The 288,358-nt window shown below is 34.1% G+C and overlaps 4 protein-coding genes across 11 annotated transcripts in view; 3 read left to right on the top strand and 1 right to left on the bottom strand.

The window, feature by feature from the left end:
* Positions 1–54,693: 54,693 nt before the first annotated feature.
* On the top strand, positions 54,694–158,189 carry LOC145260550 (uncharacterized). 8 transcript variants are annotated; one of them, XM_080118781.1, is made up of 13 exons: positions 55,243–55,546; positions 57,596–57,641; positions 61,094–61,155; positions 76,512–76,547; positions 92,798–92,825; positions 112,968–113,096; positions 114,496–114,605; positions 121,254–121,380; positions 130,941–131,107; positions 136,507–136,572; positions 138,367–138,481; positions 139,122–139,253; positions 157,090–158,189. In XM_080118781.1, exons 4-13 carry the CDS (start codon positions 76,527–76,529, stop codon positions 157,878–157,880), a joined length of 1,686 nt encoding a protein of 561 aa, XP_079974907.1. In that variant the 5' UTR covers positions 55,243–55,546; positions 57,596–57,641; positions 61,094–61,155; positions 76,512–76,526; the 3' UTR covers positions 157,881–158,189. The 8 variants fall into 8 exon arrangements, with proteins under 8 accessions (XP_079974905.1, XP_079974904.1, XP_079974909.1 ...); XM_080118782.1 differs by lacking the exon at positions 61,094–61,155 and having other exon boundaries at positions 55,132–55,546; XM_080118780.1 differs by lacking the exon at positions 57,596–57,641 and having other exon boundaries at positions 55,218–55,546.
* On the top strand, positions 68,753–70,097 carry LOC145260549 (uncharacterized). The gene has a single exon (XM_080118777.1). The coding sequence runs from the start codon at positions 68,877–68,879 to the stop codon at positions 69,990–69,992; it is 1,116 nt and encodes a 371-aa protein (XP_079974903.1). The 5' UTR covers positions 68,753–68,876; the 3' UTR covers positions 69,993–70,097.
* Positions 158,190–284,968: 126,779 nt separating the features above from the next.
* The window catches only part of LOC145260551 (uncharacterized), a 165,945-nt gene continuing 162,555 nt past the window's right edge, over positions 284,969–288,358 (top strand). Inside the window, exon 1 of the mRNA XM_080118787.1 lies at positions 284,969–285,400. Coding sequence (XP_079974913.1) covers positions 285,320–285,400 — 81 coding nt within the window. The 5' untranslated portion in view covers positions 284,969–285,319. The remainder of the gene's footprint in view (positions 285,401–288,358) is intronic.
* LOC145260553 (uncharacterized) overlaps positions 287,139–288,358 on the bottom strand; it is a 1,837-nt gene continuing 617 nt past the window's right edge. The window contains exon 1 of the mRNA XM_080118789.1: positions 287,139–288,358. This exon is cut by the window's right edge and continues 617 nt beyond it. Coding sequence (XP_079974915.1) covers positions 288,055–288,358 — 304 coding nt within the window. The 3' untranslated portion in view covers positions 287,139–288,054.

Here is a 288,358-nt window from a genome sequence, read left to right as displayed (position 1 = left end):
ATATAGTTAACAAACTTTTATAGATATAGCTAACAAACTTTTATATATATAGTTAACAAACTTTTATAGATATAGTTAACAAACTTTTATAGATATAGTTAACAAACTTTTATAGATATAGTTAACAAACTTTTATAGATATAGTTAACAAACTTTTATATATATAGTTAATAAACTTTTTCATATATGGTTAACAAACTTTTATATATATAGTTAACAAACTTTTATAGATATAGTTAACAAACTTTTATATATATAGTTAACAAACTTTTATATATACAGTTAACAAACTTTTATATATATAGTTAACAAACTTTTATAGATATAGTTAACAAACTTTTATAGATATAGTTAACAAACTTTTATATATATAGTTAACAAACTTTTATAGATATAGTTAACAAACTTTTATATATATAGTTAACAAACTTTTATAGATATAGTTAACAAACTTTTTTATATATGGTTAACAAACTTTTATATATATAGTTAACAAACTTTTATATATATAGTTTACAATCTTATGTGATAAAATCTTCACAAATTTTTAATTATTTCTATATGAAAATATTTTAAATATTTAGAAAATTATTGCAATAGAATTTGATTATCTTTTGATAATAACAGATATACATTAGCAATAGAGACATGAGTCGGGTTAGGTTTGAAATACATGTGTATAACTTTTATTGATGGAAGTGGTGGGGTGATGGAAGTGCCTATATATTTATCTTTTTATTAGAGAGGGAGCATCTAAGGGGAATAACTCATACTATGATATTCCTCTTTTTCTAAAACAGTCAAAACACAGAAGAACTACGACACGTAGCCTGATTGTCCAACTAAGGACTGTCCTCATCTTTTTTTACCACCGGATCTTTGTGCTCCATGATGAGTATTGAGTGTTTTGTGGGGTGTATCTGGAACAGGTCTGCCATTAGCTGTGGCGGGGCTGGTTTGTTCCATGGGTGCACAATCTGTTGCTATGCCGACTGCTGATCCTCCATTGGATTCTGGGGATATCACAGCTGCAGACTTATCTCAGATACTTCCAGTTTCGGCGAAGCGACTTTCCAGATGAAATCTGCACCATGTATAATCTGCTGGGGACCATTTACTGGAATTCAGGTCATATACACGAACATGTTGTCCTTCTTGTATTTCTGGTAAGTCTCGGGTGTGTTGGTCATGTTGAGATTTTTAGTATGATTGCTTTTGATACAGGTGAGTTGCTGTCTTTTCTTTTTGGGTCGAATTGTTCGGACATTTTGCTGGTAAGTTTCCCATAAGCTTTCGGTTTAATAGTAATTCACCAGGTGATGGAATCACATAGTTGATAGAGGTTGACCATGTGGCGAGCATGCGCAAAAGCGCACAAAAAGTATGAGTTGTGCGTGCCTGCATCAGGGAGCGAACCTGAGACCGTTAGATTACAAAGAAAAAACGTTTGTGAGCGATACTTGCATTACAGCAACAATTGGGTTCGCTCGACGGCTATAAAAAGTCAAGCTGAGACAAAGATTGCAAGTCGTTTCTTTTTTTTTTTTTGGTCAGTCGACGGTTGAAAAGAACTTGCTTGTGAAGGGTGCGACGTTTGCAAGAAGATAGAAGTCGAAAGAATTGATTCGTTCAACTTTGAAATTACTCAGCTTTCTTCTCCCTTGTGCTGTGACAAGCTATTTCAGCTATTATGGCTTTCAATCCGAAACTTATACCTATATTTGATGGCAGTGAATCTGGACAGTCAATAGTGGAGTGGTTGGAGAAAGCTGAACTAATATGTCAGCTAAGTGGCGTAAAGCGCATTGAATGTGTAATCCCAACGCGTTTGTCAGGCGGCGCCTATACAGTGTACCAGCAATTAAGTGAGGAAAAGCGGGTCGATTTTGGGTGTATAAAGAAAACCCTGTACATAGTGTTTGCTTTGGATCTGTTTGCTGCATGGAAGCAGTTTGCAGCTCGTCATCTCCAACCAGGTGAAACAGTCAACGTTTTTTTGGCTAGCAGTCCTGTTTGGCAGCGTATTGGATCAATGCCTGAAATGTGCATTCATTGCTGGTTTGCCGGAATATGCAGAAAACTGGTTGCGGGCATCATCCTAGATAGATAACTTGGTTCTATCTTATGTACTGGTGCACGCTCATGCTATTTTAATGACTAACCTGACAGTTCCAGAGCAAGCTGCATTAGTTGCACGATCGACACCAGTTAACCCCATGGAGACAGATATTTCACGGAGGTGTTACAAGTGTAATGGACTTAATCATATGGCAAGCAATTGCTTATTGGATAGTGCAGCAGAATGAGATGTTGGGGTCAGGCCTCAAAACCCTATCATGTGTTATCAATGTCGGCGGCGAGGGCACATTGCTCGATTTTGTCCGGGGAAATGAGCAATGGGGCGAGAAGTGAGCACCAATCTCATCCCCCAAACTGGTGTAAATGGCACCTTGCCAATTGTCACGGTTCTCATCAATGGACTACCATGCACAGCTCTGGTGGATATCGGATGCACACAGTCACTGGTCCGCAAGTCATGTTGCAAGGAATGGATGAGGAAAGTAACCCCGGTGCTTACAGTAGATGGAAACACACTAAGCTGCTGTGGAATAGGAATGGTGCAGGTTGACCTTGATGCAACACGGAGCATTATCATAGAAGTTCTAGTTGTGGATGGATACTTACTGGGATTTGACTTATTGCTTGGACTGGACACAATCAAACGACTGGGAGGAGTAGCTGTGTCTAGCGCAGGACAGGTAACCTTTCCACATTTTAGCAAGGCCAATTTTGCTGCTATCACTATTACCGAGCCTGACTTCTCTGCCAAACATGACCAAGATACTCAGAAATGGACTACATCATGGAAATGGGCTGGTGACCAACCTCCACTTACATTGAGAAATAGAGTATACAGCGTCAACACCGATTCATGATGAATACGATCGGGAATTGCAGGTGTGGATTGATAATGGTTGGTTACTGCCATATCCAAGGACGAACTTGGCCCTCCAAAAGGTCTAATCCCTTTCATGGCTGTTGTGCAGGAGAATAAGCAGAAAGTGCGTCTCGTTATGGATTATCGGGAGCTAAATGAGCACGTGGATGTGCATTCTGCTAACGCGGATGTTTGCTTACAAAAATTGAGGGAATGGCGACAACAGGACCAAACATTGCCAAGCAAGTACCTGTTGACAAATGTCTGTGGCCGTTCCAAACAGTGAAAATTAAGGGACAGCGATATTGTCTTACCTGCCTCGGATTCGGGCTGAATGTTGCCCCTCTAATAATGCGGGCCATTGTTAATACGTCCTCAGTCAGGATAAGAATATAAATGAGGCTATGTCCTCATATATTGATGACATTTTTGTGAATGAAAGCCTATGTTTGGCAACCCGTGTAAAGGAACATTTGGAGAAGTTTGGCCTGAAAAGCAAGACCCCAGAACAGTTGAGATGTGTATTGGAATTACGTGGTGACATGGCAGTGACCTTCCGACAGTACCTAATAGACTTACTTGCTGAATTGTGTTTTCAGTGTATGGGAAACTGACTGGTCATTTCCCAGTGTGTGGCTGGTTGCGTGTCACCACAGTATTTGTGAAATGAAAGACGAATATGATCACAACTGGATGGGATGACGAAGTGGGAGACCCTATTCTAGCACAGATGATCAAAGACATTTGTTTGAGAACAGCCCAGGAAGATCCAGTAAAAGGTGACTGGTGTATCTGTGGAGAAGAAGTCACAGTATGGGTGGATGCCAGTTCTATTGCTACAGGCGTGGTTGGAGAAAGCAATGGTTCTGTGGCAGAGGACGCAAGCTGGCTCCACGCAGTGAATGAAGACAAACACATAAATTTAGCTGAGCTTGATGCTGTGCTGCGAGGCGTCAACCTTGCATTACAGTGGAAAGCTAAAACCATACATTTACGAACTAACTCTGCCTGTGTCTATCGGTGGATAACTGACAACGTGTCTGGACAGACGAGAGTACACACCAAAGCAGCCTCAGAAATGTTAATCAGGCGTCGCCTCTCCACGCTTCCAGATTTGGTCTCGGAATATGAACTAACGATCGACGTGAGGCTCGTCAAGTACCACAGTGGTGGATAGATGAGATCCGTAAGGCAACAGAACCCAGAGAACTTGTGTGCGCTGTGGCCGCAGAACACGAACACGACTCTCAGATCCAGACAATTCATCAGTCCAGTGGACATCCCGATGTGAAAAGGACATGGTACTTTGTAAAGCTGGTCAATCCAACAATAACTGAAACTCAAGTGCGATCAATGGTTGGGAATTGTAAAGAATGCCAATCCATAGATACAGCTCCGGTGCATTGGAAGCCAGGTAGGCTTAACGTCACGGACACTTGGAATAGGGTTGCTATGGATATAACCCATTTTGGTACTCAGGTGTACTTGACATTGATAGATTGTGGTCCCAGCCGTTTTGCCATTTGGAGGCAGTTGTACTGACAGGATTGGGCTAGTGTCATTAAGGAGTTGCAGAGTATATTCTGCAAAAGGGGGCCGCCGACCGAATTGCTCACAGATAATGGTGCAGTGTTTTGTGGAAAGACAATTGCTGATTTTACACAAATGTGGGGCGTGCACATTTGATTTCGGTATGCCTACATACCCTCCGGAAACGGTATAATCGAGCATTGCGGCAAGAACAGGGTGCACGATCTTGGAGGCAGTGTATTATTACAACGTCATGCCTAAAGATGACAAGGCAGCCATGACAGCACCTGCAAATATGCTATACAATTATGGGATCTGTATCAAAGGTCTCGATGAAGTGAGAGTGTCCGAGACCGCAGTGGCTAATCCATACAAGGAAGGGGATGCGGTTTGGGTGAAGAATCCGCAGGGAAGATGCACAACGCAGTTCGGTACAGGAACAGTGACAAAAATAAATAGTCAACACTCGATATCAGTTGATGGAACACCACAACACATAAAAGATGTGCACCCAGCATGCCGACATGACGTTATAATCAATGATGAACTCAATTCATCAGATGATAAAGATCCACTGCTGTACAAACAGCCAGATGATGGAAGCTCTTCAGAAGATGATGACGGAAGCTCTTCAGAAGATTATGAGGATCCAGAGCAGAACGAGTTTAATTATCCGACAAATGAAGGCACCACTGAGGAAGTTCCTGAATTTGTACCATTAAGGCAAAGTATCCGGACGAAACGGCCTTTGATCATATGTGTGATCTTGAGATCACGGAGGAGTGTGACGAGCATGCGCAAAAGTGCACAAAAAGTATGCCTGCGTCGGGGATCGAACCTGAAACCATTAGATTACAAAGAAAAACGTTTGTGAGCGATACTCGCATTACCGCGACAATTGGGTTCACCCGATAGCTATAAAAAGTCAAGCCGAAACAAAGATTGCAAGTCGTTTCTTTTGTTTTTGGTCGGTTGATGTTGAAAAGAACTTGCTGGTGAAGAGTGCGACGTTTGTGAAAAGAAAGAAGTTGAAAGAACTGATTCGTTCAAGTTTGAAAAGAATTTCTGGCATGTATATCACTTAACACAAATTACTCAGCTTTCTCCTCCCTCGTGCTGCGACAAACCATAAGCACAGCAATACCATGTCTAAGTCACGACCACTTGAAGCAGCCTTTTGTAGAGTTGAATGTAATAAGCAAAGAAGAAAACGCCCATGTGTGTGTGCATTATGTGGTTATACGACTTACATTCAGATGGGATCTGAGAGAGAGAGATTAAAGATGGCGGCTGTGGAATCACACAAGATCACATCGCCTACTGCACACATATGCAAATGGAATGGAGTCAGTTTTTTTATAAAATGCCTGTTGGCAGGGTGGGGGAGGGAGAAAGCATGCTGCAAGGTGAGAAAGAAAGTTGACAGTGACGAATTCTAGCTGAACTTTAGTTTAGTTTATTTATTTAGTTTATTTATTTGCTGTTTACCAGCCCATTTAACTGCACCTTTCTAATGGCATATTTTATGGCTTGTGCACAGCGCTCTGCTAGACCATTTGATTGAAGGTATCTAGATGATGTATAGGGTTCAAATCCCCATTCCCTTGCAAATTGCTTGAACAGGCTAGAGCTATAGTGAGGACCATTGTCGTTGATGACCTTCTCTGGGATCCCTTGTTCTCCAAATATTTGTTTTGTCAGCTTGATTACTTACTGGAGAAATCATTTAATCTCCTTACAAAAGAAAACGTGGAATAGTAGTCCACCATTAGCATGTAATTATGATCTTCATTATGGAAAAGGTCAGTGGCCACTACTTGCCATGGTCTCACAGGAATGGCATGTGGCATCAGAGTTTTGGTGCTGTTGACATAGGGCACATTGTTATATGACGCTGTCCATGTCTTTATTAATATTGTGTCAAAAGACAGAACTTTTTGCACGAAGCTTACATTTTTCTATTCCTTGATGACCAGAATGAATTTTTTGTAAAATTTCCGGCTGCATCGCTTTGGGTATAATTATCTGACCACTTTTCATTAAAATACGATTTTCAATGGTCAGCATGTGCCAATATGACCAATAATGCTGCAAGTTTTTGCTTATTTCCCTGGATTTGTTGGACCAACCGTGCAGGATGGTTTCCTTAAGTTCACAGAGTATGATGTCAGCTTTTATTGCTAGCTATATCTGTGTTAATTTTTCTGTGGAAAATTGAACGAAATCCACTCTTTGTCTTTTTTGTTTGGTAACTGAGAGAATCCGTCTGCCTGGGATAACTCCTTGTCCAGGCAATAGATGATTCTCAGCTCGTTCCCTTGTAGATGTAGCAGCATGCGTTGCAGACAAGGAGCTGCAATTAAATTCTTTAGGCTGATCATTTCTTTTTAATGGTTTATGATCGCTTTCTACTTGGAATTCACATCTATATAAGTTTTGAATCGCTCACAGCCAAAAACAACAGCTAGAAGCTCTCGCTCTATGTTTGCATATCTTTGCTTTGTCTTTCGTTGGTGCTTTTGAGGCAAATGCAATTGGTTTTCCTTCTTATGGCAGTACTGTGCCTTAACCTTTGTTTGATCCACTTGTAGGCTTGTTTCTTTGGATGGGTCAAAGTATTTGAGGGATATTTCCTGGCAAATCAAGTCCTTAATTTTTCGCAGTACTTCCTGGTGACTGGCAGTCCAGATAATCAGATTCTTTCTTTAGTAGATCTCTCATGGAAGCAGTCAAATCAGAGAGATATGGAATGGAGGGTGCTAAGTAGGTGATAATTCCTAACACCTTTTGTAACTCTGTGAGGTCGCTAGGGCTGGGTAGTTGCTTTATTGCGTCTACCTTGCTTGGATCTGGTTTCATACCATCCTTGTTATAGATAGCACCAAAAAAGTTGATCTGCTTTTGATCAATTGCATATTTTCACTGTTAGGGCATAACCCTTCAGGTTGTGCTATTTTCATTAACTTGTACAGGTTGTGATCATGCTCCTGCTTCGTCTTCCAATAGACAATGACATCATCAATTAGTCCAATTGTACCAGGGCACTTTTCCAGTATCATGTCCATTTTTTGCATAAATATGTCCTGAATCATCATCAGACCAAAAGGCATTCTTTGAAAACAGAATCTCCCAAACGGTGATAATTGCATTAACAGAATCTCCCAAATGTTAATAATTGTGATTCTGCATCAAGTGGTATGGACCAATATCCGTTTTTAGCTTCTAACTTGGAAAAGTGTTGAACCCTTGACAGATTGATCTCCATTGTAGGAGTCTATAGTGGCATCTCATGATCGCTCGGTTAAGATCATTTGGGTCGAGACATAGGTGAAGTTTTCCATTCTTCTTTTGAATGTACACGATACTGCTAAACCATTCTGTTGTTTCACTAACTTTTCTAATAATTAACCTTTCTAATAATGCCTTGTGATTCCATAGATTTTAATTCCTCTTCAATTTCATCTCTCAGATGGATTGGATATTTTCTGGATGCATGAATCACTGGGTGATGATCAGACTTTAGGACTATATGATAATTTTTTTGTCTTATGCCGTAAAACTGATTTGGGTATGGAATTTTTAATTCAAGATGAATTTAATTCCTGGTTTTATCAGATTGTACAGTGAAGGCTTATTAGCTCCAAGTTTCTGAGTGAGGATAGTCCTATTATTGTAGGACCCTCTATTGTAACTACAAAGAATTTAAGTGTGTTCCATTTATCTTTGTGTGTACATTGTATGCAAATTGAACCATACTGTATTCTGCTTGTGCTGTTGTATGCAGTTAGTATGGTGTGCTCTTTTTTGGTCAAACCTGGGATTGGCTATCCTAGGTTATCTATCTTTTCTTATTAGCTTCAAGTTTCTGAGTGAGGTTAGTCCTATTATTGTAACGTGCAATACGGAAATTAACTTGAGGTTCCAGTCGTTCCTCAAATTTCTGCCAAATAATTTCTGGATCTGTTCAGTCAGGATTGTTTTCGAACACCCAGGCATTGTATCTTCTTAGCCCTTCCTCACCAGATAACAGTAGCATGTGGTCTACCTGGTTGTTGGGGCATTTTTCACAGAGAAATAGAGCGAACAGCACTGTTTGAAAATCTGAACATGTCAACCAGATTTTCCAAGTTCCAATACATGATTGGTTCGCATTAGTATGCATTCTTTCTTTTTTTTATAAAATCTTGTTCACTGCCATCATGCAATGTTATTATGTTATCTTTTGATGATAACAGATATACGTTTATGTAAAAAAAAAAAAAAAAAATAGAGACATAAAGTCAGGATAGGTTGAAATACATGTGTATAACTTTTATTCACGGAAGTGCTGGGGTGATGAAAGTGTCTATATATTTATATTTTTATTAAAGATCTAAGGGAAATAACTCATACTATGATTATTTATAGAAATGTAAACTATGAAAGTTTTGAAATTTTTGCATGTTTTAAATATTAAAAAAATATGTAAAAAAATAAGTTTATTATTTTTTTTTTGTTCCATGATAAAAAAACAAAAAGTGGTTCCATATGATTTCGTTTTTCATGTTTACTCACTTCCATTTCATATTTAGATAATCCGAGCCCACTTCTGGCATCTTAACTTTGTATACTGGATTTTTAGACATAGCTTCAAAATGGGTCTTTGGTGCTCTTAGTTAAAGAATTGAGTTCATTGGATTTATGCTTTGATTTAGTCAGGAAAAAGTTTTCAGCTCAAATCTGTTGTTAAAAAAAAATGGAAGTAAATCTCTGTTAATTGTTTTTAAACTAAGATTGTAGTTTTGTTTGGTTGGACGAATAATTCCTTTGTTGTAGCACTGAATTGAACAACAATTATAGACCTGCACAAATGAAGGGGGTGATCGCGTCCTGTATAAAAAGCAACTTTATTTTATTATATATATATTTTTTTATTTTGTCAACTAGTCTAAAGTAATTTAAATTCCATCCTAAGAATTTAAAAAATGTTACTGACATTTTTTAAATTAATCTAATTTAATGTAATGTGGAAGTTTAAATTGTCTTCATTGAAATTAATTAGATTGTTTTACTACATTAAAAAAAAGCTTCTCAGCGAAAAATGGCAAACAAGATTGATCCAAATATTTATTATTTACTTGGAATAGTCACAAAGGCCATCATCAAAGATTTCTTTTTGAGGACAATTTGTGGTTTTCTCTGGAGTCTGAGTGATAACAAGTCTCCCCAGATTTCCAGTATTATCCATCTCTTTTTATAACCTTTGCAGTTAGATTTGCATTATCACAACAGCCGCTTACTATCGATTCCTCATTGGTAGTGACCATTGGTCTTCGCTGGAATTTGAGTGGCAATAAGCCTCTTCAAGGTCCCAGTCCTTTTTGCACTCATCCAGCAGAGGTTTGGCAAGTGCTTTCTCTCCTCAGACTTTCCATCCTCCTTGACCATCACTTATTTGATGTAGCATTAGTTTATAGTGACACAAAAAAAAAGAGAGGGATTCTATTTCTTTAGTTTTAGTTTTCATGATTCATTATTATTATTATTATTATTATTATTATAATGATGATGATGATGTATATTTTAGTTTGTAGAATAAAAATACTACATATCTGTTGTACCAATAAATGGCCAAATCTTTACAAGTAGGATAAAACGTGAACATTCTTTGATATATATATATATATATATATATATATATATATATATATATATATATACATACATGCACACACACATTTTTGTATAAATCATTGAATTTATTCAAAAAGTATCACAAACAAAAACAAATAACTAACATCTATATAAAACACCATACACCATCCGAAATATTCCAGTATAGAAAGATAAAGAATATTTCTTCTAGCAGTGGAGAAATTGCTTATGGCCTAACACTAGGTCATAATGCTGCATGGCTGCGTATAGATGGATTACAGAAGGAGAGTAGTTTTTGGTGTGAACGAGAAAGAAAGGAAATTCCACTGAGCTAGGTGGAGAAGACTCAGCTGTTGAAGAGACAAATCTACGGGAATGACCAAAGGAACTTTGAATGCAAATTTGTGGGTATATTCGTCATCTGCAAAGAACTTACACAGATTTGTTCACCCTTATAAAAAAATTATTTTAAAGACAGTTAAGGGGAAGCTACTTTTGTTGGTTTATTTTCGTACACACGTAAAAAGATAAAATGGTCGATCATTGTAAAAAGTATTTCAGTAAGTGTTTTCTTTCTATCTATCTCTCTCTTTCCTCCTATTCCGAACTCTCTCTCTCTCTCTCTCTCTCTCTCTCTCTCTATCTATATATATATATATATATATATATATATATATATATATATTTTATAGTTACTTTAGGTCTGTTTGACCATGCTAAAGGGAAAAATCTAGCAGTTACAGGCACAAGTGAACATTTTACATCTCACTTTTTTTTACCTTTTTTTTTCAATAAATTATTTTGTATTATAGACTGTCGTTTCTTGCTTCTTTTATGTTATATCGTAGGATACGTTAGATCAATATAACATAAAATATCTTACTGCAGGGAGTCCAGCCTTCACGTGGGTATGTTGCAACTCATGAGGAAAGAACATAACACTTATGAACAAATAAGAAACGTTTATTATGAAGACACGCACACACACGTAACTACAATTCAAAACAGATGAAAGTCCAAGTATGGTAACATGAACGAACGGGGATGATGTTCCTCTCGTCATTTCAAAGTCTGTTTTCCCTCCACTGTCTTCACTTCTGGTCATTGATCTCGCAAGAAGTCGTGAGAAGTTAAAGTTTAGGACTACGGACAAAGGGAGGCGACTTTACCCAAAGAAGTAAAGAGTTACTTCACTTTGCATTATACTTTTGTTTCAACATCTCCCCTTGAAATTTTGTCGCTGGTACGACTTTAGTTGGGGATCCACCTGCAAATGTGTCGGACTTCCGGATGTTAGGTTCTTGCACTCCAGCTTCAGTCTTCTGAGAAGCTTCTGGTGTTTGTTGTGGCAAGTTGAAGGTGTCCAACAAGATGTTTAGTCGAATAGAGTGATCTGGTATTCTGTCTGGGAGATGTGATGGTCACAGTTGATTGGAGTGTCAACCCCAAATTGAATTTTGGACACTTACCTCGTACGTTACATTTCCGGTTCGTCATAGAATGTAGCCTTGGATCCATGACTCTTTGTTGTTCCTACCGGACTTTGTTAGGACTTGTTGACCTGGTAAGAATGTTCTTTGGTGGCGGTTGTACTGTCGTTCCATTTTTGTGTGAATGTGGTTGATACCGTTTTGTTGACAGAAAGAAAACTTGACTGAGCTAAAAGCGGTGCCATTGTCAGAGACCAAAGTCTCAGGAATGCCAAATCTGCTGAAAATCTTCTGAAGTTTGGAGATTGTTTACTCAGAAGTAATGTGGTTCATTTGGAATATCTCGGGCCATTTATTGTAGGCATCTACAACGAGAAAGGATTGTCCATTTGTGGGCCCGGCAAAATCTATGTGGAGGCGCGATCAGGGGGAATCTGGAATAAGCCATGAAGAAAGTGCAAATTTTCGAGGGGATTTAGCTGCAAGCTGACATTTAGAGCAAGTGCGTGCAAGATCTTCCAGCTGCTTATCCATTTTTGGCCAATAAACGTATCCACATGCTAATGCTTTCACGCGACTGGTGTCCGAAATGGAATTGTTTTAGAATTCTGTTTTGCAATGATGAGGAACTGATGACCCATTCGGCAAGGAGGAGTATACCATCAACCTCTGATAAGGAAGATTTCCGTTGAAAGAAAGGTAGTAACTGTTTGTTTGGGGGTACTACTGGCCACTTGGTATGGTGGTAGTGGATGACTTCTTGTAGTAGAGTGTCAGAAGCTGTAGCTTCTTTAATCATGTCAGAAGTAATTACTCTGGTGGAATTCTTACCTGAATGGTTTGAATCCTGTCTTGAATAAAGAATTTGGGTAAAATCATTCTTCTACGATTGATGCTTGAGAATTTGGTCAATAGAATCTTCTCTGTTTGAATAAAATTTGAGGAATTATTCTGCTCAGGGATTCTATAAGGAATGTGTATTTGTGTTCACTCTTGAACTGCTGTCCCCTCTCTTTCTCTCCAGGCTTTCTTTCTTCTTTTTTATGTCGCCATCTTGTCTTTTTGTTCAGTTTGGGTTTGGTGGGTTTTTGCATTGCCATCTGGTCCTTCTTGTTAGAAGCTGTATTTGGCGGATCTTTTGGGCACCAAAATTGAATTACGTCATGGTTATACCCCCTCCCTATATTTGTCTACCTTTCCCTATAATTGTTCTTACTTTTGATCGGTGTAGGTTTAGGATGGGTGGAGACTAATAAGTAAAATGGCTACTACTTCAGTAGATCTTTTGTTGAAAAAGTTAAAATTCACAAGAGATAAAATTTTAGTCGTATTTGAGGGTCTAAAATCTTCAGTTGTGGCCAATTCTTTGTATAAAAGTCACGTGGATAATTATTTAGCATCTGTAGACATATTGGAGGAGCAGACTGATTTGGCTGAAGATGCTGATAAATGCATAGTTGAATCTTCCAATAAAGATGGTGCCTTTTTAAGATACAGGTACTGGAAAAATTATCTGGATTACAGCTGGTCAAGGTTGCAGATAATGACCCTTGCTAAAGTCGTCAGGGAAGATTAAAGGAGTTAATTTAGCTCCTAGGATTGGATTCCTAAGTTTAATGATAGAAACTTAGAGGCATATAAATTCGCATATTTGAATTTCATAGAGAATTTTTGAATTGTGTTGTTAATCTTGATAATGATGCGTTAAGATTAGTAGTATTAAAAAAATCATCTTACAGGATACGCATTTCAGTTGATTGTCTGTGTCTGAAGAAAATTATGGGGTGGCATTCGAACTCTTCTCCAAGGAATTTTTGGATGAGAATAGCATAGGAGTAGATTCTGCCTAGACTAGTAATGCAACTGTCAGAAAGTTTCTAAATAAAGTTAAAATGCAGGTTAAGAATTTTTGGGGAATGAATTTTCCTCATCATACAGTTTTTAGTAAGCTGCCAGCTTTAGTTAAATCTGAACTGGTGCACAAGGTTGGTAGTAATTTTCCCTCACTTGAGCAAATTCTAGAAAATTGTGTAGATATTGCTCGCACTACTGAGTTCTGTGGCATGATGCTCAACATCGTAAGGCAGTGGATTTTGCTAAGAAAAAGTTCCTAAGTTTAGATATTCCTTAGAAGCTAAGAAACCCTCTATTTTGGAGAATTTTTGCACCAAAGCTTCTAAACTTAATTACGGTCATAATTTTTACAAATCTAATGATCAAAGAGGGCATGAATATAGAGTATACCCTACTTATGCTGCTAGGATGAAGAGATATTGAGAGTTGGAACTTTGTATGTATGGATGCACATCTGGGAGAAGAAAAACAAAAAACAGCATCCCCTACCTCTATTTAACTACCTGACATGATTTTCAGACAGCCTTTGGACTGTATGAAATTTTGGGCTTCCATGTGACAAGAACTTTGTTTTCTTTCAGTTGAATGAAGCGAGAATCGCTCACTTTTTAGAGAAAATTAAGCTATTTTTTGTACAAAGTTTTTTTTTTTTTAAATTAAATTCAATATATTAGGACTTTACTTTACTAATTATCTTTGAAATAGACTCAGAAAACTAATATTTATCTTTTAAAGGATTTTTACAATAAATTTATTTAACTTCAAAATTTGGCTGAATTACTTAGCTCGCCGTGAAAACATTTTTCATAACTTTTTTTTTCACGTTATAATTAAATAACTTGAGTGTTATTTCTTCTGCCCTTGACATCAACAATTTCTTGTTTAAGTTTGACACTGTTGTCCAAACTACCAACTTCTGTATACATAACGCACCTTCTATCAACTGCAAATACACTTCTGCTGATTGAACTTCTTCAAAATCCAACTTCAAAATGAACCTCCTCTCTGAAAAATCAACCCTCTTTTATCTCCAATGAGGAGCATCTCATCTGCATATCAAGTGGTAACATTGCAAGCATATAAAGAGATAAGGCAGCCATTTTTGTTTCTTCTTCATTCATTTTGTTCCACGACCGACCTTTTGAATTATGCACATGTGCTAGTTAGGTAAGTCGCACATTTCCCTACACTCCCCCCTGATCTCATGATCACAAACAGGGCAAGGGGGTAGTCGTCTTTGTCAGGTATTTCTTCAAAGAATCGGGGGCAGTACTTCCTCATTGCAATCTTCCTCATTACCACCGTTATTGTCACAAGTCTGTTCCATTATCCCCTCTTGTGGTTCCATATGCAATGTTTCACAATCAGGCTAGGGGTGCAGTATCCGTCTTTGTCGGGTACTCCTTCGAAGAATCGGAGGCATCACTTCCTCAGTACGTTCCATCATCCCCTCTCGTGGTGCTATGAGCGGTGTTTCACAATCACGGAGGGTGGGCAGTATTCGTCTTTCTTGGGTACTTCGATGAGAAACTGGTGGCATTACTTCCTCATGTCCATCTTTCTCATCACTATTGCCACCATTATGTACCATCATTCCCTCATCTGGTTCTGTAGGTAGTGTTTCTATGCTCACTTGAAGGAGCAGTAGGCGATCAGGATCATCCCTGAACTGTATGTGATCCTCCTCATCGTCCTCAGAATCAGAAGAGGTATAACAGGGGCGGATATCTTTTACCTGTCGTAAATCAATCAATCAACATGGTCTGAAGACTTATGATTTTATCTATTTTTCCTCTGCAAAATTTTGCAGTGCACCCAGCATTTGGGGGTTTTACCCAAACACGGTCTCCCACTTGATATGGTGTACTGACAATGCTAACCACTGATGGTGTGACATCAATTCCTTTTATATGCTGTTCATAGCGGTAAATCCCATTAGCTGGTGCAGTTTCTGGTGTTGCATCGTCCTTGGGTGTCACATTATACCAGTAGACAGCTTCTGGAATAGAACACTGTGTTCTGGCCGCAATTCTTTTGATGGTGCGGTGACACTGCTCCGCTATACCTTTACCTTCGGGAAAATATGCACATCAGTAATGCATTCTAATCCCCCATTCCTGCATAAATTTCTGAAATTCTTCTAGAAGTGTAAGCCATGTTTAGTTTCAGAACAGTTCGTTGTTCTAAACAAGTCTTGAGAGGTGACTGGTTTGCAGTAGACAGAACAGTTTCCGATGGTTCATTGTTACACACAAGTCCTGAGAGGTGACTGGTTTGCAGTAGACAGTTCCACAGAGCAAAATATTCTTACCGTGTCAAGACAGAAAAAACATGCAAAATTGCTACAGAAAAGCTTTAATATTTATGGAGCAAATCTAGTTTCTGATTGGTTGGTAGCAGAACGTGAATTAATTCAATTCGTCAGTTCCTAGCAGCATTGTTTATAAATAGAATCGCCCGATTGGATGGGATCATACCCCATTATGAATCAAAAATATTGCAACATCCCCCCTATTTTTAAAATGGAGAAGTCCATTGTGTTTAAATCCTTCATTGTCGGTCGTGATAATTTTTGTGACGGTTTTGTTACTGTATAGCATATGTCGGGTCTGGTCGCAGTCATTAAGTATGCAAGACTACCTATAATTTCACAGTATTGCTTATCATTTACTATTTCAGATTATGTGTATTTTTATTAATATCATTTTTGACCGGTGTAGAGCATTTCTTGCACTCTCCCATTCCAAATTTTAATAGTATTTTGTCGATGTATCTTGATTGATTCATCGTAACAAGTCCTTTGCTTTGAGTAAATTCTATCCCCAAAAACCACAATATTTTGCCAAGATCGGTCATTTTGAATCTTTTACTTAATTTGTTCTTAACATCGGTTAACATTATGTCACAATTTGATGCTATTAAAATATCATCGACCCACAAAACCAAAATCAGTAGTTTATCATCTTTGTGCTGTGTATATAAACAGGGGTCTACAGCACATTGTCTAAATTGTTGTTTAATAATATAATCATGGAATACTGTGTTCCAACACTGAGCACTCTGCTTTAGACCATATAATGACTTGTTAAGTCGCCACACGCTATTTTTATTTTTCATTATAAATCCCTCTGGAGGGGTAATATAAAGTTCACAGTCTATTGGGGCATTCAAATAAACATTTTTTACGTCCATTTTTAGGTCATATTGCGATGCGATTTGCAGTAAAATTCTGATTGTCGTTAGGTTTGTGGTCGATGAAAACATAGAAAAATATTCTATACCGTAAATCTGAGAGTAGCCTTTAGCAACAAATCTAGCTTTGTACTGTTCTGCGCCTGATGCTGTAGTCTTTTTTGTAAAGACCCATCTTGTTTATCTTTTGGGAGAGGCACTACCGTATAGGTATCATTTTCGGTTAAGGCATCTATTTCTTTTTTCATGGCAATTTTCCATTCATCACAATGTTCTGAATTAATTGCTTCGTTAAAGCTTTTTGGTGCATTTTCCATTGAATAGCAACAGTTGACTTGATAATCTTTTATATTGTCGACCACAAAAAAATCGGGTCGCCTTCTATTTCTTTTGGGATATCTTTCGCCTTTATCATCATCATCATCATCATCATCATCATCATCATCATCATCATGGATACTCTTGTCTCCATCATTTTTATTGTCTTTGTTTTAATTATTTGAGGGAATATAATTTCATCTTCTTCATATGATGGTTTTTCGTCTCTAAAATTAAACGTGTCTGTGAATTTTACACATCGGATTCTTTTTATTTTATTTTTCTCTGGAAAAAATACTAAATTGGCTGGACTGTTTTTATCGTATCCAAGAAATATACCTCTGTTGGCTTTAATATTCAATTTACTTCTGCTTAAATTTGGTTTTTTACCACAGAAAGATTCATATGGAGTGTTTTGTTAAAACACCTGTTGCATATATAGGCTGCTGCCATAAGTGCGTACGTCCAGAGGTTTTGGGGGAGTTTTGATTCAATGAGTAGGCACCTTGCCATTTCAAAAAGTGTCCGCCACGCTCTTTCAGTAGTCCCGTTTTGGTGTGGCGATCTAGGAGCTGATTTTTCATGCTTGATAGGATGGTTAATTAGTAAAAGTTCAAAGTCTTTATTGGTGAATTCCGTACCATTGTCAAAGCGAATACACTTGACTTCACCGTAGGGAGCCATGTCGGCTATATATTTTTTAGTTGCTAGCAGGGTATCAGATTTGTTCTTTAAAAAGTAAACCATTATTAAACCTGAATGGTCATCTACGAAATTCAACACATATCTATAATGTTCTCTGGCCATCGGTTCCAATGCACCATTGATAGGATTTTTTTGGCCTTCTTGTCTGGCATCTTGCTTTGATAGTTTGTAATTTTCCCTTGTGTACAGACGTCGCAGTTGAAGTGTTTTGATGTTTGTATTTTCATTCCATCAACTACAGTTGGCAACTTTTTGATATCAGGAATATTGCAATGTCCAAGAATTTTATGCCATGTCTGTAGATCATGGCAGGCGGTTTTCGATGGGACTATGCTATTTAAATAATATAGTCTTCCATTTTCTTTAATATCGAATACAGTTCCATTCGGGTATACCAGTTTTGACTTATTGGGGCTAAAGTTTATATTTGCGCCTTGTTTTGTGGCAGCTTGTACAGAAAATATATTTTGTTTAAATTTTGGGATTAGAAGAGCGTTTTCTAGAATACAGAAACACAGTTCACCTTTATTGTTCTTTAGCGAGATTTTAGCATCGCCTCTTTTCAAAACGATATCATTTACTCGACTCCCGTCAGCTAGTTCTACAAAATGATTTTGTCACTTAAAGTTTGGGTCAAAATTGATAAAATCAGATTCCTTTGTAATCACATGTGCCGTGGCCCCACAATCGACAAGAAAATTATTATTGTTTGTTGAAGCATCAAACATACACGAAAATAAAAATGTTTGTTCGCTAACAGAGCTCTCCATATTTTTAATGGAGTCGCCATTTTGAGTCTTGTATCTACATTGGAAACTCTTGTGATTAGGTCGTCCACAATTATAGCAAATAATTTTTGTACTTTTCTTAGGAGAAAAATTGTTTTTGGCAAAGTTGCGTTTTTTATTCCTGGCATGGGTATAATTTAATTTTGGTGTTTTTATGTGTGTATTTTTAAATTTCATGATATTTGTGGATTCGTTTTTTTTTCTGTGATCATTTTTTCAGCTTCTTCATAACTTCTGAGTGCTACCTTGAATTGTCTAAAAGTCATGGGTTTTTCTTTCTGGGTTATCACGGTGGTAAATGGCTTGAAATCACTCGGTAATCCCTTAAGGACCATGGAAATTAACAGATTGTCACTTATAACTTCACCAGACAATTTTAAAGTCGTTTCGGCTCTTATAATATAATCAGTAATAGTTTTGGCTTCCATTCGTTTTAGAGAGGTCAGTTCAGTGTATAAAGAAATAATTTAGGGTTTTCCTTTCGATAAATAGTGCTCTCTCAATATGTTTAATGCTTTGCAGCCATCGTCCAGGGCTTCTCTCATTACCAGTGATAGACTTCGGTCATCTAAACACTGTATTAATTCCGCAAAGACAGTTGCGTTTTTTTTCAATGAAGTCGGGGTCGTTTCTGTTTTCAGGTTGTGTTTGTAGTACTTTGTGTAGCTTTTGGATTCGTAGATATGCTAGAAATTTAACTTGCCACGATTTGAATTTTGATTCGGATCCATCGAAATAAAGATGCATGTTGGGCGCATAACCTCTAGAAGTGTAAGCCATGTTTAGTTTCAGAACAGTCTCCGATGGTTCGTTGTTCTAAACAAGTCTTGAGAGGTGACTGCTTTGCAGTAGACAGAACAGTTTTCGATGGTTCGTTGTTCTAAACAAGTCTTGAGAGGTGACTGGTTTGCAGTAGACAGAACAGTTTCCAATGGTTCATTGTTACACACAAGTCCTGAGAGGTGACTGGTTTGCAGTGGACAGTTCCACAGAGCAAAATATTCTTACTGTGTCGAGGTTTAATATTTATGGAGCAATTCTGGTTTCTGATTGGTTGGTAGCAGAACGTGAATTAATTTGATTCATCAATTCCTAGCAGCATCGTTTATAAATAGAATCGCCCGACTGTGTGGGATCATACCCCATTATGAATTAAAAATATTGCAACAATTCTTGACATCGAAACGTAGTGGCGTTATCAGTCAGAATTTCAAGAGGGGCACCACTTCAAAAAGATACAGCTCTCAACTCTCTATAATGTTAGATGCATCCTGTCGTGTCAACAGGCGCCATATCACGAAATATGTCAGGTCACAATCTATCAAGGTCAAAAAATGCTTGCCCTGATAATGCGTTAAATCGATTCCTACTCGATACCAGTTGTCCTCCACCTCAAGCTTCCCTTTTTGCTATTGGGATGGTGCCGGATCAATTCACTGACACTGTTTGCATGAGCGTATAGCTGCCTTGATTGATATCTTGTAGTTGCAGGACACACTCTTCGGACAAAATATGTTGTCCTCCGAATTCCAGGATGTCCATTCTGCTGATGCATTGTATGGGTCTGGTCAGGTGTTAATTGATCTGTTATGGTCGTGCATGTCTGTTGTGGAGGATCAGATCCCTGCTTCATTACATCAATCCACCTCTTTGGTACTCTAGTCAAGCTATCAGCCAAATTCTGCATCAACAAAACTAAAGTAATATCCATCTGCAAGCTGTATTCGTCAACTATACGCTTTATTATTGCCAGTCTCCTTCGTACTAACATCTCACTTGCAGCTCTAGTCTTAACTCGAGCCTTTCCAGTCAAGGTGTCGGTCAACCAGTGGTAAACACACAACGAGTCAGTGTGGAGATGCACAACCTTAGCCTGCCATTGCAATGCAAGATTAAGCCCTTTTAACATGGCATCAAGTTCTGCCAAATTTATATGCTGGGCATCATTTTTCGGACGAAGCCAGCATCCATCTTCCACAACAGCACCTAATTGTTTCAACACAAAACCTGTAGCCAGTGAACTTGCGTCAACCCATGCATTCAGTTCGTTTCCAGATACTTGCCATTCACCCCGGGCAGGGTCGTTTCTATGTACTCTGGACAACATTTCAGCCATCATTTGCTGGAGAGAATCATCATCCACCATGTTGTCCCATCCTTTGGTTACTGCAGTTACTCGTCTTTTTAACACTCCTGTTGCCGATCGGAGCCATCCACAGACAGGTAGATGTCCTACTAATTTACCGCAAATAGAAAACACAATGTGCCTTGTCAATACCGTGGCTAACTCTGGAATCGCGCTCCCTCGCTTCCATCACAAAGTATTGCCCTCCTCCCAGACCTCTAGGCCTAACACAGGCACCCCATCCTTTAGGCACTTAGGGTCTTTGCTTATTAACCCAAACGATTTCAGTTTTATTCGAACCGCATCCGCAGACATTATATCCTCATTAACATAAATGTTGTCAATGTAACCTGAAGCAGCTTTTGCTGTGTTCTCATCCTGCATCAAAACAAAATAATTGTCATTATTAAGGGTGCTATGTTTAGGCCAAAACCTAAATGTGTCAAACAATATCGTTTTCCCTTGATTATCACTGTCTGAAATGGCTATAATGACTCATGGACACGTATCTGCAGGTAGGCTCTCTTCAAATCCAGCAATGCTACATTACTCCCTTTCTGACGCCACTCTCTTAGTTTAGCAGCGCACACATCTGTGTTTCCAGTGAAAGCAACAACATGTTGATTCAATTCTCAAATTTTGTCTTTCGTAGGTTGTTCAACAGCCATGAGTGGAATTAATCCTTTGGGTGGTCCCAGACGTTCCTGTGGGTACGGTATAAACCAACCGTTATCAATCCACATCTGAAGTTCTTCATATGCAGCCCTATTCTGGTGCCTGGCTCAAAGTCCAAGCATTACACCTCCAGTCGCTGTGATTATGACGCCTCCTAGTGCTTGTATTGCATCAATTCCAATCAACATGTTGTAGCCAAGGGGTTTTTCTTGCATCACCAGAACGTCAACTTTGGCTGTGTCACCCTTCTCAGTACAGATCGTGACTGTCCCTTCACCACAACATGCTCGAAATAAGCCATTGATGGTCATAATGGCGACTGGTTGCTCCCGCCACATCTGACAGTAATGTGCACTAACTATAGACCAGGAACACCCCGTGTCTACGAGTGCCGAACACTGCACATCATCAATTTCAATGCCAATGACCGGTAATCCTGTGTTTATTGGTTGGTAGGGGCAAGGGTGGCGATAGTACCTTGCCCCCAACATCGTTTCCCGAATAGTTGTGTGATATGTACCCAAAATTATAGCAGCAATAGCATTGTACTTTTCTATGTGCTTGTGGATATACACACCTCCTATCACTCCGGCACTCCTTAGCAAAATGATTGGCCTCCCCACATTTATAGCACACTGGGCTTGCATGCTTATTACTACCTGGAAGAGAATCCATATTGGCTTCATGCGGTTCGACTGTTGCATCTCGAATACTAGCTGCTGCTGCGATTGGCTCCTGTTCCTTACAGATATTTCAAGCTCGGGCCAATAACTCGTCCGTTATCAATTCATCAATTCATGACGATGCCTGCAAGAGTTTACTGATCTCCTCGGGTAAGCCTACTAAAAAGGCACAGCTTAATATCTTGTTGTTGACACCATTAAACGGTACAGATAACTTTCGTAGGTCGGCTAGGTACACGTCAACTGTTTCTTGGAGTAAAGTTGCATGCAACAAACGGATCTGTACCAAACGCTGTATACAGGCTTTTCTTGATTTCATCCCAGTCTGGTTCATTCCTTGTTGCTGGTAGACTGCATAGGCCCCTCCGGTTAACCTCAGATGAATGACTGTGGCTGGTTCTTTAATTTTGCACAGTTTACAGATTTTCTCAGCCTTCTCAACCCATTCAACAACAGACGGTCCAGTAGTAGATCCGTCAAACTCAGGTATCAAGTGAAAGTCGAATCTGTCCATATTTTTTCTGCTTTTTGAGGGCCGAAATAGCTTATAATTAAATAACTCAAGTGTTATTTCTTCTGCCCTTCACATCCACAATTTCTTGGTTAAGTTTGACACTGTTGTCCAAACTTCCAACTTCCAAACTTCTGTATATGTAACACACTTTCTCTCAACTGCAAACACACTTCTGCTGATTGAACTTCTTCTTCAAAATCCAACTTCAAAATGAACCTTCCTCTGAAAAATCAACCCTTTTTCATCTCCAACCAGGAGCATCTCATCTGCATATCAGGTGGTAACATTGCAGGCATATAAAGAGATAAGGCAGCCATTTTTGTTTCTTTCTTCTTCATTCATTTCGTTCCACGGCCGACCCGTTGAATTATGCACACGTGCTAGTTAGGTAAGTCACGCATTTCCCTACAACATGTACAAATATTTTTTTCCTTTTGGAAATTAACTTTAATCTTTCAAATACAATTAAAAAAAAAGTAGTCGGAAACTGACAAAAAAATGATAAATCGACTTTCAAAACTATGTCCTCTTATTTTTATTCCATCATTTTTGCTCGTACCTAATAAATTTTCGACAGCATGCCTCCCACGTACATTTTACTTTTGCAAAATAGATGTGAACATTATACAGGAATCCGAAAATTAATAAATAAATAAATGGCTCTAGTTACATATTTAGACATTAAACAAAATCTTATTCGAGTAATATTATTATAATTGAGAATTTCGGAGAATAATCGTAATTGTATTGAAGTCGAGAAAAACGTTGAAATCATTCTTCATTCCATCAATAGCTGCGCAGTAAAACAAATGGTAATTACCCATTCAATTTTCCGCCCTATTGACCTGTCTTTCGTAAAACTGTCTGTCATCAACTCATTAATTACAATGAACTAGAATCTAGTTTATGCACACAAAAAAAATGTCCATTCCTTCAAATATTTTAAACCACAAAAATCATAAAATGCAATGAAATTTCCCAATGAGTCAAATGCTTAGTGAAAAATAAATAGCATTCCTTTAAAGAAGAAAAATTATCTTTCATCAACACATTAATTACAATTATCTATGTTATCTAATAAAAATTCCCCTTCCTTTAAAATAACATTTCTAAAACGAAGAAAAAAAAAAAAAAAATAAAGCAATAAACTTTCCGAACAAGCCAATCTCGTTTTAAAAAAAGAAGAAAACAACAAAATATCCTGTCTCTAAAAACAAAAAAAGAAAACGATTATATTTCAAAACTCCACGATGATTCATGTACCACAATTAGCACAACTAAATAGATCCAACATTGACCAATCGAGAACAAATGTTCTAAAACGTAATAAATCCTACCGAACATATGATCAACTGAATGAAGACGTCTCTGGGTGTATTCTAGAGTTAATAACGCATTCAAGATTGTGAGTTCAATCACCGGTAAGGAAACTGAAGAAAAAATATTGGCTGACTAGCGAGACCCATGGAAATTTCAGTTGTATTATTCATCTGTTGTATAATTGCTGACGTGCGTAAAAGAAATCTATGACATATTTCCATTCTGTGAACGTCCGGCGTGAATACAGACCCCACGATATTATTGTATCACCTTTGTTCAAACTGAAACACATTTATCTAATACTCTGGTTAATGTAGTTTCAGAACATATGAAGTTATGGAGGGTTATATGCAGGAATTTATGATATATTTACATTCTATGGATGTTCAGTATCAATGTAAACATCATAATATTGTTGGGCGTATTTAAACAGAAAAGATACAACACTTGAATCCTATGAGTCTTTTTATACATTTATCCTATATCTTGGTTTCTGATGAGTCTGTAATAGTCTGTCAAAAATCGTCTTGGATGGAGAGGGACACATCACATCAAAATGTCCGGAAAACGGGAATAGCGTCGAGATGTGAGCACCACTCTCGCCCCTAGTAGGATGAGAACCAACCTGCCAGTGAAGTGCATGTGTGTCAATGGAGTGATTCAGGATGCATTGATTGACTCTGGGTGCAACCGATCTCTAGTAAGAAGTACGGTTTGTGGTCCACAGAATGGACACAAGACAGAGGTACTGACTGTTGATGGAAAGAGTATGACCAGCAAAGGAGCGACCAAGGTCAGTTTGCATGTGGATAAAAGGATCCCCGTGGTGGTGTAGATGTTAGCCATAGATTGAGATCTATTAGGATTCGATTTCTTACTCGGAATTGATGTCATCCGCCTGTTGGGTGGCGTTCATATAAATGAACATGGTGAGGCTAATTTCCCGAATACACTGAACCAAACACATTAGGAAGGACTATGACTGCGAATTGCAAACTTGGATATGCAATGGAGAAAGAGCTTGGTCCACCCAAGGGATTAATCGCACTAATGGCGATTGTTGAGCATAACAAGGGAAAAGTGCGGCCTGTTGTGGATTACTGTGAACTAAACGAACATGTGAATGCATATATGGCACGTGCGGATGTGTGTTCACAAACGCTGAGACTGGTGAGGGAAGGGGTTCGACGTGCCAGTGTTGGACTTGAGAAAGGCCTACCTTCAGGTACATGTGCACCGTTCTTTATGGCCATTCCAAACCGTGGTTGTGAAGGGGGAGAGATACTGCCTGACTAGGAAAGCAAGGAACCAGAGCAGCTTGAAGATAGCGCACATGCTTAGATTGGACATCTGGGGGGGAGCATAGCACTCTGTGATGGAAGCATGATAGTATGATTCCAGATGTTCCAGAGATTGTGATACATCAAGCCATTTTCTCCCTGTACGGGAAACTGATTGGGTATCTGCCAGTGTGTGAGTGGCTATGAGCAGCAATAGGAATCATAAAGCGATGGGCCAACACCGTGACCCAAGGATGGGATGACACCACAGAGGATGTTCCACTTCAACAAATGCTCCAGGAAACAATAGTCAGAGTGAAGCAGAGTGATCCCTCACAGAGTCTATGGTGTGTAAATGGACGGACGTTAATGTATGGATGGACGCAAGTGATATGAATGTGATACTATTGTCTTCGAAGATGTATGTTGGCTGCGATCCATGAACGATGTGCAGCATATTAACTTGGCTGAACTTGATGCAGTGTTGAAGGGCATCAACCTTGTGTTACACTGAAAGTGCAAATTTATAAACTTAAAAACGGACTCTGTAAGTGTGTATCACTGGTTAGTGGACACGCTCACTGAAAAAGCTAGAGTACACACAAAGGCTACCAGCAAAATGTTACTCCGACGACAACTGGACACAACAAAATCACTGGTAGAAGAGCATGAACTTTCAATAGACGTTGTTCTGGTCCTGTCAAGTCAGAACTTGGCAGACCCCATGACACGTGTTCCACAAAGGTGGCTTGATAGGATGAAATCCGGAACTGAGCCTGTACCTCTGGTTTGTGCTGCAAAGAGTAACGCAATTACTAGTAGTCAGATCATGGAACTGCATAAGAGTAGTGGACACCCAGGCATCCGACGCACAGCATATTTCGTTCGTCGGGTTTACCCAAAGCTTATGTGAGGTTAGCTATCAGAGAATGAGGAATGTCAGACGATTGATCCGTCCCCAGTTTAATTAGACACCAGGGAAATTGGTGGTACAAGCTAATTGACAAAGGCTGGGGATGGATATAACACACTTTAACAGCAAACATTTCCTGATGCTCACTGATTGTGGTCCAGTGCATTTTACCATTTGGCGGATATTGTTGCAGCAGGACTCCAGACACATCATTCAGCATCTTGAGTCACTACTTTTTGAGCATGGCCCACTGCAGGAACTGCTTACTGACAATGACACTGCATTTACCAGAAAGGAATTCAAGGAGTTTTCCGCTGGTTTTCCTGTGGTTTCGGTGTGCATATGTGCTAGCAAGCAATGGCATTGCAGAAAGATGTCACTGCAGTATTAAGCGGATTGCAGCCAGAAAGAGATGCACTGTTCAGGAAGCAGTGTATTAGTACAATGTCACGCCCAAGGACGATACATCATCGTTGACTGCATCTGCCAATGGGATCAATAGATATGAAGTTAGGGTGAAGAACATCGACCCAGTGCCCACGTTACCAGCCTCCGCACAAACCCAATACCATCATCTGGGTGATCCTGTATGGGTAAAACTGCTAGGTTATCAATGCACATCCAAGTTTGAAGAAGGAGCAGTAATGGAAGTGATCAGCCCACAAGTTATTGGTGTTGATGGTGTCCTGCGCCATGTTAAGGATATATAACCCTGGACATATACCATCTCCTTTGGTAATGCAGATGATGAGATTTCAGATGACACTGCATGTATTACACTGCCTGGCCGACAACCAATCCAAAATGGAGAACCCTCGGAACACTGACCAGATGCTGTTCCACCTGGCAGAGCAGATGAGACTTCAGATGATATTGAGTGTATGACACTGCCTGGCCCACAGACAACACAGAATAGAGAAACCCAAGAACCAGCCTTGTGATGAAGTACGTGCCGAAGATTACCAGCACGACCTTGCACATGCTGTGATCAGGGATCAGGGAGGAGTATAGACAATGCATGACGAGCCAAACACGATCAAATGACACTGCACCTGCGTGATGGTACAGGAAATCTGGTTTGTACTCATTTACACCCCCGTGGATATAAAAGACATCGGATTTTTTTGTATGGGCAATATTTTTTCATTTGCTTCTGTCGGGGAGAGAGATTTTGTCTTGTTCGTTTCAGAAAGCAGGTGAAGAAGGGAAATACTCAGTGTCGCAAATCGAGGTCAGGAAGAAAGAACATTTTGCTTCACATAGACATAGACAAAGAAGAAGGAGTTGGGAGGTTCTGTTCTTGATTTTATTTTATTTTTTCATTTTATTTTTATTTTTTAGGTGTTTTCTTCCATCTCACTCTCCATCTGTTTTTTCAATAAAATTGTAAACATGCTTTAATTTAAAACCGATGATAATTTAAGTAAGGCAGTCAATTGAGTAAATGTAGTATTGTGGTGACTGATGAAGTGAAAATGCTGGACAGATGATGAAAGTGAGAAATGTGTTGTGGGGCCGGTTGTCCAGAGACAATCGATTCAACAACTAACAAGGTAAACACGGGCAAAAAGTAAACAGCAAAAAGGCAAAGAAAAATGACAGACACAGGTTGTTTGGTTAAAGGAAGCAAAAAATCGTATGATTTGGATGCTGGTTGTCCGGAAGGTCACACATCACCGGAAGCTAAGGTCTGGAGGTCTGGAACAGGTCCGCTAGACGTAGCATGGTTCAGGGTTGCTCGCTGGGTCTGGAACGATCGCCTGGACGTCAGGGCGATCTGGAACGGATGGTGGACACTGAGAACACCGGGGGGGGGGGGTCAGTGAGTGTTAAGGAACGGATGACACTGAGAATGTAGGTTCAGTGTTAAGGATGGACGGTTGGTAGGGAGCCAGGTGCAGGCGATGTCACAGACCGAAGAAGCGAGGTACATGCGAGGTCACAGGCCGGAGGAGCGAGGTGCAGGCGAGGTTGCAGGTTGTAGGAGCAAGGTGCAAGCAAAGTTGCAGGCCGGAGGAGCAAGGTGCAGGCGAAGAAGAAGCTGGAAGGCACCAAGGGCTGGAAAGGCTGCAGGAGTGAGCAGGAAGTTGCTGTTAGAAGTGAAGTTCGCTGCTGTTGGGTCTCAGGAGGCAAGCAGTAGTGAATCACATTAGTGAAAAAACATTAACCCTGATAAGGGCTGTTTGAACTGCTGCTGAGACGGCTGCTGTCGCTGCTGCTGGAATCCTTCGCCTGGTGGATTCGGTCGACATGATTGGTAGCGTCAGTCATTGCTTCAGGAGCCTCCTCCTACTCCCCAGCCGAGTTGGCCAAAACGAGCTGTATTCACAGAGTGATATTAGTGGTGTGGCTTCCCATAAGACAAACAACCGACTCTAATTAATTCTAGAATGAAACTTTTGCAATCAAGAGTAGCTTGGGAGTTTGTTGATTCCATTTAAATTAATTTTGTCTAAAAAGTAAAAAGTCAATTGCTTGAATTATTAGTGTCTTGTTTGATATATTTGAATTCTGACGTGCGTAGCAAAGTCGATAATGGAAAGAAAGAGAGGGTGAATATATACACTGAACCCGGATATTGCTCATACGTTAGCCAATCGCGTCCTTTGTTTAAGGTAAGGGAAGACGAAGGGAACAACGGGGGGTGGAGAGACAGAGAAAAAATGGAGGCGGTGATTTTGAAACCATGAAAAATGAAAGCGAGAAATGAACAATGCTTGGACGAAGAATGGATCTAGTCAAAAATAGGATAAATAGAAAATGACTGCCGCCTCCCGCACACATACATGATGAGGAGTTTCTACCTAATTTGACAAATTCTAAAACTATTATGTTTGGGTGGGATGGCAAATTATTTGAAGTATATTATTTGTTATGTCAGAAGAGAAGTCTTTTTAGACTGAGGCATTTCTTATTTTTGTACAAATCCAGTGTGATCCTTTTTAATCACTTACCTTGTGTCTGACTTTGTTCTCATGGAGGGAAGTATGGCAATTAAATAGAAGGGATGTCAGTACTTTCTCAACAACATCTTGTTAAGATTTATTTTCCTATAAAAATTAATATTTTTGAGTGTGTGTGTGTGTGTGTGTGTGTGTGTGTGTGTGTGTGCGTGAGGTGGGGGGCCTCTGGTTTTAGAAATTAGACACATTTTCGTTTTCTTTCATTGGTCCGTTTTGGAACTTTCATTTTAAAAAGTTGGTGGAGTTGGAATGATATTTCAACTCCAACTTGTCTCCACCAAGATATCATAAAATACATCTCTTCTTCTTCTTCTTCTTCTTCTTCTTCTTCTTCTTCTTTTTCTCGTGTATCTGTTTAAGCAGCATATAATATATCCATCATTCATTTTGTTTCAAAAATTATTTTCCTCATTTGAACATTCTGCATATTTTTTCATCTTGGCAATAGTAGTAACAGTAGTAGTAGCAGGACGCTCTCAGTCATGATTAACCATGAGTTCCATCTGAGTCTGTTTTGTTGGAGCATCAATGTCTGTGGTTGTAGATGTCGATGTGTGAATGACAATCTCGGTTGCAGAGATCGCATGTGTGTTCTGTCCCTGGTCTGCTGTCCCTCATGTGCTGAGCGAATTATTTTACTTTCTGCAGGACTCTGTGGGGACTTACATCAGCTTCTTCTTCTCTGACTTAAGATGTTTGGTCAGAATGCCTCTTCATCAAGATCGATTGTCTGCTATGATCTAGAAAGACTATGTGTATGTTCACAGCCACCATATCAAACTTCATGATATTGCGATACTGCAGATGTGGCCGTCAAATGGCCATTTCACCATACATCTTTGGGAATGTGGCCATTTGGTATACAGTGGATGTAACCGAATCAACATAGTTTGCTAGTCCCAGCATTGGAGTTTGTGCCAAGCGTTAGTGGAAAATGAGGACATTAAGATTCTCTAGGATTTCATGTGACCGAGAGATAACGCACAGGAAATCGGATATTGTAGTTGTGAACAAAAAGACAAATGAATGGTAAATTATTGATGTGGCTTGCCCAAACGACATCAACTTAACAAACAAGAAAAATGAAAAACTACAGAACTATCAGAAACTGAGATTGCTAGATTGTAGAATAAAACTTCCATTGTGTCAATAATCGTGCTTGGCTCAATTCCTGACAATCTTATAAAACAGCTGAACTCTTTGGGAAGTCAGTTCTGCTTGGTTCAGCAAACATCCTACGTCATCTAATTGACTCTTTGTTTTTCTCACTAGCTTTGAAAGGGGAAAAAACAGTGTAAAACATCACAACACTGTGATAATAATAATAATAATAATAATAATAATAATAATAATAATAATAATAATAATTGTAAAATGCTTTTGACTCCTAATGTGACGAATGGATTCGCCAATCATTTTTATAACCACCGGCTGTGCTAAACAACCAATGAAAACCTTTCAAAATTATTATAAAAATTGTCGAATTTTGGATTCAATCAGTTCACTGTTAACTATGCCACGGACAGCATTTGATTCTTGGCTACCATCTTGGTTACTGATCTGAACTACGCCATCATCTTTGTTCAACATAATGTCTCAAAACTTAACAGGTTATGTGCCCAGCCATCGTCTTTTCTTTGACGGGTCGGACTCTAAATTCGAATTGTGTCAGGTAAAATTTCTGGGATATCTAAGGATTCGAAAACTTAACAATAATAATAATAATAATAATAATAATAATAATAATAATAAAAACGATGATAAAAATAATAATAATAATAATAATAATAATAATATTAAGATTAATAATAATAATAATAATAATGATAAAAATAATCATAATAATAATAATAATAAAAATAATAAAAAATAATAATAATGATAAAATAATAATAAACATAATAATAATAATGATAAAATAATAATAAAAATAATAATAATAATAAACAAAATAATAATAATAATAAATATAATAATAATAATAATAACAATAAATATAATAATAATAATAATATTAATAATAATAATGATAATAATAAAAATAATAAAAACAATAATAATAATAATAATAATAATTATTATTATTATTATTATTATTATTATTATTATTATAATAAAAATAACAATAAAATAATAATAATGAATAATAATAATTCTGATTTCGCTTATGAACGTCTCTCTGGAATAGGATGGGATTCATTTCCAGAGGATTTCCCTTAATCCCGGCTTCAAACCAGGAGCTTCAAAGATCAAGGGTTTTCCTAAGGATGTTGATGGTACCTATAATTTCAGAGGTCTGAAGGCTTCCTAAAACATTGGGGATTTGTAGTTTTTTCAATTGTCCTTCCAGATGACTTGATACTATTCCTAGTGTACCAACTACGACCGGGATTATTTGTGTTTTAACCTCGTGTATATGCCTTATCTCCAAGGCCAATGGAGCATAATTGCTCGACTTGTCGTTCTCCTTCTCTCTCACATTCCTGTCCCAGGGTACTGAGAAGTCTACAATCTTCCAGTTTTTTGAGACCTTGTCAATGACGACCAAATCCGGACAATTATGTTCCAATTGCTTGGTCGTTATGACACTTTTGTCCCACCATACCTCTACCTTGCCATCCTCACTTGTTCTCATTTCATCAGGCACCTCCTCAAACCATTTTCCAGCACACTTCACCCCAACCTTCTTATACACCTCCCAATATATCCGGAGTCCCCTTGCAATCGTGCCTTTTGCTGTACTCTCTCTGAGCCAGTTCACTACACCCTGCTGCTAGGTGCGCAAGACTCTGAGGTCTTACCACAAATCCGGCATTCTGCAGCAACTTCCTCTCCTAAAATCACTTTTTTGAACAATCGTGCTCCTAATTCTTGCTGTTGTGCTGCACAAAAAAAAGCTTCAGTACTCTTAGCCAGATACCCAGCTCTAAGCCATTGCCATGATCTTTCATCAGCCACTTCTGCTATATCCTGGAAGAACCTTCCATGCATTTTCTTCCTAGCCAGTTCCTCTGCTCTTTCTCTAACCATACGTCTCACATAATCAGTCTTGGTCTCACATACTTCCACTTCATTATCCACAACCTTAAGCATCTACTCCCCACTTCTAACCACATGCTCCTTCAACGACATCTCCTCGGTTCTAACACAATCTTTTACACTTTTCAATCCACTCCCACCATCTTTCCTCTTTTGATACAGCCTTGCTACGCTACTTCGAATGTGAAATATATCAAACATTGCTAAGACTTTTCTTGTTTTGATATCCATGGCATGCAAATCCTTGTCAGACTATTCTAAAATTCCTGCACTGTATCTCAAAACACTGACTGCCCATGCATTTACTGCTTTCATTAGATTTCCTCCATACAGTTTCGACTTTGCAATTAGTTTCACTCTTCTAAGATACTCCTTCCTGACTTTTTCTTTCATTCCTCTGTTCATGATGCCTACACCCTACAGCACTCCCAAATACTTATATCCTGTATCTTCTATTTCTTTCATGATTTCTCCATTTGGCAGGACTATTCCTTTACTCTTCTTTTCATCACCTGCACCGCACATTTACTAATCCCAAACTCCATCCCAATATCTTCTGAGTATGTCCCCACAAGTTCTACCAGTCTCTCCATTTCCTTTTCATTTCTACCGAATATTTTCAAATCATCCATAAACAGTAGATGGTTGAGGCGTCTGTTACCAGATCCAAATTTATACCCCAGTTTTTCTCTCTTCAAGAGGATGCTCAGTGGCATCATTATCATTACAAAAAGAAGTGGCGATAACGAATCTCCTTGAAATATCCCACGTTTAATGCTAACCTACCCCATCTCCTCTCTGTTTGCTGTCAGCTCCGTTTTCCATTGAGCCATACTTGTCTCCAAAAGCCCTACCACATTCTCAGCAACCTTCATCATCAATAGTATTTCATGTATCCATGAATGAGGAACCATGTCATAAGCCTTTCTGTAATCGATCCATGCTACGCTAAGATTTCTCTTCTTCTTCTTCGCATCCTGCATTATTGCTTTATCAATTAGTAGGTTTTTTTTGGGTTTTTTTTTTACATAGGCGTCACAACTTATCAAGGCCGATAGGCCACTCAAGGATAAGGGTTAAAGAGTGTAGAGTAGTCAAAAGGACAATATAGTAATCGATAACTTAATTGGAACGGCTCATCAGAAACTTGTTCACATTGGACTTGAAGACAACCATATTATAGACAGCTGGAAAGTAGGAAAACGGAAGACAATTCCACAGGCGTGCAGTTCTAAGTTCTTTGATCATGGAATCTATGTTTAGGTTTAGGCACAGATAAAGAGTGGGGAAAATTATTGATAGTGTTTTCAGCTAGTCTAGTGTTTCTTGTGAAAGTTTGGCGAGGGGGGACCAGTACCTCTCGAGCCTTTCCAGCACCCCTTTTGTTCATCAGGAAAAACACCATTACTTTCTAGATGCTCATAAATTTTCTCCGCAAATATTCCAGTCAACAATTTCAACATCAATGGCAGACATGTAATTGGTCTATAATTATTGGCATCTATTCCTTTTGCAGGATCTTTCCTAATCAGTGTTGTTCTTCCCTTCACAAGCCAATCAGGGACATCTCCCAACTCTACAACCCTTTGTAGGACAGCAGCTATAGGTGGATAAAGGCATGGAAACTGTTTAACCTATCATTCCATCTGGACAAGGAGCCTTCCAGTTTGTCATCCTTCATATGCCAGCTTTAACGTCATCGATGGTTATCTCAACATTCTTCATCTGCTGCATTTCTGATAGCCTTTCTCTCAACCAGCTAGCCTTCTCAAATATCACACTTCGATGGACCAAATCCCACTCCAGAACTTCCTTGCATCTTTTGCATTTGGTTGGTTGGTTGTTTTGTTTTACGGCATATCAACCTTTTCAGGTTATTAAATGTCGACTCTGGTGATTTTGAAGAACGATTTTTTAACATAGTATATTTGTTTTTTAAGTCATATTCTATTTAACCCATAGTTGGGTTGGGACCCTAACAGGTACTACCACTCCGGGTCAGAGTGGACCTGGGGCAATAGCAATTAAAGAGTGGCTCCACACTCCCTAAGGCCTGGATATAGTTTAAGGTCATATACAGGACCTTTTTTCTTTTTTTTTTACACAGGCATCATCACATTATCAAGGCCAAGAGGCCACTCAAGGATAAGGGTTACAGAGTGTACAGTAGAAATTGGACAATATAGTAATCATTAGTAATGAAAATTTGGTAAATTTGATAACTTATATGGAACGGCTCATCAAGAACTTATTTACGTTAGACTTGAACACAACCATATTGTAGTCAGCCGGAAAGCAGGAAAACGGAAGACAATTCCACAGGCGTGCAGTTCTAAGAAAGAAGCTTTGATCATGGAATCTATGTTTAGGTTTAGGCACAGATAAAGAGTGGGGGGAATTATTGATAGTGTTTTCAGCTAGATGAGTGTTTCTTGTGAAAGTTAGGCGAAGAGGGACCATAGACTGAAGCTCAGTTGAACACTTTCCATGAAAATAACGATGCATCAGAGAAAAACTCGCAACATCTCTTCTGTGAGATAGAGGCTGCAGGGAAGAGAAAAGGACATCTCCTATGAGGCTACGAAGTCTATTTTGAACTCTATCAAGGCAGGACAAGTCCTTTCTAGCAGCTCCTGCCCAGATGTGGCAACAGTATTTCATCCTTGGACGTACCTGGCTCTTATATAGATAGAGAATTGCATCAGCAGTGAGATATCTACTGGATCGATAGAAAGATCCCACCATTTTTCCAGCGGCCTTGGCAACAGATTTGATGTACGTGTTCCATTTCAGATCAGGAGTAATGGTCAAGCCCAGAAGCTTGTCAAAACTTGAGGCCTCCTCAAGACAAGAGCCATTCATTTCACGTGATGCCAGATGTGGATCAGAATGTTGATGATGTAAAGAGAGAAGCTTGGTTTTAGATGCATTAAAAGTAACCAGCCACTCCCCCATTGTACTACGTGCTCAAGATCAGAGGAGAGAGAATCGGAGAGAACTTGGTCGTTTACTGTCTTAGATGTGCTACCATAAATGGTAGTGTCATCAGCATAAATATCTACAAATGATGTAAGGATGTGATTTGGAAGATCATTAATGTAGATCAGGAAAAGAGTTGGGCCCAGGATGGACCCTTGAGGGACTCCAGCATTTGTACTGTGAGCTTCTGAATTTTGCCCCTCAACTACTACTCTTATGAACCTATCAGAGAGAAATTATTTTATAATTGAGAAGACATTTCTAGCTATACCGTAGCAAGAGATCTTGTGAAGTAAACCTTTATGCCATACCCTATCAAAGGTCTTAGATATATCAAGAGCAATTGCCCTAGAAAGGTTGCCTCCGTCGAGAGATTTGCTTATCCTATGCGATATAACTGTAAGCACATCTGCTGTAGATCTAGCAGAACGGAAACCATATTGAGTGTCACTAAGAAGGTTATTTTTTTTTAGATGGTTGATTACTTCTGTATTTAACACAGATTCCAGCAACTTACTCATGACGCACAGGAGACTTATTGGCCTGTACTAGAGGGGGATGAGCGATCACCTGAATTCTTAAATACAGGGCATACTGATGAGATTTTCCAGGGTGATGGGAAACTATTCTCCTTAAGACAACGTTTAAACAGTTTTGTAAGTATGGGCGCTAGTTCAGGTTGAAGTTTTTTGAGTACTATAATTGGAATACCGTCAGGGCCAGTTGCTTTACTGGAATCAAGGATTTTGATTAGCTTGGCAACATCACGTACAAATATACATTTGGAGTGTTATTATTTCCCCCACTTTTACTACCATGTAATTCTTTATACAGCTGAGACTGATTGTTCCAGAAAAGGTTGTTCTGCTGAAATGCAACACTTTTTCCAACAAAGTTCCTTATTTTTATACCACCAGTGCGGACCTTCTCTTTCAACATTGTTAGAACGTTCATCATTCCCTTTCCAGCAATCTATACCTCCTTTCAAGCTCGTCCTTAGCTTTCTGTCCTAGTTTGACTCCTTTTCTTATTTCTTCGATTCTACCAATGTTTTTCCACCACTGTTTAATACTTTCTTCAAGCCGCCTCTGCCAGTGTGGCCTTCTATCCTTCATTTCTCCCTTTTTCTTCTGTAATAAGCCAAGACGATTCGCAATAACATATGATGCTGCATATAGAAGCCTGTTAAGTTCCGTAATCGATATGTTCTTTCTTATGATGTTGTGAATTACTCCATTTTTCACTAATCTTCATACTTGGAATCTCTATGATATCGTCTCTAAGAAGAACCTTTCTTAATATCTGAAGTACTTTTTTTTCTACAGAAGTCAAAGTTCGAACTTCATCACCACTTCTCCATACATCTGCTCCTTTCAATGATCTCATCTGCCTTAGATCCTTCAAACTTTTCTCATTACTTCCCCTATCCATAGGATTCCATCCCTCCTCAGTTGTCCGCTTCCCATCATCGCTTACATTTCCTTTCTGCACTTCCACTCTCTCAGTTCTTTCATCAGAGCTAGTTTCATCAATTTTACTTTCGTTATTCATTTCATTCCTAACCATCCATTCAATTTCTTCCCTTGCGATCACTGAAAGTAGGTTGTTATTTTTAATTTGTTTTAACTGGGATACCAAACTCGCGACACTTCTAGCTCCTCCTCCTCCTCCTCTCGATTCCCATTCTTCCTTCATTTTTCGGATATATCCACCAGATTTGGTACTTCCACTTCTTACAAAGCATCCCCACAGTACTCTTCTTTTCTCATCCGTCCATGTGTTTTTTACATTTCCTGTTCCAACTCCCTTCGTGTCTTGGTACCCTCTCTGGCAATTCTCACTCCCTCTATATCCAGCTACTTCCTCAGAATTTTGTAACAGTTGTATGATGACGGCAGGACCCACCCTGTTGACCAGTGGGATACCTACCGGATGTGAGACCGTCGCAAGATGTTCCAGCCTTATTTACGTCATTATTTTCAATATTTTGATTTGACATTCCCCCATAAATGGGGTTAGTGAATTTTAGGTTACACCACCACCGATAGTTTTATCGAGACATCATCTCTAGGAGGGTTCCCCACCAAGATTAAAGATACGGAAAAAGAAAAAAAAAAACTCTCCGGAAAAACGATTTTTTTGTCTTTCATATCAACCCAAACAGTCCCAACAAATGTCATGCATTTTCCACGACGATAACAAAGGAAAAATTAACACATTTTTTTTTCTTTGAGTAAATAAAATAAATCCTTTACATACGAAAAACCTCTTCGGAAAACCAAACGCTTTTCTTGTCTTTCCTATGAATTAAAACAGTCCCATCAAATGTCATGCATTTCTCCATGGCGATCACAAGGCACAAATTTAATAAATAAAATAAACAACTCCTTTACATACAAAAAACCTCTCCAGAAAAACAAATGCTGCTCTTGTCTTTCATATTAATTCAAATGTCATGCATTTCTCCACTGCATCGACCTTGAGGACACAAATTTACACATTTTTACGAGTAAATAAAATAAACAACTCCTTTACATACGAAAAACCTCTCCGAAAAAACACACCCTGCTCTTTTCTTTCAAATTAATTCAAATGTCATGCATTTCTCCACAGTGACGACCACGAGGACAAGGCGCAAATTTACACATTCTTACGAGTAAATAAAATAAACAATTCCTTTACATACGAAAAACCTCTCTGGAAAAACAAACTAATAACAAACTAAAAACTAATAACAAACTAAAAACAAAATAATAATAATGGAATAATAATAATAACAATAATAATAATAATAATAAACATTATAATACTAATAATTGTAATAATAATAATAATAAACATTATAATACTAATAATTGTAATAATAATAATAATAATTATAATAATAGAATAATAATAAAAATTAATAATAATAATAGTAATAATAAAAATAATAATATTAATAGTAATAATGATAATAATAAAATAGTAAAATAATAATATTAATAATAAAAATAATAATAGTAATAATGATAATAATAATAATAATAGAATAATAATAATAATGATAATAATAATAATAATAATAATAATAAAAATAATCATAATAATGATGAAAATAATAATAATAATAATGATAAAATAATAATAATAATAAAATAATAATAATAATAATAATGATAATAATAAAAATAATAATTATAATTATAATTAAAATAATAATAATGATAAAATAATAATAATAGAAATAATGATAATAATGATAAAAATAATAATAATAAAATAATAATAATAATAATGTAATAATAATAAAAATAATAATAACAAATAATAACAAATAACAACAACAACAACAACAACAATAACAATAATAATAATAATAATAATAATAATAATAATAATAATAATGGTAATGAAGTTAAACTCCTTTAATTTGAACTTCATCTAAAGTTGGACTTCCTCTCATTTGGACTTCTTCTAAACCTGCCCTTTCTCTAAACTTGAACTGTCTCGTCATTGAAATTGTATTAGCATATTTGATGCGGCGTGGCAGTAAAACTGTTTACATGGTTTAATTAGATATTGCGCAGAAATGTTAATATTGGTACTATGTAATTAATGTAGATTAGCTATTGATAATAAATTTACACTAACTGTAAATTTTTTTTTCAGATTGCTATATTTAAAATAGTGTTAAATAACCATCACAATGGCTTGCAACTCTAAAATCAGAGAATACATCTGGTCTAGAAAAAATTCTTGAAACCAAATGTTTATCGACCAACCACGCTGTTCTTAAATTCAAATGATGTTGAAATATGGGTGCAACAAGATGATCAATATCCTGAAGGCAGTAATGGTGATGAAAATAGCGACAGCTCCAATTCTCTTGAACCTAATGTAAATAACCAAGAACACTCTGATAAAGCAATATCATGGGATGATGCAGAAAAGTCTATGGAGACGGTTATAAAATTTCTAGAAAAAAGTCCTTACTTTAGTGACAACTATGTTTTGCAAGCAATGTCACTCCGAAGAGATATAATCATAAAGAAGCTACAGAACGAAAAAATTGTAGATTTTTGTGATTGTTTACGGAATACAATGGCAGCGCCCGAGAGCTCAATCGATGAAATTAGAAATGACAACGAGACTCATTCAATGAATAAATAAAAAAACTGTATTTTACATAAATGTATGATTTCTGTAGATGATAACTTAGGTAATAAATACCTAACAAGTAAAAGTAGATTTAATTTAATTTCAATGTTTTTGTTCCTGGTAATAATATTTAACAATTCTTACTTGCAATATATCATAAACTCAACTTAATATATACTTGAAGTATCATACAGTAATGAATTTCATTTACTATTTCTTAATTCTTAGAAAATTAAAGTTAACTGCGGCATATTTTTTTATCACGAAACTTGAACAGTATCCTCTAATTTGGACGAAGTAGATGTTCAAATTATAGGAGTTATACTGTAATAATAATAATGATGAAAATAATAATAATAATAATAATAATAATAATAATAATAATAATAATAATGATAAAATAATAATAGACAAAGTAAAAGAAATACAATGTTGTTCATAAGAACAGAACAACCAGATCTGTGAGAAATAAAACAATTCTGGAGATATGAAGATAGCTTCAAGACACAATAGAAATGCCAAATAGATGAAAACATAGAAAGAGAATTTCAGGAAATTGAAGAAGAGAAAGAGAAATTAATGAAGAAACACTCAAGCTTTTTTTTTTTTTTTTTTTTTTTTACATAGGCATGACCACATTATCAAGGCCAAGAGGCCACTCAAGGATAAGGGTTAAAGTGTGTACAGTAGAAATTAGACAACATAGTAATAATTAGTAATGAAAATTTGGTAAATTTGATAACTTATATAGAACGGCTCATCAAGAACTTATTTACGTTAGACTTGAACACAACCATAGTGTAGTCAGCCGGAAAGCAGGAAAACGGAAGACAATTCCATAGGCGTGCAGTTCTAAGAAAGAAGCTTTGTTCATGGAATCTATGTTTAGGTTTAGGCACAGATAAAGAGTGGGGGGAATTATTGATAGTGTTTTCAGCTAGATGAGTGTTTCTTGTGAAAGTTAGGCGAGGAGGGACCATAGATTGAAGTTCAGTCGAACACTTTCCATGAAAATAACGATACATCAGAGACAAACTCGCAACATCTCTTCTGTGAGATAGAGGCTGCAGGGAAGAGAAAAGGACATCTCCTACGAGGCTACGAAGTCTATTTTGAACTCTATCAAGGCAGGACAAGTCCTTTCTAGCAGCTCCTGCCCAGATGTGGCAACAGTATTTCATCCTTGGACGTACCTGGCTCTTATATAGATAGAGAATAGCATCAGCAGTGAGATATCTACTGGATCGATAGAAAGATCCCACCATTTTTCCAGTGGCCTTGGCAACAGATTTGATCTATGTGTTCCATTTAAGATCAGGAGTAAAAGTCAAGCCCAGAAGCTTGTCAAAACTTGAGGCCTCCTCAAGACGAGAGCCATTCATTTCATGTGATGCCAGATGTGGATCAGAATGTTGATGATGTAAAGAGAGAAGCTTGGTTTTAGATGCATTAAAAGTAACCAGCCACTCCTTTCCCCATTGTACTAAAGGAAAATGTAAAACTTGAAAGCCCTAAGCCATGATAGGATACATACTGGTTTTAAAAAAATTCACAAAACTACATGAAAAAGACTGAGAGGATGTATCTGCAAAACAGATCTATTAAAATGTATGACCAAAGGAAGAACTATGTTAATACAAAAAGATACTGAAAATAGAAAAAAATGACTCATACTCTGTTATACATAAATCAAAATAACCTGAAGGAGGTAAAAAGCATAAAAAACATAGCTATGGCATGGATTGACTACAAGGATGCCTATGACAGAATCCCTCAAACATAAATAATTGAATGATTAATTATATACAAGATATTCAACAAGATTTTTAATCAGTAGGAACATGGAAACTGGAATTGACAGCTGGAGGACAACATCTGACTGAGATAAGAATACCAAAAAGACTCTCAATCTCCACTACTGTTTATTATAGACTTGATGTCACTCAACTATGTGATGCCGGATACAAGTTTACAGACACAGAACAAAGAATAAATAATTGCATGTATATGGACGATCTGAAGCTATTTGCAAAAAGCAAATAAGAACAGAAAAAGCTAATAAACATGACCAGAATCTTTGGTCAGAATGTTCAAATGGAATTTAGAAGGGAAAAGTGTGCACTGCTAGAAATGAAAAAGGAAAAATGGAGATAGTGGAGGATGTGGAATTGCCCAATCAAGAGAAGATGAGGGCATTTGACGAACCTACAAATATTGGGGGGGGGGGTCTGGAAACAAACCATCAAATATAAAAAAAATGAAAAAGAAAATTGGAAAAGAATATCTGAGAAGAACGAGAAAATTCTTTGAAATGAAACTAAAGAAATCTAATTAAAGAAATAAACACCTGTGCAGTATTACTAATAAGATACTCTGAACTAAAAAAGAACTAAGGTATCTTCACCAGAAACTAGGAAACTAATAATCATACACAATGCACTACATTAAAAATATGATACTGACTAACTCTACATGAAAAGGAATGAAGGGTGAAGAGGACTGGTAAGTATAGAAGACTGTAGAAGACACAAAAAGATTTGGAAAAACACAGAAAAAGCTGCCATCAAAATGAACAATATATGAAGCAGCAACACCCGAAACAACAAGAAAAATGGAAGGATTTCTAAGAATGACAAAAGAAACATAAAACCACCTGGACATGGCTTGAAGAGAGACAAACAATCACTACTGCTGTACAGAATAATGCGATTAAAACTAAAATAGATAAAAACCCAAGATAACAGTAAATGTAGATTCTGTGGACAAAGAGATGAAATGGTAAATCAAATAATAAATAAATGCAGCAAAAGAATATAAGAACAGACATGACTGTGTGGAGAAAGCAGTATATTGGGAACTATGCAAACAAATGGTACAGACAGTACTAGAAGACAAAAACCACAAAATCTTCAGGGCCATGGAAATACAAAGAGATAAACTCATCCAAACAATAATACTTGGCATCATAATAGTTAGCAAGAATGAAAGAAACTGCCAAATTGCATATTCAGCCGTCTTAGCAGTTCACAGATAAAAGAAATGAAAAAATGAAGTACATGGAACTTGCTAGAGAACTGAAAGGAATATAGAACATAAAGTCAATATGATACCAATAATCATAAGAGCATTGAAAAACCTGGAAAATAGACTATGAGAAATAGAGAAAACTATACAATGGACAGCAATGATGAAAATTGTTGAAATCTTAAAAAAAATACAGGTGGAACGATAAAGTTGTCACCCTAAAGAAAACAATACTACAGCTAAAACCGGAACTAGGACATCCCTTTTCCACAAGCACTGGTGGGAGCTCAGCGAATACTCAGTGGATGGCGATGATCAGGTTGGCTTTGGTGTTGTGGGAGATTACGTTGGTGATGTTCTTGACATATGAGCAAATGAAGTAGTCCAGCAGGGTCAGGTTGGGCGGGGAGGGGAAGCAGTGAGAGAAGAGTACAAAGTCATAGCAGTCTTTGTGAAGGCAAGACTAAGTCTCTTTGGACTTGTGAGCCGGTGCTGAGTCCTGCTGCCACATCCAGGATCTGCCAGTAGCCACCTAATTGCACTAGGGGATCACCACACATCCAGGTACACTTTGGTGTTGGCTTTCAAGCTGACTTCGAAGATGTGTGGCCCTTACTTGAAACCAAACTAAAGACCATAACCATTGCTGGAAACTTCGTTTTCATCATCTTGAGCACGTCCCTGTTATTCGTGGCACTCCAGCAATGCATTTTGAGGGTGTTGGCAATGGTCCTGTTGTCATAACTTGGATTGGTAGAGAGCATGAGTTGTACAGCGGCACATCTCCAATCTCGCTCGTCGAACACTGTGTCACTTTCAGACATGATAGAAGGCTCCTATCGCTCTTGGGATTTGTACACAACTGAATAACTAGTAGATGGTCTGCAACAAGAAAACCAAAACCAAAAAAGAAACGGCTTTTAACAAACGGAAATGGAACCATGTCGTCTTTTATAGAGCAATAATTTTATCGTTCCTTCATGTACTTGAATGCAGAAATCAATCCACATAATTCACAAACACTAACCAAACACATGGAAATTTCAGCTGAAGTAAAACAAAAATATAAAAGAAACATAGGAAATCAAAAGAACTGAAACCATTAAAAATGTTATAAACTCCCTGCTTCACCCAATCAGTTAGATAAGATAGGTTGGGTTGTCAGCTTCATATGTCACCACGCAAATTGCTAGCACTACATTCCATCAGTTTTTATTTACCCTCCTGCTCTGTTCCCCCATACACATTTAAAATGATTAGTATGATGATGATGATGATGATGATGATGATGATGATGATGATTTCGTTGCATTTTGCCATCAACTTGACATGATAGTTCATACAATTGTATTCCTACATTGGAAACTACATGTTTGTGTACACATTCAGCATGATCCTTCCTGACTGAGGGAATGCTACCTGTAAATAAATTTTTATCACCTAAAAATGATTAGGACAAGACAAAACTATTGGAAGATGGAGGAAATTTATGAAATTTAAACTTTGTTCAAAATCACTGACCTATTTAGGGTGAAAAGAAAGCAGAAAGAAATCGAAAATCAACAAATTTCTGTTGAACATGTTCACACATGACATGAAAGCTTCTCCCACTCTCTCTTTGAGCCATGTGATGTCAGATTTGTTCCAATCAATTCCAACAATTTACAACTTAGCAAGTGCTAAATTCTCATTAGTGCTTATTTAAATAGTTTACATGAGATAGCAATGCTGGTCGCGTCTTTGGATGTAGCAAGTCTTACAAAAATATTTAATATATAAAAAATGGTCATTGTGAATGAAAGCAATAAAAACATGGTTAAGGAACAAAACATATTTACATTATTACAAGAATATTAAAGATATTTGTACAAGTGTTAGTTTGAAATTGTATTTATCCAAGTGGTGACAGTGAAAATTAATTTACCTTATTAATTTATTGCCTGATTTTAAAAAATATTTTTTATTCATTTTTATTTTGCAAATATCAAAAACATATCCTCCCTACCACTAACCCTAAGCTCAGATGGCGATGTTTTTCATAAAAGCTCTTTGGCTTTATTCTTTGTTGATTAATCAATGCTTGGAAAATAAAAAGAAAAGAAAAAATCTCTAAAAATCAGAAAACAAATCATTTGCAAAAACAAATCTGCAAAAATCAAACAAAAGACTAATACGGTGGATTAATCTATCAATGTTTGAAAAATCAGATAAAACTAGTGGATGAAATTTAGCAGACACTTTGGAAGTTAACCGCTTCAATATAACCGCATCTGAATAGCATTTCCATCGATAAATGTGCAGATTGAATGGACGTATCTTGCAAATAGACACATTCATTCTTTTCGGATGATTTATTCGTTCCACAAGGTTTCTTAATGGACGTTTTAGCATTTTTGTGTCTGGGGACAAATCACTAAAGTGATTAGAAGTGACTGAAATAATAAAACAGAGGAAAAATAACCAAAAGTCAAAAGACAGTTTAATGGACATGCCACTCTCACTGGGAGGAGGAGGGGTGTAAGCAGATGTTGAGCTAACAAACATTTTATCATGTGGAAAAAGAAAAAAATGAAAGCAAAATAAAAGACAAGAACAAATATGTGTAAATTGCATCAAACAACTGAATTGTGTTCGCTTGAGTTTAATACACTTCCCCATCACAGTTGAAAGTATTTGTAGTCGAGTTCCTGAAAATCGCTCTAGACAAGGCATGAAACCAATTGATATAAGGAGTTAAAAAATACTATTTCAAGGTCAAAAACTTGACAACGATAAGTGTTAGATGAAATAGATTCTGACCCAAAAAACAGTAATTCTTCCCCCTTTTTCAGAAACATCGCTCATGGAATGTGAAGATTAAACGACATGATAAGGAAACGAGAGTTATGAGACTGCCAGAAGTAAGGTTCATTTTCTATTTCTCGAAAAGTTCCAAAACTGAAAAACTATGCAGATTCAATAGAAGACCAAATTATCCGGTGCCTGGCAAGAGTTATTTGTTGTAAATTTGTTTTTATTCACACTTTTTTTCTTGTTAATTATGATGCACAATCAATAATAATTAAAAAAACAAAAAACTCTGTTGCATATGAACCATTAATAAAATAAAATATGTTTGCGCGCAGATGGACAGGTTCGTTTCGTTCCAATTTTAAATGAGAAACTTTTTTCCATTTACCTATCTACCAGAAGTTCTCTTTTCTAGCCATAAGAGAAAGAATGAAAAAGTCCATACAAAAATATATCAAGTTTTACTGACAACAAATCAACAACTTGTTAACTGAGACTTCAGTATTCCTTAGTGTTAAGTAATAAGAGTCACGTCTTGAAGAGTTGGGGTTTGGGGGGGGGGGTCAGAGATTACCTCTAGTGGAAGCTGAAGTAGTGACATAATTTCCAGTGAGACCACTTTCACTGACTTTTAGCCAAACTCAAACGAGACAAGACATGTTTTTACGCATGCTGCCAAAACAGAGAGAGAGAGCATGTGGTGTGACTGATGTATACAATTTATAAACATCTCTTTCTTTCCTTCGTAAGTTTGGAATTAATCACGTTGACACACCGGTTCCCGCTGGATCACCGAAGTTAAGCAACGTTGAACCTGCTCAGCACAAAATGGGTGACCATTTGGGATTTTCAGGTGCTGTATGTGCTCTCTGCTTATCTCGGCATTGTTTCCAGTCGTCCTAGTCTTCTCCTTGCCACTGGACTCACACAGTGCCGATTCAGGATAGGTGCGGTTGGAGATTGCACAACCCTTGCCTCACAGTTACATGCGCTACTGCCCCTAAGGCGTATCCTTTGTCTTTCAAGACTGAATGGAAGCATGAGGAGGGAGTTTGGAATAAAACTTTGTTACTTATAACTTCAAAAATAAAGTATCAGCATAGAATTTGTGCCCGCAATGAAAAGGCAGCCAGGGTTCTCAGCAATAATGGTGATCATGGCAATGACCACAATGATGAGAATGACAATCTGAGGTGTTGCTGATGTGTAATAGAACATAAGAGAGTTCCAAATGAGAAAAATAGTTTGTATAGAGTAGACATGCTGATCCATTGTTACTGTGTGAGTTTATGTGTTCAGTGATTTGTTGTGTGTTCTGCATACTTTTGGTTAGTGGTCAAGCTACAGTTTAATGGCGTGCTGTCATACTCACATCTGGAAGAAACTGAAAAGTGAGTAAATGAGAACCGTCTAAATCTGTTGCCGCGAAGCAGCAAGGGCCGCGAAGCAGCAAGGTGATGTGTATGGTAGAAGGTTTTTATCTGAACTGTGTCAAATGTTGGTTAGCTTTGTGTAAATAAAAAAGTTGGCCAACATGAAGTGTAAAATATTTTTCTTTTACAGAGGCATACATTTTCTGTCCTGATTGGTTGAAATAAGATTTCTATATCAAGATTCTTATCCAATCAGAATTCTGACAAAAAATATTCACTTGTTGCTGCAGTCGTTGTTGGTGTTAAGCCAATCAGGCTTCTGCATAGAGCTCATGAAGATTGTCTCTCAGGATTGTTTGGTCAGCATGAAGTCCTCCTCAGTAATTGCAGCTATTCATCAACGTGCAGGATGACACGAAGAACAGCATGACTTAGTCATAGTTACAAGCTGAGTAATAACTGAATATTTGTGAGTTAATACTGTTTGTGTAATGAGGATGGAAAATGAAGACAACACGGCTGTGAACTTGTATTGTGTTCATATTCATCGCACAGGCTGTGATCATCCACTCTTTGTATCTGGCCAAATTTTGTGCTTGGATATGACACTGAAGCATCAATCATGTAGTCTTTGTCACTGTTGTAACAAAAGGAGTTTCCTTCCCAATCACGACTCACATTTAAAACAAGCAACAACATATCTTTAGAGGTTACAATAACACCCGGTTTCTCTACTGAACAATTGACAAACATTTCTCCCAACCAAATATAAACAATCAAGCAGCTTAAGATTCATCTGAAACAGGAAACCAACTGATCCTCCTTGCCTTACTGAAATATATATAGATATTGTCGGAATTTATCTTGCTTCCAGATAAATTTGACGCTAAAGTAACTAAGCTGAAAAAAAGCATGAAACACAAGAGGGGGAGGGGGTAAAGAATAAAATATAAATGTCTTGCTTTGAAACGAAGAAGAAACTTTATTTACAATAAGTTGCAAATTTTTCCCTTTGCGGGCATTTAACTTAAGGACGGCCAATGTAACATGTAATGAAAAAAGTAACATGTAATGAAAAAAGTAACATCACTGGTTCTTATAAAGAAATTGTGTGTATCCATAAACGAATACAACAATAATGCAGAAAATAGTAGTATCTCCTAATCACACTCGCATATGAAATTAATTTTAGGAGCGTACTCACAATTGAAAGCCAGTCAGGCACGTGCCTTTTTCTTTTTTTGTTTGTTTAAAGTTCTTTTAGAATTTTCCTTCCCTCCATGTTGCACGCAAACCATAGAGACACACATGTATTACAAGAGCAAGACCTCGTCGCTTGTCCGGATAGGAAATTCCATAATTCCTTGTCACGTGAAAAGGTATTTTCTTTAAATTCCACTCTTTGTAAAATAAATACACGCAAAACCGCAGCCACGTAGTTAATTTCCAGAAGTCTGTCTCGTCACAGCCAGGTATTAATTTCTTGCCGGGTTTACTTCTTTGAAGGAGGCTCTTCAAAATTCCATTTTCAGCACTGGGTAATGAACACGTTCACTCTCCACATTAGCAGAATTTCAAAAGAGGACGAAATACGTGCTGGGCTCGTGACGTCACCACAAAGCTAGCATTTCCCTTTTCTCCAAATTAAAGGGAGTTTCATACAAACCGAAAATATACGAAACTAAAAATCATAATGGATACAAAATACAAAAAATCATATATAAGAACCAGATAAAAAATAATAAATGTAAACAGGGGGGATGCACCATTATTGGTACAAAAAAAATTCCAACATTCTCCCCCGACAGGAAATGGCAGTCAACCTACAGTTGGATGACACCTGTATAATTTACAATACAAAATTTTTTTCTTTATATACACATATACCACAATGTATGGTCAGGAGCTCTCCAGGAAACACATATCAGAACAAAAAAGCAGAAAAATTCAAATAGTCTTTTTTTATAAATTTTCACATGAAAACCTTCATGTTCCAGGTTAGAACAGAGGAGTACCCAACTAGATTCATAAATTTAAAACCAATGCTACGATGCTAGGCTGCAACAAATGTTTGAACTGAGAATATTATGCCAGGTCATTAACTATTTGCATATAAGAGTAATAAAGGCTTGAGAAGTTCACTTACCATCAAACCTCCTCATCCTTATATTATCTCTGGTGAACACCAAAATATCTCAGCTCCCTCGTAACCACAAGTGTCCAGTGAGATCAACACCGGTGCTACAAGAGGGACGAATCCAATCAACCCTATGCTTTGATGAGTTCTTCAGCTCGGTGGAATGAAATAAAACTGCAACCCAAATTTTGCACAAATTATTCAAGACAATTACAGTTTTAAACGTTTGCATAGCTATATACATGTAGCCAAACAAACAAAGTTGAATATGTCAGAAACACCTAGATAGCTGGAGATGTAATACTTATGGAAGACCCCCATCAAGGAGAGATCCAATCTTGTGTGCAGCACTGAAAAAACATCTCAGCATCAGAAAACTCACTCCCAACTGAGTATAAGATGCTTCTCAGCGCCTCAGAAACACTCCTGGACAAATCAAGCTTAACTTCGATAGCTCTTGCAATACTGCAGTAGGCTACGTCAAGGCAGATCTTTACAAAATATTCAAAAACAATAACACTTGCATGTGACTCCCAAGCAGAAACCGTCCTACTTAAAGGAGCAACTTCACAGAATGAAGGTTCTGCAAGTGATTTCTGCACAACATATCCTACACTCTCGTAGGAACTCGGAGAAGCTGAACTACACACCATGTAGTCAGCAAATTCAACAGGATCCCTCATGGGATTCTTTATCGAGTTACACTCAACCTGAGTCTGGACGCCCCAGTCCAACTTGAGTTCACGTAACTTTTCAAAAAACATTCTCGTCTTGGTTTTTACACGTTCACAGGTGGATATAGTGCTTTCTGCCCTATATCCTCGAAGGAGAATTTCTCTCCCAGTGCTAACATTACCACTTAAAGTTGCACAAAGCTTGCATGTTCAGCGCCGGGCAATGAACACGTTCACTCTCCACGTCAGCAGAATTTCAAAAGAGGACGAAATACGCGCTGGGCTCGTGACGTCACCACAGACCTAGCATTTCCCTTTTCTCCAAATTAAAGGGAGTTTCGTACAAACCGAAAATATACGAAATTAAAAATCATAATGGATACAAAATATAAAAAATCATATATAAGAACCAGATAAAAAATAATAAATGTAAACCGGGGGGAATGCACCATTATTGGTACAAAAAAAATTCCAACTTGAACCACACTGTGGAATCTTTTAAGATCTATATTAGCTGTTAATCTATGGACATAAAAACAGACTAACTATCTGATGTGAACATTGCTTTTACAAAGTCTCAAGAGTGCTCTGAATGGCATCTTCCTAGATGTAGAAACAGTACTCCATCTTAGGATGTATCTCGCTCTTATACATAAAGGATTGAGGCAGGAATAAGATATTTTCTGGACTGGTAGAATGATTCAACCAGTTTTCCAGCAATTTTAGTCATAAGTTTTTCATTTAACACATCCTTATGGGGACTGGATGTGAAACAAAACCAGTTTAATGTGGATGATATCTAACACCCTAAGAAGGCCACTGTATAGTACAAAAATTAAAACTGCCCCAATTGAAAAGGAATTTCATAACATTTTGACACTGGCGTATAACCAGAGAATTGTGAAGTACATTTTAGATAAAATGTTGAATCTTGTTTTTTTACTTTATTGGGCAACGGTATAGTGATATATTGACTAAACATTAAAAAAAATTACTTTTATTTTTAACCTAACTGCATAGTTTTAATCTTCCAAAAGTATTTTAAAGTTTTATTTATTTATTCTTATTTCACCTGTGTTTGTAGATTATCGACTAAATTTAACATTGCTGCCGAACAACATGGCCTAAAGTGAAAAGTATAAAAAGATTGCAACTAGTAATTGTCACCAAACATATCAAAATTGAATTTTCAACCGATCTCTATATTCAGAACTTTCTGAAATTGTTTAAGTTTTTCTTTATTTCAAAATAAGTTGCTGTATCTCAGAGCTCGTTGCTGCATGTATGCGTCAATTTCTTTTTTTACATTACTTTGAGGTTCCGAAACAAATTGATGAATAATAAAAAAAAAAAAACATGCACAAGCGGTTTCATAACTGCAAAATTCTGCAGGTTGATAGAAAATACTTTTTTTTTTTTTTTTTGCATTTGGTAAAAATTTGTTGTATATTTAAAATATAATATTTTATTTGTTTTCAGTTTTTAAGTATACAACATAATTTCTACATTTAATTTTTTGAAATAGATTAAAAGAATTTTTATTGGATTTTTTTTCTGTGGTTCTTTTTCATACTACAACAAAATTACGTTGAATTATTTTAGTTTTGCGAATTTTTAATTTAAAATTTGTATTTTTTCTACCAGAGTTAAAAAAAACAATGACATTTTTGGGGCTTATTTTACAATCAACAGAGGTATGAAAAAGTAATTAAAAATTAAAATATTTAGCAAATAAATTTAGCAAAGGCAAGATAAGTTTTTTTTTTATAAGGTAGTCACCACTTATCAAGACTCGGAAGCCACTCGGGGATAAGGGTTATTGTGTGTACAGTAATTAATGGGATAATATCGTAGTAATCGTTAGTATTGGAGATTTGATAAAATGTCTTACTTAAGAGGGCGGTTCATCAGGAGTTTGTTTATGTTGGACTTGAAGACATCCAGGTTGTAGTCAGATGGGAAACAGGGAAACGGAACAGAGTTCCACAGGCGTGTACTTCTAAGAAAGAAGCTTTGTTCATGGAATCTATGTTTTGGTTTTGGCACAGATAAAGAGTGGGAAAAAATTTTGACAGTGGTTTCAGATAGACAGGTGTTTATATTGGCGAGGGAGGGGACCAGAGATTGAATCTCAGACGAGCACTTGCCATGGAAGTAAGAATAAAACAAAGACAGGCTCGCAATGTCTCTCCTGTGTGAAAGAGGTTGCAGGGAAGAGAAAAGGGCATCCCCCACTAAGCCACGAAGCCTATTTTATACTCTGTCAAGGCAGGATAGGCTGTTTTTAGCAGCTCCTGCACAGATGTGGCAGGAGTACTCCATCCTTGGACATACTTGGCTTTTATATAGATAGAGAATTGCATCAGCAATAAGATATCTTCTGGAATGGTAGAAGGATCCTACCATTTTTCCAGTGACCTTGGCCACAGACTTGATGTACGTGTTCCATTTCAGGTCAGGAGTAAAGGTCAAGCCCAGAAGCTTATCAAAACATGGAGCTTCCCCTAGATGAGAGTCATCCATTTCAATTGATGCCAGATGGGGATCAGAGCGTTGATGATGTAAAGATAGGAGCTTGATTTTAGATGCATTAAAAGTAACCAGCCACCTCTTCCCCCACTGTACCACGCGCTCTAGATTAGAGGAAAGAGAATCAGAGAGAACTTTGTCATTTACGGCCTTTGATGTGTTGCCATAGATGGCCGTGTCATCAGCATAGATGTCAACGAATGATTTAAGTATATGTTTTGGGAGATCATTGATGTAGATCAGGAAGAGAGTTGGGCCCAGGATGGACCCCTGAGAGACTCCAGCATTAATACTGTGGGCCTCTGATTTCTGCCCATCAACCACTACTCTTATGAGCCTATCAGAGAGAAATGATTTAATGATTGAGAAAATATTTCCAGTTTTGTTTTGTTTTTGTTTTTTACATGGGGGTCACCACTTATCAAGGCCCAGGAGCCACTCGGGGATAAGGGTTATTGTGTGTACACTAATCAGTGGGATAGTATCGTAGTAATAGTTAGTATTGGGGATTTGATAAGGTGTCATTACTTAAGGGGGCGGTTTATCAGGAATTTGTTTGTGTTGGACTTGAAAACATCCAAGTTGAATTCGGGGGGAATAGACAAGCGGCAGAGAGTTCCACAGCTGTGCAGTTCTAAGAAAGAAGCTTTGTTCATGGAATCTACGTTTTGATTTAGGCACGGATAAAGAGTGGGGAAAATTATTGACAGTGGTTTCAGCTAGTCGGGTGTTTTTCGTGAAAGATTGGTGGGGGGGACCAGAGAACGGAGCTCAGACGAGCACTTGCCATGGAAATAACGATAAAACAGAGACAGGCTCGCAACGTCTCTTCTGTGGGAGAGAGGTTGCAGGGAAGAGAAAAGGTCATCCCCCACCAAGCCACGAAGTCTATTTTGTACTCTGTCAAGGCAGGATAGACTGTTTTTAGCAGCTCCTGCCCAGATGTGGCAGCAGTACTCCATCCTTGGACATACTTGGCTTTTATACAGATAGAGAATTGCATCATTACTGAGATATCTTCTGGAGCAGTAGAAGGATCCCACCATTTTCCCAGCGACCTTGGCCACAGACTTGATGTATGTGTTCCATTTCAGGTCAGGAGTAAAGGTCAAACCCAGAAGCTTATCAAAACATGGGGCCTCCCCTAGACGAGAGCCATTCATTTCAATCGATGCCAGATGGGGATCAGAGCGTTTATGATGTAATGATAGGAGCTTGGTCTTAGATGCATTAAAGGTAACCAGCCACCTCTTCCCCCACTGAACCACGCGCTCAAGATCTGAGGAGAGAGAATCAGAAAGATTGTTGCCATTTACGGCCTTTGATGTGTTGCCATAGATAGTCATGTCATCAGCATAGATGTCAACGAAAGATTTTAGTATGTGTTTTGGGAGATCATTGATGTAGATCAAGAAGAGAGTTGGGCCCAGGATGGACCCCTGAGGGACTCCAGCATTAATACTGTGGGCCTCTGATTTCTGCCCATCAACCACTACTCTTATGAGCCTATCAGAGAGAAATGATTTAATGATAGAGAAAACATTTCCAGTTATACAGTAGCTGGAAATCTTGTGAAGTAGGCCCTTATGCCATACCTTATCGAAGGCCTTTGATATGTCAAGAGCAATTGTCCTAGAAAGGAAGCCTTTGTTGAGAGATTCACTAATCCTATGAGATATAACTGTAAGCTCATCTGCTGTAGATCTTCCGGAGCGGATGAATGGCAGAAGTTACTTGTAGCAGCCGACACCCGCTATATCACAGGCCGAGACTACTTCTCATGATATCGAGATTTGAAATCTATTTCCCCCTGGCTTGGCCAATCACAAGCCAGCTCTCAGTCACGTGACTGAGTATATAAAAGGCGAAATCACAAACCTTTAATCGTCTTTGATCCTGACGCTGCCTGGGAGCAGACTTCGCTTGAGGCTTCGGCAGAACGTGAGTACTACAAGCTAGCTATGGCTCTCTTCAAACTCACCTTTATTTCCACGTGCTGCACCCAAACATTCTTTGTCCTTTCTTTCTCTTTTAACCGGCTTCCTTCGTACCGATGGCTACTATCTATAAACACCTATAAACGGAACTGAACTGTTCTCTTCCTTTTACCAGCCGGCATGATATTAAATCTATCTTTACGAACACTTCAACCTCATTCCATTTTGTCTTCATTATGAACTAAATACTCTTCTATCTGGAAAAGTTTTTACTCACTTTTAAACGTTTACTCACTTTAAAGCAGTTCGAAAAACATATAGTGTTGAGCGATAGGCGTAAACAAGAAAAATGGTTGCGAAACTGAGACCAAAATATGTAAAGATTTTTGTATAATTTTTTTTTATTCTGAAGTCATTTACATAAACCTTTACATATTTAGGTCTCAGTTTCGTGGCCATTTTTCTTGTTCACGCTTATCGCTCGACACTATATGTTTTTTGAATGGATTAAACGTTTTAAAGTGAAAAATTTTCCAGATATGTAGAAGAGTAAACTATTTTGCCAATTTTGCTTGCTGTTCAAGATGCTGCATAAAATCAATTCTTCGGCTAAAATCTTAATTTTTATCGGCATTCCAGGATTATCCTAGAGACATTTTTGATAAAGGTGCAGCACGGCAGCATCTTTCCGCTGTCAACGATTTTCGGGGATACTGAAAACGAAAATAGTGCTTAAAATTCCAGGGAACAAGTACTTTCCAAGATGTGAAGAAATTATCATTTTAAAAAGTGGGGGATCACTTTTCTATATTAATTTAACATACAATGAGCACCCATGTTATGGCCACCTTTTGTTGGGTGGGGGTGGGGAGGAGTCAACGTAAAATGAACACAATTTAACGGCAAATGGGTAATTGTGGCCTGGTAGACCAACACAAAATCTATCTTTATAGAAAAACTTGTTTTCTACGGGTTTTCGCATGTGCTGAAAACGAATATCGCATTTAAAATTGTTTTCATGATACTGAAAAGTTTTCATGATACTGAAAAGATACTTTTCCGCAGGTTTCATGTAATAAAAAATATGCGCCCTTGCGCGTACAACAATAGCCATCAGTGATGGCTGGCTGCCCACTTATAGCATAAGATATCGCATTTCAATTTTCCGCAAAGAAGTAGTTTTCCGGATATTAAGCAATGTAATTCTTTATGTTATAGGTGGTGGCTAACTGTAATACGCGCAGATTTTGTTTTTTTTTTGGGGGGGGGGGATGCTGCAGCTTTACCGAAATATCTCGAGTAATATGTCAGAAAGTTTTACGAATTCTTACGAATATAACATGGACCTTTTATGCATTTTGTTTATATCATTTGTTTGGGTTTATCTGTTTTCTCCTTGGTCAGAGAAGAAGAAATCTTTCAAGACTGTGGCAGTTTTAATCCTTATTCAATTCAGAGTTTTAAGGAGCTAAATTTTCTCCAAAAAGCCGACCTTGTGGTTAACTTTTCCTTCATAAAGAGGGGGGCGCAAGTAAATAGATATTAGTAGATATTAACTGCTTCATCTTTTCTTTTTTTTTTTTTTAATTTCACTTTTCCTCAAGTTGTTTTTGTTTTGTGGATGTGCGTGTGCGTGTGTGCAATGTTGAATGTTTGTTTACGCGTACTGCCTGGTCAACCCGGATATAATGTATCCTATATCAAAAAGGAAAGAAATGATTTTAAAAAAGAAAGGAAAGAAAAAAAAGAAATTAAACCAAGCAAATTATGAACTCGCCCGTTTTAGCCGAAGTAAGAAAGGGATGGAAGATTAAAGGCCTATAAAAACCTCAAAACATTTCAATGTATTCCTTACCGCTTTTCTTCGTCGTCTCCGCAACTTGAAAGTTTCGGAGGTTGTTAATGAATTTCACTTTTAAAAAAGTTTTATCGCTTCGTAATACCATTTTTTGCGATCAAGAGACCACCCCCAGCTTTAGTGATGAATTATTTCATGTCGCTGACCATTTGGACTGTAGTCATTACTTTTTCGGCGACCTTATCTCATGGAATCATACAAAAGGTAAGTTATTTTTTAATTTTTTTACAACTTACGTAAATATTTATATTTTATCTTTCGCCTGTGCAAAATCTGTTATTGACTTCCTTTTAATTTGCTACGGTGTTTACTGTTTCGCTGTTTCAGTGACCACATAAATTTTACTGCATTTTTTTTTTAATTTTACGTTTTCTTCAGTTACACTAAAAAAATCTTGGTGCTTCTACACTTTATCGTCGAAATTGGAGACGCGATTTTATTTCACACACCCGCTGTCCAAATCCAAGGGAGAAATCAGTATTTTAAACTATGGCCGAGAAGCTATCGTTAAACTTTAATTTAAACCGAAAAAAACAAAAAAACTATAAAAATAGCACGGTAGCATCTGCCATCGCATACGTCCGAGAACAATATCTGCTGTAAAATTAAACCAAAATTTGGTGCTTATGCAATTTTTTTTAGGTGTTACTGTTAAAAAAAAACTAATATATTTAACAAAACCTACTTTTAATATGTAAGTTAATTTAATAATGAATAAATATCGAAAATTTCAGGTAAATATGACTATTTGATTTTTGCTAAATTTTTAAAACCTAAGTAACAGCTTAAAACCCGTCACTACATAGGAACGTTGTTTTAATGAGTCGCGTCGATAATGTAAACACGATTTGTCTCGCATTTTCATTATTTTGGTATTATTATACAAACACCGTGACAGCGTTAGGATTAGGGTTAGGGTTAGGGTTAGGGTTAATTCGCTGTCACGGTGTTTGTATAGTTTTACCATTATTTTTGTAAGTTATAAAAAAAATTAGATTATTAGCAGTTTATTTGAAGCTTCTTTTAAATAGTAAAAAGTTAAGATGATAAAAATAAATTAGTTACATATAGGGGGGGGGTAAAACCGTGGTGCGCGTTGGAGGTACCTAATGATCTAGGTGTATCAGAATTTTTGTAGGAATTTTTGGCACCCCTAACACGAAACTGCAAATAAAATATAAAAAACTCGTAATTTCTCTTTTAAAGGTTGTTGTTTATTTTCTTTATGGATTATACTTCCAAAATAAACTATTAAAGTTGTATAAAACGTAATAGAATTTATTTTTTTTTAAATAGTAATGAAATTAATTGAATGTTACGAGTTCAGTATGTTTCAATTTTTAAACTTTAAAAATCTATCAATTTTTCTATTGATTCTATTTTTACAATATTTTCAGGGTCAATGTGAAATTTTATGCTCTTTCCAATAAATCGAATATTATATTTTAGACAAACGTTCTTTTAAATTCACGCTCCCCCCCATTTTCAAATGTCTATTAAAAAGTAAATAATTAATTTATGTACCAAAGTTTTATATATCACAAATTGAAGATAAAAGATCAATAAATAATATATTCAAATTTAAAACAAAAAAAAAGTGTTTTTTAGAAATTTACCTGTAAAGTCCGAAGTTTAAAACCTTTTTTTTTTTTTAAAAACCCACGTTGTTAGTTTTTGTGTGTTTTTTTTTAATGAAACCTTGGTCCTTGCTCCTTTAATTGAAAAAAAAAATTAGGGCTTGAATGACATTTTTCGAGGAGTTATAAGCTTCTAAAGATGGCGGGTGGAATTATTCAATAGTTTTCACGAAATTTCTGACACTACTACTAATGATCACATTTTCAATAATTGTGATTATATTTTACTAGGTACCTCCAACGCGCGCCACAGTTTTAACCCCCCCTCTATATGTAACACGATGTAATTGTAATTTAATATCATCCTAATTTTTTTACGATTTAATAGAAAAAACTTCAAATAAACTGCTAATACTTTTCAAAAATTTTTACAGCATACAAAAATAATGAAAATGCGAGACAAAAATCGTGTTTACATTATCGACGCATTAAAACAACGTTCCTATGTAGTGACGTTTTTTAAGCAGTTCACACACCCATGTTTTAAAAAATTTTAGTTAAAATCCAATATTTTCCTGAAATTTACGATATTCAATCATTATTAAATAAACTTACATATTAAAAGTAGGTTTTGTTAAATATATATATATATTTTTTTTTTTTTTTTTTTTTTTAGGTGTTCTACCCCTCCCATATTTCATGGTCCGAAAACTAAGCAAAATGTGAGTTGATAAAAGTTTCAACATATTTTAAAGCTGAAAAGATCAAATAATTATATATATAATTATACTGGCGGGGGTACCCGGCGTTGCCCGGGTGTGTGGTGTTAAATAAAAAAAATAAACCGGGGGGGGGGGGTAAAAGTTGGTAGGATCGAACCCGAAGCCCTGAGGCGAAGTTTGAGAAGAAAATCGGCCAGCCAGAATGAGTTAGTGAAAGATGTTTGAATTTAAGTAAGAACCAAATTGACAGGTGCGCGCACGGAAGTTGTAGAGCAATAGCTATTCAGAAAAAATATAACAATAAGCGGGGGGGGGGGGGGTATAGCGGTAATTAAAACCTCGAAAAAACACAAAAAAACTAACGTAAGGCAAACGAACGATGTTTAATGTAAAATTTGAAAAAACAAAAAGAAATGGCTTAAATAAGCCTGTTTCGATTTTAAAATTTAAAAAATCGGCAGGTACCCGGGTATTTTTGGGTGTGTGGTCGGGGGTGGATAAGCGAAGTAAAAAAAAAAAGAAGAAAAACGAACGTTAAAATAAAAAAAAAGACATCTCACACCACGATTCGAACCCAAAACATTTAGATAACGAACCAACGCGCTAATCAACTAAGCTAACGCAACGTACATGAAATTCAATCAGTTTTTCAACTATTTAAAGTAAATCAGGTCATGACGTCATCTGACGCATGCGTAGAACCGGTCGTCATCGCGAGAGGACCGTTTATATTATATATATATATATAGAGAGAGAGAGAGAAAATAAAAAAGGAACAAACCGTATTATGTGTTCACCAACGTTTCGTCTTTATTTCGAGACTTCCTCTGGGTGAATGAGATTAAGAAACCAAAAAAAAAAAAAAAAAAAAATATACCAGTACAAAATATTTGAAAAAGTTTCACGTGCACAGTATGACGCAGTTCTATTTAAGAGAAACGGAAAATTGATGTTGGAAAATCAAAAAGGAAGGGGGGGCTGGCGCTGTTAAAGAGAAGGAAATTTTAGTGACGTCATATAGTCGTTAATTTAATTTTAAAACTATGAACGCAAGTTTATATTCTTATTGGGAAAAATATATCTGTTGAAATTTAAATATAAGTTTGTAACAGGAATGAAATGAGTGTTTTTTATGTAATTTATTGATTGAGATTATGTGTTAATTATTACAGGGGGTGTTTGAATGGTGTGAGAAAGTTAACCTGTGTCCACAGTTAAATAATGTTCTTTTTAAACAAGCAAAAGTAGTTAAATTTATTTCAAATAAACCGCGCCGGAGACTCCTTGAATCTGCGCTTATCGTAATTTCAAGCACTATTAAACAACGTGGAGGTTTCTATAACATAGCGCCATTAATAAGTAAACTGTTATTAAAAGAACATGGGCGAATGGTGGCCTTATAGAGGTACAGGATACTCTCAGGCGCAAGCAGCTTTCCAGCACAGCAGAGAGAGCCAACCTTCCTTGCAGCAGCCTTGGCAATGCTCTCAATGTATCTATTCCAGTTCATGTTCCCTGTAAACGTTAAGCTGAGGTGTTTAAAAGTACTTTAAGGCAATGTGTTCTTAGCCATTGCTATTGGTGGTAGAAAAGGTTTCTTGTAGTTATTGAAGAAAACAAGCTTAGTCTTAGCAGCATTGAATGTGACAATCCATTTTTGTCCATTCCACTACAGATTGGAGGTCATCCTCTAGTGATTCTGCCATTTCCTTAGATATGTGTTCATTTGCTTTCCCCTCATATCTGTTATAGAGAGTTGTCATCGGCAAATATACCCATCTCCGATACAATTTTATCAGGGAGGTCATTTATGAATATCAGGAATAATAGGGGTCCAAGGATAGACCTCTGAGGTACTCCCGCATTTGTCATATTGTTTAGATGTACGACCGTCGAGGACAACTTGGATTTTTTCTTGGATTTAATTACATTATGAATTCTTCCAGTGATTCCATATTATCTAATCTTCCTTAGAAGACCATCATGCCATACCCTGTCAAAAGCCTTAGATATATCAAGGGCTACCTATTTATTTATTTATTTATTTATTTTTATATATATATATATATATATATATATATATATATATATTTTATTTATATTATACTAGCGTCGTTTGGAGATGTGTGGTGTTAAATAAAAAAGAAACTGGGGGGGGGGAGTAGGATCGAACCCGAAGCCCTGAGGCGAAGTTTGAAAATAAAATCGGCCAGCCAGAATGAGTTAGTAAAAGATGTTTGAATTTAAGTAAGAACCAAATTGACAGGTGCGCGCACGGAAGTCATCGAGCGTTACGACAACTACGTCAATGACCAGGTTTGTCTGTTATAAGCGAAGTAAAAAAAGAAAACGTTAAAACTTAAGCGGGGGGGGGGTAATCAAAACATCGAAAAAAAACACAAAAAAAACTAACATAACAGAAAAACGAATGTTACGTGAAAAATGGCTTAAATAAGCCTGTTTCGATATTAAAACTTAAATTGGGTACCCGGGTGTTTTTGGGTGTGTGATCGGGGGTAGATGAACGAAGTAAACAGAAAAACGAACGTTACATGAAAATGGCTTAAATAACACTGGTTAAATATTTAAATTTAAAAAATCGAAAAAAAAAAAACCTCTCACACCACGATTCGAACCCAAAAGGTTTAGATAATGAACCAACACGCTAATCAACTGAGCTAACGCGACGTACATGAAATTTAATCAGTTTTTCAACTATTTAAAGTAAATCAGGTCATGACGTCATCTGGCGCATGCGTAGAACCGGTCGTCATCACGAGAGGGCAGCTTTTGTTGAATCGAAAACTGTCGATTTCGGGGTGAAAAATGAACGTTTTTGGCCAATTTATCGATATTTTTCAAGTGAAGGATGGAGCTTCAATATGATACTGAGTTTGTGAATTTTCGTTGTCTGTCGAAAGTTTTTAGTAGACACACAAACGCACATACATACATACACATTTTCGTTTGTTTATTTATAGACTACGGGTCTACCCGGCGTTGCTTGGGACCGTATAAACAATGAAAAAATTGAATTTGGTTTTGTAATATATTTGTTATTCTTATGAGAGGAATTTTGTATGTTTATGCATCATTTGCTATTTCGAGCAAAAGAATATTTTACCTACATAAGACGGGTATTACACATATGAAATAATTGTATCTTACCTAGGGTAGGTAATTTATAGCATATATATGCAAGGACAGTTAATATGCAACACATCTCATCAAATCCCAAGTGATGCCAGGTATTTTGCTAATATATATTCTCACCTATTTCATTCAATCCCGGGCAACGCTGGGTGTTTTGCTTGTATATATCTCAATCAATCACATTAAATCCTAGGCGACGCAATGTATTCTGTTAGTATATATTTCAATCAATCTAATTCAATCCAACGCAACGCCAATTATTCTGCAAGTATATATTTGCATCTCTCATTACATCCCAGGTGACCATGTATTCTGCTTGCATACATTTGCTCATTGAATCCAGGGTGACTCCGGGTAATCTGTAAGTATATATGTTGACGTATCTCGTTGAATCCCATAATTCTTGGATTGTTACAAACTTCGACAATTTAACCTACATTATCGCTCACCTGTCTAAAATAATAACTTTAAGACATTGTCTTGGATGGTTTTTCATTCCAAACACATCTGAATAACTCGCATTTAATCATTTTTCATAATTCTTGGATATGTTACTAATTTCGATTATTTTTAATGAAGTAATCCAAATAATCGCGACCTCTTGCTAAGATAACTTTCATAAAATGTCTGGTATGTCTACTTCATTATGAATATACCAATCAAATAACTCAGATTTCATTTTTCATAATTTTTGGATATGTTGCTAATTTAAACCATTATTTTTTCTGAGTTCAATCACATAATCCCTCTCCTCTTACTAAAATACCTTGAGACATTTCACGGTTGTTTATTTCATTACAGACACCTCAATAAAATACCTCACATTTCATCATTTTTCATAATTCATGGATGTTATGAATTTTGGCAATCAAATTTAATGAGTGCGCACATAATCGCCCAATTCTTACTAAAATCATAAATTTGCTACATTGACTGGGCTGTTTATTTCATTATAAACACACCAATCAAATCCCTAAAACTTCATTTTTCATAATTCTTGGATATGTTACTAATTTCGACAATCATTGTTTAAGATTTAACCCGCATAATCGACCCCCTCTTACTAAAATGCTTTCAGACAATATCTGGGCTGTTTATTTCATTATAAACACACCAATCAAATAATTTGCATTTAATAACTTTTCATAATTCTTGGATATGATACTAATTTCGACAATCGTTTTTCATGATTTAACCCACATAATCCCCTCTCTTCTGATAAACACACCAATAAAATAACTGATATTTTATAATTTTTCATAATTCTTGGATATGTTACTAATTTCAAATCATTTTTCATGATTTAACACACATAATCGCCCCTCTCTTACTAAAATAACAACCATGCGACAATGTCTGGGGTGTCTATTTCATTACAAACACACAAATCAAATAACTAATATTTCATAATTCTTGGATATGTTAACAATTTCGACAATCGTTTATAGTGATTTAACCGACACAATCTCCTTCCTCTTGCTAAAATCATAACTTTGAGACATTGTCTCAGGTGGTTATTACATTACAAACACACCAATCAAATAACTCGTATTTCATTTTTCATAATTCTTAGATATGTTACTAATTTCGACAATTATGTTTCATGAGTTAACCCACATAATCCCCTTCCTCTTACTAAAGTAATACATTTGAGACATTGTCTGGGCTGGTAATTTCATTACAAACACACCAATCACATAACACATTTCGTCCTTGTTCACTTTTCTTGGATATGTTACTAATTTCAACAATTTTTAATGATGTAACCCACATAATCGACCCACTCTTACTAAAATATTAACTTTAAGACTATATCTGGGCTATTCATTTCATTATAAACACATCAATCCAATAACTTACATTTAATCACTTTTCATAATTCTTGGATATGTTACTAATTTCGACAATCGTTTTTTATAATTTAACCCACATATCATTTCCTTTTCTTAAAATAATTACTTTGTGACATTGTCTGGCTGGTTATTTCATTACAAACACACCAATCAAATAACTCACATTTCATCATTTTTCATAATTCTTGGATATGTTACTAATTTCAACGGTCATTTTTCATGATTAACCCCACATTGACCCCGTCCTACTTAAGAAATAACTCTGAGGCTTTTTCTGGGCTGTTTATTTCATTATAAAAACAGAAATAAAATAACTTGCATTTCATAACTTTTCATAATTCTTGGATATGTTACTTATTTCGACAATCATGTTTCATGAGTTACCCAACATTATCGCCCACCTCTTACTAAAATAATACATTTGAGACATTGTCTGGGCTGTCTATTTAATTACAAACACACTAATAAAATTACTCACATGTCACCATTTTTCATGATTCTTCGATATTTTACTGATTTCGATAATCATTTTTCTTGATTTAACACTAATTATAGCCCCTTTCTTACTAAAATTATAACTTTAATACATCATCTTGGCTTTCTATTTTATTAAGAACACCCAAACAAATAACTCAAATTTACTAATTTTTAATAATTCTTGAATATGTTACTAATTTTTACGATCATTTTTTATCATGTAACCCACATAATTAACCCCTTCTTACTAAAATAACTTTCAGACTATATATGGGCTGTTTATTTCATAAACACATAGCTTACATTTAATCACTTTTCATATTTCTTGGATATGTTGCTAATTTTGACAATCATTTTTCATGAATAATCCCCTTCCTCTTCCTAAAATAATAACTTTGAGACATTGTCTGGCTTTTTTCTTTTTTTTTTTTTTTCATTACAAACACACCAATCAAATAACTCAGTTCATCATTTTTCATAATTCTTGGATATGTTACTTATTTGAACAATAATTTTTCATGATTTTACGACATAATCGCTCCATCTTCCTATATAGGGTATTGTTATCACAAATATCCACCTATCTTATCCGATCCCAGGTATTCTCCTATAAAATAACCCACCTATTTCATCCAATCCCAGGCAGTGTCGGGTAGTTTGCTAGTACGTATATCCACCTTTCTTATCCAATCACCGGCAACGCTTGGTATTCTGCTAGTACAAATATCCAGCTATGAAGCCACATCAAAGAGTTCACTGGCATATTACAATGATTGCATATTAATCTAATGGTATTCGACAATAAAGCTACATCCAAGGGAGGTCACTTGCATAATCTAATGGTAGTCGACAATGAAGTTACATTCAGGGAGTTCACTTGCATATTATAACAATGATTGTATATTTATGTAATGATATTTGACAATGAAGCTACATCCAAGGGAGGTCACTTGCATATTATAATAATGATTGCATATTATTCTAATGGTATTCGACAATGAAGCTACATACAAGGAGGTCACTTAAATATTATAACAATGATTGTATATTATTCTAATGGTATTTGACAATTAAGCTACACCCAAGGGAGGTCACTCGCATATTATGACAATAATTGTATACTTTTCTAATCGTTTTTCATGATTTAACCCACATAATCCCCTCTCCTCTTGCTAAAATAACTTTGAGACATTGATACAGGTTATTTCATGATAAACACACCAATCAAATAACTCACATTTAATCACTTTTCATAATTCTTGGATATGTTACTAATTTCGACAATCGTTTTTTTATAATTTAACCCACATAATATCTTTTCCTTTTGCTAAAATAATTACTTTGTGACATTGTCTGGTGTTATTTCATTACAAACACACCAACAAATAACTCTTATTTCATTTTTCATAATTCTTGGATATGTTACTAATTTGGACAATAATTTTTCATGATTTTGACATAATCGCACCATCTTCCTGTATGGGGTATTCTGTTAGCACAAATATCCACCTATCTGATCTGATCCCATGTATTCTCTTAGGAAACATCCCACCCATTTCATCCAATCCCAGGCAATGTCGGGTATTTTGCTAGTAGTACATATATCCACCTTTCTTATACAATCCGCGGCAACGCTGGGTATTATGCTAGTACAAATATCCAGCTATGAAGCCATATTCAAGAGCGTTCACTGACATATTACATTGATTGTCGAATACCATTATATTAATATGCAATGAGGCTACATCCAAGGGAGGCCACTTGCGTAATCTAATGGTAGTCAACAATGAAGTTACATCCAAGGGAGGTCACTTGCATATTATAACAATGATTGTATATTATTCTAATGGTATTCGACAACAAAGCTACATCCAAGGGTGGTCACTTGCATATAACAATGATTGTATATTAATCTAATGGTATTCGAGAATGAAGCTACATCTAAGGGAGGTCACTTGTATATTATGACAATAATTGTATATTAATATAATGGAATTCGACAATGAAGCTACACTCTAGGCAGGTCACTTGCAGATTACACCAATGATTTTATATTCTAATGGTATTCGACAAAGATGGTACATCCAAAGGAGGTCACTTACATATTATGGCAATGATTGTATATTCTAATGAAATTCGACAATGACTATACATCCAAGGGAGGTCATTTGCATATTGTTACAATGATTGTATATTAATCTAATGGAATTCGACAATGATGCTACATCCAAGGGAGGTAACTTGCCTATTATAACAATGATTGTATATTAATCTAATGGAATCTGATAATGAAGCTACATCCAAGGGAGGTCACTTGCATATTATAACATATACTGCGCAAACACCTTCCGATTTTTCAAATGGGACCTATACTGCACAAGCACCTTCAAAATTGTCAAATGGGACCTATACTGCACAAGCACCTTCAAAATTGTCAAATGGGACCTATACTGCACCAGCACCTTCAAAATTGTCGAATCATCTGTCATACAATCCCAGGCGATGCTTGGTATTCTGCTAGTACACATCCACCTATGTCATACAATCCCAGGCGACGCCGGTTGTTCTGCTAGTGCATATACACCTACTTTATCCAATCCTGTACTATGCCGGGTATTTTGCTAGTACAGATATCACCTATGTAATCCATCCTGGACGTCGCTGGGCATTATGCTAGTACATATATCAACCAATTTTTTCCAATCCCAGGCGTCGCCGAGTGTTCTTCCAACCCCAGGCCATGCCAGGTAATCAGCTAGTATATATGCCGTGCTAGTGCTATGTCATACAATTCCGGGCGACGCTGGGTATTTTGCTCGTACATATACACCAATTTTATCCAATACGCATCTTTTTTTTTACTTGGTCTATTGGCTATTGTAGTATCTGTTCTTAGAAATAAAGCGGTTTCATATTTCGCCCCCTCCTCCCACTAACTCATATGCCTCTCACCTTCCTCCCTCTAAATAGAATTAGTTAATATACGAAAAATATATAATATGCATCTATTTTTTACTTGTTTTTTTGGCTAAGATCAAAGTGTCTTTTTTGTTTTTACACGTCAATAAAAAAATGTTTTAAAAATTGGGAGTTAAGTAGGACGTCCCCAAATATGAAAGGGTGAATGCGGAATTATGGTGAAAGAAGATACTAACTGGGAGAAACTTTTGACTTTGTTTAGTTCTGGAGTGACAAGGATGACCAACGACCCCCCCCCAAAATCCCCCCTTTTTGAGTTGGCCATGTGCCTAAGTTTTTTGTTCATCATTGATTTTTGACTGTATTTTTTAACATGAATAAAAGATTTAATATCTCAAAATGTAGTATCTGTTCTTCAGCATACAAAGCTTCTGCTCTTAGAAGGGATCCACCACCAGGCTCTCGGGCTAGGTTTAAGGTGTTCACTTACTAACCTTCGTTGGCAAGGACCAGACCCCCTCTTTTGGGGAGTCAGGACCTCAAGGACCGACTCCACATTTGTGGGAGCTTGGACCCGAAAACCGATCCCTTCTGGGAGTCTGGAATTTCGGGACCAGCACCACTAAGTTGGTAGTTGTGACCTGCTTTTGTTGGTTTTTTCTTGTTTTTGTTTTTCTTCGTTTTGGTCTCAACTCTCGAGACCGAGATGATCTACTCTATCCACCCTTAATTGCCTGAGCAGCACTCTGACCTGCCAGGCCCAAACTGTGTCTATCTTTCGCTGCTCTCCCAGAGGATTGAGCAGACAGGGATCTCTTTATCGCTTCTGTTGGGTAGCTAAGTGGGTAGGGGGACGTGGGGTAGGGTGAGTGCTTCGTCTCGGCTCCCCTCTGTGGGCGGAGATGCCTATCCCCTCTTGCTCTTAATTGCGATGCGGCACCCTGTCCCGCTAGCACCCACTGCGTCTCCCTTCTCTGCTCTCCCCCCTCGCGGGGGGATTTGAGCTGCTAACCAGGCATCCCGTGAAGGGAGGTCAAAACTCTTTGTCACTTTAAGAGCCCGCCCCTTCTAAACCCCGCCCCCTCTTTCTTCCTTCCCCCCCTGCCCCTCCTTCTTTATTTTTTCCCCACCCACGCTACACTTTGTTCGACGTCACAGGTCAGCGAAATAAGTAGACCACGTGATGCCGTCCAAAAAAGGGGCAATATTGAACGCTTCTCCCTCGGAGGACTCCCCTCCGAGGGGAGCAAAATGCGCCAAAACAGCTGGCACAAGCGAAGATAGGGGAGAGAAGCAGCCCGCTGCTCTCCAGGATAAGGCTCAGCAACCGGGGTCACCAAACCTACCCCATGCTCCCCAGGAGAGCAGCACCCCTAAAAGTGGAGGCGACCAAGCTACCACCGTGGTTTCCGATGTTGGTTTTATGAAGAAAATGCCCCAGGAGGATACACCAGATGTCCAAACATCTACTCCCGTGGAAGGGAGCACGTCTGGAATAGCCATCTCGGACAAAACGTCCACAGGTCCTAAGGACGGAACAGCTGAGACTCCGTACTCACAAACCATCGAGGGTCCAGCGGTTGTCTCGACGAAAGAGGGAACATCGGATTCCCCACCCCCCACGGATGACGTCAGCGACAGTGGCAGTAAGCCAAGTAAAGGGGACGTTCATGACTCAGACGCTGAGCCCAACAAAGCGGCTGAGCGAATTAAGGAGACACTGGCCTCACTTGAAAGACTACTGGGGCCCCCTCCAAAGCAAAATGACCCAGAGACCAATTCCCGCAACACTCCGCCGGAAGTTAACTTAACAAAGGAGGAAGCGGAAAAGGAAAAACCGGCCAGCACGGCGGGGAAGAAACCCCAGGCTACTAAAAACGTCAGGGAAGAGGGGGAGAGAACCAAAACGACTGAAGAGGAGTGGCCCGCCTTACCCTCAACCAGCGGCTCCCCCAAGGACACACCGGTGGGACCTAACAAGGTGACAACAATCTCCAATATCAACAGGCCACTGAGAGACGACTGCAATGGCAATAACAAGCAGAACGATACCAAAGCTTGGGGACCACAAAAACAGTTGTCTCCCCCAAGAGTACAAAGACCTGTTTGAATCAATGTTCAAACAATACACCAACGGCAATATAATACTGCCTCTCCCCGGCGCAGTGGAAAAACTTCAGCAACGAGTGTTGTCGCTCATTACCACGGATCTCCGTAGCAGAAGCTTGACAGGAGTGCCGAAGGAGACCATGGCTCAGCTTCTACAGGATCTGAACGTACCGGCGAGCTACATATGTCGATGTAGCTACGCCAAGTGGGAGATCCTACTGCCAGAAAAGGAAGATGCAGAGAGGTTATCCATGAACAACCTGACCTGGAAGCATCTTTCAATGAAACCCGAGTATCAGGGCAGGAGGAGGACGATGGTTTCTATATTGGGAGTACCCTGTTACCTGGGTTCACGACAGCTTGGTGCGGTGCTCAGCCAATACGGGGAAGTGGAGTCAGTGTGCCCAATCAGAGGCCCGCGCAACCTCATGACGGGAGAGTACAAGCTGGTCATGAGAGTTGACAGGAAGGGGTTTGACAAGATCCCTGCAGTGCTGAAGTATGGAGAGTGGACAATGTTAGTAATAGTAGAGGGGAGGAGGCCACATTGCTGGCATTGTCAGATGCAGGGACATATGTCTAAGGATTGTCCCCCCCAGGCCACCAGAGAACAAGGTAGCCACAACCGTGTCAGTGAGCACAGGGGAAGAAGACGGCTGGAGCAAGGTCGTCCGGAAAAACCGACCAGGTTACCAGCAGACCAGCAGCAGACCTCAAAACAATAATGATAATAATAACAATGGCAGCAGAGACAAGACAAACAAGCAAAAAGACATTGCAATCAACACAAACAAGAACACCAGTCACCACAAGTAAAAACAACACAAACACAGACAACGCAAACAAGAACACCACAAGCACCACGAGTAAAAACACCACAAACACAGATAACTCGAACAAGAACACCACAGGCACCACAAGTAAAAACACCACAAACACAAACAACTCGAACAAGAACACCACAAGCACTACAAGTAAAAACATCACAAACACAGACAACCCGAACAAGAACAACACAAGCACCAACACCTCACAGACAAACACCCAAGTTAAAACAAACACGCACACAGACAACGAAAACAAAGACACCATTACAAGAGATAACCGGAAGAAATCGTCCCCAGAAGAAATGGAGACACAACTTCCACCAAGAGGAAGCTACACTGCTCCTTGTCAGAATCTGAAGAGGAAGCGGCCGTTGAGGCTGGGGAGGAGGGAGTTCCCGCAGAGCAAAGTGAAGCGGGAGCAAGAAAGAAAGGGAAGAGGAGAAATAAAAGGAAGAGAGAAGCAACTCCAACGGGGGAGGATACCAACGTCGAGGCGGCTCCGTCCGGTATTGATAGTCATCCTGCCAACATTCAGGCGGAGCAAGCCATCGCCCCCCCTTAGTACTTCTCTGAAGGCTCCCCCTGCTTCTTCCGCGCCTAATAAGAATAAAGGCGAAGAAGTCGAGACCCAACCTGTCAGGACGGAACGCACAAAAAAGCTCCCGTTCCTGCCAGGGAACAAAATCTGTGAATTAAGCCCGACGCTGGCCAACAACGACCTTAAAGGCAAGCCAAAGGCCCAACTTCACAAACTCAGGCAATTGGAGGCAGTCGAGGAGAAAGGGATTACCAACCCACTGAACTTTGCAGATGCCCCGATGATCACAACCTTTGTGAGAGCGGATAGGGATGGCAGAACCAAGGGACTCTGGAATATGCTGGAGGCTGCAAAGACGGCTTTCGAGGAAGTCAGACTAGTAGACCTCGAGCACCCATCTCTTCATAAACTTTCTCTTAGGTGCGAAGGAAGGATCCCTGTTTTTGTGCACCCCTCATTTTACAGGGCACTTTAGTTAACCTTCCCATTGGATGTAGGAGGCGCCTCCCGAGACGGAATATTTTCATCCGAACTGCTCACGGGCAGTCTCGGCCATGCCTGCTGCGTCCTCACCCCCGAGGATTTTAGACCCGTTTGTGACACTGCTTAAGGTAAGTGAACATGTCTTTGAACTTGGCCACTTTTAATGTGAGGGGCATCAGGTGTCGAAGCAAGGCTTCGCGCATTGTGAGAGACCTGGTGTCCCTTAAGGTAGATATTGCCGCTATCCAGGAGACCCACTTTGTTTGTGACGAGGATTGTCAGGTGCTGGTAAACGATTACGATGTCTACTCAGCATATGGCAATACTTATAGTCGTGGAATCTCCTTGCTAGTGAGTCGCACCCTGTCAGCGTCGGTGAATGTTGTTCACGCAGGCGAGGACGGGCGGGCGGTCGTTGTTGATGTTGCCATTAATTGCAATATTTTTCGGATTGTCACTGTTTATGCTCCCAATTCTCATGGAGAGAGGGTATCCTTTTTTCGACGGTTGGAGGGCTACTTAGTGGATCCGGAACGGTTAGTGTTAATGGGTGATTGGAATGCAATCCTTGATCTCAACATAGATAAGGTTGAGGGGACTAGCGGGTCGGTGTGGTATGACAACAGTCTGTCTGACCTGATGGCTTCGTGCAACCTCGTCGACAGATTTCGTCTGGATTACCCGGGGCGGGAGATGTGGACGTGGCATTCTGTAGTGCCTTCCCATCTGAGTACTTACTTGGATCGGATGTTAGTTAGAAGAGGCGACGTAGACTTTCTATCGTTCCCCACATCCCACTTGTTAGGACACTCGGACCATAAACTCGTTATGGCCCGTTTGAACTTAAGTGCTAGGCCTAAACTAGCCGGATACTGGAAGTTCAACAGCACCTTGTTGGAGCTGGAGGACTACCGGTTGAAGGTTACCGAATTAATTCAGCGGGCTTTAGTGGGGGCGATTACAGGGAGTAAGTGGTGGGTTAGCCTTAAGGCCAAAATTAGACGCTTCTCTGTCAATACAGCCAACGCCTCGCGTTAGATAAGGCTAAGGCAAAGAAGCGTACAGAGGATAAGCTGACCCGGGCGGTGGAGGGGGGGACCCCCTAGAGGTAGCACTAGCTAAGCAGGACCTCAGCCGCTTGGCTAGCGAGCGGTATGAAGGTCAGGTAGTTAGGGCTAGGTTAATGAAAGTCTCTAACGAAGCTGTTAATGTTGACGCTATTGAGCATAAGGCTGCTCTAAGGCGCGGTTCGGACGGGTACATTCGGAAAGTACATAACCTGGAAGGACACGCCCTAGTATCGACGCGGGAGATCTGCGGGGGGTTTCGGGAGCATCTATCGGAGCGCTTCACCCAACTACCCAGACTCAGGGTCGATGAGTTTGGCAGCTATTTGGCTGACTCGCCCCGCCTCACGGCGGCTCGGGCGGCTAGCTGTGATGGTCTTGTTACGGAACATGAGGTCATTACTGCGTTGAAGCAGGTCGGCTACAACAAGTCCCCGGGGCTTGATGGTTTACCCTACGAATTTTACTTGAGGCTGTCGCCCATGTTGGTCCCTATTCTTAAGGATATGTTTAACCATTGGTTTGCCCAGGGATCCATCCCTGGGCAGGTGATCAAGGGAGTGATCACATTGCTGAGGAAAGGTCAACGGCATGGTGGGGTGGAAAACTTTGACTTAGGCCGTTGACTCTGCTAAACACAGAGGTAAAGATTTTGGCAAAGATTCTTGCGAATCGCTTGCAGGTTGTCATCGCTGACTTGATCGAACCCGACCAGAGTTATGCTGTGAAGGGGAGATCGATTCAAGACAATCTTCATTTGATTCGCTCGATCATAGAGGGAATAGAAGACGACACAGAAGCCGCGCTGATCAGTTTGGATCAGTCCAAGGCGTTCCATAGGGTCGACCATCGGTTCCTGGGATCTGTGCTAGAGGCTGCCGGATTTAATCCGGACTTCCGCAAGTGGATCTTTGTCCTGTATGATAGACCAACGGTAGCGGTGCAGATCAACGGTAAGCTGTCGGAGTGTTTCGCCGTCTCCCGGTTGGTGCGTCAGGGTTGTCCGCTGTCGCCTCTTTTGTACGTCCTGGCATTGGAACCCCTCCTTTGCAAGTTAAGGGACGAGGCGGCTACACCAGTCCTGCGTGGAATTGCTTTACCTGGAGGCACATGAGCCAGGGTTTCCGCGTTCGCCGATGATGTCACCGTGTTCGTGTCTTGCCCCACGGACGTTCAAGCGGTGGTCGAGGCGCTCGCTCGATACGAAGAAGTCACAGGGGCCGTCTTCAACCGCAGCAAGTCTGTCGGCCTGCGGTTGAGGGCCTGGACCGGGGTAAACTCGCTTCCAGGCATCTTCAGCTGGACCGATGGAACGGTTCGTATTCTCGGTGTCTGGTTTGGACCGGGACTTCAGCTGGAGAAAAACTGGTCGGAAGTATATGGCAAGGTCAAATCGTCGGTCAAGACTTGGATTCGAAGGAAATTGTCCTTGAAGGGTCGGGCGGAGGCGTGTGCTACATACGTCTTTCCGCTCATCCTTTACCGATTGTCTATACTTCCTCTCCCTGCACAACGCCTAACCCGCTTACAAAAGCGCCTCGACTCACTTCTGTGGGACGAGGGTAAGCATTATGTGTGCAGAGAGGTCTGTGTCCAACGTCCGAGCGAGGAAGGCCTGGGTCAGCCCAGTCTCTTGTGTCATAAAAACGCTGAGAGATTGGCTTTCCTGGGTCGTTCGCTAGAGGAGAACGCTCCATGGGTCCCTGTGGTTGAGAACTCGTTTCCCAATCTCAAACCTGACCCCTCGGTAGAAGGTCGTCGTAAACCGAGGGGAGAGCCCAAGTTCTTTGCCGAATGCCGGACTGCACTTAGAGCTTTGCCGGGGACCAGTGTCCTCGAACAGCCTAGAAAGAGCCTTTATCGGGAGTTAGTGGTGGGTACCGCGAAGGATCCTCTTTGTAGGCGGTTAGGTTGGTCGATGGAGGTTATCCGCTCTCAATGGAGTTGGGTGCCGGGTCGGGATTTTTTGACTAACTCGGAATTTTCCCTGACCTGGCGACTGGTCCGAAAGGCACTGCCCCTCTTCGAATTCAGCAAGTACAAACAACATACAAGTGCCTGGTGCCCGCGCTGCGACGAACACAGGCTCGAAACCCTCGAGCATGCGTTTTTTAGTTGCAGCCGGATCCAGGCCCTATTGGAATACGTCGAAGGGGTAACGGCCCGCATCAATGCCGAGTGCCCGCTCGAACTCGACGAAGGATATTTCGTTTACAACATGGAGCCGCCATTCCCCAGGGAGGAAAGAATGGTTTTCCTGGCGATCCTAGCAGTGGCGCGCATGGTGATATGGATCATGTGCCTCAAGTTGGTCCGCGAAGGGATATCTGTTCCGGATCGGGATCTGATCGTTTACTTTAAACATCTGCTTAAAGTAAAGATCAGATGCGATTGGAGGAGGTTGCCTCGAGTGGAGTTTAACAAGAGGTGGGTGCACAACACTAGTTTGTGCATCTGTCGAGGAGCCAAGTTCCAATACGTGTTCCCTCCTTAAGCATGGCACGGGCGGTGCTGGGTCCTTCGGAACCCATCCCGCTTAGTTTAGTATAATTAATTAAAGAGACTCTTGACTGGTGGTATAAATGATATCCCGCTCCTGTTATTATTTTCGGTGCTAGAGAACCTCTGAGTCCACCCGCTCCCCCGTTACCTACTTTTGTTTTGGATGTAATCCTGGTCTTTCCCCCAGTACTCAGAGGTCAACAATCAACCCCTCCTCCCATTGATTTCTGTTCTCCTATTAAGGCTTCACCCCAACCCCACATAGGGATCTCCCTGCTTGTTTTCGGTTCCCCGGAAAACAGTGGGGGGTCTAGACGTTAGATTAGTAGGGGGGTCAATACTAACAAACCAATTCGGCTTTATTTTTTATGTTTAAATTGAACTCTTTTCATTAGCTTGCCCCACTCCACGTGCTTTTATAACTTGATTATAGACTGTATATTTTCAATGAATTTGAACTTTTTTGTCACTTAACAAATGCACTCACACACTATATTGTTTAAAAAAAAAAAAAAAAAAAATGCACACACAACACACATAAGTTCTTTACAAATTGTAAATGTTATTTTTACACTGAACGCTGGGGTTTTTAGGTAGATTAGGATCCACAGAGTGAATGAGGTATTTTGGTAAATGTTGCCAGTCAAGAGTAAGACTCCAAAGTCTGCATTTTCAACAATGTTAAATAGTCACAAAGACCCTGTACCCTCCCCCTCCCAATTTCTTATAGGGCCTTGTGCCTAATTTTGTTTTTTGTAATTGTTGTATGTTTTTTATAAAATTCACTTTTTATGGAAATATGTATTTATTTTTGCGGAAAATAAAATATATAAATAAGATCAAAGTGTAGTATCTGTCCTTAGAAATGAAGTGGTTTCGTCTTTCGCCCCACCCCTCCCACTAACTCATATGCCTCCCACCTCCTCCCTCCTAAGTAGAATTAGGTCATAGTGTAACTGATATAAAAAAGAAAATGGCCGTTTTTTGTTTTTTTTTGTTTTTGTTGTGCGTCTGTCGTCTACTGCTAAATATTTTTAAGCGTAATTTTTTTATTTACTTATTTTTTCTTATGAAATGTTTAGCGAAAGAAATGTAATACAGATTATACAAGTAATTTTAGTTAATCCAAGCGGTCTCGTCCCCCGCCCCTCCAGTTTAACAGAGGTAGGAAGTCATGTGTTAATACAAAAACGAAAATGGCTGTTTATTTTTTAGTGTAAATATAACGATCTGTCTTGAATATTTTTAAGTTTAATTTTTTTTTCCCCCTTATCATTTTTTCTTGACATTTTTCGTTATACTCACGTATATTTACTATTTTTAACCCGTTAGTCACACTGGAAACATTTTCATAATGTGTAATATAATTGGTACTATACTGACAGTTAATCTTTTTATTTGTGCGATACTAACAGTCGTTTAATACAAACGTCGCCATTACAGCTAGCTGACGTGAAGATCATGTGATATGACTCAACGGTTTTTGAATACAAGGTGACCCCCCCCCCAAAAAAAAAACGGGCCCCGTGTACACTTTGTGATAGTTGGGCCCCGTTTTTTTTTGGGGGGGGGCACTTATAAATCGATTTAAAAATACGTAATGTTTAGCATTAAAATGTCACTTCCCCCCCCTCCCTGCAGAAAATCGGTTAGCTGACCCACTTCTAGTTGTCCTTTTGGACCCAAATTTCGATATTTCTCGTCCGGAGGGTGGAGCTTCAATATGATACCAAGTTTGTTCATTTTTGTTCAGTCTGTCAAGTTTTTAGCGGATACACACATACATACATTTTTCTTATATATATATATATATATATATATATATATATATAAAAGATGACTGAGCAAAGTTGACAAAGAATATTTCAAAATTGATAAGATAAATTGGTATATATTCTCCATTGTTATAGATAAGTTTCAGAATTATTTTCATGTATAAGATGTAAATATTTGATAATTATTATGTGGAAATTTCTTTAAAATGTTATCTTTTTATAGAAATTCAAATCCGCTTAATGGGGGGAAACAGCTTGCTATGCACTAATGTGCTGACTTTAGTCAGCGCATTAACGAGTTTTGTTTGTATTCTCTTAAAAATGTTTTTTCTTGCTTTCAAAACGAAAGCAGAAAAATCAGTTTCACTTTTTTTATTCTGAGTTTGTCAATTTAAAAATTGTTTCAAATTTGATTTTCAAACGATGCTATTTTATTTTTAACGCTTTTAGTACACATATACTAAAAGCGTTAAAGAACAATGTACTAAGTACATGCGTTTCTGTTATCACTTGCACTTTTTTTTCTAGTGGTAAACAAAAGGTACTTATGCTGAAATGTTATCTAGAAACCCCTTAACATGGGGAAGGAAGTTAGTTTTGTTAACTATTATGTACTTTCACCTAACAATTAAAATATATTGTGAAACTTGAAATTTTGTACTCCTTGTCAAGACCATTTTTTTAATTTATTTTTTTAACTGAGGATATCTAAATAATTGGCAGGTCGATAAAAAATTTCAATGTAATGCATTTGGTAAATTTTTACCTTGTTTCTACCTGAACATTTTTCTTTAAAATGACTACCTTTTAAATTTTTCGGTATGCTGAAAACGAATATTGCATCTAAATTTTCCACAAATAACTAGCTTTTCGGATATTAAGCAATGTCATTTCTTATCTTACTGCTGGTGGCCATCTTGGTATGTACGTTTGTGCATAGTTTCTCAGGGTTACGTTTGCGCGCTTGTGCGTACCAAGATGGCCACCAGCGATATCATAAGAAATGACATTGCTTAATATCCGGAAAACTACTTATTTGCAGAAAATTTAAATGCGATATTCGTTTTCAGCATAACTTAAAACGTAATCATTTTAAATGTTAAGGTGGAAACAAGGTAAAAAAAACTACCGTTTTATTTCTTTGTTTACATAGTTTTTTTTTTTCAGTAAAACAGAATAGAAATGACAAATTACCATCAACTGGTGAGTATATAGTTGTTTCTTATCAGGATTCCTGGTACTGTGAAAGCTACATCAAGGATTCATGTAGAGTAAGATTTATGGTTGCATCTCAGAAAATAGGAGTATATTTTGGGCCAGATAGAGAGGATTTACAAAATTGAAAGTTCAACCGGTCCCAAAATGCATAAGTTCTGGTTGACTATGGGAATTTCCATCTTTTATAGAAATCCAAAATCTATATGAAAAATTTTCAATTTATTTTGAGATGTATTCATATCTACTCAATTTTTTTTTCTTTGACGGGAGTAGTAAATACCGGCCATGAATGCTCTTTAGGCATTCAACGGCTACACCCAAGATTAAGCTCTCCTTGGTGAGAAGGCAGGAAAATACCTGCTCTCAAAGCTATATTTAAATACCACTATAATACTTAGTTTTGTTCATGAATAGACACCCACTGTATGATAGCATGCACCAGTTTAAAAAAAAATTGAAATTTGTACATCTTAATTTAATTCATGGCTTATGATAAAGAGAACCATCAGATTTGACTGCATCATCAGAAAGAGCAAACAATTTTACAGAAGCTAGGTTTCATGAGAATTGCTCAAAAATGGTGGCGAAATTACGGAATTTCTTGAAATGTTGAGGTCCGTAATTTAGCCCACTTTTTCTAAAGAAAAATGTCTATGGAAAAGCATAAACTTTGGCACTTAAAATTCTCATAACTTTTGAACTACTGATGGTATTTGCATAATTCAAACGGTTTTAAGCATCTTTTACATAGCTCTTTTCGTGCAAGTTGATAAAATAACAAAGAAAAAATCAACTTTTAATGCTACTCCAATTAAATAATATAAAAACCAAGTATTTTTGCTGTTGAGCTAGTTCGACTTCTGCATAGAGTTCACAAAGACCATGTTTAAGGATTATCTGATCTGTATAAAATCCCTGTTGGTCACAGCTATTTGTTAATCTGCAGTTTAGTTAATCTTTTTTTTTTTTTTTTTTTTAAACCATTAACATTAAAACTGGTAATGCTTATTTAATTCTATGGTAGAAATTGTTTACCTCTTTCCAGGAGGTTAAACACAAGATCTATAAAAATGGTTTAGTGTTTCTCAGTAAAGGGGCAATTACACGAAAATGTCAACCACAATGTGAAAATTAATCTTGAAAGTATGGCATATTTGGTATCACTTGAAAGCCGAGACCTTCAGGAGTTTAAGTTTTCGTATTAAAACTTGATAAACTAAACTTTGACTGACATTTTTTACTTAAACAGGTTTATTTTTTCATTAGTGAAAAAGTTTTACTGGGTATATTTTAAAAATTAGTTCAAAGAAGACATCACTCTCTTATTTTAGTTAACTATGGAATAAGGTAACTGGTAACGGATGGAAAAAGTGGTTTTCAATATGAAAATTGTCCAAAAATATTCAGCTATCTTTTTATAAAGCTTGAAGGCAAGGATTTTTTTTGCCTTTGTATGTCCGTCACAAAAAAAGTAAGTTTTCCTACTTTATCTAGTGCGGAAATACTAAAGTCTTTTTTTTTTATTATTTTTTTTTTTTTTTTTTATTTTAAATAAAGTTTTTTTGTTTTTTTTTTTTGTTTTTTTTTCTGGATTTTAAATAAGCATATTGTGGGTAAGCAAACTGGATAAAAATTTCTACCTAGAAAGTTTCAGTTTAGGAAAATTGTAACGGATGTACACTTTTTAATATACGTCCATCACAATTTTTTTATGGTGATGTTCTTATTTCAAAGCATCTTTTAAGCATCCTAACAGTTTGGGGAAAGGGTTTTTAATTTTTTATAAAACATTATGTATAAGAATCATTAGTTTTCAAAGCATTATAATTTTAAATCTTATCTAAATAACAGAAACTGCCCCTTCATAAAAAGCCAAGTTATGTTATGAGAGATAATCAATAGTTAAACTTTTTGATCCAATACCACACGATGTTTGTTTGTCAATACCATGAAAATATTCGCCTTGTTTTTACAGCCCTTGAACACTTTATCAATTTGTCAACGTTTTCAGGCTTTGTTGGGCAAGTCACATGCAAACATAAGGACTGTATCTACCATAAATGTGACGATTGTAGAAATTACATCGAAATGAAGATAGCCAAACTTTGAGTATCCAACAATGGCAAAAACTAGACAAACGTGCTGAAAAGGTTAGTTTCAGCAACTGTCAATGACGTTTTTGATTCCCTGAAAAAGCAAATGAATACTTTTCTTGTGCACAGATACATCAAAAGAAAAGATCATTTTACTAATCTTATTGAAGAATGCAATGGTTCCTCAACTGTTCTTCAGCTGGATTTCTCAGAATGCATCCATTGTCAACCAGCAAGTCACCATTTTCACTGGTCATGTTTGGGTTAGCCAAAATGTCAAGGAGAACTTTGCCATTGTTTCTGACAATTCAGACCACACAAGAGGCTGTATACACCTTCATGTCAGTTGATTGTATCAGCAAAAAGTATGACCTCATAAAGTTCAATGTTTTCACAGATGGTCCATCTTCACAATTAGAGCAACACTTCCCATTTTCAAACCTTCATGAATGGGAAAATGAGTAAAATTTCAATATTATCTGGAATTTCTTTGTAACTTTGCACAGTAAAGATGCAGTTGATGGAATTGGTGGTACTGTTAAGTGATCAGTTTGGTGAAATGTTCATACCACTAGTCGCCCTAAATGATGCTGCAGCCTATTGTGAATTGCCAAGAAACTTGAATACTGGAATAAATAACATTTATATCTAGTGGCAAAATTAGATGTGCTCCAAAACTTCCAGTATGGGAAAAGCCTTAGTCATGACTGACACCATGAAGTTACATTGCATCAAAGCTCGAAATTCTTAGCAACTTGAGGTAGCAGGATTCTCAAAAGATGAAATCTTCAAAGTTGAAAACATAAAGTGAAAATGATTCAGATAAGGCCATGAGTGACATGAATGATGAAATTCCTAATCCTGAACAAATAATGGCTGACAATGTTGTCATAAACATGAACGACTAGGTTTTAGTTTTGTATGAGGGTGAACAGTTTCCCCAGTGAAGTCACCAATGTTATTGCTGGCAAAGTTTTTGAGTTATCTGTGATGCACAAATCAGGGCAATTTTCATTTGAATTTTTTTTTTTTTTCCTACAGCAAGACACTTTTGTTTCATTTTTTAGTTTCCATTTGAACTTACAAGTCCTTTTTAATATAAGGACCCTTCTTAGGGCTTTTAATACTATTTTGTTAAGGTTTATTTAGAACAGTACGCCCGTTACAAGATTTCTGCACGTCCATCACAGAATTTAAAGTGCAATTTTTATCCCAAAAATAAACAATTTTAAGTGTTACTTTTTTTTTTTTTTTTTTTTTTTTTTTGATACTGTTTCACGTTCTTATTCTTCTACTTTTATGCGTCCGTCTGTCATGTGCCTTTTTGCGAATAAATTTTTGGGGTCAAATCCAAAAGTGTTAAAAACTTTTTCTAGCATTTTTGTCTTACATTTAATATTTGTTTGAATTTAATGAAGACTTGTGTTCTCTGAATCGTACATCCGTCACAATGGAATACCCCAAAGCACCTCAAATGATTAGCAATGAACTAACTCCTTAGGAAGTAAGTCCTGGGAGGATGAACCTAGGACTAGTGGTGGGACGATTAATCGGAATCGTTAATCGTAAGAATCGTGTATTTTTATTTTTTTTTTGGGGGGGGGGGGTCGGTACTGAAATCGTATCGCTAAAAATACCTTAGATTTCTGATTCTTTTATGATTCTCCTATATTTTTAAGTTGAACTTATGGTGGTTACCATAGATTTTAACGACGTTTGAAAAAAGGTTCCCATTTCGGTCGGTCCCCCTTTTGGGACGTATCTGAAATTAGAACAAGTGCTGAAAAAAAAAAAGAACGGTTGTGGAAAAGAAAACATTGGGTTATAATTAAGTGCGACGAGACTTTAGGATTGATGTTTTATAAAAGTTTCCGAGATATAGGGGTACAAAGAGGATAGTACATTTCTTTGATAAGTCTTTACCCAGGGAAACTGTTTCATCGCATGTTGATGCTTCTATCGTTTCCGCATGTCTGAGACAGATTTCTTTTTTTGTATCTCCCTCCAGGACAGTCCTCTATTCTGATTGGCTGAAACCTCTGACATTGAAGAAAGGAACGGAAAAGTAGAAGAGTAGGGAGAAAGAGAAATAAGGGAAGCATAGCGTAGCAGCATCATAGTAGTAGTTTACTACAAACTGTTTAAAGTGAGATTAATGCTGTCAAATTTGATAAAAACGTCAGAACTTTTCATAACATATTTAATGAAACACAAGAATTTTTAATTACTTTAAAGGTAATCATTTATCTTAATGAGTTTTCTTATTCCCTCACATAGGTGCTGTCTATCTTTCAAAACTTCGAGGCCCATGATTAGTTATGTTTGCACTGTTACGAAACTTTAGGGGTCGAGGTAACATTGTTTTCATTTGGGAGTGAAGTTTATGTATAAAACAGCCTAACTACATAAAGTCCATGAAAAAAGTTGATCAATATTTAATCCTTAGAGAAAAAAGATTTTACAGTGCTCTCCTTGAGAGTAAATCATGTTAATAATCGGTGGTTTTTCCAACTGGTGACTAAAAAAAAAAAAAAAAAAAAAACTTGCCCAAAGATAGCCCCCCCCCTTTTTATCTTTGGGCAAGTTTTTTTTTTTTACCGACACTCTTCCATTATTAAATGAATGAAAAATCTCATTAGTAAATGAAAAATGTCTTGTCAACCTTTATATTTTTAAAAAATAAAACAAGCAAAGTCAAATTATTTAAACAATAAAAGGCTTAATAGAACAATGCTGTAAGTGAACTTAATTTTGTTTTCTTTTAGAAATTTAAATTTCATTAAAATATTCTGTAAATGAAGCAATTAAACATTTCTTTTGAAACTTCTTTGCACAAAAAAAAAAAAAAAAAATGTGAAAAATTTATTAAAAAAAGGAAAAAAGTTTTTTTTTTTTTTTTTTTTAAATCCTTTGAACCTTAACTTTGCAAACCAACTAGTCACTCGTAGCCATTCAACTAAAGGACTGTAAGGGCTTGGTCGACATTCACAGATGCCTGGTATCACAGTCGTGATATGAGCATAGGTAAATGTTTCCCACTCCCTAACAAAAAAATAAAAAGGTTGTCAGAAACAGCATTAAGGCAGAAGCGATTTCGAAAGTTCAATAAATAACTTTTCCTTAATAATAGAAATAAACAATTACCAAAAATTTTCTTTTTTATATAGAAATAAAGAGGTAAATTAAGTCATTAAATAAGAATAAACATTAAAGGACGATAAGTATATAATTACATAATAAAAATAAACCAATGGTAAATGTTACCTTATGCTACAACAGAACACCAACCAATCTAATTTGGTTTGTTAAAGGTATTCGTGGTTGCTGACAACGAATCTGATAATCAAACCCGCCGCATATTTGCCGTTTGCATGGTATGAACCCCTAGACCTTGGGGCTATTTTGTGCTATTTCACTGCCTTTGTTAGTGTTTTCCTTACATGATACGTTCGCGTGCGAACAGGCAGTGGGGTGTCTTATATCGGGTAGGAATCTATATCAGTCATTTCAAATCAAGTTAAAAAAAAAAAAAATTTCTTACGTAGTTTTAATGCTTTTTTTAATTGATCTAAAAAGTTTTCACGAGCGGTTTACAAAAACATAACCACTAAACATTTTTGTTTTTCGTTCTTTTTGGGGGTATTCAATTATTAAACTTGTGTAGTTTAACAAGTGCTTCTGCAGTTTAATTAACAGTTTTTCCGTAAGTAACGCGCCCCAGCATTACACCCGCTCTCCAATGTAAACAGAATTTTTGAAATGGTGAATGGTGGCACATTACTGATGGAAAAACGGTTAATTAAACTGCAGGCACACCTGTTAATGGAATACCCCAGGGGTTCATACCATGCAAACGCTAAATTTGTGCCGGGTTTGATTATCAGATTCATTATCAGCAACCTCGGATACCCTTAAAAACAAATTAGTGATCAGTGTTCTGTTGTAGCGTGAAGTAACATTTACCAAACCAATTTAGATTAAAAAAAAACATTAAAAATATTTTTAAAGTCAAATAAGAATAATTTGAGACGACTGAATATAAAAGGCTAAAAATTTAATCAATGATTTATTCATTTCGAAATAAGAATATTCTAGAAAGTGGAATAAAAATCAGCGATTAAAGCTGCAAAAAGTTAAATTTTAAAATTATCAAAAATAAAAAGAAAATAAAACAAAAAAAATGAACATCAAAAGATAAAGCATGTTATTCCCCTTGAAATTTATTTTATATTTTGAATTAATCATGACTTTTTCTTTATATTTTTTAATATATAAAACTCCTGAAATTGTTATTAATTTCATGGTGCATGTTTAATTCATGATTAAAATATTTGTGACTTCAATGGAAGAAATTTTACAAAAAAAAAAATTGTTTTCGAAATTCCCTTAATTGTATTTTTACTTTTTCGCTGTACCAATTTCGGTTATATAATGGTATATTTCAAAACAATTCTACAGGAATCGGAATTATACTTTGTATCGGAATCATTAATCAACATTTTCCTGGAATCTGAAAATTTAGGAATCGTCCCAACACTACCTAGGACTGAACAGAATCTTATGGACAGCAATGAAGGCAGTGTCATACTGAAATGTATCATAATTACCATTTTGAAATGCTGTATTCTTAATTAAGGAATAAGGGGAATCTGATGAATTAAGTTTAATCTTTAAAATTACCAGTTATTATAATGGTTTCCAGAACATTAGTTTTCAAAGATTTCATTGCTAACCGTATGTCATTACGGTTTAGGTGGATCAAGATTTCTTAATATAATTGGAGCTCCTTCCTTCAATATAAGGTTGATGTGGTTGTAGTGAATTCTGCAGGAAATTTTATTTCCTGATCTTCATTGATAACACAATCAATGGATTGATAACTCTTTCAAAAGATAATTGATCATAACAGCATCATTTCTATCGACCAAGATTGCTCTTTCACGAAGGCATCCAACATTGCAGAAATTTTAAGCAATATCTGAGGAAACCTTAGTCATATGTTGTCAGCATACCTGAAAACCTATAAAAATCGACATTGAGTGAACAGTGAGTTGTATAACGGGACCAACATTGCACCATCCACAGCGGGTGTCTCTAACCTTGTCGAACTGCACCCGATATGATAGGTGCTCTTGCGATCGTATGTTGTCCCGTTACAAGTTGGCCTATTGATCGTTTCCACATGTTGTTTCCGTAGTGGAGTGCTTCGCCTCTTGACTGAATAATCTATCCTGTGTGGTCTTCAGGTACATTCATCGCTCTGCTGGTCCTTGCGGCTCGCTGCAAAATGAAGTCTTCACCACAAACAGAACTCCGGTTTATAATAACTATTAATTTTACTTCATAACAGCTGTCTAAATTGAGGTTACTGACTATAGTAGTTAGATTTCCCATTAACACATGTTTTTCAACTGTCAGGATTGTTGGGCTGGAGGACCCTATTAGACAAACGAAATAATGATTTAATTGAGTGTAGTGTTAAACTGTCGAGTAGAAACTCTTAAAGAAACTAAGTGCTGACAAGGTTGCGGAGTCGGAGGTTTCAGCTAGTCGGATTTCTAAGAGTAGTCTGAATCTTTTATCCGACTCCTTAAGTACAATATATATATATATATATATATATATATATAATTTTTACATGTTTTTTTTTCTGTTTGGTTTTACCAGTTTTTAATATTTTCACACCAAACAAAGCATATTGCCACTTTGATGTAGGGGATACTATCAGGGACCTAAATTGTAGGAGTACTATGTAGGGAGTTTAGCAGCAAGATGTCTGTTCACATTAGACTTGAACTTCTATGTCAGTAAAGTTGGGAAGCAGGAACCCGAAAGAGAATTCCAAAGTATAGCGGTTCTAGGGAAGAAGCTATTAGAGTAGAAGGCTTTCTTACATCTGGGGATCTCTACCGTGTAGGGGTACGAGTTCGCTACTTGTTGGGTTTGTCGGGGGTATTTTCATTGAGGCGGAGGGTACAAGAGCTTGTAGTTCGTCCAAGCATCCGCCATTAAAATACGTGTGAAAGAGGGATTCAACATTTCGTTGATGAGACGGGGGCTGAAGCTTAGATGACAGTTCAGGACCTATCAGGTTGGCGAATCTTTTGAACCCTGTCCAGGATCGAGAGATCAGTAGCAGATGCACCAGCCCCAATGTGACAACAATACTCCATACATGGGCGAATGGTGGCATTGTAGAGGTACAGGATACTTTCAGGCACAAGTAACCTTTTCGCACGGTAGAGAGAGAGAGCTCACCTTCTTTGCAGTAGCCTTGGTAATGTTATCGATGTATCTATTCCAACTCATGTTCCCTGTGAAGGTTAAGCCGAGGAGTTTGAACAAAGTACTTTCAGGTAAGCTATTTTTCGCCATAGCTATCGGTGGTTGGTTTCATGTAATTATTAAATGAAACGAGCTTTGTCTTTGCAGCTTTAAATATTACCATTTTCTTTTTTTTGTCCCCATTCCACCTACAGACTGAAGGTTTTCCTTTAGGGTTTCTGCCATTACTTTAGATGTGTGCTCATTAGTTTTCTTCATGTGCCTGCTATAAAGCATGGTCTCATCAGCAAATATACTCAAGTCAGAGACAATTTTATCAGGTACGTCATTTATGAATATCAGAAATAAAGGACCAAGGATCCTTGATGTACATCCGCATTTATATCATTGTTTGGACGTACGCCCATCGAGAACAACCTGGATTCTTCTCTCATTTAAAAAGGATCTAATTATGTGAAGCATTCGTCCCATAATACTATAGGATTTTATTTTCACAAGATCATCTTGCTGTACCCTGTTAGATATATTGGACTACTGCCCTAGCGTCCCTTTCCTTATCCAGTGCTTGGTATAAACGTTCAGAGATTAGAATATCTGCAGTAGAACGGGCTTGCCTAAATCCATATTGATGGTCTAAACAGAGATTAAAGACTCAAATATTTTGGCGAAAAGCTGGAGGCTAATTGGGCAATAATTTAATGGGTCAATTCTTCGCCAGACATTTTGTAAACTGATACCACAGAAGCAGTTTTCCAGTTGACAGGAAAGCAAGATTTGTTAAGACATTTGTTAAAAAAATTTAGAGAACTGGAGTAACCTCAGCGGAACATTTTTTTTAATAGCACAGCTGGGATGAGATCAGGTCCACATGCTTTTGGGGGTGTCTACGTTTTTTTATATCATGTACTTGAGAAGGGGTGATTTTCAGATTATCTAGTGTAGTTTCTGTTTGCAGAGGAAAATCAAGGAAGGAATGGTTTGCTGGGTCCAAGGTAGTTTGAGGCAAACTGACGGGCAAGCATGTTAGCTTTCTCAGTTGCTGTGCAAACATGATTGTTGGATAGTGAGGATATGGTTGATTGCTTACACTATTGTAGATTTTCCATAAATCGGGAGTTCCTAATTTCTTCCACAGGTTTACAAATCAGTTTTCCTTCTGGATGGATGACTTGACAAGATCTACATGTCCATCAGCACAGAGAGGGGTTTCCCCGCACCTGGTTTCAAAGCCAGTTATTTCTATGCGTCTGCATGGATAGTTAGGATTAATAGTTAGTATCAAAGCATTAGTATTTGCTTTGAAGTTGCACTCCTCAGAATAGGATTATGATTGGAAGATGTGGTTACGTTTTTAAAGGAGAAATGTATGAGTATGGAGTGTAGATTAAAGGGTTAAAAGATCAAATATGGTTTGTGGATTAGTGACTTATTGGAAAATTATAGTACAAGGGTTAGGGTGCGTTTTGAAATGTGCTTTAGGTGTTAGATTTTATGTAAAGCTAATCACCAGTACTTTATCCCATCTAAGTGAAAGATATAGATGCTAGTTAACGTGGAATCACTTATAATCTGAGCACAAACAGGCTAAATGTTTTATTTTATAGATATTCTATAGAGTATAAATATAGGTTAAGCTAATGCATGTCTTAGCAATAGAAATCTATAGATGTTTAGCATTTATCGATTTTTTTTTTTTTTTTTTTAAAGGTCAGCCTACTAAAGTTTAAGACCAGAAACTAAATTCTCCTCCCAAGGTACATTTGATTTTAGATCGGCTTGGGGAGAAGAGCAATTGGTCTTTTGTCCAGTTGGAACAGGAGAGATGATATAACTTACAAGAATACAGCATTAATATACAATGTAGATATACAGGGATTTGGGGAGGATTTAAGAGTATAAAGATTTTTAATGTTTATCATGCAAAACAGACACAGGCATCTTGGAGGCAAAGCATTATCCCTTTAAAGCAGACATTTAGAAATAACATTTGTGCCATTTATTTTAGTAACATACTTCAGTAACAATATACATATGACCAGTATAAACCTTATATTTAAACATTACGGGTGCGGTGGCTAATCACAATGCCGTAACACAGTATTTGCTATGGTAAGGAAGAGTAGGGAAAAAGGTCTTGAGGGGGAGAGATAAAAATACAAGAAGCAGGTATTTTATATAAAAATAGGGAATTTATTAAAGACACAAAACATACCAAAACAAGATAGACTGACAGAAATATTCATGAAAGTAGTCGTTAACCCGGACAAGAGGGAAGAACACAATATTAAAATGTAAGGAAAAAATGGTAACAAGAGGAAGGTAATTATAGTGGTGAAAATTAGACAAAGCAATAATCTTTTCTCGGAATTGAATATAAAATATAATATTCTAGACGTTTGGTCAAATGATAATCAAAAGTACTTTACCATTCGTCGTAGTAGTAGTGATGAAGCCAATTTGGGTAGTAGGTTGATCCTGGTGATATGGTGGTCGAATAGGGTGGAAAATAGGTTGAATTTGGAGAAAACTGGTTTGAAGTTAAAATTCTTACGACGCCCCTTGAACAAATTCGCCGGGGAGAGAGGCTGCCTGTGGAAGCTACTAGCTCACTCTCTCTCACTCTCGTTAGGCTGTTACTCCCAGCCTTTTATATTCATAAAAGAGTGTATATTTCTTAGACCTCTTTTTCTTTCCTTTCTTTTCTTCTTCCTAACCATTCCTAATTCTATTTGTAGGGATGGGGACAACCTGAATGACCCTAGGTTCTCTACCCAGTCCATTCAAGGTCAAAGTTAATACTACCTCTCTTGTTACATTACATTTAGTCATAGAATGATAAATTATGATTTCCAAAAAGAGGAAAGCAGTATAAGTAAATAAGAGCAGGAAAACAGGTTTGGTGAATAAGCAATAACTTTCTAAGCAGTGGTTTGCACAGTTTAGAGTTTTTGTATGGTTTTGCTTTTATTTTTGTACTGTAATGCTTCTACTTCAAGATTTAGGTCTATTGGATCACTGCAAATCCTGTCTGAACAGCTGTTTTGATTGTGATTTCACACAGGATCAATGAAAGTTCTCTTTGAGCTGGATCAATGTGGATTACATTGATAACAATCGGATTACAATCCGATTGTTATCAAGTTCCTGAATCAAACGGAATTTGGCAATTGGATTGGTCCAAGATCGATCCGGAATTACAATTTTATCCCCACCATCCTTCAGCAACCCATGGCACTATAGCCCTTTATAGCTTTTCCTTTTTTTTTTTTTTCAGGAGTCACCACTTATCAAGGCCCAAAGGCCACTCGAGATTAAGGATTAATGAGTGTACAGAAGTCAATGGGACAATATAGCAATCGTTAGTAGTGGAAATTTGATAAATCGAATTACTTAAGGGGATGGCTCATAAAGAATTTGTTTATGTTGGACTTGAATATGACCAAATTGTAGTAAGCTGGAAAGCAGGCAAATGGAACAGGTGTGCTGTTCTAAGGAAAAAGCTTTGTTCATGGGATCTACGTTTTAAGTTTAGGCACAGATAAAGAGTGGGGAAGATTATTGATAGTGGTTTCAGTTAGACAAGTGTTTTTCGTGAAAGTCAGGCAAACGAGCACTTGTCATAAAAAATAACGATAAAGCAGAGACAGGCTCACAACGTCTCTTCTGTGGGAAAAGAGGTTTAGGGAAGAGAAAAGGGCATCCTCCACTACAAAGTCTATTTTGAAATCTGCCAAGGCAGGATAAGCTGCTTCTAGCAGCTCCTGCCCAGATGTGGCAACAGTACTCCATCTTTAGATGTACCTGGCTCTTACATAGGTAGAGAATTGCATCAGCAGTGAGATATCTACTGGAGTGCTAGGAGGATCCAGTCATTTTTCCAGCAGCCTTGGCAGCGAATTTAATGTACGTGTCCATTTCAGATCAGGAGTAAATGTCAAGCCCAGAAGTTTGTCAAAACATGGAGCCTTCCCAAGATGAGAGCCATTCATTTCAATTGATGCTAGATAGAGGATCAGTGTTGGTGATATAAAGATAGAAGCTTGGTTTAAGATGCATTAAAATTAATAAGCCACTTCTTTCCCCATTGTACTACATGCTCCAGATCGGAGGAGAGAGAATCAGAACTTGGTCATTTGCGATCTTGGATGTGTTGCTATAGATGGTCGTGTCATCAGCATAAATGTCTACGAATGATGTAAGAATATGATTTGGAAGATCATTGATGTAGATCAGGAAGAGAGTTGGGCCCAGGATGGACTCTTGAGGGACTCCGGCATTAATATTGTGAGCTTCTGATTTCTGCCCATCAACCACTATTATGAACCTACCAGAAATGTTTAATGGTTGAGAAAACATTTCCAGCTATATTGTAGCTGGAGATCTTGTGAAGATCCTTTTTGCCATACCCTATGATATTGATATGTCAAGAGCAATTGCCCTAGAAAGAACGCCTCTATTGAGAGATTTGCTAATCTTATGAGATATAACCGTTAGCACATCTACTGTAGATCTAGCAGAATGGAAACCATATTGCATGTCACTGAGGTGGTTAACTACTTCTCCATTTAACACGGATTCCAACAGCTTGCTCATGACACAGATTTATTGGTCTGTACTGAGGAAGATGCATGATCACCTGAATTCTTAAATACAGGTTAGATGAAGTTTTCAAGGGTGTTGGGAAGTAATTCTCTTTAATACAACGCTTAAACAGCTTTATAAGTATGGGAATTAATTCTGGTTGAAGCCTTTTCAGCATTATGTGGAATGCCATCAGAGCCAGTTGCTTTACTGAAATCAAGGTTTTTGATTAGCTTGACAACATCATGCACAGATATTTGTATGTCGCATGTTTTCTGATTAAAGGAAATATGGGGAGTTGATGGCCCTGGTCGCATAAGGAAGAATTAGTTGTAAAGTTCTTGGCAAAGGGTTTGGCTTTGTCTGATGCTGACGAGATTACCTCAGGTCCATTGATGATGGTTGGGATAGAGCACATGATTTTGTTCAGGATCCTGTTTGCTATTTGCCAAAATTGGTGAGATACAAGCCACTGATTAGCTACTTTGATTGGTTGTTTTTGTTTTACGGCATATCAACCCTTTTCGGGTTATTTAATGCCGAATCCAAAGATTTTGAAGAAAAAATTTTTAATAGAATATATTTGCTGTTTTCAAGTCGGTTTCTATTTAACCCATAGTTGGAACCCTAACAGGTACTACCACTCCGGGTCAGACTGGACCTGGGAGCAATGGTAATTAAAGGGTGGCTCCACACTCCCCCAAAGCCTGCAAGCTGGGGTCTCACCACTGGATATAGTTTAAGGTCATATCCAGGACCCCTCATTGAGGGACTTTTACCCTCTGCAGCAGTCGGTGTATTCTAATGCCCCACCGACAGGGCCCAGCTACTTTGGACTTAACAGACTAAGCATACAATTCTCTTGCACTCTTTGTTACTCTTTTACAGTGATTTCTGGCAGTCCTGCAATCGGCTTTAGTCTCAGACAGCTTCATGTTTTTCCTTTAATTCTCTTTCCATAAAGGCAATATCTTTTTAAAAAAATTCTTCTCTGTATGTGTCTTTACTCCTCTTCTGATGAGAAGTGTTTGGCTTTCAAATGCCATGACCAAAAAAGGTTTAATCCCTTTTTAACTGATAGCATAATAAAATTTAATTGTAAGTTTGTGTGTTTTTTTTTGTTTTTTTTTTGTTTTTTTTTTTATCCCTTTGTTATTTTAACTTGTTCTATAAACTTCATGTTTTTTAATGTATTTATAGCGTATTTTTAACATTGGAGTTCCCATTCTTATCTGAATTGATTTTAGCTGGCGATTCTACCCCCCCCCCCATGTTATACAATAAAATACGATAATGAATTTTTTTAAGGACTTGCATTTAAAAAACAAAAAAAAAAAACTTTAAATCTATTTAAAATGTTAACCATCTATTAATCTGCCTTTGAAATAGATATTACTAAAAAAAATAATTCTTATCGTATTTTATTCCATTTCTATATTCTGTGCTGTCTACCCACTTGAAACTCTATTTTCCCAAATTTTTCTTGCATGTCATCTGTTTGTTTGTCATGTGTGGAAAGGGACCTTACTGCTGTGTCTGGCCTTTCACGAGACCACACCTTCTAGACAGGACTCGGCTAATGGACCACTGTATTAGTAATAGTTAGCAATATATGGTATATACACAATAGAATACGCAATATATGGTATATACACAATAGAATACGCAATATATGGTATATACACAATAGAATACGCAATATATGGTATATACACAATAGAATACGCAATATATGGTATATACACAATAGAATACGCAATATATGGTATATACACAATAGAATACGCAATATATGGTATATACACAATAGAATACGCAATATATGGTATATACACAATAGAAAAATTGAAAATTTGCATCTCTTTTCTAGCATTCATCACCTTTTTGGTAAATAAATTTGTTTTAAATTAATACATAAATCGAAAATTATACCATTTCAATTAAATAAAAGTATTAAAATCAAAGCCCACATTTGGCTCTTAAGGGAGATCCTCCCTCCTTACTGCTCTTAAATAAACGCTAATCTTTGCACCCCAATTCATTCCATGTTGAGACAATGGTTTTTTAGCTAGACCAACATGGGTCGCTCGAAAAACACCAAGTTAAGTGCATCTATATATCCGTGTTGTGTGGAATCTATTTATATAGATCTAGTCCCACCATTTCTTTTGTTTTCATTGCTTTATATTCTTACATATTCAAGTAATTATTCTCCTATTCATTTATTTTAGAACAAATTAGTTGCTAGAGCAGATTGGTTCTCTCACAGTACTTGAAAGATACGTTTTCTTGTAAATGTTAGAGAGAGGGAGGCCTGCTCAGTCATGCACCCTTCCCCAATAAAGAAAAATAATGAATAAAAAAATTTCTTTGAAGAAATGGATTAATCAATCATGAAACCATTACTTCTAGGTAATTGTTTTATTATGAGGAAGTAGTTAATTTATGAAGTTAGACCCCTTTTAATAATTAAATATAATAATTAAAAGAAATGTCCATCTCTCTAGAAAGGCAATGAAAATGTTGCTGTGGAATGACCCAGAAGTGAAACTTGCAAAACAGTGTTGGTACCCCAACTGGTTCTTTTACTTAGAAAACAAATTGTTATTTTCAATCAAAGAAGCAGTATGTGAAAAACATTTTAAAATTTCAAAATGTGCTTCTTAAAAGTGGATTAATGCTTATACTACACATTTGCGCATGAACAGCGCTTACCACTGGATTTACAATACACAACCACTCTGCTAAACGACACCATGGCATGTAAGAAAAGAAAAAAGAAAAAATATATATATTGTATTTTTTTTTTTTTAAATCCTGATGAAGGCTTTTTTATAAGCCGAAAATTTGAAACTTTAAATAAATATCTGTGTATTTAAAATACAAATTCGCATGTGATCGTTCTTTCTAACTTCACATTTTAAATTCCATTGTCGCCGTGCTTCTTAAAAGTTAAATTACTTTGTTCTAAACATGTTAAACCTTTTTCATCCATTATGCTCTGCTAATGTTAATACTTTCAACAGAAAACACAGCAAAACACATTCAGAAAGGTTGAGCAACCATGCATGTTTATGCATACAAACATTTGAAATTTAAACATTTTGTTTAAAACTTCAACTTGAAAAATGTCTTGAATAGATTTTATATACAAAATTTTAATTTGAGGAAAAAATGAAAAAAAACTAAGGATGTCATTTATACAAAGTTAACTATATAATTTGTCGACAGCTAATTTGGTTTGTATTTAAATGTTTGTATATCTTTCTTTTTCAGTTTCCTGGAAAATCTATAAGCATAATTGGTAAGTAGAAAACCATTTTTAACTGCTATTTGTGAAACCCGAGAATTTCAATTCAAGATCAGATTAGATTTTTTGTTCAAACTTCACACTTTAACCATTACTGTGGAACTGGAATTGTGTGTTGAATCTAAATATCCAAATTAGATTAGTTTTTCTTGTGGCAGAACAAATATATCTATTCTGGCTGGAACTATGTAGACAAAGAATATAAAATCTGCAGCATGTAGATCTCTTAAGAACAACACATTTGAAGAATTTTTATCCTTTTCTATTTAATTCATTGTGTGTGTGTGTGTGTGTGTATATATATATATATATATATATATATATATATATACAAATGTGTGTGTGCGTACATGCCATCAAAAATACACAAATATTCTGATTAACTACTGTTCACACTAATATTCGTATAACCTAGTAAAATTATGAGTAATTATTATTCATACATGAATAATTATCTTCTGATAAAAAATGACTTAATTTACAGTAAAGGATTGTTTTCAAAAATTAATGTGAACCACATGGGTTATGATTTCTTGCTTATTTATTTGAACTCTATACTTGAAATAATTTCACTCATTTTTTTTCAATTGCTAACATTTTGTCTGATGATGGAAGCACATATGTAACATGGCTCTTATTAACTGTCGTTAAACTTCAAACCTGACCCGCATTTCGTCTGGCACTGTTGCAAAAGAACCAACAAATACAAAAAGGAAAGAAATAAAAATCTGACTTTGCAAATTTTAGTGCATTTGTGGTTCTTCCAAAACCATGCATTTCATTATCTTGCAAAAGTCTTTAACACACGCATGTGCTTTTTTTTAAGTCTGTTTCTGTCATCTGACTCTTGTGCACACTTGCTAATTTGCATATGTGCTTTAACGGCTGCTGCTGGTACTATCTTTGCAAGTCAGCTATCTTACAGCTGCTGATTTTCTCATACAAGCTTATGCGCGCTGTTACATAAACATTAACTAATGCGGGTTTGTATTACTGTACACATAGATTCGAAAAAGTTGTCAAAAAACAAATATATAACAAATAAATGTTATCAAAAGCAAGATAAGTTACTTTTCTACCAAACTGGATATATTTTTCGTGTTTTTATTCAATGTAACATGTTTATTCAGCTCGAAAAACATACATTGTTTACCGATGTATTGGAAAATTCAAAATGGCGCCCGACTGTCTCTTTAACACGGTAAGTTCGGGAAAAGGTGTTATAAATAATAAACTAGACAAAACACTATTAAAAAACCACCGAATATATGTCAACCTATGTCACGGTAATATATATTGAGCGACTTTCTAACAGTATTATGTCTAGTTTTATATTTATAGCACCTTTTCCCAAACTTACCGTGTTAAAGAGAGTCGAGCGCCATTTTGAATTTTCCAATACATCGGTAACCACAGCATGTTTTTCGAGCTGAATAAACATGTTACATTAAATAAAAACACTGAAAACATATCCAGTAAGGTATAAAAGTAACTTATCTTGCCTTTGATAACATTTATTTGTTTTTTTGACAACTTTGTCGAATCTATATGTACAGTAATACAAACCCACTAATGCATAGTTATCTCTTGTGTTGGGATGCGATGAAATCAAATAAAGTGCTTGATTGCGAATGTGAGAGCTAAATATATAAACATTGAAAAACTCTACATATTCCAAAGATGAACCAGCGGTTTCACTGTATTGAACCAGACATTTTTCCCCCTCTTTCCACCAATGCTGATTTGTATTGAATTTGTATCGGCCACAGATAGCTGGTTCAATACAATGAAACTGCTGGTTTGTCTTTGGAATATGTATGTATAGTTTTTAAATGTTATATATATGGCATAACATTTGGGCACTAAAAACCGTAACTTATCAGGGCCTGACACACAGCAAAAAATGTACACTAACCCTAAGTGTTCGTGGCAATACTTAACTTTATCCAATGCTAGACACTTGCTAGTACCTGGAACTAACACACAAAATGTGCATGATCCAAATCCATGTGACAGTACCTTTTAGCATGCTGGCTGGACGTTTATCAGATGGTTTGAGTTCTTGTAAGTGTTTTGTTGAATGACTGATTGGTGTTGGTGCTGTAATAACTTTATTTTTAAATCAAAGTAAATCACTAATATCTCTCATCATTTTTCTAAATGAGAATAATTATTCATGAGATATTTCAGGGTACAGTTTGTGCAAAGGAAAGTTAATTCTTTGGGTTCTTAATAGTTTCGTGATTTAGAATGTTTTCAACATAGGTTTGTTCTGATAGCTTCTTAGAGGAAGAGCTTTTCAACTTGGTTCTTTTGGGAAGTTATCAAAGTTGTGTCCTCTTGTTGAAAGCTAGCAAATCTTCATTTCCAAACAATGTTTTTTTATGGAACCCTAATTCCAATCACCATCTATTTGAGATTAGCATTTCCTCCTCTATCGTTTGGAGATTACCCCTTTCCCTTCTATTGTCTTTTCTCTTTCTTTGGAATCTCTCTTTCTTTTCTTTTTTCTCTCTATTGACAAAGTTCTGGGGTTGTGACCAAAATTTGTTTTGGGGAAACATACAAAGAAAAAATGAAATGGGAAATGGCCATGCGACAAAAAAGAACAAATACAAAACCTTGAGCTAAAGTTTAAAAAGCCAAGTTTTATTTTGGGAAATAAATGGCGGGTTACTTTTGCTTCCCAAAAGCAATGGTAAAAATTAACAATGTCTTGGAAAAAATAAAGAGAAAAGCTGGGAATTCAAATGCAATTAAAAGAAATGATACAAAAGAAATAAGGTTTTACAATGAAGTCTCGAAATGAGTCTTCTCTCAAAAATGGGGAAAAATTTTCTCGTTTCCCTTAAAAATAAAAAAGCTTACTTGAAAAAAAGGTTCTTAAAGTAAAAAAACATGCAATGAAGAGTTCTTTTAAGTATTTTTTTCTTATTTCTTCAAAACAAATGAAACCTTTAAAAAGGTTGGTTCTCTGTCACCCTAAGAGGAAAGTCCAAATAAAAATTTCTTTTTTCAGAAAAGGTTTTTAGGCTTCTTCTTCCTCTCTCTGACAAGTGACTCTCTGACGAGTCACTTGTTCAACAGCTTGGATGGAGAAATAAATGTTGGCAGTCACTGTCAACTGCTTTTCTTTTTCAATGAGGTCTTCAATTTCAAGCAGCTCCAATAAGAGCTCTCTTCCCTCAAAGTTGTTGAATTTATGTTGTATGGTCATCGATACGATAGTCCAATAAAATCCACTATTATTTAAGAAATCCTACTGGAACTGATTCGAAAGACATGCTAAAAAGGTTGATGGAACCGTTTCCTGAACAGTCAATTACTAACAAGCTTCTTCCACTTTTCGGATCAGAACACTGCTATTATACTTGCCCCAAAAGCCAAAGCATAACACGAGTGAGGAGATGCTCACTCCCTTAATGGGGAGGGGAGAAACGAGAAGGGGTCACATGAATTAGCATTGCATTGCTTGATAGCAGCAATGTTAAATAATAAAATTCTCAAACTCTCCTAAAGAAAATTTGTGAAACTGCGATCATTTTAAAAGGGCTTAATTTTTTACCTACTGCCGAAATGTAATTAAAAACATTTAAAATTTTGAACAATGCTAATTTTCTATTTGTTTTTAGGGAGGTGTTTATGGTGAAAAATTAAAGAAAATGGAAATAGCTAACTTTGATTATGGATTTAAATTGCGAGGGCTAACAGGCCTGTCTTAGCTATTTCACAAATTCACAACAAGCTGATCATCTTTATTCCAAAAATAGGAGGGGGATGAACGTAGCTCTTAATTAAGGAAGCTACCACCGGCTCTCAATTAAAATTAAAACTTTTCCTGCATAAACCGAGCAGGGAAAAAGCCATTTCAAAAGCCTGTTGAGTTCACACATTGAACCAGACAGGCTGGACAAATTTTTCAAAGGTACCCAAACCTCTGAAACTCAAAGGCCCAACGTTCATCTCTAAAGGGGGCGGGGGCAAATTTCCAGGTTCCAGCATTATGGACCTCTCCTCCATCACTAAATCTATTATTGAAAAATAGAAATTTTGCTCCTGGTGGAGATTCCGAAAGCAAAATCATTTGGCCTACAAGCCCTAACAATATTGAGGCACATCCTCAAATAATTAAGGCATGAATTAATTATTGAAATTAACTCCGATGCTGGAAAGAAGTTTCATTCTCATGTTGACCTAATTCAACAGAAGACTGCATAACATAATCTTCGCTCTTGCAGATTTGAGGGGCTGAGCTCCACAGGTAGTCAACCCCTCAAAATTGGACAGCAGACACTCTACTGAAAACTTCCAGTTGAGCTCGAGTTTGCTAAACTCTTGCCAAAATAGTCTTCGCTTGACCCCAACATGGAGACAAGCTATAGGATCAGAGGCCCTAAAACTTCCGGAGATTCATACTTGAACCGAATAAAGTACTTAAAGTATTTTAAAAGTACTAGCATCATCCAGTACTTTATCTGGGAAGGAATTGTGATAAGCTAAACTTTAGTTCCTCTTCCAAATAGCATATGCATCAGCGCATGAAAACAGGGCCTTACCATCTTGGCTCAAGTTCAGTCTCCCTGATCATCAGTGAACTGCTTAGACAACTGAAGCTGCCTTCCATTAACAATATAACACCTCACACCTTAATTCCCCCATAAAATTTAACAAATTCCAGCTGTCCACATTCAAAAAACTAAGGACAAGACTGGATACCCTACAGATGCCCAATAAATACAAATTTTTCCTAACAAAATTGATAGCAAGCTGCCATTTAGGAAAATCAAACTTTACAATAATAGGCGGAACCTTCACTAAGCCAAACTTTCCAGTGGATAGGTCTCGACAACCTTAGTAGAAACCTTAACAGACATAACCCTAGAGGTCTTAAAGGCTATAGGGATGTTGCAACAATTGCCCGGCTTACCATTAGTTAAAAAGGTTAGACATCCCAAAACTCCTGCCAAGAATACACTTACATTAGCAATCCTCATCTATATAAGAAGGGTCTGTGTTCTTGGCAGAGAATCTTATTGAATAGAACCGAAACAGAAGAAAATCATGCATGTATCTTTGGTTTCATGTCATGGAAAATAGATGCATCCAGACCTATCTCAGACTTCAATACGTTCGGCAACAGGACAATATTGTCAATTGCAAGCTGTCTCAGTCGTGAGCTTGCTGAATGATGATGCGCCTGACATGGGGCTTAAGAATGCTAACATATAAAATAAACTAGTAATTAAATTTCCCTCATAGTTAAAAACCAGAAAGCATTAAGTTAATGTTTGTGCTTGACAAAAATTCTAGATCAATCTACAAATTAAAATCCTCCACTTGTCCACCCATGAGACACACTACACTATATTAACGTGGGAGAGAATCCAGTTCCCAAAGCACTCTGGATTGGGACAAATGGAACTGTATTAGAAAAAATTTATCCTTCAAGACTGAGGACAACTATATCTTAACTAAAAGCAAAAGTTACTAAAAACAAAATGTTACATAAGAATTTATCTTTCTCTAAGGACAAGAATTTTTCTCCTCGGTGGGGGAAACCGTAAAATAATTTATCCTTCTTGGACTGAAGACTGAAGGAATATTTCTTTACCCAGAAAAATGCAGAAAATTTTTTTTCTTCTGACTATAGACAGAACCAGTCAAAGAAAACCAACATTAAGTCTTAAGTCAACCCCAAAGAGAGACTTAAATACCACAAAGGGAACTTTAAATAATTAAATTACCCAACTGCAACTTCGTTGGTCGGGACAAATAAACTAACCTCGGCAGGAATTTTATCTTTTACTGACTGAGGACAGAAATATATATATATTTTTTTTTTCCCTAACTGAAAAGGTGTAAAAGAATTTATCTTTTTCCTCTCACTGAAAACCTTGAATTTTCCTTCTATAAAGAGGACAGAAGGATAACTGAATTAACAAGGTATAAATTCCTTGCTAATCTTAAAATGTCAAATGAAAATATCTCCTAGGAAACCTATTTACACGTACTTACATTCAAGATATAAAGCACTATACCTATGACTGACGTAAAATAATGTAGAAATTTTCACACATAAAATTACAGGGACGAAAATTATATCCCAAGAAACTCGCAATTTAGACCAAAGCTAATGTTAATTCTTGTGCAACTCACGGGGCAAAAAGGGTGATATAATTTCCCCATATATCTGGGCTTATCCAGAGTATAAAGAAAATATCATGTGCTCTAAATAGATGCAACAAGTGAAGAATATCGATAAATTATTCAATATTTTATAATGAAACTAGCCTGGCATTGCCCAGGTGTTTGGAGGTGTTGAAGAAAAAGTGGTGGCAGGTAGGCAGGCTCGAACCCGTACCACGAAGGAGGAAAAGAATGTGGGGGGGGGGGGAATGCAATGTTTTGCTGTTGCATCTATTGCCAAACTGGAAGTGGTGAAGGTTGAAATTAAGGCTAGTCAATTGAAAAGAGGGGATGATTTTTTGAAAATATCAGCAAAAAAAAGCGACCCCTTTTTGTAGAAAAGTGCCCAGTTGAGGGTGAAGGAATTAATGTTTTTAGCCAATTTTTCGATATTTGTCATCCGAAGGGTCAAGCTTCAGAATGATACTGATCTGGTGAAAATCCGTTGCCTGTCGAAAGTTTTAGGCAGACATACATTTAAACAGATAAGTGAAATTTATAATAGACTAGCGAGGATACCCGGCGTAGCCCGGGTGTTTCGAAGTGTGTGTGGTTTTGGGTAAATCAAAACAAAAGAATAAGCGACGTTGCTCGGATGTTTGTGTCAGGGAGGGGGTTTAAAAAAAAAAGTTTTGGTAGATATGTAGGAAGGATCGAACCCAAAGCCTTGAGGTGAAGTTGGAAAATAAAGTGTGAAAAAAAACATGCGACGTTAACCACTGGGCCACCAAGTAATAGTAACGGAAACATGTTTGAATTTATTTAAGTATTAAGAATTGGCAGGTGCCCATATTTAATGACTTAATGAGGTCAAGTTTTACTGCGGGGCAGTTTCTTTGTTTTTTTTTTTGTTTCCCCAAGATATTTTTTTGGGGGGGAGGCAGCTCCCCATAAAAAAGGGATTGTCCAAATTGAATAGCAATTGTCTGATATAAGGAGAAACTCCGTATTGATCAAAGCTGATTGCTTTTGGACGTCCCCGGTGATCGCGCCAGAAACAATGCCGCAAGCTTCAAATTAGTTTCACTTTTATATGAAAAAGCCTAATCCACACGCGGCGATCGAAAAATGTGGAATATTTAGCTTTTCAAAGTTAGACAAAAAAAATTTTGGTAGGTAGGTAGGATTAAACCAGGAGCCTTAAGGCTAAGGTAGAAAATAAAGTGTGAAAGAAAAAAAAAAAACTAACACGTTTACCCGATCGGCCAGCAAACAGAAAATTTTTTTTTTTTACATAGGCGTCACCACTTATCAAGGTTGAGAGGCCACTTAAGGATAAGGGTTGAAGAGTGTACAGTAATACTGTACACTCTTTAACCCTTATCCTTAAGGACAAAGACAATATAGTAATCGATAGTAATGGAAGTTCGGTAAATTTGTTAACTTAAGTGGAATTTATTTAAGAATTAAAAAATGAGGTCAAATTTCACGCCATAGAAATCACGCAGTTAACTCTTACTGCGAGGCAGTGTTTTTTGGGGTTTGTTTACACAAATTAACAGGTGCGTGAATTTGAATTTAATGAAGTCAATAAGAAATACCGTAGTTAACTTTAACTGCGGAGTAATTTTTTTGGGTTTTGTTTCCCCAAGATGTGGGGGGAGTGGAACACCTCACTCCCTATAAAAAGGGAAGTGTCCCAATAAATAGCAATTGTCTGATATAAGGGGTTTCCCCCACATTCATCAAAAGCTGATTGCTTTCTGAACGTTCCTGGCACGGAAGCCGGGTAAATTGCCTTCGTTTCAGATTAGTTTCGCTTTTATACGAAAAAGCCGAATACACACGAGAGGGGCCGAAGTAGCAAGAATTTTGTAAAAGTCGATGTAAATAAATCTAGACGCAACACGCATTCACAAATCGTACATATTATGATCTGGGGGGGGGTATAAAGTTCTAAGACATTGTAATCCCCCACCCCCAGGAATCTAGGCGAAAAAAAGCTTTTGCTGGACATGCATAAAATGTGCACACACATTTTGCCTTATATATATATATATATATATATATATATATATATATATATATATATATATATATATATGACTTATATGTAATATACTGAGTTTGTGTAATTCAGTAAATTTTCATATACTAATAGGTTTTAAGCCAAAAATGGTTGACTTGAGGATTAAGCTACAAAATTATCACATTTCATAATTGAGCATTAATATACTGTGTGTGCAAAATCAAGACTTCAAGACAATGTGTTGATGGCAACAAAAATTGTATTTCATTTTACGTTACAATTGTTTCAATGTCTAGTTTGATGAAAGTTCTGGGGGTTGTGACCAAAATTTTATTTTATTTTTTTTTTTTTTTAACCATACGAAGCTAAAAAAGAAAAGGGATATGGCAATGTGACAACGCAAAGAACAAATACAAGACCCTGAGCTAAAGTTTGAAAAGTCCAAAGTTTTATTCTGGGAAACAAGTGACTGGTTGCTTTTTGCTTCCCAAAATCAATGGTAAAAATCACCACGTTTAGAAAATATAATGGAACAAATGGGACTTCAAATACAATTAAAAGAAATAATACAAAAGAAATAAGATTTTACAATTAAGTCTTCAAATGAGACTTCTCTCAAAAAAGGGGAAGAACATTCTATTTTCCCTTAAAAATAAAAGGGCTTACTTACAGACACCTTTTCTTCAAGTAAAAAACAAAAACCTGCAATGAAGAGTTCTCAAAGTTCTTTTAAGGTTCTTTTTTCTCATGTCCTTTTATTGGTTTTTCTTTAAAACAAATGAAACCGTCAAAAGGTTTTAAAATGGGCTCCATCGTCCAGAGAGGAGTCTGAATTAAAATTCCTTTTCTTAGAAAAGGCTGTCGGGCTTCTTCTTCCTCTCTTCTTGACGAGTCACTCATTCAATAGCTGGGAGGAGAGACTGTCAATGTCAACGGCTTTTTCCTTTTCGGTGAGAAGTATCTCAGAAGCCCTTTAATTTCCAGCAGCTCCAATAAGGGCTCTCTACTCTTAATAAAGTTGTTGAATAAATTTACATTGTATGGTCATCGATACGATGGAGTCCAGTAAAATCCATTACTTCTCAAGAAATCCTACCTGGAACTGATTCGAAAGACACGCTAAAAAAGGGGGTTAATGGGACTGTTTCCTGAAGAATCACTAACAAACTTCCTTTTCTCAGAGATCAGCACACGGCTACTATCCTTGCCCCAAAAGCCAAGACATAATGCTGGCGATAAGGGCACACTGCCCGCAGAAAGGCCATTTCATTATGCCTTCTGGACGAACAGTGAGGAGAAAAACGAAAAGAGGTCGCATGAAAGACGTCAACTGAGATTGCTGACCTATTTCTATTTGCCTTACATCGCTTGATAGCGATAACATTAAAAAATAAAGTTTTCTAATTATCAAACCCTCTCTTTACTCCAAAGAAACTTTCTCACTATGCTGGTGGTCTTTTCCATCTTTCAACATAATTCTTGCAACCTACAAGTCGCAACATAAAACACATGGTCTACTGCTGATATCTTCATGGATGTCAGCTTGACTTCTTGATGCCGATGTCATCTTTACTTTGCTGAGAAATTACTTTGTTTACCACATCGGCAATATAAGCATATTCTAGACTTTAGAGAAAAGAAAGAATTTCTTAAACTTCGTGTCAAACATCCCACCTAACTCTTAGCCAATAAGGAAGATGAATTTGTATTATCTGGCAATAGCTATGGATATGACCTTGCCTAATGTGTAGCTATATGTATCAATATACGCTTATCCGGCCAACGTCCTGTGTCACGAATCATCATCGCAAACTTTTACCTCCAGCATTCGGTATGACCTTCACCTTCACCGGGGTGAACGATTTATATGACCTTCACTGAGGTGCGTGACTTGACACACAAAAATAAACCGCCTCTTAATCACCTGCTAATGCACGCGTCACTGTAACGTCCAATGACAACAACAACCACAACCTTCTCACTCGACCTGCCTTTATACCACTATCTCAATCCCTTCTCTTGCGCATGCGCCTGTAGATTCCTGACAACCTCGAGACTTCCGCTTATAAAAACCCAAGTTTTGTTGTCTCGCATGCCTATACAAGACACAAACACGAGGGCGTTTGTTGTGTTGGTAAGTACTACACTCCCCCTGATCTGATGATCACATAGAGTGCACTCCGGGGGTAGCCTCTTAGTTCGTTGGCTTCTGCGAAGGGTGGTATTTACACTCTCGGATTCAGGTTCTGGTTTTGGTTCTGGGTGTGGTTCTGGTTCTGGTTCTGATCCTGCCTGATCAGACGAACAACTACCACTCTCTTGCTTGGTGACCTCACTCATTAGCAGCTCATCATCTGATGATTTATCGCTCTCTGTAGTTGTGGGATGTACTTCACTAGCTGGGCAAAGATCGCGCACGTGGCGTGGGGCTCCATCAACAAGGACCGACTGCTGGCTGACCTCTCCAGATATTCGTCCTCGCTTGAACTTGGTGGTGCACCGGTTTCCAGGGGGTCTAACCCAAACTGGATCCCCTACCTTGTATTTGTTATGACTCTCCTCGTCGATTGGTTGGACAGTGTCAATGCCCTTTATCCTAACATGGTATTTGTGTATGGCATTGGCCGGTGCTGTTGTTAGTGTCTTCCCATCCTTTGGTGTAATGTTATACCAATACATGGCCTCCGTAATGGTGCATTGCTTTCTGGCAGCAATTCTCTTGATGCTGCGATGGCTCCTCTCAGCAATGCCATTCCCTGATGGCATATGAGCACATCGCAGTCGTAGTCAGACACCCCACTCATTCAACAACTGCCGAAATTGGTGGCTACAAAAAGCAGCATCGTTGTCCGTCAATATCTCTTCCGGCGCACCTCGCTCAGAAAAGATAGATGACAGTTGACGGACAACATTCGCTGAGTCCTGCCTGGTCATTTGCCACCACACCGCAAAACGAGTGGGTCCACAGTCGATAAGGGTTAGAAAGGGCTTACCACTGTAATGGGTAATATCCATCACTAATCATTGCCACACATGCTCAACTTCCAATCGCCCCTTCTGCCATTGCTCAGGTGCAGGATCGATAGACTGGCATGCCTCACAGTGCTTGATGATCTGCCTGACATCCGCCCTTGTCACTGCCGGGGCCACACGCCTCGCAAAATACAAAGTTCTTTTGATACCTGGATGTCCACTCTGCACATGAATTCTTTGTATTTGGCATGAGCTAATCGCACCAACTGCGCAAGATCGAGCAGTGAACTCCACGCCTGTCTTCACAGCTTCATACCATTTGTGAGGCACACGGGTTAGTTGGTCTGCACGATTACAGTGTGATGCCACGAGCGTTACACTCACCGACAGGTCATATTCTGATACCAGACTCTTCAGGGTGTTTAGCCTCCGCCGGATTAACATCTCACTGGCTGCCTTAGTACGGACTCTTGTTCGTCCCGAGAGAGTGTTGGACACCCAGTGGTAGACGCAGAGAATCCGTGTACAAGTGTAACTTCTTCGACTGCCATTGCAGTGCCAGATTTAAACCCTTCACAACAGCATCCAGTTCCGCCAGGTTGATGTGTTGAGCATCATTCACGGGTCGCAGCCAGCATGCGTCTTCAATTACATTTCCACGTTGCTCCAATAACACTCCCAATGCCAAAGAACTAGCGTCAATCCACACATTCACAGTGCCCCCATCGACACACCATTCTCCACGGGCAGGATCCTCCTTGTTAACTCTCTCTAGGGTTTCTGTCGTCATCAGAGTTAGAAGAGCATCATCAGATACATCATCCAAACCTGTAGTTACTAAACTTGCCCTGCGTTTGATGACACTCACAGCTGCTTGGAGCCAGCCACACGCTGGTAAGTGACCAATAAGTTTCCCACACAAGGAAAAAATAGTCCGCCGCGTAATAACATCAGGGATGGTTGGAATCTCACTGCCACGCCTCCATCGTAAGGTACCGTCTTTCCCGCAAACGTCCAATCCTAATACCCGTGCTCCATCCCTCAGACGTTCGGGATCCTTGCACTCCAACCCGAATTGAGCTAACTTTTCTCTGACGTGCGACGCAGATTGTACGTCTTCATTGACATACACATCATCAATATAGGCCGATGTTGCGTCCTCAGTGGTCTTTTCCTGGGACAACACTGCATTTACGATGGTCTTCATGATTTGCGGTGCCACATTCAGCCCAAAGCCAAGCCGAGTAAGGCAGTATCTCTGACCCCGGAACCACACTGTCTGGAACGGCCACAATGTCTCATCCACTCGCACCTGCAAATAAGCCTTCCGCAAGTCTACTATAGACACATTGGAGCCCTTTTGGCGCCATTCTCTCAGCTTGCTGGCGCACACGTCAGCATCGGCAGTGTACGTCTCAATGTATCTATTGAGTTCACGATAGTCCAGCACCGGACGAACTTTGGATTTGTTATGCTGGACTACCGCCATTAAGGGAATCAGACCCTTGGGTGGTCCCAGCTTGTTGGGGTAGGGGATCAGCCATCCATCCTGGATCCATGCCTCAAGTTCCTTCTCGTATTCATTACGGGCCTCGTCGGGTATCGAGTACTCTGCAATGCTATTCTTGAGTTCGGTTGGCGCCCTTCCTTCTGTCCACTTCCACGATGCAGTCCATGCTTTTTGGTGAGGGTCGTAGTCCACCTTAAAATCAGGCCGATCAATGTGAACTGCAGCACACACTGGGGTTTCCAAAAATTGCACAGTCTCATCTCTTCCGATAACCACTCCCCCCAGTGCCTTAATAGCATCATATCCCAACAGTACATCGAATCCCAGCAAATCCCCTTGCATCACCAGCACATTAATGTTTGCGGCCACACCAGAGTCTGTGTGGACTTTGACAGTTCCGGCTCCACAGCAAGCTTGCGTATTGCCACCTATTGTGGTTACTTTGATGTTCTGCTTTGTCCAGTTTCAACACAACTTGGCACTCATGATGGTGTGTGAGCACCCGGAGTCGAGAAGAGCTGAACAAAGCACTTGGTCCACGTACACATTTATTGTCGGTTGCACCTCAATTAAATCTTGTCCGGGGAACAGGGCGGCGCTGACGTCCTGCCCCCTGATGCATTTCCCGCACAATTTTGGGATAAATGTCCATAGCTACCACATTGGAAACAGCGCGGGCGCCCCTGCCCCTTGTTAGTACAATTTCTTGCGATATGGCCTTGCTGGCCACAGCAGAAACATCTCCCATTGGTCGTGGGTCTCAAACTGGGACTCTTTTCAGCATTAGTCTTGGCTGCCTGCGCCATCATTACAACCGCTTCCCTCAGGTCCTCCTCATCTCTGATAATGGCTCGAGCGCGTTCTAACAAATGTTCCATGGGCGTTACAGATATGCTGGTGGAAGCCCTCAACAGTTGCTTAACATGGGTGGGAAGGCCGGCCACAAACGCATACGCCAGTGTTTGCTCTGACACTCCATTGCCAAATACAGTTTGCAATTTGGAGACGGAAGTGTTTTTGTTGAGATAAGTGATTTCAATTTTAATCATACTTTTTATTTTAGATTAAAATATTAATAACTCCATTTTATTTCAGTATTTAATTTGTGTATTTCTGTTTTATTAAATGCTAGCTTTTTTTCTCGTCCAATACCTGCTTCCATCTTATCTCGAAATTACTTATAACGTCACCAACTTACTTTTGGAAGAACCCCCCCCCCATCCGCCTTTCTTTTATATCGTAAGCTTCTTAAAACGTGACTAGCTTAAGTTCAGAATAAAATCACGCTTTTCTTTTAACGGTTAGTTTAAAAAAAAATGTTTTGAACGCTGCTAACTCAATTTCTTTCACTACAGTTTGCAATTTGGAGACGGAAGTGTTTTTGTTGATAAGTGATTTCAATTTTAATCATACTTTTTATTTTAGATTAAAATATTAATAACTCCATTTTATTTCAGTATTTAATTTGTGTATTTCTGTTTTATTAAATGCTAGCCTTTTTTTTTTTTTTCTCGTACATAAATGTTTATTTATCTACAGAGTTGATTGCAAAAATAGATTACGAATTGTACTCATTTTTACTTCATGAGAGGGGAATCTATCACCATACTTTCCCTTAAACACGTCTGTTGGACTTTTATAAGTACAATACTTAATTATTTTTTTTTTTATTTTTTAATGGAGAGTAGAAAACGCATTGTGGATGCGTTATCGGCAGCTCCTGTTACTCTCGCTTCTTCTTATTTGTCCCTCAGTCCTCATTTTTTAATGTGATTTTTCTGACAAAGGGAGAAGAAAAAGCTGTTTTCTAGGTTGGCAGTATTTTGTGTGAACAGTTGGCAGAGATGGCGGAAATTTTCTGTTTCTATGTCTATCCTTGTAGCCATGTCACTAGTAAGGGTGCTGGAGGTAAACGTTTTGTCTGGGCTGACGTTATCCGCCTGATAGTCAAGGACCCGAACCTTGGATTAACCACTAAGGAGGCTGTCCTATCAGCAGGTGCAAAGTACTGGGGCTGCTGTATTGCCATTTGGTGAATGGATTCTGGACCATGCAGTAGCTTCTGGTGGGGCCTCTCGATGCCATACTAGTGGGTAATTGTTACGGCTTGACCTTATCATTAGCTACAAAAAAAAAAAAAAGAAGAAAATTCTTCATTTCTTTTTCTCTCTTAGAGCAGGACAGAGGGGAAACTAAGTAAATCTGACGACCTAGTCCACAAATTCCAAAATTTCATCATGACAAGTTTCAAGAAAAAATACATGATTAAATCCGGTTCTCCAACTTCCAACGTAGACCCCTACTACCATGTCTCCTTCTCCAACATCAGGGGTCTACGTTCTAACCTTCCAGAGGTTGAAACCCAATTACAGGAGACTAAACCAGACCTTTTATTTTTAAGTGAAACTGGCATTGGACAGGCTATTTCCCTAGAAGAGTTCGTAATTAAAGGATACTCTAACTTAACTTCTAAATCTGACCCCCAAGATCGCCATGGGCATGGAATATGTGCCTATATTAAAGATAGCTTTCCATGTGGTAGGGACATCTCCAGGGAAGATCCTAACTTACCCTATATGTGCTTCCGGGTTGCTTTAGCTCACACTACGGCATTTTTATTTACTCTCTATCGCCCCCACAACAGTGGAGTTACTATCTTTAAAAGCATATCTGAGAAAATTGACCAAGTCCTATCTGCTTATCCTTCAGCTAACATTCACGTATGTGGAGACTTCAATGTTCACAACGTCGAATGGTTGACCCACTCAAACAAGACCGATGATGAGGGGAGATTCTGTCATGATTTCTCCATGGCCTATGACCTCACTCAAATTGTTCAGGAACCCACCCGTGTGCCTGACAATGACGGCCAGTATGCAAACCTACTAGACCTTTTTCTCACAACTTGCCCTGAACTATGTTCAGTTTCTGTTCTGTCGCCTCTTGGATCTTCCGACCACTCTGTTGTATCAATTAAGATAAAAATGAAATGTAATAAGTCCCCAGACGTACCTCTCCATCGTACAGTATATCGATACACTAAGGCTGACTGGGATAGCTTCCGTACATTTATAACTGATCTACCTCTGCATTCCATATTTAAAAAGGATGTGTCCTCTATAGTATTAGACCTGACAGAATGGTTAATTGTAGGTATTGACCGTTTCATACCCTCGAAAAAGTTTCAGCAAAAACCTAACAGCCAGCCATGATTCTCTCCAGAATGTGCTGCTGCCATTGCACACAGAAATCACTTTTTCCACTGTTTCCAACGTAATAGATGTATGGAAACTAAAGCCGCTTTCAGGACTGCCAGCAACCATTGTAAGAAAGTAATAAAGAGCGCAAGATGGTTGTATGCTCAATCTGTTAAGTCCAAAGTAGCTGAGCAGCGGCTTGGTTCCCACCAGTTTTGGCAAATAGCAAACAGAATTCTGAACAGAAGCGTGTGCTCCATCCCAACTATCATCAATGGACCTGAGGTAATCTCGTCAGCATCAGACAAAGCCAAACTCTTTGTCAAGAACTTTGCAGCTAATTCTACCTTTTGCGATCAAGGCCGCCAACCCCCAATATTTCCTCCTGTATCTGAAAACACACTGTGATATACGTATATCTGTATGTGATGTTGCCAAGCTAGTCAAAAACCTTGATTCCAGTAAAGCAACTGGCCCGGACGGTATTCCAATTATAGTACTCAAAAAAACTTCAACCTGAACTAGCGCCCATATTTACAAAACTATTTAAACGTTGTCTTAAGGAGAATAGTTTCCCATCTCCCTGGAAAATTTCATCAGTATGCCCTGTATTTAAGAATTCAGGTGATCGATCATCCCCCCTCTCAGTACAGGCCAATAAGTTTCCTGTGCGTCATGAGTAAGTTGCTGGAATCTGTGTTAAATACAGAAGTAATCAACCATCTCAACAAAAATAACCTTCTTAGTGACACTCAATATAGTTTCCGTTCTGCTAGATCTACAGCAGATGTGCTTACAGTTATATCTCATAGGATTAGCAAATCTCTCGACGGAGGCAACCTTTCTAGGGCAATTGCTCTTGACATATCAAAGGCCTTTGATAGGGTATGGCATAAAGGTTTACTTCATAAGATCTCTAGCTATGGTATAGCTGGAAATGTCTTCTCAATTATTAAATCATTTCTTTCTGATAGGTTCATAAGAGTAGTAGTTGAGGGGCAAAAATCAGAAGCCCACAGTATTAATGCCGGTGTCCCTCAGGGGTCCATCCTGGGCCCAACTCTTTTCCTGATCTACATTAATGATCTTCCAAATCACATCCTTACATCATTTGTAGACATTTATGCTGACGACACTACGATTTATGGTAGCACATCTAAGACAGTAAACGACCAAGTTCTCTCCAATTCTCTCTCCTCTGATCTTGAGCATGTAGTACAATGGGGAAAGGAGTGGCTGGTTACTTTTAATGCATCTAAAACCAAGCTTCTCTCTTTACATCATCAACATTCTGATCCCCATCTGGCATCAATTGAAATGAATGGCTCTCGTCTTCAGGAGGCCTCAAGTTTTGACAAGCTTCTGGGCTTGATCATTACTCCTGATCTGAAATGGAACACGTACATCAAATCTGTTGCCAAGGCCGCTGGAAAAATGGTGGGATTTTTCTATCGATCCAGTAGATATCTCACTGCTGATGCAATTCTCTATCTATATAAGAGCCAGGTACGTCCAAGGATGGAATACTGTTGCCACATCTGGGCAGGAGCTGCGAGAAAGGACTTGTCCTGCCTTGATAGAGTTCAAAATAGACTTCGTAGCCTCGTAGGAGATGTCCTTTTCTCTTCCTTGCAACCTCTATCTCACAGAAGAGATGTTGCGAGTTTGTCTCTGATGTATCGTTATTTTCATGGAAAGTGTTCGACTGAGCTTCAATCTATGGTCCCCCCTCGCAAAACTTTCACAAGAAACACTCGTCTAGCTGTAAACACTATCAATAATTCCCCCCACTCTTTATCTGTGCCTAAACCTAAACGTAGATTCCATGAACAAAGCTTCTTTCTTAGAACTGCACGCCTGTGGAATTGTCTTCCGTTTTCCTGCTTTCCGGCTGACTACAATATGGTTGTCTTCAAGTCTAACGTAAATAAGTTCTTGATGAGCCGTTCCATATAAGTTATCAAATTTAACAAATTTTCATTACCAATGATTATTATATTGTCCAATTTCTACTGTACACTCTTTAACCCTTATCCTTGAGTGGCCTCTTAGCCTTGATAATGTGTTGATACCTATGAAAAAAAAAAAAAAAAAAGAAAAAGTCCATGTGAATAAGTTCTAATTGAATCGTTCCTCTAAGTAATCCAAGTTACAAAATTCCCACTGTTTACTATGCTAAAATCACAATGACTAATGTATACCTATTAACCCTTATCCTCGAGTGGCCTCTTGGCCTTGATAAGTGGTGACACCCATGTAAAAAAAAAAAAAAAAAAAAAAAAAAAATAGAACTGCAAGTTTCTTCAGCTCCGCGAAGAAGACGTCCACGGGTTCTCCTGGCATGAGCTTCCTAGTGGCAAATGTTTCGTAGGCCGTACAGGGATCCATGGCAAATGCCTTGTATAAAGCATTTTTTATACAGGTAATATCAGCCCTCTCCACAGCACTCAGTTGCTGATATACACTTAGGGCGCCTCCAGCCAATCTCAGGGGAATCACGGTATGCACCCCCTTTACTTCACAGAGGTTGCAGGTCAGCTCAACCCTTTCGACCCAGTCGACAACAGAAGTGGATCCGTCGAATTCGGGTATCAGTTTTAAATCAAACTTTGCCCCAGCCATAGTTGTCCAGGAAAAGAGACAAAATGAAATCGCCGAAATAGCTTATGACCTTCACCGAGGTGCGCGACTTGACACACAAAAATAAACCGCCTCTTAATCACCTGCTAACGCACGCGTCACTGTAACGTCCAATGACAACAACAACCACAACCTTCTCACTCGACCTGCCTTTATACCACTATCTCAATCCCTTCTCTTGCGCATGCGCCTGTAGATTCTTGACAACCTCGAAACTTCCGCTTATAAAAACCCAAGTTTTGTTGTCTCGCATGCCTATACAAGACACAAACACGAGGGCGTTTGTTGTGTTGGTAAGTACTACACTCCCTCTGATCTGATGATCACATGTAGTACTTACCAACACAACAAACACGAGGGCGTTTGTTGTGTTGGTAACTACTACATTCGGTTTGGCGATTATTTTACTAAGAATTCCCATGGGTCCTGCTGGTATGATTTAATTCAAACTGTATTCAAACTGTACATTTGGAATACAGTTTTGTTTATTCTTGGTTGCGTAGTCAATCTAGAGTTATTTTTTTTTTTTTTTTTTGATTGATTGAGACTGTCAGACAACTTCCTCATCTTGGTTGTTATAGTCACAACGTTTTGGCCGTTTTGCCCTCCAGCCTTCATCCACTAGGACCACTCGGCCATATGTCCTAGTGACATATGGTCAAGTGGTCCTAGTCGTTGTATCAAAGTTTACAGTTACCCAAAGGTGCTGAGTTCAATCCTGAACGAAGGCAGTGAAAAGTAACATTCAAAACAGAATCAGCAACTATTTGCCAGAGCCTAGCTGGAGTCTGAACAGGATACCCCCATAATAATAATAAAGGGTTGGGTTTGAGACTCCTAACAAACGGTTCCCCAGTTCGATACAAAACACCTGATGAAGGCTGGAGGGCAAAACGGCCGAAACGTTGTGACTATAAAAACCAAGATGAAGAAGTCAGTCCGACAATCTCAATAAATGAAAACACCTCATCTCAAAAATACAGACAATTACTAGTGTTTTTTTTGGGTTTTTTTTTAAGTTCCATGTGTTGACTATTCAAACGCTCTAATATAATCCTAGAACAATTATATATTTATACCTTTACCGACATAGCGAATCTTGTATCAAGCAAATTGATCTTTATTGCAAAATAACAGCCTTTTTATCATCACTATGCAATGAAATTTTTTTGTAGTTTCAGTGTATAGAGATGATGAATCTTCAGAAATGAAAAAAAAACTTCACTGAAACAACTGTATTTGATACATGCTAAAAACTTCCTTACAAGCCACCATTTTCTTTTTAAATATAAATTTATAAGTGTTTTTAGCATTTTGTTACTTGCACAAATGCAAGTCTGTTTCTTTGCATTTAAGATTAACCATGTCTCAAAAGTTCACTGTTTTGATTGTAGTTTTATGATATAACACTTTATTTTGCAATCAAAATTAATTTGCTTGATACAAGATTTTTAGCTTTGTTAAAACCGATATTTAGTTAAACCATGTGATTGCATGTGCCTGTGACTTCTAAAGCATACAGCTGTTAGCATAGGATATTTTTGTATCTGATTTAATTACTGTTGAGTGCTTGCGTAGAACTTAACACCTTTTAACATAAATTATTTTTATGAAATAAATTCGTTAATTCTCCATTAACTTTTTTTGTTTTTCTTTTGCAGGTTGTTCTAAGGAATTGGATGTGTACAAACCAAATGTCAATGGACAATGGCCTTCAAAAACGTACAACACCACATTTAAACCATCTATCAATAATGGTCAACTTTATTTGACTGTCATGTGGATAGCAAGTATGTTTTTCCGTACATTCAGTTTCCTATTGTAATAAATCCAACCACTTCAATTAGATCAGTTGAATACCTACTTGATATGACACTTAAATTTTTTACATTTAAAATGTTTCTTGTAAATAATACTAAGTAAAACTTTTTGTAATAAAACTGTACTTTTAGGCTATTAATTTTATTCACAAAAACTAATAGCAAACATAGTGAAATTTCTTATAAATAATACTGTGTCTGCTTTAAGTTATTAGTAAAACTTTTTTGTAAATAAAATTATGTATTTTCAGGCTATTAGTAAAATTTATAAATAAAACATGTTTTTAGGCTATTAGTTTAATTTACAAAAACATGTTTTAATAACCTAAACCTATGTAAAACGTTTTGTAAATTAAACTATTAAATGCAGTTCGTAATTAAACTGGAAGTAAAAAAAAATTGAAAAATTAAAAGCAATATATTTAATTGGAATTCATTATTGAGGTGAGTTTTATTTATTAATTTTATTTATTGTGGACTATTACCCTCATCTTTTCTTAGTTGTCTCATGACGTTTTGGCCAACTATTCCTCTGGCCTTTGTCAGGTGGTAAGGCCAGAGGAATAGTTAGCTGAAACATCGTGAAACAACTAAGAAAAGATGAGGATAATAGTCCACAATAAATAAAATTAATAAATAAAACTTATCTCGATAATGAATTCCAATTAAATAATATATACCATTTGGTACGGATCCGACCATGGAAGATCAGATAATAAAATAAAACATGAATTTATAAGACCAAAAATTTCAATCTTGATCGCCCTTCGGGGCCTGTGTTGCAGTTCATAGACGTTGAATCTCTATGGTTCCAAGTGAGAATTGTCTGAAGATAGCAGTTTCAATTCTACCCAAAGCCGGCCAGAGGCTTACTTTGCCAAAAACGTGGTGAGACAACAACTACGGAAGTGGATGCAGTCAGGAGATTCGGAGTTCCTATCCCATCGCGGTTACCACCTGATGAAGGCCAGAGGAATAGTTGGCCGAAACGTTGTGAAACAACTAAGAAAAAATGAGGATAATAGTCCGCAATAAATAAAATTAATTAAAAACAAGTTCTGACAAAATCTTACAATCTACAAGTCCTAAATTAAAACAATATCAAATATAACTTGATAGGAATAATGTATTGCTAAACAAATATGGTGGATTCAGATTTCAGTGACTCATGTCTGAGTATTCAGGTAATCTGGGAAAAGTTCCCTTGTTTTCTCTGAAGTTCTGATCCAAAGAAACTAAAAATGGAGTAACTCATTGAGCTTTAGTAAATATTTCCTTTTATTTTAATTGTGACTCTATTATAAACTGATGCTTTTAGGTTGTTGTTGTTTGAGAGAAATTAATCTTTTTAATTCTTTTGTATATGCAGATACCACAAATATGAATGGATTCAAAATTATCTTGAAATCAACTAATAGTTCAGATATTTGTATAATATATGACTACACTGATTCAGTTAAAAACTATCCTCCTGGCCTGGTAAGTTATTTTATTTATTCTGTAAATGTTTTCCGAGTTACATCTGCACTCAAATTAAATTTTGACAAAAGCAATGTTCAATCAAATTGATTTGAACCCCCCCCCCCCCGAATGAACAAGTATGGTAATCACAGCCCCCCCCCCCACATACACACACATACACACTCCACTTAACCTGCCTTCCACTGTGTCACTCTTAACTGGACTGTTATCAACCTTTGCAAATCTAAGACTATCCCAACCATCATAAAACTGGCAAAACCCACTGCCTCTCCTAAAACTAACTCCTATTGATCGATCTTTTGTTCCCAGTCATTGCCATCCATTGACCTATCATGCTATTTTAGCTTTTGTGTTCCTTTGTGAACAACTTTCTATCCATTGTTCTACTGATAAACTCATTTCCCCTTTTTGTTATACTTTTTTTTTCTTTCCCACTTCCCAACCAAATGGACAAAAACAATTTTGTTTTTTACTTTGATTTATTGCTTATGAATTAAAGATTTGTATATAAAACCTTATGCGGTTTTGTTTTCAACGGAAATTAAAAACAAAATTAAGAAAAATGGTATCTAGGTAAAATGTGTCCTTTTGCCCATTTTACATGACCTCAAATCAATTTGTTTTGACATTTTTAATTCTTCACTCATTGTCTCAAAGCCATTTGATCTTTAATTTCTACAATTTAATTATTTTGGGGCAAAATTCTTTTATTCAATGCCATATTTTGACAATGTTTATGAGAGAATGTTCCACCAGCACTCCTAAAATAATCACATGACATAAAATTTACCTACTGTAAGATCAAGTTTTTTAGTTGAGAATTTAAACCTGGTTTGACTGCAAGGTCAATAAATCCAACTGAAAATAGTTTGTGCTCAAAAAGGATTTAATTTGTTAGGAGCATTTTCCTCAAAATAGAAGTTTCATACAAAAAGGGACAAATGAGATAGGACTCTATAGTATTTAGATCTTTTATTTTACAAGATCTGAATGACAAAATTTTATAGATTCAGGTAAAAGAAATTCTATGCTATTTAAAAAAACGTTTGATGACATTACGATGATTAAAATTGAAGAAATCAGCAGTTACCACATTGGCACTCACGCAGATCAATCTTCACATAGTGTTCATAATTCAGTAAGTCGACCTGATGGCATCACATTCTTATATTAATGCTATTTTATGGATAAGCGCATAAAGTGTACAGATTAAAAATAACATTTAAATCAAGTTTTAGAAATAAAAGTCCATATATAACGACCGATGCCGCAGCATTCCCACCGGTCAAATACCCCCCTCACTGCAATATGCACCTCGCTGCATGCATTTATGACACCAATAGTGTCATACATATAAAGCTGGTTTGTTTCAAAGCTTAGTTACCTTGGTTACAAGGCAAAATCAGAAAACAATACTTTTCCTTATAAACAGTCACTTCTCATCAGAAAATCATTCAAGTCAGCAAAAATAAATTCTATTTATACTAATGGTTCACTTATAAAGTCCAAAAGCCACTTAAGTAAGTGTAAGATTTTCAGTTACATGATGAAATAGTACTATAGATTTGTATGTACTGAAAAGTAATGTTTGCTTTTTGTTTTTTAAAGTTAAAAACAAATTTCGTGAGAAATATCCAAATCTGTAGAACATAAAATTAAACAAATTTTGAAGCTTATTTTTTGGATTGCTAAGAAATTGATTTGTTTTACTGTAAAATCAATAAATGCCTAGAATTTAAGTTGCTAAGAAATTGATTTGTTTTACTGTAAAATCAATAAATGCCTAGAATTTAAATTGCTAGGAAATTGATTTGTTTTACTGTAAAATCAATAAATGCCTAGAATTTAAGTTGCTAAGAAATTGATTTGTTTTACTGTAAAATCAATAAATGCCTAGAATTTAAGTTGCTAAGAAATTGATTTGTTTTACTGTAAAATCAATAAATGCCTAGAATTTAAGTTGCTAAGAAATTGATTTGTTTTACTGTAAAATCAATAAATGCCTAGAATTTAAGTTGCTAAGAAATTGATTTGTTTTACTGTAAAATCAATAAATGCCTAGAATTTAAGTTGCTAAGAAATTGATTTGTTTTACTGTAAAATCAATAAATGCCTAGAATTTAAGTTACTAAGAAATTGATTTGTTTTACTGTAAAATCAATAAATGCCTAGAATTTAAGTTGCTAAGAAATTGATTTGTTTTACTGTAAAATCAATAAATGCCTAGAATTTAAGTTGGTAAGAAATCAAATATAAACATCATAGCAAACAAGATATGAATTACAAAAAGAGCGAGAAAGGAAAACTTTTATGATAATTAGTAAAAAAATTACTTAATAGCTAACGACAAATGAAAAGGGATAGCATCCTTTTCAAAAGGAAAGGGTTGTCTAATAACATAATTTAAGAGTGGAGTAAGCATATTGTTGAATTCAAAATGACCACCATATTGGAAGGCATAAGAATTAGTTCAGATCAATAAAGAGCTAAGGCCAAAGTTCAAGAAATATCAAAATTTTTGGTCACAAAAAGAATCTATTCAGTACAGGTGAAGATTTCTTCCATTACCTTTCCATATTTGGTAGACTGAGGATTTGGCATGGGTTGTCTTGCCAAGAAATGGATTTACAACTCGGTAAGTTACAGCTCTACCTATGTAGAGCAACTAATACTCTTGCACAATTATGTACAATTAGAAGTGATTTTGAAAAGTAAATAAAATAGTTTACATTATTGTTTTTCAATATTGTGTTTCATATTGTTGCTTTGAATTTGAAGCAACAATAAATGCATCTGTTATTGTTGTGATGCGTAAACATGTTTCCACTGACATCTGATACAAACTGCCTACAATATTATTGCATCAGTTTCAGAAGATATCTGATCATCTTAAAAATCTTTGTTAGAATTTGTGTCAGATTTTCATTTTATGGAGGTCTGGCATGAACCCCACAATATTATGGCACCATCTTTTAGATAGAACAGACACTAAGACAGTCAGAAAATGTATTTTATTTCAACTTTTATAATAGTAAGTTACAGCAACTGAAGTTTGAAAAATATATTTTTTATGCCATTTTCGTCAATCAGGTGATTGTATCTTTTGAAATGGTAGAAATTGACAACATTCATCAGAATATATAAATTTGCAAAATACATTTTCTGTGTCTAATCTTGTCTTGTCACTTGCAAAAAAAGTTGCATGTTTATATGGGAGAAGAATAGGATTTGGAAGATTGCCAGCATAAGTTTCAGGAAACTCTGTCTATAAAAAAAAATGAATTAGTTAAATTGCCAAATTTTTAACAATGGTTGAAATGCCCCTGTATAAGAAATATTCCTCTATCAATTTGTAGGAGTGGTCATTCCTATCTGTTGTGTTAATTGCATATCAAATTTTGTGATTACAAGATCTGTTCTACTCGATTAGGTGCTTCATTTACATACTCTGCTAAACTTTCCTGAATCTGAGGTTTGATGCCCTGATTTGACCTCTCACTCCTGATTATTCTGGAAGGTCTGTACCACTCTCATATTTCCTCCATCTTTTTAATAAAGATCTGTTTTTATCCTCTGCATGTGTTACACCATTTTTGCTTTTCTCCAGGTTTTTAATGACATGTTACTTTTATCTAATTCTTAAGGTTGAATTTTTTTATTACTGGTTTCCTTGTAATGGTTTTTTTGTTTTCATTCTTTGGAAATCTTATTTCTGCATCTGTAAACTTCAGTAAATGGTTCTGGACTAAAATTTTATTCCTTGACATGCCATTTGTCATAAGATTTGCATCAGATTTTGTGTCCGTGCAATGTTTCTGCTTTGATTGTTTGGTCTATTACTTCCAATTGCATGAATTCTATAAACATTTTTACATAGTCTGGATTGTCTAGTGTGTTCATGCATCTTATTGACTCCATTGTTATGCCATGTTAATCACAAATAGTCTTGTGACTACATTGGTACTGCTCAAGATTTGCTCTTTGATTTAGGTGTCTCATTTATATCCAATGCTATGAATATTCTTACGTTTCTTTCTCCAAACTTTTCTATATGCCAACTCTCTGAATCCGTCAGTTGAAGCCAGATTCATCTGAAAAAGTTCATCGTTAAATAATGAACATTAGTGTAATCCTTAATCTTCCATTCTACACTGAAATAGGCCTCATCATCTATTAGCGGTTCTTCCTCCCACTCATCTCTTTTTGGAGGTGGGTGATTTACTGTCTGATGCAATCCTACTGGAAAATGCCGACAGACCCGTTCATACTTTTTTTATCCAAATGACGCTCGTGGAGAAGCTAGTTATCTTTTGAAATGGTGGAAATTGATAACATTCATCAGAATATATAAATTTGTAAAATTGTCACACATTGTTGCTGTGGGAAGTACAGGATTTTTTTTCATATGAACGGGAATTCTTGGTGCATGTTTATTTTATGTTTGTCAGATATTTTGTCTGAAATGGTCCAGTTCAATCCTAGGAATCTGACTTTTTACTATGTAACAGAGCTAGGCACCTGTCACTTTTTACTTACATAGAATCTTGGGCATTACCTATTCTGGGACCCCCACACCCACCCTGTGGACTTTGCATTAACCAAAGCATTATGAGTGATTTGAGTTGATCTTATCTAATTTGACCCCCCCCTCTCCTTTGAAATTTTATTTACATTAGTTAATCACAATAAGTATAGTTATGTAAATTAGGCATATAAATACCTTTCTTATTTTTGTGTGTATATATATGCATATATGTGTATATAGTGTTTTTAACTTAAGAGTCACTACTTGTCAAGGCCACTTGAGAATGAGGGTTAATGTAATGCATGTTAGGTGGTGTAGTAATCATTAATGTTGTAAACTGGGTAGAATTTGTTTACATTGGATTTGAAGGTTGCCATGTTTCACAGGTCATATTTCTGGGAAAGAAGCTTTGTTTCATGGACTATACGTTTAGATTTAGGCACAGTTCGTGGGGGAAATCGTATAGTGGTTGTAGCTAGTCGAGAATTTTTGAAAGTTTGGCAAGGGGAACCATAGATTAAAATTCAATTAACCACTTGCCATGAAAATAACGCTAGAACAAAGACAGGCTTTATTTTTTTTTTTTTTTATTTATTTTTTTTACAAGGTAGTCATCTCTTATCAAGGCCAGCAAGCCACTTGGAGATAAGTGTTATTGCGTGTACAGTAATCAATGGGATAGTATCATAGTAATCGTTAGTATTGGAGATTTGATAAAGTGACTTAAGGGGGCGGTTCATCAGGAATTTGTTTATGTTGGACTTGAAGATATCCAGGTTGTAGTCGGATGGGAAACAGGCAAACGGAAGAGAGTTCCATAGATGTGCATTTCTAAGAAAGAAGCTTTGTTCATGGAATCTACGTTTTGGTTTTGGCACAGATAAAGAGTGGGGAAAATTATTGACAGTGGTTTCAGCTAGACGGGTGTTTACCGTGAAAGATTGGCAAGGGGGGGACCAGAGATTGAAGCTCAGACAAGCACTTGCCATGGAAGTAACGATAAAACAAAGACAAGCTCGCAGCATCTCTCCTGTGGGAGAGAGGTTGCAGAGAAGAGAAAAGGGCATCCCCCACTAAGCCACGAAGTCTATTTTGTACTCTGTCAAGGCAGGATAGGCTGTTTTTAGCAGCTCCTGCCCAGATATGGCTTGCAACGTTTCTTCTGTGGGGAAAGAGGTTGAAAGGAAAAGAGCATCTATGTCTTGAAGTTTTGAACTCTATCCAGGCTGGATAGAGCGTGCCGAGCAACTCCTGCCCAGATGTGGCAACAGTACTCCATTTTAGAATGTACCTGGCCCTTATACAGATAGAGGATTGCATTGGCAGTGAGATAACTACTGGAGCAGTAGAATGATCCAACCATTTTTTTCCAGCAATCTTGGCAACAGATTTGATGGATATGTTCCATTTCAGATCAGGAAGGAGTTCCAGAAGCTTGTCAATACATGGAGCTTCCCCAAGATGAGCCATTCATTTCAATTCGGGTGTAATTGGGGTCAGTGATTATAAAAGGAAAGAAGCTTTGTTTTCGATGCATTAAAATTAATCGGCCACCTTTTCCCCCCATTGTATCACATCTTCAATATCAAAAGAGAGAATCAGAAAGAGCTTGATCATTGCTGCCCTTTGAAGTGTTGCCATAAGTTGTTTTCTGCATAAGTGATCTAAAAATGTGATCATTGAAGATTAGGAAGAGTTTTGCCCAGGATGGAACCTGGAGGGATGCCAGCAGCTGAGTTTCTTATTTCTGCCCATCATGACTATCAAAAAGTATTTAATAGGGACACATTTCCAGCTATTCCATAGCTGGTGATCTTGTGAAGTAGACCTTTTCTGCCATACTATATCATAAGCCTTTGATATATCAAGAGCTATTGCTCTAGAAACAAATCCTCTGTCAAGATTCATTAATCGTGTGTGTGTGTGTGTGTGTGTGTGTAGAATTTAGTTTTAAAAAATCTGTATTATAAAAAAAGGAGCTCTTTTGATGATGATAGAATTGTGATGAATGAAAAACTTTCACATTCATATTTATTTAGATAATTTTTTTAAAAATTTATGTCTATTTTTTGCCTGCCTTTGAATTGTTTGATCAAATCACTTAATTTTTTTTATTTCAGTATTCTTTTTCGATTAAGCTTTCAATGAGGAGTAAACACAAAAACCGGGATTTTAAAGGACTGTTATTTCCTTTGCCACACTCTGGTAATGAATCACAAGTTTTTTCTGTAGATTTTGATACAAGAGGTAAGTTATAATCTTTCTGTGCTGTTTCTGAGTAAATGGATGTGCAAACATTATCTTGGTGTGAACAAGCCTGAACCTGTGTATAAATCTGCAGTTTATTACATGGTTTGTCATGAGATTTTCTAATTGGTGGCTTGAAAAATTTCCACATAAGATTGTTACTAAATATAGCTACAAATTCTGTTAGATTTAAAATCCAAATGTGACAAATGTTCTTAATTGCAGAAGAATTCATTCAGAAAAATCTTAATATTCTAAATTATATTGTTTTGAAAATGTGGTTGATTGTGACACTAGCGTAAAATTGGGGTTGGATGTTTTCAAGTTAAAAAAAAAAGTTTGTGTCTGGAGCTATGATGACTAAACCATGTTCGGTATGCTTTCTCTAGCCATCAACCTGCACCCATGTGCTTAATAGATCTGCTGAACTTTATTGTTGATGCAAAGGGTAAGTGGTTTTGTCGGCAGCTGAAAACGAAAACTCACCAATGAGCAGTAAAAAACTGTTTGTTAGAAACAAGTTTCTACAGTATAATATTGTGAAGTAAAATAAATTTTAAATAAGATAAATCTAACTTGTGTCTTAAATTTTTTATGAATGAGACGACTTTTGTTTCTGATTAAATACTTTTTTTGTCCAAACTTTCAACATGTTGATGTTGGCTTTTATGTTGTGAAAAGGAAACCCTCTTAAAAGTCAACTTCTTTTTAAAAGAAAACCAGCTGCATAGTTTTGCTTTGTTATATATAAATAGAAAACAAAACTGGAATTGATGCGCAATAATTTGGGCCTGTCTTTTTCTCAGCAAAATTTGTTTAAAAAGTGCTGAGTTAGTTGCTTTTTTAAGTTGGAATTCATTTCTATTTAAAAAATAGTTTTATTTCATAAATATTTTTTAAGTTGTATTTCATTTCTATTTAAAAGAATAGTTTTATTTCATAAATATTTTTAAGTTGTATTTCATCTCTATTTAAAAGAATAGTTTTATTTCATAAATATTTTTAAGTTGTATTTCATTTCTATTTAAAAGAATAGTTTTATTTCATAAATATTTTTTAAGTTGGAATTCATTGCTATTCAAAAGAATAGTTTTATTTCATAAATATTTTTAAGTCGTATTTCATTTCTATTCACAAGAATAGTTTTATTTCTTAAATTTTTTTTGACTACATTGCTAACTAAAAACGTGCTATTACATTGCTAACTAAAAACGTGCTATTACATTGCTAACTAAAAACGTGCTATTACATTGCTAACTAAAAACGTGCTATTACATTGCTAACTAAAAGTGCTATTACATTGCTAACAAAAAGTGCTATTACATTGCTAACAAAAAGTGCTATTACATTGCTAACAAAAAGTGCTATTACATTGCTAACTAAAAACGTGCTATTACATTGCTAACTAAAAACGTGCTATTACATTGCTAACTAAAAACGTGCTATTACATTGCTAACTAAAAACGTGCTATTACATTGCTAACTAAAAACGTGCTATTACATTGCTAACAAAAAGTGCTATTACATTGCTAACAAAAAGTGCTATTACATTGCTAACAAAAAGTGCTATTACATTGCTAACAAAAAGTGCTATTACATTGCTAACAAAAAGTGCTATTACATTGCTAACTAAAAACGTGCTATTACATTGCTAACTAAAAACGTGCTATTACATTGCTAACTAAAAACGTGCTATTACATTGCTAACTAAAAACGTGCTATTACATTGCTAACTAAAAACGTGCTATTACATTGCTAACTAAAAACGTGCTATTACACTGCTAACAAAAATGCTATTACATTGCTAACTAAAAACGTGCTATTACATTGCTAACAAAAAGTGCTATTACATTGCTAACAAAAAGTGCTATTACATTGCTAACAAAAAGTGCTATTACATTGCTAACAAAAAGTGCTATTACATTGCTAACAAAAAGTGCTATTACATTGCTAACAAAAAGTGCTATTACATTGCTAACTAAAAACGTGCTATTACATTGCTAACTAAAAACGTGCTATTACATTGCTAACTAAAAACGTGCTATTACATTGCTAACTAAAAACGTGCTATTACATTGCTAACTAAAAACGTGCTATTACATTGCTAACTAAAAACGTGCTATTACATTGCTAACTAAAAACGTGCTATTACATTGCTAACTAAAAACGTGCTATTACATTGCTAACTAAAAACGTGCTATTACATTGCTAACTAAAAACGTGCTATTACACTGCTAACAAAAATGCTATTACATTGCTAACTAAAAACGTGCTATTACACTGCTAACAAAAAGTGCTATTACATTGCTAACAAAAAGTGCTATTACATTGCTAACTAAAAACGTGCTATTACATTGCTAACAAAAAGTGCTATTACATTGCTAACAAAAAGTGCTATTACATTGCTAACAAAAAGTGCTATTACATTGCTAACAAAAAGTGCTATTACATTGCTAACTAAAAACGTGCTATTACATTGCTAACTAAAAACGTGCTATTACATTGCTAACTAAAAACGTGCTATTACATTGCTAACTAAAAACGTGCTATTACATTGCTAACTAAAAACGTGCTATTACATTGCTAACTAAAAACGTGCTATTACATTGCTAACTAAAAACGTGCTATTACATTGCTAACAAAAAGTGCTATTACATTGCTAACAAAAAGTGCTATTACATTGCTAACAAAAAGTGCTATTACATTGCTAACAAAAAGTGCTATTACATTGCTAACAAAAAGTGCTATTACATTGCTAACAAAAAGTGCTATTACATTGCTAACAAAAAGTGCTATTACATTGCTAACAAAAAGTGCTATTACATTGCTAACAAAAAGTGCTATTACATTGCTAACAAAAAGTGCTATTACATTGCTAACAAAAAGTGCTATTACATTGCTAACTAAAAACGTGCTATTACATTGCTAACAAAAATGCTATTACATTGCTAACTAAAAACGTGCTATTACATTGCTAACAAAAATGCTATTACATTGCTAACTAAAAACGTGCTATTACATTGTAAACTAAAATTATAAAAAAGGATGATTGAATTCATTTTAATTGGGAAAAGAAGAAACTATAAAATCCTAATCAGCCAATCAACAAATTTTGTCATAAAACAATTATTCATGTACATTCGACATAATTTATGCATACTATTTAATTTTTATGAAATGAAACATTTTTTATCATTATTATTATTAATATAAAACAATGATCGTTGTTATGATAATATATTGATAATTCACTGATATGGTTTTTTAGCAATGTTGTTTTTTTTTTCTTTTGCAAATAAAAATTAATCTAATAAAAATATTTTTATGACGACAAAATTTTTTCATAATTTAATGATTTTAGATTTTTCTCACAATTTAAAATTTTTCTTCTGTCAAGAAAATACCTAACTTTTTCAAAGTATATTTATCAACATTAACAACAAAAATAATAAAATGATATTTATTAATAAAGCATGCTCAGAATAACATGAAAAGTATCATCACATAATGTAATATTAATCAATAATGCAAGAAGTTTTTTCTTTTGTTTCGTAATCACACAAGATGTGTTAAAAAAAATAAAGTAATTTTTTTAATAAATATATTGTTTCGTTTTTCGTGTCTTCACTCCGTGACTCCGTTCCATTCAGTTACGTTACATAATCAACTGCATCCACTCCGATAGTTTGATTTTTGCCGAACACTGATCTTAGACATTACTTTAAAAAAATATACAAATTTATTTTCTTTTGGAGAGGGGGGGGGCTATTTTTAAAACTATATCTACTTCAGTATTTTCTTTAAATTTCTATTTTTGAACGATTATCGAGATTCCCAAGACGTGATACTCTCATGGCAAACATTTTATTTGTTCTCGAGTAACACGCGACTTTTTTTAAAAACTAAAACGTTTTAAAATAAGTTGAACCACTAAAAACTTACAAAGCTAGGTAGAAAATGAACACTTAGAAAATCGATTTTATATATTTTAAAACAACAGTAAACAAGTAAATATTTTTTTTTTTAAATATTATAGGTAAGAGACTACACCTAAGGTGTAGTCTCTTTTAAAAACAATACCCCCTTCAAGAACGGTCCTAAAATATGTTTTCAATTGATATGTATTCAATAATGGACGAGTTTTCTTAAATTTTATGCTGCATCTAATTTATAATTAATTCTAAATATAATCTTCGTTAAGTTTAACTATTAAAATTTAATACGGCCAGTGAGTAAAACTGTTTCATCTGAAGGTAAATTTATTTGTCTATTATTATTAGCAGCAAAGTTTAGTATCTGTTCTGAGACTACACCACCTTTTCTGTCCTCGTTTAGTGGAGGAGAAATTCTTCTTGACTTGTTTTTCTTACTAAATAGACACTTTAAAATAAGTTAAACCGCTAACAACTTAGCAAGCTAGGTAGAAAAATCGATTTTGCCTCTTTTAAAACAGTAAATACGTATAAATATTAAAAGAACATATTATGCAGTCTGTAGTTTTGTTTTTGAACTGAATAAACGCTTTAAAATAAGTTGAACCACTAACAACTTAGCCAGTGAGGTAGAAAACAAACACTTAGAAAATCCATTTTACCTTTTTTAAAACAACAATAACTAACTAAAAATATTCTTAAAAAATATTGGGGGGAGGTAGTCTCTTTTAAAAACAATATCTCCTTCAAAAATGATCTTTAAATGTGCGTATGCATTTTTTGTGCCACACTATTTGCAAATAGTGTTTTCATGTGCAATTCAAGTTTCACAATATCTGTTTTTTAATCAATTGTAGTTTTTTATTCAATTGTAAGGTGGAAGCACAGAATGGATACAAAATACCCTCTCCTCTCCATGTTAAGAATGGCTTTCAAAATAAAATTATTTCAGCACGGTACCAAAAGACAGACTTACACGAATGCTACGACTATAGCGAAATACGCATTGCCTCCGATGTTGTACGTAGTTTGACTGAGGGGGCCATTATTATTTTTACAAGGAAAGAATTTTTGCGGGTGTGACTTAGTTTTTTTATTTTTATTTATTTTGGCTTGAACTTTGCGCATTATTTTATGTTTTTTTGCTGGAGTTTAAGTAATTAATAGGAAAATTGGTGAAAGCCAAATGGAATCCTCGCTATTTTTAAATATATTTTCAAGTTTAATTAAAGTTTTACCATACCTGCACTATTTTTTATTTAAGACTAGCGGGGGTACCCGGCGTTGCCTGGGTGTTTGGAGGTGTATATGTAGGAGAGGGTGACCCTGTTTTAATATTATAAAAAACATGTTAAAAAAAATTGGAAAAACCAAAACAAAGCTAAACAGTGAACAAACGTGAAAAAAAAGGTGTAAAAGAGAAAAAAAGTTTAGGTAGAAAGACAGGTTCGAACCCAAAACATTGAGGCTAAGGCGGAAAAAAAAAAAACCTGACACGTTACCTCTACACCAAAGAGAGATATAATTGAGAACGGATAAAATTAAACCTTTAAAAACACTTGCAGGTGGTTTTAAACTAAACAATGTTTTCTAGGTCAAACATGACGTCATTGTCAGAGTAGCAGGAGGAGAGAAAATGAAGAAAGATTTTTTTCGGCACCCCTCCTTGTAGAAAAGAGTCTTGTTTAGGGTGAAGGAATTTCATGTTTTTGGCCAATTTTTCGATATTTGTCGTCCAAGATGTCGAGCTTCAAAATGATACCAATCTCATGAAAATCTGTCGCCTCTGTCGAAAGTACAAACACACACACATTTTCGCTTTTATATATATATAGAAGAATACCTGCGTCATTTTTTTATTTAAAAATAAAAAATTCAAGTTCGCTCGAACTTTATGGATTCTTTTCTTATTGTTTTTGTATTCTTTTGTTGTCATTGTTTTTTTCGTAAGTTTTTTTTTTTTGCCGTATTTAACAAAATGAAAGCAAAACAAAACCAAAATAAAAATTTGGTGCTTATGCACTTATGTTACCGTTATTTTTTTATATTTTAATGGTTTAAGGTGTCGTAAAACTTAAACTTGAAAATACTATTAAAAAATAGCGCAGATCAATAAGTGTACTAGCACCAAATAACATTTCACTGCGTTTCGATCTACGACATTCCATGAGAGGTACATACATGCTAAAGCTTTTTGTTTATCGTCACAAGTGCTAATTTTGACTTTCACCAATTTTCCTGTTAACAATTACCTATAATGAAAATTCCGGCAAAAAAAAAAAAGAAAATATCCATCAAAAAAAGAAAAAAAAGCAGATAAAATCATAACAAAATAATCTGCAAAGTTCAAGCCAAAATAAATAAATTAAAAAAAAACCAAAAAAACTAGCTCACAAAAATTGTTTCCTTGTAAAAATAACGGCTCCCTCAGTCGAACAACGTACAACATCGGAGTCGATGCATAATTCGCTAGTAGGGTAGCACGTGTACGTCAGCCAATCACATTTTATAACTCAACCTGTTTTATTTTTTCATCTGTTAAACACATGGTTAATTAAATTAAATTATAATCACATCCTTACATTTGAAATAATAGTGTGACTAAATTATACCTATTGTTCATTTCAAAATGTAAACAAACTTCTGGTTAAATTAATCGATACCGGTGTTGAACGTAAAGAGTCCCTTTTTAAGGATTAAATTGTCCGACTAGTATTTTCAAGTTTTACGATACCTTTTTGTTCATTAAATTGTTAGGTGGAAGTACAGAATAGTTATTTACAAACAGCTGGGCACACAAGCAGCTTTGATTAAAACGAAAAGATAACATCAAAAGTCCTAACAAGCGATCAGTTAGTATACACATAGTTGCAGCCGGCAGCTATTGTGTAAAGGTAGTATTATTAGTCGCTTAGCGTGGCTTGGCAGAAAGGTTAGTATAAATAGTTACAGTGGAAAAACTGTAATATCCAAATCTGTAAAGTATATCTTAAATCGATATATCAAAATATATTTAAAAAAAAATCAAATAAAGCAGAATAATATCAGCATAATTATTATCACTATTCCAAAGGAATTCATCAGATATTTGAAGAAATTTAAAATTTGCTTCTTTTTTTTTATGCTATACCTACGGCATCATTCCTTATTCTTGCTCACTCTCTCTCTCTCTCTCTCTCTCTCTCTCTCTCTCTCTCTCTGTGTAAAAATCAATGTGCAAGCGATAAGATAATATAAACTGCTTGAAATAGCATCAACAATTCTAGTAAGCAGTCAGTCTGATGCCGTAAGAAATAAAGAGTAGTAGTAACAATAATAGTTCCAACAGACATTTATTAAATGTTATGTTATAGTAGTAAGAATAGTTGCCCGGTTAGAAAACTCTTAAGGAATGATTTTGTAAAAAAAGATTTTTTTTTAATCGATATTATATCAAATTATATAAAATATGTGAAATAAAAGAGAAAAACATGGAGATTATTATCACTATTCCAAAGGAATTCATTAAATATTTGGTGAGGAAATTAAAAATTTGTTTCAAGCGGTACCTAGGGCTTCATTACTCAATAGTAGTCTGCAAGTAACATTTTGTTTGTCAAGCAGTTACTTGCTTGACTAATTTAACAGTGTGGGAGGACTTAAAGAAAGACATAGACTTATCAGGATAATGCAAAGCTCTCCAAATTGTATTGAAGCTTATAAAGAAAGAAAAAGACAATATACAACTAGGTGTAGGGTAAATGAGAACCCATCACCTCAATTGATGTATACCTTTTCTAGAACAAATGAATAATTCTATGTATATATTACTATATAATTTTTTATTGCCATTTTTTTTTTTTTTCTAGTTTTATTTATATATATATATATATATATATATATATATATATATATATATCTCAAAGACAAGTTAAATGTAATCAGTTTTGTCTTAGAGGAAACTTTGATAGTTAATTCATGCTTTTGTCTCCTAGACAAGGTTAACTTGGAGACTTTTTGTTAATTCTTTGTTTTCTCCACTCATTAACTTTGTCACCCCCATACTTATTCTTTTTGACTAACTGCCTGAAAAGCCCCCCCTCCCCGAGTTAGTTCTTTTAAGAGAAATTTCACTTAAAGAAATTATTCTGATTGATCAATAAGTCACAGACGATTTTGTATTTCCTGCTATTGATCCATACTTGGTCATTCAATGAAATCTTTAGTTTTTTTCCATGTGAGAGGAGATGCCACTGTATGTGAGCTTGATCTTATTTTTGGAATAGCACACTTTGTAATTGTTGGCACAAGTATTTTAGCTGCTATAGAATTGTGTAAAATGGGTACCTTTTTGTTAATTCAAAATGGAGAAAAAATACCTTTTTTAAATCTTCATGTGACAATTCAATTTTTGTATCATTCATAATGAAAACATTCTTTTCTACAGAAATGACTTTAAAATTGTTTCAAGCAATAAAATGTCCATGTTGACCTCTTTTCAGTATTCCATAATCAATTTAATTAACTACTAATAATCCAATAAAATACCTTAGTGTCCAATGATTCACTATGGTTTCAAACATTTAGTTTGAAATTTGTTTTTCTCAGCTAATTTTACTGATTGAATAGACACATCTGGAATGCTTTTTTGGTTCACTTTTGTTATATCTTCTCTCTGGCGAGACACTTTACATTTTTTATCTCGTCTTTCTTGTAAGGTTTTTGGATAAAAGTTAATGCTACTAAGACTCAGTTTAACATTCATTGGCAACATGAATTGGAACAAATACATTGAGGATGTTGCCAAGGCTGCTGCAGAAGTGGGTTCCCTCAACTGTGTTCGAGAATTACTCACGCCAGAGTGTAATCTTTACAAAGTCACAATTCGCTCATACATGAAGTCTTGCCACATCTCTGTCGATACATCTACCACTAATCTCGCTTTTAAACAGTTCCAAAAAAATATACAGTCATTTAATAAGTTTAAAATTCAAAGGAGTAAATTATTTTTAATTTTTTACATGCGTATGCATTTAACTAAAAACTAGGATTACTTTGAAATAGTTTCTATAAAAAACTGAAGCATGCATAAATGCAGTAAGTAAAAAGGAATTTCTGCTTTTATTTTAAAACTAAATTTGCTCTTATGGTTATAACTTGTATATGGCACTCATTTGCCTAAATTTAAATTCTTTTTTCAATAATAAAAGTGAAAAAGAAAAGGAATCATTTCAAATTACACAATTTTTATTCAATTTTTTTTTAACCAAATGATGTTCCATTTGTATTTCATTATACAACTAGTTTTTAAGATTATACCATATCAAGTTTCTTTTCTGATCAATTTCTTTTTTTTTTTTTTTTTTTCATATAAAATGTGACCATGTTCATACAAATTAAATGTTCTCAACATTGGAATGTATCAGATAAAACGATCAGTTTTTTGTCTCTAAATATCAAAATGTGAAATTTTTTCTTTTTCTGTAACAAGGCTTCCTAGACTGCAGCAGTTAGTGTTCGTTTTACCTATAAATATCAAAATGTGAAATTTTTCTTTTTCTGTAACAAGGCTTCCTAGACTGCAGCAGTTACAGTGTTCGTTTTACCTATAAATATCAAAATGTGAATTTTTTCTTTTTCTGTAACAAGGCTTCCTAGACTGCAGCAGTTACAGTGTTCGTTTTACCTATAAGTATGATGGGATGAATCTACTCATTACTCTAAATAAAGGCCCAGCTGAATGCAATTTCAAAAAATATGAAATTGAAATTTTCAGCAACAGGACAAAAGTTGATTCTACAATCATCTGTACTCAAGTAAGTAAAGCATAATTTTTAATTGTCATCTTATAAAATTTATCTTGCATATTTATCAATTTCATAACTTTCTACTGTAATTTGGAAAAATTTTAACATTTAGAAAATTTGAATGATTTTTAATGTAAAATCTTTTTCATTTTGAAATGTTGACAATGAATTATTATGGTCTGTTTCTCTCAAAGCTGATGCAACACTCTTAGAAATTTATGGAATTGTTGACCCGTGAGTACTAACTACAAAGCTCACCACACCCACCAAAGTAAATTTTTCATATAGTACCAAGGTCAAATCTTATTGAGCTCCCATTAGTTTTTATGTCCGACACCTGAGTATGCATTTTTGTATTAGTCAGAATTGTTTGGAAGTCAGCGTGTATCATAGCATTAAGTAGGCATGACTGACCATATTCCTGGGATGAGTAAAATATCACATTTTTGTTGTTTTATGGTCAAAGAGCCACGAGTTAGGGTTCGCAAGGAGTACGCAGAGGACAAGTTTGTTCACACTATTTTCCTTTGTTTTGCCTCAATTTTTCTCCTCAAAGTTCACTATGCCTTGACATGTTCTCCACATGTTCCAATCAATGGACATGTCTAAGGGCCAGGGTGCCTTTTAGCTGATATTTAGTGCACTTTTAGGGCTATTTGTGATCTGTTGGCAAGCTTGTCAGCATTTTCTTGGAGCCTAGATGGATCTATTCAGCCTGCCCAGCAGAGGTAGTGGTGGATAATGGTGGCCGATGTCTAACTTCTGTGTTAATTGTGTGTGGTTTTCTGGACAAATTTTTAGAATTTGTCTGAAGGCCTCTAGAGTTTTTATCACTTCTGTATAAGGTCCACGTTTCACTTGTATAGAAGTGTGGATAAACTACTGCCTGGAAGATCATGATTTTAGTGCATGGTTGTTGAATACATAGTTTAATTGATCAGAGGAGGAATAGACTACCCTATATCTCTTCTTGCATGTAAGTGTAGATGTTAAGCTACTCCTTACATATAATTGACCCATTGCTGGTCATTTACAATGGTGTTAGCGTTTGGGAGTTTTTGTCTGTATTCACATCATTAAACCTTCATAGGCTGTTTGTGTCCACTGTCTGGACGGTTCTCTGCAGTCTGACCAAGGGTGGCATTGTTATAAGCACATGGCAGTTCCTGTACTTAACACATAATGTCCTGATGCAAAATTGAGCAAGGTTAAAAATCCCCTCCTTTATGTGGAAACAAAGATTGATTGAAAATGTGTCTGGAGGAATCTCATTTCTGGAGAGAAAAACATTAGAGTGGGAACACATCACTTTTTAACCATAGCTGGAGAATGAGTCAAAGTTCTTGTGACATACTCACCTCTCCATGACAGAATGGAGGGTGCGCACCAGGGTGATTATATCAAGTGGCAGCTGAACTCGGAGCAAAATCCCAGAGATGATTAGTTTGGGTCCTTAAGTTGCAAAAGATTAACATGATGGGCTGCTATTGTTCAAGCTCTTCTCTTGTAATTGTCATACATACAGTAGCATCCAAAACTAAGGGACAAAATTTTAAAACCTAATATTTAAAAATATTAGGTTTTAAAATTTTGTCCCTTAGTTTCGGACGTAACTGTATACGTCTAAAGCTGCATTTTAACTTTGCTAGGATGTCAAAGAGAATGCATGCAAAGATCTTGCAAGGCTCTGTAGGGATATTTTCCAGTAATTGTTACAATTCGCCTGGTCTTTTTGAAATTATGATTACATCATAAAAACCACTGGAGAAGGTAATTGTCTTCAAATTTTCAATATGAGAAGCAGAGGACGATTCCTCAGCTTAGGGCCATGATGAGTGAGGAGCTCCAGTGCAACATTGTCAAGTCTTGGGACTTTGTTGGGTTTTATCTGCTTCAAAATTTTGAAGTCTTGAATGGAGATTGGAAAAACATATCAAATGACTGACAGGATGTGGCAGGGTCATTCTAAGATCTGGATTGTTAGCGTGCTTTTAAAGCAAGTTCTCAAGGTGAGATATCCACCTTGCTAGAATGTTCTTGTTGATGGTTGTAAACTCCATCCATATCCTTCAATGTCTCGGACCAAAAATTTCTTTGGTTTGTGGAGGATGCTCCATTTATGCTATTGAGATCCTCCATGTGTTAAATGCATGGGAGTGACTGAAAAGCATGGGTTGCACAATGAAGAGACGAAACACACCAATACACGATAACAAATAAACTAGATTTATTTACATAAAAATACATGATACTAAGAGTTCATTGAGAAGAGAGTAACGCTACTTGCATTTAGTATTTGGTGAGAGGTTGACGGGTAGGTCAGGGTGGCTGGCCATGCCAACCGGAGCATGTTATCGTCACATCTTGACTTGTTGAAAGTCCAGTGAAGAAATCTATAAAACAGGAAGTGACATCTGCATTGCCCTCTGGTGACCAGGCATGTGTCACCAGAGTTAAAGGGTGATAACGATGTTAGCTTAAGAATACCATTTTGTGTCTGTGTGTCCGTTGGCTGGGAATTTCAATTCCCACAGGTTGCTGCATAGAAACTGGTCAACATAGTTTTGTATCTCTACAACTTTTCTTTGCCACTATGTATTCTGGGCTTTTGACAGACAACTACAGCTTATGAGCATGTTAGTTGTAGGCTGGCTCTCTAAGAGTCAAATGTGCTTGATTAGTTTTGATGAGATGGTACTATCTCTCTCATTGAATCAGACCTGTCTTTTCATTGAGTAGCCGAGGGTGGTCCAGTGGTGTTGAACTGTGGCCTGACCAACAGGTGATGCAAGGTAATATTCACAAGATGGTATTGATTATCATGATTTAGTGTTCTGCACACAAACAGGATGGCCAATAACCCTCCCCCCCCTCACAGGCGATGGTCCTTGTCTACTCTAGTGTTAACACAATGAGCTTTTCATTGGTGAGCATTGCCTGGATGGTGTGGTCAAGCTGGGTGTAGAAAGTAGCTTGGTCTTCGTCAGTTTGGTCAACATCCGAACATGCACAGATCAGGGTGATGTCTGTCCGTATGTACAATCGTGCTCACTGATGGCTGTGGTAGTGAAGTTCTGTAATTGTACGAGCTGAGATCAGATAGCAAAGCCAATGACATGTGTTCATCATTAGGGACGTTGTCCTATTCGGGCAATCTGGTCTCACTAAAGGCTGCAACATTGATATTGAAACAGGCATGCTCCTTGCAGACAAGAGCTGTGAGCCATTCAGGGTGTTTGGTGTTTGCCACATCTTGGAAGATACGGATGTTCCACACACCTATAGTTAAAAGTTTCTTAGTGTTGTGACTGTTAATGGGATATTTGCCAGTTGCATTAAGTTGGCCAAATGGATTTGTCATGACTGAGATTTACCCTACCTTTTCTAAAGGCCTCCCCATATGGGATGGATTGCAGCAGCGCATAATAGGCAAGCCCCATTATGGGTCCATTTGCTGCCCAAGTTGTGGACAGAAGGCTTCCAGCATTTCATACCTGCCCCTGCCACTTATGGCACAATCATCACAGATGGTGAAGGATAAACGGAGAAAATGACTGAATGCCAGTTGAGTATATTGTTTTGGATGGTCATGGCTATGCGATGGTTACTCACTTAGCCTGCATGGTTTCTAATATGGCTTAAGGATGAGACAACTTGGTTCTTGATCTATTAAGCTCTTCTTGCCTTTCACTCTTCTGTTGAATTTATTCACACGTGTGTGTAAATATATATATATAAATATATATATATATATAAATATACTAGACCACCCGTGACCCGTTGGGTCAGTACGTTATATTAGCTATGGAATTCATGTATGAGCGTGACACTTGTGGCATAAAGAAAATAGTTTTTTTTTACATAACAGAAGCATTTCTATGAAAGTATATTAAAATGAAAAAAGAATATAGATAGATTTCTATGAGTCGTTCTGTTTATTATAATTGTTATTTTTTTTTAAATTACAGTTACTGAATTATAAGTGGTTGGTCATACTTATAGGTAAATATGCACTGAACAGGTATCATAATCCTTATTATAGTTAAATTCAAATTTTGATATATCATCTTTTAAATGAAATTGTTAGTTGAAAGTACAGAATAATAAAAAAAACACTCTCCACATGTTAATAATGGCTTTTTAAATAGAAAATGAAAATAAAATGTAACTTTTTTCATTTAATTTAAGCAAACATTCAGTACCCATTGTGTAAAGGAAAACACTATTTAATGTAATAGAAATGTGTGCATTTACCGATTCAGCTTTCCGTTTGGAAATGTAAGCAGACGACTTTAAAAAACATGGGAAGAAGAAAAAGAAATTTTTTTGTAATAACGCCCTCTAGTAAAAAGGTCTGCATTAGTTAAGGGGGATAACTCTATCCAGTTTTACATCGCTCTCTTTTTCTCTCTCTCACACATACACGTAACTATTTCTCGCGTACGTAACGAAAACAGAGGGAGTAGGAGTGTTGAAATCTATTAGAGGGAAAGTGAGAGGTGTTTTCTTTCCATAAATTGTATAGGGTAATATTTCATATTATTAATAGATTCATAGATAAATAGATTTTATAATATATATTATAATTATCTATGAATCTATGTATTATTTGTATATATAAATAACTATTTGATCAAATTAAATGAAATTGTTTGTATTAAAAGCGATATAAAAATTCCGGAATTGGAATAACGGATTGAAGACGTTGCTATTTACGCATGCGCAACCGGATGTTGAAAACCGGAAATCTGATTGCAAACATACAAGATCCATAGACTTTTAGTATTATATAGATTATAAGGTAAAATTAAAAGCCAAGAACAATGCGAGATTTTTTTTTTTTTTATAGAGTAAAATTAAATGAAAACAAAAGAAATAAATTTCTTTTTTTTGTTGTTTGTTTTTTCTTTTTCACACAAATTTTAACTCTAAACAACAGTAATTTTTTTTTTTTCTGTTGTATTCAATGGTGTTATACAACAATTAAAACTTTCCTTCATTGGTGATGAATACAACAGAAAAAAAAAAATTACTGTTGTTTAGAGTTAAAATTTGTGTGAAAAAGAAAAAACAAACAACAAAAAAAAGAAATTTATTTCTTTTGTTTTCATTTAATTTTACTCTATAAAAAAAAAAAAATCTCGCATTGTTCTTGGCTTTTAATTTTACCTTATAATTTTCTTCAACAATGCTTCAAGCAAACTACAATCTACTTATATATAAATATATATATATTGATAACTGAATAATTTCATTAAAACTAAATAACTTTTTGGTAAAATTAAAAACAATTTTAAGGATTTTCAAATAAACCGATTCAATTTTATTTTCAGTTGTAAATGTTAACCATTTACTAGAATTTGAGTTTTGTAAATAAATTTGTCTTTAAATTTTTTTTCTCAAATAAGGAAAATATGGATCTACTTGAAACAACTATGGAACTGAACATATGCAAAGGAAAGTATCAAATTTCGGTAAGTTTGGCTTTTTGTTAGCAAATAGGATATCAATGATCATGCAATCTTACACCATTGCAACCAGGTGATTGACTGTATTTTGTTTTTACTTAAATCAAGTTGACCCCGTCTTCCCCCATAACATTAGGAGTAGGTTTGTATGTACACTTTGTCTCCTCTCCAGGAAGTTAAAAACAAGGTCAGGTGTGGTTTTGAAAAGTTGCCACGCTAGGAATAATGCACTCTGGCCTACAAAACATACCTGAGCAGCCCCCAGTAGAGGTGCTTCAGTTGATTAGTAATAAACTAACACCTCAAAGAGAAGGTAAAACCTGGTTAAGTAAACCTCCTGATACTTAACAGAAGTATAACTCCGTTTGACAGAATCAGAAGAAACCACTGACTGTCAAAGACATATCCTTGACTTGTCGCATACACAAAGTTGTGCCAGGTATCAGCTTGCAACATGGCTACTCCTGAAGTCCTATTGGGGACAAACTATATCATGGTCTCAGAAAATCTTTCGCGACTAGCTTATGATATGCACTAGTCAATAAATGAAGAAGTATCACCAGAGGAAGGGGATTTTTGATTGACTTTGGCAAAGTATTGTGAAACTTGTCTCTAACTCTCTGGTGTATTTTTAACAAGTCAGACAGTTTGGTGTTTTCAGGTCATTCTGATAAGTTTGACTATTCCTAGTGTTTGAGTAAAATTTTCTTAAAAAGCTGTATCTTTTGTTACTCCTTGTGTTTCAGTAAATACACAAAGCAGTCTTTTAATCTGTTATCAGTTAATCTACAGAACATCTTAAAACTAATTACTGATCTGATTTAAGTTAATAATAAAGTCACTCTTACAGCACAACTAGATGACCAACTGCAATTCATTGTGATTTCTTAGTTTTCTGAATCAGTGCAATGTAGCAACAGGATAAATGTGAATGGAGTAAGATGTGGGCTTGTACATGTATTTGTATGTCAGATATTTGAAGGCAAATATGGCTACTCATGCATTCACATTGGAAAAAAGAATTGTTGTTGTCTAAGGAAATCTTGTATAACTATCTTCTGATGTATATTTATTTCTGTTAGTCAATAACTGAAGCATCACCAATGAAGGAAAGTTTTAATTAGCTTCAGTAAACGAGTATCACGGAACATGTCTCTTAACTCTGGTGTGTTGGTAACAGCTATTTTTTTTTTTTTTTTTTTTTTTAAGACAACTGTTTGGTGTATTTTGTAATGTTCCAACAGATACAACAAAGCAAACTTGTTAATCTCTAAAATTTTATGAGCTAATTCAATGGGGATCCTTATAAAATGAGTTCTTGGTCTGACATAGATTTTTTTAAAAGTCTAAGTATCTATGAAAATAAGTCTTGGTGTAATTGGAAAGTAATCAAGTTTCCTTCTGATATGATCATCCTCGATCATTCTTTCCAAGATTAGATAAATTTTTAAAATGCATATCTAGCCGGAGAACTATCAATGATTCTGGAACAACCAAATCTATTATCTCAGTTGTTATCCAAACAACTTCAGGATGTTGCTGCATCTATCACTATCCAGATTTCTAGCAGCTAACATCCATTCGGTTCAAACAACTCTCTACAAACATTTAATTTTCCTTTGGCTACACTTAATAAATTTTATTCCAGTTTTAACTGTTGGAAAATGATGGCACTTCATGCTATCATATTGCTATGTCAAATGTTACATTTTTGTCCTGTTTCCTCATTGCTTCATGTGTTTTGTATAAACTTCAAATTCCTCTTTTCTGCCATGCTTCCTCATCTGTTGTCACTTTTAGGTTGCTCCCTATGATGAATATTGGCAAGATAGATCAAGGTGTGTGTGTAAAGATGCTGAAAAACTTTGCAGCTCATGTATGAACACAATAACTGAAGAATTATATTTAATTCCAGGTTAGTACTGTTAAAATGTTTTATTTTTAATTTGAAATTGTCTCTAAAATATTTATTAGATTTTTGAGACATTGACTCTCCGAAGACATGTTTGGGGTTGGCCATGTTGTCAGTTTAATTTTCCAACTCGACACTAGTTCGTTTTTTTAATCAAATAACAACTTTAAAATGTTAACACAACTCTTATACAGGTAGTTAGAAGAGTAACTTATCTTACCTTTGGTAACATTTATTTGAATTTTTTTACCCTCTTCCATTTGATTTCTCTGCTAAATACCTGCAAAAAAAATTTTACCCTCATTTAAACATTGTTTGCTGTATTGTAACTAAAAAGGAAAGTTTAATTTATGACCATGTTATCAAAGGTAATTACTTAAACTACTTAAATAGTTTTAATTTTATATGTTTTTAATTAATAAAAATGACTTAACTTTGCTATATAATCTTGGGTTAAAATTATTCCCCTTAATTCCAATATTCTGTGAGATTACAGTTGTGTTGATGATTACTAGCTACCGTCTAAATGTAATCAGTTAACCTTGTCTTTCTGTGATTTTTTAATTTGCATCATTATAGGTATTACCATAAAATTTTCTTGTACACCTTAAGTTCTATTTTGATCAGATTTCTTATTTTCCAGCCAGAAGCTGTTTACTAAATGTGACTCCACTTAAGGAACCAGAAGATGATAGATCAGAATTTATTTTCCAAATTTGTCTCGGATTATCACTTGCATTATTGTTGACTATCTCTATTGCATACTGGAAATATAGTAAGTTCAATGAATTTTTTTTATGCAAAATTTTCATCATCTTTGTTATTTATTAAACACTTTCTGAAGTGAAACAAATATTTGGATGTTTCAAATAAGAAATTTGGAACTTTCAAAAGTTAACACCAATTTTGAAATAGGTGATCAGTTTAAATTAAACCTGTAGTATTTTTTTCCATTTTTTCTCCATTTTTTTTTCTCCATTTTTTTTTCTCCATTTTTTTTTTCTCCATTTTTTTTTCTCCATTTTTTTTTCTCCATTTTTTTTTCTCCATTTTTTTTTCTCCATTTTTTTTTTTCTCCATTTTTTTTTCTCCATTTTTTTTTTCTCCATTTTTTTTTTCTCCATTTTTTTTTTCTCCATTTTTTTTTTCTCCATTTTTTTTTCTCCATTTTTTTTTCTCCATTTTTTTTTCTCCATTTTTTTTTCTCCATTTTTTTTTCTCCATTTTTCTTTCTCCATTTTTTTTTCTCCATTTTTTTTTCTCCATTTTTTTTTCTCCATTTTTTTTTTCTCCATTTTTTTTTCTCCATTTTTTTTTCTCCATTTTTTTTTCTCCATTTTTTTTTCTCCATTTTTTTTTTCTCCATTTTTTTTTTTCTCCATTTTTTTTTCTCCATTTTTTTTTCTCCACTTTTTTTTTCTCCATTTTTTTTTCTCCATTTTTTTTTCTCCATTTTTTTTTTCTCCATTTTTTTTTTCTCCATTTTTTTTTTCTCCATTTTTTTTTCTCCATTTTTTTTTTTCTCCATTTTTTTTTCTCCATTTTTTTTTTTCTCCATTTTTTTTTTTCTCCATTTTTTTTTCTCCTTTTTTTTTCTCCTTTTTTTTTTTTTTCTCCAACACAAGATTGAAATTTGTGCAAAAATAAAACTCCAATAGTCTGACTACTTGAGTTTTATTTTTACAATGTTTTTGTTGACCGTCGGGTATATCTTATCAAACTCTGGAATCTTTCTGAACCCATGGAGTTTAACAAAACTCTTTATTTGATGCATGGGGTTAGTATGTTCTTGTTCTGTCAACAATGACTAATTCGCTATTTTTAGTGTCGTCCACACTGAGGATTTCTTTGAACTCCAGAAGAGAGTAACTGAATTGAATTTTACCAAGTATTTTATCCACAGATAATTTTATAAATTTTGGAACCTTAAACTTTAAATTATTCAATCTTATTAATTGCTATACATCACTACTGCAGGTTACTGCTATATATAATCTCGTTTGTATTAATGAAAATTGTAACCTGCATTGTAATGCATTACATATTAATTGAAAATAAGAATTAAGTATATAAATGAACTAGCAGGGCACCCAGAATTGCCCAGTCATAAAATATGCTTAAATATATTTTAATTAATGCAGATTTCGTATTTCAATTATATCGAACCCAATATATAGTAATGACTTAAGACTTGTGCTTTACCACTGAGCGTCGAAACCGAAATGTTTAGCTTACAATTTGTCTTTTTCAGTTTATGACTGAGCTACGAAGACAAGACTAAAAATTAAAACCTGAACCAATAGCTACTATGTTGTGCAGGCATATTCGTAATGTTGTCATTCGACCTTCACCTGGCAAACTTCATTTTTCTTATTTTTTACTTTTGTACTGATTTTCCTGAGCTAAAACCCAAATATAAAGTTTTGCATGGATTTAAATACGTTATATATGAAGTTCCATGTCAGTAGAGTAGAAACTGACAGGAATTTGATAGGCAAAATTATATATATATATATATATATATATATATATATAAAATGATGGCAGCAAATCTGTTTTCGAACATTGCTATTACTTGATATAGCACAAAAAAAAGGTCTACAGAAACACAAAAACATTCAGTGATGGGCCGCATGAAGGTGGCTTTTAAGCTCTGCCAAACTCTGGCATTCTTTGGCACACATTGTGCAGACATGTGCGCCACTAGCCGCACGTTCTTGATAGTCACTTCTATGTATAATCAAATGCCACTTCAAACCATCTGCTGTTTTGTACGCCCGCCTGCAGTTGACACAGGTTAGATCTGGCAACCCAAGACTGCTTTGTGGCCCACTGCGCTGATCAGTAGTCTGGTGGTTTATCAGCCCAGCTCTGTTCAGACATAATCTTCTGCGCACCTCACACTTCAGACCAATTTGGCGCCCCCGCCCATCCACTGCTCCTTTCACCCTCCCTTTCTGGATATCACATTTCAGCCGCTCATACTGGGTTCAATCTGCCTCAAACTTGCCCACACCTCGCTGCAAGGTCCTACTCCACTCTCCATGATCCAAAGCAAGACTCTCCCAAATTCTTTCTATCTCACATTTTTTTAAGGTGGACCTCAATCTTTGAATCTCATTTTAGGCTTTTGAGCTAGATGTCTTCCCTCTGCGAACTCACCATAAAGGAGTTGTTTGGGAAATCGACTGTCTAACATCCTCACCACATGTCCACTCCATCTCAGTCTGTTTGATAATGTGAGCTTCAATGCTTAGACATTGGGTCTGTTTAAGCACCTCCACATCACTGACATACATTTGCCAACCCATACCTAAGATTTGCCATAGGCACATCTGGTGAAACTGCTCGAGACGTCTCAAATGCTTCCTGCGTGTTGTCCAAGTTTCATAGGCATAGAGAAGAGCAGAGAGAACGTATACGGCATAAACCTTAATCTTTGTTGGCAGCGAGATCCCATGACAGCTCCACAAACTCCTGTCCAACTTTCCGAAGGCATCACTTGCTCTGCTGATCCATAACGATACCTCATCATCCAGGGCACTAGTGTGCTACCCAAGTATACAAATTTAGTGACAACCACTATCCTTGACCCACAGATATAAACTGATGGTTCATAGTATGGCATGCTTGGAGCAGGCTGATACATTAAGACAGTTTTTTTCAGATTGATAATCAGGCCCAATGTGCTGCAGGCATCCACAAGATGCTGCATATCAGCCACCATATGAGCCACCAGATCAGTCATCCGCATAGAGCAAGTCACGAACTGTGTTGGTGAATACCTTTGTACTTGCATTGAAGTGCCTAATGTTGAACAACCCCCTAGTAGTTCGGTAACGAATATAGACACCATCAGAGCAACCCCCAAATGCCACCCGAAAGACCATGGTGAAATATAACGCAAGTGTGGGTACTGGAATGTCTCCCTGCTTAACACCATTTTCTACTGAGATAGGATCAGCCAGCTTTCCACCAACGTTGATCACAGCCTTCATATCATCATGGAAGAGCTTTAAGATAGTTACAAACTTGTCAGGACAGCCAAGCTTTTTCAGAATCTCCCACAAAGCGTCCCTATTGACTGTATCAAAAGCCTTGGTTAAATCGATGAACACTTGATACAGACCCTTTTGCTGTTCTATACTATCTATGCTGTAGTTGCCTGGCTGTATAAATCATATCCACTGTCCCTCGACATCTTCTGAAACCACACTTCGACTTGGGCAAAACATTGTCAACAATGTGCTCCAGCATTCTGTCTAGCATGATCCTACAGAGCACTTTACCGACTACTGACAGCAAAGAGTTGCCCCAATAATTTCCACATTCATCTCTGGTACCCTTCCCCTTGTATAGCACCACCATCAATGCATCCTGCCAATCCTGCGAAACACACTCATCCCGCCAAGCAGTCTGCAACAAGTCCGCTAAGCGTTGCATGATCTTGGATCCAGAACATTTAAAGATCTCTGCATGCAAACGATTCAGGCCAGGAGACTTTCCATTGTTCAGCTTATGGACAGCTGCTTCAACCTCCTGGAGAGAAGGAACCTCTGCCAAGATATCCTTGACCGGATTGCTAGGAATCGACTTAACAAACTCTTGATCAACGTAAGAAGGCCTGTTCAGGAGGTCATCGAAATGCTCCCTCCATCTATAAAGAATGTTGGTAGGACCTCGAAGATCCCCACCATCCCTCGAGCACAAAGGAATGATAGGTGATCTGGATGGTCCGTAAACCTCACGCAGTAGGCTGTATAAAACCTTGGTGTTGTTCGAATCCGAAGCAAGCTGGATTTCCTCAGATTTCTGCCTCCACCATTCATCCTGCATGTTTTGTAACCCCCTCTGCACCTTGCACTTGATTGCCTTAAACTTGTCCCTCAATCAGTATTGCTCACCATCCGTCAAACCACCCTCATAAGCATGTAATGCCCTGGCCTTTGAATCAAGCAGAGCCTGAATTTCAGTATCATTCTCATTGAATCAATCCTGATGTTTATGCTCACAATAACCTAATACTCTCTCACATACCTCATAGACAGATTCCTTAAAAGCAGTCCAAGTGTTTTCACAGTCAATCTCTTCCATCTCCTTAACTAGTTTCTCCCTCACAATATTATCCCTTAGACGGGCAACATTAAGTCGCTTTGGGATAGCCAATTTTACATGAAATTGCCTTAATGTATTTAATGTGAGAGTTCAGATTCTTCAAGATATTTCTTTTCAATGGCAAGCAATAAAGCCCTCATCTTGGGCTTCACAACACACTTAACCTTTGCATGGAACAACCGATGGTCGGTCAGCACTCTGCACCACGCATGACACGCAGATATCCCTCATCTCACGTTTTCTGACTAACTACTAGTCTATCAAGTGCCATTGTTTGGAACCAGGGTGTGTCCGGGTCGTCTTGTATTTGTCCTTCTGCTGAAACACTGTGTTACCAATTTTAAAACCCATCTCTGAACAAAACTGCAACAACATCAGACCATTGCTATTACACTTGCCCACTCCGTGTTTACCCAGCACATCCCAGGTTTCAAAATCTCTTCCCACCCTAGCATTAAAATCTCCAAAAATGAAGATCTTGTCAGCAGAGGGAATGTGTCTAATTACACTGCACAAAGCAAGGTAGAAAGCAACCTTTTCATCTTCTGTTGCATCCATAGTGGGTGCATAGACACTCAAAAAGTTGTATAACGACTATTTACCAGAGGTAACCTCATAGTCATGATCCAGTCACTCACGCCACAGGGAAGTTCTTCCAGGCTAGAAAGAATTGATGCCTTTATTGCAAAAGCCGCGTCTGATTCTCTCTTACATCCATCTGCTCTACCACTCCAGAAAATGGTGTAGGCCCCAGCCAACTCAGAAAACTGTCCCTCATCAGCCAACCAGGTATCAGACAGAGCAACTATGTCCATGTCATAACGTTGAAGTTCCTTAGATACAAGAGCAGATCTATGCTCTGCACGCGTAATTGCTGACGGCAAGTCAAGCAGCATCCGCACATTCCAACAGCCGATAGTCATTGTCATATATTTCCTCGCAGTAGCATGATGACAACCGAGTCCAGGTTGTGGATCCCTGAGACACCTGCCGGGCCAGGCCCTGGAAATTCCAGTTCCCTTGTTGCCATTTACGTTCATAACTATATTTGCCAACTTCATTGAATGTTTTGCTGTTTTAGGCTACAGCCAGCCTTTTTTGCTATCGAGATACACAAGATGGTAAGAAGTGTATCTAATTTATATCAAACAATGCCTGTGCTTGAGGCTTTTTATAGTTTTATATATATATATATATATATATATATATATATATATATATATAGTTTTGTGTTTACTATAAACATTTTAAGCAAATATTATGCAAGTAAAATATCTGCATGTAGAATATCTCCGTATAATTACATGTAATAGTTTACTAAAGATGATCATCTCATAAGAAAAAAAAAAAACTAATAGGGAATTAATTAAAATGCTTAAAAGATGTAGAATATCTCCGTATAATTACATGTAATAGTTTACTAAAGATGATCATCTCATAAGAAAAAAAAAAAACTAATAGGGAATTAATTAAAATGCTTAAAAGATGTAGAATATCTCCGTATAATTACATGTAATAGTTTACTAAAGATGATCATCTCATAAGAAAAAAAAAAAACTAATAGGGAATTAATTAAAATGCTTAAAAGATGTAGAATATCTCCGTATAATTACATGTAATAGTTTACTAAAGATGATCATCTCATAAGAAACCAAAAAAACTAATAGGGAATCAATTAAAATGCTTAAAAGATGTAGAATATCTCCGTATAATTACATGTAATAGTTTACTAAAGATGATCATCTCATAAGAAAACAAAAAAACTAATAGGGAATCAATTAAAATGCTTAAAAGATGTAGAATATCTCCGTATAATTACATGTAATAGTTTACTAAAGATGATCATCTCATAAGAAACCAAAAAAACTAATAGGGAATCAATTAAAATGCTTAAAAGATGTAGAATATCTCCGTATAATTACATGTAATAGTTTACTAAAGATGATCATCTCATAAGAAACCAAAAAAACTAATAGGGAATCAATTAAAATGCTTAAAAGATGTAGAATATCTCCGTATAATTACATGTAATAGTTTACTAAAGATGATCATCTCATAAGAAAACAAAAAAACTAATAGGGAATCAATTAAAATGCTTAAAAGATGTAGAATATCTCCGTATAATTACATGTAATAGTTTACTAAAGATGATCATCTCATAAGAAACCAAAAAAACTAATAGGGAATCAATTAAAATGCTTAAAAGATGTAGAATATCTCCGTATAATTACATGTAATAGTTTACTAAAGATGATCATCTCATAAGAAAACAAAAAAACTAATAGGGAATCAATTAAAATGCTTAAAAGATGTAGAATATCTCCGTATAATTACATGTAATAGTTTACTAAAGATGATCATCTCATAAGAAACCAAAAAAACTAATAGGGAATCAATTAAAATGCTTAAAAGATGTAGAATATCTCCGTATAATTACATGTAATAGTTTACTAAAGATGATCATCTCATAAGAAAACAAAAAAACTAATAGGGAATCAACTAAAATGCTTAAAAGATGTAGAATATCTCCGTATAATTACATGTAATAGTTTACTAAAGATGATCATCTCATAAGAAACCAAAAAAACTAATAGGGAATCAATTAAAATGCTTAAAAGATGTAGAATATCTCCGTATAATTACATGTAATAGTTTACTAAAGATGATCATCTCATAAGAAAACAAAAAAACTAATAGGGAATCAATTAAAATGCTTAAAAGATGTAGAATATCTCCGTATAATTACATGTAATAGTTTACTAAAGATGATCATCTCATAAGAAACCAAAAAAACTAATAGGGAATCAATTAAAATGCTTAAAAGATGTAGAATATCTCCGTATAATTACATGTAATAGTTTACTAAAGATGATCATCTCATAAGAAAACAAAAAAACTAATAGGGAATCAATTAAAATGCTTAAAAGATGTAGAATATCTCCGTATAATTACATGTAATAGTTTACTAAAGATGATCATCTCATAAGAAACCAAAAAAACTAATAGGGAATCAATTAAAATGCTTAAAAGATGTAGAATATCTCCGTATAATTACATGTAATAGTTTACTAAAGATGATCATCTCATAAGAAACCAAAAAAACTAATAGGGAATCAATTAAAATGCTTAAAAGATGTAGAATATCTCCGTATAATTACATGTAATAGTTTACTAAAGATGATCATCTCATAAGAAACCAAAAAAACTAATAGGGAATCAATTAAAATGCTTAAAAGATGTAGAATATCTCCGTATAATTACATGTAATAGTTTACTAAAGATGATCATCTCATAAGAAACCAAAAAAACTAATAGGGAATCAATTAAAATGCTTAAAAGATGTAGAATATCTCCGTATAATTACATGTAATAGTTTACTAAAGATGATCATCTCATAAGAAACCAAAAAAACTAATAGGGAATCAATTAAAATGCTTAAAAGATGTAGAATATCTCCGTATAATTACATGTAATAGTTTACTAAAGATGATCATCTCATAAGAAACCAAAAAAACTAATAGGGAATCAATTAAAATGCTTAAAAGATGTAGAATATCTCCGTATAATTACATGTAATAGTTTACTAAAGATGATCATCTCATAAGAAACCAAAAAAACTAATAGGGAATCAATTAAAATGCTTAAAAGATGTAGAATATCTCCGTATAATTACATGTAATAGTTTACTAAAGAAGATCATCTCATAAGAAACCAAAAAAACTAATAGGGAATCAATTAAAATGCTTAAAAGATGTAGAATATCTCCGTATAATTACATGTAATAGTTTACTAAAGATGATCATCTCATAAGAAACCAAAAAAACTAATAGGGAATCAATTAAAATGCTTAAAAGATGTAGAATATCTCCGTATAATTACATGTAATAGTTTACTAAAGATGATCATCTCATAAGAAACCAAAAAAACTAATAGGGAATCAATTAAAATGCTTAAAAGATGTAGAATATCTCCGTATAATTACATGTAATAGTTTACTAAAGATGATCATCTCATAAGAAACCAAAAAAACTAATAGGGAATCAATTAAAATGCTTAAAAGATGTAGAATATCTCCGTATAATTACATGTAATAGTTTACTAAAGATGATCATCTCATAAGAAACCAAAAAAACTAATAGGGAATCAATTAAAATGCTTAAAAGATGTAGAATATCTCCGTATAATTACATGTAATAGTTTACTAAAGATGATCATCTCATAAGAAACCAAAAAAACTAATAGGGAATCAATTAAAATGCTTAAAAGATGTAGAATATCTCCGTATAATTACATGTAATAGTTTACTAAAGATGATCATCTCATAAGAAACCAAAAAAACTAATAGGGAATCAATTAAAATGCTTAAAAGATGTAGAATATCTCCGTATAATTACATGTAATAGTTTACTAAAGATGATCATCTCATAAGAAACCAAAAAAACTAATAGGGAATCAATTAAAATGCTTAAAAGATGTAGAATATCTCCGTATAATTACATGTAATAGTTTACTAAAGATGATCATCTCATAAGAAACCAAAAAAACTAATAGGGAATCAATTAAAATGCTTAAAAGATGTAGAATATCTCCGTATAATTACATGTAATAGTTTACTAAAGATGATCATCTCATAAGAAACCAAAAAAACTAATAGGGAATCAATTAAAATGCTTAAAAGATGTAGAATATCTCCGTATAATTACATGTAATAGTTTACTAAAGATGATCATCTCATAAGAAAACCAAAAAAACTAATAGGGAATCAATTAAAATGCTTAAAAGATGTAGAATATCTCCGTATAATTACATGTAATAGTTTACTAAAGATGATCATCTCATAACAAAACCAAAAAAACTAATAGGGAATCAATTAAAATACTTAAAAGATGTAGAATATCTCCGTATAATTACATGTAATAGTTTACTAAAGATGATCGTCTCATAAGAAAACCAAAAAAACTAATAGGGAATTAATTAAAATGCTTAAAAGATGTAGAATATCTCCGTATAATTACATGTAATAGTTTACTAAAGATGATCGTCTCATAAGAAAACCAAAAAAACTAATAGGGAATTAATTAAAATGCTTAAAAGATGTAGAATATCTCCGTATAATTACATGTAATAGTTTACTAAAGATGATCATCTCATAAGAAAACAAAAAAACTAATAGGGAATTAATTAAAATGCTTAAAAGATGTAGAATATCTCCGTATAATTACATGTAATAGTTTACTAAAGATGATCATCTCATAAGAAAACAAAAAAACTAATAGGGAATTAATTAAAATGCTTAAAAGATGTAGAATATCTCCGTATAATTACATGTAATAGTTTACTAAAGATGATCATCTCATAAGAAAACAAAAAAAACTAATAGGGAATTAATTAAAATGCTTAAAAGATGTAGAATATCTCCGTATAATTACATGTAATAGTTTACTAAAGATGATCATCTCATAAGAAAACCAAAAAAACTAATAGGGAATTAATTAAAATGCTTAAAAGATGTAGAATATCTCCGTATAATTACATGTAATAGTTTACTAAAGATGATCATCTCATAAGAAAACAAAAAAACTAATAGGGAATTAATTAAAATGCTTAAAAGATGTAGAATATCTCCGTATAATTACATGTAATAGTTTACTAAAGATGATCATCTCATAAGAAAACCAAAAAAACTAATAGGGAATCAATTAAAATGCTTAAAAGATGTAGAATATCTCCGTATAATTACATGTAATAGTTTACTAAAGATGATCATCTCATAAGAAAAAAAAAAAACTAATAGGGAATTAATTAAAATGCTTAAAAGATGTAGAATATCTCCGTATAATTACATGTAATAGTTTACTAAAGATGATCATCTCATAAGAAAACCAAAAAAACTAATAGGGAATCAATTAAAATGCTTAAAAGATGTAGAATATCTCCGTATAATTACATGTAATAGTTTACTAAAGATGATCATCTCATAAGAAAACCAAAAAAACTAATAGGGAATCAATTAAAATGCTTAAAAGATGTAGAATATCTCCGTATAATTACATGTAATAGTTTACTAAAGATGATCGTCTCATAAGAAACCAAAAAAACTAATAGGGAATTAATTAAAATGCTTAAAAGATGTAGAATATCTCCGTATAATTACATGTAATAGTTTACTAAAGATGATCATCTCATAAGAAAACCAAAAAAACTAATAGGGAATCAATTAAAATGCTTAAAAGATGTAGAATATCTCCGTATAATTACATGTAATAGTTTACTAAAGATGATCGTCTCATAAGAAAACCAAAAAAACTAATAGAGAATTAATTAAAATGCTTAAAAGATGTAGAATATCTCCGTATAATTACATGTAATAGTTTACTAAAGATGATCATCTCATAAGAAAACCAAAAAAACTAATAGGGAATCAATTAAAATGCTTAAAAGATGTAGAATATCTCCGTATAATTACATGTAATAGTTTACTAAAGATGATCATCTCATAAGAAAACAAAAAAACTAATAGGGAATTAATTAAAATGCTTAAAAGATGTAGAATATCTCCGTATAATTACATGTAATAGTTTACTAAAGATGATCATCTCATAAGAAAACCAAAAAAACTAATAGGGAATCAATTAAAATGCTTAAAAGATGTAGAATATCTCCGTATAATTACATGTAATAGTTTACTAAAGATGATCGTCTCATAAGAAAACCAAAAAAACTAATAGAGAATTAATTAAAATGCTTAAAAGATGTAGAATATCTCCGTATAATTACATGTAATAGTTTACTAAAGATGATCATCTCATAAGAAAACCAAAAACACTAATAGGGAATCAATTAAAATGCTTAAAAGATGTAGAATATCTCCGTATAATTACATGTAATAGTTTACTAAAGATGATCATCTCATAAGAAAACAAAAAAACTAATAGGGAATTAATTAAAATGCTTAAAAGATGTAGAATATCTCCGTATAATTACATGTAATAGTTTACTAAAGATGATCATCTCATAAGAAAACCAAAAAAACTAATAGGGAATCAATTAAAATGCTTAAAAGATGTAGAATATCTCCGTATAATTACATGTAATAGTTTACTAAAGATGATCATCTCATAAGAAAACAAAAAAACTAATAGGGAATCAATTAAAATGCTTAAAAGATGTAGAATATCTCCGTATAATTACATGTAATAGTTTACTAAAGATGATCATCTCATAAGAAAACCAAAAAAACTAATAGGGAATCAATTAAAATACTTAAAAGATGTAGAATATCTCCGTATAATTACATGTAATAGTTTACTAAAGATGATCATCTCATAAGAAAACCAAAAAAACTAATAGGGAATCAATTAAAATACTTAAAAGATGTAGAATATCTCCGTATAATTACATGTAATAGTTTACTAAAGATGATCATCTCATAAGAAAACCAAAAAAACTAATAGGGAATCAATTAAAATACTTAAAAGATGTAGAATATCTCCGTATAATTACATGTAATAGTTTACTAAAGATGATCATCTCATAAGAAAACAAAAAAACTAATAGGGAATCAATTAAAATGCTTAAAAGATGTAGAATATCTCCGTATAATTACATGTAATAGTTTACTAAAGATGATCATCTCATAAGAAAACCAAAAAAACTAATAGGGAATCAATTAAAATGCTTAAAAGATGTAGAATATCTCCGTATAATTACATGTAATAGTTTACTAAAGATGATCATCTCATAAGAAACCAAAAAAACTAATAGGGAATCAATTAAAATGCTTAAAAGATGTAGAATATCTCCGTATAATTACATGTAATAGTTTACTAAAGATGATCATCTCATAAGAAAACCAAAAAAACTAATAGGGAATCAATTAAAATGCTTAAAAGATGTAGAATATCTCCGTATAATTACATGTAATAGTTTACTAAAGATGATCATCTCATAAGAAAACCAAAAAAACTAATAGGGAATCAATTAAAATACTTAAAAGATGTAGAATATCTCCGTATAATTACATGTAATAGTTTACTAAAGATGATCATCTCATAAGAAAACCAAAAAAACTAATAGGGAATCAATTAAAATGCTTAAAAGATGTAGAATATCTCCGTATAATTACATGTAATAGTTTACTAAAGATGATCGTCTCATAAGAAAACCAAAAAAACTAATAGGGAATTAATTAAAATGCTTAAAAGATGTAGAATATCTCCGTATAATTACATGTAATAGTTTACTAAAGATGATCATCTCATAAGAAAACCAAAAAAACTAATAGGGAATCAATTAAAATGCTTAAAAGATGTAGAATATCTCCGTATAATTACATGTAATAGTTTACTAAAGATGATCGTCTCATAAGAAAACCAAAAAAACTAATAGAGAATTAATTAAAATGCTTAAAAGATGTAGAATATCTCCGTATAATTACATGTAATAGTTTACTAAAGATGATCATCTCATAAGAAAACCAAAAAAACTAATAGGGAATTAATTAAAATGCTTAAAAGATGTAGAATATCTCCGTATAATTACATGTAATAGTTTACTAAAGATGATCATCTCATAAGAAAACAAAAAAACTAATAGGGAATTAATTAAAATGCTTAAAAGATGTAGAATATCTCCGTATAATTACATGTAATAGTTTACTAAAGATGATCATCTCATAAGAAAACCAAAAAAACTAATAGGGAATCAATTAAAATGCTTAAAAGATGTAGAATATCTCCGTATAATTACATGTAATAGTTTACTAAAGATGATCGTCTCATAAGAAAACCAAAAAAACTAATAGAGAATTAATTAAAATGCTTAAAAGATGTAGAATATCTCCGTATAATTACATGTAATAGTTTACTAAAGATGATCATCTCATAAGAAAACCAAAAAAACTAATAGGGAATCAATTAAAATGCTTAAAAGATGTAGAATATCTCCGTATAATTACATGTAATAGTTTACTAAAGATGATCATCTCATAAGAAAAAAAAAAAACTAATAGGGAATTAATTAAAATGCTTAAAAGATGTAGAATATCTCCGTATAATTACATGTAATAGTTTACTAAAGATGATCATCTCATAAGAAAACCAAAAAAACTAATAGGGAATCAATTAAAATGCTTAAAAGATGTAGAATATCTCCGTATAATTACATGTAATAGTTTACTAAAGATGATCATCTCATAAGAAAACAAAAAAACTAATAGGGAATCAATTAAAATGCTTAAAAGATGTAGAATATCTCCGTATAATTACATGTAATAGTTTACTAAAGATGATCATCTCATAAGAAAACCAAAAAAACTAATAGGGAATCAATTAAAATACTTAAAAGATGTAGAATATCTCCGTATAATTACATGTAATAGTTTACTAAAGATGATCATCTCATAAGAAAACCAAAAAAACTAATAGGGAATCAATTAAAATACTTAAAAGATGTAGAATATCTCCGTATAATTACATGTAATAGTTTACTAAAGATGATCATCTCATAAGAAAACCAAAAAAACTAATAGGGAATCAATTAAAATGCTTAAAAGATGTAGAATATCTCCGTATAATTACATGTAATAGTTTACTAAAGATGATCGTCTCATAAGAAAACCAAAAAAACTAATAGGGAATTAATTAAAATGCTTAAAAGATGTAGAATATCTCCGTATAATTACATGTAATAGTTTACTAAAGATGATCGTCTCATAAGAAAACCAAAAAAACTAATAGGGAATTAATTAAAATGCTTAAAAGATGTAGAATATCTCCGTATAATTACATGTAATAGTTTACTAAAGATGATCATCTCATAAGAAAACAAAAAAACTAATAGGGAATTAATTAAAATGCTTAAAAGATGTAGAATATCTCCGTATAATTACATGTAATAGTTTACTAAAGATGATCATCTCATAAGAAAACCAAAAAAACTAATAGGGAATTAATTAAAATGCTTAAAAGATGTAGAATATCTCCGTATAATTACATGTAATAGTTTACTAAAGATGATCATCTCATAAGAAAACAAAAAAACTAATAGGGAATTAATTAAAATGCTTAAAAGATGTAGAATATCTCCGTATAATTACATGTAATAGTTTACTAAAGATGATCATCTCATAAGAAAACCAAAAAAACTAATAGGGAATCAATTAAAATGCTTAAAAGATGTAGAATATCTCCGTATAATTACATGTAATAGTTTACTAAAGATGATCATCTCATAAGAAAAAAAAAAAACTAATAGGGAATTAATTAAAATGCTTAAAAGATGTAGAATATCTCCGTATAATTACATGTAATAGTTTACTAAAGATGATCATCTCATAAGAAAACCAAAAAAACTAATAGGGAATCAATTAAAATGCTTAAAAGATGTAGAATATCTCCGTATAATTACATGTAATAGTTTACTAAAGATGATCATCTCATAAGAAAACCAAAAAAACTAATAGGGAATCAATTAAAATGCTTAAAAGATGTAGAATATCTCCGTATAATTACATGTAATAGTTTACTAAAGATGATCGTCTCATAAGAAACCAAAAAAACTAATAGGGAATTAATTAAAATGCTTAAAAGATGTAGAATATCTCCGTATAATTACATGTAATAGTTTACTAAAGATGATCATCTCATAAGAAAACCAAAAAAACTAATAGGGAATCAATTAAAATGCTTAAAAGATGTAGAATATCTCCGTATAATTACATGTAATAGTTTACTAAAGATGATCGTCTCATAAGAAAACCAAAAAAACTAATAGAGAATTAATTAAAATGCTTAAAAGATGTAGAATATCTCCGTATAATTACATGTAATAGTTTACTAAAGATGATCATCTCATAAGAAAACCAAAAAAACTAATAGGGAATCAATTAAAATGCTTAAAAGATGTAGAATATCTCCGTATAATTACATGTAATAGTTTACTAAAGATGATCATCTCATAAGAAAACAAAAAAACTAATAGGGAATTAATTAAAATGCTTAAAAGATGTAGAATATCTCCGTATAATTACATGTAATAGTTTACTAAAGATGATTATCTCATAAGAAAACAAAAAAACTAATAGGGAATCAATTAAAATGCTTAAAAGATGTAGAATATCTCCGTATAATTACATGTAATAGTTTACTAAAGATGATCATCTCATAAGAAAACAAAAAAACTAATAGGGAATCAATTAAAATGTTTAAAAGATGTAGAATATCTCCATATAATTACATGTAATAGTTTACTAAAGATGATCGTCTCTAGCAAACTATTAAGCCAATTTTTGGTCTAAATATTTGAAATTTTACATAAAGAGTATTCAGAGATGCAGCAAGCATTTTAATCAGTTTTGGGGCAAAAATTTTGCTGGCAAAAGGTCAAAATTTACAGAGTTGACCTTTGCAGACTCTACCAAACTCCTCCGTCAATTTTGGGTCTAAACACTTGAAATTTTAGATGTAGGTCAAACATTTTAATTTGAGCCCAAAACAATAAATGTTAAGGGGTCAAAGTTTTAAAAAATTTGACGTCTATGGTCTCTACCAACTTTTCTCTATGGTAGTTAAGGAAACCTATTATATAGAAAGGCATTAACGTACATATTCATACTTTTTAATATATACATATGCACATAAAGTTATGAACAGTACATAGGGCCCGAGCAAAGCCGGGTAGAACTGCTAGAAAATTACTAAAACAGAAAAAGGCTTGCTTTTTTTCTGTTCTTGGCCTTCGAGCCAAGGTCAAAGTGTAAGAAGATACTAGCTAAGAAACTTTTTAGTTCTGGAGTGACAAGAATGACCAACGCCACTATGTCCCCCCCCCCTTGAGTTGGCCTTGTGCTTAAGTTTTTTTTGTTCAGTTTGAACTCACATTGTAATTTTAACCCGAATAAAAGATTTAACATCTCAAAGTGTAGTATCTGTTCCGATGCTACTCTAAAGGTTATTTGTCTCGGTCAATGGAGGGGAAACCCTCTCTGAGAAAATTATTTTGGTCCCTACCAGTGCTCCTTTTGCTTTTTCGGGGAGCTGGTTTAACCCCACATTGAAAACGACCTTGTGTTACATTTTGGGGAAACAAATGAATACTAATAAATAAAAAAAAAAAGGCTTGCTTTTTTTTTCTGTTCTTGTTTTCATGCAAATAAACTATCTAAAAGATCAAAGTGTAGCATCTGTTCTGATGCTACACAAGTTAATTTGTGTTGGTCAGTGGAGGAGAAACCCTCTATACGGAGACAATTATTAATTTTTATCCTTACCAGAGTGCCCCTTTTGCCTTTTTTGGAGATGCCCCCCCCCCCCCCAATTAAAAACGTCCTTGTCACATTTTGCTTTTGCAGGGAAGCAAATAAATACTTAGGAAAATGTTGTTAATAAAAAAACTCCCAAATTTCTAGGAGTAGAGATACGTTTAGAAGGCTAAATAATGCATTTAAAAATTTTTTTTTCTTATGTAAACAAATTTATTTGCTTAAATCAGATATATTTCGATGCTATACAATGAAGAGTCGGTTTTTTTTCTTTCTTTTTCTGGTCAGCATGGTGGAATTCTGCGAGCGACAGTGTTAGTCCGTGGGTCTTGATAAGTTTACTTTTTTAAAAAAGTAAAATTGTCATCAACAGGGTATCGCCTTAGCTACGCAAATTGAATTAATGAAAATTGTAATCTGCATTTGAAGAGTTACATTTTAATTGAAAATAAGAATTGTATATAAATGAATACATTTAGAAAGCTAAACTTTTTCTTTTTTCTTGACATAAATCAAACTGTTATCAGGACTCACAGACTAACACTGTCGTTCGCAGAATTCCACAATGAGGATCAGAAAAAAGAAAAACACTCTCCATTGACAAGGATCTATAGCATCAAAATATATAATTTGGCTTAAGCAAATTTGTTTATATAAATTCTTTTTTTAATTTTATGGTAGCTTTTCCAAGATATAAACTATATTTAATGACATCTGACCTAGAAGAAAGTGACTTGGAGTCAATTTTACAAAAAGATAAAGGATTTTGACACTGAATTGTAAATACATGGAGAAACCTGTTGCTGATAAACTCCCAAGTTTCTTTAGATGTATGTAACATTGTTGAACTAAGTAATGTGTTCCTTGTTAGACTTTATGGGGAAACCCAGTTAATAAATACTTCAAAACCATGTTTTATGGCCATGCAAAAATTAACCAAGAATCCTCCCTTAAATACAGATGTCAAAATTTAGGAATTAAATTTTTCTGATTATGAATAAGGAAAAGCATAATGCTTCTTTTTAATGGAAATGCTTCTCTTGGCAGAAATTGTATGTACAGAGAAATGCTTTTCTCAAACCTTTAATTGGGTCATGTTTACATATTTTTTATTTAAAGAACTGAAATAAAAAAATTACTTTTTTTTTCTGTAAAGATTAAAAGAAATGGAAGTAATATTTGCAAAATCGTCATGAATCCATTATCTAAATATTTCTTGTCTCTTTATACTTTACAGCAGTGCATTTCCTGGTCCAAAATCAAGGAATTGTCCTTTTCCTGGATGACCACGAACCACACACGAATGCGGTTACTAAACTTGTCCAATACCTGAATGAATGTCATCTGCGAGTCTCTCTTGCGTCAACCTTTCTGCAAAATCTTGACATCCCAAATCAGTTGGTTGTGATGACTGAGGCGCTTAAATCTGACTTTATCCTCTTGGTACTTTCCAATGCCTTGCAAAAGCGGATGGAGGCTTGGGACAAGCAGCAGGATTATGTAGAATTCTTCAAAGAAGTGAATTCCAATATTCTTACCAAACAATTTCTGGAGATTCTAATGGCAAGCAATAAATTGCACGTGTGTAAGTTTGACCATGTGGATGGATTCGGACATTGGCCAAAGCCTTGTTACTCACTGCCAACTGACCTGACTAAAATGATTATGGATCTGAGTGGACTAAGCCGTAGCCAAAGAATGATTCTTTGTAAATCTTGGAAATCTCATTCTCTTTCTACTGAATTGCACAAAGGAATTCAGAAAGCCATTTTGTATGAAGAATCACATGAAAACTGGTTTCAGGAAAAGTATGTGTGTCCAAGAAATGTGGTTGATTCCTATATCGCAGTCGATGAAACCAGTAGGACGGAAAGTTTTGTCTCTTCACCAAAACTAAAAGAAATTTTTACAATTTATCAAGATAAGTTTACCAAGTCCAAGACCCACCCAATCATTACTGAGAGTATTGATAGTGAAGCAGTAAGCTTAAATATGGAAGAAATCAATGCAAAAAATCTACAATTATAATTTTTCTGTGGCTTTATTCCAACTTTTCTGAAGATTTGACACCTTGTCTTTTAATTTTTTTAAGACAAATTCTTCCATCTCAAACTTGACTAAACTTTATATTTCTGGAATGTATATTCAGATCCGATGTCTCTCGAATGTTAATCATCATTCGATCTTGTGTCAATTATAGCTATGAACGAGATTGATATCCTGATTTTGTTAAAATTTTATTTGAAGGTTACTTTGGTGACGAGTTTTTATTTTGAAAGCCAATCTTTGTATAGACTATCATTTCTCTTTGCATAATACAGACTCTCAATATGTTTTCATTAGTGTCAATAATTATTAGAAAGTACGCTTTCTTCAGCATCTTACACTGCATGCCTTTCACTGTTTTTTTTTTCTCTATTGATGGGGCCTCTCAATCCTATATTAATCTGAACTGCTACAGCTTTTCCTTCTCTTTGGCCTCAAGTGTAATGGTTCCACTGAATTCTTGAATGCATACTGGTAAAGTATATATTAGCTGTTTATGCATCTTTTCCAAACATAACATGGCAAACAATAGTGAGACTTTTAAGTCATTAATAGTTGTCATACTTCTCACTGATGCAAAAATCAGTTGCAGTCTTAACAAAGTGTTTCTTTACAACGATGTGGAGAACTGTCAAACTCCACATCTCTGAGTAAACTATCCAATCTGAATGTAAGGGTCTGCCCTAGCTGTGGTGGATCTGGATATCATGACTTGCTGAATTTCATCTTGTCTTTGTAGAATTTTGAAAAGTACGACTAACACAAATAAAAAGAATCGCAAGTCTAATTTAGTTTCAGACAAAAAAGTGGCAGGTTATAACGTAGCTATGTCAGCATTGTGGAGCAATTGGCAAGCAGCGAGTCTTCTCTCCTCATACCTCTTTCAAGAGTTTGAGTGAAAATTGTCATCAAATTTATGGCATAAGTATGTTTTATGCCATGTCTTGACAGCCAGCTGTGTTGGATGTGTGAAACGGATGAAATACTTTTTTCCTTCACAAACAAGTTTGTGTCTAAGGTTTATTTTCTTTGCAACTTTCTAAACACATGTTAAAAGTAACTACAATTTTACATGAAATTGCCTTAATGTATTTAATGTGAGATTTCAGATTCTTCAAAATATTTATTTTCAAGCTAGCCAAAACCATCATCAGAGAAGGCCTGACCCCCCCCACCACCACAATAAAAGCATGAAATTCTTTTTCTCTTCTTTATAGCATGTGCACCTGTAGAAATATAGCAATTGTTGAAATAGTAATCTCCTTCATTCGTGGTACAAAATTACTGACCCCCCCCCCCAACAACAAGTTAGATCATATATGCTTTTCAGACACTATAAGGCTTATCTTATTAAATTAACTATGCTAAAAAAGACATAAGGACATGTGTTTCTTATGTACTCATAAGAAACACGTCCTTATGTCACGCTCCCATACTGACATCATGACAATACACCACTTAAATGTGTAAGAATATTGTCACAAATATTTTTCTATTGCTAATTATATGATTTTGAAATAGATTTAAATAAGGATACATGGTGTTGGGTGGGGTGGTTTGAGATCAAACGTTTCAAAAAATTTAATTTGATAATATCTGCAGAGTTCAGGGAGTTTTGCAGTATTTTCCACTCACAATAGTCTACCACATCGACATACTTGAATAGTTTGTAAGAAATTGATTGTTCCATTCTATACCTTAGTACCTCAGGCCACTTGGTGTAGCTATCAGCTATGATTAATTAGTAATGGTCTTCAAGGGACCAAAGTTGAGGTGGATTCTTGATCACAGCTGATGTTAGTAAAATATCTAGTTTTGCTACCTCCCCCAAAAAACCCATGCTTTCAAATGTGAATTAATCTCCCATTAAATTATATAATTTTAAGTTTAATCAGATGATTTTGGAAACTGTAAGTAAAAAAGTATTTTCAAATTAGTTAATTATATCTTGAATAATTTGTTAGAAATAAGTTTAAATATTGCAAGAGAAAAAACTCAAATTTTTATAAAAAAAATTAAATTATTGAACTTTATTCATTCAATTAAAATGAAATACTTATCATATAGGTACATTTTGAAAATTAAATTCAATTTTGTCTAGTGCTAGTAAATAAAATATTTAAAAATATTTCTCTAAATTATAGAAATCATCACTTTAATGGGAATATTTATTTATGAATGTTTTTAATGGTAATTCATTTGCTTTGTAAATTTTAATTAAATTGTTACCAACTTTTGATTGGTTAATCTAATTAAATTTTAGACAGTTTTTTTTATAAATATTTTAGGAATAGTACATTCTAGGATTCTGCTTGACTTCTGGTTTTAATTTGAACCTAAATAAGATATCTTGAATGTATAACATTGTCTAAAAAATCAAATATAGCGGTGTTGACGATGGATGTGATAAGGTATTCACAAAGAATGGCCGACACTGATATTTGAAGACGATGGATATCGTGTTACTGGGAATCAAAATAGTAAATTATTGGCAATGGCGCTTGTGTATTCAGTATCAGTTGGAGCAAGATGGGATCGGTCAGTAGACTCGAAGCTGCTGGAGTGAGCCTGAGTTTGCTGAAGGTAGTCTCGGAAGGCAAGCAGTAGTTGGCATGCAGGTAGTTTATGGTGGTTAGCTATGAAAAAGGCTGTTGTGTGGCACAATGACTTAGCTATCAATTTGGGGGAGCTGGGGACTTATACACTGATTAATCTTGTGCACAACTTTTGTACTTGTGAGGAGGCAAACATATATAAAAGTCGACACACGAAGATTGGCAGCTGTTATGAATTTGGTGCACAGTGAAGGTTAAGCTATGCTAACATTTGAAATACAAAATATGCATGATAAAACATTTCTCTCTCTTTCTACTTCAATGAAGAGAATTGTAATTTTTTTTTTTTAGTTAAGATTTGCATCTTGTGCATAACGGATAGCAGTTTTGCTGCACACATTAGTTGACGATCACTTAACTAAGTTTATTTCAAGTCCTTATTTGCAGTGACGACAGATCTTTTTTTTTTTTTTTTTTTTTTTTTTAGCAGAGAAGTTGTGAATTTGCAATTTTCTTTTCATCTTTTTTTAGATGCAAATGCTAATATAATGCACTGTGGATGCGTTATCAGCAACTCCTGTTGTAACTACCGGCCGGTTTCAAGGAAAAGAGTGACGCTTCAATTGATGTGTATAATTTTATTAAACACTGTGAAAACTGTAAAAGAAAATATTACATTTAATAAGGAATACATTTTAATATTAATTTCCTAAAGAAACTTAATAAGTTCTTGAGATAAATTAATGAATGTCAATTACCATGTTGTCTCTCCAAGGGCCAGTAGTCAAAATGATGTGGAATCGTTCTAGCCTCTTTCCCTACTTCCACTTGGAGTCCGGAGAAAATAAGGGGACAGCAACAACTGGTGATAAGGAAAGGGGGGAGGGTTATTGAAATTGATGGGACTACACAGCTACACCTGTAACTCTTGCTTCTCCTTATTTGTCCCTCAGTCCTCATTTCCAACGAGTGATTTTTCTGACAAAAGGAGAAGAAAAAGAGAAAAGGTCGGCAGTATTGCGCGAACAGTAGCCTTTTTTTTTTTCTTTTCTTTCCTTTTTCTTTTTCTTACTTTCCCTCTCTACCCTGCTCTAACAAAATCTGATCTGTTCCACAATTCCCAAAACTTCATCATGAAAAGTCTCTCGAAAAAATACACGAATAAACCCAGAACTCAGTCTTCCAACGTAGACCCCCACTACCATGTCTCCTTCTCCAACATCAGGGGTCTACGTTCCAACCTTCCAGACCAAACCGGACTTAAGCGAAACTGGCATTGGACCGACTATTTCCCTAGATGAGTTCATAATTAAAGGATACTCTAACTTAACATCCAAATCTAACCCCCAGATCGCCATGGGCATGGTATATGTGCCTACATTAAAGATGGCTTTCCGTGTGGTAGGGATATCTCCAGAGAAGACCCTAATTTACCCTATATTTACCCTTCTGGGTTGCATTTGCTTACACCACTGTGTTTATATTTGCCTTCTATCACCCTCACAATAGCGGAGTTAAAATCTTTAAGAGCATATCTGAGAAAGTTGACCACATCCTGTCTGCTCATCTGTGGAGATTTCAATGTTCACAATGTAGAATGGTTAGCCCACTCAAACAAAACAGATGATGAGGGGAGGTTCTGCCATGATTTCTCCATTGCTTATGACCTCACTCAGATTTTTCATGAACCCACCCGTCATTGACGGTCAGTATGCAAGTTTTCTAGACCTTTTTCTCACAACTTGCCCTGAGCTGTGTTCATTTCTGTTCTGTCTCCACTGGGATCCTCCGACCACTCAGTTGTATCAGTTAAGGTAAAAATGAAATGTAATAAGTCTTCAGACGTACTTCTACATCATACAGTATATCGATACTGACCGTACATTTATATCTGATCCAGCTCTGCACTCCATGTTTAAAAAGGATGTGTCCTCTATAGTATCAGACTCGATGGAATGGTTAATTGTAGGTATAGACAACTTCATACCCTAAAATTCCAGCAAAAACCTAATAGCCAGCTGTAGTTCTTTCCAGAATGTGCTGCTGCCATCGCACACAGAAATCACTTTTTCCATTGCTTCCAACGTAATAGATGCACTGAGACTAAAACCGCCTTCAGGACTGCCAGCAACCAGTACATTCATATCTGATCTACCTCTGCATTCCATGTTTAAAAAGGATGTGTCCTCTATAGTATCAGACCTGACCGAATGGTTAATTGTAGGCATAGACCGATTCATATGATCGAAAAACTTCCAACAAAAACCTAACAGCCAGCCATCGTTCTCCCCATCGCGCACAGAAATCACTTTTTCCATAGCTACCAACGTAATAGATGTACTGAGACTAAAGCTGCTTTCAGGACTACCAGCAACCACTGTAAAAGAGTAATAAAAAATGCAAGACAGCTATATACTCAGTCTGTTAAATCCAAAGTAGCTGAGCAGCGGCTTGGTTCCCACCAGTTTTGGCAAATAGCAAATAGCAAATAGGGTCATGAACAGAAGTGTGCTCTATCCCAACTATCGTCAATGGACCTGAGGTCATCTAGTCAGCATTAGACAAAACCAAACTCTTTGCCAAGAACTTTGCAACTAATTATACCCTATGCGACCAAGGTCATCAACCCCCGTATTTCCTCCTGTATCAGAAAACACACTATGCGACATAAAAATATCTGTGCATGATGTTGCCAAGCTAATCAAGAATCTCGATTCCAGTAAAACAATAGGCCCTGACAGTATTCCAATTATAGTGTTGAAAAAGCTTCAACCAGAACTTGTTCCCATACTTACAAAGCTGTTTAAGTGTTGTCTTAAGAATTGCTTTCCATCACCCTGGAAAACTTCATCAGTATGCCCTGTATTTAAGAATTCAGGGGATCAGTCATCTCCCTCTCAGTATCGACCAATAAGTCTTCTGTGCATTATGAGTAAGTTGCTTGAATCCATGTTAAATAAAGTAGTCAACCACCTCAGCAGAAATAACCTTAGTGACATGCAATATGGTTTCCGTTTTGCTAGATCTACAGATGTGCTAACGGTTATATCTCATAAGATTAGTGAATCTCTCGACAAAGGCTTCCTTTCTAGGGCAATTACTTTTGACATATCAAAGGCATTTGATATGGTATGGCATAAAGGTCTACTTCACAAGATTTCAAGCTATAATAATAATAATAATAATAATAATAAAAAACAATAAAATAATAATAAAAATAAAAAAGTAGTCAACCACCTCAGGAGAAACAACCTTCTTAGTGACATGCAATATGGTTTCCGCTCCCCAAGATCTACAGCAGACGTGCTAACGGTTATATCTCATAGGATTAGTGAATCTTTTGACAAAGGCTTCCTTTCCAGGGCTATTCTTTTTTTTTTTTTTTTTTTTTTACATAGGCATCACCACTTATCAAGGCCAAGAGGCCACTCGAGGATAAGGGTTAAAGAGTGTACAGTAGAAATTGGACAATATAGTAACCGTTAGTAATGGAGATTCGGTAAGTTTGTTAACTTATATGGAACGGCTCATCAAAAACTTGTTTACGTTAGACTTGAAGACAACCATATTGTAGTCAGCTAGAAAGCAGAAAAACAGAAGACAATTCCATAGTCATGCAGTTCTAAGGAAGATTTGCTCATGGAATCTATGTTTAGGTTTAGGCACAGATAAAGAGTGGGGGAAACTAGTGATAGTGTTTTCTGCTAGACGGATGTTTCTTGTGAAAGTTTGGCGAGGAGGGACCGTAGAATGGAGCTCAGCCGAGCACCTGCCATGAAAATAACGATAAAGCAGAGATAAACTCGCAACATCTCTTCTGTGAGAAAGAAGTTGCAGGGAAGAGAAAAGAACATCCGCCATAAGGCTACGAAGTCTATTTTGAACTCTATTAATGCAGGATAAGTCTTTTCTAGCAGCTCCTGCCCAGATGTGGCAACAGTACTCCATCCTTGGACGTACCTGGCTCTTATATATATAGAGAGAATTGCATCAGCAGTGAGATATCTACTGGATCGATAGAAGGATCCGACCATTTTTCCAGCAGCCTTGGCAACAGATTTTATGTATGTGTTCCATTTCAGATCAGGAGTAAAGGTCAAGCTCAGAAGCTTGTCAAAACATGAGGCCTCCTCAAGACGAGAGCCATTCATTTCAATTGATTCCAGATGGGGATCAGAGCATTGATGATGTAAAGATAAAAGCTTGGTTTTAGATGCATTAAAAGTAACAAGCCACCGCTTTCCCCCTTGTACCACGTGTTCAATATTAGAAGAGAGAGAATCAAAAAGAACTTGGTCGTTTACGATCTTAGATGTGCTACTATAGATAGTAGTGTCATCAGCATAGATGTCTATGAATGATGTAAGGATGTGATTTGGAAGATCATTAATATAGATCAGGAAGAGAGTAGGGCCCAGGATGGACCCCTGAGAGACTCCAGTATTAATACTAAGAGCTTCTGATTTCTGCCCATCAACCACTACTCTTATGAACCTATCGGAGAGAAATGATTTAATAATTGAGAAGATATTTCCAGCTATACCATAGCTGGAGATCTTGTGAAGTAAACCTTTATACCATACTCTATCAAAGGCCTTTGGTATGTCACGAGCAATTTCCCTAGAAAGGTAGCCTCCGTCGAGATATTTGCTAATCCTATGAGATATAACTGTAAGCATATCTGTAGATCTAGCAGAACGGAAACCATATTACTCTTGACATATCAAAGGCCTTCGATAAGGGAAGGCACAAGGGCCTACTTCACAAGATTTCCAGCTATGGTATCACTGGAAATGTTTTCTCAATTATTAAATCATTTCTCTTCGATAGGTTTATAAGAGTAGTGGTTGATGGGCAGAAATCAGAGGTCAACAGTATTAATGCTGGAGTCTCTCAGGGGTCCATCCTGGGCCCAACTCTCTTCCTGATCTACATCAATGATCTCCCAAAACACATACTTAAATCATTCGTTGACATCTATGCTGATGACACGACAATCTATGGCAACATATCAAAGGCCGTAAATGACAAAGTTCTCTCTAATTCTACCTCTTCTGATCTTGAGCACGTGGTACAGTGGGGGAAGAGGTGGCTGGACGCTTTTAATGCATCCAAAACCAAGCTTCTATCTTTACATCATCAACGCTCTGATCCCCATCTGGCATCAATTGAAATGGATGGTTCTTGTCTTGGGGAGGCTCCATGTTTTGACAAGCTTCTGGGTTTGACCTTTACTCCTGATCTGAAATGGAACATGTACATCAGGTCTGTTGCCAAGGATGCTGGGAAAATGGTGGGATCCTTCTACTGCTCCAGAAGATATCTCACTACTGATGCAATTCTCTATCTGTATAAAAGCCAAGTACGTCCAAGGATGGAGTACTGCTGCCACATCTGGGCAGTAGCTGCTAAAAACAGCCTATCCTACCTTGACAGAGTACAAAATAGACTTTGTAGCTTAATAGCTTTTCTTTTTCCTGCAGCCTCTCTCCCACAGAAGAGACGTTGCGAGCCTGTCTTTGTTTTAGCGTTATTTCCATGGTAAGTGCGCATCTGAGCTCCAATCTCTCGTCCCCCCCTCGCCAATCTTTCACAAGAAACACCCGTCTGGCTGAAACTACTGTCAATAATTTTCCCCACTCTTTATCTGTGCCTAAATCCAAACGTAGATTCCATGAACATAACTACTTTCTTAGAAGTGCATGACTGTGGAACTCTGTTCCGTTTGCCTGTTTCCTACCTGACTACAACTTGGATGTCTTTAAGTCCAACATAAACAAATTCCTAAATAAGACATTCTATCAAATCTCCAATACTAATGATTGGTACAATACTATCTCATTGATTACTGTACACCCTTATCCCTGAGTGGCCTCCGGGCCTTGATAAGTGGTGAACTCCATGTAAAAAAAACAAAAAAAAAACAGCTACGGTATAGATGAAAATCTCTTAATTATTAAATCATTTCTCTCTGATAGGTTCATAAGAGTAGTGGTTGATGGGCAGAAATCAGAAGCTCACGGTATTAATGCTGGAGTCCCTCAGGGGTCCATCCTTGGGCCAACTCTCTTCTTGATCTACATCAATGATCTCCCAAAACTTAGATCATTCGTAGACATTTATGCTGATGACACTACCATCTATGGCAACACATCAATGGCAATAAATGACAGTTCTCTCTCCTCTGATCTTGAGCATGTAGTACAATGGGGAAAGAGGAGGCTGGTTACTTTTAATGCATCTAAAACCAAGCTTCTATCTTTACATCATCAACACTCTGGTCCCCATCTGGCAACAATTGAAATAAATGGCTCTCATTTTGGGACGGCTCCATGTTTCGACAAGCTTCTGGGCTTGACCTTTACTCCTGATCTGAAATGGAACACGTACATCAAATCTGTTGCCAAGGTCGCTGGAAAACAGATGGGATTCTTCTACCATTGCAATAGATGTCTCACTCCTGATGCAATTCTCTATCTGTATAAGAGCCAAGTACGTCCAATGATGGAGTACTGTTGCCACATCTGGACAGGAGCTGCTAGAAAGGACTTATCCTGCCTTGACTTCGTAGCTTGTTTGGGGATGCCTTTTTCTCTTCCCTGCAACTTCTTTCCTACAGAAGAGATGTTGCGAGCCTGTCTCTTTTTTATCGTTATTTTCATGGCACGTGCTCGTCTGAGTTCCAATTTATGCCCCCCCTCGCCAATCTTTCACGAAAAACACCCATCTAGCTGAAACCACTGTCCATAATTTCCCCACTCTTTATCTGTGCCTAAACTGAAACCTAGATTCCATGAACAAAGTTTTCTCAGAACTCCATGCCTTTGGTTGTCTTCAAATCCAACATAAACAAATTCTTGATGAACTGTCCCATTAAATAATCCAATTTACCTGTTACTTTTGTGGGAACATGATGAGAATTGGCAGCGAACCGGATGTTAACGTATCCACCATGAGAGACAAAATAAAAAATCGTCTTTTGCACATGGCTCCACGCATCGCTTCAGCTTGGGAAGAAAAAAATAAAATAACCACAAAATAGTTATCAACCAATGGCAGAGCTCCGTGCCTAAAATAAACACCTCAAATATCACAGTCACTGGGAGCCTGTTTGCCACTATAAAAACGAGGGATTTGAGGGAACCGAAAAGTGAAAAGAATAGAGATTCGCCCTGCTGCATCAGTGAACGCATGGGCGGATTCTCCCACCCGACCTAAAGAGATGAAGAAGAAACAGAAATAAGGCACCAGTGAACTGAAGCTGACTATGCTCTCATGTTATGGGCCAAACGCCTTCAATTCTAAACAATGCCTAATTCACACAAACCAAAGAAGAGAGGAGGAGAAAGAAGACGAAGACACCGCGCTGCTAGCGCTGATGAAAGAAGTCGCTCGCTTTCCAGTTACAAGCCAGGACATGCATTACCGACAGCAGGATGACCGGCCTACCCTAACCCTCTCCATCATCCGAAAGATAAGTTACATTCTACGAACATTCATTGCTTGTCAATTCATACATACCTACAAACAGTTTACGAACATTCATTCTTTGTCAATTCATACATACCTACAAACATTTTACGAACATTCATTGCTTGTCAATTCATACACACCTACAAACATTTTACGAACATTCATTGCTTGTCAATTCATACATACCTGCAAACAGTTTACGAACATTCATTCTTTGTCAATTCATACGTACCTACAAACATTTTACGAACATTCATTGCTTGTCAATTCATACATACCTACAAACATTTTACGAACATTCATTGCTTGTCAATTCATACATACCTACAAACATTTTACGAACATTTATTCCTTGTCAATTCATACATACCTACAAACATTTTACGAACATTCATTGCTTGTCAATTCATACATACCTACAAACATTTTACGAACATTTATTCCTTGTCAATTCATACATACCTACAAACATTTTACGAACATTTATTCCTTGTCAATTCATACGTACCTACAAACATTTTACGAACATTCATTCCTTGTCAATTCATACATACCTACAAACATTTTACGAACATTCATTTCTTGTCAATTCATACATACCTACAAACATTTTACGAACATTCATTTCTTGTCAATTCATACATACCTACAAACAGTTTACGAACATTCATTCCTTGTCAATTCATACATACCTACAAACATTTTACGAACATTCATTTCTTGTCAATTCATACATACCTACAAACATTTTACGAACATTCATTTCCTTTGTTAAATCATATTCCATCCTACGAACACTTTGCCTCTCCTAATACAAATTGTTGGTCATAAATAAAATCGGTTCTCAACCTTCAATATGCGTTTGTCTTTATATAAAAACCTCGAGGCCATACTTTCTACTACTAACGATTACTAAGAAATTATCCTATTGACTACTGTACATTCAATAACCCTTATCCTCGAGTGGCCTCCAGACCTTGATAAGTGGTGACTCCTTTGTAAAAAATAAAATAAATAAATAACTATAAGTGATGGGATGATTCCAAAATGTTCTCGATTCAATACAATTACCGATTCCGTATTAAGTTTCCGATACGATTACCGATTCCAATTCTAATAACAAAAGCACCTGGAAAAAAAAACAGACTTATAGCACATGAAACCCCTACCGCCCTTATTGAATGAGTTAATTAAATGGTGCCGATTTTAGTTTGTAAGAAATGGCCTGATACTTGGAGCTTTACTTACCGCAGAGGACAATGAGTTTAAGATATAAATAATGAGTTTAAGATATAAATAATGAGTTTAAGATATAAACAATGAGTTTAAGATATAAATAATGAGTTTAAGATATAAACAATGAGTTTAAGATATAAATAATGAGTTTAAGATATAAATAATGAGTTTAAGATATAAATAATGAGTTTAAGATATAAATAATGAGTTTAAGATATAAATAATGAGTTTAAGATATAAACAATGAGTTTAAGATATAAATAATGAGTTTAAGATATAAATAATGAGTTTAAGATATAAATAATGAGTTTAAGATATAAACAATGAGTTTAAGATATAAACAATGAGTTTAAGATATAAACAATGAGTTTAAGATATAAACAATGAGTTTAAGATATAAATAATGAGTTTAAGATATAAATAATGAGTTTAAGATATAAATAATGAGTTTAAGATATAAACAATGAGTTTAAGATATAAACAATGAGTTTAAGATATAAATAATGAGTTTAAGATATAAATAATGAGTTTAAGATATAAATAATGAGTTTAAGATATAAATAATGAGTTTAAGATATAAACAATGAGTTTAGGATATAAATAATGAGTTTAAGATATAAATAATGAGTTTAAGATATAAATAATGAGTTTAAGATATAAACAATGAGTTTAAGATATAAACAATGAGTTTAAGATATAAACAATGAGTTTAAGATATAAATAATGAGTTTAAGATATAAATAATGAGTTTAAGATATAAATAATGAGTTTAAGATATAAATAATGAGTTTAAGATATAAATAATGAGTTTAAGATATAAACAATGAGTTTAAGATATAAATAATGAGTTTAAGATATAAATAATGAGTTTAAGATATAAATAATGAGTTTAAGATATAAATAATGAGTTTAAGATATAAACAATGAGTTTAAGATATAAATAATGAGTTTAAGATATAAACAATGAGTTTAAGATATAAATATCCCAAATTTATGATTTAAAAATCAATTTTTTACATCAGTTTTTTTTCTTTTTCTTTAATAATTTTTGTGGAAAAAAAAAAGTTATTTTAATTTATAAAAATCCAATGTTGCTTTCATAATTTTTTTATTAAAATTATATTTTTATGCAGACTTGTAAAGTTTTTACAATTATATATTTTGATGCATTTTTATTTCAAGTATTTTTCTGTTCAGAAAAAAAATCTTGTTTTTTACTTATTTGGCGCGTTATTTGACCAAGAAGTTGGAGTTATCGCCACCTAACAATAGCCGCCGTCTGCATACTACAAAAGTGCCCCCCTACCCAATGACTTAAAAAGTAATGATGCATAAAACCAGACCCTAAGTTTCAAACATGGCGGCTGGTCTGTCAACTAAGTTATGGAAACACAAAATGGATACAATAGTTCCGCTATTCTTCAAAACTGATTATTTTGGGGCAAAATATTAAGATATTTTTGCTAATATATTTTTTCCTAATATAGTTACGTTTTCTTTTAATGCACTATATTTAAATATGCTTTATTTACCATATACTTTATGTAAATATGCGCAGTTGATTACGATTCTCAAATAACTATGTTTATTTTGTCAAACTGTTTAGATATTTCTATGCGATTAAAAACGCAAAATCAATTGACAAAGGAAGTTTCGGTATTTTTATATATTTTTATTATAAGGAGTAAAAAATAAACGTGAAATATTAACTATAACAATATTTTTTTACATCGGCGACGATCATAATAGAGTGCACAGGTTTTAATGAAGAATCAAAAACGTTTTTGAGAAAAAAAACGTATATCTATAAAAGTGTGTGTGTGTATATATATATATATATATATATATATATATATGCACACACACCCACACATTTCCCTACCTAATAACTGTAAATTTTCGGTCTAGAGACTCGAGATTTGACATAAGGAGTATTGAGATTTGGGAAAATCTTTTTAATCGGTTTTCGGCCAGAAATTTGGCTGTCGAAGTTCAACGATTTAACCTTTGAAAACTGTACCAAACTCCTCCGCCAATTTTGGGTCTAACGACTTGAAATTTTAAATGTAGGTTACTTGGACATGGATCAAACTTTTCAATTTTATTTGAGCACCCCCTCCCATGTTAAGGGGTCAAAATTTTTAAAAATTTCACCTCTGCTGTCTCTACCAAATTACTCAGCCAATTTCTGGTCTAAACATTTGAAATTTTGCATAAAGGGTATTCAGAGATAGGGCAAGTTTTTCATTCAGTTTGGGTCGAAAATTTGAGCTGACAAAGGGTCAAAGTTCAAAAGATTTGACCTTTGCGGTGTCTAGAAAACTACTCGGTCAATTTGGGGTCTAAACATTTGAAATTTATACATAACGGGTATTCAGACATGCGGCAAGCATTTTAATCAGTTTTGGGGCGAAAATTTGGCTGCCAAAAGGTCAAAGTTGACCTTTGCAGATTCTACCAAATTTCTCCGCTAATTTTGGGTGTAAAGGCTTGAAATTTTAGATGTAGATATGGGTAAAACTTTGTATTTTGATTTGAGACCAAAATAATAAATGTTAATGGCCAAAATTGGGGTCAAAGTTAAAAAAAAAAAATTGAACTCTGCAGCCTCTACGAAATTACTCTTTTTGGTCTAAACATTTGAAATGTTACATAAAGTGTATTCACATGTAGAATATGAACAGGAATTTAGGAAAACTGGTCCCTTATGGAATAAATATCGATTGAAAACACATTTATGACCGTTCTTCAAGAAGATATTGTCTTTAAAAGAGAATGCGCATCCCATATTTAAAAAAAATATTTTGACTTGTTTACTGTTTTCAAAAAAAATTAAATTGATTTTTCTAAGTTTTCGTTTTCTACCTAGCTTTGTAAGGTTTTGCTGTTTCAACTTATTTTAAAATTTATTTAGTTAAAAAAACAAAAACAAGCAAGTACTTTTGAACAAAAAAATGTCTGATATGAGAGAATCACATCTTAGGAGTCTCGATAATCGCTCAAAAATAGAAATTAAAGAAAATACTGAGGTAGATATAGTTTTAAAACTATAGCGATGTACGATCCTGATACCTTTTATAACGATGATGTACGATCCGGCACGATTCATAACGTTACCGATGTGGCAGGTGTCCCTTAATCGTACCTTGTCTCGTTACAAGTTGGCCTGTTGATCGTCCTTACCCACTGTGTTTTCATGGAGGGGCGGTTTTCCTCTCGATCGAATCGTCTTTCTTCCATGTGTAGGGAGCCTCCGGGTACCTCAATCATTCCACTGGTCCTTGCGACTTGCTGAAAAAATCAAGAATCCTCACCACAACAAACAGAACTCCGGGTTATAACAGCAACAAACTATTTATTGTTTTCATTACTTCATAACAGCTACTGACTAATTTGAGGTGACTGACTATAGCAGTGAAACGATGTAAGACCAGACCAGTAAAGTCACAGAGTTCCCATTAACACAGGCTAGTTCCCATCATAACATCAGGCCCTGAAGGGCTCTCCAAATCGGGAGCGCCTGACAAGCCCAGCTGTTCAGCTTGCTGGCTACGACTCCTCTGCTTAGAAATCTTTTTTTCTAACCCTAACCCCTTTTTCCCACCTCTCCTTCAGAGAGTGGTTACAAACACCTTTCTTTCTTTCTCTTAGAGCTTATCTCTACCAGACCTCAACCCCCACCTGCACTGAGGTTTTCACTTATTACCAATTAGGCGTGATTAGTCACCCCAAGTCGAACAATGCTTGGCGGCGACCCCTGCCCTTGACCCCCATTCTTCATACCTATCAAGAGAGGTTTTTAAAAACAACCTTTTCGTTGTTAACAGATATATAACAGCCATGAGATAAAATAATTATCATTTGTTTTTTTTCTCTCTGACAAAATCCCATAGACAGTTCTGTTTAAACAACATCAAACCATCGTCATCATCATCATCATTAGAATTCAGCAGTGCGAATTCCTCTGAATTCGTGTCGACTAGCAAGGTCACTCGGCATCGCCCGGTCCCCATCGGGTCACAAAACGACCCCCCCCTCCAAAAGAAAATAAATTTGCATATTTTTAGGTAATATCCAAGATCACTGCTCGGAAAAAAAATCAAGCTACCGGAAGTGGATACAGTTGATTATTTAACGAAACCGAATGAAAGACACGAAAAACGAAACCATATTTTTATTTATTTATTAAAAAAAATACTTTAGTTTTTAACATTCCTTGTGTTATTACGAAACAAACAAGAAAACACTTTTTGTATTATCAAATAAAACAAATGTTTTAATTAGAATAATTGGCATTTCACGGGGAATGTGGACCCTGCATAAACGGTGTTTTTATTTAATGATTGCTCCCTCAAAGCGCATGCACAAAAGGTTTTCTTTGGTTTATTTAATCCTGAAAACTTTTTTAAGGTACTATTTGAGGCCAAAAAAAGGGAGGGACAAAAACATTATTTGAATGTTTGAAAAAATAATTTAACAAAAAAATATTTAGTGGAGAAAATTGAAATAAAACGAACTAAAAACAAAATAAAAACAAGTACAAAATAAAAGTATGAATCAAATTCACCCAAAGAAGAAAAAATATTCAAAAAAATAAAATAAATACAAGCGTTATTAAAAATAAAGTCTGAGATATATACGAAGAAAGTGAAAGAAAACGCTTTGAGGGAGCAATCATTAAATACATTCCGCTGTTGACTGGCGGTCTTTTTGCTTGGAAGTTTGCGACAACTTGTTACAAAACTAAGACCCAATAGGAGACCAAGATATTGAGGTTAAAATCGATGAAACTTTAATCGTTCGACGAAAATGTAACTGAGAAAGAGTCCTCAGTCAAATTTGACCTTTTTGAGGACATTGAAAAGATTTCCAAACGGAATTTCGTGATCGCTTTGACAGGCCCCAACGACCGGAGAAACGATAATCTACATGTGATATTCGTTTTCAGCATACCCGAAAACCAAAATAATTTTGAAGGTGGGTGAATTTGAATGTTCTCCTTTTATTTTATATACCACAATTTTCTTTAAATGATTTTTATACGTTTTCATCTATGCTGAATACGAAAATCACATTGAAATTTTGCAGAGACAAGTAGTTATCGAGATATAAAGACAAAAAATGACTATATTTTTTTTGGGTGGGGGGGCAGTGTCTGTTTCAGAAAAGTGGATTTTTGGCGGATCTGTACGAGATTTCCCACCCCCTAAAAATGTGCGTTTTTCACCTTTTTTTTTAATTTTTTTTTCTGACGATTATCACAGGTTGCAGACTTAAATATCATATTAATTTTTTTTCTGACGATTATCACAGGTTGCAGACTTAAATATCATATTAATTTTTTTTCTGACGATTATCACAGGTTGCAGACTTAAATATCATATTAATTTTTTTTCTGACGATTATCACAGGTTGCAGACTTAAATATCATATTAATTTTTTTTCTGACGATTATCACAGGTTGCAGACTTAAATATCATATTAATTTTTTTTTCTGACGATTATCACAGGTTGCAGACTTAAATATCATATTAATTTTTTTTCTGACGATTATCACAGGTTGGAGACTTAAATATCACATTAATTTTTTTCTGACGATTATCACAGGTTGCAGACTTAAATATCATATTAATTTTTTTTTCTGACGATTATCACAGGTTGCAGACTTAAATATCATATTAATTTTTTTTCTGACGATTATCACAGGTTGCAGACTTAAATATCATATTAATTTTTTTTTCTGACGATTATCACAGGTTGCAGACTTAAATATCATATTAATTTTTTTTCTGACGATTATCACAGGTTGCAGACTTAAATATCACATTAATTTTTTTTCTGACGATTATCACAGGTTGCAGACTTAAATATCATATTAATTTTTTTTCTGACGATTATCACAGGTTGCAGACTTAAATATCATATTAATTTTTTTTCTGACGATTATCACAGGTTGCAGACTTAAATATCATATTAATTTTTTTTTCTGACGATTATCACAGGTTGCAGACTTAAATATCATATTAATTTTTTTTCTGACGATTATCACAGGTTTCAGACTTAAATATCATATTAATTTTTTTTCTGACGATTATCACAGGTTGCAGACTTAAATATCATATTAATTTTTTTTCTGACGATTATCACAGGTTGCAGACTTAAATATCATATTAATTTTTTTTCTGACGATTATCACAGGTTGCAGACTTAAATATCATATTAATTTTTTTTCTGACGATTATCACAGGTTGCAGACTTAAATATCATATTAATTTTTTTTCTGACGATTATCACAGGTTGCAGACTTAAATATCATATTAATTTTTTTTCTGACGATTATCACAGGTTGCAGACTTAAATATCATATTAATTTTTTTCTGACGATTATCACAGGTTGCAGACTTAAATATCACATTAATTTTTTTTCTGACGATTATCACAGGTTGCAGACTTAAATATCATATTAATTTCTTTTCTGACGATTATCACAGGTTGCAGACTTAAATATCATATTAATTTTTTTTCTGACGATTATCACAGGTTGCAGACTTAAATATCATATTAATTTTTTTTCTGACGATTATCACAGGTTGCAGACTTAAATATCATATTAATTTTTTTGCTGACGATTATCACAGGTTGCAGACTTAAATATCATATTAATTTTTTTTTCTGACGATTATCACAGGTTGCAGACTTAAATATCATATTAATTTTTTTTCTGACGATTATCACAGGTTGCAGACTTAAATATCATATTAATTTTTTTTTCTGACGATTATCACAGGTTGCAGACTTAAATATCATATTAATTTTTTTTCTGACGATTATCACAGGTTGCAGACTTAAATATCATATTAATTTTTTTTCTGACGATTATCACAGGTTGCAGACTTAAATATCATATTAATTTTTTTTCTGACGATTATCACAGGTTGCAGACTTAAATATCATATTAATTTTTTTTCTGACGATTATCACAGGTTGCAGACTTAAATATCACATTAATTTTTTTTCTGACGATTATCACAGGTTGCAGACTTAAATATCATATTAATTTCTTTTCTGACGATTATCACAGGTTGCAGACTTAAATATCATATTAATTTTTTTTCTGACGATTATCACAGGTTGCAGACTTAAATATCATATTAATTTTTTTTCTGACGATTATCACAGGTTGCAGACTTAAATATCATATTAATTTTTTTTCTGACGATTATCACAGGTTGCAGACTTAAATATCATATTAATTTTTTTTTCTGACGATCATCACAGGTTGCAGACTTAAATATCATATTAATTTTTTTTCTGACGATTATCACAGGTTGCAGACTTAAATATCATATTAATTTTTTTTTCTGACGATTATCACAGGTTGCAGACTTAAATATCATATTAATTTTTTTTCTGACGATTATCACAGGTTGCAGACTTAAATATCATATTAATTTTTTTTCTGACGATTATCACAGGTTGCAGACTTAAATATCATATTAATTTTTTTTCTGACGATTATCACAGGTTGCAGACTTAAATATCACATTAATTTTTTTTCTGACGATTATCACAGGTTGCAGACTTAAATATCATATTAATTTTTTTTCTGACGATTATCACAGGTTGCAGACTTAAATATCATATTAATTTTTTTTCTGACGATTATCACAGGTTGCAGACTTAAGTATCATATTAATTTTTTTTCTGACGATTATCACAGGTTGCAGACTTAAATATCATATTAATTTTTTTTTCTGACGATTATCACAGGTTGCAGACTTAAATATCATATTAATTTTTTTTCTGACGATTATCACAGGTTGCAGACTTAAATATCATATTAATTTTTTTTCTGACGATTATCACAGGTTGCAGACTTAAATATCATATTAATTTTTTTTCTGACGATTATCACAGGTTGCAGACTTAAATATCATATTAATTTTTTTTTCTGACGATTATCACAGGTTGCAGACTTAAATATCATATTAATTTTTTTTCTGACGATTATCACAGGTTGCAGACTTAAATATCATATTAATTTTTTTTCTGACGATTATCACAGGTTGCAGACTTAAATATCACATTAATTTTTTTTCTGACGATTATCACAGGTTGCAGACTTAAATATCACATTAATTTTTTTTTTGACGATTATCACAGGTTGCAGACTTAAATATCACATTAATTTTTTTTCTGACGATTATCACAGTTTGCAGACTTAAATATCACATTAATTTTTTTTCTGACGATTATCACAGGTTGCAGACTTAAATATCATATTAATTTTTTTCTGACGATTATCACAGGTTGCAGACTTAAATATTATATTAATTTTTTTTTCTGACGATTATCACAGGTTGCAGACTTAAATATCATATTAATTTTTTTTCTGACGATTATCACAGGTTGCAGACTTAAATATCATATTAATTTTTTTTTCTGACGATTATCACAGGTTGCAGACTTAAATATTATATTAATTTTTTTTCTGACGATTATCACAGGTTGCAGACTTAAATATCATATTAATTTTTTTTCTGACGATTATCACAGGTTGCAGACTTAAATATCATATTAATTTTTTTCCTGACGATTATCACAGGTTGCAGACTTAAATATCATATTAATTTTTTTTCTGACGATTATCACAGGTTGCAGACTTAAATATCATATTAATTTTTTTTTCTGACGATTATCACAGGTTGCAGACTTAAATATCATATTAATTTTTTTTCTGACGATTATCACAGGTTGCAGACTTAAATATCACATTAATTTTTTTTCTGACGATTATCACAGGTTGCAGACTTAAATATCACATTAATTTTTTTTTCTGACGATTATCACAGGTTGCAGACTTAAATATCATATTAATTTTTTTTTCTGACGATTATCACAGGTTGCAGACTTAAATATCATATTAATTTTTTTTCTGACGATTATCACAGGTTGCAGACTTAAATATCATATTAATTTTTTTTCTGACGATTATCACAGGTTGCAGACTTAAATATCACATTAATTTTTTTTCTGACGATTATCACAGGTTGCAGACTTAAATATCACATTAATTTTTTTTTCTGACGATTATCACAGGTTGCAGACTTAAATATCACATTAATTTTTTTTTCTGACGATTATCACAGTTTGCAGACTTAAATATCACATTAATTTTTTTTCTGACGATTATCACAGGTTGCAGATTTAAATATCACATTAATTTTTTTTCTGACGATTATCGCAGGTTGCAGACTTAAATATCATATTAATTTTTTTTCTGACGATTATCACAGGTTGCAGACTTAAATATCATATTAATTTTTTTTCTGACGATTATCGCAGGTTGCAGATTTAAATATCATATTAATTTTTTTTCTGACGATTATCACAGGTTGCAGACTTAAATATCATATTAATTTTTTTTCTGACGATTATCACAGGTTGCAGACTTAAATATCATATTAATTTTTTTTCTGACGATTATCACAGGTTGCAGACTTAAATATCATATTAATTTTTTTTCTGACGATTATCACAGGTTACGGACTTAAATATCATATTAATTTTTTTTTCTGACGATAATCAGAGGTTACGGACTTTAATATCATATTAATTTTTTTTCTGACGATTATCGCAGGTTGCAGACTTAAATATCATATTAATTTTTTTTCTGACGATTATCACAGGTTGCAGACTTAAATATCATATTAATTTTTTTTCTGACGATTATCGCAGGTTGCAGACTTAAATATCATATTAATTTTTTTTCTGACGATTATCACAGGTTGCAGACTTAAATATCATATTAATTTTTTTTCTGACGATTATCACAGGTTGCAGACTTAAATATCACATTAATTTTTTTTCTGACGATTATCACAGGTTGCAGACTTAAATATCACATTAATTTTTTTTTTGACGATTATCACAGGTTGCAGACTTAAATATCACATTAATTTTTTTTCTGACGATTATCACAGTTTGCAGACTTAAATATCACATTAATTTTTTTTCTGACGATTATCACAGGTTGCAGACTTAAATATCATATTAATTTTTTTCTGACGATTATCACAGGTTGCAGACTTAAATATTATATTAATTTTTTTTTCTGACGATTATCACAGGTTGCAGACTTAAATATCATATTAATTTTTTTTCTGACGATTATCACAGGTTGCAGACTTAAATATCATATTAATTTTTTTTTCTGACGATTATCACAGGTTGCAGACTTAAATATTATATTAATTTTTTTTCTGACGATTATCACAGGTTGCAGACTTAAATATCATATTAATTTTTTTTCTGACGATTATCACAGGTTGCAGACTTAAATATCATATTAATTTTTTTCCTGACGATTATCACAGGTTGCAGACTTAAATATCATATTAATTTTTTTTCTGACGATTATCACAGGTTGCAGACTTAAATATCATATTAATTTTTTTTTCTGACGATTATCACAGGTTGCAGACTTAAATATCATATTAATTTTTTTTCTGACGATTATCACAGGTTGCAGACTTAAATATCACATTAATTTTTTTTTCTGACGATTATCACAGGTTGCAGACTTAAATATCATATTAATTTTTTTTTCTGACGATTATCACAGGTTGCAGACTTAAATATCATATTAATTTTTTTTCTGACGATTATCACAGGTTGCAGACTTAAATATCATATTAATTTTTTTCTGACGATTATCACAGGTTGCAGACTTAAATATCACATTAATTTTTTTTCTGACGATTATCACAGGTTGCAGACTTAAATATCACATTAATTTTTTTTTCTGACGATTATCACAGGTTTCAGACTTAAATATCACATTAATTTTTTTTTCTGACGATTATCACAGTTTGCAGACTTAAATATCACATTAATTTTTTTTCTGACGATTATCACAGGTTGCAGATTTAAATATCACATTAATTTTTTTTCTGACGATTATCGCAGGTTGCAGACTTAAATATCATATTAATTTTTTTTCTGACGATTATCACAGGTTGCAGACTTAAATATCATATTAATTTTTTTTCTGACGATTATCGCAGGTTGCAGATTTAAATATCATATTAATTTTTTTTCTGACGATTATCACAGGTTGCAGACTTAAATATCATATTAATTTTTTTTCTGACGATTATCACAGGTTGCAGACTTAAATATCATATTAATTTTTTTTCTGACGATTATCACAGGTTGCAGACTTAAATATCATATTAATTTTTTTTCTGACGATTATCACAGGTTACGGACTTAAATATCATATTAATTTTTATTTCTGACGATAATTAGAGGTTACGGACTTTAATATCATATTAATTTTTTTTCTGACGATTATCACAGGTTGCAGACTTAAATATCATATTAATTTTTTTTTCTGACGATTATCACAGGTTACGGACTTAAATATCATATTAATTTTTTTTCTGACGATTATCACAGGTTACGGACTTAAATATCATATTAATTTTTTTTTCTGACGATAATCACAGGTTACGGACTTAAATATCATATTAATTTTTTTTCTGACGATTATCACAGGTTACGGACTTAAATATCATATTAATTTTTTTTTCTGACGATAATCACAGGTTACGGACTTAAATATCATATTAATTTTTTTTTCTGACGATAATCACAGGTTACGGACTTAAATATCATATTAATTTTTTTTCTGACGATTATCACAGGTTACGGACTTAAATATCATATTAATTTTTTTTTTCTGACGATAATCACAGGTTACGGACTTAAATATCATATTAATTTTTTTTCTGACGATTATCACAGGTTACGGACTTAAATATCATCTTAACAGCAAAAATGTTGAACAAAAATAAATTTAATGACTAATAAGATGGGGTTCTAATTACGTGACACGTCGGTCAAGAAATGAACCGTCAGAGAGCAATGAAGTAGAACTTTATAACGAGACGGAGAACCAAACGACCTGCCTTAGCGTAGTATAAACACCCCCCCTCAACCGCTCATGTTAAGAACGAGTTTCGGACCCCCCTCCCCCCCCGCAACCTCCCCATGTTAAGAACAGCTTTCGAAGTCGAGGTGTTTATTCCAAAAGCTGTTCTTAACATGGGGAGGTTAGGGTGTTTATAATACGCTGGGGCACATCGTAAAAATTTACCGGACCAACCCTTTTCTTAAGTCATTAAATTTGTTTTCAAAATTTTTTTTCCGTTAATGATACTTAAGTCTGTAATCTATGATAATCGTCCAAAAATAGTTTTAAAACAATTGTAAAACACACATTTTTAAGGGGGCACTCTCGTACAGGTCCGCCAGATATTTCCCTGTTAGGAGGCAGAGGGGAAGGGGGAGTCTCAGAAAAGTGCATTTTGTTGTTGCTAGCTGGCACTGTCGGTCGCAGATGAATAAATTTGTTTATCGCACGTGCACACACGTAAAAAGATGGCTGCCAAAGAATACAATGCATAATACAGTTTTTTATATCTCGATAACTACTTATTTCTGCAAAAATTCCATGTACTCTAGTAGCTCATGCTGGTTATATATGCACTTTAATGTATACAGCTAAACTCTTCAGAAGTTTACTAATTGAAGGTCACTAATTAATGTTTGCTAAGTGACACATCTGTCACTGACGGTGAAATTGACGAAATATCCATGCCCATTTTTAGCGAAGTACGATCACCTACCAGCACTGTATCTCTGAAACCATTGAGCGTAGATGGTCATGTGACCACTCAAAATGTCCAAAATTGCCACATTATGGGGGGTGGGTCAATAACACATTATGATGTTCTAAAACCAATTGCTTTCGAGATATTTGCAATAAACTAATTTTAACACATTTCGAACCTATGTTCCGTGTAATTTACATGGATGTACTATACATGTAATGACATGACTAATGCGGCGATTGCCCAGGGAGTTTTGCAACTGAGCGTTCATGAAAATACCAAGTATTTTATATATTTATTTATTTATTTATTATTTTTTTTTTTTTCTTTTAGTAAGTGATTAGGTTTAGGTCTTTTGATGGAAAGTAATTTGAATTTTAATCACTGCATTGTAACGTGGTAAGATTTCATTGTTGTTTCATCTGAACATTTGAATGAAATCTGATGTTACAAAGACATTATTTGTACCCATCCTTCCATATGTTGCAACCAAAATGGACACAATATTTACATCGATGCTTAATTTTCAGGATGTCTTGAAGCAAAAGAATGCCACATCAGGAGCATTATGGTCTGATGAGGCGGTGTATGCTATCGCAAAAGAAATACAATTGCTGAAACCCAAACAGTTTGGTAACATATTCCTTGGAATGGGACCATTTCACATGAATAAGATTGTAATCGCTTGCCTCGGGAAGTATCTTTGCTGTATCTGTATAGATTTGGCTTTGATTGAGACAGAGGCTTTTGGAAAGATTGTTGTAGAAAATAGTATTATGACAGGGGGTCACTATTGTAAAAGCAAGGAGGCAATGAGTCTGATATCAGAAGTTATAACAGCCTTAATGTTTGAAAGATTTCAGTCAGAAAAAGACAAAGATCACTATGAAATAGAAAGGCACACTGAAAACTTGGATGCAACAGACATTAGATGCTAACCATGCAGAGTTTAGACAGATTTGGAACGAAAGCAAGATATTGAATGAAGACCTGAAGAATTCCTTCACAGAATGGAAAGAAACGGAGTGCAATGAGAATGTAAGGTGCTGGAAGTTGTTTCTAGATGATCTGTATCCAATCTTGAGAGATCTTTCACATTCTATCCGACAAGGCAATTGTCATATGTTCATTTCAGCCATTCGAAGGTGCATGCCCTTGTTCTTTGGATTTGGTCGAACAAACTATAGCAGATGGGGTACACTCTTCTTTGAAGATTGCCTTGACTTAGAAAGGAAGTTCCCTGGTGCAGATGCTTCACACAAGGCGGATGGGTGATGTACCACACTCTTCGACAAGGCAACGCAGTAGGATTTGACATGCCACTTGAAAAATGTTACAACAAACCTGCCAAGGTTGTAGGGGGTGTCATTGGAATAACAAGACAAAAGGAAGCAGTAGGTTTATGGAAATTCTTAAAGCGTGAGAAAGATCTTTATGCAGCACAACTGCTTGAATGGTGTAATTTGGACAAGCATGATAGTGAACTCAGTCTACACCACGAGTTCAATCCAGCCTCTACAAAAATCGGCTATGAACGTGCTAGGACACTTTTGGATTGCATAAAATCTATTAATAATCCTTTCAGTACTGGCACCAAATTACACAACATCTCAACTGATATACCCCCAATACGTGGTTGATGGATTGCTAGAGTGCCTGGCAACTGGTGAGAAAAATTATCAAGAGTTTGTTACAATGAGACTTCAGAATAAGGAGAAGCATCTACATGCTACAATAGGGCAGGTCGATTTTGGAACCCCGGTGAGGCAATGGTGATGATAGTTGGGGTTTGACATAGAAAAGATCTACACGAAATATTTTTCTCAAAATCGTTATCTTTGCTTGAGGAAATGACTTTAAAAGTTGAAAAATTGAAGCGATTAAAACTTTTTCGGTGAATTGTCACGAACGTCCCGTCATCAAAACAATCCGTACTGTTAAGAAAATGGAATCATTATTTAGAATATATTTTAAACTACATTTTTAAATAAAATGAGTGAAGATAATGAATTAATAAAATAAATATTAACTTTAAAGACAAAACTCTTTTTTAAATAATAACGACCAAAGTTCGCCTTTTCATTTCAGGAACTTTTTTGAGGTGGAAACATTTTAGATTTCACCGTCGCAAAAACACGCTCGTTATTGATATTGAAAATTAACGTTTGTTTATTATTTAATTTGAAAACATTACGATTTAGGATTTAGGAATAATTATATTCCGAAAGGAAAAAGCGAAAAAGACTTGTTTAAAATACATATTATTATATTTCAAGTGTCTGCAGTGAATTTAAACATATTTATTTTATCTTTTTTTAATTTGTTTTTCTATTAGGTTGGTGCAAAAATGTCTTGTTAATATAGACCTGAATGGTCGGAAGTGCCTCATTTAATTTCTGCTTAGGGAAGAGGTTGACACTGGCATATTGTCCCCGACCCCATTTCCTGCACAATCCCGAGCCATATGACCAGTCTAATTACACCAGTAGCAGTGAACAGCTGTCAGTCACCACCGGCAGTTCCTCACAATGTGGCCCTGGCTATTACACCTATAACATACGACTTTCGCATGAGGAAATGGTCTATCATCTACTGGTTCTCTAATCTCATAGTTATTCTTCATCACAGTCCTGACCCGACGGTCTACCAGGTAATTAAGGGATAACAAAGCTATGCTTGAGCTAGCTTGCAGGAGTTGCTTTGCTCCAGGTGGGAGCCCTGCCAGAAATTTGCATGCCAAGGCCCGCTCAGGCAGCCCACTGAACAACTTTGTCAGCTTGGCCAAATGTCAACAGTTTCGCCTGGACATAAGGTTCTTGCTTTAACTTGCTCCCAGGCAGTGGTGGGGTTGATAGCAAATGCCTTGTATAGTGCTGTCTTGATCCCTTCATAATCCTGTTGTTCCTCAGGACTAAGCTGTTAATACACTGCGAAAGCGCCACCAGACAGACTTAGAGGAGTCACATGTTCAATGCTATTCACGCTAGACCACAGGCAATGCAGTTCCACCTTTTTCACCTTTTTTAAGTACCAGTCGAGCCATCAAATTTTAGTATTAATTTAAGGTTGAACTTGTCCTCCATTACGCCGAAATAGCTTGCAGTTAAATGGTATTTTGGGAGACAAAAAAAAAAATTCACGGATAGAATTTGTCACTTCCTTCTCACAACTTTCACTCTCAACTTCCAGCATCTGTCACTCTTACCTCTGCCAACAGGCGGTTTATTAAAAAAAAACTGACTGCATTTCATTTGCATATGTGTGTGGTGTGATCTTGTTTGATTCCATGAGACCACACCTTATAAAGCCACAGCCGCCATCTTTAATCTTTTTCTCTCAGATTCCACCTGAAGGTAAGTTGTATAGCCACACAATGCACACACACATGGGTGCTTGCTTCTTTGATTATGACATTCAACTCTACAGTTGTTTTGGGTCAGTATGAGTAAAACAGACATTTGTAAAAATTTGTATCGTTTTTCTTTGCTACCGAAACTGCAGAAGGAGCTAGTACTTTTCCACCATGCATCTTCCGTATGTTCGAGTGTGTCTTTCATGTATGTGTTTCTGCTGGGAGGCATGTTTGTGATGTTTGTAAATGAATGATGCACAGTGCGGCAAATTACCAAAAATAAGAGGTGGAACAACATGCAAAGATACAGTTAACCCATAAAAGATGGCAAGGAGAATGGAACTTGGCAGAAGACTGCCAGAATACCTTGATCTTCCAACTGACTCTTACACAGCAGAGACCAGATCTTGTTGTGTCGAGTGAAAAGAAGCTTAGAATTATGCTGGAGCTGACTGTAATGTTGGTGCATAATTTTTCAATAGCAGTAGACAAGGAGGCTAAGAAATAGGGGGATCTATTGAGCAAGTGCCATAAAAAAGATGGAGTGTGGAATATTATGATTTAACTGTGGGAAATTGAGGATATGTTGAATGAAGGCTAATCAACATACTGCAAAATTTGTTTTTGTTGCAAGATCAAATTTATGTAAATAAATTTATGGCAGATGTGCAAGAAGCAGCTGAGAAAGCATCATACTGAATCTGGTTTTAAAGGAACGATGTGTTGGACAGAAACGTAACTCACGCTAGCAGCACTGATCCGACTGCCTGATGGAGGAGCTTCACTATTTTAGAGATGCAGTAGAGAATTAGGGGCCAAAACTGATGTGGTTCCTCCTGATAATTGTGGTATAGGATCTGATTGTAGAGTTGTTTGCTGCTGTGCACTGAAGACGGTGCGTAAAAGATTAAATATCTGACCTAGAAGGATCAAAGGATATTTATACCGGCATTACTTGAATACATACATAGAAACTCGTGACGTATAGACTCCATATAAGTCCTTGTGATGTGTCCGTATACTATGTAGTCATGTTGGACCAAGGTAAATGAGTTTCTCTCTTGGTTATTTCTTCCTTGCTTGCAAAAATTGTAATCATGTATTTACAGAGATAAACAATGATATTTATTTGTCATTAATGCTCTGATCCCCATTTGGCATCAATTGAAATGGATGGCTCTCGTCTAGGAGAAGCTCAATGTTTTGACAAGCTTCTGGGTTTGACCTTTACTCCTGATATGAAATGGAACACGTACATCAAGTCTGTTGCCAGGGTCGCTGGAAAGATGGTGGGTTCCTTCTACCGCTCCAGAAGATATCTCACTACTGATGCAATTCTCTATCTATATAAAAACCAAGTACGTCCAAGGATGGAATACTGCTGCCATATCTGGGCAGGAGCTGCTAAAAATAGCCTATCCTGCCTTGACATAGTACAAAATAGACTTCGTTGCTTAGTGGGGGATGCCCTTTTCTCTTCCCTGCAACCTCTCTCCCACAGAAGAGAGGTTGCGAGCTTGTCTTTGTTTTACCATTATTTCCATGGCAAGTGCTCGTCTGAGCTCCAATCTCTGGTCCCCCCTCGCCAATCTTTTATGAAAAACACCCGTCTAGCTGAATCCACTGTCAAAAATTTTCCCTACTCTCTATCTGTGTCTAAATCAAAACGTAGATTCCATGAACACAGCTTCTTTCTTAGAACAGCACGCCAGTGGAACTCTGTTCCGTCTGCCTGTTTCCCATCTGACTACAACTTGGATGTCTTCAAATCCAATGTAAACAAATTCCTGATGAACCGCCCCCTTAAGTAGACACTTTATGAAATCTCAAAACTAACATACAACGTATTGTACATGCAATAACCCTTATCCCTGAGTGGCTTCCAGGTCTTGATAAGTGGTGACCTCCTTGTAAAAAAAAAAAATTATGAAATCTTTTTACGTATCCCCTCCCCTCTCTCTCTCTATCTTTCTCATGCCATATTTCTTTTTTCTTTCTCTCAAAATGATCACCAGTGATTAAATCATTTCTTCACAATTACATTTTATACAATTGAATAAGTTCACACAGCTTAAAAATTCTAAAATATACAAAAGGACACTAATTAACATGAGAAAGCTATGTTATATGTTAGACTGGTGAAAAGAAACATTAATATTTTTTAAAAAACTTTCTTATATCCTAAATAAGTTTCCACTAAAAAATATATATTTATTCTGTTCAATAAACACAATTTCTGTTAAATATTTCATGATATTCTCCCCCCCCCACCTTTTTAAAGCATCATTTTAGAATTCATCTAATTCCATCTCTAAAATGTTCTACAATATTAATTTGAGCTGATCACTTGCACCAAAAAAAAAAATATATATATATATATTAGCTGTACCCTGCCACGTGTTGCAGTGGCTCAATTTGGTGTAATGGAAAATTCTAATAAAAAGAGAAAATGCATGTTTCTTATATTCTTAGTACAGCAATCCACTCCAAAAAGGCGAAAATGAAAAAAATGGTACTCTTGTAGAATTTGATCCGTATCCTTGGGAGTTTCCATTCCATATGGTTTGGGCTCGACCAACAATCAGTGGATGAAGCTGAACGTAGCAAAAATGTTGAAACGCTAAATGTTTTTTTGTTTTTTTTACCGTATACAAAAATGTGAGTTAGTAATTGATATTTGGGTGATGTGTGTGTGTGTGGCGGGGGGGGGGGGTTGCTATACACAGATTCGAAAAAGTTGTCCAAAAACAAATAAATGAAAGCAAAGGTAAGGTAAGTTACGTTTCTACCTAACTGGATAATTGTTTAGTGTTTTTATGTAATGTAAAATGTTTAATCGGCTCCAAAAACAGAAATGGTCGCGGACTCTGTTGAATACGTTAAGTTTGGGAAAGTAAGTTGAAAACTAAAAACTATACAAAACAGTGTCAGAAACCCACCCAATATATGTTACCATGACATAGGCTGGCATAATCGGTGGGTTTCTGACAGTATTTTGTATAGTTTTTTAGTTTTAACTCACTTTCTCAAACTTAAGTTAATCAACAGTGTCCACCACCATTTGTAGCTTTCAAATACACCGATAAACACTGTTTTTCGAGCCGACTAAACGTTACATTACATGAAAAGGGTTTGTATTACTAAACACAGATACAAAGAAGTTGTCAAAAAATAAATATATAACAAATAAATGTTGTCAAAGGCAAGAAAAGTAAATGTTCTACCTAACTGGATAAGATTTTAGTGTTTTTATGTAATGTATAATGTTTAATCGGTTCAAAAACGTTCAATGTTTATTGGTATATTTGAAAAATATAAATGGCGGCAGACTGTATCGAACATGTTAAGTTTGGAGAAATTTTGGGAAAATGAGTTTAAACTAAAAAACTATACAAAATACTGTTAGGAACTCACTCAATATATGTTACTGTGATGTAAGCTGGCATATAATCGGTGGTTTTAAACTTTTGCTCGATACAGGTGATGACTTTTAAGAGTCCCTTTTAGTGATTACCTGGTTTGAGGATATTTGTACAATCTGCCCCCAAAAATCCGGTATTTTACTTTAAGGCCCGTTTCACATTCGTATATAACGAAATATTTTATTTAAGATTTCGGTGTGCTAAAAACAAATCTGAAAACTGTTTCCGTCGCAAAAAGAAAGTTTTCATGATATGAAGAAATTACTTTTTTGAAAAGTGGGTGATCATATGTAAATTTAACTTAAAATGAGCACCCACTTTCTGGCCACCTGAAAGAGGGAATTTTTCTGCGTGTTTCTTGGCTAAAAAGTTTTTTTGTTTGATTTCTTTTGCATGGTAATAACCCGTGACCTCTGGGACTATTTTCCATTTCACAGACGTAGCCTTTGTTTACACTACGTGCGAGCATAAACGAAGGCTGTTAAATATGCACTCGTGTACCAAACTGCCTTGTCAAAAACCTTTAAGCCAATAAACACGAAAATAAATGCCCCTTCCTCAGGTAGCCAGAAAATAGGTGCTCATTTTAAGTTAAATTTACATGGAAAAGTGATCACCCACTTTTCGAGAGAGTAATTTCTTCATATGAAAACTATTTTTCGTACTCCTTGGACGTTGAGTTCCATGGCGACCCGCAGAATTATTTGATGGTCGTTCCCTTAGTCCCCCCACCTCAGTCAAGGCTAACGCATCTGCACATATTTATTTATTTACTTACGTTGCCTTTCGCACTTTTACAAACATTATTTACGTTGACTTAACTCTTTTCATAAATAAAAAAAAAGTAACTAAGCTATTTATTGATAATTTGTCATGTGTATAAACATTTATTTACGTTGGCTCTTTTCAGGAATAAAAAAAGTTTTACTATTTAAAAATAATAAAAGGAAAAAGTTACTAAACATTTATTAATTTCTCACGTACTTACGTTGGCTACTATTAAGAAGATAGTAAAATGTTGTAATTCGAAAGTCGTCAATGTGTGGTGCAAGTGAAAGGCTCATTTCTACCGGAAATGAAATGGCGGACAGTCTCGCAGTTACAAAAGATATTTTTATTTTATTTAATATTTTTATAATCCGCAATGTTACATTATTTTAATAATATGAAAACATTCCTTGACATTACAGATAGATTTTCTGAAAATTTCAATTAAATTGGTAATGTAGAAATATGGTTTTATCGATTTTGAACGAACCAAAAATTACATTTTTATATATATAGACTAGCTGTACCCTGCCACGCGTTGCTGTGGCTCAAATTGGCGCAACAGAAAAAGTTCCAAAATGAGAAAAAGCATGTTTCTTATAGGTTTAATTTTCCATTTTGCATGGGTACACAGTTTTTGTTGTTCCATTTTCTTAGCTGATATAGAGATTTTCTGGTTTGGTGACTCTTGAATACGTAACATAAATTGTCCATGTGAAAAGACAGTCAGTGTGTAACTGTAAGACCCACAATTGTAAAGATTGTTCCCTGTGCTTTGTTGATGGTTATTGCAAATGACAATAAAATTGGAAAGTTCAATTTCCTAAAGTGTAATGATGTATCCGGTGGAATCATAGGAATGCATGGAATGAAGATATATTCATCTGTGAAAGGTCCTGTTAAGATTGCTGTTTCTATGATATTGTTTGTTAATTTTTTTTACTGCAAGCTAAGTGCTATTGCAAAGCTTGGATTGGTTTATATTTCACAACATGATAATTAGTACACCAAATTTCAGTTGCAATACATGCGGTAGCATCCCTGGCAAATGTAGCTGTTGGATTATTACCCACTTTATCTGCTTTTACAACAGTGTCGATGGATTTGTATTTGACTACCTCACTTGGAATTTTACATTGAATAATAGCGTTAAGTTCATGGGCATCTTTGTATTGACCTGCAAGAATAGCTCATTCACTCAGTCAAATGGAATTCTTATAATTTGAATATCTGCAAAAATCTTTAAACTAACTATTCTTTTGATGAAATAAAATTACAGAAGTTAAAAGTCAAAGAATTTTGCCCTTAACTCTCATCAGCTGGCACTTTTTCGTACCCAATTTTCCACAAGTGACGCAAAAGTTTTTGTGCGGATCGAAAAGTCTGCAACTGGATATGCATATTTTTAGTTAAGTTTAATGTCTTCACATGAAACAAAAAAGTAGAGTATTTGAGGCAAGCATTTATTTCATCTGCTGGTGTTGATTGAAGAATAACAGGTAACATTTGTCTGAAATCTCCTGCAAGCAATGTTACTGCATTCCCAAATGGTCTGACATTGCCACGCAAATCTTGCAAGGATCGACCAAGAGCCTCAAGTGATTTTTTGCATACCATTGTGCATTCATCCTAAATAATAAGTTTGCATTTCTGCAATATTTTTCCCCATATTGGATGTTTTGGAGATGTTGAACATGAGATTTTTGAAAAATTGAATGTTTTAAAGTAGAATAAATAATTCTTCTACTTGGCAGCAAGGTCGCAGGTATTCCTCATGCAGCAAGGGCTAAGGCTATGTCATTTTGTTACCAACTGGCTGCCAAAATCAATTTAATTAGAAAGGTTTTACCAGTTACTTCTGGTGTTGTTCAAGGTAGCAGTAATTTCCAAATAACTTCTATTCTCACAGTCAGTAAATTAGGTGACTAAAATAGGATTTATCCATGTTTTGACAATGCCTTATTCACTGTAATTAATTTAGGAGACTAAAATAGGATGAGGGATTAGAGATGGGCAGACAGAGAGGAAGATATGTAGATGGAAAAGAGAAAGTGAGAGGAAAATAGAGAAAGAGAAGGAGATAGAGAGATAAAGGCATTGATAGATAAACAGAGAGAGAGAGGGAGAGTTAGAAACAGAGAGGGATGAGACAGAGGAAAGGAGAGAGATAGAGGGTGTTAGAGAGAGAAAGGGGCTCAAAGAGAGATGGAGAGGGTGATATAGAGAGAAAGATAGATTGAGAGAGGGAAAGGGAGAGATGGATAGAGAGAGATATTAAGAGAGGAAGAGAGAGACTGAGGCAATTTTAATGTTTTGGTATTACCCAGAGTACCCCTTTTTGGGGGGGGGGTGATTTTCCTCACATTAGAAACCGACCAGGTTATCTGCACTTTCACTTAACAAATTAATAAAAGAAAAACATATTGTAAAATTTGAATTTAACATGAAAATACTATTTTTAAAAATAGCACGATAACATAAGTGCATAAGTGCCACTTTAGGTACTCATTGTGCGTTGAGGCCATGGCGACCAGTATAATTATTTAATGGTCGCTCCCTTAGACCCCCCCCCAGTCAAGGCTAATGCATGTGCACGTAACATTTTTTATTTACTGACGTTGGCTTAGTAACTAAATGATTTATTGATGATTTCATAACCCTTAAACGCCAGAAGATTTAAATTGGTTCATTATTGTTGTAATGAAAAAAAAGAAGTTTCATTTAACACAAAACCAAAAACACATATTAATGATAAATGATTTATTATTCTATTCATTGAAATTTACTAATTTTTATATAAATAAACGTAAAAAAATAGTTGCTTATGTGCGCATAAAAAACTTGTTTTTTTTTTGTTTTGTTTTTTTAGATTAGGTCCACCTTATAATCACCCCCAACCTCCTCATCTTAAGAACAGCTTCCGGAATAAACACCACTTTTGGAGGGGGGGGATTTTTTTTTTTTTTTTTTTTTACAAAGGCATCCCACATTATCAAGGCCCAGAGGCCACTCAAGGATAAGGGTTAAAGAGTGTACAGTAGAAATTGGTCAATATAGTAATCATTAGTAATGAAAATTTGTTAAATTTGATAACTTATATGGAACAGCTCATCAAGAACTTATTTACTTTAGACTTGAACACAACCATATTGTAGTCAGCCGGAAAGCAGGAAAACGGAAGACAATTCCATAGGCGTGCAGTTCTAAGAAAGAAGCTTTGTTCATGGAATCTACGTTTAGGTTTAGGCACAGATAAAGAGTGGGGGGGAATTATTGATAGTGTTTACAGCTAGACGAGTGTTTCTTGTGAAAGTTTGGCGAGGGGGGACCATAGATTGAAGCTCAGTTGAACACTTTCCATGAAAATAACGATACATCAGAGACAAACTCGCAACATCTCTTCTGTGAGATAGAGGTTGCAAGGAGGAGAAAAGGACATCTCCTATGAGGCTACGAAGTCTATTTTGAACTCTATCAAGGCAGGACAAGTCCTTTCTAGCAGCTCCTGCCCAGATGTGGCAACAGTATTCCATCCTTGGACGTACCTGGCTCTTATATAGATAGAGAATAGCATCAGCAGTGAGATATCTACCGGATCGATAGAAAGATCCCACCATTTTTCCAGCGGCCTTGGCAACAGATTTGATATACGTGTTCCATTTAAGATCAGGAGTAATGGTCAAGCCCAGAAGCTTGTCAAAACTTGAGGCCTCCTGAAGACGAGAGCCATTCATTTCAATTGATGACAAATGTGGATTAGAATGTTGATGATGTAAAGAGAGAAGCTTTGTTTTCAATGCATTAAAAGTAACCAGCCACTCCTTTCCCCATTGTACTATGTGCTCAAGATCAGAGGAGAGAGAATTGGAGAGAACTTGGTCGTTTACTGTCTTAGATGTGGTACCATAAATGGTAGTGTCGTCAGCATAAATGTCTACAAATGATGTAAGGATATGATTTGGAAGATCATTAATGTAGATCAGGAAAAGAGTTGGGCCCAGGATGGATCCCTGAGGGACACCGGCATTAATACTGTGAGCTTCTGATTTTTGCCCCTCAACTACTACTCTTATGAACCTATCAGAAAGAAATGATTTAATAATTGAGAAGACTTTTCCAGCTATACTATAGCTAGCGATCTTATGAAGTAAACCTTTATGCCATACCCTATCAAAGGCTTTAGATATGTCAAGAGCAATTGCCCTAGAAAGATTGCCACAGTCGAGAGATTTGCTAATCCTATGTGATATAACTGTAGATCTAGCAGAACGGAAACCATATTGAGTGTCACTAAGAAGGTTATTTTTGTTGAGATGGTTGATTACTTCTGTATTTAACACAGATTCTAGCAACTTACTCATGACGCACAGGAGACTTATTGGCCTGTACTGAGAGGGGGATGAGCGATCACCTGAATTCTTAAATACAGGGCATACTGGTGAGATTTTCCAGGGAGATGGGAAACTATTCTCCTTAAGACAACGTTTAAACAGTTTTGTAAGTATGGGTGCTAGTTCAGGTTGAAGTTTTTTGAGTACTATAATTGGAATACCATCAGGGCCAGTTGCTTTACTCGAATCAAGGTTTTTGATTAGCTTCGCAACATCACGTACAGATATACGTATATCACATAGCGTGTTTTCTGATACAGGAGGAAATATTGGGGGTTGGCGGTCTTGGTCGCAAAGGGTAGAATTAGCTGCAAAGTTCTTGACAAAGAGTTTGGCTTTGTCTGATGCTGACGAGATTACCTCAGGTTCATTGATAATAGTTGGGATGGAGCACACGCTTCTGTTCAGGATTCTGTTTGCTATTTGCCAAAACTGGTGGGAACCAAGCCGCTGTTCAGCTATTTTGGACTTAACAGATTGAGCATACAACTCTCTTGCGTTCCTTATTACTTTCTTACAATGGTTGCTGGCAGTCCTGAAAACGGCTTTAGTTTCCATACATCTATTACGTTTGAAGCAGTGGAAAAAGTGATTTCTGTGCGCAATGGCAGCAGCACATTCTGGAGAGAACCATGGCTGGCTGTTAGGTTTTTGCTGAAACTTTTTAGATTATTTGCAAAATTTAACTGATATTTGTTGTCAGCATACCCACCCGAAAATACTATTAAAAAAAAAAAAATTAGGGGTCAGTGCCCATGGCAGAGAAGTAGATTTATTTATCAATAAAAGTTGCGGAGAAGTAAATTTATTTATCAATAAAAGTCGTCATTTAAAAAAGAAAATTATGGAGGTGGACCTAAATGTAAATATTTACCCAAAAAATTATCCCGAAGTTTATTACAAAAACGTTTTGTTTTCGCACTATTCAACAATTTGTTCATCTGCGCATGTAAATTAAAAAATATTTGTAAAAGTGAGAAGTTATCAGTAAATGATTTAGTTTTTTTTTTAAATTTATTTATTTATTTATTTTTTTTACATTAGGTCCACCTCCACAAATGTTAAGAACGGCTTTCAGAATAAACACCCTCAACCTCTCAATGTTAACAACGGATTTCGAAATAAACACCATTGGGGGGGGTTGTCAACATACCCATCCGCAAATACTATTAAAGAAAAAAAAAAGTCGATAAAAGTCATTTAAAAAGAAATTTAAAATCAAATGTTTGTAAAAGTGAGAAATTATTAATAAATGTTTAGTAACATTTTTCGGTGCTAATATAGAGAGTGATCCACGCTATTTTTTAAATCGTATTTCCACGTTTAATTAAAGTTTTATGTTTTTTTTTTATTCAATTGCAAGGTTAAAGTACAGAATAGGTACAAAACACCCTCCCCTCCCCCATGTTAAGAATGGCTTTTTAAATAATAACGTTATTATTTCAACACGGATCACTCTCTGCATGAGTACCCATTTTTCTTTTAATATTCATAAAAAGTAAAAAATTTTTTCAAAATAAATAAATAAATGTTTGTAAATGTGACAAATAATCGTTTAGTTACGGCAACGTCAGTAAATAAAAGATGTTACGTGCGGGGTGGGGTGGGGACTAAGGGAGCGACTATTATTTTTTTCTTCTGGTCGCCATGGAACTCAACGCCCAAGGAGTACCAAATTGTAATTTTTTTTTGTCAAATAAATAAATTTCAAGCAATTTTTACAATAAATAATAGATAGCAACTTCGTTAATTTTACGACTCGCCCCACGCCCCAGCATATTATAAACACCCTAACTTCCATATGTTAAAACGGCTTTCGGAATGAATCTCCCCATATTAAGAACGGCTTTTGAGGTTTATGGAAGGGCGTTTTTTTTTTTAACATGGGGAGGTTAGGGTGTTTATAATACGTTGAGGCATGTCGTAAAAATGAAACAGTTTAGAAAAAGTTAAAACAAACTTTTTTATGTAAACAAAAAAGAAAAGAAACTAAACAATTAAAACGTAATGTTTCATGAGTGAAAAGCCTTAACATAAATAAAGGTATTTAAAATTTAAAAATTGGTAAGTACATAAATTAATTTAAATTTTTAAAATATGGGATTTTTTTTTTGTGCTAATGCAGAAAGTGATCCGCGCTATTTTTTAAATCGTATTTCCGCGTTTAATTAAAGTTTTATATGTTTTTATTCAATTGTAACATTAAAGTACAGAATAGGTACAAAACACCCTCCCTTCCCCATTTTAAGAATGTTTTTTTTAATAATAACGTTATTATTTCAGCACGGATCACTGTCTGCATGAGTAACTTTTTTTTACTTATCTTGTAATTTGAGAGTAGTTGAAACGGAAGTTACCAGAAATATTATTGGGCAGTCTCGCAGAAACGACTTCGAAAAATATTTATATTTTATTTAATATTTTTATAATTCGCAATGTAAAATTATTTTAATAACATGCAAACATTCGTTGACTTTACAGATAGATTTTCTGAAAATTTCAATTAAATTGGTAATGTAGAAATATGGTTGCATAAACTTTGAACGAACCAAAATTACAGTTTTATATAGATTAGTAAAAACAATTCTAAAATATACAAAAAGACATTAATTATTAAAATATACGTGAGAAATCTGTGATATATGTTAGACTGTACAGTAATATTTTTTAATGTTTTTTTATCCTAAATTACAGTTTCCATTAATGAAATACATATTTACATTAAACCTTCATTTGAAACACAGAAAGTTTGTTACTTTTTAGTTTTTGTTATACATTAACATTGTGGTGTCTGCGTTTGTGCCAGACAAGCATAAGCAGCAAATACTTCAATAGTTCAAGTTTGGGGCATGGAATTTCCTGAGTTAACCTTTTTCCTAAACAATGCAGAGGCACAGATCAATTAGTTTGTAATAAAACACTTCTCTTGACGAAAATTGTAATTATGTTGTGTTCACAGAGAAAAACAATGACTTTTATTTGTCATTTTGGATTTAAATTTATTTAAATTAGTAGCAGAACCCGTGGAAATTTCATGGTAGTATTTATTTTTATAAAAAAAAACACATCAATATGAAATATCACATAATCAAACAATTACATTGAGGTTGGACTTAATTCAGAGCTTTGTGATTTAGTTTTCAGGGTCTAGTATCTCTGCTGACAATTGCATCAATTTGATGAACTGTTTTGATCTTATCCAGATCTCACAACATTATGATCATAATATGATCATAATATCATAATCATGCTATGATTATCATATTATGATTATGATATGATTGAATACTCTTGATCCCTCTATCACATAAAAGGAACATAATTTCCTAATCACCGTTATGTTATACCAACAAACGAACCTGGTGTCTATTCTTCCTTTGTGGGGAGGCAAAGTAAATAGGAACAATATATAAACAATGATATCGGTATTTCAGAAGTTAACAGTTTTAAATAAGCAGAACTTACAGCTTTATTTTTTTCTTTTTAAGAAAAAACACTTTATTTATTTTTAATTTTAAACAATATAAAAAAGAACTTTTTACAACTTTAAACGGTAAACTTTTACTTGTTTTCCACCTGAACATTTTCCTTTAAAATGATAACTTCAAAGATTTTTGGATATGCTGAAAACGAATATCACATTTAAAGTTTCCACAAATAAGTAATTTACCGAATATTAAGCAATATAATTTATGTTAAAAGTGGTGGCAATAGTTGTACACAAAAAATATGTGCACTTGCACGTACAACTATGGCCAGCACTTTACACATAAGAAATTATATTGCTTAATATCCGGAACTCTACTACAATTAAATGCGATATTCGTTTTCAGCATATAAGAAAACCTATCAAAGTGGTTATTTTAAAGGAAAAAGTTAAGGTTGAAATCAAAACCAACTTTATCATAAACTCTTTCACTTCTTTGCCACATGCATTTCACAACATGAATTTCACCATATGAATTTCACCACATGAATTTCACCACATGAATTTCACCACATGAATTTCACCACATGAATTTCACCATATGCATTACACCACATGCATTTCACCATATGAATTTCACCATATGCATTTCACCACATGAATTTCACCACATGCATTTCACCATATGAATTTCACACTATGAATTTCACCATATGAATTTCACCATATGAATTTCACCATATAAATTTCACCACATGAATTTCACCACATGCATTTCACCACATGCATTTCACCACATGCATTTCACCATATGCATTTCACCATATGCATTACACCACATGAATTTCACCACTTGCATTTCACCATATGAATTTCACCACATGCATTTCACCATATGAATTTCACCATATGAATTTCACCATATGAATTTCACCACATGAATTTCACCACATGAATTTCACCATATGAATTTCACCATATGAATTTCACCATATGAATTTCCCCATATGAATTTCACCACATGCATTTCACCATATGAATTTCACCATATGAATTTCACCACATGAATTTTACCATATGAATTTCACCACATGAATTTCACCATATGAATTTCACCATATGAATTTAACCATATGAATTTCACCACATGAATTTCACCATATGAATTTCACCAGATGAATTTCACCACATGAATTTCACCATATGAATTTCACCACATGAATTTCACCATATGAATTTCACCATATGAATTTCACCACATGCATTTCACCATATGAATTTCACCATATGCATTTCACCATATGCATTTCACCATATGCATTTCACCATATGCATTTCACCACATGAATTTCACCACATGCATTTCACCATATGAATTTCACCATATACATTTCACCATATGCATTTCACCATATGCATTTCACCATATGCATTTCACCACATGAATTTCACCACATGCATTTCACCATATGCATTTCACCATATGAATTTCACCATATGCATTTCACCATATGAATTTCACCATATGAATTTCACCACATGCATTTCACCATATGAATTTCACCACATGCATTTCACCATATACATTTCACCATATGAATTTCACCATATGCATTTCACCATATGAATTTCACCATATGAATTTCACCACATGCATTTCACCACATGAATTTCACCACATGCATTTCACCATATACATTTCACCACATGCATTTCACTATATGCATTTCACCATATGAATTTCACCATATGCATTTCACCATATGAATTTCACCACATGCATTTCACCACATGCATTTCACCATATGAATTTCACCATATGCATTTCACCATATGAATTTCACCATATGCATTTCACCATATGAATTTCACCACATGCATTTCACCATATGAATTTCACCATATGAATTTCACCATATGCATTTCACCATATGAATTTCACCATATGCATTTCACCATATGAATTTCACCATATGCATTTCACCATATGAATTTCACCACATGCATTTCACCATATGAATTTCACCATATGCATTTACATATGAATTTCACCATATGAATTTCACCATATGAATTTCACCACATGCATTTCACCATATGAATTTCACCATATGCATTTCACCATATGCATTTCACCATATGAATTTCACCATATGCATTTCACCATATGCATTTCACCATATGAATTTCACCATATGCATTTCACCATATGAATTTCACCATATGCATTTCACCATATGAATTTCACCACATGCATTTCACCACATGCATTTCACCATATGAATTTCACCATATGCATTTCACCATATGAATTTCACCATATGCATTTCACCATATGAATTTCACCACATGCATTTCACCATATGAATTTCACCATATGAATTTCACCATATGCATTTCACCATATGAATTTCACCATATGCATTTCACCATATGAATTTCACCATATGCATTTCACCATATGCATTTCACCATATGAATTTCACCATATGCATTTCACCACATGAATTTCACCACATGCATTTCACCATATGAATTTCACCATATGAATTTCACCATATGCATTTCACCATATGAATTTCACCATATGCATTTCACCATATGCATTTCACCATATGAATTTCACCATATGAATTTCACCATATGAATTTCACCACATGCATTTCACCACATGCATTTCACCATATGAATTTCACCATATGAATTTCACCATATGAATTTCACCATATGAATTTCACCATATGCATTTCACCACATGAATTTCACCACATGCATTTCACCACATGCATTTCACCATATGAATTTCACCATATGAATTTCACCATATGAATTTCACCATATGCATTTCACCATATGCATTTCACCACATGAATTTCACCATATGAATTTCACCATATGCATTTCACCATATGAATTTCACCATATGAATTTCACCATATGCATTTCACCATATGAATTTCACCATATGAATTTCACCATATGCATTTCACCATATGAATTTCACCATATGAATTTCACCATATGAATTTCACCATATGAATTTCACCATATGAATTTCACCATATGAATTTCGCCATATGAATTTCACCATATGAATTTCACCATATGAATTTCACCACATGAATTTCACCACAGGAATTTCACCACATGAATTTCACCACATGAATTTCACCACATGCATTTCACCACAGGAATTTCACCACATGAATTTCACCACATGAATTTCACCACATGCATTTCACCACATGCATTTGACCACATGCATTTCACCACATGCATTTGACCACATGAATTTCACCACATGATTTTCACCACATGCATTTCACCACATGAATTTCACCACATGAATTTCACCACATGAATTTCACCACATGAATTTCACCACATGCATTTCACCACATGCATTTCACCACAGGAATTTCACCACATGCATTTCACCACATGATTTTCACCACATGCATTTCACCACATGCATTTCACCACATGAATTTCACCACATGCATTTCACCACATGCATTTCACCACATGCATTTCACCACATGCATTTCACCACATGAATTTCACCACATGCATTTCACCACATGCATTTCACCACATGAATTTCACCACATGCATTTCAGAAGTTTCTGTTTTCGACTTTTCTCATTTATTTATTTTTTTTTTTTTACAATGGGACCATAAACCTTCTATGGTTTTGTTATATTCGCATATCCCTCTATATTTACATGATAAACCAGAAAAGCAGCAGCTGCAACAGCGTAAATAATGGCAATGCTAAGACAAAGATATTCGTCGACTTAATACAAATGAACTCCATAAATACACACATCAATTTCAAAGCCCATTCTCTCACACACATTCAATAGAATAGCTTGCACATCACTTCAACCAAGAAAACCGCCAGATAAGGCTGCACAACAAAAGAAAAAAACAAAATGTAAAACACAAGCACCGCAGTAAACGTAACTCGGGGAGAATATTAACGCAAATAAGTATTACACAAAACATTGCAACAATTCAACACCGACTAGGTTACATTCACAACTTTTTCAGCTTTGAATTGATATAACACGTGCATACATACACTTAACAGACTATTCTCTACAACCAATTTAGACACAATAAACAAACACAATTAAAATAGCAAAATGTAAGCTAATTATCAATTTGCCCTTTGTCTTAAACTACGTCCGCGACACCACAATAAAAACACTAGCCGTCGCGACAAAATGTTAGTCGCCCAGAGTCACAGCAAATCTACAGCATGGGATAATTATCGGCTCCGTCGGATCTCTTCCTGACGTTAAATCCACTCTCGTGCACATCATCCTTACGAACTTTGAACACTTTGTTTATTTTTACTTTCTCGTTAAGTTTAATTTTTATAAATAAACGATTGAGAAATCAATTATTTAAAATTTAAACACATATTGTTTGTCTGGTTCCTTCTCGCCACCATATGCTTATTCATAATATAATTGTTTGCATGTGTATCAAGGAGTCAATAATTTCGTTATGTTGATATTTTCCATAATCGAAGGGGTCTCGACGTTTATAGACTGGCCATCCATCCAATATAATTGACTCTAACAAAATACATATTAAAAAAGAGAATACATGTGTATAATTAAATTTTAAAATTGTTTATAAAAAAACACATGATTGAATTTTCAATAAACACGAAATTAATAATCGATCAATAGGAGAATAGTTCTATTTATATTGTTTAAAATCCAAAATTAAAACAAAACGTTTATATACTTTATCTAAAATAATAAAAAAGTTCTATTTAATTAGTTTAGTTTAAAATAAAAAGAAACTTCTGCATATATTGTTTAAATTTATTTTGTTAATTTTTTGTTAAAGTTCTGTTTATATTGTTTATTTTTGAAAAAGAACTTCTAACCGATATCATTTTTTATGTATTGTTTGCATTGGGAAAGTATCTGTTCCAATACTACACTTCACCATTTCTGACCTCTAGGCATCTCCAAACCGTTGTGTAAAACATCACTATTGTACACATTAATAGCAACTTCAATTCGTGTGTTGACTATAGCCTTGAAATAAAATTTACAATAAAAAAATGGATAAAAACAATATAAGACTTACCTTCTGTAAAACAAATACATTTTTATTAAACAAACTACACAGACAAGAAAATTAATTTTAATGTATTCCGTTGACTCCTATGTATCGGAATATAATGTTGCTTACAGGCCTCCATACTTTTTTGGAAAAAAAGGCGCAAAAATTGATTAACACTCGCTATCATTTTAATTAATCAAATCCAAACGAATTTTAGTTTTAGTCAATTTTGCTTTTGCAATTTTTATTATCTCAAGACTTATATATTTTATTATATGAATGTATTTTTTTATATTAGAAACCGGTTTTAAAAAATCTTTGTTTAAACTTCATATTGCATAATATGTGTATTTAATATCATTTAAAGCTTTTTAGAAATAATTATTTTTAAAATTCTGTTATTTGTTTAATTCAAATAATTATATCACAGAGAAAAAAAAAAATTAAGAAAAAGCGTTTTTTTTTTTTTCATAATAATATTGATTTTATGTCAAATTACAACTTTAAGGTAAGTGAAATATATAATGGGCTTTTATATATAAATAAAAATAACTATTTTTTAATTATTTGAGCTTTTCAACTTTAACAAATGTTGAAACCTGCATTTATTTTGTTTAGTTTTCATAACATGAAATATGGGGAAGCGGGGGGGGGGTAGAACACCTAAAAAAAAAAAAATTCCTCTAATATATTTAATGAAACATACTTTTATTATGTAAGTTTATTTCATAATGAATAAATATAGAAAATTTCAGGAAAATATGACGATTTTTGCTAGATTTTTAAAACATGGGTATGTCTACGGCTTCAAAAACGTCACAACATAGGAACGGTTTTTGTATTGCATTTTCATTATTTTTGTATGCTGCAAAAAATTTTTTTAAATATTAGCTTCAAATAAACTTAGATAAATGTTTAGCTTCAAATAAACTTATTTGAAGCTAAATTTAAATGGTAAAACAGTTAGGATGATAATATTAAATTAAATTAGTTACATCTTGTTACATACGGGAGGGGAGAGGGTAAAACTGTGGTGCACGTTGAAGGTACCTACTGTCATTGATCAGTGAAGGAGAAATCGTTCTAAACAGAGGCAATTCTTAATTTTGTTCCTATCCAGAATACCTCTTTTTTGGGGAGCTGTATTCCCCCACATTAAAAACCGACCTTGTGTCTAACTCTGCCCTCGAGAGGAGGCAAGTAAATAGGAACATAACAGTGATTAGGAAATTTGGTTTCATGTGATATAGCGATTGACCTCTGCCCTCCCTCTTCTAAGTCAGTTGTAAAATCGTTTTTTTTTTTACCTTAATAATCAAGTAAACTATTGAGTTTTTAGTTGATTTAATAATTCGAAATAAGAAAAAAGATTTTTGCTTAAATTTTATTATTTTTAATCTATATCACTATGAAATAGGTAAAAACTTAAGAATAAAGAAAACACATAGTCCGTCACTACGAATAGAAAAATATTCCATCAAATTTGATTTTTGAGTAAATAATTCGAAATAATATGCATAACTACCATTTTTTTTATGATTGTTATGCATTTATGTTACCGCACTGAAATCGTTATTTAGAAATCCATTCTTAACATGGGAGTGGAGGGTATCTTGTAACTATGTTGTAATTTCATCTAACAATTTAATTTAGATTTTGAGGTATTTAAACTGTCAATTTCTGGTTATGATTAAAGTCCAGCATTAGAGTTCACTGTCAAAACTCTTATCCCAAAATAAATAAATAATAAAAATATACAAATATATAAAGAAAGGAAACAATAACTTGTAAATACTTTTTTTAAAAATAGCGCAGTAACATGCAAATGTTTTTTCTTTTAATTTAATTTTATTTACAAACAAATAATTTAAAATTTTAAAAAGAATCTATTACATTCAGATAAAATTCACACAATAGACTCCTCATCTAAACAATTTGAGTTATTTCTATACGTTTTTATAAATAAATGTTAATATATACATTATTAACGCCATTTAAGCCAACTGCCATGTTTTTTTTTTTTTTTTTTTTTTTTTTTTGAGTTATCATTGATAAACAAGATTCTTTTATCCAATCAGGATGTAGCTAGGGTTTTCATCAGCCAATTAAAATGTGATAACGGTCGTAGAGACAAGTGCATAGATTAGAAATAAAGGACTTTTTTTTTTTTTACTTTTCTGGTTCCTGTTTTACATTAATATCACACACTCAAACACTCCTGAATGAATTCGATAATTCAAGGTTGGGTTATGCAATTGCTTTCCTGAGCAGTGGCAGGGAACAGGTCAGCTAGCAGAAATTGCAATCATGTATTTACAGAGAAAAACAATGGCATTTCTTTGTCATTTTGGATTTCAATTCATTTTATAGATTAAATTGAATAAATATTTACTAAAAACAAAACTAACATTGAAAATCTTTTTAACCAAACATCTTTTTATATTTTTTATGTTAGGTTGACAAAGTTCTTGCAATTTTTTACTTTTAAATTCAGATGAACATATCTCAGCTCAAACAAAAATGTATTGATCGAAATAAGCACCATTAGAATGAACACACTTTTGCCAATGCAAAACAAGTGTATGTATGATAGTAATGTAAAAATCTTGCGTTCTGGTGGCAATAAAGTCACTGAAGGCGTTTCTGATGTTGTTTAGGTCTTTGAAGCATTTCTCATGCAGAAAGTTGTCGAGATGCTTGAAAAAGTGATAGTCAGTAGGGAGAGTATGTCGGATAAGGCAGAGTTTCATAGCCCAATTCGGTCAACTTCTGCAAGGCTGGTTTAGCAACGTGCAGTCGCGCATTGTCGTGAAGGAGAATTGGGCCTTTTCTGTTGATGAATACTGGGTATTGTCAAAGTTTCTGATGCATTTCATCCATTTGTTGACAATACTTTTCTGCCATGACTTTGCCTGCATTAAAAAAACTGTAATGACCAATTGCAGACCACCAAACAATCATGACCTTTTGGTGCAACTTTTGTTTACAGAAGTGTCATGGAGCTTTGTCGGCATCTAACCACTGAGCTATGTATCCTGGGTGGTGTAAAGAACCCACTTTTCATTGTAAGTCACAACCCAGTTGAGAAATGGATCGATCTTGTTGCGTAAAAGAAGGGAAGATGGCGTTTCTTCATAATGGTGTTTCTTTTAGTTGTTGTTCAATTCATAGGCCACCCATTAATCAAACTTTTGTCTTTCGAATTTCTCTCAAGCGGTTTAAAATCGTTGTATATGTTACGTCTGATTCAGAAGCAAGGTCTCACAGTTGTGTGTGGATTAGCTTCGACTAAAGCTCTTAATTAATTGTTGTCAATATCTAACACAACACTCATCATCTTCAAGACTCTCGTCACCTCTACGAAATTTCTTAAACTTCCATTGTGCTGTGCGTTCAATAGTGGCTCCTGGATCAAATGTTTTGTTGATATCGTAAGCTGTTTCAGTAGCTTTTCGGCCTAGCTTGAATTGAAATAAGAAAATTGTGCGAATTTGCTTATTTTCCATTTTGTATTAACGTTCTGAAAAGCAGAAATAATTGTTTTAAAACAATTCTAATTTAAACGATTAGATAGAGTGAATAACGCTCTTTAAAATAATATATAAAAGTATTATAATGAAAACTCATTTGAAAATACATCATTTGAAATCAAAATAAAAAATTCAAACTAATATAAATAAAAATAAGTATTTATGCATCTTCCAAGTTTAAATGAACAAAAACATTTCCATGTAATACAATATGAACGTACAGATCAGATTCTGTTAAATATTTAATCTGATAGTTCCTTCAAAATGAATACTTTTTAAAGTGTCATTTCAGAATTCATTTAATTCAATTTCTAAACTGTTCTATGATAATGATCTGAACAGATAATTTGTATCAAAAATATATTACTCTATTAATAAAAAAAACAATAATAGATTTTGTTTGTGAGATGGACTGAACACAGTTCAAATTTCTCAACTAGAAATATGTTAACACGAAAAAATTGTCTGCAAGAATATGGAACAAAAAAAGTCTATATGCAAGAATGCAAAGCTGAGTCAATTTTTCTTTGTATTTTTATAGATTAAGCTGAATTAGGCTGAATCCCCCTCCTCAAAAAAAAAAAGATGAGATTCTTAATTATTTCGGTGATTATATGTAAATACCCTGAAAAACTTAGTGGAAGAAAAATAAAATTATTTTTAGATGGATCAATGCACCAACACGAAAGATTGCAACATTCTTTTATGGTTTTATACTAAAAATTAGACAAGATTCAAGATTGAGGAAGTTTCAAATTTTAAAGTTGAACAGTTTCGATTTGCAAATCACTTTCCATTACGTTTTAAAAATACTAACTCGGTCAGTTTTCATGATAAACCAATAAATCTTCCATGTTTTCAGCATCAATCTTTCACATGAAATAGTTGCCAGTGATGTTGAATCATCGCTTATACCTTATATCTTTGGTTATTCCTACCTCACCTCGATTCACATAAGTCATGTTTTTTCAAAGTTGTTCACATTTCCTTCTCCTCAACCTCATCCTCAATGACTAAAGCATTTTCCATATTGTCACAGCTGCCATCTTAGCAATGGCCACATGCAATGGTGCAGTCTAGTCGATGCCCACATGCAGGTACACCTTAGGGTAATGCATATTTCCAAACAGTTGCAGTGAATCATCTGAAGCAGTTCATCTAGAGCCAAACTTTTTTCTGTCATCACTAGTTTGTCCTCTTCTACCTTCCATCCCCACTCAGATGATGCCACTACATCCCATCCACTCCATAACCTGGTAATAAGTCTGCAGACAATGAGATCTACAGGTAGAGGTGGTTGGAGAGTCATTCTGGCATGATGAACATCTTTGCCCTTGCAAATTTCTTGCCGAGCATATTGTATCTAACCGATGCTGGTGAGTCATTCTGGTCTTCATAAAACTGCTATCATTGCCTTAGAACCATAGATTTCGACAACATTCTGCGTTTGCTTTGGTTGAGAGAATGCTTTTGAACAGTTTTTCATTATCTTTTCTTTTTTGATGATTCGTTGGAACCTCGACTTCTTTCCAATTCCGACCACCCTAGACACTGAATCATATCCTGTAAAGGCATGCAGAAACAATAGGTCATTGCAAACTGCTTCACCATTTGATATTATAGACATAGGATTTCACCTTGTCAGAGCGGAAATAGAGTGCAGTACATTTGGAAACATCTGTATGAAGTAGCAAGAGAACAACATCTGTGTCTTCTATAATAGAAATCTCACCTTTCTGTTTTAACTAGCGGGGGTACCCGGCGTTGCCCGGGTGTTTGTAGGTGTGTGTGGTGTTAAGTAAAAAAGAACCCGGGGAGGGGGGTAGGATCGAACCCGAAATCTTGAGGCGAAGTTTGAAAATAAAATCGGCCAGCCAGAATGAGTTAGTGAAAGATGTTTGAATTTATTTAAGTAAGAAGCAAATTGACAGGTGCACGCCCGGAAGTCGTTGAGTGTTATGATGACGATGACGATGACGATGACAACGACAACGACAACGATGTAGGTTTGTTTGTTATAAGCGAAGTAAGAAAAGAAAACAACGTTTTACTTAAGCGGGGGAGGGGAGAATCAAAACATAAAAAACCACAAAAAAACTAACGTAAGGCAAACGAACGATGAAAACAGAAAACGAACACGTGAAAAATGGCTTAAATAATCCTGTTTCGATATTAAAATTTAAAAAATCGGTAGGTACCCAGGTGTTTTGGGGGTGTGTGGTCGGGGGTGGATAAGTGAAGTAAAAAAAAAAAACAGAAAAACGAACGTTACGTGAAAAATGGCTTAAATAACACTGGTTCAATATTTAAATTTAAAAAAAAAAAAAAAAAAGACATCTCACACCACGATTCGAACCAAAAATGTTTAGATAATGAACTAACGCGCTAATCGACTGACCTAACGCAACATACATGAAATTTGTTCAGTTTTTCAACTATTTAAAGTAAATCAGGACATGACGTCATTTGGCTCATGCATAGAACCGCTCGTCATGAGAAGACCGTTTTTGTTGAGCCCCCCCGCCCCCTGTCGAAAATTGTCGATTTCGGGGAGAAAAAATGAACGTTTTTGGCCAATTTTTTTGATATTTTTCGAGCGAAGGATGGAGCTTCGATATGATACCAAGTTTGTGAATTTTCGTCGTGTCTGTCGAAAGTTTTTAGCAGACACACAAACATACACACATACATTTTCGCTTTTATATATATAGACTAGCGAGGGGTACCCGGCGTTGCCCGGGTGTTTTTCGGGGTATGCGAAAAAAACCCGAAAATGTGGAAAAAAACCGAAGCCTTCACAACGCGCAGTTGGAAAATAGTAAAGTGTCTAAAAAAAAACAGGTGCGCGTTTTTGATTGACGTGATGGCGATAGGTATTCAGCAGTTAGCATTTTTTGCGGGACAGTTTTGAATAAGGTGAATAAATCGGTTTGTTTTTTAAAACCCGCTCCCTGTTTATTAGGAGGAGCGAAATGAAAGCTACAGTCTGATATGACGAAGTCGACATTGAACAAATGTTACTTAGCTCTCTTGAGACAACTGGCTTTCGGCCTGTGATTAGAGTCGAGTTTCGCTTTTTTTTATACCGAAAACCGAATGTAATGCGTACCGATGCGGGAAATGTGGAATAATTAACGTTTGAAAGTCAATAAAATTAAATAGACAGGCGAGCTCCGTGGGTAACTCTGAGATATTACAATTTATAGATGATATAAAAAGTTTTAAGAAGTTGTGAACTGAGCAAGCGCTTCTCTGAAAGAAGCCTTTTGTGGACATCGAGGAAAAGCGTACATACATACATACACACATACATTTTCGCTTTTATATATATAGATGTATGTATGAATGTATATATATATATGTTTGTATGTCTCACAAAAACTTTTGACAGAGGCGACGGATTTTTACAAGATAGGTATCATTTTGAAGTTCGACCCTTCAGATGACAAATATCGAAAAATTGGCTAAAAACATTAATTCCTTCACCCTCAACTGGGCACTTTTCTACAAGGAGGGGTCGCTTTTTTCGCCAATATTTTCGAAAGTCATCACCTCTTTTCGATTGTCTAGCCTTAATTTAAACCTACGTCACTGAGCACATTAGTGTCTGCTCGATCACAAGCTCAAAACTTTCCTATTAAATTTGTTAATTGCAGCAGTGGGTTAGGAATTTTATCCCTAGATGGTAAGGAGATGTCACTGAGGAGTATCACATCTTGGTTGGAATGCTATGATGATTATTATAATTTCATAGTTGAGACAAAAATTACAAACATCTTGTTTCTGAGATTTGAGAAATGTCAAACAATTGTCAGAATTATGTCACTGATCAAGAGAGACTCGAAAAAATGAGTGAGACTTGAAGTCAAAGTGAGTGGATGTTCCGCTTTTTGTTCTCTCCAGCTGATTCGATCAGGAAGTTCACGATTCTAAAGGGAATTCTACCTGAAAGTTGTGAATTCAAACCCTGGTGATGGAAGTTAAAAACATGGAAAGATTTGGCATCAGAACAGTTTATGACATGAGGAAGTATCCAACATGGCTTGCTTCATATCTCTAACTTAATTTAGCATCAACTTAAAAATTATATCACATGATCTTGTTCAACCAATCACAACTTCGAATTTATCAAGTCATAATTACCAATAGGTTCCAGAGGCTTCTACAGTTTTATCTGCATGCAGTATGATGATTATATGGACAGAAATGACAATGTATGTGTAATGTGAGGAAAAAAGAAGGATGAATAAATAAAAAACTGAAATTTCCATAACTTTGCAGAAAGCAAGATTTACTGTTATCACAACAAATTGTTCAAATAAAAATAATCTCATGCATTCCATGTTTTATAAGCTTTACAACAATTTAAACATATTTTTCATGATAGTTTGTATTTTATTACAAATAAATTCGCTGCAAATACTCAGATTGTTTTTTTTTTCTTTCTTTTTTTTTCACCATTTGGATGAATTTTTGCATCTGGGAAGATTTGAAACCTGATCTTCAATTCACATTTTATTCACAATATCACGCAACATCTTTATCTTTAGAGATGATAGATGCCCCTGAAAGAGCGTATACATGAGGAGTTCAGTCTAACAAGGGTTGCACAATCACCAACTGCATTTTTCCTGATTCAGTTATTAGTTTTTACACATTTTTGGTATACCATATTTCTAAGAGTCACTCATCCAAATCCTGATTAGCCTTAGTTGCTTAACATCTGTTATTTTACAAGCAACAGTTTTTTATTGTTTTACTCTATTCGAATGTATTTGTCTTTTGAATATAAATAAGCTTTCATGTTCGTGTTTTTTTTCCTTAATAAATTGGTACCATAAGTGCATAATTTCATGTGAACTAATCTCAAATGATGATTAACCTTGCTGAATGTCATCTCGTCTTTCTAGAATTTTGTGTGAGTAATCCATCTAAAAAGAATCGCAAGTCTAATTTAGTCATAACTTGAAAATGTTTAGATTCAGAAAAAAAGAATAGTCAAAAATATAGTTTGGTCAACTGAATAAAAAAAAATCTTCAGACGGTTTATGAATAATGGGGAGATTTGAAACCTCATTTTTAACTTTCACATTTTTGGCACATCATATTCTTAAGAGTCACCCATCTAAGTCCTGATCAACCACAGTTGCTTAACATCTGTTCTCTTAAAAGAGACAGCTATTTATTAATATTTTTTGACTCTATTCAAATGTATTTGTTCTCTGGATATAAATAACCTTTCATATTTTCATGTCTTTTCTTTATAAATTGGTATGATACAAAGTGCATAATTTCATGTTTGCTAATCTCAAATGACTTGTTGAATGTCATCTTATCTTTGTAGAATTTTGTACGATTAACACAAATAAAAAGAATCGCAAGTCTAATTTAGTTTCAGACCTTAGTCGTAACTTCAAAATGATCTTGTTCAACCAATCACAACTTCAAATTTGTCAAATAACAACTACCACCACTCCCATTTTTTTTTTTTTTTTTTTTTTTTTTTTACATAGGCATCACCACATTATCAAGGCCCAGAGACCACTCAAGGATAAGGGTTAAAGAGTTAAAGAGTGTACAGTAGAAATTGGACAATATAGTAATCATTAGTAATGAAAATTTGGTAAATTTGATAACTTATATGGAACGGCTCATCAAGAACTTATTTACTTTAGACTTGAACACAACCATATTGTAGTCAGCCGGAAAGCAGGAAAACGGAAGACAATTCCACAGGCGTGCAGTTCTAAGAAAGAAGCTTTGTTCATGGAATCTACGTTTAGGTTTAGGCACAGATAAAGAGTGGGGGAAATTATTGATAGTGTTTACAGCTAGACGAGTGTTTCTTGTGAAAGTTTGGCGAGGGGGGACCATAGATTGAAGCTCAGTTGAACACTTTCCATGAAAATAACGATACATCAGAGACAAACTCGCAACATCTCTTCTGTAAGATAGAGGTTGCAAGGAGGAGAAAAGGACATCTCTTACGAGGCTACGAAGTCTATTTTGAACTCTATCAAGGCAGGACAAGTCCTTTCTAGCAGCTCCTGCCCAGATGTGGCAACAGTATTCCATCCTTGGACGTACCTGGCTCTTATATAGATAGAGAATAGCATCAGCAGTGAGATATCTACCGGATCGATAGAAAGATCCCACCATTTTTCCAGCGGCCTTGGCAACAGATTTGATGTACGTGTTCCATTTAAGATCAGGAGTAATGGTCAAGCCCAGAAGCTTGTCAAAACTTGAGGCCTTCTGAAGACGAGAGCCATTCATTTCAATTGATGACAAATGTGGATTAGAATGTTGATGATGTAAAGAGAGAAGCTTGGTTTTAGATGCGTTAAAAGTAACCAGCCACTCCTTTCCCCATTGTACTACGTGCTCAAGATCAGAGGAGAGAGAATTGGAGAGAACTTGGTCGTTTACTGTCTTAGATGTGGTACCATAAATGGTAGTGTCGTCAGCATAAATGTCTACAAATGATGTAAGGATATGATTTGGAAGATCATTAATGTAGATCAGGAAAAGAGTTGGGCCCAGGATGGATCCCTGAGGGACACCGGCATTAATACTGTGAGCTTCTGATTTTTGCCCCTCAACTACTACTCTTATGAACCTATCAGAAAGAAATGATTTAATAATTGAGAAGACTTTTCCAGCTATACCATAGCTAGCGATCTTATGAAGTAAACCTTTATGCCATACCCTATCAAAGGCTTTAGATATTTCAAGAGCAATTGCCCTAGAAAGATTGCCACCGTCGAGAGATTTGCTAATCCTATGCAATATAACTGTAAGGACATCTGCTGTAGATCTAGCAGAACGGAAACCATATTGAGTGTCACTAAGAAGGTTATTTTTGTTGAGATGGTTGATTACTTCTGTATTTAACACAGATTCTAGCAACTTACTCATGACGCACAGGAGACTTATTGGCCTGTACTGAGAGGGGGATGAGCGATCACCTGAATTCTTAAATACAGGGCATACTGATGAGATTTTCCAGGGAGATGGGAAAATATTCTCCTTAAGACAACGTTTAAACAGTTTTGTAAGTATGGGCGCTAGTTCAGGTTGAAGTTTTTTGAGTACTATAATTGGAATACCGTCAGGGCCAGTTGCTTTACTCGAATCAAGGTTTTTGATTAGCTTCACAACATCACGTACAGATATACGTATATCACATAGCGTGTTTTCTGATACAGGAGGAAATATTGGAGGTTGGCGGTCTTGGTCGCAAAGGGTAGAATTAGCTGCAAAGTTCTTGACAAAGAGTTTGGCTTTGTCTGATGCTGACGAGATTACCTCAGGTCCATTGATAATAGTTGGGATGGAGCACACGCTTCTGTTCAGGATTCTGTTTGCTATTTGCCAAAACTGGTGGGAACCAAGCCGCTGCTCAGCTACTTTGGACTTAACAGATTGAGCATACAACTCTCTTGCGTTCCTTATTACTTTCTTACAATGGTTGCTGGCAGTCCTGAAAACGACTTTAGTTTCCATACATCTATTACGTTTGAAGCAGTGGAAAAAGTGATTTCTGTGCGCAATGGCAGCAGCACATTCTGGCTGTTAGGTTTTTGCTGAAACTTTTTAGAGGGTATGAAATGGTCAATACCTACAATTAACCATTCAGTCAGGTCTAATACTATAGAGGACACATCCTTTTTAAACATGGAATGCAGAGGTAGATTTAGTTTCAGAAATATTCTACACGCGTTATTTCATCTGTATGCAGTGTGATGATTACTTGGAGAGTAATGAGAATGTTTAACCCATGAGGGGGGAAAATAAGGATAAATATGTTGGATGGCAAGACTGTTGAAGGGGTCAAGAGGATTTTGTTACCTTACTGATACCATTAGAGCATAGTGGGGAGCAGTAGAATTAGGAGGGATGGGGGTAAGTTCAGGGAATATCAGCAAAGCGCTACCATTATCGTCCAAGAGAAGAGTCTATTGGGCATGTATATGCAGTGTGATGATGCATGGAAGTGAAACCTAGTCAGTGATGGTCGAGGACATGTGTTGCATGGAGAGAAATCAAATTGAAATGCAAACTTCCTACTTTTTTTATTGTATGTTTATTTTTATTCATTAATTTTTATTTACTAATTTTTATTTACTAATATTTATTTACTGTTATTATTCACTGTTTTTACTTACTAATTTTTAATTACTATTATTTACTAATTTGTATTGACTGTTTTTATTCATTAACTTTTATTTACTAATTTTTATTTACAACTTTTATTTACTAATTTTTATTTACTAATTTTTATTTAAATTTTTTTATTTAATAATTTTTATTTACAATTTTTATTTACTAATTTTTATTTACTAATTTTTACTTACAATTTTTATTTACTAATTTTTACTTACAATTTTTATTTACAATTTTTATTTACTAATTTTTACTTACAATTTTTATTTACTAATTTTTATTTACAATTTTTATTTACTAATTTTTATTTACAATTTTTATTTACTAATTTTTACTTACAATTTTTATTTACTAATTTTTACTTACAATTTTTATTTACAATTTTTATTTACTAATTTTTACTTACAATTTTTATTTACTAATTTTTATTTACAATTTTTATTTACTAATTTTTATTTACAATTTTTATTTACTAATTTTTACTTACAATTTTTATTTACTAATTTTTACTTACAATTTTTATTTACTAATTTTTACTTACAATTTTTATTTACAATTTTTATTTACTAATTTTTACTTACAATTTTTATTTACAATTTTTATTTACTAATTTTTACTTACAATTTTTATTTACTAATTTTTATTTACTAATTTTTACTTACAATTTTTATTTACTAATTTTTACTTACAATTTTTATTTACAATTTTTATTTACTAATTTTTACTTACAATTTTTATTTACAATTTTTATTTACTAATTTTTACTTACAATTTTTACTTACAATTTTTATTTACTAATTTTTACTTACAATTTTTATTTACTAATTTTTACTTACAATTTTTATTTACAATTTTTATTTACTAATTTTTACTTACAATTTTTATTTACAATTTTTATTTACTAATTTTTACTTACAATTTTTACTTACAATTTTTATTTACTAATTTTTACTTACAATTTTTATTTACTAATTTTTACTTACAATTTTTATTTACAATTTTTATTTACTAATTTTTACTTACAATTTTTATTTACAATTTTTATTTACTAATTTTTACTTACAATTTTTATTTACAATTTTTATTTACTAATTTTTACTTACAATTTTTATTTACTAATTTTTACTTACAATTTTTATTTACAATTTTTATTTACTAATTTTTACTTACAATTTTTATTTACTAATTTTTACTTACAATTTTTATTTACTAATTTTTACTTACAATTTTTATTTACAATTTTTATTTACTAATTTTTACTTACAATTTTTATTTACAATTTTTATTTACTAATTTTTACTTACAATTTTTACTTACAATTTTTATTTACTAATTTTTACTTACAATTTTTATTTACTAATTTTTACTTACAATTTTTATTTACAATTTTTATTTACTAATTTTTACTTACAATTTTTATTTACAATTTTTATTTACTAATTTTTACTTACAATTTTTACTTACAATTTTTATTTACTAATTTTTACTTACAATTTTTATTTACTAATTTTTACTTACAATTTTTATTTACAATTTTTATTTACTAATTTTTACTTACAATTTTTATTTACAATTTTTATTTACTAATTTTTACTTACAATTTTTATTTACAATTTTTATTTACTAATTTTTACTTACAATTTTTATTTACTAATTTTTACTTACAATTTTTATTTACAATTTTTATTTACTAATTTTTACTTACAATTTTTATTTACTAATTTTTACTTACAATTTTTATTTACTAATTTATACTTACAATTTTTACTTACAATTTTTATTTACTAATTTTTACTTACAATTTTTATTTACTAATTTTTATTTACTAATTTTTACTTACAATTTTTATTTACTAATTTTTACTTACAATTTTTATTTACTAATTTTTATTTACTAATTTTTATTTACTAATTTTTACTTACAATTTTTATTTACTAATTTTTATTTACAATTTTTATTTACAATTTTTATTTACTAATTTTTATTTACTAATTTTTATTTACTAATTTTTACTTACAATTTTTACTTACAATTTTTATTTACTAATTTTTACTTACAATTTTTATTTACTAATTTTTATTTACTAATTTTTACTTACAATTTTTATTTACTAATTTTTACTTACAATTTTTACTTACAATTTTTATTTACTAATTTTTACTTACAATTTTTACTTACAATTTTTATTTACTAATTTTTACTTACAATTTTTATTTACAATTTTTATTTACTAATTTTTACTTACAATTTTTATTTACTAATTTTTACTTACAATTTTTATTTACTAATTTTTACTTACAATTTTTATTTACTAATTTTTACTTACAATTTTTATTTACAATTTTTATTTACTAATTTTTACTTACAATTTTTACTTACAATTTTTATTTACTAATTTTTACTTACAATTTTTATTTACTAATTTTTACTTACAATTTTTATTTACAATTTTTATTTACTAATTTTTACTTACAATTTTTACTTACAATTTTTATTTACTAATTTTTACTTACAATTTTTATTTACTAATTTTTACTTACAATTTTTACTTACAATTTTTATTTACAATTTTTACTTACAATTTTTATTTACTAATTTTTACTTACAATTGTTATTTACTAATTTTTACTTACAATTTTTATTTACTAATTTTTATTTACTAATATTTATTTACTGTTATTATTCACTGTTTTTACTTACTAATTTTTAATTACTATTATTTACTAATTTGTATTGACTGTTTTTATTCATTAACTTTTATTTACTAATTTTTATTTACAACTTTTATTTACTAATTTTTATTTACTAATTTTTATTTAAATTTTTTTATTTAATAATTTTTATTTACAATTTTTATTTACTAATTTTTATTTACTAATTTTTACTTACAATTTTTATTTACTAATTTTTACTTACAATTTTTATTTACAATTTTTATTTACTAATTTTTACTTACAATTTTTATTTACTAATTTTTATTTACAATTTTTATTTACTAATTTTTATTTACAATTTTTATTTACTAATTTTTACTTACAATTTTTATTTACTAATTTTTACTTACAATTTTTATTTACAATTTTTATTTACTAATTTTTACTTACAATTTTTATTTACTAATTTTTATTTACAATTTTTATTTACTAATTTTTATTTACAATTTTTATTTACTAATTTTTACTTACAATTTTTATTTACTAATTTTTACTTACAATTTTTATTTACTAATTTTTACTTACAATTTTTATTTACAATTTTTATTTACTAATTTTTACTTACAATTTTTATTTACAATTTTTATTTACTAATTTTTACTTACAATTTTTATTTACTAATTTTTATTTACTAATTTTTACTTACAATTTTTATTTACTAATTTTTACTTACAATTTTTATTTACAATTTTTATTTACTAATTTTTACTTACAATTTTTATTTACAATTTTTATTTACTAATTTTTACTTACAATTTTTACTTACAATTTTTATTTACTAATTTTTACTTACAATTTTTATTTACTAATTTTTACTTACAATTTTTATTTACAATTTTTATTTACTAATTTTTACTTACAATTTTTATTTACAATTTTTATTTACTAATTTTTACTTACAATTTTTACTTACAATTTTTATTTACTAATTTTTACTTACAATTTTTATTTACTAATTTTTACTTACAATTTTTATTTACAATTTTTATTTACTAATTTTTACTTACAATTTTTATTTACAATTTTTATTTACTAATTTTTACTTACAATTTTTATTTACAATTTTTATTTACTAATTTTTACTTACAATTTTTATTTACTAATTTTTACTTACAATTTTTATTTACTAATTTTTACTTACAATTTTTATTTACAATTTTTATTTACTAATTTTTACTTACAATTTTTACTTACAATTTTTATTTACTAATTTTTACTTACAATTTTTACTTACAATTTTTATTTACTAATTTTTACTTACAATTTTTACTTACAATTTTTATTTACTAATTTTTACTTACAATTTTTATTTACTAATTTTTACTTACAATTTTTATTTACTAATTTTTACTTACAATTTTTATTTACTAATTTTTACTTACAATTTTTATTTACTAATTTTTACTTACAATTTTTATTTACAATTTTTACTTACAATTTTTATTTACAATTTTTACTTACAATTTTTATTTACAATTTTTACTTACAATTTTTATTTACTAATTTTTACTTACAATTTTTATTTACTAATTTTTACTTACAATTTTTATTTACTAATTTTTACTTACAATTTTTATTTACTAATTTTTACTTACAATTTTTATTTACTAATTTTTACTTACAATTTTTATTTACAATTTTTATTTACTAATTTTTACTTACAATTTTTATTTACAATTTTTATTTACTAATTTTTACTTACAATTTTTACTTACAATTTTTATTTACTAATTTTTACTTACAATTTTTATTTACTAATTTTTACTTACAATTTTTATTTACAATTTTTATTTACTAATTTTTACTTACAATTTTTATTTACAATTTTTATTTACTAATTTTTACTTACAATTTTTACTTACAATTTTTATTTACTAATTTTTACTTACAATTTTTATTTACTAATTTTTACTTACAATTTTTATTTACAATTTTTATTTACTAATTTTTACTTACAATTTTTATTTACAATTTTTATTTACAATTTTTACTTACAATTTTTATTTACAATTTTTATTTACTAATTTTTACTTACAATTTTTATTTACTAATTTTTACTTACAATTTTTATTTACAATTTTTATTTACTAATTTTTACTTACAATTTTTATTTACTAATTTTTACTTACAATTTTTACTTACAATTTTTATTTACTAATTTTTACTTACAATTTTTACTTACAATTTTTATTTACTAATTTTTACTTACAATTTTTATTTACTAATTTTTACTTACAATTGTTATTTACTAATTTTTACTTACAATTTTTATTTACTAATTTTTATTTACTAATATTTATTTACTGTTATTATTCACTGTTTTTACTTACTAATTTTTAATTACTATTATTTACTAATTTGTATTGACTGTTTTTATTCATTAACTTTTATTTACTAATTTTTATTTACAACTTTTATTTACTAATTTTTATTTACTAATTTTTATTTAAATTTTTTTATTTAATAATTTTTATTTACAATTTTTATTTACTAATTTTTATTTACTAATTTTTACTTACAATTTTTATTTACTAATTTTTACTTACAATTTTTATTTACAATTTTTATTTACTAATTTTTACTTACAATTTTTATTTACTAATTTTTATTTACAATTTTTATTTACTAATTTTTATTTACAATTTTTATTTACTAATTTTTACTTACAATTTTTATTTACTAATTTTTACTTACAATTTTTATTTACAATTTTTATTTACTAATTTTTATTTACAATTTTTATTTACTAATTTTTACTTACAATTTTTATTTACTAATTTTTACTTACAATTTTTATTTACTAATTTTTACTTACAATTTTTATTTACAATTTTTATTTACTAATTTTTACTTACAATTTTTATTTACAATTTTTATTTACTAATTTTTACTTACAATTTTTATTTACTAATTTTTATTTACTAATTTTTACTTACAATTTTTATTTACTAATTTTTACTTACAATTTTTATTTACAATTTTTATTTACTAATTTTTACTTACAATTTTTATTTACAATTTTTATTTACTAATTTTTACTTACAATTTTTACTTACAATTTTTATTTACTAATTTTTACTTACAATTTTTATTTACTAATTTTTACTTACAATTTTTATTTACAATTTTTATTTACTAATTTTTACTTACAATTTTTATTTACAATTTTTATTTACTAATTTTTACTTACAATTTTTACTTACAATTTTTATTTACTAATTTTTACTTACAATTTTTATTTACTAATTTTTACTTACAATTTTTATTTACAATTTTTATTTACTAATTTTTACTTACAATTTTTATTTACAATTTTTATTTACTAATTTTTACTTACAATTTTTATTTACAATTTTTATTTACTAATTTTTACTTACAATTTTTATTTACTAATTTTTACTTACAATTTTTATTTACTAATTTTTACTTACAATTTTTATTTACAATTTTTATTTACTAATTTTTACTTACAATTTTTACTTACAATTTTTATTTACTAATTTTTACTTACAATTTTTACTTACAATTTTTATTTACTAATTTTTACTTACAATTTTTACTTACAATTTTTATTTACTAATTTTTACTTACAATTTTTATTTACTAATTTTTACTTACAATTTTTATTTACTAATTTTTACTTACAATTTTTATTTACTAATTTTTACTTACAATTTTTATTTACTAATTTTTACTTACAATTTTTATTTACAATTTTTACTTACAATTTTTATTTACAATTTTTACTTACAATTTTTATTTACAATTTTTACTTACAATTTTTATTTACTAATTTTTACTTACAATTTTTATTTACTAATTTTTACTTACAATTTTTATTTACTAATTTTTACTTACAATTTTTATTTACTAATTTTTACTTACAATTTTTATTTACTAATTTTTACTTACAATTTTTATTTACAATTTTTATTTACTAATTTTTACTTACAATTTTTATTTACAATTTTTATTTACTAATTTTTACTTACAATTTTTACTTACAATTTTTATTTACTAATTTTTACTTACAATTTTTATTTACTAATTTTTACTTACAATTTTTATTTACAATTTTTATTTACTAATTTTTACTTACAATTTTTATTTACAATTTTTATTTACTAATTTTTACTTACAATTTTTACTTACAATTTTTATTTACTAATTTTTACTTACAATTTTTATTTACTAATTTTTACTTACAATTTTTATTTACAATTTTTATTTACTAATTTTTACTTACAATTTTTATTTACAATTTTTATTTACAATTTTTACTTACAATTTTTATTTACAATTTTTATTTACTAATTTTTACTTACAATTTTTATTTACTAATTTTTACTTACAATTTTTATTTACAATTTTTATTTACTAATTTTTACTTACAATTTTTATTTACTAATTTTTACTTACAATTTTTACTTACAATTTTTATTTACTAATTTTTACTTACAATTTTTACTTACAATTTTTATTTACTAATTTTTACTTACAATTTTTATTTACTAATTTTTACTTACAATTGTTATTTACTAATTTTTACTTACAATTTTTATTTACTAATTTTTATTTACTAATATTTATTTACTGTTATTATTCACTGTTTTTACTTACTAATTTTTAATTACTATTATTTACTAATTTGTATTGACTGTTTTTATTCATTAACTTTTATTTACTAATTTTTATTTACAACTTTTATTTACTAATTTTTATTTACTAATTTTTATTTAAATTTTTTTATTTAATAATTTTTATTTACAATTTTTATTTACTAATTTTTATTTACTAATTTTTACTTACAATTTTTATTTACTAATTTTTACTTACAATTTTTATTTACAATTTTTATTTACTAATTTTTACTTACAATTTTTATTTACTAATTTTTATTTACAATTTTTATTTACTAATTTTTATTTACAATTTTTATTTACTAATTTTTACTTACAATTTTTATTTACTAATTTTTACTTACAATTTTTATTTACAATTTTTATTTACTAATTTTTACTTACAATTTTTATTTACTAATTTTTATTTACAATTTTTATTTACTAATTTTTATTTACAATTTTTATTTACTAATTTTTACTTACAATTTTTATTTACTAATTTTTACTTACAATTTTTATTTACTAATTTTTACTTACAATTTTTATTTACAATTTTTATTTACTAATTTTTACTTACAATTTTTATTTACAATTTTTATTTACTAATTTTTACTTACAATTTTTATTTACTAATTTTTATTTACTAATTTTTACTTACAATTTTTATTTACTAATTTTTACTTACAATTTTTATTTACAATTTTTATTTACTAATTTTTACTTACAATTTTTATTTACAATTTTTATTTACTAATTTTTACTTACAATTTTTACTTACAATTTTTATTTACTAATTTTTACTTACAATTTTTATTTACTAATTTTTACTTACAATTTTTATTTACAATTTTTATTTACTAATTTTTACTTACAATTTTTATTTACAATTTTTATTTACTAATTTTTACTTACAATTTTTACTTACAATTTTTATTTACTAATTTTTACTTACAATTTTTATTTACTAATTTTTACTTACAATTTTTATTTACAATTTTTATTTACTAATTTTTACTTACAATTTTTATTTACAATTTTTATTTACTAATTTTTACTTACAATTTTTATTTACAATTTTTATTTACTAATTTTTACTTACAATTTTTATTTACTAATTTTTACTTACAATTTTTATTTACAATTTTTATTTACTAATTTTTACTTACAATTTTTATTTACAATTTTTATTTACTAATTTTTACTTACAATTTTTACTTACAATTTTTATTTACTAATTTTTACTTACAATTTTTATTTACTAATTTTTACTTACAATTTTTATTTACAATTTTTATTTACTAATTTTTACTTACAATTTTTATTTACAATTTTTATTTACTAATTTTTACTTACAATTTTTATTTACAATTTTTATTTACTAATTTTTACTTACAATTTTTATTTACTAATTTTTACTTACAATTTTTATTTACAATTTTTATTTACTAATTTTTACTTACAATTTTTATTTACTAATTTTTACTTACAATTTTTACTTACAATTTTTATTTACTAATTTTTACTTACAATTTTTATTTACTAATTTTTACTTACAATTTTCATTTACTAATTTTTACTTACAATTTTTATTTACTAATTTTTACTTACAATTTTTATTTACTAATTTTTACTTACAATTTTTATTTACAATTTTTATTTACTAATTTTTACTTACAATTTTTATTTACTAATTTTTATTTACTAATTTTTACTTACAATTTTTATTTACTAATTTTTATTTACTAATTTTTACTTACAATTTTTATTTACTAATTTTTACTTACAATTTTTATTTACTAATTTTTACTTACAATTTTTACTTACAATTTTTATTTACTAATTTTTACTTACAATTTTTATTTACTAATTTTTATTTACTAATTTTTACTTACAATTTTTATTTACTAATTTTTACTTACAATTTTTATTTACTAATTTTTATTTACTAATTTTTATTTACTAATTTTTACTTACAATTTTTATTTACTAATTTTTATTTACAATTTTTATTTACTAATTTTTATTTACTAATTTTTATTTACTAATTTTTATTTACTAATTTTTACTTACAATTTTTACTTACAATTTTTATTTACTAATTTTTACTTACAATTTTTATTTACTAATTTTTATTTACTAATTTTTACTTACAATTTTTATTTACTAATTTTTACTTACAATTTTTACTTACAATTTTTATTTACTAATTTTTACTTACAATTTTTACTTACAATTTTTATTTACTAATTTTTACTTACAATTTTTATTTACAATTTTTATTTACTAATTTTTACTTACAATTTTTATTTACTAATTTTTACTTACAATTTTTATTTACTAATTTTTACTTACAATTTTTATTTACTAATTTTTACTTACAATTTTTATTTACAATTTTTATTTACTAATTTTTACTTACAATTTTTACTTACAATTTTTATTTACTAATTTTTACTTACAATTTTTATTTACTAATTTTTACTTACAATTTTTATTTACTAATTTTTACTTACAATTTTTACTTACAATTTTTATTTACTAATTTTTACTTACAATTTTTACTTACAATTTTTATTTACTAATTTTTACTTACAATTTTTACTTACAATTTTTATTTACAATTTTTACTTACAATTTTTATTTACTAATTTTTACTTACAATTGTTATTTACTAATTTTTACTTACAATTTTTATTTACTAATTTTTATTTACTAATATTTATTTACTGTTATTATTCACTGTTTTTACTTACTAATTTTTAATTACTATTATTTACTAATTTGTATTGACTGTTTTTATTCATTAACTTTTATTTACTAATTTTTATTAACAACTTTTATTTACTAATTTTTATTTACTAATTTTTATTTAAATTTTTTTATTTAATAATTTTTATTTACAATTTTTATTTACTAATTTTTATTTACTAATTTTTACTTACAATTTTTATTTACTAATTTTTATTTACAATTTTTATTTACTAATTTTTATTTACAATTTTTATTTACTAATTTTTACTTACAATTTTTATTTACTAATTTTTACTTACAATTTTTATTTACAATTTTTATTTACTAATTTTTACTTACAATTTTTATTTACTAATTTTTATTTACAATTTTTATTTACTAATTTTTATTTACAATTTTTATTTACTAATTTTTACTTACAATTTTTATTTACTAATTTTTACTTACAATTTTTATTTACTAATTTTTACTTACAATTTTTATTTACAATTTTTATTTACTAATTTTTACTTACAATTTTTATTTACAATTTTTATTTACTAATTTTTACTTACAATTTTTATTTACTAATTTTTATTTACTAATTTTTACTTACAATTTTTATTTACTAATTTTTACTTACAATTTTTATTTACAATTTTTATTTACTAATTTTTACTTACAATTTTTATTTACAATTTTTATTTACTAATTTTTACTTACAATTTTTACTTACAATTTTTATTTACTAATTTTTACTTACAATTTTTATTTACTAATTTTTACTTACAATTTTTATTTACAATTTTTATTTACTAATTTTTACTTACAATTTTTATTTACAATTTTTATTTACTAATTTTTACTTACAATTTTTACTTACAATTTTTATTTACTAATTTTTACTTACAATTTTTATTTACTAATTTTTACTTACAATTTTTATTTACAATTTTTATTTACTAATTTTTACTTACAATTTTTATTTACAATTTTTATTTACTAATTTTTACTTACAATTTTTATTTACAATTTTTATTTACTAATTTTTACTTACAATTTTTATTTACTAATTTTTACTTACAATTTTTATTTACAATTTTTATTTACTAATTTTTACTTACAATTTTTACTTACAATTTTTATTTACTAATTTTTACTTACAATTTTTACTTACAATTTTTATTTACTAATTTTTACTTACAATTTTTACTTACAATTTTTATTTACTAATTTTTACTTACAATTTTTACTTACAATTTTTATTTACAATTTTTACTTACAATTTTTATTTACTAATTTTTACTTACAATTTTTATTTACAATTTTTACTTACAATTTTTATTTACTAATTTTTACTTACAATTTTTATTTACTAATTTTTACTTACAATTTTAACTTACAATTTTTATTTACTAATTTTTACTTACAATTTTTATTTACTAATTTTTACTTACAATTTTTATTTACTAATTTTTACTTACAATTTTTATTTACTAATTTTTACTTACAATTTTTATTTACTAATTTTTACTTACAATTTTTATTTACAATTTTTATTTACTAATTTTTACTTACAATTTTTATTTACAATTTTTATTTACTAATTTTTACTTACAATTTTTACTTACAATTTTTATTTACTAATTTTTACTTACAATTTTTATTTACTAATTTTTACTTACAATTTTTATTTACAATTTTTATTTACTAATTTTTACTTACAATTTTTATTTACAATTTTTATTTACTAATTTTTACTTACAATTTTTACTTACAATTTTTATTTACTAATTTTTACTTACAATTTTTATTTACTAATTTTTACTTACAATTTTTATTTACAATTTTTATTTACTAATTTTTACTTACAATTTTATTTACTAATTTTTACTTACAATTTTTATTTACAATTTTTATTTACTAATTTTTACTTACAATTTTTATTTACTAATTTTTACTTACAATTTTTATTTACAATTTTTATTTACTAATTTTTACTTACAATTTTTACTTACAATTTTTATTTACTAATTTTTACTTTCAATTTTTACTTACAATTTTTATTTACTAATTTTTACTTACAATTTTTACTTACAATTTTTATTTACTAATTTTTACTTACAATTTTTACTTACAATTTTTATTTACTAATTTTTACTTACAATTTTTACTTACAATTTTTATTTACAATTTTTACTTACAATTTTTATTTACTAATTTTTACTTACAATTTTTATTTACAATTTTTACTTACAATTTTTATTTACAATTTTTACTTACAATTTTTATTTACAATTTTTACTTACAATTTTTATTTACTAATTTTTACTTACAATTTTTACTTACAATTTTTATTTACTAATTTTTACTTACAATTTTTATTTACTAATTTTTACTTACAATTTTTATTTACTAATTTTTACTTACAATTTTTATTTACTAATTTTTACTTACAATTTTTATTTACAATTTTTATTTACTAATTTTTACTTACAATTTTTATTTACAATTTTTATTTACTAATTTTTACTTACAATTTTTACTTACAATTTTTAGTTACTAATTTTTACTTACAATTTTTATTTACTAATTTTTACTTACAATTTTTATTTACAATTTTTATTTACTAATTTTTACTTACAATTTTTATTTACAATTTTTATTTACTAATTTTTACTTACAATTTTTATTTACAATTTTTATTTACTAATTTTTACTTACAATTTTTATTTACTAATTTTTACTTACAATTTTTATTTACAATTTTTATTTACTAATTTTTACTTACAATTTTTATTTACAATTTTTATTTACTAATTTTTACTTACAATTTTTATTTACAATTTTTATTTACTAATTTTTACTTACAATTTTATTTACTAATTTTTACTTACAATTTTTATTTACAATTTGTATTTACTAATTTTTACTTACAATTTTTACTTACAATTTTTATTTACTAATTTTTACTTACAATTTTTACTTACAATTTTTATTTACTAATTTTTACTTACAATTTTTACTTACAATTTTTATTTACTAATTTTTACTTACAATTTTTATTTACTAATTTTTACTTACAATTTTCATTTACTAATTTTTACTTACAATTTTTATTTACTAATTTTTACTTACAATTTTTATTTACAATTTTTATTTACTAATTTTTACTTACAATTTTTATTTACTAATTTTTACTTACAATTTTTATTTACTAATTTTTACTTACAATTTTTATTTACAATTTTTATTTACTAATTTTTACTTACAATTTTTATTTACAATTTTTATTTACTAATTTTTACTTACAATTTTTATTTACTAATTTTTATTTACTAATTTTTACTTACAATTTTTATTTACTAATTTTTATTTACTAATTTTTACTTACAATTTTTATTTACTAATTTATATTTACAATTTTTACTTACAATTTTTATTTACTAATTTTTATTTACTAATTTTTACTTACAATTTTTATTTACTAATTTTTATTTACTAATTTTTACTTACAATTTTTATTTACTAATTTTTACTTACAATTTTTATTTACTAATTTTTACTTACAATTTTTACTTACAATTTTTATTTACTAATTTTTACTTACAATTTTTATTTACTAATTTTTACTTACAATTTTTATTTACTAATTTTTACTTACAATTTTTATTTACTAATTTTTATTTACTAATTTTTATTTACTAATTTTTACTTACAATTTTTATTTACTAATTTTTACTTACAATTTTTATTTACAATTTTTATTTACTAATTTTTATTTACTAACTTTTATTTACTAATTTTTACTTACAATTTTTACTTACAATTTTTATTTACTAATTTTTACTTACAATTTTTATTTACTAATTTTTATTTACTAATTTTTACTTACAATTTTTATTTACTAATTTTTACTTACAATTTTTACTTACAATTTTTATTTACTAATTTTTACTTACAATTTTTACTTACAATTTTTATTTACTAATTTTTACTTACAATTTTTATTTACAATTTTTATTTACTAATTTTTACTTACAATTTTTATTTACTAATTTTTACTTACAATTTTTATTTACTAATTTTTACTTACAATTTTTATTTACTAATTTTTACTTACAATTTTTATTTACAATTTTTATTTACTAATTTTTACTTACAATTTTTACTTACAATTTTTATTTACTAATTTTTACTTACAATTTTTATTTACTAATTTTTACTTACAATTTTTATTTACAATTTTTATTTACTAATTTTTACTTACAATTTTTACTTACAATTTTTATTTACTAATTTTTACTTACAATTTTTACTTACAATTTTTATTTACTAATTTTTACTTACAATTTTTACTTACAATTTTTATTTACAATTTTTACTTACAATTTTTATTTACTAATTTTTCCTTACAATTGTTATTTACTAATTTTTACTTACAATTTTTATTTACTAATTTTTACTTACAATTTTTATTTACTAATTTTTATTTACAATTTTTATTTACTAATTTTTACTTACAATTTTTATTTACAATTTTTATTTACTAATTTTTACTTACAATTTTTATTTACTAATTTTTACTTACAATTTTTATTTACAATTTTTATTTACTAATTTTTACTTACAATTTTTACTTACAATTTTTATTTACTAATTTTTACTTACAATTTTTATTTACTAATTTTTACTTACAATTTTTATTTACAATTTTTATTTACTAATTTTTACTTACAATTTTTATTTACAATTTTTATTTACTAATTTTTACTTACAATTTTTATTTACAATTTTTATTTACTAATTTTTACTTACAATTTTTACTTACAATTTTTATTTACTAATTTTTACTTACAATTTTTATTTACTAATTTTTACTTACAATTTTTATTTACAATTTTTATTTACTAATTTTTACTTACAATTTTTACTTACAATTTTTATTTACTAATTTTTACTTACAATTTTTACTTACAATTTTTATTTACTAATTTTTACTTACAATTTTTACTTACAATTTTTATTTACAATTTTTACTTACAATTTTTATTTACTAATTTTTACTTACAATTGTTATTTACTAATTTTTACTTACAATTTTTATTTACTAATTTTTACTTACAATTTTTATTTACTAATTTTTACTTACAATTTTTATTTACTAATTTTTACTTACAATTTTTATTTACTAATTTTTATTTACTAATTTTTACTTACAATTTTTACTTACAATTTTTATTTACTAATTTTTACTTACAATTTTTACTTACAATTTTTATTTACTAATTTTTACTTACAATTTTTACTTACAATTTTTATTTACAATTTTTACTTACAATTTTTATTTACTAATTTTTACTTACAATTGTTATTTACTAATTTTTACTTACAATTTTTATTTACTAATTTTTACTTACAATTTTTATTTACTAATTTTTACTTACAATTTTTATTTACTAATTTTTACTTACAATTTTTATTTATAATTTTTATTTACTAATTTTTACTTACAATTTTTATTTACTAATTTTTACTTACAATTTTTATTTACAATTTTTATTTACTAATTTTTACTTACAATTTTTATTTACAATTTTTATTTACTAATTTTTACTTACAATTTTTATTTACAATTTTTATTTACTAATTTTTACTTACAATTTTTATTTACTAATTTTTATTTACTAATTTTTACTTACAATTTTTACTTACAATTTTTATTTACTAATTTTTACTTACAATTTTTATTTACTAATTTTTACTTACAATTTTTATTTACAATTTTTATTTACTAATTTTTACTTACAATTTTTATTTACAATTTTTATTTACTAATTTTTACTTACAATTTTTATTTACAATTTTTATTTACTAATTTTTACTTACAATTTTTACTTACAATTTTTATTTACTAATTTTTACTTACAATTTTTATTTACTAATTTTTACTTACAATTTTTATTTACAATTTTTATTTACTAATTTTTACTTACAATTTTTACTTACAATTTTTATTTACTAATTTTTACTTACAATTTTTACTTACAATTTTTATTTACTAATTTTTACTTACAATTTTTACTTACAATTTTTATTTACAATTTTTACTTACAATTTTTATTTACTAATTTTTACTTACAATTGTTATTTACTAATTTTTACTTACAATTTTTATTTACTAATTTTTACTTACAATTTTTATTTACTAATTTTTACTTACAATTTTTATTTACTAATTTTTACTTACAATTTTTATTTACTAATTTTTATTTACTAATTTTTACTTACAATTTTTACTTACAATTTTTATTTACTAATTTTTACTTACAATTTTTACTTACAATTTTTATTTACTAATTTTTACTTACAATTTTTACTTACAATTTTTATTTACAATTTTTACTTACAATTTTTATTTACTAATTTTTACTTACAATTGTTATTTACTAATTTTTACTTACAATTTTTATTTACTAATTTTTACTTACAATTTTTATTTACTAATTTTTACTTACAATTTTTATTTACTAATTTTTACTTACAATTTTTATTTATAATTTTTATTTACTAATTTTTACTTACAATTTTTATTTACTAATTTTTACTTACAATTTTTATTTACAATTTTTATTTACTAATTTTTACTTACAATTTTTATTTACAATTTTTATTTACTAATTTTTACTTACAATTTTTATTTACAATTTTTATTTACTAATTTTTACTTACAATTTTTATTTACTAATTTTTATTTACTAATTTTTACTTACAATTTTTACTTACAATTTTTATTTACTAATTTTTACTTACAATTTTTATTTACAATTTTTATTTACTAATTTTTACTTACAATTTTTACTTACAATTTTTATTTACTAATTTTTACTTACAATTTTTATTTACTAATTTTTACTTACAATTTTTATTTACTAATTTTTACTTACAATTTTTATTTACAATTTTTATTTACTAATTTTTACTTACAATTTTTACTTACAATTTTTATTTACTAATTTTTACTTACAATTTTTATTTACAATTTTTATTTACTAATTTTTACTTACAATTTTTATTTACAATTTTTATTTACTAATTTTTACTTACAATTTTTATTTACTAACTTTTACTTACAATTTTTATTTACTAATTTTTACTTACAATTTTTATTTACAATTTTTATTTACTAATTTTTACTTACAATTTTTATTTACTAATTTTTACTTACAATTTTTATTTACTAATTTTTACTTACAATTTTTATTTACTAATTTTTACTTACAATTTTTATTTACTAATTTTTATTTACTAATTTTTACTTACAATTTTTATTTACTAATTTTTATTTACTAATTTTTACTTACAATTTTTATTTACAATTTTTATTTACTAATTTTTCTTTACAATTTTTCTTTACTAATTTTTATTTACAATTTTTTATTTACTAATTTTTATTTACAATTTTTATTTACTAATTTTTATTTACAATTTTTGATTTACTAATTTTTATTTACAATTTTTTATTTACTAACTTTTATTTACAATTTTTATTTACTAATTTTTACTTACAATTTTTATTTACTAATTTTTACTTACAATTTTTATTTACTAATTTTTATTTACAATTTTTTTATTTACTAATTTTTATTTACTAATTTTTATTTACAATTTTTTATTTACTAATTTTTATTTACAATTTTTATTTACTAATTTTTATTTACAATTTTTTTTTACAATTTTTTATTTACTAATTTTTATTTACAATTTTTTATTTACTAATTTTTATTTACTAATTTTTATTTACAATTTTTATTTACTAATTTTTATTTACAATTTTTTTTTACAATTTTTTATTTACTAATTTTTATTTACAATTTTTTTATTTACTAATTTTTATTTACTAATTTTTATTTACAATTTTTTATTTACTAATTTTTATTTACAATTTTTTATTTACTAATTTTTATTTACAATTTTTATTTACTAATTGTTATTTACAATTTTTGATTTACTAATTTTTATTTACAATTTTTTATTTACTAACTTTTATTTACAATTTTTATTTACTAATTTTTACTTACAATTTTTATTTACTAATTTTTATTTACAATTTTTTTATTTACTAATTTTTATTTACTAATTTTTATTTACTAATTTTTATTTACTAATTTTTATTTACAATTTTTTATTTACTAATTTTTATTTACAATTTTTATTTACAATTTTTTATTTACTAATTTTTATTTACTAATTTTTATTTACAATTTTTTATTTACTAATTTTTATTTACAATTTTTTTATTTATTAATTTTAGTTTACAACTTTTCTTTACTTATTTTTATTTACTAATTTTTATTTACAACTTTTCTTTACTAATTTTTGTTTACAATTTTTTATTTACTAATTTTTATTTACAATTTTTTATTTATTAATTTTAGTTTACAACTTTTCTTTACTAATTTTTATTTACAATTTTTTATTTACTAATTTTTATTTACAATTTTTTTATTTATTAATTTTAGTTTACAACTTTTCTTTACTAATTTTTATTTACTAATTTTTATTTACAACTTTTCTTTACTAATTTTTGTTTACAATTTTTTATTTACTAATTTTTATTTACAATTTTTTATTTATTAATTTTTATTTACAACTTTTCTTTACTAATTTTTATTTACAATTTTTTATTTACTAATTTTTATTTACTAATTTTTATTTACAACTTTTCTTTACTAATTTTTATTTACAATTTTTTATTTACTAATTTTTATTTACAATTTTTTATTTATTAATTTTAGTTTACAACTTTTCTTTACTAATTTTTATTTACAATTTTTTATTTACTAATTTTTATTTACAATTTTTTATTTACTAATTTTTATTTACAATTTTTTATTTACTAATTTTTATTTACAATTTTTTTATTTATTAATTTTAGTTTACAACTTTTCTTTACTAATTTTTGTTTACAATTTTTTATTTACTAATTTTTATTTACAATTTTTTATTTATTAATTTTTATTTACAACTTTTCTTTACTAATTTTTATTTACAATTTTTTATTTACTAATTTTTATTTACAATTTTTTTATTTATTAATTTTAGTTTACAACTTTTCTTTACTAATTTTTCTTTACTAATTTTTATTTACTAATTTTTATTTACAACTTTTATTTACTAAGTTTTTATTTACTATTATTTACTAATTTGTATTTACTGTTTTTATACATTAACTTTTATTTACTAATTTTTATTTACTAAGTTTTTTACTAATTTTATTTAATATTTTTATTTACTAATTTTATTTAATATTTTTATTCACTAATTTTATTTAATATTTTTATTTACTAATTTTATTTAATATTTTTATTCACTAATTTTATTTAATATTTTTATTTACTAATTTTATTTAATATTTTTATTCACTAATTTTATTTAATATTTTTATTTACTAATTTTATTTAATATTTTTATTTACTAATTGTATTTAATATTTTTATTTACTAATTTTATTTAATATTTTTATTTACTAATTTTATTTATAATTTTTATTTACTAATTTTATTTAATATTTTTATTCACTAATTTTATTTAATATTTTTATTTACTAATTTTATTTAATATTTTTATTTACTAATTTTATTTGATATTTTTATTTACTAATTTTATTTTATATTTTTATTTACTAATTTTATTTAATATTTTTATTTACTAATTTTATTTAATATTTTTATTCACTAATTTTATTTAATATTTTTATTTACTAATTTTATATTTTTATTCACTAATTTTATATTTTTATTCACTAATTTTATTTAATATTTTTATTTACTAATTTTATTTAATATTTTTATTTACTAATTTTATATTTTTATTCACTAATTTTATTTAATATTTTTATTTACTAATTTTATTTAATATTTTTATTTACTAATTTTATTTAATATTTTTATTCACTAATTTAATATTTTTATTCACTAATTTTATTTAATATTTTTATTTACTAATTGTATTTAATATTTTTATTTACTAATTTTATTTAATATTTTTATTTACTAATTTTATTTAATATTTTTATTTACTAATTTTATTTAATATTTTTATTCACTAATTTTATTTAATATTTTTATTCACTAATTTTATATTTTTATTCACTAATTTTATTTAATATTTTTATTTACTAATTTTATTTAATATTTTTATTTACTAATTTTATTTAATATTTTTATTTACTAATTTTATATTTTTATTCACTAATTTTATTTAATATTTTTATTCACTAATTTTATTTAATATTTTTATTCACTAATTTTATTTAATATTTTTATTTACTAATTTTTATTTACAATTTTTATTTACTAATTTTATTTAATATTTTTATTCACTAATTTTATATTTTTATTCACTAATTTTATTTAATATTTTTATTCACTAATTGTATTTAATATTTTTATTTACTAATTTTATTTAATATTTTTATTCACTAATTTTATTTAATATTTTTATTCACTAATTTAATATTTTTATTCACTAATTTTATTTAATATTTTTATTCACTAATTTAATATTTTTATTCACTAATTTTATTTAATATTTTTATTCACTAATTTTATTTAATATTTTTATTTACTAATTTTATTTAATATTTTTATTCACTAATTTTATTTAATATTTTTATTCACTAATTTAATATTTTTATTCACTAATTTTATTTAATATTTTTATTCACTAATTTTATTTAATATTTTTATTCACTAATTTTATTTAATATTTTTATTCACTAATTTAATATTTTTATTCACTAATTTTATTTAATATTTTTATTCACTAATTTTATTTAATATTTTTATTCACTAATTTAATATTTTTATTCACTAATTTTATTTAATATTTTTATTCACTAATTTTATTTTATATTTTTATTCACTAATTTTATTTAATATTTTTATTCACTAATTTAATATTTTTATTCACTAATTTTATTTAATATTTTTATTCACTAATTTTATTTAATATTTTTATTCACTAATTTAATATTTTTATTCACTAATTTTATTTAATATTTTTATTCACTAATTTTATTTAATATTTTTATTTACTAATTTTATTTAATATTTTTATTCACTAATTTTATTTAATATTTTTATTCACTAATTTAATATTTTTATTCACTAATTTTATTTAATATTTTTATTCACTAATTTTATTTAATATTTTTATTTACTAATTTTATTTAATATTTTTATTCACTAATTTTGTTTAATATTTTTATTTACTAATTTTATTTAATATTTTTATTTACTAATTTTATTTAATATTTTTATTCACTAATTTTATTTAATATTTTTATTTACTAATTTTATTTAATATTTTTATTCACTAATTTTGTTTAATATTTTTATTTACTAATTTTATTTAATATTTTTATTTACTAATTATATTTAATATTTTTATTCACTAATTTTGTTTAATATTTTTATTTACTAATTTTATTTAATATTTTTATTTACTAATTTTATTTAATATTTTTATTCACTAATTTTATTTAATATTTTTATTTACTAATTTTATTTAATATTTTTATTCACTAATTTTGTATAATATTTTTATTCACTAATTTTATTTAATATTTTTATTCACTAATTTTATTTAATATTTTTATTTACTAATTTTATTTAATATTTTTATTCACTAATTTTGTTTAATATTTTTATTTACTTATTTTATTTAATATTTTTATTTACTAATTTTATTTAATATTTTTATTCACTAATTTTATTTAATATTTTTATTTACTAATTTTATTTAATATTTTTATTCACTAATTTTGTTTAATATTTTTATTTACTAATTTTATTTAATATTTTTATTCACTAATTTTATTTAATATCTTTATTCACTAATTTTGTTTAATATTTTTATTTACTAATTTTATTTAATATTTTTATTCACTAATTTTATTTAATATTTTTATTCACTAATTTTATATTTTTATTCACTAATTTTATTTAATATTTTTATTCACTAATTTTATATTTTTATTCACTAATTTTATTTAATATTTTTATTCACTAATTTTATTTAATATTTTTATTTACTAATTTTATTTAATATTTTTATTTATTAATTTTATTTACTGTTTTTCTTTACTAAGTTTTATTTACTTTTTGCTAATTTTTATTTATTCTTATTTACTGTTATTTACTAATTCGTATTTACTGTTTTTATTCATTAATTTTTATTTACTAATTTTATTTACTGTTCTTATTTAGTGCTTTATTTCTTGCTAGTGCTTTCTCTCCACGGTCTTTCTATCCTACTTGACCCTGTGGTGCCTGTTTATAGTGAAACTCACAAAAGATTAAAAAACTGGGGGCGATTTTTTCATGTATACAGTTTCAGTTTTCCTGATGTTCCTTTGTGTTTTTGCCTCTGTAGCTGTTTCTGTGTCCAGTTTATGTATGGTGTTATTCTCCACATTTAAGGTTTTTCCTTAATATTTCTGCAGTTTTCATTATTGAAATTCGTTGTATTTTCTCAGCCATCCCTCTAATTCCAATCTCTCCCATTCTTTTTTCAAAGTTTTTTGGTGTCGTTCCTAGTGCTCCTACTATTAGTGGTGTTATTTTTACTTTTTTCATTTTCCAGATCCCTTTGAGCTCTCTGGCCAGTTCCGTGTATTTGCTTCTCAATCCCTTTGATCTTTGCTCTGTAGTCTGCTGCAACAGCAAAATCTACAATCTGGCAGGCCTTTTCCTTCTTGTTAACTATTATGACGTCTGGTCTTCGTGCTTGGATGGGTTTATCTGTTTGTATATGCATGTCCCATAGGATCTTGTGACTTCCATTTTCCAGTACTGCTGCCGGTTTGTGTTTGTACCATTTGTTTGTGTGTTCAAGATGCGATTGTTTGTATAAATGCCAATGCACTGCCTTCCCCACTTGATTGTGTCTATTTTTATATTCTTTTTGAGTAAGTTTGCTGCATTCACTTATTATGTGGTTTATTGTTTTGTCTCTTTGTCCGCAGAGTCTGCATTTGTTGTTTTCTTGTGTCTTGTCGATCCTTGCTTTTATGTTTATTTATTGTTTAGTTACAAAAACGATTAACGAATATAAATAAAACTGGTAACGCTTGATAACGTTTTCAGAACAGGAATAGTTTCGATGATTCTCCTGGAGAAGGAATAGTTTTAGTAAAACAGGAACAGGTTTGATGATTTTCTCTGGAATATGAATAGATGTAGTGACGTCTTTGGAACAGAAATGAAAATCTTTCATATTTCTGTTATATGTTATAAAATTTCCATTAAGATTTCTTAGTCAACAATGCCTAACTTATCACAGACAATAATCTCAACAAATAATAAGAAAATTAAAGCAACCCAGGAAATTCCTTTTCCTTTAGCCCCTAAAATAATTTAAAATAATGGTAACTGCCAAAAAAGGGCGATTGCCTTCTCGGTAAACACCTGCATACATAAGGATGTTGTCTATTCTCACACCATAACTGAGATACCTACTAAAGACCCCAAATAAGCACCGCAAATCATTCATAGCCTTTAATCCCACATCAATCATCTTCGACACAGCCCTATTGCTTCTCCTTCAGGTCTCTCAATAGATAATCACAGCAACTATTCTATATGCCCGGAACTATTATGGTAATCATCACTCCAGCAAAAATAAACAGTCTCTACTCAAAACATACACATACATTGGTTCTACTTTCATTTTGATTAAGCTAAAAATATCCAACCACATGTCTTCGTTTAATGATATACAGGCAATAATCAGATGACATCTTCAACTTTAATAAAAAAAAAAAAAAACTTTTAAAAATTTAATAAAAATAAAAAATTTCGATTTAAGAATCTTCACAATCAATTGGTCTATTCTCGGTAATCTAAATCATATACCCCAGGGTCCAAGTCTAAGGCTTTTAGGATACTAACACCAACCTCTAAAAGCGAATCAATTTTCCAATGCAAGCATAAGGCAAGATACAAACAGTACTTAGGCTTTATTAAATCCCATAATCTCCCTAATCATCAACTTTAAATAACTCCCACATATCACTTAACGCAAACAAGCGTACTTTCTAAGATATTAACCCTTATTTCTTCCTTTACTATCATCTTGTTTTTGTCCAACCAACAAATCACTTTGTTTACCCACATATGCTCTCTGTTCTCCTTTAATTTTCTGGAATCTTCTCTGTGTTTTTTATGTTGGATTGTAACTTTCGGGTGGTTCTCTGGACTTTCTCAAACGAAAAAATTGGATTCGATATTTACTTTCCAATTTTCTAATCTTTCATATTTCAGTTATATGTTATGGCTGCCATTAGCTTTGTTTTATTTGCTCTTGGCTTATATTTTTCTCTTTTTATATATATATATATATATATATATATATATATATATATATATATATATATATATATTAGTGATTTTTCTATTATTATTATCATTATTATTATTATCATCATCATCACCATCATTCATTCGTATTATTATTATCATCATTGTCACCATCATCTATTTGTATTCAAATGTTATTAAGATTGTATCTGGATGTTAGTATACAATTTTCTTCACTTTTCCTTTCTGTCTGAACAACATCCAATATACATGCATCTAAATGAGTGCTTTTAAATACATAACCTAATTGTTTGTAGGCCGAGTGAATGAAACGGCATTATACGAAAGCCAGTCAAAAATGAAAAAAAACAACAAAAAAAAACAACCTTTTTCTGAACAAAAGTTTAGTTATTTATGACTAGAAATGTCAGTGTGGTGCTGACTATGTGGGTCAAACTCTTTAGGGCCTGGGGGTCAGACTGTTCCAGCATGTATCTCCCCGAATTCAGAAGTCGTGCATGTCCAACAAGAATATATTAACTAGCACATCTGGGCATTTAAGGAATATGCCTGGATGTTTATTTAGCACATCTGGACACTCACCGATCCATCAGTCGGCAATTGGGCAGTATCTACTCGACAATAAATTATGTGGAGATACCTAATCAGGCAGCTACTTTCGTATTGTACACAGGGTTTGCTCTAAACACTTACTGAATATTTTGGATGCCTTATGTGTTACAATGTATAAACCCTCGCTCTGTAGGCAGAAGGATCTCTCCTATAAATTGGAGCTATTTAAAGAGTTCTAATATATGTAGATAATTTTTTAATACTTACTTGTATGAATGTAATGTATATATATATATATATATATATATATATATATATATATATATATATGAATTATCTGCCTACATTCTATCAATATTATGCCTGTGCGTCTTTATTTAATACCCTAATATTGGCGACATCTTTCTATTTTCTATTTCCCCACCCCACGTTAGTAAAAATCAATTTTAAACGATAGTTACTAATATTTTCGTTTTTAATCATATTCTCTGATGTTTTTCTCTTAATAATGAATTGGTCAAAAGACGTCTTGAGGTTAATTTTAATAGTTTTTCTTGGTCTTTTTTTTTTTAAATCCTTGATCCATCAATTTACCCTGAAATTATTTTTATCAATTGCTTTTTCACTTTCCCCTCAAATTTTTTAAGGGATTGTTTCCCAACTCGGCATAACTCCAAAGACATTGTTTGAAACTATTATGTTGTTTTGTACCACCAAAAATTTTCATGGGAAATTTTCATAATACTATCTGTGTGATTATACAAAAAAAAAATTTTGACTAGAAGAATACTTATAAAAAGGACTTTGGATAAGTTACTTAAGAAAGATGTATCGATGACATCATAGAGAAGGAGAATTTGATAAGCACCTTCGTGTACGTAGACAACGTCACAATATGCAGAAAGGATAAAAAAAAAGCACAATAAGATCAAGGTGTGGTATCTGTTCTTCAGATGCTGCACTTCCATTTCTTGTTCTCTTTTGGTGCAGGATCAGTCCTTCACAACTGAGACAATTTTTTTTATTTTTGTACCTTTTCTCCACGTTAAAAACGACCCTGGTGTCTAACTCTGTCCCGTGGGGAGGCATAGTAAATAGGTACAATCTCCAAAGATTTTATGATGTAGCACAAAGATACATCACACTGAACCAAAGTAAGAACGTCATTTCAGTTACCTCAATCACTTTACTTGGTTACACAATCCAAAACAACCAACTTGTTCTTGATTAAAACTCCTCGAAATGATATCACCTCTAAATCTTGCGTTTCAAAAACGAGTAGTTGGAATGTTCTCGTATTATAGTAACTTTATTTAAAACTTCTCTGATAAAATACTGCTACTCAACCATAGCAAAGAGTTTCCACTGTCCCCCTCTGTCTTAAATTCTTTTCAAACGTTGGAGACTGATCTAAAAAATGGTACACAGATAACAGTTGACCTGGATAAAAAATTTGAAGTAGAAACAGATGCAAGTAATTACTGCATAGCTGCTAAACTAAATTAGCAAGGTCGATCTGTTGCATTCTTTTCATGGATGCTAAACCCGGACGAAATTAAACATCATGCTGTTGAAAAGGAAGCTGCTGATATTGTTAAAGCTCTCCAAAAGTAGCGATGCTTTCTACTTGGAAGACAACTTTAAAGTCATTACAGACCAAAAGATAATTAGTTTCATGTTTGACAACAGTAGGAAATCCAAAATCAAAAAAGATATGTTGTTGGCAGATTGAACTGTCAAAGTTCAAATTCAGTATCGTCTAGGAATGGAAAATGCAGCTGCTGACACATTCTCTCGCATCTCTGCTCTAACTCATACTTTTCCTGTTAGTATTATTGAGACATGATAACGGTGATGCAGGCCATATTATTTCTTCATTATGTAACCAGTTAGGTCCATGTATCCAGAAGTGAAATAATTGATGGAACTTAGAGGCAGTAATCCCTCTAGTCAATAGATCCACCGGATTCTCCAGAGAAGGCGCATACTTGAACTTCGGAAATGTACCATATTTAAGGTTTATCTCCCTTTTAACATTGAGAATATCAGATATTCTGTTTTCTACAAATATATTTTTCTTTGATCCCTTGCCATTCATGATCCATGAAAGTGTCACTTGCGAATCCGACGCAAGATAGAAAGCAAAGACATTAATGAAACTCAAGACTTCCAAAATTTGAAGAACAAACTTGAGGGCGAAATATATGGCCATAGGTTCCAGAGTAGGGAGTGATTTCCCTTTAGGAGCCACTTTTGCCTTAGCAAATAATAAGGAGGATTCACTGCTTCACATAGAAAGTAAATCCATAAATAATAAGACGTGATACATAGAAAGTAAATCCATACGCCTCTTTGAGGCATCACAGAAGCAAATGTACTCTATAAGCGAGTTCTCTGATAATACATGACTAGGGAACTCAAATTCATGTAAACTGTTTAATGTAAAGAAATTATCAGGAATTTGTTGATCCCATGATAACCTGTCTTTCCACAACTGACTGATAATAATTGTATTGTTACAGAGAGCAATACTGATAAAGCAAAAATGCTTGAGACTTGTGAAAGAATCCCATGCTTGGTATTGGTCAGATAGTCCACAGTGATAGGGTTAAGTTTGAAGAAATTTTTAAGTAGAGAATATAACCCAGCACCTTTTCTTGGGTTGGAAAGTGAGCGGAGATTGAGTTGTCTTCCACCATTTTGCTTTGCAACTGTGAACTATTAGAATTGCAGGTCTGAAGTTTGAAACCTGCTCCCTCCAGCCTGGACCGCACAGTGCTATAAACGATAAGAAGTGCATTTTGATCGGAATTGGTATAGACCAGATTGTTGATATAAAAGTAATGGGATATAATGTGAGAAGCCAAATCACCTACATAATGGTCAGCGCGGAATTTAAGAATAAAGCTTAATATGAAGGGGCTTGCATTAAACCCGAAGATTATTGTGTTAGATTTGAAGGCATGCAACTCGCTGTTTATCTTCAGAAAAAACAAAACCTATTCTTATCCTCCTCAGACTTCAGGAGGATCTGCAAAAAGTCCTTGCTAATATCACCCAGTAGAACGTAATAATTTTTTTAGCAACCCAACAACAAATCCAAAAGCTGGGCCATCAAATTGATTCCTGAATAAGCAGCATTGTTGATAGAGGTGCCTCCCTGTTTTTTCAACGAGCAATTGAAGACAGGATGGATTTTAGTGGTTACCTTCTTTAATCACCAGATAATGGGGTATCCAAATATAATTATAATAATCTTCCAGAGGGACCGAAAATGATTGAATAATTCCCCAGTCTTCATATTCCCTGAAGGTAATCATCATATAATCCTTTTTTTTCTAAGGAATTGGCTATTCTCTCCATAAGCTTTAAAGAGATAACAAAATTCGAACTGACTTAAGACAGTTTATAATCCCCAGACAGATCTATATAACACTTGTTGTCTTTCAGTATGATAGACTTCTCGAAAGTTTTTATCATTTCTTCGTGAGAAGATAACTTACTACTCTCATCGATCCCTATAGAACCAAGGGACAAAAATTTCTCTAATACTCGTTCAACTGAATATTCAGTGAAACATTGTTGAAGCGCGTCCTCGTATGTCAAAATGGGATTCAAAACACTGTCAATTGAATAAAACTAACAAGAAGGTAAAGAATTCATGAGCTTGTCGAAGGGAGATAACTCCTCCCTTACAGAATTATTGGACAAAAATTTATGTCCTTCCCCAAAGGGTATGATATATTTGGAAATTTTTCAAGCACTACCACTAAGGCATTTAACCACACGAAAATTTTGAATCTGCGGGATCAGATCTAACCTAATGATGCCATTAATATCACAGTGGTTTAATTGTTTATAACCAGGAAAAAGATGAAAACCTTTACTGGTTAGATTAGTAGTAATATAATCAAAATTATCTACCTTGAATTTCAACTTTAAATCGTTGGAAAATAAGGTGGAGAAAGGAAGCGTTTTTGTCACTTAAATTGTTAAGGGACACATCAAATTCCAGAAGATTTAAAGAACCAGTTCCAATGATAGTATTTACAGGCATGTTAACTTCCTTGGGTTTATGTTTAACCCTAGCACTCAATTAAGACAAAATAGCCTGCGAAAAAATCACCTCTGGCTACCTGTATCTATCAGGCAGTAAAAGTAACTCAGTTGATTTTTTGCTTTCATAGAAATTTTAAGGACTAGAAAAATGCAACTCCCAGACCCTGACAGTGTCGTCCGTGCCACAAATGCTTTTGGACACATAATTGAAAAATGTTTTTCAGACCACAATTGTTGCAAGGGTAAGGAAAACCTTTAAATGCTTTGCAATTGGTATCTAAGTGTTCGCCCAAACACCTAGGACACAGGTTAAGGTCTCTGCCCTTGGAGACTTAGCTCCGAAAGTTTTAAAATTACGACAGTCTTTAATATAGTGATCAGTAGATTTGCATAACTTGCAATTTTTATTAACTTTGTCATAAACGTTCTGGACGTATTTGGATCCTTCTTTGCATTAAGAACTTTGGCAGTAGAACAATCCGCGATCTTGATTTTCTCTTCAAGGGAAGAAAAAGAGGAGGAAGGAGATTTTGGTGGGTAACGTTCCCGCCTAGAAATTTTGACAGGGGCTGCCATTAAAAAGTCTAAAACGTCAAAACTGTGAGACAAGATAGCTGAAACATTTGGAAAACGTTTGTTTGTCTGATTCATGATTTCTCTGTGAACTACATTGGGGAATTTGCTAAACAAAATGTGAGCAAAAATATCTCCAGACGTTGTATTCTGTGAGAAAAAATATGTACCGAAGGACTTATCCAATTTGGACAAGTCTGACTTGACACATTCAAGATGTTTTTAATTCCTTTAGGGAATGAATGCGTTCACCATGAGGAATATTCTCTTCAAAAACTTGATTTTTGATTATGGAAGGATTTAAAAATTTATCCTTTAAACAGGTCAAGGCCTCATCGTAGTTTACATCCGTAGAATCAAACCTAGAGATAAGTTAGAAGGCCTTGCCTAATAATTTGGTTTTTAGAAAAAGTAATTTATCTGCTTTCCCTAAATTTGAGGAACAGAACTCGAACCTTCTTAGAAATGTTTGAAATTCGAATTTATCTGCCGATAAGGCTCCACTGAAGTTCGGACATACAAGATCCAATCTAACTGGAAGACGTGATACATGTTGACAGGAGTCAACAAGATCTCTTCTGCCATTAGAAAATTTTGTCAATTTCTCCCTGATTTTCGAAACAAATTGTGCCGAATCCTAGCACAATCCTAACCTTTCTTCCACAGGGGATTTTAAAATCAGTTGGTCGAATAATTCATTTAGTTCATCCAACCCTTTATTAAAATCAGTTATACTCGATTCTACACAAGTTGAGGATGAATTCTCCAACCACTCGAAAGTGCCAGAAATCCAAAGCTTTTTCACTTTTATTCTGTTGAGTAATTCCTTAGAAGCCATGTTGAACTATAATCGACACAGGAAGGCTACTTGAAATGGCAGGACTGACCTGTAGCATTAAACTTGACAGCAGGTAATTTAAAGGAATCCGAGAGAAAATTGACTATATGAAATTAATATGAACTTCAAGGGAAACATGAACGATTTCACGTCTAAAATGGATATAACTGTTATTTCACAAAATGAATAAAATCAAGTAAACATATATGAACAGGCGATCTTTGGTAACGATAGCAAAAAATAGAATAGCAGACAGACAAGCACGTAAAGAGATAATTAATAGTATAACTATCATTTAACACAAAAAAATATTCAAACTCATGCGATGTGCGAAAATTCATTTAATTAAAGCAATGAATTAATTTTTATATTCATAAAAACATTCATATATTACCAGCGAGGTAATTAAATTTACTAGTGGTCACCACGTGCTTCAAAAATATTTTTTCATGCTCAATCAGAGAGCACATTTTAAATCCAAGTTACCATGGGTGAATTTAGCAAATTAAATAAATGACAGTTTTTTTTTAGCAATTCAGACAATTAATATTTTATGATAGTTGAGACAGAAAGAATGATGCAACATAAATCTTCAGAATTTAAAATGACTTTAAAAATTCTCAAATCTTCATTTATGAAAGGATTTAAAATTTTATACGTTTTTTTCTTCTTCAAGCATAAACACAGGTGACAAAATCTTATTGTTATGAATCTATTTGTAATTCGTAATTGCAAATTAATGCAAAATATTGAAAATATTGCTAAATAATACAAATAAGTAATTATATATATAAAATTTTATTTATTCACTATTTGAAATTCTTAACTTGTATTTAAGTTGGAAGAAATTTTTTTTTTATTAACTTAAAAAAAAAGTAATGATTAACCATTACTTTTTTCTTTCGTTCTCGCCAATGTGTCAGAAATTATTCAGTCATATGTGACAAGGCACGTGACATGTCTGGTTAGATTCAACCAATCAGGTTGATTGATACAATGGCAGTTAGGACTTGTATTATGACTGAATAATTTCTTACACATTGCCAAGAACGAAAGGAAAACGTAATGGTTAATCATTACTTTGTTTTTTAAATTAAGAAAAAAAAAAAAAATTCTTCCAACTTAAATACAAGTTAAGAATTTCAAATAGTGAATAAATAAAGTTTTTTTTTATATAATCACTTATTTGTATTATTTAGCAATATTTTCAATATTTTGCATTAATTTGCAATTACGAATTGTTTGTTTCTTCTGCTGTCAGATAATGATGACCGGGAGGAACACTATTTTTTTTAATTCTACTTGAGGCAAATCTTGATAATTATTGATACAAAGTTTCCCCAAAGGACCAGTAAATGTTGTTAGGCTTTTTGTTGTTCCATCAATTAATTTAAAAATTGCTCTAAATGGCAGTTCTTCTAATGGAACCTGAAAATTGCAAAATTTACATGTTCAATAATAGAGTCAGATTACATAATAAATATCAATATATTATTTTATTTTCCACAAAAAAGGAACAGGTGAATCTATAGAATTAATTTTACCTTCTTGTTAGAAGGACAAGTGCAGACAATGTGCCTTTTTGACATTTTCCTGTCTTTCACTTTACTGCAAATTCATCACATCTCAAGTCTGGAAGTTTACAGCTACAAGAAAATATATCAGACAATCTGTCTTGCAGTTCCTTCACTTTTTTCACTTTGGTTGCTGCAAGAGATTTCCTGTCAATCTGTTTTACCCTCTTATAGAAAAATATATTGACATTCTGTCCTATATAACGTTCCCCTAACAAGGGCAATTGTGGATTAACTACTTGCCAAATACTAATTAATTCCTTAGCAATTAATATAGAAATCACACTATTTTTTAAGATAACTGTTCTCGAGAAAGTAACTAAACTGGATGGCTTGTTGTGAAGCTGGAGGTGCTGTTTCATCCAAATGACAAGGTGGACCAGCAAATTTTGTGAACCACGAGTTAAAACTGAACGTTGTGCTTTTACTAACATTTTAATCTGAAAAGTAAAATAAATAAATGGATTATAACTAAAGGAAACTGTTTTACGTTATCTTCCAGTTTCATATGTAAAAAAAAATAAGCACTAGTTATAAGAAATAATGAAAAACTTTGTAGAGTTGCATTAGATGTATTGAAGAGAGAGGACAAAACCAAATCATAGTAGTGTTTAGTTTAAACAATTTTAGCAGACTTTAGCTCCTCCTTCGATAACATGAATTTACTCATAAAGAGATTCAATCTTTCTGTAGCTGTGCCATTTTAAACGATTGTTTAGAGTTTGAAAAATCAGTGTTTGCGCATCTATGTTACCATGCTATTTTTAATAGCATTTTCAAGTTAAATTTAATCTTTATGAAATTTTTGTTTATTAAATTTTTAAGTGAAAGAACAGACCAGTTACAGCACAACCTCCTATCTTCCCCATTTTAAGAATTTTTTTTTTAATAATAAAGTTATTTCAGCACAATAAAATGGATGTACAAATAAGGTTGGTTGTTGGTTGTTTTTGTTTTACGGCATATCAACCCTTTTCGGGTTATTTAATGCCGAGTACAAATAAGGAAAACCTAAAAGCAGTTTCCTTATTTACTCGTTAATCTTTGTGTGTTATCTGATTTTAAAACTGTAATTTTAGAAGAAAAATACTGCTTAAAAATAATTACTCCCTGAAAAAAATTTTTTTTAAAATTTGACACTAAATTAGTGTCAAATTTTTTTTATTTTATTTTCAGGGAGTAATTATTTTTAACCAAATTATTTATTAAGTAGAAAAACTTGAAAATTTACATGGTTATGTTTCGTAAAAAATGTGTAGAATAAAATTGTATGGACTATTTTTTTTTTTTTTGCTTTAATATAAAACTGGAGCATTGCCATATTTCAATAAAAATTGAAAATAGAATTTGATGTGAAATATTAGGTTGGTTAAAAAATAATCTGTTTGGCGTTCATTTGAACGTCAAAAATTGCCATTATTTTTGCACCAACCTAATAGAAAAAAAAATTTAAAAAGATAAAACGAATATGTTTAAATTCACTGCAGATACTTGAGATATAATATATATTTTAAACAAGTCTTTTTCGTTTTTCCTTTCGAAAGAATTAAGCTTAAATCGTAATGTTTTAAAATTAAATAATAAACAAACGTTCATTTTCAATATCAATAACGAGCGTGTTTTGCGACGGTGAAATCTAAAATGTTTCCACCCAAAAAAAGTTCCTGAAATGAAAAGGCGAAGTTTGGTCGCTATTATTTAAAAAAAAAAACACACACACATAATTTTGCCTTTACAGTTAATATTTATGGCAGTGTTGTACTCTGTCCCGAAAATGTTCGATAACTCTTGGCGGTTCACAATTTACTATGACATCGTCTAAGCAGGTGCGCGTTCATATTAATTTGATTTTATGCAAACGCAATTGAATAAAATGAATTTAGGAAAACTCGTCTCGGGAAAACTCGTCTCGGGAAAACTCGTCTCCGGAAAACTCGTCCCTTTTCGCGAGGTAGGACAACTGGTCCCTTATTGAATAAATGTCGATTGAAAACACATTTTATGATCGTTCTTGAAAGAGATATTGTTTTATTAAAATAGACTATAACCCCCATAATATTTAAAAAAAAAATAGTTTTACTTGTTTAATGTTTTGGGTTTGTATTACTGTACACATAGATTCGAAAAAGTTGTCAAAAAACAAATATATAACAAATAAATGTTATCAAAGGCAAGATAAATTACTTTTCTACAAAACTGGATATAATTTTCGTGTTTTTATTCAATTTAACATGTTTATTAAGCTCGAAAAGCATACAGTGTTTACCGATTAGAAAATTTAAAATGGCGGCCGACTCTCTTTTGTGAGAAAATAAAAATAAAAATAAAAATAAAAAAAGGAGATTGCTTACTTGGTGGCGCCGGCCTCGAGGGCGGAATTCTAATCTGAGTGGTTGAGAGAACGAGTCTCTTATAGACTTGGAGGAGTAGGGGGAGGCACTATTCTTCTGTTATAAAAGAATTGTGTCTCTGACTAGCGCCAGTTCTGTTAACGACTCTCTTCCTCTCAACGCTACGATTATTTGCTGCGATTATTTTGTAAGTTGTTTATCTCCTCTTTGTCTTTTTCCTTTCCTTCTTCTTCACCGAGTCGGATTTTCTTTTTCTTTTTTTTTTTTTTTTTTGCTCTACTTTTTACTGTTTTTATAACAGTTTTGTTTGAACATTTTTTAACCGTTTTTTTAACGGTTCGGCTATGGCCGCTGCTGCGAGCCAGACGCCCATTATTGTTGACACCATGGAGCAGGAAAGTGCCACACCTTCTTTGTCTAACACTTGGTCTAAACCCCCCAAAATCGACATTGACGTTAAGGACTTCGTGGAAAAGGCAAAACAATGCCTGGAACTCGTCAACGACACCGGCTTAATTGTCAACCTGCCCAAATTAGAGGAGATTAGAAAAAAGTGCCTAACACTATTTGTTGTGGACAGGAAGACTAAAAAGGTTATCAGAGCAACAGCAGACATCGTCATCAACCTCTTGGCCACAGCAGGAGTTAGACCCTTACGCATCATTAAATGTAAGGGTTATAATACCTGGAACATTCTTCTGAACTCTCCTGAAGAATGCATTACAATATCGCAGAAAGAAATTATTACAGCGCAATACATTCTGAGGACCGAATATATGGGGAAACGACAAACTACGGTTTCAGTTTTCCACGTCCCACACCACATCGAAGGAGAACATCTCGGTGCCTTCTTTTTGAAATTTGGAGAAATGGTATCCGTCCAAGTTGACGAGTTCCATGGAATATGGTCTTTTGACATTCTCCTCGATAAAGAAAACTTCACAAACATTCCTTATTTCCTAGAAGTAGGAGAAGAAAAATTACCCATTATAGTAGCTGGCAGGAGACCAACTTGTTGGAACTGTAGTGAAATTGGGCATCTGACATCGGAATGCCCCAAAAAAAAACCCACACCAAACCCCAAAAGACTCACCGGACAACACCTGGGAAGCACAACCACCACAAGCTTTCCTAAACTTACCAGCCACGATACAACCCCGGATGAACCACTCAGAGGAGAACCCTGGCAGATCGCCCCCGGGAAGAAAACCCCTGGACGCCTGAGCCTCGAGCAACAGAGAGAGCAAGCCATGCTCAAAAATGACCCGGGAAAGGATAAATACCTCGAAATTGTTAACCTAAAAAAGAAACTGGACTCTCAAAAAAAGAAAATACCCCAATCCCCGTGCAAATCACCTCCACCAAAAAACATAAAATTAATAAGTCAGTCCCCCACTACATCCAAAACTCCTTCTCCTTTCAAAATGCCTCCTCCAGTCACAACTCCCATTTCTCCCAAAATATCCAAACTAACACCACTAAGTCCCCTTAAGAAACACAAATCCTCCACTCCTGTTACAGCCACCTCTAAGTCCCCTCACAACACTCCTCCTGCCTCTCCTGAAAAAAACCCTACTGACCCTACTAACATGGATACTACCCCCGCTATTGAACAAAAGAAAAAAACCCTCTACCTCCCTGGAAAGGATATCTGTATTCTTAATACAGCTGCTATTAATAACAGCAAAAACCTAAAAGGCCCAGACCTAGGCAAGTTAGCCGATTTCAGGGAGGTAGGGGGGAAGCTAATAGACACCCCCACCAACTTCCCCAATGCAAGACGGGTTTTAACCGTAATAAGAAAAAGAGAAGAAGCTAAGGACCTATGGCAAATGCTGGAGGAGGCAAACAAGACCTTTAATCTTTCCCCTCCCCTAGCTATCTTTAAAGACTCTGATATAAAAAGCCTAAAAAAATGTTGTGTTGGGAGGGTCCCGGTTAAAATGCACCCCTCCTTGTATAGGATAGTAAAACTAACCTATCCCCTGCATGTCGGCGGTATCTCTCGTGACGGACTCATCGATACTGCGATGGGTACCTATTCCCTCACGAGAGCTGTCGGCACGCTCACGACCGCGATGTTCGTTTCTGGTACTCAACCCTAAGGCACCACCATGGATCTCAAGCTTGCTAGTTTAAATGTCCGAGGGCTAAGGGCCGACTCGCGCAAATGGCGCTTGAGTTTGGACCTGCAGCACCTCGGAGTGGATATCTGTTGTGTGCAGGAAACCCACCTTATTCCTGGTGACCATTTGGGTGCACTGTCTAAGACCTTTGAGGCTTACTCAGCGCACTATAATTCTCGCTCGAGAGGGGTTTCCTGGCTAGTTAAAAGGTCTCTAGATGCGTCGTGTGACCCGTGTTACTTGGATCCGGAGGGAAGACTATGTGTTTTGGATGTTACCATAAAGGGTAGGGCATTACGTCTTATTGGGGTTTATGCGCCCAATAGCCATTCTGAGCTGGCTGGTTTTTTTCGGCGGATCGAGCAGTTCATAGATGTTTCCAGAACGGTTATCTTAGCGGGAGACTGGAACGCCGTCCTGGATCCCGAGTTAGATCGATTTGGGTTAACATCTAGGGGAACTAACAAAGATCGGGATGCTGTTGTATTTCATGAATTTGTGGATAAGTTTGATCTTATCGACAAATTCCGAAATGAAAAGCCCCGTGACTTAGTGTGGACTTGGACAGGTAGAGGCGGCTCCGATTCGATACAGGTCTCGAGCTATATCGACCGGTTCTTAGTTAGGCGAGTCGACGTAGGAGTATTGGATTGTCCAAGTTTCCACAATATAGTTTACTCGGATCACAGACTTGTTCGTGTACGGGTAAACTTAGATAGACCTAAGCCTAGATTAGCCGGTTACTGGAAGCTCAACACGTCGTTGTTCGATGTGAAGGGCTTCCGTGACGGGCTATTACTAACCCTACAGCGGGAATTGACGGGGGCAATTATTGGGAATAAGTGGTGGGTAAAAGTTAAGGAAGCCATTAGGTCCTTTGCTGCTGACTTTAGCAAAAGACTCAATCTAGATTCTAGGGCAGCTAAAGTGACACTAGAGTCTAGACTAGATCGGGCGGTGGAGGAGGGGGATAGTGCTAGCGTTAATATAATTAGGGCTCGGCTTGCCTCCCTTGCTGAAAAGGAGCACCAAGCCTTAGCGATTAGGGCTAGGTTAAAAAGAATGCCCCAGGAAGCAACAAACATGGCCGCTGAACTGCGTGCAGAGGAGCTTAGGAAAGCGGCTAATAGGCACATCGCTCGTGTCACATTGCCGGACGGGCGTACCGTGACCACAAACCAGGGTGTGCTGGAGGCGTTTAGATCCCATTTCCAGGAGCTTTTTTCCATGGAACCCGGTCTGTCATTAGAACAGTTTGACACCTATTTGGCTGACTTTTCTCGTCTTTCGACGACCGAAGCGGCTAGGTGCGAAGGTGGCATAACGGAGGATGAAGTCATTGAAGCCTTGAAGCGGGTCGGCCTTAATAAGTCACCGGGGATCGATGGTCTTCCCTACGAAGTGTATTTGAGGTTGTCGCACATCTTTGTCCCCTTGCTGACGGTTTTGTTTAACTCATGGTTTAGGAACGGCTCAATCCCCAAGTACTTTACCATGGGTGTGATAAAGCTTGTTCGTAAAAGCAAAGATGGTGGGGATGGGTTAGGTAATTTCAGGCCCTTAACGATGCTTAACGCTGAGTTAAAGATTTTGGCCAAGATTCTCGCAAATCGTCTGCAGCTTGTCCTGGCTCGTCTTATTAGCCCCGAGCAAACGTGTGCCGTGAAGGGCAGGACAATCCAGGATAACTTGCACTCGATACGCCTGATGATAGAAAAAGTCGACACTGAGGCCGCGCTGATCAATTTAGATCAGTCCAAAGCCTTCGATAGGGTTGACCATCGGTACTTGGGGGCTGTTTTATCGGCGGCCGGTTTTGGCCCGCAATTTTGCTCTTGGGTTCATCTTCTCTATGCTAACCCCGCGGTGATGGTAGAAGTAAATGGGAAGAGGTCGAGACCCTTCAGTTTGTCACGTTCCATTCGTCAAGGGTGCCCGTTATCACCCATGCTATATGTGCTTGCGATCGAGCCATTTTTGCGCAGGCTAAGGGTGAATCCGGTCCTACGCGGAATCACTTTGCCAGGTGTGGATGCCCAGGCGAAGTACTCCGCCTATGCCGACGACGTAACTGTGCTTGTAACGAGCAGTGCTGAGATTAGTGTCGTCGGTGTAGAAATCAGATTGTATGAAACGGTAACAGGGGCCAAAATTAACTGCGACAAGTCTTCAGGTTTGCGCATTGGTGCCTGGAGGGGTATGCCCCTTCAGGGGCCCTTTAGTTGGAGTGATGGGCCTTGCAAGATACTCGGCGTCTGGTTTGGTCCTGACCTCCAGCTGGAGAAAAATTGGTCGGAGGTTCTGAAAGCGGTACGGTCTGCAGCTTCACGGTGGATCAGTAGAAACCTTTCATTAAAGGGGCGAGCGGAGGTGTGTAATACTCACATCTATCCAATCGCTATTTATCGTCTATCAGTGCTTCCAATCCCGTCAGATACGCTGCTATATTTGCAGAGGGCTCTTTTCAACTTCTTATGGCTTGGAAGGGCCCCTAAGGTCTGTCGCGATGTCTGCTACCTACATCCTTCTGAAGGCGGTCTAGGTATGCCAAACGTGGAGATTCGGCTATACACGCTACGGCTCTACTACCTAGATCGAATGTGCACACAAGATAGGGAAAACGGTGGCCTCTGGATGGAGGACACCAAGAAAGCCTTCCCGGCTTTGAGAGGGGTGCACTACTCCGAGGGGGAGGCACACAGGTTGCCCCGAGGTGAATGTCCCTTCTATCGCGAGTGCCGGCGCGCACTGAAGTCCCTCTTAAGAGTGAAGGAAAGCCTCTCTAACACTCTGCTGTTGTCCCGAAAGGCATTATATCGGGTTTTAGTGAGGGGATCCGTAACGGATGTCATCGGTGGGAGGCTCCCTTTGACGAAGGAGCAGCTCCGCTCAATCTGGCCTTGGGCGCCTGGGTCAGGATGCCTCACTAACGACGAGGCTTCCCTGACCTGGCTGGTAATTCGGGATGCTCTATGGGTCGGTAAGAGACTCCACTCAGCTGGCTTGGTGGATTCGCCTATTTGTAAACGGTGCGGCGATGAGGACGAGACTTTATGTCACGCCTTCGTTTATTGTCGCATCGTGGCGCCGCTGATTGAGTTTGTTACAGGTCTCATGGTCCGCATACTAAACACATCCTCATTAACCTTGGTTCCTATTAATGTCTGTAGCAATTGGGCTCCGACAACGGATAGGCTCAGAAAAGATTTGTGTTTGACCTTGCTAGCTGTGATGAGAGGTGTTATCTGGAACACACGTATGAAAGTGGTCTATGGATCTGAGGACTTCGCTCCCCTCGACCTTATACGACTCTTCCGTCATTATTTAAAGGATCGTATCAAGGCCGAGAGAGTTAGACTCTCTCCGTCAGACTTTGTTGAAAGGTGGGTGTCAGTTGCGCGTGTGTGTCGGGTGAGAGAAGCAAGTCTTGACTGGTTCTTGGATGTTCCTTAGGAAAAAGAATTTTGGGTGACAGGAACGAACGTCAGCCCTGACTCGTTTTTAGTCCAGAGTAGGTCACGATATAGGCAAGAGTAGGACCATTATTTAGGCTTCTTTGTTCATAACCTAGCTAGTGTGTGATAGCGATCATTAGGCCCCTTTTAAGTTTGTCCCTGCGTTTTTTTTTTTTTTTTTTTTTTTTTTTTTTTAACCCCACTCCCCTCCCAAATTAGGTGACAAATCGCTTGATTTGCCAGAGATGCGGGTCCCCTTTCGAAGTTTTCGTAAGAGGTGTTTTAAATAAAGCGTTCGGACCCGCATCACCCTTTCGACTGGCGAATCGGTGCATCTGCCATAGTTTAACAACGGGGGGGTCTTTTGTTACTAACATTGTAAATATTTCATTTTTATTTTGTATATAAAATTTTTATCTTCCCAAACCCCCCCTTTCTTATGGGTTTTAATTAGGTTATCATGGTATGATGTTCTTATGGTGATTGATGAAGGATGTATACGCTGATGGATGTATAGTATGAATGTGGTATTATGGTGCAAGTAGAGTGAAAGTAGGAACTAGTTAGGTTAGATTAGTTAGCACTAGTCAGAGAAGACCGTCCTTTCCCCTCCCCCATCTTCGGCCTTGTGCCAAATTTTTCTGAGTTTTTACTATGTAAATTTTCCGAAAATAAATACCTTCTGTTAACGACTCTCTTCCTCTCAACGCTACGATTATTTGCTGCGATTATTTTGTAAGTTGTTTATCTCCTCTTTGTCTTTTTCCTTTCCTTCTTCTTCACCGAGTCGGATTTTCTTTTTCTTTTTTTTTTTTTTTTTGCTCTACTTTTTACTGTTTTTATAACAGTTTTGTTTGAACATTTTTTAACCGTTTTTTTTAACGGTTCGGCTATGGCCGCTGCTGCGAGCCAGACGCCCATTATTGTTGACACCATGGAGCAGGAAAGTGCCACACCTTCTTTGTCTAACACTTGGTCTAAACCCCCCAAAATCGACATTGACGTTAAGGACTTCGTGGAAAAGGCAAAACAATGCCTGGAACTCGTCAACGACACCGGCTTAATTGTCAACCTGCCCAAATTAGAGGAGATTAGAAAAAAGTGCCTAACACTATTTGTTGTGGACAGGAAGACTAAAAAGGTTATCAGAGCAACAGCAGACATCGTCATCAACCTCTTGGCCACAGCAGGAGTTAGACCCTTACGCATCATTAAATGTAAGGGTTATAATACCTGGAACATTCTTCTGAACTCTCCTGAAGAATGCATTACAATATCGCAGAAAGAAATTATTACAGCGCAATACATTCTGAGGACCGAATATATGGGGAAACGACAAACTACGGTTTCAGTTTTCCACGTCCCACACCACATCGAAGGAGAACATCTCGGTGCCTTCTTTTTGAAATTTGGAGAAATGGTATCCGTCCAAGTTGACGAGTTCCATGGAATATGGTCTTTTGACATTCTCCTCGATAAAGAAAACTTCACAAACATTCCTTATTTCCTAGAAGTAGGAGAAGAAAAATTACCCATTATAGTAGCTGGCAGGAGACCAACTTGTTGGAACTGTAGTGAAATTGGGCATCTGACATCGGAATGCCCCAAAAAAAAACCCACACCAAACCCCAAAAGACTCACCGGACAACACCTGGGAAGCACAACCACCACAAGCTTTCCTAAACTTACCAGCCACGATACAACCCCGGATGAACCACTCAGAGGAGAACCCTGGCAGATCGCCCCCGGGAAGAAAACCCCTGGACGCCTGAGCCTCGAGCAACAGAGAGAGCAAGCCATGCTCAAAAATGACCCGGGAAAGGATAAATACCTCGAAATTGTTAACCTAAAAAAGAAACTGGACTCTCAAAAAAAGAAAATACCCCAATCCCCGTGCAAATCACCTCCACCAAAAAACATAAAATTAATAAGTCAGTCCCCCACTACATCCAAAACTCCTTCTCCTTTCAAAATGCCTCCTCCAGTCACAACTCCCATTTCTCCCAAAATATCCAAACTAACACCACTAAGTCCCCTTAAGAAACACAAATCCTCCACTCCTGTTACAGCCACCTCTAAGTCCCCTCACAACACTCCTCCTGCCTCTCCTGAAAAAAACCCTACTGACCCTACTAACATGGATACTACCCCCGCTATTGAACAAAAGAAAAAAACCCTCTACCTCCCTGGAAAGGATATCTGTATTCTTAATACAGCTGCTATTAATAACAGCAAAAACCTAAAAGGCCCAGACCTAGGCAAGTTAGCCGATTTCAGGGAGGTAGGGGGGAAGCTAATAGACACCCCCACCAACTTCCCCAATGCAAGACGGGTTTTAACCGTAATAAGAAAAAGAGAAGAAGCTAAGGACCTATGGCAAATGCTGGAGGAGGCAAACAAGACCTTTAATCTTTCCCCTCCCCTAGCTATCTTTAAAGACTCTGATATAAAAAGCCTAAAAAAATGTTGTGTTGGGAGGGTCCCGGTTAAAATGCACCCCTCCTTGTATAGGATAGTAAAACTAACCTATCCCCTGCATGTCGGCGGTATCTCTCGTGACGGACTCATCGATACTGCGATGGGTACCTATTCCCTCACGAGAGCTGTCGGCACGCTCACGACCGCGATGTTCGTTTCTGGTACTCAACCCTAAGGCACCACCATGGATCTCAAGCTTGCTAGTTTAAATGTCCGAGGGCTAAGGGCCGACTCGCGCAAATGGCGCTTGAGTTTGGACCTGCAGCACCTCGGAGTGGATATCTGTTGTGTGCAGGAAACCCACCTTATTCCTGGTGACCATTTGGGTGCACTGTCTAAGACCTTTGAGGCTTACTCAGCGCACTATAATTCTCGCTCAAGAGGGGTTTCCTGGCTAGTTAAAAGGTCTCTAGATGCGTCGTGTGACCCGTGTTACTTGGATCCGGAGGGAAGACTATGTGTTTTGGATGTTACCATAAAGGGTAGGGCATTACGTCTTATTGGGGTTTATGCGCCCAATAGCCATTCTGAGCTGGCTGGTTTTTTTCGGCGGATCGAGCAGTTCATAGATGTTTCCAGAACGGTTATCTTAGCGGGAGACTGGAACGCCGTCCTGGATCCCGAGTTAGATCGATTTGGGTTAACATCTAGGGGAACTAACAAAGATCGGGATGCTGTTGTATTTCATGAATTTGTGGATAAGTTTGATCTTATCGACAAATTCCGAAATGAAAAGCCCCGTGACTTAGTGTGGACTTGGACAGGTAGAGGCGGCTCCGATTCGATACAGGTCTCGAGCTATATCGACCGGTTCTTAGTTAGGCGAGTCGACGTAGGAGTATTGGATTGTCCAAGTTTCCACAATATAGTTTACTCGGATCACAGACTTGTTCGTGTACGGGTAAACTTAGATAGACCTAAGCCTAGATTAGCCGGTTACTGGAAGCTCAACACGTCGTTGTTCGATGTGAAGGGCTTCCGTGACGGGCTATTACTAACCCTACAGCGGGAATTGACGGGGGCAATTATTGGGAATAAGTGGTGGGTAAAAGTTAAGGAAGCCATTAGGTCCTTTGCTGCTGACTTTAGCAAAAGACTCAATCTAGATTCTAGGGCAGCTAAAGTGACACTAGAGTCTAGACTAGATCGGGCGGTGGAGGAGGGGGATAGTGCTAGCGTTAATATAATTAGGGCTCGGCTTGCCTCCCTTGCTGAAAAGGAACACCAAGCCTTAGCGATTAGGGCTAGGTTAAAAAGAATGCCCCAGGAAGCAACAAACATGGCCGCTGAACTGCGTGCAGAGGAGCTTAGGAAAGCGGCTAATAGGCACATCGCTCGTGTCACATTGCCGGACGGGCGTACCGTGACCACAAACCAGGGTGTGCTGGAGGCGTTTAGATCCCATTTCCAGGAGCTTTTTTCCATGGAACCCGGTCTGTCATTAGAACAGTTTGACACCTATTTGGCTGACTTTTCTCGTCTTTCGACGACCGAAGCGGCTAGGTGCGAAGGTGGCATAACGGAGGATGAAGTCATTGAAGCCTTGAAGCGGGTCGGCCTTAATAAGTCACCGGGGATCGATGGTCTTCCCTACGAAGTGTATTTGAGGTTGTCGCACATCTTTGTCCCCTTGCTGACGGTTTTGTTTAACTCATGGTTTAGGAACGGCTCAATCCCCAAGTACTTTACCATGGGTGTGATAAAGCTTGTTCGTAAAAGCAAAGATGGTGGGGATGGGTTAGGTAATTTCAGGCCCTTAACGATGCTTAACGCTGAGTTAAAGATTTTGGCCAAGATTCTCGCAAATCGTCTGCAGCTTGTCCTGGCTCGTCTTATTAGCCCCGAGCAAACGTGTGCCGTGAAGGGCAGGACAATCCAGGATAACTTGCACTCGATACGCCTGATGATAGAAAAAGTCGACACTGAGGCCGCGCTGATCAATTTAGATCAGTCCAAAGCCTTCGATAGGGTTGACCATCGGTACTTGGGGGCTGTTTTATCGGCGGCCGGTTTTGGCCCGCAATTTTGCTCTTGGGTTCATCTTCTCTATGCTAACCCCGCGGTGATGGTAGAAGTAAATGGGAAGAGGTCGAGACCCTTCAGTTTGTCACGTTCCATTCGTCAAGGGTGCCCGTTATCACCCATGCTATATGTGCTTGCGATCGAGCCATTTTTGCGCAGGCTAAGGGTGAATCCGGTCCTACGCGGAATCACTTTGCCAGGTGTGGATGCCCAGGCGAAGTACTCCGCCTATGCCGACGACGTAACTGTGCTTGTAACGAGCAGTGCTGAGATTAGTGTCGTCGGTGTAGAAATCAGATTGTATGAAACGGTAACAGGGGCCAAAATTAACTGCGACAAGTCTTCAGGTTTGCGCATTGGTGCCTGGAGGGGTATGCCCCTTCAGGGGCCCTTTGGTTGGAGTGATGGGCCTTGCAAGATACTCGGCGTCTGGTTTGGTCCTGACCTCCAGCTGGAGAAAAATTGGTCGGAGGTTCTGAAAGCGGTACGGTCTGCAGCTTCACGGTGGATCAGTAGAAACCTTTCATTAAAGGGGCGAGCGGAGGTGTGTAATACTCACATCTATCCAATCGCTATTTATCGTCTATCAGTGCTTCCAATCCCGTCAGATACGCTGCTATATTTGCAGAGGGCTCTTTTCAACTTCTTATGGCTTGGAAGGGCCCCTAAGGTCTGTCGCGATGTCTGCTACCTACATCCTTCTGAAGGCGGTCTAGGTATGCCAAACGTGGAGATTCGGCTATACACGCTACGGCTCTACTACCTAGATCGAATGTGCACACAAGATAGGGAAAACGGTGGCCTCTGGATGGAGGACACCAAGAAAGCCTTCCCGGCTTTGAGAGGGGTGCACTACTCCGAGGGGGAGGCACACAGGTTGCCCCGAGGTGAATGTCCCTTCTATCGCGAGTGCCGGCGCGCACTGAAGTCCCTCTTAAGAGTGAAGGAAAGCCTCTCTAACACTCTGCTGTTGTCCCGAAAGGCATTATATCGGGTTTTAGTGAGGGGATCCGTAACGGATGTCATCGGTGGGAGGCTCCCTTTGACGAAGGAGCAGCTCCGCTCAATCTGGCCTTGGGCGCCTGGGTCAGGATGCCTCACTAACGACGAGGCTTCCCTGACCTGGCTGGTAATTCGGGATGCTCTATGGGTCGGTAAGAGACTCCACTCAGCTGGCTTGGTGGATTCGCCTATTTGTAAACGGTGCGGCGATGAGGACGAGACTTTATGTCACGCCTTCGTTTATTGTCGCATCGTGGCGCCGCTGATTGAGTTTGTTACAGGTCTCATGGTCCGCATACTAAACACATCCTCATTAACCTTGGTTCCTATTAATGTCTGTAGCAATTGGGCTCCGACAACGGATAGGCTCAGAAAAGATTTGTGTTTGACCTTGCTAGCTGTGATGAGAGGTGTTATCTGGAACACACGTATGAAAGTGGTCTATGGATCTGAGGACTTCGCTCCCCTCGACCTTATACGACTCTTCCGTCATTATTTAAAGGATCGTATCAAGGCCGAGAGAGTTAGACTCTCTCCGTCAGACTTTGTTGAAAGGTGGGTGTCAGTTGCGCGTGTGTGTCGGGTGAGAGAAGCAAGTCTTGACTGGTTCTTGGATGTTCCTTAGGAAAAAGAATTTTGGGTGACAGGAACGAACGTCAGCCCTGACTCGTTTTTAGTCCAGAGTAGGTCACGATATAGGCAAGAGTAGGACCATTATTTAGGCTTCTTTGTTCATAACCTAGCTAGTGTGTGATAGCGATCATTAGGCCCCTTTTAAGTTTGTCCCTGCGTTTTTTTTTTTTTTTTTTTTTTTTTTTTTTTTTTTTTTTTTTTTTTTTAACCCCACTCCCCTCCCAAATTAGGTGACAAATCGCTTGATTTGCCAGAGATGCGGGTCCCCTTTCGAAGTTTTCGTAAGAGGTGTTTTAAATAAAGCGTTCGGACCCGCATCACCCTTTCGACTGGCGAATCGGTGCATCTGCCATAGTTTAACAACGGGGGGGTCTTTTGTTACTAACATTGTAAATATTTCATTTTTATTTTGTATATAAAATTTTTATCTTCCCAAACCCCCCCTTTCTTATGGGTTTTAATTAGGTTATCATGGTATGATGTTCTTATGGTGATTGATGAAGGATGTATACGCTGATGGATGTATAGTATGAATGTGGTATTATGGTGCAAGTAGAGTGAAAGTAGGAACTAGTTAGGTTAGATTAGTTAGCACTAGTCAGAGAAGACCGTCCTTTCCCCTCCCCCATCTTCGGCCTTGTGCCAAATTTTTCTGAGTTTTTACTATGTAAATTTTCCGAAAATAAATACCTTCTGTTAACGACTTACTGGTGAACGGTTGGCACAAATTAGTTACTCGCTGCTCGCCGTACTACAAAACTTGTTACTCGACCCAGTAGGGGGGGTCGCTTAGGGCATCCTTTGCAACCCCTCGGAGCTTACGCTATCACCGGGTAATCTACTTTACCCTCTAAATAGTTTTTTTTTCCACATCTTGCAAAGGGTTTGCTGCTTACTCTTTCGTCGGTTAACTACTGTCATGAACGTCACGAAAGAGCAGCTCCTACGCAGAAGGGAGTCATTGACTCAGAAGATTCAGGGACGACTGAAGATGTGTCGTGATGGAGTTAGGCCATCGGCGTACTCATTCTTAAGGACGGAGATTCAACAATTCATTGTCGAGTTAGAGACTTGTATCACACAGCTGGAGTTAGGCTCCTTTGATGAGAGTACACCTGCCGAGATTGAGGGTGCTTGGCTGCCTCAACTAAAGGATTATTATGAAGACTTGGGCGATTTGGATCAAGCATACCGACAGCCAGAGCCCAGCCCTTACTCAGAATCTGCCTTTGAGTTCTCAAGGGCTTCTGCAACTACCGGGAGAGGTTCTTCCTTCATTGTTAAACCCCCACGTATACAGATCACAGGGCCTACATTTAGCGGACAGGAAATGGAGTCCGACCGCATGAGTTTCAGAAACTTCTTGACTAGGTTTGAGAACTGCGTGATCGGCATGGCCAATGATGCCGAGAGGTTGAACTTCTTGAAGTGTTCACTCTCAGACAGAGCCTTGAGGCTGGTAAATCACCTGAGTTGCACTGACACCAATTACCAGCAAGCCATGGCTATACTGAAGAGGGAGTATCTGGACCTGGATGAAATCATTGACCAAATATTCCAGGATATTCTGGACTATGTACCAAAGAAAGGTGGAGCCCTTTTTGAGCTGGGGGACTTCGTTTCCAGGACGGCATCGCTGTTGGAAGAGCTGGGGAATTCCTTTTCGTGTGACTTTTCTGTGGACGATTCTGGCGGAGCCAGACTGATGGCTAAGATTCTGTTTAGGAAATTTCCTCTCGAACTGAAAGGCGAGATAATAGCGCTAACAAATAGACGGGTGCCACCTTTGTCCTCCATATTGAGACTAACTGGAGAAGCAATAAAGAGATTGCAGATTAAGGGCGGTGTCTCCACTGCAGTTACATCAACAGTAAGACAGAATACGTCTCAAAAGTTTGGTAGGGGGAACGCTATTACTCCTTCTTTTCATGTGGATGTGAACAATGCAACTTCAACCGGGTATTCCCGCACGTTGCCACCCATTCTCTCAGTTACATTCTCTTGTGGACCAAAGACAGTGTCAGTGAATTGCCTACTGGACACGGGTAGCGGGCGGACATATCTGGCGGCAGATGTACTGAGAACTTTGTGCCCAATCGAAACCCTTGGTGTCAATTGTCAGCTGAGATTGTCTACCTTTCTAGGTGAGTGTCAGCGTGGGTTCACAGAGGTAGTCCTGGGAGTTGACTTGGGTTCTGGAAGGACAGTGACATCTCCTGTCTTGGTAGCCGATGGTATGGACTTGTCGGTTCGAGTGGCCAACCTGGAATCTCTATTGCGTGTCTTTCAGGATGCAAAATATGCTTTGGCCGGCCAGTTTGAGACCGGAAAGGATTTAATACCGATCAAGGGAATAATTGGGTTAGACCTGATTGAACACCTGGACTCATTAAAGCTGATCCCGTGTTTGAATGGATGGGCCTTTGCAACCCCGCCTGGATTGGTCCCGTTTGGAGCAGTGGACTCTTTTTTCTTGGAAGATAAGCCCCTCTCTGAGGTTACTCACCTCTCGTTTAATTCGGTAATGGAACATACCCCCCAGGTCGATTCATCACATTTATGTTTTGTCCTTGAAACACAATCAACATACCTGGATCCCATGGCGGAGTGCTTTCCTGACAGTATGGTACAAAGAGGACTAGAACAAATGTTTACGTTGGAATCTCTGGGGCTTCCCAGTCAGGAGGACTTTTCTGATTACGATAAAGTTCAGATGAAGCGATTTGAGGAAACGGTAGAGCTTCGGGATGGAAGCTATTATGTGGAGCTCCCCTGGCATCACGATAGATTAGCCAGAGTCCCCTCTAATCATGCAACTTCCTTGCATGTTTTAGACCGGGTAGCAGCAAACTTGACTAAAAGAAAAATATATGATGAATATTTGGAGGTGTTTCGTCAGCAACAGGAGGACGGTATAATTGAAGAGATTTTTGTCTCCCCTCAGGAGTTCGACAAATATGTGTGGATACCACATAGACCAGTTTTCAAGTCGGACCCTACGGCAACTACCAGGATAAGACCAGTGTTCAACTGTAGTTTGAAGACAGGAGATGGATTATCGCTGAACGAAGCAGCATATTCTGGCGTTAACTTAACAGGGGACATCTTAAAGTTGTTGCTGGCCTTTAGAGCCAACAATTATGTGCTACTAGCAGACATTCGCCGAGCCTTCCTAATGATTCGGCTTAAGCTGGAGGCGGATAGGAACCGGTTTTGCTTTTTTCTTAAACAAGGAAATTGTTTGCGCTGCTTCCGCTATACCACCTTGATATTCGGGTTTACTTCCAGCCCATTTGTGTTGGGGTGCATCTTAAAATTACATGCGGCAAAATACCCTCAAGATGCTTGCCGCAGAATGATGGAGGACCGGTTTTATGTGGATAACCTTGTGGCATCCGTGGCAGACGCGAGTGAGCTTACTACATTGTATTCCCTTGTTAGAGAGCGTTTGCTGGAAGGGGGCTTTATTCTCCAGTCATGCAACTCAAACAGTCAGGCGCTCCGCAATAGGATGAAGGAGGATGGTACTCTAAGTATCCATGAAGAGGAGTGGGAGAGAGTACTGGGCTACCGATACTCCCCACATTCGGAGGAGTTGTATGTCGCTCCGGTAAAGTGCAATCCTGACGTGACAACTAAGAGAGGTGTTCTTTCAGAGTCAGCTAAGGTCTTCGATCCGTTGTCCCTATGTCTCCCGGTTACTATCCGCAGTAGAGTGCTAATCAGGTCCATGTGGAAGAATGGTGCAGGTTGGGATGATCCACTCCAGCCAGCGATCTTGAGCGATTGGAGAGAGCTAGCCAGGGACCTTTCAGGGTTGAGTGATTTCCGTTTTTTGCGCAAGGCGCTTATGGCAGGGCTACCTGGAGATATGTACCTGTTTTGCGACGTGTCCAAGGAAGCATATGGGTTTGCCGTGTATATCGTACAAAATGGTCGGTCATCCTTATTATTTGCGAAAGCTAAGGTGGCACCTATGAAGGACAAGACTTTGCCTGTGTTGGAACTAATGGCCGTTTTCCTCGCCTTCAAGTGTCTCCCCACAATCCTGGACAATTGTGAAGGATTTGTTCCCGAGAATTTGTGTATAGCCACGGATGCACAGGTGGTCTTGTCCTGGATTTTATCTCAAAACATGGCTAGCAAAAATGTTTTTGCAAAAAATAGACTTAAAGACATTCTGCAGATGAAAGTGGAGTTGGAGTCTCGCTATGGCTTGAAGACTCTCTTCAGATATGTTGATAGTACACTCAACCCGGCGGATTTGTTAACAAGAGGATTAACATTGAGAAAGTTCCAATCCAAGATGGAATTTTGGTGTTCAGGCCCTTCCTGGCTATGCGAAGGAATATCTCAATGGCCAGGACAGGATATGCCCTGTTTGAGTGAGATATGCCAGCGAATGACCCGCAGTTCAGCAAATTGTTCCTTGATCCATGATCAAGAGTACACTTCGGCCATACCTTTTCAGAGGTTTTCCTCATTCTCTGGTTTACTGACTGTTACTGCCTTGGTGTTTAAGTTCCTAGCCATCCGATTTAATCGACAATGGGACTACAACTCTAAGGCAGCGATCTACCTTATGAAGACAGTGCAACGGCAAGAATTTCCCGTGGAAGTGGAGTACCTAAAGGAGCCGAGTGGTAAACCCATGCCAGTTAGGGTTCGTGCTCTGGATCTTTTTCTGGACCCTGACGGTTTGATTTGATCTCGGGGAAGAATCAACCAATCTTCCCACTTTGGTTATGAAGTTAAAAACCCCATTCTGATAGGGAAACATCATCCTGTTACCAGACTCATCATTTTAGATTGTCATGAAAGGTGTTGCCACCTTGGAACTGGGTCAACTCTAGCGGAGTTGAGGCGAAGCGGTTATTGGGTCCCGCAGGGTCGACAAGCTGTGAATAAGGTACTGGCTGTTTGTGCCAGATGTAAACGTTATAATTCAACGCCAGTGACGCCGAATGCTGCTGCTGCCCTGCCATCGCACCGTACCGATTTCAGAGTCCCCTATCAACACACTGGGATTGATTTTACTGGCCATCTTTGGGTGAGTGACGGGAAACGAGATACGAAAATGTACTTGCTCCTGTTCACTTGTTTGAATATCAGAGCAATACACATTAAAGTAGTTCCCAACATGAGCGTACCCTCTTTCTTCCAGGCACTGGTTCGATTTACTAACCGATATGGCGTTCCCGAAACCCTTTATAGTGACAACGCGAAAACGTTTATAGGAAGTGGAAAGATTTTCGATCGTCTCTCTCTTTTTACGGACTATCAAAGAAAATACGGTCCTTGTAAGTTAAAACTTAAAACCATTCCCTTGTTCTCTCCTTGGTATGGAGGAACATGGGAGCGATGTATCAAGACCATGAAGAATTGCCTATTTAAGATTCTTGGCAGGGGTAGATTGGATTACTTTACCCTTCTGACAGTGTTATCGGATATTCAGAGGTCTGTTAATAACCGGCCTCTTACTTACCAGGTGTCAGCCGACAAAAATGCTACTCCAATTACCCCTAATATGTTCCTTAAGCCCAATCAGAGCCCCGGGCTATTGATACGACTGGATAGAGAGGATAGAACAACCTTGGTGCCTCCCAGCAGGGAGAGGCTAATTCAAACCTTGGAACTTAGGGACCAATGTCTGACAGATTTCCACAAACTATGGTATGAGGAGTACCTGCTAGAGCTGGGAAGGAAGATTCCTGGTCGATCCCGACTCAGTACAAGAACCCGCCTCCAGAAGGATGATGTTGTGCTGATTAAGAGTCCTTTGAAACCCAGACCGTTTTGGGTCTTAGGAACTATTACTGAACTGATTCCAGGCCATGATGGTGTCGTTAGAGCAGCACGTGTACAAAAAGGGGAGGGCTTGGAGGAAGTACATTCCCTGAAACATCTGTACCCCTTAGAGCTTTCTAGGACTCCTGAAGGACCTCCTGTTGCGGAGGGAGGGGAGACGTTGGATTCACCCCCTAGTGTTGAAGAGCAGGTCTGGTTGTGTCCCCTGTGCAGCTCTCCGCAGCAGAATCAGAATATGATCGGGTGTGACTCGTGCGACGATTGGTACCATTTCCGATGTGTCGGTATCGACTCAGAACCTCCCAACAGGCAAAAGTGGTATTGCCCAGAATGTGCGCCCCTTAAAAAACGACGGGGTAGACCTAGCCTGCTGCCTGCTTGATTGATATCTGGACTGATCGACTACTGCTATATTGTACTAACAGTTGTTTTTTGATTAAGTATTTTGGTGGTCTGTCATTTTTATGTAACTTTTTCTTTTTCTTTTCTCTCTTCTACCTTTTGTTTTTTTTTCTCGTTTTTGTCGGGAGTGTGTGAGAAAATAAAAATAAAAATAAAAATAAAAAAAGGAGATTGCTTACTTGGTGGCGCCGGCCTCGAGGGCGGAATTCTAATCTGAGTGGTTGAGAGAACGAGTCTCTTATAGACTTGGAGGAGTAGGGGGAGGCACTATTCTTCTGTTATAAAAGAATTGTGTCTCTGACTAGCGCCAGTTCTGTTAACGACTTACTGGTGAACGGTTGGCACAAATTAGTTACTCGCTGCTCGCCGTACTACAAAACTTGTTACTCGACCCAGTAGGGGGGGTCGCTTAGGGCATCCTTTGCAACCCCTCGGAGCTTACGCTATCACCGGGTAATCTACTTTACCCTCTAAATAGTTTTTTTTTCCACACTTTAACACGGTAAGTTCGGAAAAAGGTGTAATAAATAATAAACTAAACAAAACACTGTTAGAAATTTGCTCAATATATGTTACCGTAACATAACTTGACATATATTCGGTGGTTTTTTAATAGTATTTTGTCTAGTTTATTATTTATATGTAAGTTTTCCCGAACTTACCGTGTTAAAGAGAGAGTCGGCCGCCATTTTGAATTTTCCAATTACATCGGTAAACACTTTATGCTTTTTGAGCAGAATAAACATGTTAAATTGAATAAAAACACGAAAATTATATCTAGTTTGGTAGAAAAGTAATTTATCTTGCCTTTGATAACATTTATTTGTTATATATTTGTTTTTTGACAACTTTTTCGAATCTATGTGTACAGTAATACAAACCCGAACGGGAAATAATGTCCGGTATATCACATCTTAGGGGTCTTGATAATCGCTAAAAAATAGAAAATTAAAGAAATTACTGAGGGAGATTTGGTTTTAAAAAGAAAATAATAAATTTTAATATTTTTTAAAATATAATTTAGAGAGAGAGAGAGAGAGAGAGAGAGAGAGAGCTGGTGGTGGGGGGGGGTAAAAACTATATCTCCCTCCGAAAAACAACCAACAAAAAATGAAATTAAAAAGATTCTTGATAAACGATAGCGGAGTTTTCAATAAAATTGATTAATAAATTTATTTAGTGATTACTTTCTCTCTTAATGATTGATTTTAGAATTTTGAAGTAAAAATTTTAAAAAATTAAAAATTAGTTAACGAGAGATTGTTAGCACATGGCATCTCTCGCGCCAAAAAATATTTCGTTTTTAATTTATTAGTTAATTTTTGCAAAATTTGATAGGACGACAATAAATGTTGATAATTGATAAAATCATTTGGTATGAGAGAAAACAAAAACACAACAACAAAAAAACTATCATAAATAAAAAAACAAAACAAAAAAGTAACGAAAAATCGAATCGCTCCCTGTTTTTTAATTTTTTGGTTTTGTTTTTAATTATTGTTTTTATGACTCCAAAAAACATTGTTAAAATAAGAACAAAAAAAAATTGTAATTAACTTTGTATGAACATAATAAACGCTTTGGGTTTGTATTACTGTACACATAGATTCGAAAAAGTTGTCAAAAAACAAATATATAACAAATAAATGTTATCAAAGGCAAGATAAGTTACTTTTCTACCTAACTGGATATATTTTTTGTATTTTTATTCAATGTAACATGTTTATTCAGCTTGAAAATCATGCAGTGTTTACCGATGTAATTGGAAAATTAAAAATGGCGGCCGACTGTCTCTTAAACACGGTAAGTTTGGGAAAAGATGTTATAAATAATAAACTAGACAAAATACTATTAAAAAACACTGAATATATGTCAACTTATGTCACAGTAACATATATTGAGCGAATTTCTAACAGTATTTTGTCTAGTTTATTATTTATAATACCTTTTCCCAAACTTACCCTCTCCGAGAGAGAGTCGGCCGCCATTTTGAATTTTCCAATACATCGGTAAACACTGCATGTTTTCGAGCTAAATAAACATGTTACACTGAATAAAAACACAAAAAATATATCCAGTTAGGTAGAAAAGTAACTTATCTTGCCTTTGATAGTATTTATTTGTCATATATTTGTTTTTTGACAACTTTTTCGAATCTATGTGTACAGTAATACAAACCCCAAAAAAACATTAAACAAGTAAAAATATTTTTTAAAAATATTATGGGGGGGGCTATAGTCTATTTAAAAAAATAATATCTCCTTCAAGAACGATCATAAAATGTGTTTTCAATCGATATTTATTCAATATGGGACCAGTTTTCCTACCTAGCGAAAGGGGACCAGTTTTCCGGAGACGAGTTTTCCGGAGACGAGTTTTCCGAAGACGAGTTTTCCCGGGACGAGTTTTCCGGGCACCGAATAAAATACACCGTCTGAAAGCACGCGGTCGCTTTTTCATTAAAGTTTCGATAAATTTGCACGTTTTTTTAATACGCACGTTAAAGTTATTTCAAGTTATTACAAATACACAATTATTTAATTTATTTTTAATTTTCACGTTTTAATTTTTTTTTAAGTTCTTTCTAGTTATTACAAATTAATTAATTTATTTATCTTTATATTATTTATTTTTATTTGTCTGTTCAATATGAGAACAGAAATTGTTAACCGTGTGTTAACAATTGCCGAAATACATGAAACGAGTTGGACATTTGCAAAGTTTACCGAAGTCATTGGAACTGATCAGCTACACGCTGCAGCTTCTTTAGGCCTGATGTTATATTCGCATATCTCTCCACATTTCCATGAATAAACCGGAAATCAGCAAGGCAATGACGGCAGCAACAATGGCGACCCTAAGACAAATCTGTTCGCCGTTACAACGTAGTCAAACACAATAAATACACAGGACAATTTCAAATCCTGCTTTAGGCAAAATTGCAGATACCGTCACCCACCCCGCACCCAAACACAAGCCCTTGTCGCAACAACAGGCAACAACATGCCGGAGACAGAGGACCAGGATTTTCACTTCGGTCAGGACGAGATGTGATGCCCCGCCCGACCCGCTCCAATATCAGCCATCACGTCTTCAACTTTCAAGAGCAATCTAACTATTCACCACTGGTATTTTGCATCCCTGGATCTGCGTAGTGGATATTGGCAGATTGAAATAGATGAGCAGGACCGGCACAAAACAGCCTTCACATGGAAGGACAAATGCTACCAGTACACACGCCTGGCCTTTGGTCTCACTTCGGCCGGACAAATCTTTTCCCGTTGCGTAGCAGAGGCCTTAGCCACGGTCACATCTCGCAGCAACATATCATCTTACATCGACGACAACCTGGTGCATGCTAAGACATTCAAGGAGTACATCATCGCGCTAGAACAACTGTTCATGGCCCTCCAAAAGTTTGGACTTAAGCTGAACCCAGACAAATGCTCCTTCCTCGCACCTGAGGCCAAATTTCTCGGCCGCATAATAAACAGCGAAGGGTTCAAGGCCGACCCCGAATATGTTCGTGCCATAGGAGAAATGAAACCCCCAACCTCAAGAAAGGAACTCCAAAGTCTCATCGGCCGCTTGGTCTGGATCAGACAATTCCTTGAGACGCGCCTTCATGAACAGATCAGATCAAGCATGTTCTCAAAACTCATGGCCCCTATACACGAACTCAACAAGGTCAACAAGCCATTCCACTGGACCGAGAATGCAGACAGAGCATTCAGGAAGATCAAGGACCGATTATCCTCCCCGCCGGTTATCTCGTTTCCAGACTTCTCCATGCCCTTCACGCTCACTACTGATGCCAGTGATGTCGCATGCGGAGCAATCCTGATGCAAGAGTCCAGCAACGGGAAGAAGAACATTGTCGGAGTCGCGTCCCACTCCTTCAATACAACAGAGCAAAACTGGTCTACAACGGAACGCGAGGCATATGCAGTGAAGTGGGCGATACTGAAATTTGACTACTTTCTACGTAACCGTCCCTTCGTGGTGTTCACTGACCACAAATCTCTGACATATCTTGACCAACGGGAGTTCAACAATGCAAAAATACGAAGATGGCAGGATGAGATATCGTGCTACAAATTCGTATTAGAATACGTGGAGGGCGAATCTAACGTTTGGGCTGATATGCTCAGCAGAGGCTGTGGACAGAAGAAGATCAAGACTCCCAGCGACCCCAATCCAGCAGGAAGGACATTCATACTGGATGGCTCAAGCTTACGCATCTACGTCCCATCATGGTGCATCAATGACATCGACAGTCTGAAACTTATTCCCAAGACGCACACACCACGGAACGCCCACACGCAAAGACGCATCAGCGACGCGTTTTTCGCATACCACACCAACTCCTCCATTCCTGCTGAACAAATCTGTGAACACCTGGATATTTCAACCGAACAACAGAAGGATGACACCCTGGCCGGAATCATACACGCACTCCAAACATCATACCCGGACGGCCCACAAATTGACCCCGATGACCACCGAGCTAAGTTATTCAAGAGAAAGCTACATCAATTCTTCTTAGAACCAGGAACCACGGTCCTAATGATAAGAGACCACAAACATACCCCTAGGCTGGTCGTACCATACAAGCTCAGACCCAAATACCTGCATCAAGCACACGACGCCAACAACCACTCAGGCATAACACGGATGCAGGAACTCCTCTCCGGTTACTGGTGGGAGTCCAAGAACAACGACATCAAGGCTTATGCTGATTCCTGCATCACATGTGCAAAATGCAAGGGAAATTATGGCAGACGCACCCGCTGGCCCATGGGCCACTGCAAGCGGGGTAAGAGACCATTTGAACTCGTCTTTGTTGACTTTGTCACAATGTCCAACTCAAAGGGGAAAAGATATATACTTACGATACTGGACAGCTTCAGCCGGCATCTCACAGCTATACCATGTGCAAGAGACCGTGCCATCGACGCCGCCCGTGGTTTATACCAGTTCTTCCTCCGACACAGAGAAATCCCACGCATAGTGTCCTCCGACCGAGGTACACACTTCACAGGGGAAGTCTATCGACAGTTCTGCGAACAAATGGCCATCACACAGGAACTGCATTGCCCGTGGCGCCCACAAAGCTCAGGGAACATAGAGAGACAACATCGAACAATGAAGAACGCCATCTACATGCTGTGTGAAGACAGGAATTGCGAGTGGACAGATGTTCTCGAATCTGTTGTGTCTTCCATGAACGCCACAATCAACAACGCCACCGGTGTCTCCCCGCATTTCACAGTCACGGGCCGCCACCCTAGCATCGGCTTGCCAACACCCCACAGAAGGGAAGCCAGGAGCGATGACCCAGGTGCATATGGCATGCAAATCAACGCCCTGCTAAGACAGGTTCATCACCGTGTCGCCCTGGCCAATGATGAAGCAGATCATAAAATGGAGAACCGCGAAAAGCACTTCTCCCATGAGAACCCGCTACAAGTAGGAGACAAGGTCCTACTTCACCGTCCTCAATCAGCCATGGCCAAATCAACACACATGCAATGGATAGGAAGCTTCACTATCACCAAAACCAACAGCTTGATGTACCAAGTACAAGATGAGAGTGGCATCACAACCTGGGTACACCGGGCGCACATCCGACGAATAGCACCACGCCCGCCGCACCTGTCTATCACAAACCTCCCACCCCCACCCAGCATCACCGACGAACAGCATTCCACGAACGGCCCCACATGCAATCCGGACGAGAATCGGACGCCATCCTCACAAGCCGGCCAACCCAGGAGATTACCAGCCAGAACAACAAGAGGACAACTCCCTACACGCTTCAGAGACTTTATCATGTAAATATGATCGAGATCTGGGGGAGCATTGTTATATTCGCATATCTCTCCACATTTCCATGAATAAACCGGAAATCAGCAAGGCAATGACGGCAGCAACAATGGCGACCCTAAGACAAATCTGTTCGCCGTTACAACGTAGTCAAACACAATAAATACACAGGACAATTTCAAATCCCATCTCTTTAAATACACACATCATTAAAATAACTCGCACCTTACTTCAACATAGAAAACCTCCAGAGAAAGTTGCACAGCAAAAGAAAAAACCTAAATAAAAAATCACAGACACTACCGTAAACGCAACTCAGATAGCATAAAAACGCAAATAATGATTCCACAAAACACCCCAACAATACGACACCGACTAGGTTACATTCACAACTTTCTCAGCTTTAAATCGATATAACACATGCATACACACACCAAACAGATAATTCTCTACAATCCATTAAAGCACGAGAAACAAACACAAATAAAAAATACGACGGCCATTTTGACGCCGGAGCCGATGTGCCTTTTACTACGTCCGCACGTGCCGTATAAATAAGCCGGCCGTCAGAGAAAAAGTCAGTCTTCCAGCAGATCGCTGACCAGAGCAGGTCGCCTCGCTACCAGTTAGAAGCAGATACAGCTGTTCCCCTCAACCCCTTGCACCATACCAGCGACAGCCATTCCTTCAGCTCCATCCAGCAGCAGCAGCTCAGCGACAGCCGTTCCCCTCAACTTTCTAGCAGCAGCAGCGGCAGCAGCAGTAGCCATTCCTTCAGCTCCATCCAGCAGCAGCAGCTCAGCGACAGCCGTTCCCCTCAACTTTCTAGCAGCAGCAGCGGCAGCAGCAGTAGCCATCCCCTTCAGCTCCATCCAGCAGCAGCAGCTCAGCGACAGCCGTCCCCCTCAACTTCTAGCAGCAGCGGCAGCAGCAATAGCCATCTCCTTCAGCTCCATGCAGCAGCAGCAGCTCAGCGACAGCCGTTCCCCTCAACCTTCTAGCAGCAGCAGCAGCAGCAGCAACAGCCGTTCCCCTCAACTTTCTAGCAGCAGCAGCGGCAGCAGCAACAGCCGTTCCCTTCAGCTCCATCCAGCAGTAGCAGCGGCACCTCAGCGACAGCAGTTTGATTCAAAGCGCCTAGTCACCATATCACCGCTTGTTCCAGTCCCGGACGTCATCCCTAGACCGTACCAGCATCTAGGCCCCTGTACCTGCCCGAACCTGATCAGGCCAGGATCCCTACCTCTCTAATCCTTATTCCGGCCTTCCTGACGCCCAGCTGACCGTTCCGGCTTTGATTGTGGATATATATGCTTATTCACTTTGACCCTCAATAAAGGTTGAAACCAAATTACTTCGTTTGTTCTCCTTGCTTCCGTACGCTCGTGTTATTTTATAACACTGATACGGAATACCAGCGTATGCCAAAGTTGCAACAATCGTAGGGTTCTGCATAAACGGTCAAAAACTTCTGATGGATATGTGTGGAATTGTCCCTCAGATTCTTGCAAATCCACAGCCACTATCAGGAAAGGCTCCTTCTTCGAAAGAAGCTGCTTGCCGATAAGTAAGTTGCTGACATTAATATTCTGGTGGAGCTGGAGCATGGAAATGATCCAGCGCAGAATAAAAGATGAAATCGGTGTATCGGAACACACAATAGTTGACTGGTTGGATGTCTTTCATCCGAGAAGTCTGTGAAAAAGATATCATAGACAACCCAATGATGCTGGGTGGAATACAAATAGAGACAAATGTACCAAAAGAAGTTGAGATCGACGAGTCTCTATTCTTCAGAAGGGAATATAATAGAGAGAGAGCAAAAAATGGAGTGTGGGTTTTTGGAGCCGTAGAAAGAGGTAGTAGTCGATGCAATCTTGCAGTGGTAGAACGAAGGGGTCGGGACACACTACTTCCAATTATAAGATCTTGGATTCTGCCAGGGACCAGGATCATCAGTGACGGATGGGCGGCCTACGGAAGTATGCCCAGCATGTATAGTTACGATAAGGTGCTCCACGAACAAAATTTCATAAATCCAGTAGACTCATCAGTCCACACACAAACTGTGGAGGGATTTTGGTCCCACATAAGAAGACTTAGGAGAGTAGTAGCGACAAATGAGAATTTGTTCCACTCATCTCATTGTGGAGACGACGCGAGAAGGAGCACTCATTTCCTCGCATCATTAAATGCATTCGAGAGCAATATGCTTAAAACAAATGTTCTTAAATAATTATCATTTTATTCAATATTTTGTTTGTTCGTGTTAAATAAATTTTATTCAATATTTTTCATTTTTTAATGTCTATGCAAAACTGCACAAGTACCATTTTATTCAATATTTTGTTTCGAGAGCAAGATGCTTAATAAAAATGTTCCTGTTAAATAATTTTCATGTTATTCAATTTTGTATTTGTAATAACTTGAAATAACTTTAACGTGCGTATTAAAAAAAAACGTGCAAATTTATCGAAACTTTAATGAGAAAGCGTCGGGTTATTATTTATTCAAATTCGTCTGCGTAAAATCAAATTAATATGAACGCGCACCTGCTTAGACGGTGTCATAGTAAATTGTGAACCGCCAAGAGTTATCGAACATTTTCGGGACAGAGTACAACACTGCCATATTTATTTTATTAATTCATTATCTTCACTCATTTTATTTAAAAATGTAGTTTAAAATATATTCTAAATAATGATTCCATTTTCTTAACAGTACGGTTTGTTTTGATGACGGGACGTTCTAATTCACCGAAAAACTTTTAATAGCTTCAATTTTTTAACTTTTTAAGTCATTTCCTCAAGCAAGGATAACGATTTTGAAAAAAAATATTTCGTGTAGATCTTTTCTATGTAAAATCCCAACTATCATCACCATTGTCTCACCGGGGTTCCAAAATCGACCTGCCCTACTGGCACAATAGGCCCGGAAGATGACTTCGCTTTTGATTCAGTTTCGCTTTTATACGAAAAACATGAACACGCAACAGAGAAGAATAGCATGAATTTTATAAAAGTCAATGTAAATAAATGTAGATACGACGTCCCTTTGCCAATCATATTATGATCTAGAGAGTATATAAAAAGTTCTAAAGAATAGCATGAATTTTATAAAAGTCAATGTAAATAAATGTAGATACAACGTCCCTTTGCCAATCATATTATGATCTAGAGAGTATATAAAAAGTTCTAAAGAATAGTATGAATTTTATAAAAGTCAATGTAAATAAATGTAGATACGACGTCCCTTTGCCAATCATATTATGATCTAGAGAGTATATAAAAAGTTCTAAAGAATAGCATGAATTTTATAAAAGTCAATGTAAATAAATGTAGATACGACGTCCCTTTGCCAATCATATTATGATCTAGAGAGTATATAAAAAGTTCTAAAGAATAGCATGAATTTTATAAAAGTCAATGTAAATAAATGTAGATACGACGTCCCTTTGCCAATCATATTATGATCTAGAGAGTATATAAAAAGTTCTAAAGAATAGCATGAATTTTATAAAAGTCAATGTAAATAAATGTAGATACGACGTCCCTTTGCCAATCATATTATGATCTAGAGAGTATATAAAAAGTTCTAAAGAATAGCATGAATTTTATAAAAGTTAATGTAAATAAATGTAGATACGACGTCCCTTTGCCAATCATATTATGATCTAGAGAGTATATAAAAAGTTCTAAAGAATAGTATGAATTTTATAAAAGTCAATGTAAATAAATGTAGATACGACGTCCCTTTGCCAATCATATTATGATCTAGAGAGTATATAAAAAGTTCTAAAGAATAGCATGAATTTTATAAAAGTCAATGTAAATAAATGTAGATACGACGTCCCTTTGCCAATCATATAATAATGGAAATACAAGACAAAAATAATGAAAATGCAAGACAACAACAAATGAAAGTTCAAGACAAAAAAAATGGAAATGCAAGACAAAAATAATGAAAATGCAAGACAAAAATAATGGAAATGCAAGACAGAAATAATGAAAATGCAAGACAAAAATAATGGAAATGCAAGACAAAAATAATGAAAATGCAAGACAAAAATAATGGAAATGCAAGACAAAAATAATGAAAATGCAAGACAAAAAAAATGGAAATGCAAGACAAAAATAATGAAAATGCAAGACAAAAATAATGGAAATGCAAGACAGAAATAATGAAAATGCAAGACAAAAAATAATGAAAATGCAAGACAAAAATAATGGAAATGCAAGACAAAAATAATGAAAATGCAAGACAAAAATAATGAAAATACAAGACAAAAATAATGGAAATGCAAGACAAAAATAATGAAAATACAAGACAAAAATAATGAAAATGCAAGACAAAAATAATGAAAATGCAAGACAAAAATAATGAAAATGCAAGACAAAAATAATGGAAATGCAAGACAAAAATAATGAAAATGCAAGACAAAAAATAATGAAAATACAAGACAAAAATAATGGAAATGCAAGACAAAAATAATGAAAATGCAAGACAAAAATAATGAAAATGCAAGACAAAAATAATGAAAATGCAAGACAAAAATAATGAAAATGCAAGACAAAAATAATGAAAATGCAAGACAAAAATAATGAAAATGCAACACAAAAATAATGGAAATACAAGACAAAAATAATGAAAATGCAAGACAAAAATAATGGAAATGCAAGACAAAAATAATGAAAATACAAGAAAAAAATAATGAAAATGCAAGACAAAAATAATGAAAATACAAGACAAAAATAATGGAAATGCAAGACAAAAATAATGAAAATACAAGACAAAAATAATGAAAATGCAAGACAAAAATAATGAAAATGCAAGACAAAAATAATGAAAATACAAGACAAAAATAATGAAAATGCAAGACAAAAAATAATGAAAATACAAGACAAAAATAATGGAAATGCAAGACAAAAATAATGAAAATGCAAGACAAAAATAATGAAAATGCAAGACAAAAATAATGAAAATGCGAGACAAAAATAATGAAAATGCAAGACAAAAAAAATGGAAATGCAAGACAAAAAAAATGGAAATACAAGAAAAAAATAATGAAAATGCAAGACAATAATAATGAAAATACAAGACAAAAATAATGAAAATGCAAGACAAAAATAATGGAAATGCAAGACAAAAATAATGAAAATGCAAGACAAAAATAATGAAAATGCAAGACAAAAATAATTAAAATACAAGACAAAAATAATGGAAATGCAAGACAAAAATAATGGAAATGCAAGACAAAAATAATGAAAATGCCAGACAAAAATAATGAAAATGCAAGACAAAATTAATGAAAATGCAAGACAAAAATAATGAAAATGCAAGACAAAAATAATGAAAACACAAGACAAAAATAATGAAAATGCAAGACAAAAATAATGAAAATGCAAGACAAAAATAATGAAAATGCAAGACAAAAATAATGAAAATGCAACACAAAAATAATGAAAATACAAGACAAAAATAATGAAAATGCAAGACAAAAATAATGGAAATGCAAGACAAAAATAATGAAAATACAAGACAAAAATAATGAAAATGCAAGACAAAAATAATGAAAATACAAGACAAAAATAATGGAAATGCAAGACAAAAATAATGAAAATACAAGACAAAAATAATGAAAATGCAAGACAAAAATAATGAAAATGCAAGACAAAAATAATGAAAATGCAAGACAAAAATAATGAAAATACAAGACAAAAATAATGAAAATGCAAGACAAAAATAATGAAAACACAAGACAAAAATAATGAAAACACAAGACAAAAATAATGGAAATACAAGACAAAAATAATTGAAATACAAGACAAAAATAATGGAAATGCAAGACAAAACTAATGAAAATGCAAGACAAAAATAATGAAAACACAAGACAAAAATAATGAAAATGCAAGACAAAAATAATGAAAACACAAGACAAAAATAATGGAAATGCAAGACAAAAATAATGGAAATGCAAGACAAACATTGTATTTACATTATTGACGCTTTATAACAACGTTCCTATGTAGTGACAGGTTTGAAGCCATAGACACACCCATGTTTTAAAAATCTAGCAAAAATCAAATAATAGTCATAGCTTCCTGAAATTTTCAATATTTATTCATTATTAAATAAACTTATATAATAAAAGTAGGCTTCGTTAAATATATTAGAGGAAATATATTTTTTATGGTGTTTTTCCCCTCCATATTCCATGGTCCAAAAACTAAACAAAATAAATGTAAGTTGATAAATATTTCAACATTTTTTAAACCTGAAAAGACCAAATAATTAAAAAAATAATTTTATATATATATATATATACATATATATATATATATATATATATATATATATATATATTAAATTCTCTTATTTATTTCACTTACCTTAAAGTTGTAAATAAAATTGGACATAAAATTATTATTATTATTATTATTATTATTATTATTATGTAAAAAAAAAAAATAAAGAAAAAAGTAACACTTTTTCTTGAAAATTTTTTCTCTCGGTAATATAATTATTTGAACTATAACAAACAAAAAGAGAATTCTAAAAAATAATTATTTTTAAAAAGCTTTAAATGATATTAAATTCAAATATTATGCGATATGAAGTTTAAACAGATTTTTTTAATAACAAGTTTCCAATAATAAAAAATATATTCATATAAGAGAATATAAGACTATTGAGATAATAAAAATTGTAAATCCAAAATCAACCTTAAAAAAATTCGTTTTGACTTTATTATTTAAATTGATAGATAGTGATCTTTATGCTTTTTTTTTTTTAGATAGTGATCTTTATGCTTTTTTCAAAACTGTATGGAGGCCTGTAAGCAACATTATCTTTAGATTACATAAGTGTCAACAGAAGACGTTAAAATTAATTTTATTTTATTAACTCTTGTATGTGTAGTTCATTAATAAAAATCTATTTGTTTTACTAAAGGTAAGTTATATTGTTTTTTTTTTACCAATATCACCCCCTCTATAAAAAAAAATGTTACTCCATTAACAATTATAACACGAATGCCCATCCATAGAAATTGACACAAACCACAAACACACAAAAAATGACATCACTATTAATATGTACAATGCTGACGTTTTACAATTCGCTGTGGAGATACCTGTAAATTATCGACTAAATTTAATGTTGCTGCTGAATAATGTGGCTAAAGTGAAGATTATAAAAAATTACAATTAATAATTGTCACCAAACGCATCAAAATTGAATTTTCAACCGATCTCTGTATTCAGAACTTTCTGAAACTGTTTAAGTTTTTCTTTATTTCAAAATAAGTTGCTGTATTTCAGAGCTTGTTGCTGCATGTATGCGTCAATTTCTTTTTTTACATTACTTCGAGGTTCCGAAACAAATTCTCAAATAAAAAAACATGTACGAAACGTTTTATAACTGCAAAATTCTGTAGGTCGGGGTTTGTTTTACTATACATATAGATTCGGAAAAGTTGTCAAAAGACAAATATATAACACATTGGGTGGGTTTCTACCACCATTCAGGCAAGCCCGTTCAACAGCAGATATCTTAACTGTAGTTTCTGAACGTATATACCGTTCATTGGATAAAACAGGGGAGGGTAGAGCGATGGCCCTTGATATATCTAAGGCTTTTGACAGGGTATGGCACGATGGTCTTCTAAGGAAAATTAGATCATATGGAATCACTGGAAGAATTCATAACGTAATTAAATCCTTCTTAAGTAATAGAAAAATCAAAGTTGTCCTCGACGGACATACATCCTAACAATATGACATAAATGCGGGAGTACCTCAGGGGTCTATCCTTGGACCTCTATTATTCCTGATATTCATAAACGACCTTCCTGATAATATTGTTTCGGAGATGGGTATATTTGCCGATGACACCACTCTCTATAACAGATATGAGGGGAAAACAAATGAACACATATCCAAGAAAATGGCAGAAACACTAGAGGATGACCTCCAATCCGTAGTGGAATGGGGACAAAAATGGTTGGTCACATTCAATGCTGCTAAGACTAAGCTTGTTTCCTTCAATAACTACAAGAAACCTTCTCTACCACCAATAGCAATGGCCAAGAACACATTGCCTGAAAGTACTTCTTTTAAACTCCTCGGCCTAACGTTTACAGGGAATATGAACTGGAATAGATACATTGAGAGCATTGCCAAGGCTGCTGCAAGGAAGGTTGGCTCCCTCTACCGTGCTAGAAAACTACTTACGCCTGCCAGTATACTATACCTCTATAAGGCCACCATTCGCCCATGTATGGAGTACTGTTGTCACATCTGGGCTGGTGCATCTGCTGCTTGTCTCTCGCTCCTGGACAGGGTTCAAAAAAGAGTCGCCAACCTGATAGGTCCTGAACTGTCATCTAGGCTTCAACCTCTGTCCCATCGACGAGATGTTGCATCCCTCTGCCTGTTCTACAAATACTTTAATGGTGAATGCTCTGACGAACTGCAAACACTTGTACCTCCCCGACGTAACTACCCCCGACAAACCCGACAAGCTACTAAGTCTCATCCCTTTACAGTGGAGATCCCTAGGTGCAAGAAAGCCTTTTACTCCAATAGTTTCTTCCCCAGAACTGCGGGTCTTTGGAACTCCCTTCTGGGATTCTGCTTTCCCAACTGCAATGATATGCAGAAGTTCAAGTGTAATGTTAACAAACATCTTTCTACTCTTCTCCCTTCATAATGACCCCGCTAATTAATTCCCTAATAGTAGCCCCCTGCTTCAAAGTGGCACTGTGCCTTGTTTGGGGTGAAAATTGAATAAAAAAAAAAAAATAAAAAAAAATTTTGGTTTATTTTTTATTTTGAAGTAATAATCATAGACATCGTGGCCATCTTTTTTTTTCTTGTTCGCCGGCAGCCTCCAACATTACTCGTTTTTCAAATTGAATAAACATTTCACATTAAATAAAAACACTAAAAACTTATCCAGTTAGGTAGAAAAGTAACTTATCTTACATTTGAAAACATTTATTTGTTATATATTTGTTTTTTTGACAACTTTTTTGAATCTATATACATAGTAAAACAAACCCGCTTTTTGCATAATTTTTTTTATTTTAAAATCATTAACAACCTTTACATATTTAGGTCTCTGTTTCGCGACCATTTTTTTGTTCTCACCTATCGCTCAACACTATACGTTTTTTCTTTTTAACCAATTAAACGTTTTAAAGTGAGTAAAAACTTGGTACTAGTACAGTTTAACCAAAACATTAAAAAAATGAAAATATCAAAAAAAAAAAAAGATTATATTGTACGTATCCATTTTGGACTGAAGGTCTCCAAAAAAAAAAAATTTCACTTAATTTGATCGAGTTTTTTTACAGCAGAAAAACGTTATTATGAGAGCGCATTGAAGTCAGCTATCTTGAAATTTTTTTAACATGCCACAGGGAGATAACTCAATTTAAAGCGCCGACACTCCCTCCCCATCTTTATTACTAGCTTTTCTTCCTAAAAATCGAACCTTTTGCTCGGTATCATAACAAATTGTTTTTTCGTTGTAAAAAAAAATTACTTGATGAAATTAAGAGAAAATTTTTTTTCGGAGGGCTTCGTTTCATAACGGATACGTACAATATAACCTTTTTTCGATATTTTCATTTTCTAATGTCTTGATTAAACTGCACAAGTACCAAAACATTTTCCAGATAGGTAGAAGTGCCTATCTGGCATTTTCCAGATAGCAAAGCAAGATAGGTACTACCTAACATTTATTTGGTATATATTCACATTTTTGACCACTTTTTCGTACCTTTGTGGATTGTAATTTTGTTATATCAAATTCAATTGTATCATAGTAACAGTTGGAATATTTCGCCAATTTTGCTTGGTGTTAAAATCAATTCTTTGGCTAAAATTTTAATTTTTATCAGCATTCTGGAATATTCCTAGAGACATTTCGATAAAAATTCAGCATCTTTCCACCTTCAAAAAATCCTTTAAGGTGACCACAGTTGAAAGTGTTGCAGTTTGAAAATCACTGTCTCCATTTTTCTTTGTTCTTCATCTCCACTGTTTCCCTTCCTTTCACTTAAACAAACGACACAATAGGCTAATGCCAGCTAAACGTATGAACAATATCCCGGTTCAGTGAATACGTTTACTTTCTCTTTCTTTCCATCCTCGACTCCTTTATGCATGTCGGAACCCAAAAACGTCAATAATTCAAACAACTTTTAGACGAAATTAATTTAAATGCAATCAACAAACTCCCAAGCTACTTTTGATTGCAAAAATTTCGTTCTGGAATTAATTAGAGTCGATTGTTTGTCTTGTGGGGAGCAAAACCACTAATAGCACTCTTCCCAAATGAATAGTCCACTTCAGCGCAGTCAAGTCAGCTCGGCTTGGAGTAGGAGGAGGCTCTCGAAGTGCAACTGATGCTACCAGTCACATCGACTGAATCCATCAGCCAAAGGATTCCCAGCAACAGCAGTTCAAACAGCCTTTATTAGGACTAAACAACCAGCCTTTATTAGGACTAAACAACCAGCCTTTATTAGGACTAAACAACCAGCCTTTATTAGGACTAAACAACCAGCCTTTATTAGGACTAAACAACCAGCCTTTATTAGGACTAAACAACCAGCCTTTATTAGGACTAAACAACCAGCCTTTATTAGGACTAAACAACCAGCCTTTATTAGGACTAAACAACCAGCCTTTATCTACTAATGTGATTCACTACTGCTTGTCTCCTGAGACCCACCAGCAGCGAACTTCACGTCCAGTCTCCAGTGCTTCTTGCTCACTCCTGCAGTCTTCCAGCCCTTGGTGCCTCTAGCTCACTCCTGCAGTTTTCCAGCCACCTCGCCTGCACCTTACTCCTGTGGCCTGCAACCTCGCCTGCACCTTTGCTCTGCTCCTCCGACCTGCAACCTCGCATGCACCTTGCCTCCTCGGTCTGCAACCCCACCTGCACTTTGCTCATTCGGTCTGCAACCTCGCCTGCACCTAGCTCCCTACTTACCGTCCGTTCCTTAACCCTGATCCCTACGCTCTCAGTGTTGCCTGTTCCTTAACACTGACCCCCGCGCTCTCAGTGTCCACCGTCCGTTCCGGCTGATTGTTCCAGACCCAGCGAGCAACCCTAAACCACGCTACGTCTAGAGTATCTGTTTCAGACCTCCAGACCGTAGCCTCTGATGACGTGCGACCTTCCAGACAACCAGCATCCAGATCATAAGATTTTTCGCTGCCTTTGCAAATAAAAGGCGAACCCTCGTCTTTAACCCAACAACCTGTGTCTATCAGTCTTCTTTGCCTTTTTGCTGTTTACTGTTGCCAGTGTCTACCTTGTTAGTTGCTGGGTCGATTGTTCCTGGACGGACGCGGACGACCCTGCAACAAAGGTTTTTGGGGGTGCTGAAAATGAAAAGAATGTTTAAAAAAAGAAAAAAAAATCAATCCAGGAAACAAGTAGTTTCCAAGATGTGAGGTAATTATCATTTCAAAAAATTGGGGGATCACTTTTCTATATTAATTTAACATAAAATGAGCACCCACTTTTTTTGTGTGTGTGTGTGGGGTGAACGTAAAATTAACACAATTTAACGTAAAATGGGTAATTGTGGCCTGGTAGACCAACACAAAACCTACCTTAAGAAATACTGAGGGTTTTCGGGCGTGCTGAAAATGAATATTGCGTTTAAAATTGGGTCCGGCAAATAGTTTTCACGATACTGAAAAAATACTTTTCTGCAGGTTTCATGCGTACAACAATGGCTACCACTTATCACACAAAATATCACATTTAAATTTTCCGCATATAAGTAGTTTTCCATGTTGAAGTGGTGGTTATTGTTGTATGCGCAAGCGCGCGTATATATATATATATATATATATATATATATATATATATATATATTTTTTTTTTTTTTTTTTTTGAGGGTGAAAAGATGCTGCAGTGCTGCACCTTTACCGAAATATCTCAAGTAATATGTCAGATGCCTTTTTATCTTGAAATAATAAAGTTTTACGAATCTTACGAATATAATATTTACCTTGGGTTTGTCATACTGTAAACATAGAATCGAAAAAGTTGTCAAAAAACAAATATATAACAAATAAATGTTATCAAAGGCAAGATAAGTTACTTTTCTACCTAACTGAATAATTTTTTTTAGTGTTTTTATTTAATGTAATATATTTATTCAGCTCGAAAAACATAGTGTTTACCGATGTATTGGAAAATTCAAAATGGCGCCCGACTCTCTGCTGAACCCGGTAAGTTTGGGAAAATGAGTTAAAAATAAAAAATATACAAAATACTGTTCTCAATGTATGTTACCGTAACATAGGCTGACATATATTCGGTTGTTTTTTAATAGTATTTTGTATAGCTTTTTATTTTTAACTCCTTTTTCCAAACTGACCATATTCAAAAGAGAGTCGGGCGCCATTTTTAATTTTCCAATACATCGGTAAACACTATGTTTTTCGAGCTGAATAAACATGTTACATTAAATAAAAACACTAAAAAAATTATTCAGTTAGGTAGAAAATAACTTATCTTGCCTTTGATAACATTTATTTGTTATATATTTGTTTTTTTTTACAACTTTTTCGAATCTATGTGCATAATAATACAAACCCGAGAAATCTTTCAAAACTGTGGCAGTTTTAATCCTTATTCAATTCACAGTTTTAAGGAGCTAAATTTTCTCCAAAAAGCCAACCTTGTGGTTAACTTTTCCTTCATGAAGAGGGGGGCGCAAGTAAGTAGATATTAACTGCTTCATCTTTTTCGTTTTTTTTTTTTAATTTCACTTTTCCTGAAGTTGTTTTTGTTTTGTGGATGTGCGTGTGTGCAATGTTGAATGTTTGTTTACGCGTACTGCCTGGTCAACCCGGATATAATGTATCCTATATCAAAAAGGAAAGAAATGATTTTTAAAAAGAAAGGGAAGAAAAAAAAAAAAGAAATTAAACCAAGCAAATTATGAACTCGCCCGTTTTAGCCGAAGTAAGAAAGGGATGGAAGATTAGAGGCCTATAAAAACCTCAAAACATTTCAATGTGTTCCTTACCGCTTTTCTTCGTCGTCTCCGCAACTTGAAAGTTTCGGAGGTTGTTAATGAATTTCACTTTAAAAAAAAGTTTTATCGCTTCGTAATACCATTTTTTGCGATCAAGAGACCACCCCAAGCTTTAGTGATGAATTATTTCATGTCGCTGACCATTTGGACTGTAGTCATTACTTTTTCGGCGACCTTATCTCATGGAATCATACAAAAGGTAAGTTATTTTTTTACAACTTACGTAAATATTTATATTTTATCTTTCGCCTGTGCAAAATCTGTTATTGACTTCCTTTTAATTTGCTACGGTGTTTCAGTTTCACTGTTTCAGTGACCACATAAATTTTACTGCATTTTTTTTTTTCTTTTAATTTTACGTTTTCTTCAGTTCCACCAAAAAAAAATCTTGGTGCTTCTACATTTTATCGCCGAAATTGGAGACGCGATTTTATTTCGAACACCTGTCGATTACAATCCGAGGGAGAAATCAGGGTAAATGTTTACTTAAACTACAACAAAACACCGACCAATAAAATTTGGTCCTGCTTAGGTTTTCGGGGTCGCTGATAACGAATCTGATATTCAAACCCGTCGCAAATTTACCGTTTGCATGGTATTAACCCCCTGAACCCTCGCACTATCTTACACCATATCACCGTATTCGTTAACGCTACGCGTGAGTAGTTCTTATTGAAATGTACATGTGTAGTCACGTGATCTTTCACAAGGCGCATGGATACATGGCGGATATTTTAAACGACAGAAAATATTGGTACTCATGCACTGCAGGTGTCAGAAATTTCGGGAAAATAGGGAATTCCACCCCATCTTTCCAAGCTTATAACTCCTTGAAAAATGTAATTCAAGCCCTAATTTTTTTTTTTTCAATTAAAGGAGCAAGGACCAAGGTTTCATTAAACAAAAACAACGTATCATTTTTTTTTTTTTTTTTTTTTTTTTTGGAGACGCGATTTTATTTCGAACACCTGTAAAGTCCGAAGTTTAAAACCTTAAAAAAAAAAAAAAAAAAAAAAGTTTTAAACTTCGGACTTTACAGGTAAATTTCTAAAACTTTTTTTTTTTTTTTTTTTAATTTGAATACATTTATTGACCTTTTCTCTTCAATTTGTGATATATAAGACTTTGGTACATAAATTATTTACTTTTTAATAGACATTTCAAAATGGGAGGCGTGAATTATTCGACCCCTTGTCTTTCCAAGCTTATAACTCCTCGAAAAATGTAATTCAAGCCTTTTTTTTTTTTTTTTTTTTTTTAAACCTCGGTCCTTGCTCCTTTAATTGGTAAAAAATTAGGGCTTGAATTACATTTTCTTTTTGAGGAGTTATAAGCTTGGAAAGACGGGGTGGAATTATTCAATATTTGTCACGAAATTTGACACACTTAGTGCTGAAATAACGTTATGTAAAAAGCCATTAACATGGGGAGGGTGTTTTGTAACTATTCTACAATTGAATAAAAAACTTTAAACATAGAAATACAATTAAAAAAAAAAAAAAAAAAAAAGCGCAGAAACTGCATTAGCACCAAAATATTTTACATAAAAAGTTCATCTCTTTGTATACTGCTCGTGAAAACTTTTTTTTTTTTTTTTAAATACGCTACAACAGAACACCGACCACTCTATTTATTTTATTTTTATTTTTTCGGGGTAATCTAGGTCGCTTACAACGAATCTGATAATCAAACTCGATGCAAATTTACCATTTGCATGGTATTAACACCTAAACCCACAAACTACTTTCCGCCATTTTACAGCTTCCGTTTATGCTACGCGCGAGCGCACGGTAACCCAAGACGGTTGTTGAATGCTACCATGACGTGGCAAACTATCTTTTCACATGACGTACAAATCTTTTGTGGGGTATTTAAACTTATACGAAAAAGAAAAGTACTCTAAGTGGAAGGAGGGGTTATGTCGGAAAGACTTTTTTTTATTAGCGGACAATTTAAAATTCGAAGAAAAAATTGTCTAAAACAAAACTTAAAAAAAAAACAATAGGGTAACAGGGGGCATTAAGCACCGCACTTTAGGCACATGAACACAAATCATCTAAAAAAAAAAAAAATCTGAATCAAATGTTAAAATGAAAAGTATCATAGTTTTCTTTACTTATCTGTTATGAATATTCACCACTTGTTGGAATAAAAAATCTATAAATATTCTATTTTTTTATTGACACATACGTAATCTATTTTGGTAGATTTTGGGGGCATTAGGCACCCACCTTAGAGTGCAAAATTCGCACATCCACTCCTCCTCTTCCATGTCTTGAAGGCTCCCAGTGATGGCTGTACATCTGGCATGATACCAGAGGCTACAAACGTCACACTGTATCCAGTTATCACCACCAGCTTGTCCACATTTAGTGTTATCTGATGAGTCAGAGCCAGTCGGGCTCTGTGATCCTGGGCGCTCTGTGTCCTTTTTGGTGGTTTTGCCCCTACCTCTGCTCTTACTCCTACCTCTGCCTTGTCCTCGTCCCCTCTTTGCAGACTTTTCCTCCCTTAACCTCTGGATGCAATCCTCTTCCTGTATTAGAGAAACGAGTCTTTAGCTGGGAAAGGAAAAAGTCCCTAATAGACAAAGGGGAGGATGAAACACCATGCACATCAGATAACACTCCAGCAGTTGGGGCAGTTGATGATCCAGCAGGGAGTGAAGGTGAGGGTACAGGGGAAAGGGTGGATGGCGTTCCCGATGAAGGGGCGGCAAATGCTGTTCCTGATGAAGGGGCGGTAGATGGCGGGGCAGCTGACTGAGTTCCTGATGAAGGAAAAGCAGACAAGTGGTCTGAGAGAGTGCCAGTCAGGGTCTAGAGGAAGAGGCTACAGATGGTGATGGGGTGTTCACTTGCGGCCGATCAAACTGACAGCTTGGGTATTGAACGGGCAAATCCCTGTTGAACTGAAGCCTGCTTTGATCGTCTCAGGCTCAAAAGATTCTTCAAACAGTTTCTTTAACTGGCTGGGAAAGTCCTTCTTGCCCACTGGCCCCCTGTGTGTTCTGGCAAACTTCAATTGTTGCCATTTCAGTTTCACAGGCCGGAACACGGCACGATCAAATGGTTGCAGCAGATGAGTGAGGTGGGCCGGAAGTCGCAAGAGAACAACGTTGTTCTCCTTTGCTTTTTGAATCAAGGCGTGGGAAAGA

Source organism: Euprymna scolopes, chromosome 36, assembly GCF_053919585.1.
Source record: "Euprymna scolopes isolate OS-2025 chromosome 36, ASM5391958v1, whole genome shotgun sequence".
In the NCBI taxonomy this organism is placed as follows: Eukaryota; Metazoa; Mollusca; class Cephalopoda; order Sepiida; family Sepiolidae; genus Euprymna; species Euprymna scolopes.
This window is presented reverse-complemented; position numbering and strand designations above follow the sequence as displayed.

Bases quoted from the DNA above. Each gene is read 5' to 3' on its own strand.
- LOC145260550 (XM_080118778.1), top strand. From the start codon at position 55,466: ATGAATTATTTCATGTCGCTGACCATTTGGACTGTAGTCATTACTTTT. The intron at 113,097-114,495 runs GTATGTTTTTCC...TTGTATATGCAG, and splicing joins GACTGTCATGTGGATAGCAA to ATACCACAAATATGAATGGA. The intron at 114,606-121,253 runs GTAAGTTATTTT...TTTTTATTTCAG, and splicing joins AAAACTATCCTCCTGGCCTG to TATTCTTTTTCGATTAAGCT.
- LOC145260549 (XM_080118777.1), top strand. From the start codon at position 68,877: ATGATAATAATAACAATGGCAGCAGAGACAAGACAAACAAGCAAAAAG.